The sequence below is a fragment of the Pinus tabuliformis genome, chromosome 1_2, assembly GCF_031772625.1.
Source record: "Pinus tabuliformis cultivar Carrire ecotype Pingquan chromosome 1_2, CPIR1, whole genome shotgun sequence".
NCBI lineage: Eukaryota > Viridiplantae > Streptophyta > Pinopsida > Pinales > Pinaceae > Pinus > Pinus tabuliformis.
Genome location: NC_142298.1, coordinates 1,348,296,669 through 1,348,585,026, shown reverse-complemented (window position 1 = coordinate 1,348,585,026; position 288,358 = coordinate 1,348,296,669). Strand labels below are relative to the sequence as shown.

The window sequence follows — 288,358 nt, the reverse complement described above, 5'->3', positions numbered from 1 at the left end:
CATTATATTAAACAAACTGAGTAATAAAACAATCTATGGTTTACAAGATACAATGAAAAACTTCGTTGTGAAACTTCTATGTCGTATATATTGTCTTATTGGTCCTTCGCTCCTGTACTACTCACTAGTAATGCCTTATACCGTTAAGGCATCCACACATCAAGACTCTAAGAGGGTTTCCTCTTATCACTGCTACAAGTCATGTCTGCTACAATGAACACGAGATCATCAACTGCTCTATGGGTTGGCCAATTCCTGAGCTCCAACCTACCATGCTAGCAACAACTTTCGTCCTTCAAAGTTTTTCACTTCAGCACCAATCTTCACCCAAGCTTCAGCTTCTCTTTGTCTTTTAAGATAACTTGTCTAGGGCTACTTTGGGTAGCCAACATACTTCCCTCCAACTGAATCTATGACACCCAATACTTCATTGTTGAATTTGCACCTAGGAAGACATTACACCACATAAGAATGTCCTCCAATTGGCTCCAACATGCTGCACTATAATCTGATCCAAACTGATCACTTCTTTACCCAATACACCTCTTCAAAATGTTGTTGTCCACTTCTTGCACTTTTTGTCACTATACCACTACTTAGGGCACACAATGCTACCCTCCACCGACACACAATCATCAATATAAGTCTTTCACGGTTGTGGTCTTCCACGAAGAGACTCTTCACACCTATGCTACCCCAACTCTATGCTTAACCCTTCAATGTTGCCCTTAGAAAGAACCTAATTGCTAGTTATGGCCTAAGGCCTATCACATCAGCTACTGTAGGCTTACGATCTCCCTCAAATCACCCCAAACAACCCTTAACAGAACTTTGTTTTATCTCGTAGCCTTATAGCCTTCACTGCCCAGCTTTTCTGTACTTATACCACACTTGAATGAACCCTTCATTAAGGGACTTTTGAAGTCTAAAATCGGCCTCCCAAGAAAAATGTAAAACCAAAATAAACTTTATAAGGACCAATAGGATTCAAGATGATGATTTCAACCATGGGGGATGATTAACCATTTTTGGAGTAAAAAACTAAAAATATTTAAAAATGATAAAATAATAAAACTAACTTTTAAACTCATATTTTTAACATATCTCCCTAAGGTTTTACTCAAATTTCGAGTGGGAGTACTCATTGGATGCAAAATTTAAGTCCTTATCCAAGGAGTACCCATATTGCATACTTTTGATGGACCATGCTACACGAAAAATCAGAAATACATGAAAAAACATGATTGCAATCACGTTTTGCATGTATTTCTCATTTTCGTGTAGTAGGGTCCATCAAAAGTATGAAACATGGGTACTCCTTGGATGGGGAATCAAATTTTGCATCCAACGAGTGTTTTCGCTCGAAATTTGAGTAAACCCTTATGGAGATAAATTGAAAAAATAGTTTTTCTTTTTTCCCTCTAAAATGTGATGATGTAATATAATCTTATTTTATTATTTTATAATCTCTAAAGAAATTTCAACCCCCAATCCGGTTATCAGTTTTCCTTATCACTCCATGCATTTAGTTTTAAATCCAAGCATGATAAAAATTCTAAAATGTGGAAATGATAGTATTTTTCTGAAAACACAAATTTAGAGATTTCACAACCGTTGATATTGCAAAAATAAAACACAAAAAAATTATGACAACCACACACAGAAAATAACATAGTTATTTTTGGTCAATGTGACCCTAGAAAAACCCCCTACAACTCTTGGGGAAAACCAGTTTGAGAGCTCTTATTTATTTCTGAAAATGCTTTTACAGAGAAACTGAAATACATAATGAAAATTCCAGTAACCACAAATTACAACTTATCTCGATTTCTGTGCATCAATTCCATCTTGAAAATCGTGCCAATCAGCAAACAACCCAAATAGAAATTTTTACAGCAATAAAACAACATTAAATGTTGTACGACTAGCCTCGAAAAATGTGCCTAGAACTTGTTGTCCCTCTTCCTCAATTTTCGGGCCTTTCTCCTGTTGTACGATTTTTCCTTGGGATGCGTTCCAATAGATGCTACTGCCTAGATTTTTTGAAATGTCTTCTTGCTACTCTCCTTCACTTCCTCACTACGCAGAAATTTTCTCCTTGCTTTCTCTTCTCTTTCTCTCAAGTGCTCATGAAAGAATGAATTGATCTTTTCCTCTTCTCCTCTCCTTTCATTCTCTAAATGACCTTTTGGGTTACCCTAAGATCTAATGGCTGAGATTCATTTAGATCTAGGGATGAGAATAAATGTGCATTTAATTCTCACTTTCTATTTTTTAACTTATCCACTTAAATAAAGACCCACTTAGCATTTTATTTCCATAGTCACTTTTTCACTTACTAATTCTTCTTTATGAGAGATTTTCTGTGTAAATCACAAGAAATTTCATTTATTGATGAGTTTCGAACCAACCAGTGTTGTTCACCTTTAAATTAGAATGTAACTTTACCACTTATAAAGTCACTTTTAAATTAGTATGTAACTTTACCACTTATAAAGTCACTTTTAAAGTAAATTGACTTTACCACTTATAAAGTCACTTTAGGAAAAAAGTAAAAATAAATTTGGACACTTTTCCCTAGGCCAAAGATCAAAGTCTTAGGGAAACACTTGTCCTCTGGTACCCAAATTTTAACACTCCCTCTTATCGAGGAAAGTGTTCCTCACCACTCCCATCTTGTCTCTGAAGTATACATGCTTGCCCTGTGGTAAGGCTTTGGTGAAAATGTTCACTACCTGCTCATTTGTGGAAATGTACTCAAGCTTGATAGCTCCCTTTTGGACGTAGTCTCTAGTGAAGTGATACTTGATCTCAATATACTTTGACCTGTCATGAAAAACTAGATTCTCGATGAGTTTTATGTAATTCTGATTATCACAGTAAATTATTGAAGGTCTCAATGCTTGACCAAATAGACCAAACAACATCTTCCGAAGCCATATGGCCTCACAACTAGCCAAACTAGCAGCCATATACTCTGCCTTAGCTGAGCTCAATGCAGTTGACTGTTGTTTCTGGCTGATCCATGACACAACTGCCGAACCCAACCCAAAACAACACCCGAAAGTACTCTTCCTATTTGAAGCACAACCTTCCCAATCTGAATCCGTGTACCCTACCAGTCTCACTCCATCACCCCATCTATAATCTAGACCAAAATCCACTATCTCTTGCAAGTAATGAAGAATGTGTTTTGCAGCCACCCAGTGCACTCTCTTGGGCTCACACATGAACTGACTCATAGTGTTAATTGCAAAACATATATCTGGTCGAGTGTTGACCAAATACATCAAAAAACCAATCAACTGTTTGTATAGAGTAGGATCCACCAACTCGGAATCAAAAGCGTGAAGCTTCTTCCAGTTAGTGATCATAGGTGTAGACATGGGTTTGCAGTCCTCCATGTGAAATCTGCTAAGAATATCCATAATAGACTTCCCATGTCCCAGGAAGAAATTTCACTCCTCCTCCCACACCTCCAATCCCAGAAAATAATGCATCAAGTCGATATCCTTCATCTCAAACTCTGAAGCAAGATCTCTCTTGTAGCCCTCAATGAGTCTCTATACACCAGTGATGATCAAGTCATCAACATACAACACCAGAATGAGAGGCTCCTTACCCACCACAATGACTTATAGGTTTGGATTAGCCTCACTCTTTGTGAAACCAAACTATTGTAAGTATGTATCAATCCTCGAGTACCAAGCTCTAGGAGCTAGCTTCAGGCCATAAAGTGCCTTTCTCAATCTGCATACATAGGACTCCTTCCCATGCACCTCAAAGCCCTGCAGCTACTTAATATAAACCTCCTCCTGAATGAAGCCATTGAGAAATGCGGTCTTCACATCCATCTGGTGGATCTTCCAACCCATCTCTGATGTAATTGATATAATGGAGTGAATAGATGTATATCGAGCTACAAGAGCAAAGGTTTCCTCATAGTCAACTTCCTCTACATGTGAGAACCCTCTCGCCACAAAGCGAGCCTTGAACTTCTCGATGCTACCATATGCAGCATGATTTATCTTATAGATCCATCTGGAAGTAACAACTAATTTACCTTCAGGCCTCAACACTACCTCCCAAACATCGTTCTTCATAATAGAAGAATACTCCTCAATCATGGCCTCTCTCCACACCTTTTGGCTAGCTGCCTCCTCATAACTAGAAGGCTTGGAGTCAACAATGTTTGTTACCAATGCCATGTAACTACAAAACCACTCAGGTGGTTTACTCTCTCTAACCTGTCTCTTTGGCCTAGCAACTAATGTGGCCTCGCGCAAGGTACGTCAAAACCACTCGGGCTTCCCCTTCCCTGAGCATGCATCTCCCAATCGAGTGAAAGAATCCTCATCATCACCAGAAGCCTGAACTCTTAAAGGCCTGTCAATTGAACTCATTCCTGAATCTGCACATGTAGATGCTGAAGTACCATGAAAACTACCCATTAGTGGACTACCCTGTGAACTGCTCTGTGGACTGCCCTACATGTTTCCAGAAGAACCACCCACTTGACTTTGAGAGCCACTACTCACTAATGGACTTGACACTATAATCGATGTACCTCTTCATCCTTGACCACTGGATCCCTATGACTGACTCAACTTCTCCTGAGGGTCTGCTGACTCTAGATACACTAACTCTCGTGACCTCCTGAAAGAATTCTCCTTCTTGAACTTCACATCTCGTCTGACAACCACTTCCCTCTGCACAGGAATATAAATATAATAAGCTTTCGAGGTCTTGCTATAACCCACAAAGATGCCCTTGTCTGCAGTGGGCTCTATCTTGTTTCTGTTCTCCTTGGGGACATAGGAATATGTAAGGCACCCAAGGATACGAAAGTGCCCAACATCAGGCTTCTTCCCAAAAAATGGCTCCTCTGGAGTCACATTCCCTAAGGCACAATGTGGACTCCTGTTCTGAAACTACACAATAGTGTTGCAGGCCTCTGCCCACAAAAATACAAGTAACCCCTGATCATGAAGCATGGCTTTGACAGCCCCTGCAATGGATCTGTTCTTCCTCTTTGCAACCCCATTCTGCTTGGGGTAGTAAGGAACTGTGAACTCCCTCCTAATGCTTGCCTCAGCACAAAAATCGATAAAATCGCCAAGGGTATACTCCCCTCCATTTTCTGACCTAAGGACCTTGATCTTCCTACCTGTCTGGGTCTCCACAAGAGCTTTAAACTCTTTAAACCGCTTGAAGACCTTACTCTTGGTCTTCAAGAAATAAATCCAGGTCTTCCTAGAGTGGTCATCAATGAATAAAACATAGTACTCAGAGCCACTCAAGGGTACATGAGACATCTGACCACTCACATCGATATAAATCAAGTCAAGGATCCCGGTCGCTTTGCTGTCACTACTGGGAAAAGGGGATTTGGCAAACTTCCCCATAGTACATCCTCTGCATACATCAAGGTCATCAGAACTGAAATCTGGCACACCAATGGTGATCTCCCATAATGTACTCAAGGACCCATGATACATATGCCCCATCCTGTGGTGCCAAATCTCACACAACTCTGAACTACTAGATCTGTTGTCGGTCCTATCTCAGGTGCTGCTACTTAATGCCATTAGGGGCTAGAATGAGAACTTGTACACCTTGGCATGGTGCACACCAATCTCTCTCGCTGAAGAATTTGGAGTTCCCTTAGGATATATAAACACTCGCCCTCTCCCGAACAACACATCATACCCTCTATCCTCAAGTGTTGAGATGGATATCAGGTTCTTCTTCATTCCAGTCACATATAGAACATCTGACACTTTCAAGGGAGGTTTGGGTCCCCTATCAAATGTCAATGTCCCCACACTGACTACTCTAAAAATGTTTTCATCACCAAGTACTACCTCCATATTAGTATCACCCTCTGAAATCTCTGAGAAGTACTCTCTAACTCCTGTCATGTGGCGGGAAGCACCACTGTCAACATACCAAATGCTAGAAGATGTTATGCTAGTAGCAGGGAATGCACACTCCCTCTGAAACTGTATGGCAGGTGATCCTGCACTAGTGGCCTCACAAGCTATGAACCCAAACTCCCGATCAAATCTCTCTAAGAAGCTCTGTATCTCTGCAGAAGCTGCCATGGGTTTGTCTTTCCATTTCTTGTTCTTCTTCTCTAGACACACAACAACATAGTGTGCCAACTTTTGACAATTCCAACTTTTGACTTTGGAATAGTCCTTCTCCTTGTTCTACTTCTGGTCTTTACCTTTGCCTTTGCCTCCACTATTGGAAGCTTGCTTCTTTGCTCTTCTCTTCTTGCCTCTTGCTAACAGTGCCACATTGTCATCCTCCTCCACCTATTTTGCTGTCCCAGTATGTTTCTTTCTAATCTCATTCTGAATGTAATCATACCACAACCTCTCCCAATCGAGAAGGTTTTCCCATGCAACAATGCCATCCACAAAATTCTCCCACGTCTTGGGAAGACCATTCAAAGCAATCCTCACCAACTCAGTGGGTGCAATGATCTCACCTACGGCTACTAACTAATCTCTCACTGAAGTGATCTTTGTGAGGTATGTTGTAGCACTATCGGTCTTAGTCATTTTAATGGCCTTCATTTTCTCCTTTAGGACCATTTTTCTGTTTTCATTTGAGCTCTGGTAAAGGCTGGTTAAGGTTGTCCAGATCTCATGCGCATAAGTCTTTCCTCTCACATGAGGAATAACATGGTCTTTGATTCCTTCCAGAATCAATATTTTTTCCTTAACATTCTTTTTTCTAAACTCTGCCAATTGTACAGGGTCAGCAGGTACTGCTACTAGGTTTTGTGTGGTATTTACCATAATTCCCCAAACTTCTCCTTCCCCACAGATGCTCTGGATTCTCTCCTTCGATGCACTGTAGTTGTTCTGCCCATCAAACTTGTCTTCAACTCTCAAACCCAAAGACATGTTTCACTATCCTACCAAACTGAAATTTTCAAATCCGTGGTAAAGGTTTATATTTTTTGTGTAAAAATCAGCTTGCTGTAATTTTCACTTTGTTGTCCCAAACTGCACTTTTCAGCCAACCAAGCTCTGATACTGTGAAGAAATTTCAAACCCCACTGAGGTTATCAGTTTTCCTTATCACTCCATGCATTTATTTTTAAATCCAAGCATGATAAAAATTCTAAAATCTGGAAATGGTAATATTTTTCTAAAAACACAAATTTAGAGATTTCACAACTGTTGAAATTGCATAAATAAAACACAACAAAATTATGATAGCCACACACATAAAATAACACAGTGATTTTTGGTCGATGTGACCTTGGAAAAACCACTAAAAGTCTTGGGGAAAACTAGTTTGAGAGCTCTTCTTTATTTCTAAAAATGCTTTTACAGAGAAACTGAAATACATAGTACAATTCCAGCAACCACAAATTACAACTTATCTTGATTTCCGTGCATGATCTCCACCTCGAAAATCATGCCAATTAGAAAACAGCGAAAACAAAAACTTTTACAGCAATAAAACAACATTAAATGTTGTACGGATAGCCTCAAAAAACATGCCCAGAACTTGATGTCTCTCTTCCTTGATTTCTGTGCCTTTCTCATGCTGTACAATTTCCTTGGGATGCGTGCCAATAAATGTTGCTGCCCAGATTTGCTGAAATGTCTTCTTGCTACTCTCCTTCACTTCCTCATTGCTAAAAAAATTTCTCCTTGCTCTCTCTTCTCTTTCTCTCAAATGCTCATAAAAGAATGAATTGATCTTTTCCTCTTCTCTTCTTCTTTTATTCTCTAAATGACCTTTTGGGTTACCCTAAGATCTAATGGTTGAGATTCATTTAGATCTAGGGATGAGAATAAATGTGCATTTAATTCTCACTTTATATTTTTTAACTCACCCACTTAAATAAAGACCCACTTAGCATTTTATTTCCATAGTCACTTTTTCACTTTCTAATTCTTCATTCACTTTAATAAAGTCACATTTAAATTAGAATGTAACTTTACCACTTATAAAGTCACTTTAGGAGAAAAGTAAAAAATAAAGTTAGACACTTCTCCCTAGGCCAAAGATCAAAGCCTTAGGGAACCACTTGTCCTGTGGTACCCAGATTTTAACAATCTCCTTAGGAGGCCCATTTTAGACCTCAAAATTCTCCTAATGTCATATCTGCTTTAGCCCATCAAACAATCTAGCAAACAGTTTGCCTAGCAACTCGGCCTTAAAGAAAAACCCTTACAATTTTCTTTAGCCTCCTTACACACGTTACCAAGTCCTCTTCTACTATTGCTAGGTGTCTCCAAATTTTAGAGCTCTTTTAGAGATGTATTGCCATAATATGGATACTTAAAATGATTCAACTCATCCTCAATATATAGGATTTAAGGCCTCCAACAAGTTCACTCAAAGAGACATGTCTACTTGGAATTTTCTTCAAGTCGGCCTACTTGAAAATCCAATATTTACTATGTCAACTTCAAAAATTCATATCTTTCTAACAATTACTTGGATTCAGACAATGTTCAATGCATTGGAATCATCCTTCCCAGAACTATCATCCTCATCCATCACATGTCTTGAATCCATCATGTTTTTCCCCAAAACACGATGGGTGACAAAACCCCACACTTGGGTTCCAAGCCCACAAGCTTCCCTTATGGTGCTTTGTCCTTCAAACCCTGAAACCTATGGCTTGTAGTACCTCCCAAGCTACACAAATCAACACTCCCTCTTAGCAAGGGAGGTATTTCTAATACTAGGAAGTATCTCGTCATCATCATCACTTCTCGCAACACTTTCCTAACTCTTAGCGCTCAGAATCGCAACAATCCCTGTACAGTGAATTTCACCCTCCTTGGAAGCGCTGTTGTCATTGTTGGAAGCAATGTGATTCTTCTTCTTATCCTGTAACATCCTCCACTCTTTCCATGATTCCTTCTTGGTATTTGCAGGAGTAGCCTTGCTCACCACTGACCACGTTCTCTTCTTGGGTTATAGATTCTCCCTGTGAGTCTGCAAGCTCCCTCTCAAACTAGAATCCCTCTGAGTCTCTGAAACCTGGACCTTCTTGAAAAAGTGTATCTTCTTCTTGGGAACCTGTGCCTTCTCCTCTGAAGCCTACACCTGCACCTACACTTGTTCCTGATTTTGCGAAACCTGCACCTATCCCTGCTTCTTTCCATTATCCTTAGGCTTAGCAGTCAACCTGTAGAGACCATGCTCTCTAACTCTGAGTACAATCCCATCGGAATTTGAGTCTCTGATCCTGAGTCTTGCCTTCCCATATTGTAACAAGACCTCAAAACCCCTCTTCTACATCATCAAGACGAAGAGAAAATTATATCTGAGTCCTAGTACAAACAATGCATCCTGGACCCACATCATACCTCTGGTCTCCATCCTGAATGACTCAACACCTAATCCTTGGATCTCTAACAGACTCTTTTCGCCCAACACCATGTGCAACTTCGAGTCCCATCCGGATAGAGTCTCAAAAATATCTTGTGACCCTATCATATGCTTCGTCGCACCATTGTCCACGTACCATCTGTCCTCTTTGATAATACTCTACAAGAAATGGGAAACCATAGAAAAATCCTCCTCTTCGTTTTCTAATATTCTAGTGAGCTCATCCATCTCTACTTTATTGGCAATAAAGGTGGCCTTCGTCCCTTTTCTTTTCTCATCAATTTCCTTCTTCTTCTTCAAACATCTTGATGAAAAATGACACATCTCGCCAAAGTTGAAACACTTGACTTTACTCAAGTCCTTTTTCTTACCCTTCTTTCATGATGCAAGAGCCACGTCATCATTTGAAGCTTTCTTCTTCGGTTGAAGATCCTCATCTCGCAACTCTTTCTGAATGAATTCATCCCATAGCCTATCCCAGCCTGACAGCTTCTCCCTAGCAACAATTCCTTTGATGAAGGGTGTCCATTCCTCAGTGAACCCTTTCAAGGAAATTCTTACCATAATCTCCATCTAAGACAGACATACCGATGGAAGCAAGCTCATCTTTGACCTGAGACAATCTTGTCAGATACGAGGTCACGCTTTCACCCTTTAACATCTTGGTGGACACCAACTTATCCTCCAATACCAATACTCGGTTCTCATTCTTATTTTGGAACAAATTATGAATAGACACCCACATCTCATGAGCGATGTTCTTCCTCGACAAATGAGGTATTAGGGCATCCCTCACACCATCTAGGATGATCAGTCTTACACTCGCATCCAAATCTTCCCATATTTATAGCTCCTTAGGGTAACTTGGTTCACTTCTTGATTTCTTTCTCGGAAAAATCCCAAATCTTGTTGACCTGCAATATCAAATTGATCCTTTCCTTCCATGGACTATAGTTGGACAACCCCTCCAACTTGTCCTCATATCATATACCTGTCTGCAACTTCGACATTATAGTGAACCCTTCACTCACAATGTAACCAACTCCCTCTCACAATGTACTTCGCTGCACAGAACTCTGATTTACTTACTTCCAAAGTATATCATACACACTCTAAAACCATGTTGAAGTTCCATGACCTTGGGTCTGGGTTAGAGTCTTAAAACCACTGACGCTACCAAACCAAGAATCTCAACCATAAACTACTTTGCATAGTGGAAATATAAAGTAGTAAATCACATATGCACAATATACACATTTATAAGAAAAATTGTACAATATGTACAATCCCAATCTTTGTGATATTAAACAAACTGAGTAAGACAATAGTATATGGTTTACAAGATACAATGACAATCTTCATTGAGCAACTTCTATGTCGTATCTTGTCCTTCTGGTCCTTCGCTCCTGTACTGCTCACTAGTAATGCCTTAGTCCATCAAGGCATCTACACATCGAGACTCCTAGAGGGTTGCCTCCTATCACTACTGCAAGTTACATCTTCTAAATTGAACATGGGCTCATTAATTGATCTCTGCGTTGGCCAATTCCCGAGCTCCAATCTGCCATGTTAGAAACAACTTTCATCCATCAAAGTGTTGCACTTCGGCACCAATCTTCACCAAAACTTAAATTTCTCTTTGTCCATTAAGATAGCTTGTCTAGAGCTACTTTGGGTAGCAACTACGCTACCCTCCAACCAGCTCTATGACACCCAATACTTGTAGGTTTTAACCCTGTATAGAAATTACTTGCATACCAATTCTAAAACACATAAAATAAACAATGCGAGGGCATAACACATAAAACACATATACACAAAGTTTTTCCCCTAGATCGCAAAACCGGGACTATCAGATTGATTTTTCATTATATTCCTTTCAATGTTACAATACATATTTATACATACTGAAGCATCCAATACCATGGACCGAAAACCATCGCATCCAAAACCATGTGCGAAAACCATGCATAAAACCATAGGTAGGTCTGCCCAACCTAATAAAGCGTCAAAAAAAAAATTCTCAGGGTGTTGCCCCGGACCCTGTAGAGGGGGGCTACTCGCCCCACTCAAGCCCCTAGACAAGGGGGGCTCCGCTCCCCCTCTAACCTCTTGGTTAACTAGGTGGGCTAGTCGTGGAAAGAATATAACACAACCCAACAATACTTTACTGTTGAATCAACACCTAGGAAGACATTACAGCAACTCAAAATGTCCTCCAATTAGCTCCAATAGGTTTCACTATATTCAGATCCAAACTAGTCACTTCTTGACCCAATGCACCTCTTCAAAATTATTTTTTCCACTTCTTTCACTTGTTGTCACTGTACCACTAGTTAGGGCTAACAATTCTTCCCTCCACCCACACACAGTTAGCAATATAAGTATGTTAAGGTTACGGTATTCCAAGGAGATATTCTTCACACCTATGTTGCCCCAAATCTAGGCTTAACCCTTCAACGTTGACCTTAGAGACAACCCAGTTGTTGGCTATGGCCTGCGGCCTAGCACAACAGCCGTTGTAGGTTTACAACCTCCCACAAATCACCCCAAACAACCCTTAACATATCTTTATTTTGTCTCTTAGCCCTATGGCCTTCACTGCCCAACCTTTCTGTACTTAGAACACACTTGAAATAGCCCTTTCAGATCTACTTTAGCCTATAAAACAATCCAGAAAACAGTTTGAACTTCTTCCCAACAACTCACCCTCAAACACAGGCCCTTCACGTTGTTCCTTGGCATCCTTACAAGCTGTCCCAAGTCCTCTTCTACTACAGCTAGGTCTCTCCAAATTTCAATGCTCTTTTAGAGATGTATTGCCACAAGATGGATACTTAAAATGATTCAACTCGTCCCCAATATATAGGCTTTGAGGCCTCCAACGAGTTCACTTGAAGAGACACGTCTACTTGGAATTTTCTTCAAGTCGGCCTACTTGAAAATCCAATATTTACTATGTCAACTTCAAAACTTCATATCTTTGTAATGACAACTCAAATTCAGACGATTTTTGACGCATTGGAATTGTCTTTCCAAGAACTATCATCCTTATCCATCACAATTCGTGAATCCATCATGGTTTTTCCCCAAAACATGATGGGTGCCAAAACCCCACACTTGGGTCCCAAGCCCACAATCTTTCCTTGTGGCATTGTGTCCTCCAAACCCTGAAGCCTAGGGCTTGTAGTACCTCCCAAGCTACACAAATCAACATAAATACCCTTCACCAGGTTCATCGTAAGAATAAAGTTTTTATGTGATCAATAGAAGAGTCACAACTCGTATGTTTTGTGTGTAAATTTATGTTTTGCCTCCTCGGCCTTTTGCAACAAATTGGCATTAGAGAAAGGTTACAAAGAGCCAGGGAGAACATATTAGTAGTAGTCTGTGTGAGAGTGTTATAAACAGTTTTGGGCACTGCAACCCCAAGCATAAAATGTCCATAAACCAAGGGCTCCTAAGTCCCTAAAAGTGTTGTTCTAACCCCTAAAGTAGCAAGGTCAACTGATTACAGCTTCTCCCAGAAGTTCTCCATGAAAAACTACTCAGAACTGGTCAAAACAGGATCATTTCAGCTGCTCCATAGGCAAAGTGCATTGCATCTCACCTAAACACACTGTGTGGGTGCATTGCATTTCAAAAAGCCCTTCTATGGGGTGCGATGGGCGAGAAGTGACAAATGGCAGTGTCATTCCGCGAGGTGGAGAGGCATGGAAACTTCCAGAAACTTCTCCTGTGACACTTGCCTCTCTCAATTCGACCAAGGATGAGTAAGAGATCATCAATCTCCAAGTGGAAGGAAGAACTATCAGAGGGAAGACGCTAATCAAATCACAAGCTGACTCATCTCCCTTACAGATATCTATATATGGATCCCTCATCCCAGAGATCCAGAGGCTGGAATTTTGCATATTGTAAGGAATTGCTGTTGGTTTCTTGAGACAACATCAGATTGTTGGGTGATCTAAGCTTTGTATGAGGTGAAGAGGGGCTTCCTTGCTGAGAGGATGATGCTGGGTCAGAACAACTGGTTGTAACTCCCCTTGGCTCTTTCTTGTTTATCAATAAAAGCTATTCAAGTTTTCCTCCATACTCTTGTGTCATTTATGTTTACTGCATTTGTATGGTCAATTTACATCTGATCCTAGATTGTTTATGATTATAGATCCATGTTCTTGTATAGTGCTATGATACTATGATCTTACAGGTACTCTGTGAAGTTGGGCGTGCAAGGGAACAAGTAGAGAAAGACTATCAAGAGAGAGAGGAATCGAACCAGGAGATTAGTGCAAGACAGAGGTTGGTCTTCTTTGTTCTTCTCTCATCTATACTTCATAAAGGAAAAACGCAAGTAGCTTTACTTTGTTTGTTTCTAAGGTAGCTATCACACCTTAGTGGGATAAGCAGTTCTGTGTAGACACTTTTCCCTGTAACAAAATGGCGACTCCACTGGGGGCGAATTAGTTTGTTTGTTTATCTTCCTTTTTGTCTATTTTATAAACTTACAGACGGAGCCTGAAGTCGAGCCAGGTAGCTTTCGAACTGCATTTGCTATGCAAATGCAAAGTAGATAAATTCCGCTTCAGTCAATCTCCGGGATTTGTTTATAAATTAAACAACTAATTTACAAACTCTCTTATTGCCCTTGTGATAGCTCTTAGATCCTCCTTAGATCTACCCCTGATTGTTGCATTACTGATTACCATTTTCTCACCGAAACCCATGAACTGAACTGCAAACTGTGACCTGGAACCTAAGCAAAGTCTCGTCTCTGGCCCAGCGCAGGTACTGTTCTGTGAATCTGAAATTCAGCGCACTTCCTGAGTGTAGTAGGTGCACTGCATTTCAAATTCCCTATGTTACAGGTGCGCTGATCAGACTAGGCATTGTTCAGTTTTGGTTTCTGTGATTCATTCTTTCCAGTTCTATTCATGAATTTTGCTGCGTGTGATCAGTATATCTATGTTTGAAACTCCTTTTCCTTGCTGTTATTCCACCTCCTTTGTACAAAAGAACTGTAAATGTTTTTGTGTGTTTGTTGAGTCATTTCAGTTCTCCTTTGCAAAAAGTAACGTAATCGTACTGTCGTCCTTTGATTTGAAAGTGTCGCAAGCGTCGTTTTCAATCATAAGAAAGGGTTTGATTGCTGTTGATAGTCGGTTATCCTGTTACTATTTTATTTGGTCTGAATTTGTAGTTTTTCTAGTGTCAAAAACAAGTATTCATTTCCAAATCGTAAAATGTTGTGATTGTCTCCATTTTTGATTTCGAAAAGAAACTTGTTGATAATTGTCACTTGAAAAGTAATTCAGATTTGTGCATTAGCTTTCTTTTTCCATTCACATACTAAGAAATCCGAAAGCAAATACATGCATGTGCATTTGCATTTAGACTGTCTGATTGGTTTGATTTAGGAAAGTGCACTTAGAGTGTGCTCTTTGCTCTTTGTGAAAGAATTTTGTCTTTCTTTCCTTAGTAGCTAGGATTTTCATTGCACAAAGAAGATAAAAAGATTGTTTATCATCTTGGATTGCATTTTAGCAATTATACTACATCTCGCGGTGAACCTGAAAGGCAAACTTCATAAACAAGATCAACTATAAAATAAATTCAATGAATCTAACAACGCTTTGGAACCTAATGCATAACATTTAGAAGTCTAGGCTAGAGATATATTCCGGCGTCGTAAAGCCTGGTAACTGTTGTTCTCACTGATGGTTGGGTGATTCCTCCACTTTGAGATGATAAGTGCCAGTACGGACTTGTGCTCCCACGTACCGTCGAGTATATTTTGGGAGACCACAATAGGCTTAATCCTTTATCCATAGGAAGCCGTGTCTGCCGCCCTATCAATCGCAATGCATTGAACACAGCATTCAGGAAGATTGACTGTCGTACCGTAAAAAGTATTCTGCAGTTTTGCAATTGGTTTGGTAATCCCTCTACCTAGATTTCTAGAGTAGTCCCTTTCATTCCTTTTCAGACTCCTTAACGGAAAAGGTCCATTTGAGCACTTGTCACTTCAAGCTCATTAAAAATCGAAGGCGACTAGAGTCATCTTTTTTTTTTCTCGACTCTTTAAAATTGAAAAAACAAGTTGTGTCTGTTATAGCTCCAAATCTCACTCTTATGGTTTGTGATGCTGCACTTATGGCCTAGGGCAACCCCTCCTTCCAGACCTGGTCCAAAAATTTAAAAAAAACAGTGTTTTATTCCATATACGCGACTTTGCCCTGTGTTAAACGCGTGTACACGCGGGTCTGTCATACCCAACCCGCGTGTATCTATTAAAACACTTAAAAAAATATAATTTCCTCTTTTTCGGGCGGTGATCGCGGGTTTACCTGTTGGATCACCTGTTAGTGCCCGTGGCCCAACTGTTCCCAACCAACTCCTAACTAAAAAACTACTTTGGAGAGGGTATAAAAAGACATCAAAGGGAAGGCCAAGGGGGGAGAGAAAGGAGAGCAAGATTATTATACTGAGATTTTTCCCTTAGACCAGGTCTGAAGTCCTTGGTGCATTCTGCACTTCCCCCATTTTGCATAGGAAACCCTTGTTTCCATGTGTATTGGTGATCATTCATCCTTGACATCATCATTGAGTAAGACTTGGAAGGAGCTCTTGTTGGAGGCTGGAGGCTGGAACGAATCCGGGAGGAGGCTTGCTTGAAGCCTGCTGAAGGTGTTCAGGTGATATCTTTCCGATATATGTACTTTATTTGCCTTTATATATAAAGAAACACGTCTTTGTTCCCGAATAATCTTTCTTTATGCTTATGAGATTCTTGTGTTGAATTCTTATGAAAGTGGTTACTTAAAGATTTTTTATAACTAACTTTATAGCATAAAGATGATTTATACATAAACTTCTATACATGTACTGTTGTGTTCTTTGATTTGTTTGTCTTGCAGGTCAGAGAAAGAAGAAGGGAACTCCAAGAAGGGTTTGCACCCTAACGGTCTTCTCGAACGTAGGACCTTAGGTATGTACCCTAAACATTAGAATTTGCTTAAAAGTAAAAAAGATGGCTGTGTGTGTGTGTTTCTTTGTATAAGCAATTTTCAGTCTGGTAGAGTCTTAGCCCAAAGGACCCTAGGGGTACTTTCCCTTCAACCAGAATTGGCGACTCCGTTGGGGACAACACTCTTGTTGTTCCTAGTTTGGGTAGTCCTCAAGCCAATCAAGGCTCAGTCCCTCTGTTTGTTGGTTCTGACTGTCTGATATTTTCTTGAACTCCAAGCTTTTCCAGTTTTTCAGTTTGTGTTTTTTATTTTTCTTGAAACACTTCATATACGCACTTTTTCTGGATTACATAAGCGTATATACGCAAGTTGCACTAAGTAAACCCGCGTATACGCAGTTTTCCTTAGTTACAGTCGCGTATACACGCATTCTGCAAATAATTGCAGGCGCGTATATCACATAATTTTCAAGATTTATAATTTTTCTTTTGCTGAATGTCTGTCTGGTGGTTTGGGTCAGTTTAAAGCAGTCAATTCCCAGTGACAGTTCTCTGTTTAACAGGGGGCATCTTGCTTCGAACTCTCTCTAGTTATAAGGAGTGCTAGTCTTGTTTTTCGTTGATTGCAAGCGTCATTGATTTTTGACACACAAGGTTTCTGTTTAAGAATCTTGATTGCTCTGTTTCGGCAGAGTGGGAAGATTGTCTTAAAATCTTTGTGTCCATTTTGTTCTCATGACATTTGTGTTTGCTTAACGAAATCATTTTTATGACCATTTGCTCCTTCGTTTCGGGAAAGTTGTTTGTTACCATTTCCTTGAAACTTGTCTTTTGATTTCTTGGACTTTCATTGCTGCTTTTGATTGTCAAAAGCGATTTCGAACACATTTTATTTTTGTTGAGTTTTCATCATTTGAAAGGTGTCAATTCAAAAAAGTGTTTGGTGGCTTGTTTATCAATCATTAGTGTCAGTTTTTGTTGAGAGTTTTCCTTTGAAAAAGACTTTTTGGTTTGATTGAAAGAAAATCTTTTGAAAGTTTTTGAGTTTCGCTTTCTTAAACTTGCTTCTCATCTGATTTCCTTTTTTGCGAAGTGAAAGTGCTTTGTTTTTATCTTAGAACTTGTTTTTATTGTTTGGACGAAATGATTGGTAACACATCATCTTCTATCTAAGCATTTTAGTGGCAAGACAAAATTTGGTAAAGCAGCAACTTTCCTTCTTTGTTTGCAGAGTAGTCTTAAAATCTTGCATTCACATATAGTTCTTGCATTAGCATAGCTTTGCATCCTCTTTTAGGCATGCATAGTTTTGTTAGCTTTTGTGAGTGTGGAGTTTGAAAAGAAAGCAAAAAACTTTGTTTAATTTGAAGTACATCTGAACCTCATAGAAATTGCTCTTCATCGAAACGAAAAAGTGCATGTGCATGTAGTTAGGATAGTTTCTTTTTGCGTCCTAAAAACACCACAAGTTTCACTTCCGTTACCTTTGACTTAAAGAACAGCCTAATAAAATCAAGCGCTTAATCAAAATCCACTAGAACTTTTTGTTTTAGTTATTACACCAACAAGTTTAGGATTTTAGGGCCTTGGATTAGGCGAGTGGAGAGTTAACTCTCCAAGGCCACATAAAACATCAAACATAAGAGTCTGATTAAAGAGAGTAAATCCAACAGCGTTAGGAAGACCAGGAAAGCTCCGGATCTGGGAGTTAAGCACGAGGGTCTGTGAAGACAGGGAAGAGAGATACCCCCTCTCCTACTTGTCCGAACTTACCTCACGACTGCTCCGCCTGGCTTCTGCGACGAGTTGGTACCCATAGTTGCCTCTCCTAGGGATCTGCATAGGTGGCTGCGGAGGGGAATCCCGTGGCACCTGAGGTCGACGTTGTATCACTCTCGACAGTACTTCCGGAGGGCACCCTTGCGAAGCTTGGGGGCTTGCACCAGCGTAGGCTGTTGTTAGGAGGTCAGCGTAACTTCCTCTGTTACCTTCGCTGATAGGACTGGGCCGTCATTATCCCAGACTATCTTCGGAAGGCCCTTTGACTCCACTTTCTTGTATTTTGGTGTCCGGTCCTCACCACCCGGAGCGGAAATACTTGGAAGTTGTTTGACTGGCTGTTTCTTTAGGGACTTTATAGTGAGTGCTCTTTGCTCCTTGTATATAGTTGGCTTTAGGTATTTTTGTCTAGTCACATTTGGACTTTGTGTTCTGAGTGACTGGCTTGCCACTCTACCGATCTTGAAAGGCTTTTGGTCGTTCTTTCAGAAGTTGTGGAGTTGCCTCCTCAAGGGCAAAGGTTTTGATTGCTTATCCATATTCTTTGAAGAGTTATTTCTATATTCCCGCAAGGGAAGGGTCTTTGGATCAGTTAGATATGGCTAATATTCCTGTGGAAACCAACCAAGGTACCCTTCCAAAAGGGGATCCTTGTGCTTTTCCTTTCTTTGGAAACGTTGGTACTCCCTTGATGGCCACTTTGAATATTCCTGGGTTGAATGTTGGACTACCCGTTTGGCTGTGGTCCACTCCGAATATTCCAGATGCTCTTGAAGCTTCTCCGTTAAATGCTTTATTTCAGGGGCATCACATGGGTGATAATTGTTCATCTTCTTTCAAAGAGAAATCCGGGATTCCTTCTTCTCCTCCTTCTTGTAACAAGAAATCTAAAAAGAGGAGAAAGAGGAAGTCAAAGAAGAAGAATAATTCTATCTCTTCATCTTCAACCTCTGCGAGTCATGTTGGAGATGAGTCTTCAGCCGCTGCAAGTCATGCTGGGGGCACACGTCTAGTCACTGCAAGTCATACTAGCACTTCATCTTCAACCTCTGCGAGTCATGTTGGAGATGAGTCTTCAGCCGCTGCAAGTCATGCTGGGGGCACACGTCTAGTCACTGCAAGTCATACTAGCACTTCATCTTCAACCTCTGCGAGTCATGTTGGAGATGAGTCTTCAGCCGCTGCTAGTCATGCTGGGGGCACGAGTCTAGTCAATGCGAGTCATACTAGCAAAGAGTCACCGACCTCTGCAAGTCATGTTCAGGACTCTCCGCAAACCACTGCTAGTCATGTTGGCGGAATGGAGGTTGATAAGAAACCTGGACGTAGAAGTTTTAAACCTAAGTTCCCTTGTAAGATATGCAAGGGAGACCATCTTACTCATTTATGCCCTGGTATTCCAGAGGTTCAAAGGATATGGTCCGAGTCTGAAAGTACTTCTACTCCTAGCTCTGATATGGTTTCTCGTCAATCCCATCAACCATTAGTTGATAATGTGGTAAAGCCAGTGCAATCGCTGGCCGATTACACTCCTCTTTTGGGGGGTGAAGTGCCTAACAAAAGAGTCTGTTTGATCTCTAGTACAGAGTCTTCTAGTATAGGGGGCATTCCGGTTTCTTCGAATGTTCCCCCTCCAAGTTCTAAGAGTGTTTCCTTTGATTGGGATAGTCTTGTTGAGCCTCGTCTTCCTTCCGCTGTACCTTTTCAAATAAAGGTCAGAGTTAATTCCACAAATGTCTATCGATGTATGGTGGATGAAGGATCCTCTACAAGTATTATATCCTCTTTGACTTGGAAAGCTTTGGGTTCCCCAAAGTTGTTGACAGCTCAGAGTCAGTTGTTAGCCTATGATAGAAGGCCTGGTGAATCTATGGGTGTTCTTCCTCAATTGCCTATCACTTTAGGTGGGAAGACTGTCTTAATCGATATGATGGTGGTTGATAGCCCTTTAGACTTTAATATGCTACTTGGGCGTGATTATGTCTATGCTATGAATGCTGTGGTGTCTTCACTCTTTCGAGTAATGTGCTTTCCTCATAACGGGAATATTGTCACTATTGATCAGCTTGCATCTGATAATCACCACCCTAATTCGACTTTACTGCAGAATGCCCCTTGGTTTGTTCCAAGTGTTCATGTAGACTCTACCCCGCCACGGGTCAATTATGTGGCATTGAATCCTCAATGTTCAATTGCTTCTAAGAAGGATCCTTTGACTTATTATTCTTCTTCTTGGGACTTGGTCCCGGCAGTTGACCAAGAGATTCTTCCTATAGGGACATGGGACCCTTTAATTCCCTCTTTTGATCCTTGTAGTTCTCATGATTTCTCAGATCTTGTTTTGCCTTCACAGGAGGAACTCTTTGAAGCCATGAATTATGACTACCAAAGGAGCCCTTGGCCTGAGCCCTGCAAGGGGTTTGTTCAGCAGAACTATTATGCGTAAGCCGCAAGGCTGCGTGGTTCCCTGTACCATATTGTATATATGAGGTACGCATTTTCAAGTTTTGTATTCTATAACACAAAGATCTTATATGAAGTTTATATGTGGGATGTATTAACTTCGTGTCTAGTGTTCCTATTTATGTTTACAGAACTTGGAAGATTTCTCCTTTGGAAGTTTATGGTTGGTCCGTTCTGACAGGTATTGGTTCTCAAAACTGGCATATAGGTTAGGTTTTTCCGCCTGCATTGTGCACTTATCAGTTTCCTTTACCATTTTGCCTTAGGATCGACCCCACCAAGTTATGGTGCGGAACCTTCTCATTGCTTAGAAGTATCATGACTTGTGTGGTAGAGCCTACCTTATCATGGGTGCCCTAGTTAGTACCTTTTTGTCACTTGGCACTCATGCTGATTTTTCATCCCTAGGCTCGGGAGTCCTCTGTAGTCCCGCCATGACTTATGCGTTGAAGACTCATTCTTCTTTGCTTCTTCGCTTCGTTCTGGCCTTATACCCTAGAGGCTCCTATGTGTGTTGAGTTGTACTTCTGCATTGCATGTTGACCATTTGCACCTTTTGGCCTATAGCCGGCTTCACTTGGACTCGTGTTTAAGCCAACTTTTGACCATGACGTCTGCAAAATCAACCTTGCATACCCTTGACCTCTGCAGCTTGACATACCCAGATCCGTGGAAGGAACATACCTCTGAGTGTCACTGACCAGTTTTTCACCTCCCTGCATTGAGCATAGGAACGTTCCTTTCCCAGGAACTAGATCATCTGTTTCACCGACACTCGTTCTTTCCACTGTACCATAGCATTCTTTTATTCTTTTTCCGGCTTATCAGAAAAAGACAAAAAAATTAAATATTCCAAAAAGAGCGGGAACAGGGACATTACTTCCATTTATTGTTGGCAGCTAGAGTCAGTCGTGTCGCCCTTGAACAAAGCACTCAAAACAAAGTCTCCTCCGCATGGGTGGGATTTAGTTTGACTTAGGCAAGCCATAACCTTGTTATCGAGTCAGTTCTCCCCCGATTGGTTATCTCTTCCAATCATATGGAGGGTTCGTTCGTGCCTCCTGCATGACGAACTTATACAGATTCATTATATGCTGCCACATAGTCACATTGAGTCGTGCTTTTGTTCAAGGGAAGTTAGCCTGAGTCGGCCTTTCTGCGGTGTCTCTTGACTCATTTTTCAGTCGGCCATCCCTGGTTGTCAGTGTCATGTCTATCATCACATCAGTTATATTGGTCCTTCACTCGTGCCGGTTTGAGAAGGTCCCCATTGACTTCTTGCTGGCGGGTCTTGTCCTTATCGACGACGACACATTGCTCTGAGGGCAGACCTAGAGACCGCACCCTGGCCCTATTTTCATTATTGATAGGTCACCTTGTGCTCAGCATCGATCAGTATCATGGGTCTTTGACTGAGTGGTTTCCCTTGTGTTCGACATCAGCATACATTATCACACATTGGGATTCGTGCAGTACCTTGGTTTCCATTTGACCCTATTGGTGGATACCTCGCCTCTGTGTCAGCTTTCATTATTGGTTGGTTCAGAGGGTTTCTGCCGTGCGCTAGCCACATCTTGTGTACGCCGGAAACGTACTTCGGTTGGGTTACTACATCTTTTTCGTCCGATTCCTTCCACATTATTGGCCTACGAGTTACACTCGCGCTAGATTGATGAAGGATGCCTTAATGCCTTCCTTCTAGCGGATCTTTCCCTATCGACTCCGACTCATTGCTCTGGGGCAAAGATCTAGAGTCCATTTGGCAGTACCTTGGGGTTTGCAGTCATTAGTGGCAGATTCCTCGCTATCGACAGTGGGAAACCATCATTGTCTCCTGATTGATAGATTCTTACAGGTGTTCGACTTCAGCTCATCTATTCACACTTGTTAGATTGTACTGGGTACCTTGACGCTCATTATCATTATCGGTGAGTAGTCTCGCGTTTGTTAACGGTATACATCAATGACCGGTAATCAAACGATTTCTCACATGGTCGACTTCAGATCATTTATTCCCATGGTGTAGAAATGTACCACGGCGGTCGGTGAAGACCTCAGGTTGTATCAGCATTCATTGGTTCACTTGACAGTTGCTCCTGTTGCTGCTAGTTGATACCATTCCACCTTATATGTTGCAGTCAGTCATGGCGACATTCTATATGCTGGCACCTGAGTTTGCAGTGTAGTACCATCCTATTCCATCATGTTCAGTTGGTACCTTTTGGGATCAGTCTTTGATTTCAGTGATCCGTTGCATCTTTCAGCATCATTGACAGTTTTATATGTGATATTCAGACATGTACTTACTCATTATGATCAGATGATCCATTATGTATTTTTACAGTCATTTATACTTGTATACTTAGTGGATCCGCTTGTACTTGATATGCGGACATGCTTTACTTTTCCTGAGCATGGGTATGCCCGCCTCAGACAGTGTTTCTTTCTGATCTCCTTTCGGTGGCTTGGCAGGCTGAATTCTGGTGAAGTCCTCCTCGGTTTTTCGGCAGAGTTCCTTTCCTTGTACTTACTTAATGTATTTCGGCCATCATGTTCCCCTTCTGACCTCATACATTAGGGGGCATCTGTTATAGCTCCAAATCTCACTCTTATGGTTTTTGATGCTGCACTTATGGCCTAGGGCAACCCCTCCTTCCAGACCTGGTCCAAAAATTTAAAAAAAACAGTGTTTTATTCCATATACGCGACTTTGCCCTGTGTTAAACGCGTGTACACGCGGGTCTGTCATACCCAACCCGCGTGTATCTATTAAAACACTTAAAAAAATATAATTTCCTCTTTTTCGGGCGGTGATCGCGGGTTTACCTGCTGGATCACCTGTTAGTGCCCGTGGCCCAACTGTTCCCAACCAACTCCTAACTAAAAAACTACTTTGGAGAGGGTATAAAAAGACATCAAAGGGAAGGCCAAGGGGGAGAGAAAGGAGAGCAAGATTATTATACTGAGATTTTTCCCTTAGACCAGGTCTGAAGTCCTTGGTGCATTCTGCACTTCCCCCATTTTGCATAGGAAACCCTTGTTTCCATGTGTATTGGTGATCATTCATCCTTGACATCATCATTGAGTAAGACTTGGAAGGAGCTCTTGTTGGAGGCTGGAGGCTGGAACGAATCCGGGAGGAGGCTTGCTTGGAGCCTGCTGAAGGTGTTCAGGTGATATCTTTCCGATATATGTACTTTATTTGCCTTTATATATAAAGAAACACGTCTTTGTTCCCGAATAATCTTTCTTTATGCTTATGAGATTCTTGTGTTGAATTCTTATGAAAGTGGTTACTTAAAGATTTTTTATAACTAACTTTATAGCATAAAGATGATTTATACATAAACTTCTATACATGTACTGTTTTGTTCTTTGATTTGTTTGTCTTGCAGGTCAGAGAAAGAAGAAGGGAACTCCAAGAAGGGTTTGCACCCTAACGGTCTTCTCGAACGTAGGACCTTAGGTATGTACCCTAAACATTAGAATTTGCTTAAAAGTAAAAAAGATGGCTGTGTGTGTGTGTTTCTTTGTATAAGCAATTTTCAGTCTGGTAGAGTCTTAGCCCAAAGGACCCTAGGGGTACTTTCCCTTCAACCAGTGTCAAAGCGTCTAAAATTTATTTTAAACAGAATAATCATCACCTTTCCTACGTTGATCTTAGGTTGAGAAAATGGAATCCACCAACCAAGGAATTCCCCTTGGAGGAAATCCTAGTCCCTTATCCTCTTGGGGAGATGGTTGTGCACCCCATATGGCCACATTGTCGCTTCCAGGACTGACAATCGGCTTGCCCGTATGGCTCTTCTCAACCTCTATCGTTCAGAACACCGCAATTCCTGAACAATTGAGTCAGCAACTAGACGAATCCAGAGTCACCCCCCAACCTTCTACTTCCTCCAATTCTTTCTCTCCTCCTTCCTCTTCACTTGATGGGGCTGGTAAAGCCAAAAGTCAAGTACCTGAGAAGAAGAAGGAAAAGAAGAAGAAGAAGGAGCCAAAAGCGAAAGGGGGCAACCAAGCGTCGTCTAGCGAAAATCCACACACTGCACCGACCAGGCCTAAATCGCCATGTGTCATTTGCAAAGGAGACCACTATCACAGAGATTGTCCCTGCATCCCTCGGATCTTAAGGGACTGGTCTCCACGTTTGCACAACCCGGTGTCGTCAACCTCTGATGATCATGTTGAAAACACACCATCGACTAATGAAAGTGAAGCCCTAGGACAAAAAGAAAAATATAGATTTCCTTGTAAACTGTGAGAAGGCGATCATGTCGTCCACCATTGTCCCTTCTTAGATGAGGCTAAAAGAGTTTTGGACGATCGTCCGGTTTCACCGTTACGACTTCCTCCTGGATATAAAAAACTCTTACCGAGTCCGTCACTAGTTGAGAATCTGGCTGACCCGCCCAGGTGGTTGGCCAAAGTTTCTATCATCGAAGAAAAACCATTTGAATCCACACCAGACGAAAGTCAAAAGGTCGAGGCGGCAGTTGACCCGGTCTTGCCTTCAGAGGTTCCATCTTTAGATGATACAGTCACAGAAGAGAATAAGGATGACACCGTCCAAATTCTTTTCGTAAGCAAAGACTCCGATGAACATGGGGGAAATTTACCCATTCCTTTACCGCAGGAGGGAAGTTTGTCAGAGTCGTACCCGGCCATCTATTCGGTTCCACCTCCAAGCAACCTAGTTGTTTCCTTCGACTGGAATCATCTAGGCAGACCCCGTTTACCGGCTAGTGTACCATTCCGAATTATTGTTCAAATATATAGAATGGTTATGGCCAGTACCATCATAGATGAAGGGGCTTCCGTGAGTATCCTTTCCTCGACTGCTTGGAAAGCGCTTGGTTCGCCATCGCTTTTGCCTGAGATGAGAAATCTAATAGGCTTTGACAAAGGAACCAGTCGACCATTAGGGATCCTTCCCAATGTGCCCATAACGTTGAGAGGGAAAACTGTTCAAATGAACGTAATGGTAGTTCAAGGACCCCTGGATTATAATCTACTCCTTGGATGAGACTATATTTATTGCATGGGAGCGATTGTCTCCTCACTCTTTAGAGTAATGTGTTTTCCGCACGAAGGAAGAGTGGTCAAGCTCGTAGACCAGCTTTCATTTCCCGGATCACACAGAGAAAATAGCCATATGCCATTTCTGAATGGTCTTTTCACACAAGGAATGTCTCATCAATCTCCAGTCTGTCTGCCTGACGAGCGCGAGTGATTCGAGGGACATGACTGAAACCTAGGGGGCATGCACCCTGGTCTGCTTCGGCAGGAAAACTTCGGGTATAGGATAGGTTTCCGTGAGAAGTATATGATCTCCGTACTCCCGTCCATGATTGGAAGAGGGAGTTGGACTGGAATAAGATTCTCTTGTCAAATTTATGTGGGTTGGCAGGCATTGCCACTCACCTTTGTTTATTTCGATAAACATCGCCGAAGAAGTGTTTTGTTTATGCCGTGAATAGAACAATCTTTGGTAACTTGTAAGAGGTAGACCTCTCTCGGTAAAACAAATGTTTTGACGAAAGGAAGAAGGGGTAACCTTGAAATTCTGTTTTATACCCGGGGGCATGCAAACCTTTTGGCATGCAAGCGAAGAGTGACTATTTATTTTTTAAATTTGTAGGTCCTCTAACCCTTTAAACTCGTAGGATTGGTCGTTTCCTAACTTGCATAAAGAAAGGATGTGGGGCAAAACTCTAAAAGTTTCCGTTTTTATATATGAGACATTCTTATTATACGACTGGATTAATCGAGCAGTTTTAGGACATAGTTCAAGCTCGTTAAAAAATAAACATAAGTCATGAGCAAATGTTTCCCCCAGTGTTTAAGTTCAATAAAAAAAATGAACCAAATCTCGGTAAATAACCATCGTGAATGTAGTACTTCAGCCTTTAAAATCTTGGTCGTGTTCTCATCATCACCTCCACTCTGTATTGGCCGATTATTCACCTCCATTTGATTGTTTACCCCTTTTGAGGAACAGCTGCGAAGAGTGATCTCACTAGCCATCCTTGTAACACTGCCATGATTGGAAAATTCCAAACCTTACCTGGAATCAGCTACTACCGAGTTTTATCACTCGTTCCTCAAAAGACGAGTCTCCTTTAAGCTCTTTTCAACTGACTCGTAAAATATGAAAATATTGCCGAGCCATTGGCCTCTCCAGCTCGTTAAAGGGACCGGAAGTGCTATCCCTCCTCTAAATTTTAATTTTTTTGGACCTGAGGGATTATTACACAAAACGATCAAGCGCTTGTCTTGTTCAACTCGTTAAAAGGATCGAAAATTCATCCCTTCTGTATTGTTTTATACTTTTTCGGACTTAAGGGATTAGATGATGAAAAAGGAATTTTGGAGTTTCCTTTACGTTCCTTTTCAGACTCTCTAAAATTGAAAAGGACCGAGTTATCTTTGTCGTTAAACTCATTAAAACTTAATAGCGACAAACTTGTCTATAGACGAGAACGAGTTTCACTATCGCTAGGCTCGTTAAAACATAATGATTGGTTTGCCCGAAGGGAAAATTATAGAACAAGCATATGTTATCCTCCTCAAGCTTGACAAAAATAAAGAGGTATTGGTCAGCAATGACTGGGTAAAATTGAGAAGAAAACTTGAAGAAACTTTGTTGGTAGCAAGTCGCTCTTGAACATGACACTTTCACTCCGCATCCAAGTCGGGTTGGGTTGTTTCATTCACCGGTCGCATCACCATGGTCCCATCACACCATCCACATTTGGGGTTAATGCTACTATATCCATCACGTCAGTGTCGTCGATATGTTCAAGAGAAGTCATTCAGAGAATTCACCTGTGTCTCACCCGCTACAATACATTTACGCTCCATTCTTTCATGACCGCCACCCTGAACCTTATATCACCAGATCATTTTCACCTCCATTAAAATCATTTGCTCCATTTCGTGTCATTGATGTGGGATTCATTAAGGCCCTCCTATGATGGATCGCTTCTTGTCGACATCAACTCATTATCCAAGAAGTCGATCTAGGAACATCCCATTCAGTACTTTGAAGCTTGCATGCCTCAATGGCAAGTTTCTCACTTCCGGCGACAGGTTTACATCAATGGCCTTCGACCGAAAGATTTTGCGTGGTGTTTGACGCCAAGCCCTTTATTCACACCATGTGAATTGTACTGCAGTACCTTGAGGGTCATTATCATTATCGGTGATTCCTCTCGTGCTTGTTAACAGCTTACATCATTGGCTGGTAATCAGGCGATGTCTTTCCATGTTCGACTACAGAACATCTCTCACATGGATCGACTTGTACTTCGAGTGAAGGTCGAACGAGATTGAAGACCCCGGATCTAGTTTCATCCATCCAGGCTGTGATATATATTCAGGGAAATAAAGACATCAAATGTACATCATTGCTGCACAGATAATCATCCAATCAAAGGGATGATGGCTCTACCAGAATCATCAGTCTACACTCAGACGATTGTCTGTCCTATGTACATGAAAATGAATTTATAAAGCTGAGCATGGGAATGCCTGCCTCAGCTAGATCATGAAAATATTATGAAGATAATGTATTGTATTGTATCTTATTACAGGTCTCCTCCCATCTTGAAAGAACTTCGGATCCTCATAATAAAGCATTTCACCCGACATCAAAAGATTAACGACCTCATGCTTTAGGGGGCAACTGTTATAGACATTTTTGGGCACTGCAACCCCAAGCATAAAATGTCCATAAACCAAGGGCTCCTAAGTCCCTAAAAGTGTTGTTCTAACCCCTAAAGTAGCAAGGTCAACTGATTACAACTTCTCCCAGAAGTTCTCCATGAAAAACTGCTCAGAACTGGTCAAAACAGGATCATTTCAGCTGCTCCATAGGCAAAGTGTGTTGCATCTCACCTAAACACACTGTGTGGGTGCGTTTCATTTCAAAAATCCCTTCTATGGGGTGCGATGGGTGAGAAGTGACAAATGGCAGTGTCATTCTGCGAGGTGGAGAGGCATGGAAACTTCCAGAAACTTCTCCTGTGACACTTGCCTCTCTCAATTCGACCAAGGATGAGTAAGAGATCATCAATCTCCAAGTGGAATCAAGAACTATCAGAGGGAAGACACTAATCAAATCACAAGCTGACTCATCTCCCTTACAGATATCTATATATGGATCCCTCATCCCAGAGATCCAGAGGCTGGAATTTTGCATATTGTAAGGAATTGTTGTTGGTTTCTTGAGACAACATCAGATTGTTGGGTGATCTAAGCTTTGTATGAGGTGAAGAGGGGCTTCCTTGCTGAGAGGATGATGCTGGGTCAGAACAAGTGGTTGTAACTCCCCTTGGCTCTTTCTTGTTTATCAATAAAATCTATTCAAGTTTTCCTCCATACTCTTGTGTCATTTATGTTTACTGCATTTGTATGGTCAATTTACATCTGATCCTAGATTGTTTATGATTATAGATCCATGTTCTTGTATACTTCTATGCTACTGTGATCTTACAGGTACTTTGTGAAGCTCGGCATGCAAGGGAACAAGTAGCGAAAGACTATCAGGAGAGAGAGGAATCGAACTAGGAGATTAGTGCAAGACAGAGGTTGGTCTTCTTTGTTCTTCTCTCATCTATACTTCATAAAGGAAAAACGAAAGTAGCTTTACTTTTTTTGTTTCTAAGGTAGCTATCACACCTTAGTGGAATAAGCAGTTCTGTGTAGACACTTTTCCCTGTAACAGAGAGGAGAGAAATATATTTTTTCTCGTGGTTAATTGTATAACACACATTGTAAACTGTATATAGGGAATTATAATGCACACTGGTGTTAGTAAGCACCGCATTACAAGAGGTGAACTTATCTCAATTCAGTAGCACATGGTTTCTTTTGAGGTGGGCACCAATATCTCACTAATGTGAGCAACCTTGATGTACAGGGCGCTAACACACATCCCTCTCATCACAAGAGGCACGTTAATAAACCAAAGAGCATACCTTTAAAACTGTTAAGTCACATGTCTTTGATTGATATGGTGTGAGGATTTTTATTCCAAAATTCAATATCCCTTCGTTCATATATGAGAGGTTCATATAACGTGTGAGAGACTTTGATTTATAAAGGGATTTTTTTATATAGAAAGAAAAACATAAATAAGGATTTTAGTGAAAAGGTTATTTTTAAATGTTTTTAAAGTATTGTAAGTTTTTTAAATATAGTATTTTTAAAAAGGTTTTTGAAAAGGGCTTATAAAGTTTTCTAGTAAAAGAGGATTTTTTTTTTTAAGGAGAAATTTTAGGGTTTTTTGCAGAGAAATTTTTGAAGAAAGATGACTTTCTCAAATTTCTAGCCCTAGTTCCCACTGTTTACAGGTAAATATTATAATGTGTGGGCCATTGAGATGACGACCACGTTGCAGGCTCATTATGTTTGGGATTATGTCCAATTTGGGTTTTCAGAACCTCAAACTGAAGAAGAAGAAGAAGCTCTCACTATTGCAGAGAGGGAACAATGGAAGAAAGACAAAAATAAGAATGCATAAGAATTACAACTTATCCAGCATGGAATGGACTGAGCAGTATTCTAGAAGATTGTGATCATGTCTTCAGCAAAGACAACATGGGAGACCTTGGTGACAAGCTATAAAGGTATGACGAAAGTCAATATTGTTAAGTTGCAAAATACTAGGAGAGATTTTGAAAGTATGCAGATGAAGGACACAGAGGACATCGATTCTTTCATGAATCGGGCCATAACAATCGTAAATCAATTAAAAATTTATGGTGAAGAAATTAAATATTGAACAGTGGTTGAGAAGGTCCTCAAATATTTGTCTACTAAATTTGATGTTGTGGTAGCATCCATAGAAGAAGCCAAGGATTTGACATGAGGCAAGGATAGACAGAAATAAGGATTCCACTTTAGAAACCTCTTTTCAAAATCCAGGTTTCTATTTCAAGAGATAGAGGTTGAGGTAGAAGTAGATCGAGATACAAAGTACGAGGTCTAATTCATGATGGTCAGAGAGATGGCCAATAAGAGCATGAAAGTGGAAAGAACTACAGAAGCTTCAAAAATAATCAAAGAGTTGAGAAATCAAAGGTGAGATGTTATTATTGCAATAAATTTGGTCACTATGCCAATAATTGTAGGAAGAATATAGTTGATCAAGGGAACCGGAGAGCTAACATCACTATAGAGAGTACTAACTCCATGTTCCTAGCCTTCCATACCATGCATGAGTCTTTTGATAATGTGTGGCTATTGGATAGTGGTTGCAGTAACCACATGACAAGCAACAAGAATTTGGTTGTAAATTTGGATCAATCTGTGAAGACAAAGGTAAAGTTGGGGGCTGATAAGACTGTGGATGTAGATGTCAAAGGAGTGGTCAACATTATAACCAAGTAGGGGGGCCGAAGACAAACTCAGAGTTATATTATGTTCTTGGTCTCAAACATAATTTGATAAGTGTTGGTCAATTGACACAAAAGGGATATAGAGTTATCTTTTAAGGACAAGGGTTTGTTATATATGAAAAGTCCCCAAGAAAGCAACTGATAGCAAAGGTGCAGATGAAGAGGAACATACTCTTTCCTTGAATTATGAATTAGAGTGATCAGGTCAGTTCTTTTACAGTTGCATGTTCTAACTATTATTGGTTATGACACTTTCGATTTGGATACTTGCACTTTTCTGGTTTAAGATTATTGCAATAGAAACAAATGGTAAAAGGATTACCTCCCATAAAATAACCTGCTAGTACCTGTGAGTGTTGCATCATTGGAAAAAAAACCATGAAATTTTTCTAAAGGGCGTTGCATACAGAGCAAAACAAACTCTTGAGTTAGTGCATATAGACTTGTGTGGACCTATGAGGACATAGTCGATTGGTGGAAGTTGTTACTTCCTCACTTTCATTGATGACTATAGTAGAAATACTTGGGTTTACTTCTTGAAGAAAATTTTTGAAACTTTTACAAAGTTCAAGGAATTCAAAGCCTTAGCAAAGAATCAAATTGATGAATAGATCAAGGTATTGAGGTCAGATCATGGTGGAGAATATGACTCAAAGGAATTCCATGATTACTGCAAACAACATGGAATCAGAAAACAATTTACAAATAGGTACACCCCACAACATAATGGTGTAGTGGAGAGAAAGAATAGGAAAATTATGAGCATGGAAAGAAGCATGTTGAAAGGAAGAAACTTTTCTAATGAGTGTTGGGCAGAAGTAGTTTCATTTTCTATTTATGTGATCAACAAATCTCCTACAAAGAGTGTGATGAAAAAAGTACCAGAACAAGGATGTTTAAGTATGTATTGCAACATATCTCATCTTAGAGTATTTTGATGTGTAGCTTATGCACATGCGCCTAAAGAGTGAAGAGGAAAATTTGATGATAAAAGTGAAAATGCATATTTACTGGTTATAGTGAGCAATCAAAACCTTACAAATTTTATAACATTGTCACCAAGAAGACCATAAGTACCAGAGATGTTATGTTCAAAGAAGAAGAGTCATGGAATGGAACTATAGACAAAATAGTTGATGCACAATTTCCACTGATGGAAGAAGATGATTTAGCAGAAGAAAAAGTAACAAGAATCATAGGTGAAGACACCAAATAGAGGCACACGAAAAAGGAGTCCAAGATTTTCTGAGCAACATGAATCTTCAAGCAGATGAATATATCAATATTCTCCCAACAATCAATCAGGTGATGAATCAAGAAATGGTAAGAGAAAGATGAGAAGTCTGAAAGACATTTATGAGGACTTGGATGTTAGTTCAATTTTTCCATTGTTGTCACTCCAACTTTCTTCATTTGAAGAAGCTACCAGAGATGAAAATTGGGTGCAAGTTGTTGGTGGCTATATTTCCATACTTTTACTCACCCTTTTACCTTGTTCTTTTTTACCCATTTCATGCCAATAATGGTTAATCATATCTTAAAATGCACAGTTATACCTCTTGTCATGTCTTTATGGATTATTGGTTAATGAAGCATAGTCGTAGGGGATTATTACCTAAGTGGCTTGTTAATTCAACTATTTCTGCAAATTTGAAGGGAGAATGACCAAGACTGTGATTGACTGGATGATAATGTCAAAGTTGGAAGTGTTATCCTTGGAAATTGGCTACAATTGTGAATCAATCTTTTGATTGACACACTGCTATATTTTACATTCTGTTTCATTCTGAAAACCACCATGTAATTAAACGCAGACATTGTCATAATTGTAGGAGTTGTATTATTGACACACTATATAAAGTAGAGTTGCAGTCTGTGAAAGTTATCGCTATTAAGAGTCGTTAAGGTTACAGGAGGAATACTCTAACTCAGACTTTGTAATGACATACTTGTAATATTTCTTTAATTAATGACAGTTTGATCTTCTGATCATATCGTGATTCGCTGATCTCAGCATAGCCCTGATCAAGGAGTTGGGCCCACTCTCCTAACTAGGTGCTCCTAGATTAGATGTGTGTTTAGGTTTATTTTCATTAGTTTATTGTTGCTATGAATGTTTATCAGTGTGTTGTTGTGAGCCCTATTTGTTGTTACTCTTATTGTTGTTATGGTTATTACTTGTTGTTACTCTTATTTGTTGTTACAATATTTCTTGTTGTTACACATTGACGAATTTATAATTAATGTTCAATGTTGGGTAGGGAAACTATGGCTTGCACATATAATGCACGATAGCCTTGAAATAACTGGTAGAACCCTAGGCTGACAATTAAATGTGGATTGGATGAAGTGCATGATTCATGCTTGAACACCAACACAAGCCATGGATGAAGAAATTGAAGATATTGAAAAGAATGACACTTGGGATTTGCCAAAGGACAAAAATCTCATTGATGTGAAATTGTTGTACAAGACAAAGTTTAATGAGAAAGGTGAAATTGACAAATTTAAAGTATGACTAGTAGAAAAAGGATTCTCACAACAACTGGGAATAGATTTTGGAGAAAAATTTTCTTCGGTAGCCAGATTGGATACTATAAGAGAAGTTCTAGCCACAACAACTCAGAACAAGTGGAAATTATATCAGATGGATGTGAAATCATCCTTCTTGAATGGAATTCTAGAAGAAGAAATTTATGTGCAGCGGCCTCCAAGATATGAAGTTGAAGGTAAAGAAGATAGAGTTTACAGGTTGAAGAAAGCACTCTATAGACTCAAGCAAGTGCCTAGAGCTTGGTATAGCAGAATTGACAACTACATGATCAAGAATGGATTTTGTAGAAGCAACATTGAGCCTACCTTGTAGACAAAGGTAAATGAGCATGGAAAGATTTTGATTGTTTTCTTATATGTTGATGACATTATTTATACAGGTGACTTTGATTTAGATGAATTTAAAGAAGCCATGATGAAAGAATTTGAGATGATAGATCTCAGTCTCATGAAATATTTTCTTGGCATAGAAGTTGAGCAATATAAAAAAGGAATTTTTATTTGCCAAAAAAAATATGCTAGAGATTTTCTTAAAAGTTTTAAGATGGAAAATTGCAAACCTGTCCTTACACTAGTTGCAACAGGTGCAAAGTTAAGCAAGGATGATGAAGGATCAAATGTCAATCCAACTCTATTCAAAAGGTTGGTTGGAAGCCTCATGTATCTCACAAATACAAGACCAGATATTATGTAAAGAGTAGGTTTGATTTACAAATTTATGGAGACTTGAAAAGGCACACATTAGAGTGCAGGAAAAATAATTCTAATATACATCGCAGGAACTAGAGATTGTGGCATAATGTATGCAAGCACAGAAAAGAAAGATCTGATGGGATACATAGACAATGATTTTGTAGGAAGTTTGGATGATAGGAAGAACACTTCCGGTTATGTGTTCCATCTTGGTTAAGGTGCGATAGCATGGGCATATAAGAAGCAACCTATTGTGACACTTTCGTAGGCAAACGAATAATATGTAGCATCAACACCAACAACATGTCAAGTAGTATGGTTAAGAAGAGTATTTGATGGACTTAAGAAGAAACAAGAAGGATCAACAACAATATATTATGAAAACACCTCAGCGATTGCACTATCTAATAATAGTGTGTTTCATCAAAAGAGCAAGCATATTGATACTAGATATCACTTTATTAAAGAACTTGTGAGAAATGGAGAAGTTCACTTGAAGCCTTGTAATTCAAGTGGTCAATTCGCTGATATATTTACTAAGCCATTAGAAAAATATGTGTTTAAGTTTCACAAAAGAAACTTGGGTGTTGTAAGCCTAGCTGAGACATAAACCAGCAAACATGTTTGAGTTGTCATGAGTCATGTTTTATTTTAGAAATCGTAATTAAGCGGGGGTGTTAAAATAAGCTAATTACTCCCGCATGAGGAGTTGGATAAAATTAGAGAATTAGTTAACTGAGTGTTGAGTGTTCAAGTGTTGAGTCAATTCAAGTTAAGTCATAGTCGAATTAAGTGTGTGGTTGCATGTCACGTTATTTTAGGCAAGTCGCTAGTCGAAAATGTTTAAATACCCTTCACGAGGTTCATTGTAAGAGTCAAGTTTTTGTGTGATCAATAGAAGAGCCGCATCTTGTATGTTTTGTGTGTGAATTTGTGTTTTTTCTCATCTACCTTTCTAACATGTTTCCATGGCACTGTTAGAAAAGTAAAAAGAGGATTCATGGATTTGAAATGATGGTTACAGTAAATTCATCGTGCCCCATTGAGAGATGCTTTACAAACTTGGCAGAAGAGAGGAGATGGCTAATTCTAGCACTGAAAAATGGTGACAAGAGTCTCGGCTTCCAATTTCCATTTCACTTCACAAGGCCACACTCTGTGTAAGTAATTTCCCTTTCAGCAAAAGACCGCAGGCCAAGTGGACCACATGTAAAGGCCACTACCTCAATCAATCAAGAATGATTGAAAAGAAAAATAAATCGGCTAGTGCATACAAGACTTCCTTTTAAACTTGTTGTTATAAATAATTAATGAAAGAAGCCATAGCGTAATGTCTTGAAGGAACCTACTCCCAATTAATATGGGAATTAGAGAAAATAAATTCAGGCCACCATAGAGAAAGAACTTCCTCACACAACGGTGAGAGTCATCTATTATTTTTAGCTTGTACTCACAATCACACATAGTAAAACAAACCAAAATGAAATATCAAATTTAACACAGTAGCAATTAGAAAACATTCTCACACACTAACTGATGGTCTAGCCCTTAAGACCTTTGAGTTAATGATATACCATTGATTGGATTTTATTAAGCAGTGGCTGATTTACTTTAATGTTGTTGTACTTGCATTTTATTGAGATGAGGACATGTGTCCTAGCCTTGGACTTTGTTCCTTCCCGCTCCTCCTATGCTCCGAAACCCTGACTGTTCATTTCATTTGCTATTTTCATTTTGCTGTGTCGCTATGCTACTGGTGAGGTCTCTGGTTCTGCGAAATGAAGCTTTGCTTTATCTCTTTGTTTGGGGTTTCATTTCCACTATGTGTGGTTTGCAATTCGGTGAGAGTTTCTACCTACAAAAGATGTCTTAGCTCCCTGTTCTGTGCTTGGTTTTGAAACCCAAGTTTGGAACCCTTGGTATTGGTCTCTGTTGTCGGATTTGCTCGGTTCTAGTTGTGTTTTCTGTTACAGCTCTGGTTTACTTAATTGTCCTCCATGCGTTTACTTCACAATTTGACTATTTGTCTGGTTTTTTCATAGGTTACAGATATGGGGTCGCTCGACTTCCAGTTTTCACTCGGTAAGTTTTTAAAAGGTATGTCCTCCCTCCATGCTAGTCCTATATGCTTCGTTTTTTCTTCGTCATTGACAATCTGTGCTCCTTGTGAGCAGCAAGCAACTTCGTGACTGTAACCTTGGTTTTGTGGCTCCCCTGTCGGCTTGCATAGGCTCGACCCTTCCTCGGTAAGTTCTCAGAACCCTTCCCTCTGTTTTGGTTGAATTTTGGTAAACGTAGCTGTGGTTTTTGTTCTTCGTTGCTAATGGCTTATTTGTTGGCAAATGCAGGTGAGCGATGGGCTTGTTCGTGGTCCTCACACCATGTTTCCTACGCTTGAACCGAGTAGGGTTCCTCCTTGGTGTCTTCCTGTTTGATTATCTGAGGGTTTACTGTTCATAGGGTTTATGAGTCTTTAGTTGTAGTTTGGCCTCGGCTCTGCGGTTTGTTGGCACTATGCCTGTGGCTCCATTATGGATTTGTGACTCTGTTGTTGTAGTTATATATGTATTTATACGGTCTTGTAATGACCTCGGGGGGGTTTGTAGTTTTGGTCGACTTTGTTCTATTTATTGGTCTTTGAATAGTGAACTATAATGCTCGACTTTTGACAAATATATATATATATATATATATATATATATATATATATATATATATATATATATATATATATATATATATATATATATATATATATATTACTATAGATTCGATTGTTAAAATTTGCAAAGGAAAATGGGTGTTTGATCGTTTCTGTACCTGTAGCTTGTTCCCATGGCTAATGGCTTTCTCGTTCCTTTGTAAACTTGCTCTATTTGTGCTGCTACTTGTCTAGGAGCTCTCTTAGCTTTAGTGCTTACTATTCACTTATCCGTCTTTGTTATGCTTATGGAAAAATAAAATAAATTAACAGTATTTTGTAGGAAAGATTCTAAAGCTGTAACATGAATGGATTCAGATGTTTGTCCTCAGAAGTGTTTCTGTGCCTTTTCTTCATTCAATTCTATGATGGTCAAAAGATTACATTAGTTGTTTTCTCTTTTCGTGTTGTAGAAAACACTGGACATTTAGCAAACTGCCAGTAGTTACATTATGTGGTTACATTAAATGGTTTCTGAATAACTGTCTTTTCTTGCTTCACAAATTAAAAGCAAATTTTAAATAAAACAAAAAGTAAAAAGAAATACGTAAGCAAACATTAACACTGGCTGAGACAGCCATTCCTAAAAAATGAAAATGAAAATGAAAACTAATGAAACTCAAATTGTTAGAAAGAGACAAACTCCTAGCCATGACCTCCCTGAGCTGGATGCTCTTTTATCACTAACTAACCTATGTTCAAAACATCAAATCTCACATCTCTTTCATTCTCCTAAGCCCTCCTGCGAGGAAGTCAGGCTCACACTTGCTTTGATACCAACAAGAAAATTGGAGGAGCAGTCATTGTACAGAGATTACTCACAAAACTATTCGTATTATTTACCCCAAAACAAAATTACAAGCCATATAAATAGTGCTCATGAGATCCAACAAATTACAAAGAAGGAATCTCTCAACAAAACCAACAAACTAATCTACCCATTTACTAATGTAAGCATTATTTCCAAGTATCATTTTCATTCTAAATCTCTTTGTAGAGTAAGAAATTGATAATTATACCAAAATGCCATAAAATTAATGAAGAGACTCTACATGTTCTATACTCTTCTAGGAACATGTCATTCTAGCATGAGTGCATTGATTGCTTATTATTTAGAATAAGATGAATATGATTTGGAGCTTCCCAAGATTTATAAAAGAAATTGAAACTAAAAGAAACCACTAATTATTAATGCTACTTGTTCCCTTCATTATTGCTACAAAACTTATGTCTTCTTGTTCTTGGGGCTTGGGTTGTAAGGGAAAATACAGTTATTGAGCATTCTCAAAATATTTTCAAAATATCATCACATTGATATAATTGTAGATAGAAATATGAAAAAATGAGAAGTGAAAATATGTGATAGATGAAGCTAAATAGACTTTGAAAAAGGGGAATAATCATTAGAGACAACAAAGGAATGAAGATTTGACAATATTACAAATAAAATAAAAAAATCACAATTGTTCAAATTATCTTTCGGATACATCGCATAAGGATTCTTTTTCATCGACGTTTTGAACCAGCAACGGTGGTTCATCCTAAAGATGAACCACCGTTGCTGGTTCGAAACGTCGATGAAAAAGAATCCTTATGCGATGTATCCGAAAGATAATTTGAACAATGATGAAACTCGCAGAAACCTCAAAAACAAGAAAATCACAATTATCAATGTTGTAACTCGAATTTTAAGTTTTCAGCACATTAAGGTATAATGTGCTAAAATATAATCATTTTAAATATCAAAAATATGACAAACATATAACATTATACCAAAATAACTATGAAACTACATGTTAAAGATTATTGGAGAAAATATATAAAATGAAAAAAAAACACCTAAAGTTTTCAATATTTGTTTTTTACTCTTAAAAATTAACACTCAACAACTGATTTATAAATAATTTTACTAATATGATCCCAATATCACTATAAGTTTCACCCATACATTATGTAACTATTCTAGCTTTCAACATAACCAAAAGCATTTACAAATATAACAAATAAAATAGAATTATTATCCTTCTGAAAGCCAAACATAAAAAGTCAAATGGCACTCATGTGAATTGAAAAAGGGGAAGTGTGTAAACAAAAAGACTTCAATTCTCATATTAATAACAATGGGGGATGTTCATAACACATGAATTCAAATTCACAAAAACAAGGTGTCTAAACATCTTGAGGAAACTTTTAGTAACATATAAAAACGTACATACATCAATATGATGGTAAGAGTTGTTTATTTAGTATAAAAATATGCGATAGATTTAATACGATGAAAATATATACCAAATAGATAAAAACCAGATTATTTATCTAAATATAAAATATGTAATATTAATGTTGTAACAAATTATACCAAATAGATAAGATCCCACTAAAATAAAAACTAACTATTTTAATCTTTAATAGAAATATTGTTCAATAAATCAATGAGCATCGTCCAATTAAATAGTGAAAATAGCTATAGTGATGTGTGAAATCATTTTATATTATGATAAATCACGACTAGTTTTATCTTTTCTGTTGGGTCCCTATAATACTAGTGATTACCCCATTACTATTGTAGTTATACCCCTTATTTATATTGTTGTGTCCCTATTACCCCCATATTGTTATTTCTGTGCCCCATAGAATCCCTCTATTTTTATTTTTGTGGCTTTATATTATTATTGTTAGGTCGGCTGGATTATATTGTGACTCCTTAGACTCCTATATATAGAAAGGAGGTTTTGTCATTTGTATCATCCAAGAATTGTTCATTTATGTAATGTAAAGGAGGATGCCCCCTCGAAGAGGCTGAATTCTAAGGCGTGGATCTCTCTTTTCTATCTTTTTGTGAGCTGGTTTCATAACATTTGGTATCGGAGTTTTGGATTCTAGGGTTTCGCTGCTCCAAACAGGTCATCGTGGCATTTTCACTATAACTTTTTTTCTGTGACGTTTCAGAAGTCGCAAAAAAAAACCCATTTGACAAGAAATCGCGCTGAACCTTGGGTCCGAATTTCAGAGCTTTTCGCGCGATATTTGCGTAGATATGATCTGAGGAAGTTGATCTTTTTGCAGACTCCTGAATTACATTCAAAACAGGTGACCTAGGGAAAATCGTCATAACTTTCTCTCTGGAGATCGGATTGAAATTTCGTAAGAAGGTATAGAAACAGGACGGACTATAATTTCTTGTGTGTGTGTTTCAGATTCAAAGGTTGAAACAGTGACTCGTGGCACGTTGTACAAGTTCGCTCTACTGAACCAGTCTAAAAGCAAGTCACTGTGGGAGATTTCACATAACTCTTCCTTGGAGAATCCAATTTGGCTCAGACTTGTGGCATTGGAAAGAGGACGCAGAAGGCTACTACAGGTAGAAATTTCAGAACTGTATGATCCGAAATTACAGAGATACATCAGATTCAATATCAGGCTTCTATAAAGTGAAAAAAGGTGTGTAGTTTTTTTTTTAAATTTTTGTGTAAGCTTGGTTTAACGGAATTCAAAGGGAATAGTAAAGCATTATTATCGGTAACTGATGCCCCGAGGAAAGAAAATGCAAACACCTAGTAAGGAACCTGAAAGCTCTAGCATGACTCATGAAGAAGAGGAAGAAATGCTACATGATATATCAAAATTACAAGAACAAGTGCAACAAATGTCACGCTCACAAAAGCTAACAGAAGCTAAGATAAGTGGCGTGGAATCTAAGATAAATGGCGTGTAATCTAAGATAAAGGGCATGGAAGCTAAGATGGAGGATTCGATGGCAGATTTGAAGATAGATTTGAAGACAGACATGGAAGAATTGAAGAAGTTGCTACAAGAAAGGGTCACTAATGGTGAAAAGGTAGTAAAGGAAACTCATGATGAGAACAAAAGAAATGTTAATCATGATTCCATAGACGCTAATGTTGGATCAAAGAATCACCATATTCCAAAAATCGATATGAGGAAGTTTGATGGCAAGGATCCCGCCACATGGATATTACAGATGGAGCAATTCTTCGATCTCAATAATGTGCAAAACGCACAAAAGGTACGTATGGCAACTGTATATTTGGAACCAAATCAGTTTGTATGGTATCAATGGCTTTGCTCTCGTAAACAATTTATCACTTGGGCAATTTTTACGGAAGAATTGATAGCACATTATGAAGATACAAAAAGAAACACTTTTTTTAGCCAATTGATAAGTCTCAAACAAAAGGGTTCAGTAATGGAGCACATTGAGGAGTTCCAAAAATTGAACATAAGGGTAAAAGATATTCCAGAGGAGCATAGGATTGATGTGTTCATAGGGTCTTTAAAGGATAATATCCAACATGATGTTCGCCTTTGGGAACCTGATTCATTAGAGAAGGCATTCAGGTTAGCAAGAAAAATGGAAAGCAAAATTATGGCAACCAGGAAGCATACCACTCACAACTATAAAGACGGAAGTGTTTTTGCCCCTAGTCTTCCACAACCTATAAGGTTGACACCACAACAATTGGAAGAAAAAAGAGCAAAAGGGCTTTGTTACAGTTGTGATAGCAAATACACTAAAGGTCATAAGTGTGCTGAGAAGAAATTATTCTACATAGATTGTGAAGAGGAAGAAGAAAAGGAGCAAGAAAAGTCAAAAGAAGAAGATATACTCCAGGAACAAAGCCTAGATGAAGAACAAATAAATCCGACCATATCTTGTAATGCATTGGTGGGAATTACCACTCCTCAAACCATCAAGATAGAAGGACAAATCAAGAAAAAAAGGTAATAGTGTTGATTGATTCAGGAAGCACCCACAATTTTATTCATTGTAGGGTAGCAAAAGAATTGAATTGCTTCCTATATCCAGCACCAGAGTGTCAAGTGATGATTGCAAATGGAGGAACAATAAATTGCTCTGGAAAGTGCCATAATATCAAGCTATCCATGGGAGAATATGTATTGACTAGCCCAATGCTTTCCATTCCAATGGGAGGTGCTGATGTTGTACTAGGAGTCCAATGGCTACAATCCTTGGGTACAATAGCTTTTAATTTTCAAGAACTTTTCATCAAATTTTCTACGGAAGGAAAGGAAGTTGAATTAAGGGGTATTGCAGGGAAACCAGGAAAGATAATCAGCTCTAATGGCATGACAAAGCTTCTTAAAAAGGAGCAAAGAGGTGTAATTGCACAATTATGTTCGCTAGATGTTTCCACATTGGAATCATCTATTTCTCCAGATCTCCAAAAAGTCCTGGACAATCATTCCAAGGTATTTGAGACTCCCAAAGGTCTCCCACCTATGCGTGATCATGATCATGCTATTCATCTGATTCCAGGAAGTGTTCCTCCAAACATCAGGCCGTACAGATATCCCTATGCCCAAAAAAGTGAAATTGAACGTATGGTTGCAGAAATGCTAGAGGCTGGTATAATTCAACCAAGTCAAAGTTCTTTCTCAGCTCCAGTAGTATTGGTGCACAAGAAGGATGGATCATGGCGCATGTGTCCGGATTATAGGGAGCTCAACAAGCTCACTATTAAAGATAAGTTCCCCATTCCTGTTATTGATGAATTACTGGATGAATTGCATGGATCAATTTACTTCACCAAGTTGGATCTTCGTTCGGGATATCATCAAATCAGAATGAAGATTGAAGACATTCTGAAAACGGCATTTAGAACTCATGAGGGTCATTATGAATTTTTGGTCATGCCTTTTGGCCTTACCAATGCACCTTCAACATTTCAAGGTTTGATGAATTCAATTTTCAAACCATTCCTTAGAAAATTTGTGTTAGTATTTTTTGATGATATACTAATCTACAGCAAGTCTTGGAAGGATCATGTTGAACATGTTGACAGGGTGCTACAACTATTGGAGGAGAAACAATTATATGCAAAAAGATCCAAATGTTTCTTTGGAGTCCAGGAGGTGGAATATTTGGGTCATATTGTATCTCATGAAGGAGTTAAGGTAGACCCTAGCAAAATTAAAGCCATTAAGGAATGGAAAATCCCCACATCCATAAAGCATCTGCGAGGATTTCTTGGGTTGACAGGGTATTATCGCAAGTTTGTTAAGAATTATGGGAGAATAGCAGCACCTCTAACAACATTATTGAAGAAAGATTCATTTTCATGGACTCCGAAAGCAACAAAGGCCTTTGAACATCTTAAAGAGGCAATGTGCCAAGCACCGGTCTTAGCTACGCCGACTTCACAAAAACCTTTATTGTGGAATGTGATGCTTCAGGAAATGGAATTGGTGCTGTTCTAATGCAAGATGAAAGACCCATTGCTTTTGAAAGTCGTCCAATCAAGGGAAAGTTTTTAAGCAAAGCTATTTATGAGAAGGAAATGTTGGCAATACTCCATGCACTTAAGAAATGGCGACCCTACCTAATGGGAAGACACTTCAAGGTAAAAACAGATCATGATAGCCTTAAATACTTTTTAGAACAAAGATTATCCTCTGAAGAGCAACAAAAGTGGGTCACAAAGATGTTGGGTTATGACTTTGAAATCATCTACAAAAAAGGGAAGCAAAATGTGGTGGCAGATGCACTCTCAAGAAAGGATGAGGATGTGGAAGCATTGTTGTGTGCCATTTCTATTATCCAACCAGATTGGATAAACGAAGCAAGGGAGGAATGGAAGAATGACGAAGAAGTGTGGGCACTTATTCGAAAGCTACAACAAGATTCCAGTACTTCTGATACATTTAGCTGGCAAAATGATTCGTTATGGTACAAAGATCGCTTATACCTCTGTAAGAATTCCCAGCTAAAACAAAAGATTCTTATGGAATTGCACACTTCTCCCTTAGGAGGGCACTCAGGATTTTTAAAAACTTACCACAGGGTTAAGAAGGAATTTTTTTGGGATGGCCTTAAATCAGATATTCAAAATTTTGTGGCGAAATGTTTGGTTTGCCAGCAAAATAAAGTTGAAACAATTAAGACACCGGGTCTATTACAACCTTTATCCATTCCAAGCCAACGTTGGGAGGAGGTTTCAATGGATTTTATCACAGGTTTACCCAAGTCTGAGGGAAAGAGTGTCATCATGGTGGTAGTTGACAGACTTACCAAGTATGCACACTTTTGTGCATTATCACATCCATTTAAAGCCAGTACAGTTTCTACTGCATTTATGGAAACAATTCAAAAGCTACATGGAAACCCAAAGATTATTGTAAGTGACAGAGATCCCATTTTCACTGGAAATTTTTGGACAGAATTATTTTCTTGTCTTGGTACTCAGTTAGCTCATAGCTCATCTTATCATCCTCAATCTGATGGGCAAACTGAGATAGTAAACAAATGTTTGGAAGGATATCTTCGTTGCTTTGTATCTGATAAACAGACACAATGGGTCAAATGGTTGCCTCTGGCTGAATGGTGGTATAACACTTCCTTCCATACAGCAACAAAAATGACCCCATTTATGGCACTTTATGGGTATCAACCACCATCCATCACATCATATTTAAGAGAAAATTCTAAGGTTCAGGCAGTGGAACATCACATCGAACATCAACAACAAGTCCTCCAACTCTTAAAGGATAACCTCGTGTTGGCACAAAATAGAATGAAACAACAGGCAGATCAACATCGCAGTGAAAGAAGTTTTGATGTAGGTGATTGGGTATTCCTACGGCTACAACCATATAAGCAAATGTCCCTAAAGCAAGCTAAGAAGGATAATAAATTATCACCAAAGTATTATGGTCCGTACAAGGTGTTGCAAAAGATTGGTACTATGGCATACAAATTGGAGCTTCCTGCAGCTTCTCGATTGCACCCAGTTTTCCATGTTTCATGTTTAAAGAAGGTTATAGGTAACAAGCTCCCAATTCAAACAATATTGCCAGAACTTGACGAGGAAGGAAAAATTATATTTGAACCGAAAGCAGTCACAGAAACAAGAACTCGACAGCTACGAAATCGATCAATTTCAAAGTATCTTATCAAGTGGAAGAACTTATCCCCTGAAGATTCCACATGGGAGGATGAGAATTTTATGCAGAAGTATCCAGAACTACTCAAGCGTTGAGGACAACACTTTTTTGAAGGAGAGGGGCATGTTGGGTCCCTATAATACTAGTGATTACCCCATTACTATTGTAGTTATACCCCTTATTTATATTGTTGTGCCCCTATTACCCCCATATTGTTATTTCTGTGCCCCATAGAATCCCTCTATTGTTATTTCTTAGACTCCTATATATAGAAAGGAGGTTTTGTCATTTGTATCATCCAAAAATTATTCATTTATGTAATGTAAAGGAGGATGCCCCTCGAAGAGGCTGAATTTTAAGACGTAGATCTCTCTTTTCTATCTTTTTGTGAGCTGGTTTCATAACATTTTCTTTTGAATTTGATTATTTATCTAAATATAAAATATGTAATATTAATGTTGTAAAAAATTATCCCAAATAGATAAGATCCCACTAAAATAAAAACTAACTGTTTTAATCTTTAATAGAAATATTGTACAATAAATCAATGAGCATCGTCCAACTAAATAGTGAAAATAACTATAGTGATGTGTGAGATCATTTTATATTATGATAAATCACGACTAGTTTTATCTTTTCCTTTGAATTTTGAGCTAAGAAAGGTTCAATTTTATTCGTTCATTGACAAACATGTCAATTCAATCGGATAGTGCCATGGTGGGACCCGTGAAGACGGCAACTTTTGTCCTATCTATTGTTATTATCGTCACAACCCATGTGCGGTGTCATGGCTATTTTTCATGTTAGGTTTGGTTTCCCTAACCTGCCCTATTGAAACATTAGTTGATTCCTCGTGAGATCTATAAATTCATTGGATGTAACGAGATTGTACCATACTGGCCTTGCCAAAGCGAGTTTAAGGAGAGAAATGGAAGACAAAATCTGTTGTTGCATCCCATCCTGTGCGGGGGAGTGGAAGTATGGTAAGCCGTAATTCTGCAGTTTTGGAAAGGAGTCGATAAGAACGATGGCGAATAAAATACGACGTTTCCTCTGTCCTCTCCCTCCGGTGGAAGGTTGGGATTGGTCTTTTATCTGCAAAATATATCAAACATTTGTATTTTTAGTAGAACATTATTGGTCATGATGCAGAAGGGCGCTCCTCTTTTACAACAGGAGGCTCATCACCTCCTGTTGTAAAAAACGAATTCAAAGATGAGGGCGGAAACGATACAGAGGGTGTTATAAATGAGATATCTCAACTTTTGGATCAGATACGCGAGGTAAATACGCACCTTTCATATTCATCATATCCATCGGAATATAGCTGTGAATTGGCCATCGGAATATAACTGTGAATTCCATTATTATATTAATGTTAATGTTTCTAATTAACACACCCAACCACTATATATATATATATAGGGAGAACCCGCGACTGTTCAGGATCGGCAGTGGCCTGATTGTTTATCAGAGCTCTTGACATTCCTGTTAGCCGGGCAAAATAACGATGATAGTCCTGGCTTGGTACGTGTTACCGTTAACCTTCATTGTGAAATTTCATATCTGCAACTAATATAATGTAGGCCGACTTTAATTTATACTAAATCTAATTTCTTTTCCTTTATGTTCAGCAAACCTTTAACGAAGCATTGAACGTCGTTCAAGAAATCCTGGAAAAAATAGGAAACGCAAGCTTGGTTACTGCAGGATTTCATGTAATTTCATATGGTTTGAAGAGAGTCCAAGATGTTTATAACACCAAGCAGGAGTGTCTGAGAATTCTGGAGGAAATGATTTTTTTAAATAAAGTTGTCAAGCAGTGTACAGAAAGGCAAACTTTGAAAGAAGGAATGCAGGAAGAGATCAGAGATGCAACAAAATTAATAATGAATGGTACATTGACGTGTCTTACCCAGATTAAGTCCTCTCCTTTTTCCAAGTAAGTATTCAACCTTTGATGTTAATCTTATTTAACGGTGTAGTTGTTTAATGGTGCATATAAAGTCATTTTATTGTTTGTTTTTGGAACGCGTATTTCTTATTGGTATAAGATCAATAAAAGGGTGTCATAGGAGAGAAATTATTCAACTAGTTAACTTTAAATTGTTGTGTGTTTGAAATATTCTCTTAATTAAATATTATCGTGATTAGTATATTATATTATTTAAAACAGAAAATTTGATATATATGTAAAATTATTTGATATTAATAAATTATTTAACACAGTTTTGATCTATGTATGATTTATATGGGAATAATATCAGATCTGATTTAAGCTTAACTGCCTCGTGAGAGTGTCCAAGAATCTGAGAGCAGTGTGTGATTACGTATCCTCGCAGAAGTAAAGGAGAGGATAGCCTGATAGGTAGGATACCCGTCTACATGTTATATTGTTATTGAGATTGATGTTGTCTGAACTGTGACGTTGGCTGTAGAGTTTACAGGTGCATTAGCACTCTATCATGTGTTGAGAAATAAATTTGTTGTTTAGAAATTCTATAGTACCTTGTGAAGACACAATTTCGTTAAAAAGCGAAGTTGTGAGAGAAGATTTATGCGCTGTGGGAGCATAGATCCATCTCTGTAATATTACCATAGATGGAGTGTTTGTGATTGATTATTCAGCCTACCTTGATCATCGGTTTTCGTTTGTTATTTAACTGAAGATTAGGATAATGGCTATGATTACGTATAGTAATTTCCTCCGTTAATTAGAGTGATTAGTTAGTTGTATAAGTGTATTACTAGAGTTTACATGCAATTAACTATTGACTTTAGTTAGCAATTTGTTTTCTTAATCTCAACGGTGACCATGTTTAAGTGTCTTTTTTTTAATTCAAAAAAACATTTTTTCGCATTGGTGAAGATATCTTTAGTTGATTTCTAGATCCATAAAAGTGAAGTGATATGTCACCATTGTTAACCAGGTCAAGGATGAAGTGATAGTGACTCTCAATGTGAATTTTTTTTCCTTGTGGAATATATGCTTTTTTAACAATACAATTGCAGAAATGTTGTCACAAAAGATAATAGTTGGATCCTTTTCAACATATGCAATATTTCAAAAGTATTCTTAGCCATACTGCATGGCATGATGTTGTAGTATGGGCTATATATTTTGTGAAAGATATTGAGAGAATTAGTTGTTTCTTAGATGACCATGAAATCAAACTTGTGCTAAGTGAAAATTGTTGAAAATGCAACAAGAAAATCCTAATTTAATATTGTCATTGAATTAAATTGTAATTCTACATCTCATGATTACTTGTAAGTTAATTTAACTTAGTTAACTCAGTTAATTCGAGTTAAGTCTAACTAGAGTCATGTAGAGTGTCTCCTACTTTTTAAGAGCCCTAGTTGAGTTTATTTTGACTTACAAATATTTAATTCTGTTTATCTAAGTTAAATTTAGTTAAACTAGTTCCAATTGCTCGAGGGATTAGTGGAAGATCTAGTAGTGGGGTGTAACCAACATTGCATCATTGATCAACCAGTAAACTGAAGATTCACTCATAATTAACTCATGCATGTCACATCAGAGAACCCAGTTGACATTGGAGTTGAGGGAATTAGTGGGAGATCGAGTAGTGGGGTGTAACTAGCATTGATCAACGAGTAAAGTGAAGATTCACTCATAATTAATTCATGCATGTCACATCAAAGAACCCAGTTGAGATTGGAGTTGAGGGACAATGTACTGTCAATCTGAATTGTACAGGTAGTGCATGCAATTAGAGGATTACACAATTCATATTTGTGAATTTCCCAATTAAATTTGCGCTAATTCCCAAGGAAACTGTGCAAGGAAATACGAACTTGGCAGACAACAAAATTGGCTAAGTATTAGCTTGAGCTAGTTTGTGAAGCAATGAAATAGATTGAGATAGTGTAGAGGTTGCTCAAGCTTGATCAAAGTATTGAATCTACAAGGAATTTCTACATGGTATCGGATCTGAAATCACTATAGAAGAGCAAAATACGAGTTTGTCTTTTGTAAGAGAAATCGAATTTTCAGTATCACACTTCAGAGGCACCAGGATGTCGTTCTAAGGGTTGAAACTCAAATATGCCCTTGAGGGTAGTTCAAACTATATTGCTTGGAAGGATAGTATGGAGAAGGTGTTGGAAGACAACAAGCTTAAGGAATTCATAGACAAAGATATTCCTAAGCCAACTAATGCTGAGGATTTGGCAGAGTCAAGAAAGTGTGTGGCAAAGGTGAGAAGGATTATCCTAGGAGTTCGAGATCATACTGTCTCGAACCTCCACGGTAAGGAAAATCCATTTGCAATGTGGAAGGCATTGGTAGGCCTATTTCAAAACAATAGTGACCACAGGAAGCTAACACTAAAGGACAAGCTCGTACAAATCAAGATGGAGAAGGGCAACACAATACCAAAGTACTTGACCAAGTTCATCCAATGTTGAGATGAGCTTGGAAGTGTCGGTGTTATAGTTGCTAAAGATGATCTAGTGAGCCTAGCACTTATAGGCCTTCCCAAGATCTGGAACAGCTACAAGGACTCAGTTAATGGAGGGAGAAGCAACCACAGTGGGAGCGATTATGGAAAAACTTGGTACAAGAAGAGACTCAGAGAACAACAGATATGGATCCTCATCCAAGCATGATGATGAGGAGAATTTTTCCTTAGCTCGAAAGGCAAAGAAAGGGAAGGGGAAGTCATCCCATTCCAAATCTGATTCCAATCAGGGCGGCAAGAAGAAGGACATGTTGAATATTAATTTTTTTCACTGTCACGAGCTCAAAGACTATGCCACAAAGTGTCTTCACAAGAAGGCCGGTAAGAATACCTCAGGAGGGGTAGCAGGTGAAACTCTTACTTCACAATTCAAACTGGATTTCACCCTTATTACTTGTATGGTGACACCGGTGATGGGTAGTGTGTGGTACCTGGATAGTCGAGCCTTATTCCATATGACCGACAATAAAGAGTTCTTCAGTGACTTGGAGGAGAAGGACCTCTAGATGCACATCGAGATGGGGGATGATGGGAGGTGTAGTGCTACCAACATCAGTACTGTTACCTTTAAGAGGGAGTCTAGTTCTCCTCTGACATTAATAGATGTCATGTATGTTCTGGGTTTGAAGAAGAATTTGGTTTTAGTTGCCATGTTGGAGGGCAGTGGCTACGATGTGATATTTAGCAAGGGAAAGGATTTCCTTCATCACATAGCCTCAGGACACGTGAAGCGAATTGGGTTTCAGGTGAAGAACCTCTACAAATTGGATGTAGAAGATTGTGTTGCTTTGAGCACTAAAGTAGAGAAGGTGCAGAGCTGAGACATCGGTGAGTTGTAGCATAGAGGATTGGGTCTCTTGCACAATGGAGATTTGATGATCATGCAACAAATTTCTACCAGACTTACCAAGGTTACACTAGAGAAAAGAGACACATGCAAATGGTGTACATTGGGGAAGTACACCAAAACTTCTTTTCATGATAAAGACCTTCTAGTGCAAGCGATCCTTGATAGGTTTCACTCAGATGTGGGTGGACTATTCTCGACAACATCCACAACCAAGCACATGTATTATTTAATATTTGTTGATTATTTTTCTCATAAGTGCTGGATTTTCTTCATGCAAAAGAAAAATCAGACATTCGTTAAGTTTTGTGAATTTAAAGCACTTGTTGAGAAAGATATTGGCAGGAAAGTTAGAGCTGTAAGAAGCGATAACGATGGAGAATATGTATCAAATGAATTCAATAACTTCTTTGCATTAGAAGACATTCGACGTAAGTTAATAACACCTCATAACTCACAGTATAAAGGGGTGGCTGAAAGGAAAAGTAGAAGTATTGTGGGAGCTGCATGGGTGATATTACATGATCAGGACCTACTGTTGCACTTGTGGACTGAAGCATGCAACAAAATTGTTTATTTGCATAATAGAAGCCCTCATTGAATTCTTGAGATGAGTACACTAGAAGAATATTTTTCAGGTAAGAAACCAGATGTGGCACACTTCAAGATCTTTGGTTCATTAGTCTAGTATCATGTTACCAAGGATGCACAAAAAAATAGAACCAACAGCTAAGTTGGGAATATTTGTGGGGTACACTGATACACCTCACAACTATTGGGTGTACCTTCCATCCAATAGGATGAAAGTGGTTCATAGAGATGTGAAGTTTGATGAAGAGAAGGCCATGAGATGTTCCCTTGAGAGGGAGCTTAAGTTACATGCAAATGAGGATCTTTTAGCTCCAAAGAAGGAACCTTAGGATGACGTGGAGCAGCCACATGCAAAGGAGCAAAGAGTGGAAGCACCCACTCATGTAGAGATGTCTAGAGGTTGAAGGAAATGCACCATATAGGCTGGAAGATTGATGCACGATGATAAAGAGAATGTGGGAGTTCCCACATCACAGTGCAGGTAGAGAAAATCATCAGATAGGTACCCTGGCTACATGGTTATGATGAGAGAGAGTGTAGAGGTTGAGCCATCCTCATTTGAGAAAGTAGTGCAACAACTAGTATGGGTTGATGCCATGGTTGAGGAGTATGACTCCATTATCAGAAACAATGTTCGGGAATTGGTCCCAAGACCAATAGACAAGTCAATGGTGATTTCCAGATGGCCTTACAAGGTAAAACAAACAACAGATGGGAGTGTGGAGAAACACAAGGCTAGATTTGTGGCCAAAGGGTTCTCTTAGGTGGAGGGAATTGATTACAAGGATACAGTTGCTCCAGTAGCAAGGTACTCTTCAATCAGATCTATTCTAGCACTATCAGTGCATATGGGATGGAAGGTACATTAAATGGATGTGAATACAACATTCCTCAATGACATGATTGAGAAAGAGGTGTATATTGAGCATCCAAAAGGATTTGAGACCTCAAATAGAGAGTCGAATGTGTGCAGACTCAAGAAAGCATTGTATGGACTAAAACAAGAAACCTGTGCTTGGTACAGCAGGATTGACAGCTATCTTAGTGGGTTGTGCTTCACCAAAAGTGAAGTAGATGTGAACCTTTACCATATGGAGGTTGAAGGTAAATTCTTGATTATAGTATTATATGTTGATGATTTGATTCAAACAAGTGATGAGAAACTGATAAAATCTTGCAAAGAGGATCTCGCAAGAGAATTCAAAATGAAGGACCTAGAGCTCATACATTACTTTCTTGGTATGGAAGTATGGAAAGGAGATGGGGAACATTTTGTCTCTCAAGGAAAGTATGCCAACATGATACTGAAGAAGTTCCACATGGAGAGAAACAAACCCATGGAGACTCCTCTAGTAGGTGATTGGAGGAAGGAAGATGCTACTTCAGGTGAGGTATTGAAGGCTACTATTTATAAACAACTTGTGGGTTCACTTATGTATTTTGTGAACACACCACCAGACATGTGTGTTGTAGTTAACCAGCTTAGTCAATCCATGGTTAATGTTGGGTATGTGTTATATTCTTTCCATTACTATCCCCACACGTGAAGCTATTTACCCATGTGCCATTTGTTCTACGTCAAGATAAAAAGAAACATCAATAGATAAAAGTAATCTAATAGAAGCTACCTTGGCAACAAGACAAAAAATATCACCAAAATGAATTTTTGACACTTGGGAATAACCTTTTGCTACCAACCGAGCTTTGTTTTTCTCCACCTCACCTTCTACATTCATCTTCTTCTTAAACACCCATTTTCTTCCATTGGGTTTCCTTCTAGAGGGAAAATCCTCCATATCCTAGGCCTCATTTTTTTCCAAAGATGCCATTTCATCAACCATGGCCTCTTTCAATAATTTACCATCCTTTGAATCTACTACCTCCATAAAAGTTCTGGGATCATCATCAGTAATAGATAAAGCAAAATTTGAATAGAAAGCATATGGACTATTCCTTTCTCGCTGCCTTCTTTCTTGAATTGATATTCTCATGGTTGGAGTTTGTGGATCTTCATCTTTTGATTCTTATTCTACTACAGAGTCTAATTCTTCCTCCTTTAGCTCAAACTCTATCTTCTCAATTTCCTTTTGTTAATGTATTTACCCATGTGCTATTTATGAAGCTATTTACCCATGTGATTTTGAAGCAGAACAGATTGAATCAAAGTGTTTCCACACACATGTTCTTTCCATTAAAATCACTTCAAAGCAAAATAAGACTAGGACTTGAACTGAGACTTTAGCATAGGAATTCAAAATCATAAACTCCAGTTGCGGAAAATTAATTTTAAGTCTACTTGCACAAAAGAAATTCTAATTCTAGAAATAAATTATAGTTCTACTTGCAGAAAAGAAATTATATTTCTACTTGTAAGAAAGAATTTGTAGTTCTACTTGCAGAAAGGAAATTCTAAGTCTACTTGCAGAAAAGAAGAAATTGAAACTAGACTTCTTCAACAACATATAAAATTGATTTGTAACTTCAAAGGATTACTAGTGTGCGTAGTGGTTCTCCAAAACTTCTCCATTTATCATTCATGGAAATTGTTAACAAAATTAACTAAACTATGGAATGAAAGTGTTGAATGAAATGAACTACTGAAATCAAATATTTTTGTATTTTTATGAGTGCAGTGCTTGTTTTCAAACACTAAAATTAAACTAGGAATTGATCAACAAAATGCATCAACAAACTACGATGGAAGAAAACTATTTATCAAACAAATTGTAATAAGAATAATCAAAATCTAATCTACTCTTACAGCTCTCCAAGGGGGCCTCCTATTGAGAGAAATTTTATAATCAGATATTAAATCACTTAGCCACACATTTCCTTAGAAACAGAGTATTTATATTAATCGCAAAAGTTTTCAACACAAATAGATTGCAACTATTAACAATGATAAATACTATCTCTAGCTTCACCTCAGGTCTTTTTATGTATCCTTATAGAATAACGGTTTCAAGAGTCCTAAGTTGAGAGGTAACTTGACTAATATAACATCTAAGAATTAAAATCAAGATGAAAGTAATTCTTCTCATGATTTTCTACTGAAATATTAGATCATGAGGGATTTGATCGAGCACATCAGTTTCAAAGGTTTCTCAATTATTTCCACGCTCGCTAGATCCCACCATGAACCGCCTTCAAATTTTCCTTATCACTGGAGTGACATAACTAGAGTTGACTTCTGGTTTTTCTTCCAAATCTCTCAAACCATGTAATTTTCTAGATCAACAAGACAAGTGGATATCCACATGTTGACCATTTTTCATCCGTTGGTACCTTTTATTCATCCTTTGGTGAACTAGAACTCATATAACCATGGAGATAGTTACATAATTCTTGGTTAGTTGCAAAATGAATGAGATTTGGTAGCTGTAGGAATATTTACATTAAATTTCACAAAGAAACAACATATTATAAATCATGGATGATAAATACCTCTTTGGAGATTTGAGCATGTATAGGGGGACCTTTTAGCTTGAAACAACAACAAAATTATTATGGAAAAGGGTGGAACGGAAGGCAAAAGGTTTATCCGAAAGAGGAAAATTTCAAACTTAAACATTCCTCCACACAGAATGTTTTTCATGTCCTCATGCATCAAAATTTCAAAATCTTTCTAGTCCTTCATTCAATGTACTATTTCTAAACCTTGAGCTAGGACATCCAAACTAGTGCTCCTCTTTCTTTTCTTGATACTAAACACTCCCTTGGTTTCTTCATTAGAATTTTTCTCTATAACACTTTGACTTTGTTTCGGAGGAATCCATTATTTGCTTTGTGTTTCTTGTTCTTTTTATACCAGTGGCACAAATGTAAAAGTATATTTTCATTCTGAGTCCTCAAGATTTCATTTTGTACCTTTATTGCCTCATGTTTTTGTTTGAGATGTTTGTTCAGTAAATCTAACTCATATATGTCTTGCTTCAAAACATTTTCAATTCTGTATTATTCCTCAGGAATATTACCTGACAAAGGAATTTCTTCATTAAAAATATCTTCTTGATTCTGAGAAGGAGAAGTTACCTTTTGTTGTGCCCTTTGTTCCAAATATTCCACATAATAAAAAATTTGTTGTTGTACTGGATCAATATATGGTGTCTTCCTTATGAGACTCAGAGTCTGAGGTGGTGTTCTATGATATTTGTCTTCAAGATCAACTACTTTTGGAGACCGTACACTCGACAGTATCAAAATTCGTCTACTTCTTCTCAATTTTACCCCTGATTCCTCAGTGTTTTGGATGTTTTTCCTTTTGTTGGTTCTTCCCTATTTCTTATCCTCTGGTTTTCCATCTTTTTCTTTAGGTGGCTTGACACTTGAAATGGATTTCTTTTTTCTAACATTTTCTTTTCCACTTTTTTGTTTAATATTTTCCAAAAACTGAGAAAGAGGAGTGTCATCTTCAAGTAGGTCTTCTAATTCCTCTTATTAATTAAGAGATGAACCCTCTTTTTCAATTACATCTTTAAAGTTAAGGCTTGAGAGCATTTTTTGTCAGTTTGTTTTGACTTTTATAGTAGTTTCCTCCTCTTGGACTTCTACAAAATGGTTACGGACTAGAAATCTCTACCAATTATCTCCTTTGGCTTCTCAGTGTGCTTTTATGAAAATTTTAATGAGTCCATGATTATATTGAGTGTTGTCAAGGGTTTTGGATTCTTGTTGCACACTAGAGGCCATCTTCTTAAGACTACAAAGTAGGAGCTATGGAAAATTTATCTCATTTCCATCAATGAAATGCATCAAAAGTCGGACATGGTAAAAGAACATGGTTCCAAACCTCACTTCACACATTAAGAACTTCTGAATGGCTAGCAATAAATTCCTCCATTTACTTTTCAATGTTGTTACTGGAATTCCCTTTTTGAAAATAGAAATGTCCATACCTAGGTTTCTAAGGAAGGTTGTCCATTCTTTCTCCTTTATTTTCCTGTTTTTGAACCAACTTTCTCTGTTTCTGGGATATTTTTTAGCTTTTTCCACTATTGATTATGTAAGTATAAGTTTGATGTCACTAATTTCTACCTCTACCTCGTCAAAATCTCGTGAAAAATATTTGGTAACCTCTGTCTTGTGCCTATGTAACTTCTGAAAGAACTTGAGCTAGACCACCTTCTTCCAAGTTTCTCTTACTCAAGGATATTCCTAAAGAAATTTGACTCCATTGAGCTATGATCAAACAATGAAACCCATGGTGGGGAGAAGTCTTGGTCTTGTATTGTCTATTTTCAACAAAGGTCATGGAGGCTAATAGGAATAATGGTTGACAGAGCTAGATGGTGAAGGGTATGAAACATGGGTTGAGTGATGGTGAAATAAGGAGCTCACGAGGTATTCAATTCATAATAGGACTAACTTATTTCACGTGATTGTCACGATTTTAAGATCTGATTTCATAGGATCATTTAAATTTAGGCAATTTTGAAGATATTTGATGTGACAGGTTGGGATATTATGATAGAATAGGGTTATAATGGTTATGATGTAGAAGTATAATATAAGGAAGTTCTATGAGGTCTTTTAATTTCTCAAGAATATGATCATCCCATGAATTTAAAATCTTAATGTTCCTTAAATGAAAAATAATTCAACACCCTACATACCTCTTCATGTTTGTAATGACCTTTGTTGTTGGTTCTTTATTATTTTTTCTGAGCGTAAACTAATCTGGGTGTAGGAATTGATATCAACTATGGAATTGGATATTAGCTGCAAAATGTTATTGATTCCATAGTTGTTGACTATTCTCGAATTTTTTTGTTGATTAGAAGAGAATATTTGTTGTTGCTTCTTTTTGGTGGAAATTGAAGAAGGTTGATCCTTAGAAGTGTTGCTTGCAATCTGAAAATTTATTAGAAGGAAAAGAGGGATAAAAAGAAATGGGAGAGAGATAAGGGAATTATGAAAATCTAAACCACCAAGAACTCTTGGTTTTTAGTTAAGATTTTATGTATAAACATGCCAGCCGTGTTGGTTTTCATGCTTATACTTTTATTATTATTATTATTATCAAGAAAATTATAATTTAGTTGGAAGATAAGGAGAAAGATCTCCTTTCTGAACCAATTTGAATTGAAAATTTGTTGCGTACCAAATCGGGCCATCTTTCTGCCCATTTCCACTACCCTTTTTGACCTTTTTGCACTCATTTACCCATGCTGTTATGTTAAACTCACAAGGTAAATTCCCCCTTACTTGTCCTATTGGTATATTTTAATTAATGAAGTAAAACACATGGAGTCTATCTATTTGTGGTACTAAATTGTGTGTTTGACTGCAACATGAGACCAAGAACCCTCAACGTGGCATATTGCAACAAAACTGGCAACGACCGATCAGCAGGAGGTCGCACAGTTCGGGGAACAGGCTGCCTAAACTATTCTTAGGCCTTCTTGCTATCTCAAACATCTAATGCTGATACTATTTCAACCAATGTATATCTTTGTATCTGTAGTTGCTATGTTTTTGAGAGATCTGTTAATCTCCCTCGTTGTGTATAAATTGCATGTTGATCATGTGAATGGAGGTTCACCCATCAGTATTGTAAACTTCTGTTATCAAGTAATAAAAGAACATCCAATTTGTTGTTCTAATTATTTTTGTGGCTAACACAGGCCTGATCAGAGAGCTGGGCCCGCTCTTCTGATTAGGTGTTGCGTCTTTGTGTGTATGTGATTTATCAGTTTATGTGTGTTGTTACAGTTCTTTATTGTTTATGATTATTTTTGCAGTTCTGTAAATGGTTAATCTTGCATTTATGTTTTGAATCGTAACCCATGAACCCTTGGTTGGGAAAGCTTACGCGTCTTCCCCTGCATATACCTTGCGCGTTGCCTTGAAAGGATACACACCTAGATTGATAAGATTAATGTCGGAATCAGGTAGATAAATCACCCCTACCTGGACACCAACATTTTGGCATCGTTTCCGGGGAGGCTAACAAGGTGCAACAACGATCCGGACCGACTAGAGGGTCAATCTCTCATCCTAGGGAGAGAACGGGTTTTCTCACTTTGCTTTAGGTCCTGAGCGTAGGTACTCTTTTTATTTTTTTTGTTTTTCTGATTATTTTGGGCCATTTTCTTCTCTTGGGGAGGGAGGAGTCCTTTGACGCCTTGCTCCAGGCCTTGAGCTAGAATTGTTTTTCTTAACCTGTGTGTGCTTTCTCTTTGGGAAATCCCTAGCTTTTACCTTGGGGAGGGACAATTTCTTTCACCCTGCTTCAGATCTAGGAAAATTAGGGTTTTCCATGGTTTTTGATTGTTTTTGGTTCTTGTTCCTAGGGAGGGAGGAGTCTTTTGATGCCCTACTCCAAGCTTGAAACCCTAGGTTTTGTTATAGCTGCCTTTCTTTTTGTGAGTTCTTTCATCCTAGGGAAGGAACAGTCTTTTGACACCTTACTCCAGGGTTGAGTATCATAGGTTCATATAGAAACCCCCCATCAATCCAACTTTTGTATGAACAAAAAACCCAATAAAAGGGGCAAAGGGAGAGCCCCAAGGAGGGGAAGACCAAACTTGGGAAGAAGAACCTATATACAAGAGATCATAACAAAGTTTGAATCTGAAGCATCCTCTCGCGTAGCTGTGAGACCAGGAGCAAGAAGGGTGAAGTCAGAAGGACAATCAGTGGAACAGCCAGTATCGGCTGCGGAATTCTATGGTGACTCAACACAGCAAGTCCCTCTAACTGTGGAGGAAGCATCTAGCAGTGGACTTGATTCAAAGAATCTTGAGTTGGTGTTAGCAAAAGAGGAAGTTGCAAGCAGAGCATCGGTAGAATCGGACTGTTCTAGTAAGGGAAAGGGAGTTGCATCCGAACGATCAAGCCATTAGGCTACAGGAGAAAGAGACGAGGAGATATTTACATCAGCAAGAGACCGAGGAAGTGCTACCAAAGCAGCTCGAATCTCGGTAATAAAGAATCCTCAACCATCCTCTGCAGAGCCTGTTGAGATCCCCACTGATTATTGGAAAATATTCATGGCTCCTACAAACTCCACCATCGATTTCCCTATTGGAGATCTGGGAACCGGTGCACCTACAAAGCCGATTCCATTGGCAGCTTTACCAACTTTCCACGGGCTTATCTCTAAAGACCCCGACACACTTTTATTTGAGTTCGATATAGTATGTCGGGGGTATGACTACACAACAGATGCCCTGAAGCTGAAGATTTTCCCTTCGACTCTAAGAGGGACGGCTCTGTGATGGTTCATGGGCCTTAGAGGAAAATCCATTTCTACATGGGAAGATATGCAGACGACTTTCCTGGAGAAATACCAAGATTACTGTAAATCCTGGAACATTAATGAGGAACTTTTCAAGTTCACATAGAAAGAAGATGAAAGCTTGGAAGATTGTGTGGAGAGGTTTCACTACACCTTATAGAGGTCGGGTCATTCAGACCTGGATAAGGAAATACTAAAGATTATCCTCCTTCGATCCCTTCGAGAAGACTCGATGGAACTACTCAATATTGTGGGGAAGGGAGATATTTCCAAGGAGAAGTTCGAAGATATTTGCAAATTATGTATTCATTGCTCAAGGGGGCTTGTGAGAAACAAGCAGGGGGTCTGTTCAGTAAAAGGACCTGGCGGGGGCGTTACAAAAGCAGAAATCAGGAATTTGCTAGATAACCTGAGAACAAATATCCTCAGTACCCTATCAGCACAGATGGACACCTTGCAAGTAAACAAAAGCAGCTAGAGCTGGACAGGGCTATGGTAGTATTTTGTCCGAAGTGCAGAAAGAAGCATCTGGAGAGGGAATGTCCACTGAATTCCATAGAGGAATGTGCGATCTGCAAGCTCAATCATGCGACAACTCATGCCCTTCCTTACCAGGATTGAAAGCAGTATTTCAAGGAATGGGGGAGGACACCGAGCAGCTATACCTCATGAGATCTCGGAAGCCATGGCCGCCTCGACCACCGATGGGAAATCAAGGCATGTACTTGGATCCATATCAGTATTTTCATAATTGTAAAATGAATCCACAGACCATGCCTTACCCTCCCATGTGGCCGCAATACCAGTACGCACCTTAGCAGCAGTGGAACCCCAAAGCCAGTATGAGCTCCCTGTGGGCTCCAACCTGGAGAGGATCCACTCCTGGTAAATTTCCTCCGCAGATGCCCCAACAGCATCTTCAACTGCCCTCTAATGTGCCTCCTGGTAACCAACATACCCGTTCTCAACTCCCAATGCAGCCTAACCCTAACCCTAACAATAAGGGAGCTAATCAAGCTGATGTTCTTAACATGCCCTCATATAGTATCTCCACTACAGAGCTGTATGAAATGAATTTGCGATCAAGTCGAATAGTTAACGCCCAACCCCCTCCAGTTATCATTGAACAACTTGATAGTGAAGGTAAGGAGGTAGAACTAATCAGTAAAGAGACAAAGCAACTCGATAGAACCCAGATGCCTCCTGTCAAATGGCATCACTCTGAACCACCTTACCCAGAGAGATTAATCATGAGTAAACTAGGTCCTCAATCTGAATTTGATTTATTCGGAGAATTGTAGAACTTATCTGTTAAAATTCCCTTGTTACAAGCTATGAAGGATGTGCCAATCTATGTAAAAACTCTTAGGGAATATTGTTCAAAGAAACCTACCAAGAAAATTAAAGATCCCCTTACTATACATGTTATGGGAAAATTGTCGGATTTTATGATGGGAAAATCAATGCCAGTGAAATATGGAGATCCGGGGAACCCGATCTTGACAGTACAGATTAATGGGGTAGAGATTCCAAATGTGTTAGTAGACCTGGGAGCTGCCATCAATGTCATCACTACTGAAACTATGCATGTCCTAGGACTTCGTAATTTAAAGCATACACCTATAGTACTGGAATTAGTAGATAGATCTACAGTCAAACCTGTAGGAAAGTTGGAGGATGTGACAATTTCAGTAGACTCATGGCATTACCCCATAGACTTCCTGGTATTACATACACAATATTCAGTGGGTGGTCATCCCCTAATTTTGGGTAGGCCATGGCTGGCCATTGCAAATGCTTACATTGGGTGCCGCTCAGGGAATATGGTCATTTATAATGGGCATAACGCTAATAACTTAGTGTTATATCCACCTCCAGAACCAAATTCACCTATAAAACCAACAGCCGGTAAGAAGGTTGTATCTGCAGTGGAGGATGTAATGGAAGAGGAAGAAGTGAGACCCGTCCTTACTATCGGACAGGCCCTACAATTGAAAATGGGATCAGAAGATGATGTGATCACTTCCTTCATGGATGATCCTCGTTCCATTTCAGAATCAAACCAGTAGATCCTAGAATCCATCCTAAGCTGTGAGACTCAGGAAACTATGGAAACAATGGAAGGATTAGAGGAACCACCTGCTGATGCACCTCATGAAAGTATACAAGTGGAATTGGAACCTGGGAAAACCTTGAACATTAATCCAAACCTGTCAGAATCTCAGAAGGAGCAGCTTATAGACGTTCTGCGAAAACATAAGGAGGCCTTCGCCTGGGATTATGCAGATATGAAGGGAATCCCGACTAACTTATGCACCCATCACATATACATCAAGGAGGATTGTCGTCCTATAAGACAACCTCAGAGGAGAATGAACCCGGCATTGAAGAATGTGGTGAAAGAAGAACTTCAGAAGTTACTGGATGTGGGTTTCATCTACCCAATCTCAGACAGCCAATGGGTCTCACCACTGGTAATGGTCCCCAAAAAGAATGGCAAATGGCGGATCTACGTAGATTATCAAGAGTTGAATAAGGCGACGCAGAAAGACCACTTTCCCTTGCCGTTTATTGATCAAGTGTTGGACACATTGGCTGGTAAGAAGTATTTCTCTTTTCTGGATGGGTTTAGTGGATATAACCAGATCCACATTGCTCCTGAGGACCAGGACAAGACCACGTTCACATGCCCCTGGGGGACATTTGCATACCGAGTCCTTCCTTTTGGCCTGTGTAATGCTCCTGCAACATTCCAGAGGGAAATTCTGGGAATCTTCTCCAACTTGATAAATGACAGTGTCGAGATCTATATGGATGACTTTACTCCATCTGGGGACTCGTTCATGGTAGGATTGAAAAATTTGAAAGAAGTTCTCGCAAGGTGTATACAAGCACGTGTCTCTCTGAGTACAGTGAAATGTCACATGATGATGGAAGAAGGAATCGGTCTGGGACATTTACTCTCAGCTGAAGGAATTAGAATAGATCCAACAAAGATACAGGTAATTCTGCACTTTCCAACACCTAAAATGGTCACACAGGTATGAAATTTCATTGGTTGTGTTGGTTATTATAAACGTTTCATAGAAAATTTTGCAAAAGTAGCACATCCACTGTTTCAATTACTAACGAAGGATTCAGAATTTGTATGGACAAAAGATTGTGATGCCGCGTTTATAAAAATTGAAGAATTAGTTTGCAGTGCTCTGATCCTTAGAGGACCTAACTGGGCATTACCGTTCCACATTCATACGGATGCCTCTCAGACAACAATTGGTGTAGTGTTAGGATAGCAAGAGGATAAAGTACCTTACGCAGTCTACTATGTTAGTAAAAATTTGGCTTCTGCTGAATTAAACTACACAGTGACTGAGAAAGAATTTCTTGCTGTCGTTTATGCCATCAACAAGTTCCGACACTACATTACCAGGTATCCTACTTTTGTGCACACTGATCGTGCGGCCATCAGGTATTTAATGAATAAACCTGTTACCCCTGGTTGAATTACAAGATGGTTGTTGCTACTACACGAATTTGATATCACTATAATAGATAAACTAGGTAAAGACAATGTGGTCACAAATTTTTTATCTAGGATAGAACATGATGGTAACGAAACACCAATTGAAGATGATTTTTCGGATGAGCATATTTTTGCAGTTTCTACTAACACTCCGTGGTATGCAGATATTGTTAATTATTTGGCTACAAGTAAAGTTCCTTGTCATTTGTCCTATAAGGAGCAAAGGAATATCATTCACCAGAGTACCCGATATTCATGGATGGCAGGATATCTCTTCCATACGGGAGTGGATCAGCAGATTCGGCGTTGTGTAGCAGGAAATGATATTTTCAAGATATTAAAAGCTGCACACGGCGGACCTTGTGGGGGACACTTTGCAGACAAAAGAATAGGTCATAACGTGTTGCAAATGGGATATCACTGGCCCTCCATCTTTTGTGGCGCTCGGGATTACGTTCGGAGGTGTGATAGCTGTCAACAGATGGTTCAACCTAGGAAAGTAGATGAAATGCCCCTGCAGCCCCAGATAGTCCTTGAACCATTCAAGAAATGGGCCATCGATTTCTTTGGTCCCTTCAACCCACCTTCGCATCAGAAGGCTTACATCTTGGTCCATACCAACTATGTAACTAAATGGGTGGAAGCCAAGGTGGTCACGAGAGCAATAGAGCAAGTGGTGGTAGACTTACTTTTTGAAGAAATTTTTTCCAGGTACGAGACTCCAAGAGAGATTGTATCAGATGGTGGATCACAATTTACTTCTCATATGATAGAAAAGCTAAAGCAGAAATATGGGGTCAAACATAGGGTGACAACCCCCTATCATCCCCAAACGAATGGACAGGTAGAAAGCACAAATAAGGTATTGGAAAATATCTTAACAGAGACAGTAGCAAGCCATCGCTGGGACTAGGCACAGAAACTCCTAGAAGCTCTATGGGCATACAGAACAACATGGTGGAATACAACAGGGTTTTCTCCATATGAACTAGTTTATGGAAAATCCCCCTTGTTTCTAGTGGAATTTGAGATTAGTACACTCATAACAGCTCTGGAAGTAGGCCTAAATTTATCAGAAGCCCAGAAACACCGACTGGAACAGCTGAATGAGTTAGAGAGGATTTGAGCAGTGGCTGTCCAGAAAACTATTGCTGTTCAACATTAGAGAATGAAATGGCACAATAAATTCATCAAAACCAAGGCGTTTCAAGTGGGGGACTGGGCGTTATTATACGACTCCAGATTTAAGGATTTCAAAGGTAAGCTCTGCACTCGCTGGATGGGCCCATATCAAGTGGATGCAGTGTTTGACAATGGAATGGTTAGACTAAGTATAATAGATGAAAACCATACTTTGTTCCTAGTAAACAGACACCGTCTTAAATTATATCACCATCCAGCCTCTAAAGATGCTTTTGTTAAAAATATTTCTACTTCATCTGATTTAATGGTCATTGGAAAACAAGACACCCTCACTCTGCTCTAAAAAATAATAATAATAATAATAATAATATGAAAAAATGAAAAAAAAATAATAATAATAATAATAAATAATATATATATATATATATATATATATATATATATATTGCTTGTTTATCTTTTGCAGGAACAACAAAGAAAATATGGCGAGGAGAAATGTAACACCCGGTGTTGTCATTTTATCAGTCATTAAGAGCTGTCACACCATAGCGGCTGCTACTCTGTAACTGCCGTTACACTGTAGTTGTTGTTACTCCATAACTGTTGTTACACTGTAGCTATTGTTACTCCGCAACTGCCATTACACTGTAGCCGCTATTACTCCATAATTGCTGTTACATCATAGCTACTGTTACTTCGCAACCTCCATTACAACGTAGCTGTTGTAACTCCGTCGGGGCTGATACTCTATAACTGTTGTTACACCGTAGCTGCTGTTACTCTGCAACTGCTATTACACCATAGTTGCTGTTACTTCATAACTACTGTTACACCATAGTTGTTGTTACTCCGCAACTTCTGTTACACCGTAGCTGCTATTACTCCTCCGGGGTTGTTACTCCATAACTGTTGTTACACCGTAGCTGTTGTTACTCCGAAATTGCCACTACACTGTAGCTGTTGTTACTCCGCACCTGCCATTACACCGTAATTGTTGCTACTCCATAATTTCTATTACACCATAGCTGTTGTTACTCTGCAACTGTCGCTACACCGTAACTGCTGTTACTCCGCACTTGCCATTACATGGTAACTGCTGTTACTCCACAACTGTCGTTACTCACTCTTGCCGCTACTCACTATGTTCACTACTTCAGAGCAGCTGTTACTTACTGTTGCTGTTACTCACTGTTGCTGCTACTCACTATTCCGCTACTTCAGAGTAGCTGTTACTCACTATTGTTGTTACTCACTGTGCTGCCACTCAAGTTGCTGCTACATGTTGTGCTATCACTCTGTCAGGTAAGTCCGCAGGTACATCTCTATTGTTTTATGGATTTAATTAAATATTCCAAAAAGGACAAATAAATGTGCCGAGGACGGCCGTCATTAAGTTGGGGGGGAAACCGTCATAAGAAATGACGACGTACCATGAAAAAAATTTAGTGCACATAATCTCGCTCAACCGAATATGATGATTTCGGTACACCATAATCATATTTTGAAAAACGTTGGGATGCATATTCATACGCACTAGGTCATATTGGTCATCTTCCCCACACGCCGCATTTAATTTTCAAAATACACCTTGGTACCATCTTAACTTGCCATGATGTCTGAGCATGCGAGTACTGGGTTTGTCATTACTCTCATATGTACCAATATTGTTTGTCCCATATTCCCCAAATCAACCATGACATTATTTCAATCTCCAACGGTTTGGAGACCTATCAATCTCCCCGGCCAACCAATTGCAGTCGATGTGCTGATTCCACCTTCGCAATAATGGGTGGCCAATCAATTTGACATGAACCTGAGAGCACAAGGGCAGTTCAGAGTAATCAGGAGGTATGGTAGGTTTTTCAGAATGCAAGATGGGATGTGTATTTTGATAGGTTGAGGGGGTTTAATAAAGAATTGACAGTGGAATTCGCACTGAACTTGAGGGAAGAAGGCTCGCGAGTTCGCAGAGTGGAGATCCCCGTAATAGAAGAAATCATTGCAAAAGTCAATGGGCTTCCTCATGTTGGGGAACGATGGTTTGTGAGAAGAACTACCCTTCTAGAATACCCCGAGGCCTTCCTTCAAGTTGAAGAGAGTATAGCACAGAAAGGCAGGGGGTATGACAAAAATTCGCTACCATATCCATGGGGGGAAGTAGCAGAATTCGTCATCAAATATATGATGTGCGAGGACAGGTATTCCACAGTCTTCAAATATCACCTTCGCATATTAGCTCATCTGAGATTTCCACGGGCAGAATATTTCTCCATGAATGTGCCCTACTTCCTACTAAGGAGCCTTCATCTAATGGCACATTCAGCTCAAGGGGCTCGACAGGTACTGGTGGTCATTACTCATCATGGGTTGGTTCGGTTGCTAATAATGAATGCCATTAGATAGATTTTGATTCCGTGGGAGGTGTTTCAGGACTCCACGGAGGAACAGATAGCAGCTGTTATGGCCGCTAGGGTAGAAGAATCCAAAGTTATGGAGGAGGATCCTATCAAAGATGACTATGTCGATAAGGAGGAACCAGAGGAAATGGAGATGGAAACAGAGGAATTAGGGGATGAGGTAGCTTCCCAAGATCAAGTAGAAAGTATGGAGGCAATGGTAGACATAGGGGCTGATGTAGAAAGGCCCGTTAATAACATGAATGAGGTTTTACCATAAGAACTAGCTTCACCCATGGAACTAGCGGAGCAAGTGGATGCTACGACAGTCACGGGAATAGACCCACAATAGGCCAGCGTCGGCGAAGCAGTTGATGTGGTGACCAAAGGAACCCCACAGGGATCTCCTGCCACCATGGAGGTAATGAAGGAGGACAATCCGGTTGAAGAGGAGGTCATGACCACTCCGACCATGGAACTCATAGAAGAGGAAGGACAAAGACAAGAAGAGCCCAGAGTTGAGGAAACAGTGGGACCCATCAAGGAAGCAGTAGAAGAACTAGAGCGCGAGGTTGACACTCTACCACAAGAACTAATATCAACTTTGGGGCCAATTGTAGAAGATGCACCCCAGTCCCCTTTCTCTGCCTCGATTCCAAGAGGAGTGAGGGTAACTCGTTCCCCTCGATGGGGAGAAAAAGAAGATTTTGCAATCCCGGTGGCTCTGAATCTGCTACAGAGGCCACAAGCTTACAGATTGGAAACCACTCAGGTGGCGGGTGCCTTGGAGCAGGAGAAGAGAAAATAAATTTTGGAGGTTGGAGAACTGAGAGGAATTCTAGTAGACACAGCAGTGGGAGAATGTCTCGCTAGCTGCGGTGCATGTGCACGAAGAGGAGAGCGTTGTTGGCGAAAAGGAGGGACCAAGTGAAATGGTCCCAACGACTGATCAAACGTTGCAACCAGGTGAGGGGGTTGCTGAGCATGAAATAAGTAGAGAGGAGTGAGCAGGGAAGGAAAATCCCCTAGTCAACACAGCAGAAGATGTCTCGATGGATTTACCTCCAGTCGAGAAAATATTAGTCAAGCAAGAGTTGATAGAGCTGTGCGAACAACGAAGGCTTTGCGAACAACGAAGGCTTCCAATGAAAAAAAAGTATCAGCTACAGTTCAAGGAAACGATGCAGCTCAAAATGGAAGTGAGGAAGCTGAGAAAGAAGGTGCATAAAATGCAGAAACAACTAAAGAAGCACAAATGGCAAGCCAGTAAGGCCAAAACTATCCGGGTTGACGTAGAAACCCAAGTAGACCGGATAGTCATGATCTCGACGACACTGAGATAGACCCGATCGACTAATTTTTTGAAGAGTGGGAGTATGCCCTAACAGTTGAAATTCAGTCCTGGAAATCTACTGCAACCCAATATAAAAATGAAATCAGAAGGACCGAGGAAAGGGCCTCCACAGTGTATGGATGTGATGAGGTTACGGCATGCAAAACAACAACTCAAGACGGAGAAGCTGGAGAAGAAAGTGGCAGAGCTGAAGGCCAACAAGGAGTAGATGTGCGAGCTGGTGCAAGAGGTTATGCATGTCATCCCCCTACTTCTTGTTATTCCTTATTTTTGCATGAACGTTTCCTTTTATTCTGCATGGAAAGTATAATTTAAGAATGAGGTCAGTTATGAGATGGAGGACGGTGTGAAATTCCTCCAGATTTTGAGGAGTCACGATGTACCAACGAAACATCTGACGTGTGAATTGTACTTGCACAGGTACTTACTGCGGCTGAACAGAGATTTTAACCCGGTCCCGTATGTGGGGGACATTAATTTGAGGACCCTCACCTCTTATGCTTTTAATCAGATTCACTGGTAGAAGGCTAGTAACAATTTTGAATCCAATCAAGTTACAAAGCCATTTATAGTAAGAGGGGAACATGATAGGTCAGACACAATGTTCAATAAGCACAAGACCTTTCTAGGGATTGGGGAAAATAGAGATAGAATGGTGAGAACACAAAAAAGGTGTCTTGACCTTTTTGTCAACCAACTCACCACATTTCAAAAAGAGGCCCTTAGTTGCTGTCAGAGGAGGTGGATGATGTCACCAACAGCCATCTCGGAGAGAGAACCTTTTGGGGCACAAAATTTTGCACGTGTACTTACTAGGGTGCCCAGGTATGTGGCATGTGTCCAAACATGTGGGTCCCGATCGATGGGGCTCCGGTTTCAGTTCCCTGTTCTCTGGTTGCCTACCAAAGATTATACTCCATCTTATGATGTCCCGACAGATTGGTGAAAGGAAGTTGTCTTCTCGGACGGTTTTACAGTTCCAGGGACAGAAATCACCACGGAATATGATCTTGCCCAGCTTCATGAAACATACAATTTACAGAACCCATATTTGCGAAAGCAGAGTACTGCATTAGGACATGCAGTAGGCTAGTTGGGGGGAGATGTTGGGTACCTGTTGAAGCCCCGAGAATCGGGTCGACAACAAGGGGGATACCCACCCAGTCCGGACCTTGGTTGGCAGCTCCTTATCCGTTTGGTATAGCGGGTCCGACTGGGGATAATGGGACCAGTTTCCCAATCTAAGGGTGTGTGTGTGTGTGTAGAGTTGGATGATACTGATATAAGAGTACTTAAAGCTAATTTAATTCAAACTTCTAAACTAACTCTATGCTATTGTAATCTAATGAGAAACAACACATCTAATCTATGCTAACCCGGGGTGTATTTCTTCTATTATGCGATCTAAAGAGGTTTCAAACAATAACTGGTAATAAAGATCATTCAGCTATCATAAGAATAGAAATCAATTAAGATAAACCACTTTGCATAAAAGGTTAAGCAAAACAGTTGTGAACAACATATCGTATAATAAGTTATTCATATATCAAACACAAATAAATGACTCCACCGTACAAAAGTGCCAAATGGTAACTCACACATTCATGCAGTAACATATAAACAGCTAAAAACTGTATATCACTTTAAGAATATAAACAGAAACGGTCAAGAGATAAAAGTACCATTTATGACTGGTTCCACTCATAAGCTTCAAGCAACAATGATTTATCTCTCCTTGCTCTAACATCTACTAAGAGTACAGAAGTGAAACATCAGTAGCAGATATCAAATGCAAACATTAATAAACCTTGATCCATCCATTCATCAAAACCCCCTCTGAGGGTGCAAAAGTGCATGTTCTGAGGACAAGTTTTTTGACAAATTTCTGGACCCTTCTCCTAATGCCTGAGAAGGGTTTAAATACTGCTAACTAATTAACTTAATTACATAAATTTAGGATACGGTTTTAAATGACCGCCCTTCTGCTAAAGCAAAACTATTTCTAAAAATTGAATCTAATTCCTAACCATTTCTGTATTTGCTCCTTAGTACTGCAAGCATGCAACATTCGCCTGGGAAGAGTCGGTTGGTCGCCTTCTGCTTTCGTTTGAGCTATGAAAATAGAAGTAACAAGCGCTGGCACCACTTTCTGGTAAACTAGAAGATATTTTCGAGAATTTTCCTCTGGCTGGGTATATTCACTGCGTGTATACTTGGTAATAACCCAGATTTCTCTCAAATTGATTCTCCTTTTGCTATTTCAGTTTCTGGCCTTGCGAATGACTGAACAAGTTAGGGACTTTGCTCTCTAAACAATTTTCTGCATCGAAAACTTCCTCCGTTCTTTGTTCCGGGCTTTTCTGGTGCGTTTTCCTTCTTTAGCGCCTTTTTTCTTTTTTCTTTAACGGGCATAAGCTTCAGGATCTTTTGTAAACATGCTGCTTTTGTGCGCCTTTGACTCTGAGTTTTGGATGGCCTATTGACATCAGCATCTGTTGAGTGATACTCTGGAATCTGTGGTCCTGTTGCATGCGGCATCCGTTTGTGAAGGCATCTCTTCTCTATTCTCCGAGCATTGACGCTTTCCCCTTTTCCTTAGATGTTTCTTGCACATTGCTTTATGTTATTTCCTGTCTTACAGTTTACGCAAAGGAAAAGAGTAATGATAATAAAGATTGACATGAAAGCTTTAAGCTCTTATGAATGCATAATCATGACACCCATAACGAACTGACTCTTCGAAAAACACAAAACTGTCCTTCTTGAATACTTTGGCATACAATCATTAATTTCTTTTAAGGCGTGCGCCCAATTTTGGTCTACGGACAGCTTTCCTTGAATACTGCGCCGAGGAAATTTTGCGATGGGTGATTTCTGCGACTCGCATTGCAGCATCGCGGATCGCGTCGTCAAGATGTGTCATCGCAGAAATTCATGATCGCATTTATCGCAAATCGCATTCATCGCAGATCGCAGCATCGCAGATCGCAGCATCACGCTTAGTCATTCAATCATTGTGTGCTGCTTACGCGATGTTGCGATATGCGACGTCGCATATCGGCCGTTGAGATTCCTTAAGTTTTTTCATTTAAGAGCGCTTCATAATGTATGCGATGCGATGAATTTCGCGTCGCTTCTTCGCAACTTATTATGCTCATAGGAAAATGTTTCATTCTCTTCTCGCGATGCGATACAGTTTTAGGGAGTTAAATACAAAAAAATTCATAAAATGTTTTTTGGATTTTTTATTAAGGGTCCCCATTTGCTTGGTGTTATTGCTAATACCAAACAAAGAGGGGGGTTGTTGGTGGCCACAACAATGGCGATTCACTGGGAAGAACCAGTTATCTCTGCTTTTCTATTGAATTTTAACTTCCAAAGCAGAAAAATTTTCATAAGTCTAAATTTTGTTATGGACAGATAGAGTACATTATGCCTTATCCTATCAATGATATTTTGTTTCAACCTTTTTCTATTCCAATTGTTTGCTTCTACAGGCTTTGTCCTTGTATTTACATCAGACATTACTTGGTCTTTTAAAGATAAAATAAGGTCTTCTCTGCGTGCTGGCTTTTAAAATATGCTCATTTGTCGTAGGTAGAGCCTCTGCTGCCAGCAGGCGTCCATAGCCTCGACAGGGTTACCTGTTACCCAGCAATGATCCTTTATCCTGCTTAAGGCTATTTACAACTTTTCAGAGAAAAACCCATTTTGACACTTTTTTCCTTTTTTATTCTCTAAAGAACAATGTCTTGGTTTGGTGGCCAAATTATGACACAGTCATTCACTTGATTTACACTTTTGCTGAAAAAGCTGGCTCGTGATGAGACCCCTTGTCTTTTGATTGCAACAATCTTGAGTCGTTGCCCTGTTTTGGTGGACAGTATTGGCAAAGTCAGCAAGTTATAATATCTGTGATCATGATAAGCCGGCTCGTGATGAGACCTCTTATTCTTTGAGATATAGTGTTTTCTCGGATTGTTCCTCTGAATGCTGCGATTTCCTTTAGCAGGGAGGAAGTCATTGTTTTTCCTTAAGAAAGCTCTGGACGACAATAATAGAGTTTGAAAACAGCAGTTTTACAGAGAATATTTATTTTATTATTGATACCTTCATTGTGCTGATATAAAACAATTTTTTGCCAAAGGTTGCTTTCATCAAATTTTTGAAGTTGAAACTAGTATCATATCTAGGCTAAAGTTAACTCTATCTGTCAATAATAAAGATCAGATTTTCAAAAAAAAAATTGCTACTTGTACAAGCGAAAAAGCTCAAAATCTGATAGAGAATTGGTGTCTTTTTTTTTTGTGAACCCCTGTAGTAACCATCTACAACTGGTTTTATTTATAAGAAAGAAAAAAGAAAAAACTAAAACTATCCTACAAAATAGAAGAATAATCTTCTATGGAAAATATATTTTAAGGATCTGTCCATTAACAGGCAAAGAATCCCTTCTACCTGCTAAATCCTGCAACACAAACGTTGATGGGCCTATGACTTCTACAATCTGAAAAGGACCAAGCCACATCTTCTGAAATTTTGTATGTTTGCCCTTTTCTTCGTGAGCCTTATCCCATTTCAAAACTAAATCTCCCATCTGAAAATTTTTTCTGGTCATTATGCTCGAGTCAAAAGAGGATTTTATTAGCGCTTGGTGATGAGCATGGGTTTTCTTAGCTTGTTCTCGTCGTTCTTCTAATTTAATTATTTCCATTTGTCTTAATTGTAAGGAGGAAGTAGATACTTCATCGATGTATTGTACTAAAGACAAAGAGGGGATGACTAAGTGAGTTGGAAGAACCACTTCTTTCCCATAAACTAAATTAAAGGGAGAAGTGCCGATTGAAGCTTTCTTCGTTATTCTATCTACCCATAAAGCATTTACCAAAGCTTTGTGCCAATTCTTTTGGTTCTGGTCAACTGTTCTTTTAATAATCCTGATTAGGTTTTTATTTGTTGACTCAGCCAATCCATTACCTTGCGGATAGTAGTTGGCCGAATATTTCAGTTTGAACCCTCTTTTAAGTGCAAACTCAGTCATTGCATTCCCAGAAAAGTATGAGGCATTATCAAACATTAAAGCCGTTGGCAATCCAAACCTAGTGATTATAAATTGATCTATGAATTCAATGATGTTTTCAGAATTAGATGTCTTGAGAGGAACTACTTCTACCCATTTAGTAAAATAATCTGTTGCCATGAGGATGTATCTATGCTGCTTAGAAGAGTGAGGAACGATCTCACCTATTATGTCCAAGCCCCACTGACTGAATGGTTGCTCGATGTTTACCGGCTATAGTGGCATGGACGATTTCTTTTGTTTCCCTGCAGTAGTTTGGCAGACTTGGCATTTCCTCACGTAACTGTGTGAATATTTGAACAGCGTGGGCCAATAATATCTTGCACGTAAGATTTTATGTGCAGTAGCATCTCCAGCATAGTGTCCGCCTACTGGTCCATCGTGGAGTTCCTGCAAAACCTTTTCGGCTTCAGTTTTCTCAAGACACCTAAGAAGCACAGAATCGTAATTCCTTTTAAACAGAACATCATTTATGAGATGATATTGTTTAGCTTTCAATCTCAGAGCTCTTTTCTTGGTGTGATCTAGGTGTGATGGAGCATACCCGTTCTTAAGATAATAAATGGTGTCAGCATATAGTTATTCTGCATCGTTTAGGCTTACCTCATACATTTGTACCTCTTCAGATGAATTTTTAGGAATTTGCGATGCTCCAGCCAACATTTTGCAGAAGCCTTGACCTCTCATAATGCTTGCTGGTTTGATCTCAAGGTCGTATTCTTGTAAAGCAGTGATCCAATTTGCTCTTTTTTCACCCACATCCTTCTGTATTAGAAGATTTCTTACCGCTGGAAATGGTACTATGACCTTAGTATGGGCTTTAAGTAAGAAAGCTTTGAAATATTTGATCGCTTTGAAAACAGCATATGCCTGTTTCTCCACGTCTGAATAGTTGAGTTCAGCACCTTGTAAATTTGAGCTAAAAAATGCGATTGGAGCTTCCGCTTTCTCTTGATTTGCTTGAGTTAGAATCGCGGCGTATGATTTCTCTGAGGCAAATGTGTATAAGATAAAAGATTCTGAAAAATTTGGGGTTGCTAAAGATGGAGCGTTAATGATAGCTTGTTTGATCAGGTTGAATGCTTCATGCTCATCTTGACCCCATTTAAAATTTGAATTCTTTTTAATCATGGTTTGCAAAGGAGAAACAATTCGTGAAAAATCTGGGACAAATCTCTTCACAAAATTGATTTGGCCAAGGAAAGATTGCATGGCTTTTTTGTTATGAGGTAGGGATATTTCAGAAATTTCTTTGATTCTGTCAGGCTCAATGTGAATACCAGATCTTGACACTATGAATCCTAGAAGTTTTCCTTCACTTAATGCGAAAAAAGATTTTTTTGGGTTAAGTGAAATCCCATACCTTAAACATCGTTGAAAGATTTGTTTCAAGTCTTTGAGATGGTCGCTTCGCTTCTTGGAGTACACTGTTATATCATCCAAATAAATTACTACAGATTTATTGACTAAACCCTTGAATGCGATGTCCATGGCTCTCTGAAATGTAGCGCCAGCATTGATCAAACCAAATGGCATCTTCCGATATGCATATGTGCCCCATTTAGTTCGGAATGTAGTTTTTAACTGATCATCGGGATGTACCAGCACTTGATTGTATCCTGAAAATCCATCCAAAAAAGACATTAGTTCTGAGCCTGCTACTGCCTGTAATATCTGCTCCATAGGTGGGAGGGGAAAATTGTCTTTTTGACAGGCTTTGTTGAGATTCCGAAAATTGATGCAGATTCTAATATCTCCGTTTTTCTTTCTAACGGGTACCATATTGGAGACCCATTTGGAATGTCTGACGGGGAAAATTATTCTGGCCTTTAATAACTTATTTAGCTCAGTTTTTATCTAATTTTCTAAATTGGGGTGGATTTTTCTGAGTTTCTGTTGGACAGGTTTTTCATTGTCAATCATAGGGATAGTATGTTGAATGATAGAAGTGTCGTATGTCTTCAGCTCATCGTAATTCCAGGCAAAAACATTTTTGTATTGTCTCAAAAGACGAATATATGCTAGTTTTTCTTCAGGGGCTAGGCCGTGGCCTAGATTAACGTTTTGTGGTTTATCATCGGTTCCTAGGTTTACTAATTCATAGTTCAGAGTTGAACTGTAGAGCTTAGAATTGGTATAACTTTTAAACCGAATTTTCAAATCGTATAAGTATTCCAACTTAACCATTGATTTAGGTATAGCATTATCAGTGCTATCTTGTTGTATTTGTCGATCATGATGGTCTTCGTCAATTATTTGATTGGAGTAGGACCCTTCAGAAGTGAGGAAATTTACAATATCAGGATCGTCATTGAATACTCTCCAATTTGTAATGTTGTCAGGGATGGACAGTCTAAAGATTAATTCTATTGAGAATCTATCTGGACTAAAATCTTCGGAGGGAATAAGTCTAGAGGCTACGTTAGCTAAAATGTCTGCGCTCGCGTTTTGGAGTCTTGGGATTGACGAAATATTGAATGCTATGAAATGCTCAGTCAGATCTTGTACTAAAGATTGATAGTGTTTCAAATGACCTGATAGGCAATGTATGGTGTTACGTACCTGTTTGACGACAATCTCAGAGTCTCCGAAGACTTGAAGTTACTTGACGTTCAACCCGATTGCTTTGTATAGGCCTTGCACCAAGGCCTCATATTTCGCTGTATTGTTTGTGCAATCGAATTCAAGTCTGCACGTAAGCATGGTCTTATTTCCTTCTGGACTAATCAGAACGCATCCTGCTCCTGCTCCTTCATTAAATTTAGAGCCATCAAAATATAATTTCCAAAACAAAGATGTATTTACAGGTTTATCTAAAAAATTAACACACTTTGAATTATCAGTTTGGGAAAAAATTTTGACTTGGGACAAAACTGAATTTTCTAAGTAAAGTGATGTATGAGCATTGAAATTGCCGAGGAAAGAATCTACCGAGTAATTGCCTATGATACTGCTGTTGTATGCTATTGCTTCATTTTCTCCCTCCAATTCCGTTACTATGTACTTCTGGTGTAACTCTCGTTCAACCTTTATTTGATTCGGTTTACCATTGTAGGGTAACCACATGTGCGACCAGTCGGTTGAGAAGTATCCATGGAGTTTTTCGGACCAATCCCTGCTAAGAATCAAGCCATAGAATTCTGGGATATCAGCTACTAGAATGTCAATAACCTGACATACCTTCGGGTTAGACGACAATCTTATGGTCACTTGATTAAGTTCACCAATCACTTCGACTTGAGATCGATCAAGCTGAACTATGCGCATTGCGGGTTTTTGTGGTTGAACATTCAACTTGGCACATATTGATCTGGGTAAAATATTCGTTGAAGCACCAGAATCTACCAAACAATTGTGCACATTTTTATTGAAAATTTCATAAGTGAGAAGAAAAGGGGGAGTGTGAGACCTTGATCTTCCTCCAATCAAGGCGATGTCATTTGGATCAATCTTATTGATCGTGTTGGTTGGAGGTCTTCCCATGTTGTGGGAAGCTACAGCTGTAGGCAAAGATGTAGTAGGCATGGCATGTAATTCTTTCATCATTATCTTCTGTTGATGTTTCAATTTGCTCAATTCATAAAGAGTGATATTAGCCCTAGTCTTTTTCATGTCATCAATAATATTGTATTCCATTTCATCCGACACTATCAGTGTTCTTGATGGAGGTGTTTGATCTGATTGGACTGGGCTAGATTGAGTCGCTTTAGCGATCGTTTTCTTTGTTGCGACTTTATCTTTTGCTGCAGGGCTTGCGCCCTTCTGCTTAGGGGTAGTTTGGGGAGGATCAAGTTGATTTTTGCTTCGTGTGCTAACCGGAAATGCTTCTTGATCTTCTTCTTGTGGGAGGATGAAATCCCACATTCCTTGTAGTTCCACAACTTCTTCGTCATCGGTCTGCCCTTCAGTGGTACTCTCTTCTTCTTCCTCTTCTTCGGATTCGACATTTGAGATAGCGTTGGGTGGTTTCACATCCATTGAAGGGCCTCTTTTAAAAGCTCTGTAGGGCTTTTTTGAAGAAGTTTCTGCTACTTTTTTTTATGTCAATCATCTCATTGGACATGGTCTTTAATACTTTTTGCAATCCTTCCAAATCGAAAGGATCTTTCGTTTGTTTCTTCTTGGAGTCTTCCTTGAAGGTGACTTTCTTAGATTTGCGTTCCTCTATCGCAGATCTCTTTTCCAGGGCTACTACGCGTTTCTCTACTGCTAGCATTTCTGTCAGGTTTTCAACTAAGGTTGTTTTATTTGCCCTATCCACGAAGATTGCTAAGTTTGATGGTAAGGCCGTAATATACCATTCACATCGTACTTCTTCGGTGGGTTGGGAAGCAGTGGGAATTTTGTTGAGGATTTTATTGAACCATAAATTGAAATCTTTGATGGGTTCTCTAGCCTCGGCTTTAAGATTGGATAGGTCATTGATTAACGTTGTTGTTGATCTGTCATCACCAAACTTGGTAAGGAATTGACTTTAAAAAATGTCCCAACTTGTGATAGACCCGGAGGGTAATGAAAAGTACCATGACCCGGCTGTTCCTTGCATTGTATAAGGAAAAAGCCGGACAACAGCATCCTCGTTGGTAACTCCGTTGAGATTGACAGAAAGCATGAATTTGTTAATGTGCTCTTCAGCTAGCATGCCTGCTTCTGGATTGAATTTGGGTAGCCATTTCTCAGGATGGGCCGGTATTTGGCTCAGGGGTGGAGGCATTAAAACTGCCCCAGGATTGTTCCATGGAGACTGGGCCATCGTTGAGCTGCTAGTAAATGAAAGTGCAGAGGATGTTTCTTGAGGCTGGGAAGATGAAGATATTATGATCTTAGATGATTGAAGAAGAGGGGTTGTGGAAGATGGATGAGTGGTTTGGAATGAAGATGTGGGTGGCTGACTTCACGGTGAGGGAGTTGAAATGGACGATGTAGATGAAAGAGTCTCACTGTCAGACTCTGGTGGTGTTTTCCTTGCTCTTTTCCTGGTGGGGAGAGGGAATTCAGTTGGCTGGATGCCAAATTTTTCACTCTTTAATCTGGTCAGGGGATGAGCAGGATTGTACTGCGAAGTCACGCTGCTTTGAGATTTATCAGACCTCTGTGTAAAAATAGAAAATCCCTGGAGTTTGCGAATCAGAGTTTGAACTTCAGGGGGTTCAATGGTAGATTGGTCTGAAATATTAGGGTATGTAGCAGTGGTTAATACTCGAGCGACTTCTGACTCTAGATTTAAACGTACTGGGGAAGTCGGGGGAGTTGATGAGGGCGATTTACTCTCATAATGGTATTTAGATTTTGATTTAGGTGCCATTCATAGTTCGGGCCCTCCTTCTAGCGCTAAATATGTTGAAGCCCCGAGAATCGGGTTGACAACAAGGGGGATACCCACCCGGTCCGGACCATGGTTGGCAGCTCCTTATCCGTTTGGTATAGCGGGTCCGACTGGGGATAATGGGACCAGTTTCCCAATCTAAGGGTGTGTGTGTGTGTAGAGTTGCTGATCTAAGAGTACTTAAAGCTAATTTAATTCAAACTTCTAAACTAACTCTATGCAATTGTAATCTAATGAGAAACAACACATCTAATCTATGCTAACCCGGGGTGTATTTCTTCTATTATGCGATCTAAAGAGGTTTCAAACAATAACTGGTAATAAAGATCATTCAGCTATCATAAGAATAGAAATCAATTAAGATAAACCACTTTGCATAAAAAGTTAAGCAAAACAGTTGTGAACAGCATATCGCATAATAAGTTATTCATATATCAAACACAAATAAATGACTCCACCGTACAAAAGTGCCAAATGGTAACTCACACATTCATGCAGTAACATATAAACAACTAAAAACTGTATATCACTTTAAGAATATAAACAGAAACGGTCAAGAGATAAAAGTACCATTTATGACTGGTTCCACTCATAAGCTTCAAGCAACAATGATTTATCTCTCCTTGCTCTAACATCTACTAAGAGTACAGAAGTGCAACATCAGTAGCAGATATCAAATGCAAACATTAATAAACCTTGATCCATCCATTCATCAAAACCCCCTCCGAGGGTGCAAAAGTGCATGTTCTGAGGACAAGTTTTTTGACAAATTTCTGGACCCTTCTCCTAATGCCTGAGAAGGGTTTAAATATTGCTAACTAATTAACTTAATTACATAAATTTAGGATACGGTTTTAAATGACCGCCCTTCTGCTAAAGCAAAACTATTCCTAAAAATTGAATCTAATTCCTAACCATTTCTGTATTTGCTCCTTAGTACTGCAAGCATGCAACATTCGCCTGGGAAGAGTCGGTTGGTCGCCTTCTGCTTTCGTTTGAGCTATGAAAATAGAAGTAACAAGCGCTGGCACCACTTTTTGGTAAACTAGAAGATATTTTCGAGAATTTTCCTCTGGCTGGGTATATTCACTGCGTGTATACTTGGTAATAACCCAAATTTCTCTCAAACTGATTCTGCTTTTTCTATTTCAGTTTCCGGCCTTGCGAATGACTGAACAAGTTAGGGACTTTGCTCTCTGAACAATTTTCTGCATCGAAAACTTCCTCCGTTCTTTGTTCCGGGCTTTTCTGGTGCGTTTTCCTTCTTTAGCGCCTTTTTTCTTTTTTCTTTACCGGGCATAAGCTTCAGGATCTTTTGTAAACATGCTGCTTTTGTGCGCCTTTGACTCTGAGTTTTGGATGGCCTATTGACATCAGCATCTGTTGAGTGATACTCTGGAATCTGTGGTCCTGTTGCATGCGGCATCCATTTGTGAAGGCATCTCTTCTCTGTTCTCCGAGCATTGACGCTTTCCCCTTTTCCTTAGATGTTTCCTGCACATTGCTTTATGTTATTTCCTGTCTTACAGTTTACGCAAAGGAAAAGAGTAATGATAATAAAGATTGACATGAAAGCTTTAAGCTCTTATGAATGCATAATCATGACACCCATAACGAACTGACTCTTCGAAAAACACAAAATTGTCCTTCTTGAATACTTTGGCGTACAATCATTAATTTCTTTTAAGGCGCGCGCCCAATTTTGGTCTACGGACAGCTTTCCTTGAATACTGCGCCAAGGAAATTTTGCGATGGGTGATTTCTGTGACTCGCATCACAGCATCGCGGATCGCGTCGTCAAGATGTGTCATCGCAGAAATTCATGATCGCATTTATCGCAAATCGCATTCATCGCAGATCGCAGCATCGCAGATCGCAAATCGCAGATCGCGCTTAGTCATTCAATCATTGTGTGCTGCTTACGCGATGTTGCGATATGCGACGTCGCATATCGGCCGTCGGAGATTCCTTAAGTTTTTTCATTTAAGAGCGCTTCATAATGTATGCGATGCGATGAATTTCGCGTCGCTTCTTCACAGCTTATTATGCTCATAGGAAAACGTTTCATTCTCTTCTCGCAATGCGATACAGTTTTAGGGAGTTAAATACAAAAATTTTCATAATTTTTTTTTGGATTTTTTATTAAGGGTCCCCATTTGCTTGGTGTTATTACTAATACCAAACAAAGAGGGGGGTTGTTGGTGGCCACAACAGTACCAAATCGGGCCATATTTTTGCCCATTTCCACTACCCTTTTTGACCTTTTTACACTCATTTATCCATGCTGTTATGTTAAACTCACAAGGTAAATTCCCCCTTACTTGTCCTATTGGTATATTTTAATTAATGAAGTAAAACACATGGAGTCTATCTATTTGTGGTACTAAATTGTGTGTTTGACCACAACATGAGACTAGGAACCCTAAATGCGACATATTGCAACAGAACTAGCAACAACCGATCAGCAAGAGGTCGCACAGCTCAGGGAACAAGCTCCCTGAACTATTCTTAGGCCTTCTTGCCATCTCAGACATCTAATGTTGATACTGTTTCAACCAATGTATATCTTTGTATCTACAGTTGCTATGTTTTCAAGAGATCTGTTAATCTCCCTCGCTGTGTATAAATTGTGGGTTGATCTTGTGAATGGGGTTTCACCCATCAGTATTGTAAACTTCTGTTATCAAGTAATAAAAGATCATCCATTTACTGTTCTAATTCTTTTCGTGGCTAACACAGCCCTGATTAGAGATCTAGGCCCACTCTTCTGATCAGGTGATGCATCTTTATGTGTATGTGATTTATCAGTTTATGTGTGTTGTTACAGTTCTTTATTGTTTATGATTATTTCTGCAATTCTGTAAATGGTTAATCTTGCATTTATGTTTTGAATATTAACCCATGAACCCTTGGTTGGGAAAGATTACGCATCTACCCCTACATATACCTTGCACATTTCCTTGAAAGGATACGCACCCGGATTGATAAGATTAATGTCAGAATCAGGTAGATAAATCACCCCTACCTGGACACCAACAAAATTATCTTGCAAATATTTGACAAACCATTCTCTTGTTAATGGTTTAAGATATAATATTTATATATGACCATTAACAATGAAAATAACTTGTTCATCATCGATAGTTTTGTTTTTGAATACTCCATTATCAAAGACAATATCTATCTCATAAGAACCAAGTGAGCGAGTTTGAAATTTTCCTTGAAAATATTTAAATTTGGAATAATAAAAAAAGAGCCCAATCACGTGTCTTGAATATTTTATGCTTAATGATTTTTTCATGTCATCTTGATCTTTGTTGTTGAACTATGCTGATTCTTTTGATATCATCTTGTCTAATCTCATCTAGCTCATTCAATTGTGCTAATCTTTGTTTTTGAGCTTCAGAGAGATTAAGGCCCAATTTGGCTATTGTTCTGAAGGTCTCCACTTGGAACTCAATTGGAAGTGAAACTTGCTTCCCATAAACAAACTCATAGGAGTGTGTCCAATTGTATTTCTCCATGTGGTCTAATATGACCATTGTGCCTCTAGAATACTTTTTTCCCAATCTCTTCTATGTAAATGCACATTCTTGGTTAGAATTGCTTCAAGTACTTTATTCGTAGATTCCACCTATCCGTTGGCTTGTGGATGATATGGAGTGGAATTTTGATGCTTGATCTTATATTTCTCCATTATCTTCTGAACCAACTTGGATGTGAATTGAGTACCTTTATCTGTTATAATTTTTCTTGGTACACCAAAATGAGTAAAAATATCCCCAAAAGAAATGTAGCCACACCATTTTCAGTTACAAATGGAAGTGCTTTAGCTTCTACCCATTTTGTAACATAACATGTACAAACAAGTATATAACTTTTCTATTTAATGGAGGATTAATAGGTCCAAGAAAATCTAGAGCTCATTTTTCAAAAGGCTCTACAAGTACCTGTGGTTGTAGAGGACTTTCATCTGACAGAATAGGCTTTCCCATTCTTTGAAAATTATCACATCTTTTGACATATTCCTTGGCATCCTTAAAAATAGAAGGCCAATAATATCCCAAAAGAAGGATATTGTAAGAAGTTCTTCTATCAGCAACGTGTCCTCCACATGGCTCATCATGGCAAGCTTTCAATATTTGGTACTTCATCTTCCTGAAAACATCTTCGAATGGTCATATTAGGTCTACTTTTGTATTCTCCATCTATCCAAGAATAAGGTGCATTGGATTTGATAACTTTTTGTTTCTCTTTGGCTAATAATTGTGGGGGTAACTTTTCTATAGCTAAATAATTAGAAATATCTGCAAACCAAGGAGTTTTAGTAGATACTGCAAAAATATATTTGTAATGTTCCTAACCCAAAATATTCTCCAAATCCCAGCAAAAACTCCAACCAAATATGTGCAAATTATATAATAACCCAAAAGTGATAAAATAACAGTGGAACATCATATAATAATGTAAACCAGAAATATAAGCAGATACACAAGAAATGCAGCGAGAAATGCTAAGTCATTTTATTATACTGAGCAATAAAATGAGTACAAGAGGTGATTATACAGATGGCACCTCGAATTGCACAAGGCAAGTGAAGAAATACTCTCAGAATGACAAGAATGGCCTCTCTGCGTGGGTTTTGCTACTGTGCTGTAGCTACTGTGCTACTGTTGCTGCTAGAAAACAAATGATGATTTGGGGCTACTCCCCTCCTTGGAAAAAGTTGAAACTCTGGATTCTGGCTCCACTCAAGAAACCCAGAAAAACCCAGAAAGCTTTCCTGGAATGGTCAACCCCCGAAAAACACCCTCTTAGGGTTCTGTGCAATTCCTCAATGCCCTCTAAACTCTGCCTGAAACACTACCTGAAATCCTGCCAAAAATTCCTCCAATGAGACAAGAGCTGGACCCCTGCTCAATCTCCCAGCATAAATCCACCTGCAAAACCCCAATCCAGCACTACAACCAAAAATAATTGCGTCCCTCTCCAAGTGTTGCACAGTCCTCCAAGATGTTGATGAAACTGCTGCTGAAATGCTGATAAAACTACGTCTAAAGTACCGATGGAAATACATTTCCTGAGCAGGCACTTGAAGTCCCCTGGGGCTAAGGGTGAGATCTCCGAACGGAGACACTCAATGCACTAAACAGTGCTGCAGACCAACTAAATAGCAAGCGTGCTCAGAAGTCGAAACGACTAGCTCAAAATGCACATAACTGAATGATCCAAAATGAGGGGGCTCCTCTCTATTTTATAGCCTCTACCTCTCACAATCCCTAGGATCACCTCCTCCTGCATGATTCCCCTCTTGCCATGTGTTCTTCCCTCCTGCGCAATCCCTCCATGTGTTTGCATGGGCCCCATTTTTGCGTCCCCCTTTGGCCCCCTTGGCTCCTCCTTAATTCATAATGTTGTGCTACTAGGAAGTGACTTTTTATTCTTAAAGTGAGTTATGTCCCCCGTCCTCACTTTTTTTATTTATAAATAACCATAGAAGGCAAAAATTGGGCAAAATTGAATATTCCAATTAGCCATGGCTAATTAGGAATATTATAGTCTCCCCCAACAAAATGTTTCTTGTCCTCAAGCAACTAAAGTGAAGGATGCTGCAATATCTTCTCACTTTCTCAAGTGGCATCCTCATCCGTCAAATTCTTCCACCTCACCAAGAATTCTCGGACCGTCCTGCTCTGCAGCTGCCTCTCCCTGGTATCAATGATAGCCTCTGGCTGCAATACAAAATGCCCCTCGTCATCCATGGGTGGTAGCTCATCTGTCACTATCACCTGCTGCCCCAATGCCTTTTTCAGGCATGATACATGGAAAACATTATGGATTTTACTGCCTTGGGGCAGCTCCAACTCATATGCAACCTGTCCAACCCTGCATATCACCCTGTACGGCCCATAAAAGCGGGGCTTAAGTTTCTCAGCCCCCTTCTGCTTTAGTGACGATTGTCAGTATGGCTGTAACCATGGGTAGACCATGTCCACTACCTCAAACTGTCTCTCCACCTGACCCTTGTCAGCATACAGCTTTTTCTGGTTCTATGTTGTAGCCATGTTATCCTTGAGAGCTCAGAGAATATCCTAACTCTCTTGGATCCATATCTTGGCTTTGGGAGCCTTGTTATCACCAAACATCACGTCAGCAAAAGATAAAGGATGATACCCATATAAAGCATAGAATGGTGACATACCGATGGACATGTGATGTGAAGTATTGTAGCAGTACTCCCTTAGATGTAGCCACCTCAACCATGCTCGCTGCTGCCCACTGACATAGTTACGCAAGTAGCCCTCTAGCCACTTGCTAACTATCTCTGTGTGCTCATTCGTCTGTGGGTGATAACTAGTACTCGGTGTCAACTCCATCCCCACCAACCGGAAAAGCTCCTGCCAAAATACCTCCCATGAAACGGCTTTCCCTATCACTGACGATGGTCTTAGGAAGACCATGTAGCCTGAAGATCTCTCTAAAGAACAGCTCGGCCTCCTGCGCTGTTGTATAGTGTGCAGATATGGAAAAAAAATGTGTGTACTTTGTTAGTCGGTCAACAACGACAAAGATGCAATCCTTGCCTTGTACCATGGGCAACACTGTGATGAAGTCCATCAAAATCCTCTCCCATTTCCATCCTGAAATGGGAAGAGGTTGTAATAATCCCGCGGGATGGCTCATCTCTCCATTATTCCTCTGGAAAACATCGCACTCCCGGATGTGCCAGAGTACGTTCTCCTTGAGGCCCTTCGATGAGAACCTCTCCCTAATGGCCCTGTAGGTTTTGGTAAACCCCTGATGTCCTGCCAATGGTGAATCATGTGATGCCTAGAGTATCTTCTTCTTGAGCTAAGACCCCTTAGTCAAGAAGATCCGGTCCCTGTAATAGATGATCTCATCGACCACCCTGTACCTGTCATTTGCCACCTGCCCATCCAAAACCTCACATGCAAACCTGTCATTGGAGTACTCTACTAAGATTCGAGCCCTCCAATCTGTATCCAAGCTCATAAGAGACAACATGGCAGGTCTATGTGAAAGGGCATCTGCTACCACGTTATCCTTACCCTTGACATACTCAATTTCAAAGTCATATGCTTGGATCTTGCTGATCCACTTCTGCTGCCTCTCCTATAGCTACTTCTGCTCCAAAAAGAACTTGGGGCTATTGTGATCAGTCCTCACCCTGAACCTGTTACCCACCAGATACTGGCGATACTTAGCCAATGCATGCATGATGGCCAGCATCTCCTTGTCGTATATAGAATACAACCTCTTGTGCGGAAGGAGCTTCTGGCTCTCAAAGGCTATAGGGTGACCTCCCTACATCAACACTGCGCCGATCCCATCTCCCGATGCATCACACTCCAAAACAAATGGCTGCATAAAATATGGCAACGCAAGCACTGGGCAGCTGCTCATAACCTCCTTGAGCCTGTCAAAGGCTCGCTGCGCTGATCCGACCAACTGAATGCCCCCTTCCTCGTCAAATCTGTCAGGGTTGCAGCAAGGTTCGAGAAAACTTTGATGAACTTCCGGTAGTGAATACAGATGCCAATGAATCCTTGAAGTTCCGTCACATTTCTTGGCTCTGGCCATTCTCTGATGGCCCTAATCTTCTCCTCATGGACTCTCACTCCATCCACTCCTATGATGTGTCCCAGATACAACATCTCTCTCAACCCAAACTCACACTTGGAGAGTTTGGCATAGAACTGTTGCTCCTGTAAGATATGCAATACCGTCTCAAATGTGCTGGAGATGCTCCTTCCAAGTCCTGCTATAAATGAGAATGTCATCAAAGAATACCAACACAAACTTCCTCAAGTGACTACGAAAGATGTGATTCATATAGGACTGAAATGTAGCGAGGGTGTTGGTTAGTCCAAAAGGCATCACCAAGAACTCAAAGTGCCCATAGTGACACCTGAAGGCGGTCTTGGGAATGTCCTACTCCCTCGCGCGAATCTGATGGTACCCAAATCCCAAATCAATCTTTGAGACGAATCGTGCTCTCCTCAACTCGTCCATCAACTCATCGATCCTGGGTATGGGGTACATTTTCTTCAGGGTCTTCTTGTTCAAGGCCCTATAGTTAATGCACATCCTTAATGTAAAATCCTTCTTCTTCACCAACACTACAAAAGAAGCAAAAGGACTCGTGCTCGGTCGAATGTGCCCAAGAGCTAGCAACTTCTGGATAGCCCACTCAATCTCGTCCCGATAGGCCTTGGGGTGCCTATAGGGGGTGGTGATCACTGCTTGGATGCCCTGCTCAAGCTCGATAGTGTGCTCAAACCCCCGATCCGATGGCTGTCCTGGTGGAATCTCTCCAAACACTATGGCATACCGATCAAGGATGGACTGGATCTCTGGATGTACCATCTACCCTATAGTCCCTACCTCTGATGCACGCAGCTCCACTGCCAACTCTATGTCTCCCTTCCGGAAGACTGCCTCCATCCGATGAGCCGACATAGTCTGAGGCGGATATGTGTGTTATCCCCATATCTTCTCATGCCTCCCTATCTTCTCATCATCCCACTCCATATCTAGGGTCTTCCAATCCGTCGTGACCTTACCCTAGAGTAATAAGCCACTAAACACCCAGTATCATGTTGGCGTCTGGAATATCGACCATGAAAAAGTGGTGACTCAATGTGTAGGTGCCCATTGTCACTGAAAGCTCTGGAACATAATGAGCACACGTCATGGTCTGATCTCCTGGGACCAATACTAAAAACCCATCAAAGCTCTTTGTCTGAATACCTCTCTGCTCAACCATCTGTGCATCGATGAAGATGTGGGTTACCCCACTATCAACCAAAACTGATACATGTTGGCCACGTACTGTCCCTCATACGCGTAGCGTTAGATACTTGGGAACTCCTCACAATGCTGCAAGGGCCCCTCGGTGGGTGCAAAAGATGCATCATCTGCTGGTGGTGGTGGAGGTGGCAAAGGTCCCTGTATGGCATGGCTATCTCCTGCCTCCACATCCTCCTTGTCATCTCTTCTCCACTGCTCATGGAGAATACCTCAATAAAATGTGCCTTGCCAGCAGCACATCTATGTCCTAGCACCCATGGCTCCTGACAGGTGAAGCACAACTGCTTCTTCTTCAGCTCCCTCCTGGCATCACTGTCAAGCTGTACTCGTCCTAGATTCCCCTTTGGAGGAGGAATCCTCACATCCTTCCCCTTAGACTGAAAAGTCTGTCTCTGGGGGTAAGGTGTTTGGGTCCTGGGTAAGACATCCTCTAAGTCCCGGGTCCTACTGATAGCATCCTAGAGTGTGGCTGGTTTAATGAAATGGACTAAACCCTAAAGTGGCTCTGCTAACCCCTCAACGTACATATAGACCCTTTGTGTTGTGGATAGGTCTGGCACCATCGTAGAGACCCTCAAGAAATCTGCAATGTAGGTCTCTGGGTTCCCTGTCTGTTTGAGCCTCGTCAACTCGACGAAATGCTGCTCTAAATCCCTCTGATCAAATCGCTCCATCAATCTCCTAGTAAAATCGGCATATGTCGTCACTATGGAGTGCCCTAGTGTAATCATCCCATGAAACCACCAATCCTGGGCCTCGCCATCCAAATGCAATGTTGCCACCTTGATGGCCTCTACCTCCGACATCTGGTTAAGCTGGAAATAAATGTCCAGCTTCTCCATGCAAGACTTTGCCAAACTATTTGATGAGCCATCAAACATAGGCAAGTGGAATCTACTCATTGCACAGTGGGTGTCGCCTTCATGGTAATGCCAGTACCCTCTGTGATGGTCGCGGGGTCTACTATCCCGCTGGAGCTGAACAAAATCTCTGAATGAGAGGGCTTCCCTAAACTCCTGCCCATAGGCCTGGTACTCTACAAAATAATCGCCCATATTTCCGGGCTCTACCTCCTGCTGGGCTACAACCCCCGTGTTTGCTCCTAAGAAAGTGGGCATGGTAGAGCGTGTAGGGGCATGTGAGGCCACCTACTGCGTAGTATCATGCTGCTCTGGCAAGTGATGGGATGCACCTGATTCCTCACCAATCTAAAAAACTCGTGGGCTCTCACACTGTCTGGCCTCTACTACCATGAATCTTTGCCCCATCACCTCAATCTGCCTCGACAGGTCCTGCACTAATTTGAGGAGCACATCCGCAAATCTCTTCCCGTCCTCGTCGGCCATTTGTTCTGTGTCCACTACTAGCTCTCTCTGTTCTGCGTCTACCACAGGCTCCTCCTGTTCCGCGTCCACCATAGGAACACAGTCTCCCTCCCCGTAGGTATTTTCCAACCTATGTCCAGTGTCTCTGTACCTCCTACCTCTGTAACAAATGTAGGCATTTCCCCCTTGTGTCATAGATTGCTAGATCCACAAGCTAAGCCAGATCTATGCTCTGATACCACTGTAATATTCCTAACCCAGAATATTCCCCAAACCCCAGCAAAAACTCCAACCAAATATGTGCAAATGATATAATAACCCAAAAGTGATAAAATAACAGTGGAACAACATATAATAATGTAAACCAGAAATATAAGTAGATACACAAGAAAGGTAGCGAGAAATGCTAAGCCATTTTATTATACTAAGCAATAAAATGAGTATAAGAGTTGATTAGATAGATGGCACCTCGACTTGCACAAGGAAAGTGAAAAAATACTCTTAGAATGACACGAATGGCCTCTCTGCGTGGATGTTGTTGCTGTGTTGCTGCTACTACTGCTAGAAAACAAATGATGATTTGGGGCTGCTCCCCTCCTCGAAAAAAGCTAAAACTCTGGATTCGAGCTCTACTCAAGAAACCCAGAAAAATGTAGAAAGATTTCCTAGAATGGACGACCCCCGAAAAACACCCTCTTGGGGTTTTGCACATTTCCTCAATGCCTTGTGCTGCCACTAAAGAAAACCCCTCTAAACTCTACCTGAAACAATGCCTGAAATCCTGCCAAAAATCCTCCAATGAGACAAGAGCTGGACCCCTACTCAATCTCCCAGCATAAATCCACTTGCAAAACCCCAATCCAGCACTACAACCAAAAAGAACTGCGTCCCTCTCCAAGTGTTGCACAGTCCTCCAAGATGCTGATGAAACTGCTGCTGAAATGCTGATAAAACTATTGTTGAAGTACCAATGGAAATACCTTGCCCGAGCAAGCAATCGAAGTCCCCCAAGGCTAAGGGTGAGATCTCCGAATGGAGAAACTCAATGCACTAAACAGTGCTGCAAACCAGCTAAACAGCCAGCGTGCTCAGAAGTCGAAACGACTAGCTCAAAATTCACATAACTACATGATCCAAAATGAGGGGGCTCCTCTCTATTTTATAGCCTCTGCCTCTCACAATCCCTAGGCTCACCTCCTCCTGCGTGATTCCCATCTTGCCATGTGTTCTTCCCTCCTGCGCAGTCCCTCCACGTGTCTGCATGGGCCCCATTTCTGCGTCGCCCTTTGGCCCCCTTGGCTCCTGCTTAAGTCACAACATTGTGCTACTAGGAAGTGACTTTTTATTCTTAAAGTGAGTTCTATCCCCCATCCTCACTTTTTTTTATTTATAAATAGCTATAGAAGGCAAAATCGAATATTCCAATTAGCCATGGCTAATTAGGAATATTACGATATTCATCATGAAAATTATCCTTTATGGGAACATCATCATTATTATTCTACATTCTAGACATAAAATCAACAACTGTGTTTTTTTTTTTTGTTCTTTGAAGGATAGTAATGTTTAATTCCTATAATCATAACAACCATCTTGGAATTCTACCATTAGTAGTTGGTTTTTTCATTAGATATATAATACCAGAATGATTTGTATGAATGAATGTTTCATAACCAGTGATATAATGACGAAACTTATTAATGGCATGCACAACAACTAAAAACTCTTTTTTCTTATAGTATAATTTAACTTTGCAACAATCAATTTTTTTCTTGTGTAATAAATAACATAAGGAGTTAAATATTTCTATCCTAACACATCTCCTAAGGTTGTATTTGAAGCATTAGTTGAAATGTGAAAAGGGAGAGACCACTTAGGTCCTCTTAGAATTGGTGCTTAAGTGATTTTCTACTTCAATGTTTGAATTGTTTTTTGGCAGTTAGAATTCCAAACAAGTTCACAATCTTTTGAAAGAAGTCTAAAATGTGGAGAGGCTATTTTTGTGAAATTTTCTATGAATATTCTATAATAACCAGTGAACCCATGAAAAATTCTGACATCTCTTTAACAAACAGGAATTGAAATTTTAGAAATTACTTCTACCTTAGATGTATCCACTTTGATTCCATCACTTAGAATATGGTGGCCTAAGAAAATTCCTTCATTAAACATCATAAAACACTTCTCATGACTTAATGAAAGGTTTGATTCTTTACATCTAATGAAAACGTTTTCTAATTTTTCAAGAGATTCTTCAAAAGTATTTCCGTAAACAGTAAAACCACCCATGTAAACTTCCACACAATCATGAATTACATCAGAAAAGATACCCAAAACAACTCTTTCAAATGTTGTAGTTGCATTACATAATCCAAAATGTAGTACCTTATAGGCATATGTTCCCCATGGACATGTAAAGGTTGTTTTATCTTGATCTTTTGGTGCTAGTTGGATTTGATTATACCCACTAAAACCATCATGAAATGACAAATACTTCTTCCCTACTAAGGCATCTAACACTTGATATATAAAAGGTAATGGAAAATGATCTTTCAAAGTAGCTTTGTTCAATTCCCTATAATCAATGCACATTCTCCATTTTCCATTCTTCTTTGAAAAGCTCACCAAAGGTGACACCCATTGACCATCTAATATTGGATAAATGAAGTTCACATTAAGTAACTTTTGTAATTCCTCCTTAACAATTTCTCACAGAATTAGGATTCATCCTTCTCTGAGTTTGTCTAACTGGTTTGGCATTTTCTTGTATATAAATATGATGCATACAAATTTTGTGATCAATCCATTTCATAATAGTGTATTCCCATGCGTAGGCATAGGAATGTTTTTGTAGCATCTTTATCAATTTTCTCTTTTTAAATTATTCCAAGTTATTATTAATGTTTAGTGTTTTTCCTAGAAAGATGTATATTAAAGAATTACCAAACTTTTCCATAGAATGCAAAGCCATTTGATGAGATGTTAGATATTCAATATTACATTGTTCTTGAAAACTTTGATCTTGTGCATAGTGTTAGAGTCGGTCTTTACATCCCTCCGTCAGAGATCATTTCTCTTATTGCATTTCATTGTTTAGGTGTCTCATATAGTTCATTCATCTACATTCTGTTAGGGGCATGCCATAATCTGACAGAAGGGCCTTGTCACACATTCCCCTCATGTTATCTACCTGCTGGATCATGTGTGTTTTTTTTTTTAAAACATATACAATATTTTTATCTTGAAAATTGCAAAAGTTGTCTTTAGGGTTTCATGGTCACTTAGATCTAGGGTTTTATTAGGGTTTCGTCAAAAAATGTGTTAGAGTGTTCAATAATTGCCAGCAGGCCATGAGGATGTTTCAACATCAATAAATTTCATCGCCAAGTGTTCACAAATGTGTTTTTCCTCAAAACTCTGTTTTGAGGAAAAAACAGAGTATTTAGCATTTATTGTACAAAATCATGAAATTTTTTGTTTCCCTCATTGTAAATTCATTCATCTGCACCCTGGTTTCTTTCCTTAGCCTAGAAGCTCCAACACCTACAAAAAGAAGCAAGCTCATGGTCATTAAATTCATCACAAAGTGAAAAAGCAGTGAAAAATGTCCAAAAACAGAGTTTGTAAAATGAAGTCAAATGCAAAACATTATAAAAGTGGGTTTCATAAGCCAAGATTTCAAAAACTCTTTGTTTATAAGTGATTCCTTCATGTGATAAGCTCATTTGCAAAAGAGAAGCAAGAAAGAGCAAATTGGGTGGGTGAGTGTGAGCATTGGGCGAAAATCTTTGTAAGAAGACCGGCGCGGCGCACTGAGCTTCAGAACACAGTGTTATTTTACGCAGGCGCGGCGCACTGGGGAGGTGCAGCACATTGGGCATGCTACACGACGCATACAACCAGGAAGCCGAGAAATCACCAGAACGACCTCCAATCGCCAAAATCGCGCAAGTTCACCTTGTTCCAAGTAGGTTGAGCTTAACTTCTGCTGTTTATCCAAGTTTGGTGCTGATGTTATCATGGTTGATGTGGTGAATGTTTTAACAAATGATCAAACCCTATCATTACAAATTCCTCAAACAAAAATTCCTACATAGGGTTTGATCAATTTATTTTTGCTACCAAGTTCATTTTCCCTCCATCATTCCCTTACCCCATTTTTTCCCTGTTTTCATGGTTCCCTAAGTTCCCCTACCCCCTAAACTCATTAATCCCCTATCCCAAGTTCTGTTTCCCAAATTCCCTAATATAAAATCCCAAACCCTAACCTTATACAAAACCTCCCAAACATCCCATATTTTCCCTCTCTAAATTTATCCCAACAGTCCCAAAAATTCCCACTATTTTTCCCTCTCCTAACAGTCCCTTGTTTCATTGTTTTCCCTTGGTAGCAGAGGTTGCACAATTATTAAAGACAGTCCAACACAGTTTGACACATCAGCACCCATCTCTTCAGGACAGTTTTTCCACCAGTAGTCATGGCATCTAATCCTTCATCTGATTATGAAGTGGAGACCCAAAGTGACTCACCTGCAGAAGGACATGCACCCCGGAGGCCTCATAGAGGTGGCAGACATATCAGAGAAGAACCAACCACCCTTACTGAATTACAGGCCTGCCCTCTTGCCATCTCTTGTTTCCAGCATCAGTCATGTTATGAGTTTTGTGAGAAGGTTGCTAATGTTCAATTTCATCATGAGTTGGCTCGTCTGTTTGTACTACATTTACATGGTGACCAAGCCACTCTAGCGGGTGTTACTTTCACACTAACACCAGATTCCATTTCATTAGCAACCGGCATACCAAACATTGGAGAACCATGGAACAAGAGGCAGAAAATTGACCGGAAACACTATGAACCGTACATCAAGCCCGGCTTTTTGAGACAGCTCAAGAGAGTGTTTCCATTTTGGTACCTCAAAGATGAATATGCACCTTTAATGAAACTGATCATGAAGTATTTCAGCTATGAGGGCCGGTTCTCCCACTTGTATGCTTATCACATCAGGCTATTGATGCATTTCACTTGGGTACGGATGATGAACATTCCTTATTTCATATGCCGAAACATAGAAAGGATGACCACCCTTGTGCAGCACAAGACCCCTCAGCAGCAGCTTAACAGTGTTTATCATTTTTCTCTCATCAAGATTGTGGTGGTTCATCAGCTTGGATTACAGGGCATCACTTGGGATGATTTTATCTCTTGTGAATTTTTCAGAGCTTTGCAGGGATCTTCAGAGGCTGGAAATGAGACAGGTGGACTTTCTTATCAGCATGAAGGTCATGAGACACATACTGCTACTATGCCAGTATTCATTACTTATCAGAAGGGCGCTAGACAGTTATTTGCAGCAGCAAAGTGAGTGTTATCTCCACCTGGGGTGGAAGGGGCCTCGCTTCCGACATCAGCACCACAGGTACAAGACAAAGGCAAGAGGCCAATGTAGGATGAGGGGCCTTCAGGTGAACGAGAGACTGACTTCATTCTCATTCAGGATGACGATACAGACATGGGCCCGCAAAGTGCCAACCTTAGAGATATCATCTAGGAGCAGCAGACAGAGATCAAAGCCTTGTCCCTCAACTTGGAGAGGGCTAAGTGGATTATAAAATACTTGGAGCAAAGGAATAAGCAACTTGAAGATCAGCAGGTGATTATGGAATTACAAAACATCAGGGAGAATCGTCAAGCTGCCCAAAGGAGGAGGATTGAATTCACTTCATTGGAGCAAGAGATTAATGATGATCGGGAGTCTTGGCTCAAGAGAGTCAACATCCACTTAGAGAGACTGCTGGACAAGGCCGATAGGGACAAAGCATTTCTGAGACACATGGCCTTCCACTACATGGCTACATGGCATGGAACAAGGCTTGCAAGGCACGAATAAGAAATTTAAAGGCAAAACTAAGGAAGGCATCAAAAAGGCAAAAGAGGAAAAAAGAGCATGATCGACTCCAGATATTGGCCGAGGCATCCTTGGCCCATCATAGCTCTTGATGAAGAAGGTCTAGCCCAAATTTCAAGAAATTTGGAGCAATGTTTGCATTTTGAAAATTTTTTGCACTAAAAAGCAGGGTTTTCCTCCCTATGCGCCGCGCCACGTGGCACTCGCTTTCACTAGAGGGCTCCAAATCCAAAAAATTTTGCATTTCTAGATTTTTCATGATAAATTATGTTTTCCTACCTATGGCCAAGAAATTTGGGCAGGTTTTGAGCCCTCAAAAGGTCAAAAAACACTCAAAAAATGACCTCACTGCCCCTATTTTGACACACATGAAGCAGTCTTGGGAGATTGGACATTTGGAGGTGAAAATGGACGCCAAATCCATAAATTCCATTTGGGTTGGAAAGTAGACAGGCAGGGATTTCCCATTAACTATCATGAGCTCAATTTGGACTTTAGTAAGGGCCTCAAAATCAGCTCCAAAGTTGCGCTACACATAGAGATTTTGGGCGCAGCGCATAGAGAATTTTGGCCTATTTTTCACTCTCCAGCTCAGAATTTCGGCCAGTTTTGACTAGTTTCACTTTTTGATGTTACTATTTATCTAACTTGATATAATTTCATGACCATGATGTAATTTTGGCACATTTTTACTTGTTTTAGTAGATTCATTCACCAAAAGGTGAAATGTGAGTGAATGAATCAGTTTCCTAGCATATAGAGGTAAGTTGTTTCTTTACCTATTTTTTAGTTCCTTGTTTAGATATGGTTGAAACAGCTCCTAGAATGATGAACTCAACCTCTAGAGGCATGGGAAGGAGACTTGGGATTGCTTAGCATTCCATTGTACATCTGATTTCTGCATTTTTGGCAATGGAAAGACCAGGGTTTTGCAACACTTGTTGGGATCCTTGTGGCTCTGTGTTTTGATGGTGTGTTTCTTCATGTAATCGTAAGTTCATTGATGTTTTATTTATGTCATTTCCCATCTCTTTTCTTCTGAAATTAAACAAATTGAGTGACAAAGGTAGAAATCATTTGGCTTGCTGTGCTTTGCCTTAAAATTTGTTTAGTTCTATATGTTTTCATCAGTTTGGAGAGGATTCTTGCAACCTCTTGCCCTCTTCAGCTCCTCAACATTCTTTTCCATTCATTCACTTAATCTAAAGCATCAAAACTACTGCCTACCTTGCCCCAACAGGAACTCTGCAAAAATTTGGCCTCATCCCCAAACCCAAATTTGCCTTTCCCTTGATTCCAACAAAACTCCTAGAAAATCAAATCAAAATCTTGCACTTCATACCTAGCCTAAGATTAGTCATTAAATCAGTCATCTCAAGCCCCCCCTGATTATCTTTTGCTGAGATTGACCCAGAGAGAGCCCTCTACTGTCCTCGTAGGGCTAGCTATGAGGCTGAGCGTGGTTTGATGTTGGCCTTGGATCATACCTTTTCAGCCTGAGGTAAATCTAGGCTCTAACATAGTGGCGACCATAATGGGGAAGAAAATGGTTTGCTTATTGATGTCATTTGTTTTATAAGCTACAGAAGGAGCCTGAAGTTATGCCAAGTAGCCTTCGAAACGCTTTTGCTTTGCATTAGTGGAAGTAGATAAACGCTGCTTCAGTCAATCTCCGGTCTAGCTTGTAATCGTGACACTTGACTTGTAAATTTCCCCAGTACATGTATCAAGTTAGATCTGATGGTTGATGGTGGACAATGATCAGACACCGCAAGGCTGAAATCATTCACCTGGCGACTCCATTCACTGAAAAATCTAGAAATCAATCATTCACCTGGTGACTCCACTGCAGGAAGATCAGTAGTTTTAAGATTTTCAACTTGGAACGGGTTACAAGAAGATACGCTCCCACGAGCCAAGATCACATCCCAGGTTTTCCAAATAAAATGCCCAAGGTGGATTGGCTTCAGAATTTTCCTATGTTTAGAAATGTGGAAGGTAATGACGTTGTTCTTCATCTGGTGAAATTTCACATTCATGTGCATAAATTAAAGATCAATTTTCCTGAAGACTGTTTGATGAAAATGTTTATGGCTACTCTGGAAGATGAAGCCCGATCTTGGTATGAAAGTTTACCACCTAATTCTATTTATTGTCTAAAGGATTTTCATACAATATCCTTTGAAAGGTATAAAGAATCTTGTCCATCCTTAATATTAGTGCAAAATTGTTGTGAACACTTTAGTAGTTTCATTGAAGATCTTGAGAATTTTTACGGAGATAATGAATTGATGGACGGAGAAATCATGGAAGCATTGCATGAAAATTCGTTTCAGCAGCATATAGAAATCTTAGAGGATACTTATCAAGATCAGCAGGTTGAAGATTTCCATATTCCTGAAAATGATGAGAAAAGAAGTTTTATTTCAGATCTGGTTGAAATAAAAGATGATACGCAAGAAAATGATGTTCCAATCTCAGATAATGATGATGATAAATCAGATCGAGAGACAGATTGTGATGAAGAAAAACATGTTGTTCAGGATCTCATAAAAGAGAGTTGCATTGTTGAGGTTGCCTCAAATGAAGAAAACAGAGTTATAGACATAAATGCTCTCATCCCACTGGAACTAGATCTTCACGAGGAGGTAGTTCATTCCCTCTATGAAAAACAAGACGAGATCTTTGCTCAAGTAAGTGAAAAAGTTTCCTTGGATGAATCATTGGTAGATGATAGAAATGTCATATTTGAGTATCAAGAATCATCTGAAGTTTCTTTTCTTATGATTGATGAATGTAATGAGAAACATGACAATATGGTTGTTATATCATATGAAGATGATCAAAATAATATTCAGACTATAGAAGAACAGAACATTCAGCACTGCCTTTCAGATTCTTCTTCATATGTCTCATGTTTTGAAATGTTTTTCCAAGAGGAGATCTGCTCATCTACTTGTTCAGAATTATTTGAGGACCAGGAACATACTTTTACTGAAGTACATTATGAAGGAAGATCAGAATCAAAAGAAAAATACACCTTGTTTCTTCAGCAGGAGGTAAATCTTCATGTTTTTCAAGATCCAATGGCAAATCTGTTGCAATCAGCAGTGAAGGTGATTATCGTAGTATTCAATGATGAAGGAGATCATGGTCAATTATGTTTTTGGATGCCCAGTTACCAGTATTTATTGTTGACCAGAAGATCTGATCAGGAGAATCAATAAAGGAGGCATCTGCTTAATTGGTTACATTGGAAGGCACACTACACATGATTGTACATATTCCATCAGCAGGTAGTTGGTTGTCATCATGATTTGAAACCCTCGAATCTTGATGGAATGTTGCCATTAAATAAGCTTTGTAAGTTCTTGTTTTAGTTAAGTTAGTCATGAGTCATTTCTTTTTGCATTGAGTCAGTTTTTTCAATCATTTTAGTTTCAAAATTGAGTCAGTGTGAGTCAAATTTTCAGTCAATAAATGAGTCAAGAGTCTTGTGTTAATGTCTTCTGTTAATTTACTTGAAGTTATGGACTCCATTGCCCAATGGACAAAGGCACTATCTATCTCTCACAAAGATCTGTAGTTCTTGGCACCTCCCAGGAGCTACCATCCCCATTGGAGCCAATGTTAGAGTCGATCTTTACATCCCTCCATCAGAGATCATTTCTCTTATTGCATTTCATCGTTTAGGTGTCTCATACAGTTCATTCATCTGCATTCCATTAGGGGCATGCCATAATCTGACGGAACGGCCTTGTCACACATTCTCCTCATGTTATCTACCTGCTGGCTCATGTGTGTGTGTGTTTTTTTTTAAACATATACAGTCTTTTTATCTTGAAAATTGCAAAAGTTGTCTTTAGGGTTTCATGGTCACTTAGGTCTAGGGTTTTATTAGGGTTTCGTCAAAAAATGTGTCAGAGTGTTCAATAATTGCCAGCAGGCCATGAGGATGTTTCAACATCAATAAATTTCATCGCCAAGTGTTCACAAATGTGTTTTTCCTCAAAACTCTGTTTGGAGGAAAAAATAGAGTATTTAGCATTTATTGTACAAAATCGTGAAATTTTTTTTTTCCCTCATTGTAAATTCATCCATCTGCACCCTGGTTTCTTTCCTTAGCCTAGAAGCTCCAACACCTGCAAAAACAAGCAAGCTCATGGTCATTAAATTCATCACAAAGTGAAAAAGCAATGAAAAATGTCCAAAAACAGAGTTTGTAAAATGAAGTCAAATGCAAAACATTATAAAAGTGGGTTTCATAAGCCAAGATTTCAAAAACTCTTTGTTTATAAGTGATTCCTTCATGTGATAAGCTCATTTGCAAAAGAGAAGCAAGAAAGAGCAAATTGGGTGAGTGAGTGTGAGCATTGGGAGAAAATCTTTGTAAGAAGATCGGCGCGGCAAGAGGCACGATGCATTGGTGAGGCACAGTACATTGGGCTTCAGAACACAGTGTTATTTTACACAAGTGTGGCACACTGGGGAGACACGGTGCATTGGGCATGTTGCACGGCGCATACAGCCAGGAAGCCCGAAAATTGCCAGAACATCCTCCAATCACCAAAATCGCACGAGTTCACCTTGTTCCAAGTAGGTTGAGCTTAACTTCTACTGCTTATCCAAGTTTGGTGCTGATGTTATGATGGTTGATGTGGTGAATGTTTTAACAAATGACCAAACCCTATCATTACAAATTCCTCAAACAAAAATTGTTGCCTAGGGTTTGATCAATTTTTTTTTGCTACCAAGTTCATTTTCCCTCCATCATTCCCTTACCCAATTTTTTCCCTATTTTCATGGTTCCCTAAGTTCCCCTACCCCCTAAACTCACTAATCCCCTATCCCAAATTCCCTTTCCCAAATTTCCTATTATAAAATCCCAAACCCTAACCTTATACAAAACCTCCCAAACATCCCATATTTTCCCTATCTAAATTTATCCCAACAATCCCAAAAATTCCCACTATTTTTCCCTCTCCTAACAGTCCCTTGTTTCATTGTTTTCCCTTGGTAGCAGAGGTTGCACAATTATTAAAGACAGTCCAACACAATTTGACACATCAGCACCCATCTCTTCAGGACAGTTTTTCCACCAATAGTCATGGCATCTAATCCTTCATCTGATTATGATGTGGAGACCCAAAGTGACTCAACTGCAGAAGGACATGCACCCGAGAGGCCTCATAGAGGTGGCAGACATATCAGAGAAGAACCAACCACCCTTACTGAATTACAGATCTGCCCTCTTGCCATCTCTTATTTTCAGCATCAGTGACATTATGAGTTTTGTGAGAAGGTTGCTAATGTTCAATTTCATCATGAGTTGTCTCATTTGTTTGTACTGCATTTACATGGTGACCAAGCCACTCTAGCGGGTGTTACTTTCACACTAACACCAGATTCCATTTCATTAGCAACTGGCATACCAAACATTGGAGAACCATGGAACAAGAGGCAAAAAATTGACCGGCAGCACTATGAACCATACATCAAGCCCGACTTTTTGAGACAGCTCAAGAGAGTGTTTCCATTTTGGTACCTCAAAGATGAATATGCACCTTTAATGAAACTGATCATGAAGTATTTCAGCTGTGAGGTCTGGTTCTCCTGCTTGTATGCTTATCACATCAGGCTATTGATGCATTTCACTCAGGTGCGGATGATGAAAATTCCTTATTTCATATGCCAAAACATAGAAAGGATGACCACCCTTGTGCAGCACAAGACCCCTCAGCAACAACTTAACAGTGTTTATCATTTTTCTCTCATCAAGATTGTGGTGGTTCATCAGCTTGGATTACAGGGCATCACTTAGGATGATTTTATCTCTTGTGAATTTTTCAGAGCTTCGCAGGGATCTTTAGAGGCTGGACATGAGATAGGTGGACCTTCTTATTAGCATGAAGGTCATGAGACACATACTGCTACTATGCCAGTATTCATTACTTATCAGAAGGGCGCTAGACAGTTATTTGCAGCAGCAAAGCGAGTGTTATCTCCACCTGGGGTGGAAGGGGCCTCGCTTCTGACATTAGCACCACAGGTATAGGACAAAGGCAAGAGGCCAATGTAGGATGAGGGGCCTTCAGGTGAATGAGAGACCGACTTCATTCTCATTCAGGATGACGATACAAACATGGGCCCGCAAAGTGCCAACCTTAGAGATATCATCCAGGAGCAGCAGACAGAGATCAAAGCCTTGTCCCTCAACTTGGATAGGGCTAAGTGGATTATAAAATACTTGGAGAAAAGGAATAAGCAGCTTAAATATCAGCAGGTGATTATGGAATTACAAAACATCAGGGAGAATCGTCAAGTTGCCCAAAGGAGGAGGATTGAATTCACTTCATTGGAGCAAGAGATTAATGATGATCAGGAGTCTTGGCTCGAGAGAGTCAACATCCACATAGAGAGACTACTGGACAAGGTTGATAGGGACAAAGCATTGCTGAGACACATGGCTTTCCACTACATGGCGTGGAACAAGGTTTGCAAGGCACAAATAAGAAATTTAAAGGCAAAACTAAGGAAGGCATCAAAAAGGAAAAAGAGGCAAAAAGAGCATGATCGACTCCAGATATTGGCCAAGGCATCCTTGGCCCATCATAGCTCTTGATGAAGAAGGTCCAGCCCAAATTTCAAGAAATTTGGAGCAATTTTTTCATTTTGAAAATTTTTTGCACTAAAAAACAGGGTTTTCCTCCCTATGCGCCGCGCCACGTGGCGCTCGCTTTCGCTAGAGGGCTCCAAATCCAAAAAAAATTGCATTTCTAGATTTTTCATGATAAATTATGTTTTCCTACCTATGGCCAAGAAATTTGGGCAGGTTTTGAGCCCTCAAAAGGTCAAAAAACACTCAAAAAATGACCTCACTGCCCCTATTTTGACACACAGGAAGCAGTCTTGGGAGATTTGACATTTGGAGGGGCAAATGGACACCAAATCTAGAACTTCCATTTGGGTTAGAAAGTAGATAGGCATGGATTTCCAACGAGCTATCATGAGCTCAATTTGGACTTCGGCAAGGGCCTCAAAATCAGCTCCAAATTTGTGCTACGCATAGAGATTTTGGGCGCGGCGCATAGAGAATTTTGGCCTATTTTTCACTCTCCAGCTCAGAATTTTAGCCCATTTTGACTAGTTTCACTTTTTGATGTTACTCTTGATCTAACTTGATATAATTTCATGACCATGATGTAATTTTATCACATTTTTACTTTTTTTAGTAGATTCATTCACCAAAAGGTGAAATGTGAGTGAATGAATCAGTTTCCTAGCATATAGAGGCAAGTTGTTTCTTTACCTATTTTTCAGTTCCTTGTTTAGATATGGTTGAAACAGCTCCTAGAATGATGAGCTCGACCCCTAGAGGCATGGGAAGGAGTTAGGCTTGTCTATATCATGTAATTTCTCACTCATTTTCAGGTTTGGAGACTTGGGATTGCTTGGCATTCCATTGTACATCTGATTTCTGCATTTTTGGCAAAGGAAAGACCAGGGTTTTGCAGCACTTGTTGGGATCCTTGTGGCTTTGTGTTTTGATGGTGTGTTTCTTCATGTAATTGTAAGTTCATTGATGTTTTATGTATGCCATTTCCCTTCTCTTTGCTTCTGAAATTAAACAAATTGAGTGACAAAGGTAGAATTCATTTGGCTTGCTGTGCTCTGCCTTAAAATTTGTTTAGTTTTATATGTTTTCATCAGTTTGGAGAGGATTCTTGCAGCCTCTTGCCCTCTTCAGCTCCTCAGCAGTCTTTTCCATTCATTCACTTAATCTAAAGCATCAAAACTACTGCCTACCTTGCCCCAACCGGAACTCTGCAAAAATTTGGCCTCATCCCGAGACCCAAATTTGCCTTTCCCTTGATTCCAACAAAACTCCCAGAAAATCAAATCACAATCTTGCATTTCATGCCTAGCCTAAGATTAGTCGTTAAATCAGTCATCTCAAGCCCTCTGAGATTGACTCGGAGAGATCCCTCTCTTGTCCTCGTAGGGCTAGCTACGAGGCTAAGCGTGGTTTGATGTTGGCCCTAGATCCTACCTTTTCAGCTTCAGGTAAATCTAGGCTCTAACACATTGTATGAAGAAGAATCATTGTTATTCATTAACTTTATTAATTGATATTCTTCATTTATTTTTGAAAGAGTAAATACTGGTTGAATATCATCAAAGTCCTTATTATCATCCTCCATCCAAAATTCACTTTCTACTTTAGTTATTGTTTTGTGAGTGAATACAAAATGAATTTATTTGTAGAGTTTCCATCAGAAATATATGTATCACCAGATCTACAACTTATGAATGCCCCAGTTGTAGCTAGCCAAGCTCTACCAAAGATCAATGGATGGCCTCCTAAATTATTCTTGGGAGTTAAAATCATAAAATCAATAGGATATTCCAAAGAATCTAAAGAAACAGATACATCTTCCAATATACCATTAGGTTTTATAACATATCTATCTACTAATTGTAATAATGTAGGGGTATATTAATGATTGGGAAGATTTAATTGATCCATAGTTTGTTTTCTCATGATATTGATGGTTTCTCCTAAATCAATCAAGGTGTTTGGAATCTCGATACCATTTATGTGAATTTTTACAACAGGGCTACCCGGATCTAGGTATTTTTGAACTACTAGTTTCCCCATCATGATATCAACAATTTTTCCTACCAATTGGATTTTCTTAACATCTTTTCATTTCCTTCCCAGTTTCCTAATGCATTGATCCTTAATGTTTTTTGCAAATATTTTTATTTCCTTTATATCTTGAAGCATAGGAATTTTAATGAAAACATTCTTTAGCTCATCTAGCATATCATATTCTAGTAAGACAGTTTACCTCTTTATCAATTTTGACACTTTCAGGAAAAGGTGGATCTTGTAAGGAAATAGAAGGTTGTTCTACTAGAGGAACTGTAGGAGTAGGATTTATTTGGTCAATCATACTTCAAATGTATAGGAACATCCTCCTTTGGAGGAGTTTGTTCTTGATCAAGAAGTGTTTCTTTTTCAAGAGATTCATCCTCTTTATATTTTTGGATGACAATTGATGGTGACTTCTTTTGCAAAACCCTACCAAATCTAAGTTGAACATCATTTAGACCTAATGGGGTTATCATACAAGCTTGAAAAAATTGACCTTCTATATTATAGAATAATCTAACAACTAAGTAAAATCAAGATGAAAGTCATTCTTCTCATGATTCGCTACTAAAAGAGAAAATCATGAGGGATTTGATCGAACACATCAATTTCAAGGGTTGCTCAATCATTTCCATGCTTGGTTGATCCTACCATGAACTACCTTCAAAATATGCTTATCATTGGAGCATCATAATTAGATTTTACTTCTGGTTTGACTTCCAAATCTCTCAAACCATGTAATTTTCCAGATCACCAAGATAGGTGGTTATCCATATGTTGATTTTTTTTCCATCTGGTAGTACCTTTTATTCATCCTCTTATGCACTAGAACCTGTCTAGCCATGGAGATAGCTGCAAAATTCTCGGTTAGCTGCAGAATGAATGAGATTCAGTAGTTACATGAATTTTTAAGTTAAATTTCACAAAGAAACAATACATTATAAAACGTGGATGATAAATCACTTTTTGGAGATTTGAGCATGTCTAGGATGACCTTTTAGCTTGAAACTACTACAAAATTATTATGGAAAATGGTGGGAAGGAAGGGAAAAGGTTTGTCGAAAAGACGATAGTTTCAGACTTCAACAACAACATTTATAGGTCCAACCCCAACATGTGGACAAGGGGAGGGGGTGTACCAAAGCCTTGTGCACCTAGTGTACATATGGACCAAAAGAGGGAAGATAATGAAATAGGGCTTGTAATGTGTGGAGGGGAGTGAAAAATGTGAAATGGGGAAACAAAGACGCGCTACCAAAATTAGGGTTTCCCAAGTAGTTCCCCTCCTAAAGCTATAATCCAATAAGGGAGATCCCATAGGACTAAGATTGAGGATTTTAATGTGAGGAAATACAACTACAATCAAAACACCTCCTCCTTCCAAGTCACCTAATAATTTATACCCAAAGCTCCCAAGGAAACAAATTCATAATCACTTGGTTGCACAGTGAAAAATATACCTTTAGGATTAGATTTCCCACCTTCAAACATAGGCTCTCGATAGATGTTCAAGGGAATATATGATTGGCTCAGGGAGTGGAGGTCAAATTACACAATATATCGGCTACACTAGTGGTTTTTAGGGGCTATTTGTTGTCGGTTGAAGACAAATCTAGGAGAAAAAATCTCCTACGGGGTCACCCACTTTTGGTTATAACAAGTTGCATCTCAAGGAACACTGCTACAATACCACTTTCCACATGTCTCTTTGTATGATGCATCTTCAAACAATTATATGGATATGTTGCCCCAACCTTTATAGATTGAATATGTAGGGATAGTCTTGCCCCTTTGGCTAAATATTGGATTCAAGAGAGCTAAGATATCTTACGAGTCTTGAAGGAAAACTTGCATATGGATTAGAACTAGCAAAAGGTATATGCATATAGGAACATCATAGAAGGTAGTTTTGAAGTGGGATACATGATATAACTTCATCTTCAACCCCACTAGCAATCATCACTCAAAACAAAGGAGGAAGAAAAACTAAAACCCAGGTTCTCTAGGCCATACATAATCATAAGGAAAGTTAGAGAAGTGGCTTATGAGCTTGAGCTTCCTAAAGGATTTAAAAATCATAAAATATCCATGCGTTATGCCTCAAGAAGGCCTTGAGGAAGCATGTAGTAATCTCCACCGAGCTCCCTCTGTTGGACGAGGAAGGAGAGCTAATTTTGGCTCCAGAGGAAATTTTGGAGACAACAAAGTGAAATTTTAGGAACAAAACTATGAAGGAGTACCTCGTGAAGTGAAAGGATTTACCTATTGAGGATGCTACTTGAGAAGTTGAACAAGTGCTCCAACATTGAGATCTAAATTTTCTTGAGGGAAATAAACCTTGGGCGAGAAGGATTTTAATGTCCCCAACCACTTAGGAGGCATAAGATGGGTTCCACTAGTCTAATTAGCTTCCCATAGGTTAAGGTGGGGAAAAATTTAACAAGGGAACATGATTCACTCGAGAAAACATTATAAAAACTTAAGGGGTAAAAAAGGGGACACATCCTAGGCTAATGAAAAGTCACTTTCATTTTATAAAGTGAAAAGCTCCTAAAGTGACTTTATGAAAAATTAAAGGGTAAAATGGTGGAAATAGTGGCCACTAAATTATAAAAAGAGAAAATTCAGAAGTTTCTCTTCATTTTATCACCTGCATTTTGAGAAAAGAAACTTATCGAGAGGTTTTGGAGAGAATCTTAGGGTTTGAAAAACCCTAGCCATCATTGCTATTTTTCGTGTTGAAACTATAAATGCGAGTTGGTTCAGAGAGTGGAATCACTCATATTTCACCATTGTGCTACCAAGGAAATAATATTTGCAAAATATAATGGAGGTACAAGGTTTTATTAGTTGATTTTAACTTCTCATTTTGGGTTTTCTATATATTTATTTGTGGGAGGAAAATTTTGAATGAAGAGAGCTAAACTTGAGATTTATCTTTGGGGTTAAAAGTGCACTATCTCTTGTTGGAAACCTTGACAGGTGGGTGGGGGGTGGAGGGGGGGCGCACGGTGAATCAATAGTGTGACTTATTATCAATTTTACCACTTTAAAACTTCTCTATTGAATCACACATATATTAATCAACAGTTAATAACAAATCATAACATGTGTACCATATGAGCATAAACCAAAAACCATAAGCAACAACATAAAAAATAAACATTCATGACACATCAATCACACATGAGAATACAAGGTATCTGGTGGAAACCCTTCAAGGAGAAAAACCACCCTTGTTGTTGTTGTGCTACCCTAAATCTCTATTATGTCAAGCAATTGGTCTTTTACATAGATAATTGACTCTCATCATCTAGGAGACTCAACCTCATATACTATCAACTGACCACCATTAGCCAAGAGCCTTGATTCTATTTTAGAATTCTATGTTCTCACACGGATCTATGGATAACCATCTGCTGAAAGCCAACACAATCAACGATCCTCACCCAACTATGATCGGATGGATAAATTGTTCCTTTCATCAATGCTACGGAATCACTGCTCCATTCTCATGAAGCCACTTCTCCTCTACTCTATGCAAACCTTGTTTCATATATTTTCACATTGGATCCCAAGACTCTAAGCTCAACTAGACTCAACATTGGAATACAATCTACAGTAGAAAGACACCATCAACAAATCAATTAAAATACCACCACAAACATGCTCTCTACTCTATAAAAATAGTTGCTCAAATCCATGCGTCAAAGCTGCAATACTCTAACCAACCAATAACAAAAATACATCTGACACTCAACCATAACACCAAACCATCAATAAATCTACAACAACAAAACAATCTTCCATGAACATCAATAGCTCTGCAAAAAAACTTGATCAGTCACAAAAGTATGATACACTCTACACTTTCTCCTATATCTATTATAAAACTATGTTCCATATACTAAAAAATGATATCTCCTACAACTCCATCAACTTTTCTCTTCAAACTGATATCTCTACTTTAGTATTCTGTTATAGAACTCCATTTTGCTCACATGCACTATGTATCTATTCTCTCCACTAGGTCTAAGGAATTCTTCTACTTATTTGCACTTCTCTCTAACATACTCACTCAACCAACCAACACCTAGCTCCAAAATGAAGTCGATAAAACATGTAGTGAGAATTACACTTTTGGACTAGGATTAAGGTCACACAAATTTGAAAAAATCCAACCATTATCACCACTACTTGTGCACTAAAGGTGTTCACAATTACTGGAGGACTTGCCCAACCAGTTTCAACCTTATATCATTAATTTAGAAGCTTCCCTGAACATACAAGTCAAAATACTCAAAAAGTGTGTGAGGAATGTGGAGAAATTTCATTCCAAGCCTCAACCTCATCATAAAGCCAATCACACAACTACAACAAGTCATCCTCTAGTTCCTGCACTAGGTCATGAACAAAAACATAAACACCACTAGCACATGAGGAACCATCAACATGAAGCACATCTCCATCACCTGTAGCAACATCTCCAATGTCTCTAATCAATGCATAACAAGGCATCACAAATTTTACATCAATGCATTATGAATCCAACACAAGGTCGACTTGAATGCCAACACAACCATCTCAATGTCAATGCAACCAGCTGCAACCATGCTACAAGAATTGCATTAATACATCAGCTAGACTACATAATTTTGACATCAATGAAACCAATAAAAACATTATCTAGCTACTACCATGAACACCATACTTCCAACAATCTCCCCATTTGGCATCAACCACACACAAACTATGGATCAATCTCCTCTATCACTCTCCCATTGAAATCAATGGAAAAGGGAAACTCATATGATAAGGCAAAATGAAACCAAGTACAAACACTGGAGAAACTAATATCTACGTCCATGTCTCACACATTAGAAGCAAACAACAAGTAAACCAATTATCATTCAGAGTAGCATATCCAACCAAACAACCTCTAGTAGCAACAACAATTATGCACCAACAACCACACAAGCATCCATATGCAACATCATATGAACAACAATATGCACATAAGAAACCGACCCATATCTCCACATAGAAGCAACATCAATAGATATCATTAACCTCTCAGCTCATGTACTGAGGTCAAAACCCAATAATCAAAGCACCTCATGAAGCACACCGTGAAAACCTCCAAGCATATATATGGTTGAAAATGTATTCTTTTCACTTAGGAAAAACACATGTAAATATTCTACAAATAGCTAAGTGAAAAACAGTGAAGAAAATTTCAAATAACTCATGAAAACCTCATACCATGCATAGCTCCTGCTGAGCTCAATATACCTCCAATATTTAGGCTGATCATGCAGACTTGAATGTGCATGAGGCTCAAGTGAACTCATCATAGCTACTGCTATAACTTGTACTCATCAAGCTACCATACTTCTATCATATGTTCCCCCTAAGGTTATGCATCTCTCATGAAATTTGTAGTCCTCTAAATATATGCATGATGTAACCATGGACTACAATTGGGGATTCTCTTTGCTATTTGAGGAAGTAATGCTCCTTCTTTCTCCACACGATCTTTCCTTGCTTCTTTTATTCCTTTACTGGTTTTCTACTCCCTCCACTTTTTTTGTACTACTCTTTCCTAATTTTCGTTGAGTAATGAGGCATCATATAATCTCTCACAATATGGCCAAATTATTTCATGTATATCACTCCACATGGCCAATATATGAAGAAACATCATCAAATCGCATGTTTCTCATCCTATATCTATACCTTGCATGCAATGTGCTTCTCCTCCATTGGTTAGATCTGTAATCAATTTCCTTGTGGCCAAACAAGTTACAAGAATAACAATAACCATAAAAACCATGATTATACCTATTGGCCAATCTCATTGCCTGTTGATAATGCTGCAAGGTTCATCAATTAGATCTATACATTTTTATCCTGCAGTTAGCTGCAACATGTCCAAATTTGTGACAGTTGTAACATTCTAGCTTATGAAATAAGGGAATTAAACGACTTTATTTACATTGAAATTTTACATATTTTGCACCATCCTCTCTTTGAGCAAAGGATCTTCTAAAAGTAGGTGGTCCTTAAGGTTTTTTGTTGTTGTTGTTGATGGTTTTGTCGATTGATCTATAGTTTCTTTCTTTATTTTCTACTCTTGTTGTTGGCATTGTTCGCTAGAGGTTTCTTTAGTTTTTCTTTGTTATTTTTGTCTGCATGCAAACTAAACTCACCCTTTTGAAATCAAATACCATATTTATCAATGGTGATCTCTGGATCTCAATCAAATTATCCAAGGACACAGTTCTCTTCTCCATCTTCCGCTGCTTTCTCAAAGACATAACTTAGACTTCTAATATGTCACATTGATCTTCCCTCTCCTTGTACTACTTCCTCATGCCTTCGTCAAATTTTCTTGATTCTTCCAATTTAATATTTAAGATGATAATATATTCCTTGATCTTGGCCTCTTTATCATCACATATCTGCAATAGTTTTTCATGATCGTTGCATGCAATTGTTGGAAATAACACTGAGACGGGGGGTGAATCAGTATTAGCAAGTCAATAACTTTTCATTTCCATAATCAGATTTATATACGCTACTTCGATGAAGGTAACTCGCATGTATACGCAGCTGTGTTTAAGGCAACCAACGTATATCAAGCAATCTTATGATTCAGTTAATTCATCATATGTCGATCTTTAATCAGTGCATCAAAAATTCATTAACCATATAAACAGTAACCATGTGTAGTAATATCAGAACAAACCATCACACATAAGAAAAACACATGAACACCAAGATATAAGGTGGAAACCCAATGCGAGACAAAAACCACCTGTTGCTGTCTTCTTTTTAATATAAGAAAAACCTATTTACAATCTTGTACCAGTGCAGACTTATACCAGTATGCAGGAACCCACCTGCAGAAGGCTACAACCTTCTCTCATTCTCTAGCTTCTACTGGAAGGGAGCTACAACCCCCTAGCTCTTTTACTAGCCGATATGTTTACTAGTACGTAGGTGCCAACCCACAGAAGGCTACAACCTTCTTTCTTCCTCTAGGGACCACATTTCATAAATTTTCAGACTTGATCCATCAACAACATTATAGTTGACATTCAATCATTAAATATATCTGCATCACCCAATCACCTTTTGAACCAAACACAACTGAATCAATCAATCACTTTGACAACCCATCAATCAGATCATTCAGAGTACTGTCACCAGACTATAGTAACCAAAACCCAAAACTCTGCAACAACAAACAACAGCAACTAAACATATTTTATAAGGTATATGTTATTTCCATGTGTCGAACCTGCGTGTACACACGCTTTTCTCAAAGCCAACCATTGTATACATCTGCAAATATAATTTCAGAGGTCTGCAGCTACTCCAGACTTTAGTTATACCCAGATCATATCATTTACATAATAATATATGTGTCAATGTTCAAATCTAGAATATACATGAGCATCAACACATAATCATAGTTTATTTTACACCTTAAGAACCCGATTCATCATTAGATCTAATTGCTCATCATCAGCTAAGGTTCATCCTTGGTTCAAATCCAACTATGCACCATAACCCAATAACCTTCATACTAGATCTCACACTTCATTAGATATTCAATACTTGCACTCCTTGGCCTAATGATCTTCTCCTCCTTATATAGTTTTAGGCCTTTCTCAATACCATGGACCAAAACCACTTAAGACTAATACCTTGGACCCAATACCTAGGGTCAATACCTCAAACCAAATACCTTGGACCAATACCATGGATCAAAATACCATGGACCAAATACCTTGGACCAAAACTTAGTTTTCCAAGATATACACACTTTTCTTTCTGTGAAAGTGCGTGTGTATGTTATACACACCTTTTGGTCTATTAACCCGCATGTATACGCTCCTTTGTCAAGGTGAACTTGCATATACCTCTCTTTATTCATTCTTTGTAGTATGATCATTAATTCTTTGCTATTGACCTACTGTAGTATGATCTGCCATTTGAGTGAGTTGCCATCAAGGACAACATCTGTATCATAATGCCAACAATCTCCCCCTTTGGACTTGATGGCAACAACAACACCAAGTCACTCTCCCCCTTTGACATCAAGGGAAAAGGGCTGACCAAGATATCCTCCCCTTTTGATATACATTATGTTGTCCATGCTCCCCCCCTGAGCATATGAAGATTCTGCAAAAATATATTCCAAAAGAATAACATGATTCTATGACTCAACTATGTGAGTATGACCTTCCTATCACCAAAGACTCATGCATACATCCATCTCCCAACCAAGTGGGGATATACCAAATGTTTATACATGACAGAAATATAATTATTATATCATCCTTCCCATGCATAGTGGGGATACAAATTACATCATATGACTCATGGGTCTTTTAAGAGATATACATGACATTTAAACCAAAGAACTAAACAAGACCATGATAGTCATCAGCAACTATCATGCACCATATATGATCTTCACAATAAGCATCTGTCAGCAGCATGAGGATCAACACCCTATACATTTCCATCATCCAAAGAGTCACATGAATCAAAACAATTATGTGGATTAAGCAATATAAACATCTTCAAGTACAAAGATCTTCTAACATAATGCCAACAATGCATTATTCGAAGCATATGCTCCTCCTAAACCTATTCCATCTGTTCACTATCAGATCTGATCATGCATAAGCAAGAAGTATCAAGGCATCATCATCAATCAGATATACTTCAAGTTAACTTGTGAGGATCAAAAGAACTTCTAAATAACATCTTATGAGTACCAACACATTTGCACACATCATCAACAAATTGTAACCATCATCAAACAGAGCAGATAATTAACTGAACCATATCAAACCCCTTTCCTAAGTCTGTCCCACTACTTTTCCTCAAACTAACATATACATGACTGTGCAGCTTCGAACTCGTGTATATACGTGACTTGTCTTCATGAAACTTGCGTATGAGATTTAGAACACTGAGGTTTCACACTTTTATCTCCCCCTGAATCTGTTATGTTTGTACACTGTGCCATGCCACATTTTTCTGACTATACTTCCTTCTTCTTCCATATCTTCGACTGTGATGATGTTTTCTCCTTTTGGTATGGTGCCCGAAATCTTCTCCTGCATTCCTTTGCTATATGTCCAAGCTAGTTACATGCATAACATCTTACCTGTTTCATATTCCTTCTATAGTAGTCAATGGCTTTGTGACCAAACATATTGCAAGAAAAACAATATCCCTTAAAGTACCTAGAACGTGATGATCTTTCTATGTGACGGTCTTGAACCATTCTACTTATGCATCTGGCTGCAACATGTCCAAAATTATGACATATGAAACATTCAACATTATTCATCGGAGGAAACAACCATCTATCACTTCCAAATTTAGGAGTAAAAGATTTTCTTTGAATACTTTCTTTCCTTGGTTGTTGATGGGGTTGACCTCTCATCTCCTTGTTGATCATTTTAGATTTTGCACTAGAGTTCCTTGCCTCATCTTGTGAGCTAGATTCATGAAAACCAAGACCAGTTTTGATGGTAGGAGACCTTTGACTGCTAAGAATATTATCCAAAATCTTACTATTGTCTTGAAATCATAACAATTTATCCTTTTCTTCTAATTTACCTTTTAAGATATTTACCTTAACCTGATGTTACTCTTCCTTTTCTAGATATTGCTTCTTCAAGATTTCTTCAAACTTTCTTCCTTCTTCAACTTGTTGCCTTAATTTGAGAATCTCATTTTCTTGTTCTTCATCTGCTTGAGGTAGTTCTTCATTCTGCTTATTTTCAAGATCTTCTTTTAGAGAGAGGATATTAGCTTCAAGACTTACATAGTAACTAGATCTATCTTTAAGTCTCTGGATTGTTATACTCTGATCATTTATTTCATTTCTTAATGATATCACTTCATCCTGTAGCTGCTTTCTTACTTTGTTTCCTTCCTCCAGCTGAGCTTTTAATCTGGTAACTTCTTCTTTGAAGGCACACTCCCTTTTGTTAAATAGATCTTGTTGATCTCTGATTTTATCTGATGCTTTATTTGCTTGTTCATCTTCAATCTGAGGTGATTCAGAATCTGAATCCTTGCTTCCACCTAATGGCAAATTGTCTCTCTTGCTGTCACTGTTCCTTTGAGCTATGTTCTTCTTTTGAGGCGCTTTCTTCTTCAACTTCTTTCCCATTGTTCTATGGATCTCCTTCAAGCGATCAAGCTTCTACCAAAGGACTTGCTCTGATACCAATTGTTGGAAATAATACTGAGAGGGGGGGTTGGGGGGGTGAATCAGTATTAGCAAGTCAATAACTTTTCATTTCCATAATCAAATTTATATACGCTACTTCAGTGAAGGTAACTCGCATGTATACACAGCTGTGTTTAAGGCAACCAGCGTATATCAAGCAATCTTATGATTCATTTAATTCATCATAAGTTGATCTTTAATCAGTACATCAATACTTCATTAACCATATAAACAGTAACCATGTGCAGTAATATCAGAACAAAACATCACATATAAGAAATACACATGAACGCCAAGATATAATGTGGAAACCCAATGTGGGACAAAAACCACCTATTGTTGTCTTCTTTTTAATATAAGAAAACCTGTTTACAATCTTGTACTGGTGCAGACTCATATCAGTACACAAGCACCCACCTGCAGAAGGCTACAACCTTCTCTCGTTCTCCAGCTTCTACCAGAAGGGAGCTACAACCCCCTTGCTCTTGTACTAGCCGATATGTTTACTAGTACGTAGGTGCTGAACTACAGAAGGCTATGACCTTCTTTCTTCCCCTAGGGACCACGCTTCATAAATTTTCAGACTGGATCCATCAAAAATATTATAATTGACATTCAATCATCAAATATATCTGCATCACCCAATCACCTTTTGAACCAAACACAACTGAATCAATCAATCACTTTGACAACCCATCAATCAGATCATTTAGAGTATTTTCACCAGACTACAGTAACCAAAACCCAGAACTCTGCAAAAACAAACAGCAGTGACTAAACATATTTTATAAGGTATACACTATTTCCATGTGTCAAACCTACATATACACGCGCTTTTCTCAAAGCCAACCAGCGTATACATCTGCACATATAAATTCAAAGTCCTGCAGCTATTCTAGACTATAGTTATACCCAGATCATATAATTTACAGAATAATATATGCATCAGTATTCATATCTAGAATATACATGAGCATCAACACATAATGATAGTTCATTTTACACCTTAAGAACCCAATTCATCATTAGATCTAATTCCTCATCATCAGCTAAGGTTCATCCTTGGTTCAGATCCAACTATGCAGCATAACCCAATAACCTGCATATTCGATCTCACACTTCATCAAATATTCAATGCTTGCACACCTTGGCCTAATGATCTTCTCCTCCTTATATAGTTTTAGGCCTTTCTCAATACCGTGGACCAAAACCACTTAGGACCAATACCTTGGACCAAATACCTAGGGTCAATACCTCAGACCAAATACCTTGGATCAATACCATGGACCAAATACCTTGGACCAAAACTTAGTTTTCCAAGATATACGCGCTTTTCTTTATGTGAAAGTGCATGTGTATGTTATATGCTCCTTTTGGTCTTTTAACATTCGTGTATATGCTCCTTTGTCAAGGTGAACCTACGTGTACCTCTCATTATTCGTTCTTTGTAGTCTAATCATTAATTTTTTGCTATTGACCTGTTGCACTATGATCTGTCATCTGAGTGAGTTTCCATCAAGGACAACACCTGTATCATAATGCCAACAATTATTAGTCTAGAAATATTAGTTCTAAAACCCTTAATATCATTCTCATCTTCACTAGGAACTTCAACATGATAAAAATATGAATCATCAAAATCATAAACTAACATAAAATCATCAATATTTATACCTTTGGTATCAAGATTTTTTTACTTCTTCTCATCATCAGCTGAATCATTTATACTAGGAGGATGAGACTCTTGTGGCTGAGCTTCTGGTTTTTGAAGGCCATTTTTCTTTTTTTTCTTGTTCTTCTTCTTGTTTCTCTTTTTCTCATTCTCCTTATTATTGTTGGTACCATCTCCAAATATGGACTCTAGCTTGTCTTGTATTTCTTTAGCATACTTCAAACCTACTAGCCTCTTCAAATCACCATCATCAAGATTCTGCTATATTATGCATCTAGCTTGAGTGTCCTGCTGCGAAACTTCAAATGTAAGTGGATCCTTGCCACAGCCTTCACATACCAATATACAAATGTTAGATCCACTAGATAGTAATTGAGATTTAACATTTTTATGTCATACCTTGAAATTTGCAGTAGTGAGGATAGACACTCTTTGGGAACTCATTCTACAAAAACAAAAAACAAAAAATATTCCGCTAACAAACCCAAAATCTACTCTCTAGCAATAAATACGCAATTGAGAGCCCTACTATGTTGGGTTGTGTTATATTCTTTCCACAACTAGCCCACGTAGTTGACTGGGGGGTTAGAGGGGGGGCATAGCCCCCTTCATTGCGACGATTGCGCAGCGGGAGGGCAGCAGCCCCCCCTGTCCATGGGGTTTGAGGGCGTCGGCGCCCCGGGGAAATTTTTTTTGGACCCTATCTTAGGTTGGGTGGACCTACCTATGGCTTTGTGCATGGTTTTTGCACATGGTTTTGGACGCGATGGTTTTTGGTCCATGGTATTGGATGCTTCGGCATGTATAAATATGTATTGTAACATTGAAAGGAACATAATGAAAAATCAAGCTGGTAGTCCTGGTTTTGGGATCCAGGGGAAAATCTCTGTGTATATGTGTTCTATGTGTTATGCTCTCGCATTGTTTATTTTCCGTGTTCTAGAATTCATATGCAGGTAATTTCTGTATGGGGTTAAAACATACATTTGGTATCAGAGCTATTTTGGCTTCAAGGGGACACTTTTGTTGCTGAGGGGTTTCGCTCGGGCCTGTGGCAAACCCTGTTCAGTGGGAGATCTGCGAGATCGATTCTAGTGGTGAAAGAAGATGACGAGTAGTGGAAATATAGAGATCGATAAATTTAATGGTCATAGTTTTGAGTTGTGGAAACTCAAGATGGAGGAGCTATTGGTGGATAAAGATTAGTGGATCGTGGTAGATCTAGGTACTAAACCAACGGGAGTGTACGATGAACAATGAAAGAAGTTGGATCAAAAGGTAAAGAGCACAATATGATTGTGTGTCTCAGATTCAGTATTGTTGAATGTATTAGGGGAAGCTACAGTGAAGGCTTTGTGGGACAAGTTAGGGACTTTGTAGCAATCTAAGTCTCTGGTGAATAAACTATTCCTACGGAAAAAACTGTATAACCTGAGGATGAAAGATGGAGACTCGGTGAGAGATCATCTAAATGAATTTAATACTTTGGTAACTCAGTTATTGTCTATTGATATTAAAATTTTGGATGAAGATAAGTGCATCAATTTGTTGTGTTCTCTACTAGATTCGTGGGATAATCTGGTTATTGCAATAGGTAGCAATTCAACTACCTTGTAGTTTGATGAAATAGTCTCATCCTTGCTAATGGAGGAGATGAGATGGAAAAATATGGAGAGCCAGAATGGTGATGCCTTGTCTGTATGAGGACAGTCCCAGAACAGAAACAAAATTAAGTTATCGAGTGGGAGATCTAAATCTAGAGAGAGATCTAAATCTCCAGGACGACTTGTAAAGGTGGTTTGTTGGAAATGCGGAAAGGAAGGGCACTAAAAAAGGGATTGTAAATCTAAAGCTCCTGACAAAGGAAAGGGATCTGATGATGCTCCTTCTACAGAGGCGAAAACCACCTTAGATGAAGGTGGGGATGTGTACTTGGATTCTTCAAGTACACATGTAGATCATGAGGCATGGTTGATTGACTCAAGTGCATCCTTTCACTTCACTCCCCATAGAGAGTGGTTCTGCAAGTATGAGAAATATGATGGTGGTGATGTATTCTTAGGGGATGACAGGAAGGCTAGAATCATTGGTCACAGAAAATTAAAGTTGAAGTTGCAAGGTGGAAGGGTTAGAACACTTCCAAGTGTTCTGCATATTCCTGAATTAGCCAAAAATATTATTTTTGTAAGCAAGTTGGATGATGCAAGTGTAAAAACAGTGTTCGAGAATGAGACCCGCAAGATGTTTCGGGGAGCAGTGGTATTAATGTGGGGAGTTCGAATTGGAAATCTGTAAAAGCTACAAGGTAACACTGTTGTTGATGGGTGCAACAGTTCTATGGTTCCTGAAAGTGGAGCAGAAAATATTGTGGTCTTTGGAGAGAAGACCATGCTATGGCATCAAAGGCTTGGACATATTGGAGAGAAGGGCCTTCAAATACTTCATGGAAAAGGTATGGTAGAAAGTATAAGTAATAGCTCTCTAGATTTTGATTTCTATGAAAATTGTGTATATGGGAAGCAGAATCGGGTGAGTTTCCCCTCTGGTTCTAAGAGGGTGAAACAGATATTAGAGCCCTTGCACAGTGATGTGTATAGACCTATGAAGGTTCCATCACTGGGTAAGTCTATGTACTATGTATCATTTATCTATGACTTCTCAATGAATACATGGATATATTTCCTTAAGAAGAAATCTGAATTCTTTTACAAGTTTAAAGAATTTAAGGCTCTAGTGGAAAACCAGACAGAGAAGAAAATAAAGGTGTTGAGGTCAGATAACGGTGGAGAGTTTTGCAGCAAGAAATTTGAAGAATTATGTAAGAAGTTTGGTATAGCACGACAAAAGACTACTCCATACACACCTAAGCAAAATGGAGCTGGAGAAAATGAACAAGATGTTGATGGAAAGGGCAAGAAGCATGCTTAGTGGTGTCGGGTTAGGACAGGAATTCTAAGTAGGGGCGGTGGTGACAACACGTTACCTAGTCAACAAATCACCTTCATTAGTGTTGGAGGATAAGACACCACAATAGGTATGGACTGGTAAGAAACCCTCTCTCTCACATCTAAGGGTATTTGGATATGATGCATATGTACATGCTCCAAAGGAGAAAAGAACTAAGTTGGATAGTAAATCTGAAAATTACATCTTTATTGGGTATAAGGATGGTTTAAAGGGTTATAAACTTTGGAACCCAGGAACAAGGAAGGTTGTGTACAACCGAGATGTGGTGTTCAGAGAGGTGAAAAATGTTATTAAACATGAAGTCCCATCAAAGGATCCTTAGAAGATAGAGTTTGAGCTAAAGGAGGAAGAATCAGACTCTACAGCTGAAGAGGAATTAGAAGATGAAGAGCCACAAACTCTGGTTGTGAGAAGATCAGTTCGAGAAAGAAGGAAACCAGAAAGGTATAGTCCATCTTCTTTTTGTTCAAATTTTGCTTTATCTATTAGTGATGATGATCCCAGAACTATGAAGGAAGAAGTAGATTCAGAGGATGGAAAACTCTGGAAAGAGACCATGGTTGATGAAATGGAACCTTTGCACAAAAATAAGGCTTGGGATTTGGTGGAGTTGCTGGCTGGAAGGAAAACCATTGGCAGCAAATGGGTGTTCAAGGAGAAGACAAATGCAGAAGAAAAGGTGGAGAATACAAAGCTCGGTTGGTAGCAAAAGGTTATTCCCAGGTGTCGGGAATTGATTTTGGTGATATTTTTTCTCTTGTTTCCAAGGTAGCTTCTATTAGATTATTTTTATCTATTCTTGTTGCCTTTGATTTTGAGGTAGAACAGATGGATGTGAAGACAACATTTCTTCACGAGGATATGGAAGAGGAGATCTACATGAAGCAACCTGAAGGCTTTGTGGTGAAGGGTAAGAAAGAACTGGTATGCAAGTTAAACAATTCTCTGTATGGGTTAAAACAGTCACCAAGGATGTGGTATCAGAAATTTGATACTTTTATATAAGGACTTGGCTTCACCAGAAGCAAGGTAGATCGCTGTGTGTATTTTAAATTAATTGGTGACCATGTTATTTATCTGGTCTTGTATGTGGATGATATGTTTGCTGGTTGGAAATGACAAATAGATTATTCAGGATTTGAAGACCCAATTGTCCTCCAAATTCGACATGAAATATTTTGGTACTACAAACTATATTTTGGGCATGGAAATTAAAAGAGATTTAGCAAAGAGGAAGCTCTAGTTAAACCAGAGGAAGTATGTCGAGACAATACTACAGAGGTTTAATATGTAGGATAGCAAAATGGTGAAGGTTCCTATTCCCAAGACACAAGAAGAGGAAGATGATATGTCCTGTGTCCCATATGCAAGTGAAATCGATAGCCTGAAGTATGAAATGGTTTGTGCAAGACCAGACATTGCACATGCAGTGCTAAAATTGAGCAGGTTTATGTCAAAACCAAGGAAGGAGCATTGGACAACAAGGAAGTGGGTTTTCAGGTATTTTCATGGCACTAGTGATTATGGTTTGTGATACCAAGGAAGACCAGGATTGGACAGAGTTTTGGATATCCATGGATTTGTTGATGCGGACTGGGCTGGAGATCTAGATTAGAGAATATATACAATTGGGTATGTGTTTAACCTATTTGGAGGTGCATTCAATTGGATGAGTAAGAAACAATCTGTAGTGGCAGTATCAACTACAGAGGCACGCTACATGGAAGTGACTCATGCAAGAAAGGAAGCAGTTTGGCTACATAGATTGTGTTCAAGTATGGGATTAGTACAAGGAGCTATAAGGATAGACCGTGACAACCAAAGTGCAATTTTCTTGGCAAAGAACCCTACTTACCATTCAAAGACAAAGCACATTGATGTTCAGTATCACTTTGTGAGGGATATGATAGAAGACAAAAAGGTGTTGTTGGTAAAGGTGGACACTTTGAAGAATACTGCAGATGCATTGACAAAATCTATGAGCTCTGAGAAGTTCTCTTGGTGTAGAGAAACAATGGGTGTTGCAGGGCTGGATAAATGACTAAGCTCTCCTGTGGCCCCCTGTGGAAAGAAAACAACAAGTGGGAGATTGTTGGGTTGTGTTATAGTCTTTCCACAACTAGCCCACATAGTTAATCGGGGGCTTAGATGGGGGCAGAAACCCCCCTTCGTTGCGTCGATTGCATAGCAGGGGGGTGGAAGCCCCCCCTGTCTAGGGGGTTTGGGGGGGCAAGTATCCCCCCTCTACGGGGTTTGGGGTAGTGCCCCAAGGAAAGTTTTTTTGGACCCTATATTAGGTTGGTGGACCTACCTATGGTTTTGTGCATGGTTTTCGCACATGGTTTTGGACGCGATGGTTTTTGGTCCATGGTTTTGGACACGATGGTTTTCGGTCCATGGTATTGGATGCTTCAGCATGTATAAATATGTATTGTAACACTGAAAGGAACATAATGAAAAATCAAGCTGGTAGCCTCGGTTTTGGGATCCAGGGGAAAATATCTGTGTATATGTGTTTTATGTGTTATGCTCTCGCATTGTTTAGTTTTTATGTTTTAGAATTCGTATGCAGGTAATTTCTCTATGGGGTTAAAACCTACACGCTCTCATACTAATTTTTGGAAACCTTGAGAAATACTAAGAGGGGTGGTGAATCATTAGTGTAACTTATTATCAATTTTACCACTTTAAAACTTCTTTACTGAATCAGACATATATTAATCATAAACTAATAACAAATCATAAAAATGTGTGCACCATATGAGCATAAACCAAAAACCCTAAGAAGAAACATAAACCATAAACACCCATGATAGAACAATCACACATGAGAACACATTATATCTAGTGGAAACCATTCAGGGAGAAAAACAACCCTTGTTGTTATTATGATGCTCTGAATCTCTATTATGTCAAGCAATTGTTTTTTTACATATATAGATGACTCCCATCAACCAGGAGACTCAACCTCATATACTATTGGTTGACCACCATTGGCCAAGAGACTCAATTCTATTGATCAACTCGAAAGTATGTTCTCAAATAGATTTAAGAACAACCATTTGTTAAAAGCCACCACGTTCAATGATCCTCGCTGAACTCTATTAGATGGAGAAACTAATCCTTTCACCAATGCTATGAAATCATTGCTCCATTCTCATGAATTCATTTCTCCTTTACTCTATACGGACCTTGTTTCATATATTTTCACACTGGATCCCAAGACTCTATTCTCAACTAGGCTCAAATCTGCAATACAACCTCTAGCAGCAAGACACCATCAACATGTCAAATAGAACACCACCACAAACATGCTCTCTACTCCAAGAAAATAGTGGCTCAAATCCAAAAATAAAATCTACAATACTATAACCAACCAACAAAAAACACACAACTCATAGTCAGCCATAACATCAAACCCTCAATAAATATGCAACAACAAAACAATATGCCATGAACACCAACAACTCTGCAAAAAAATGGATCTGTCACAAAAGTATGAGAGACTCTACACATTGTGTCATCTCTACTATAAAACTCTGCTCCATATACTGGAAAACAATCTCTGCTACAACCCCATTAAATTTTCTCTGCAAACTGATATCTTCGCTACAGTATTTTGTTGTAGCACTTCATTCTTCTCACACTTCTGCAATCTACACACATGCACTGTGTATGTATGTTCCCCACTACCTTTGAAGCAATCTTATACTTCTCTACATCCTTCTCTCTCACATACTCATTCAACATACTAACACCCACCTCCAAAATGAAGCATATAAAACATGTAGGGTGAATTGCACTATTAGACTGGGATCAAGAGTGCACAAAGTTAACAAAATAAAACAACTATCACCACTACTTGTGCACTAAAGGTGTTCACACTTATTGGAGGACTTTCTCAACCAATTTCAACCTTATATCATTAATTTAGAAGCTTCTCTGAACATACAAGTTGAAATACTCTATAAGTGCACAAGGAATGTAGAGAAAATTTCGTTCTAAACCTCAACTACATCCATAGAACTAGGAAATTTCATTTGTAGCCACACTCACAAGGTTGCCAAATTTCAATTGGAGCCTTCCAATCACACACATAATCCTATCTCCTAGAGGTTGGGGTAGAGCATAAAGAAAAACACAAAAACCTCTACTCATAAACTCTTCCACCTGAATGTACACCTTCTACATCTCCTGTACATGCCTCCAAACCACTACTAAGCATTGTGACACCTCTATAAATATATCAAACATGTCTCCCAAGTTCCACTTCCAAGTTGATCTAAAAGTCAACAAACAAGAGTTGGCAGGAGTGCCAACAAGTCCTCTACTCTCCTCAAACACCTGCACAACATACAACACATATGAACAAACCTGCAACACATCGTAGTACATCTCCATCATCATCATAAAGCTAATCACATGGCCACAATGGTTCATCCCCATGTTCCTGCACTAGGTCATGAACAAGAACATAAACACCACTAGCACATGAGGAACCATCAACATGAAGCCTCATCTCCATCACCTGTAGCAGCATCTCCAATTCCTCCAACCAATGTATAACAAGTCATCACAAAGTTCACATCAATGCACTATGAAGCCAACACAACCATCTCAATGTCAACACAACCAACTATAACCATGCTACAAGGATGGCATCATTACATCAGCTAGACTACATATGGTTGAAATCAATGCCAACATGAGTTAGCTACCATCATGAAACCAATGCTAACATTAGCTAGTTGCTACCATGAACACCATAATTCCAACACCTCTTGCTGGCCAAAGTTCCCAAGTTTGAGTTCCATTTGAGGCTGATTTTTATTTTCCTTTTGGTAGGTTAAGTTATCATTCAAAGGGCTAAGCAGTACTATTTGTGAAAGGCATCGAACCACCTACAGGACAACTTGAGAACATTCCTTCTTACTGGTCGTGTAACTCTAAATCTAGGTATAAAAAGAGGGTTGAGTTACTATGTGTTAGAGCTTCTCATATTATGATATCACAATATCAAAGAGGGAAACAATATCCATTATTTAAATGAGTTTACAGTGATGGAAAAAGGGTCAAGTTCTCCTTCATTTGTTGAGCATATACACCTAGTTTGTGTGGCTAAGTATAGGCCTGTAGAGGTTGAGTTTATTGATGAGAGGGGGGTTGAGTGCCTCCAAAAATTAATGGTATCATAGATCGTTAAAGGAGGGAAATGGACTTGCATCATTAATCCACCCATCACTAGCATGAGTTTTTTTCAGTCTCAGGAATTTCTTGGCACTTATTTTGCTGAGTTTACAGGTTGTTAAAGGTAGTTATTTGAGCCATAGTTCTTGGCTGGGATTTGGGTCGAAAACCTTCATTGGAGATGCCATACTTCCACATGAAGGGACTGATATTTGTAAACACTTATGGAATTCTATACCAGCTTCCTCTGCTTTAATCATGGAAAATTTTATGGGCTAATATTCACAAATGGGCTAATTTTAAATGATTTTTCTAGAAAAAAAAGATTCGCCAATTTCCATTTTTTAGAAAATTTGTTTTCCCAAATTTTACAATATAAAATTATTTTACCTTAAAAACTGCCAACATTATATAGAGAGTATACATAAAATCATTATAAATTTGAATAATTTTACAAATACATCAATATACATTTTATAGTTTCCATATTAGGGACTAGTGAGATTCGCTAAAACTTCAATATAATTTTCCATCTTTAAAGTTTTCCCTGGATTTAATTATTGTTGTGTATTCTTATCTCGAGTTAATAAAATGGTTGTTTAAGTTTTGATTTTTTTTTTAATTAGCATTATAACTATTTTTTGGTTCAATATAAAACAACTTGAGTTGCTTTGAGGAATTTTATTGGTATTAAATGGACATTGTATATGTTATTTGAAATGAGTTGTAAAATAAATGCACCTACAACCTCATGTTCTTAAAATGTTTGACAAAACCTCTCACTTAAGAAACTCACTAAAACGCAAAAAACATAGTGGTATTTTTGGGTAATTTCCAGGTGGGAATCTTACATATGGTTCTAAATAATTTCTAACAAATTTCTAACTATTATTTAATGGAAAAATCAACTAACTAATTACATGAACTAAGTCAATAGGTGAGATTACATTTCAACAATTGAGACATGATTTATTTGTTTTATTAACAAATGGAATCCAAGAAAAATTATGGCTTCAAGTGAATGTATTTGTTGTAAAGGTTTTGAATTTGTCATACACTTGCGATAAACCTAATTCGTAGTGGTGATTCTTGAAAGAATGGTGATTAAATATAAAGTGGCAATCAAGAAGTCCCTTGAACCCAAGTTTTCAACAATAATTCATTGATTTTCATGTATAATACAATCAAGTTTTTGGATTTGAAGGGGTCCTTTCGCTAAGGTTTACCATGTGAAATGAACACAGGAAAGAACAATTGTGGGAGATGGAGATGAAAAGATGGTGGTATTTGTAACTATGTGAATAGTGTAGGTTTTAACCCTGTACAAAAATTACCTACATATGAATTCTAAAACACGGCAAAATAAACAATGCGAGAACATAACACATAAAACACATATACATGGAGATCTTCCCACTGGATCCCAAAACCGAGACTACCAGCTTGATTTTTCATTATGTTCCTTTCAATGTTATAATACATATTTATACATGCCGAAGCATCCAATACCATGGACCGAAAACTATTGCATCCAATACCATGGACCGAAAACCATCGCATCCAATACCATGGACTGAAAAACCATCGCGTCCAAAAAACATGTGCAAAAATCATGCACAAAACCATAAGGAGGTCCGCCCAACCTAACATAAGGTCCAAAATCAAAATTTTCTAGGGCGCTGCCCCAAACCCCATAAAGTGAGGTTATGGGTATCCCTCAAACCCCCTGTTAACTACGTGGAAAGAATATAACACAACCCAACATTCTCCCACTTGTTGTTTTCTTTCCATAGGGGGGCACAGGAGAGCTTAGTCATTTTTCTAGCCTTGAAATGCCCATTGTTTCGCTACACTAGGAGAACTTCTTAGAGCTCATAGATTTTGTCAATGCATCTGCAGTATTCTTCAAAGTGTCCACCTTTACCAGCAACACCTTTTTGTCTTCTATCATATCCCTCACAAAGTGATACTAAACATCAATTTGCTTTGTCTTTGAATGATATGCAGGGTTCTTTGCCAAGAAAATTGCACTTTGGCTGTCACAGTCTACCCTTATAGCTTCCTGTACTAACCCCATACTTGAACACAATCTTTGCAACCAAACTGCTTCCTTGCTTGCATGAGTGGCTGCCATGTATTTTTCCTCTATAGTTGATAGTGCCACTACAGATTGTTTCTTACTCATCCAACTGACTGCACCTCCAAATAGGTTAAACACATACCCACTTGTAGATCTTCTCTGATCTAGATCTCCAGCCCAGTCTGCATCAACAAAAACATGAATATCTAACACTCTGTCTAATCCCGGTCTTCCTTGGTAGCACAAACCATAATCACTAGTGCCACACAAATACCTGAAAACCCGCTTCAATGTTGTCCAATGCTCCTTTCTTGGTTTTGACATAAACCTGCTCAATACTCCCACTGCATGTGCAATTTTTGGTCTAGTACAGACCATTGCATACATCAGGCTGCCGACTGCACTTGCATATGGAACATGGGACATATCCTCTTCCTCTTCTTGTGTCTTGGGACACTGTTCATCAAATAACTTTACACCTACAGGAATAGGAACCTTCACCAGTTTACTATCCTACATATTAAACCTCTGCAATATTGTCTCAACATACTTCCCCTGGTTTAACCAGAGCTTCCTCTTTTCCCGATCTCTTTTAATTTCCATGCCCAAAATATAGTTTGCAGCACCAAGATCTTTCATGACAAATTTGGAGGACAATTGGGTCTTCAAATCCTGGATAATTTCTTTGTCATTTCCAACCAGCAACATATCATCCACATACAAGACCAGATAAATAACACAGTTACCAATTAATTTAAAATACACACAGTGATTTGCTTTGCTTTTGGTGAAGCCAAGTCCCCATATAAATGTATCAAATTTCTGACACCACATCCTTGGTGACTGTTTTAACCCATACAGAGACTTCTTTAACTTGCATACCAGTTCTTTCTTACCCTTCACCACAAAGCCTTCAAGTTGTTTCATGTAGATCTCCTCTTCCAGATCCCCGTGAAGAAATGTTGTCTTCACATCCATCTATTCTACCTCAAAATCAAAAGCAGCAACAACAAATAAAAGTAATCTAATAGAAGTTACATTGGCAACGAGAGAAAAAATATCACCAAAATCAATTCCTGGCACCTGGGAATAACCTTTTGCTACCAACCAAGCTTTGTATTTCTCCACTTTTCCTTCTACATTTGTCTTCTTTTTGAACACCCATTTGTTGCCAATGTGTTTCCTTCCAACCGGCAACTCCACCAGATCCCAAGCCTCATTTTTGTGCAAAGATGCCATTTCATCAACCATGGACTCTTTCCAGAGTTTTCCATCCTCTGAATCCACTGCTTCCTTCACAGTTCTAGGATCATCATCAGTAATAGATAAAGAAAAATTTGAACAGAAAGCAGATGGACTATACCTTTCTGGCTGCCTTCTTTCTCGAACTGATCTTCTTACACCCAGAGTTTGTGGCTCTTCAACTCCTGATTCCTCCTCTACTGTAGAGTTTGATTCTTCCTCCTTTAGCTCAAACTCTATCTTCTCAGGTTCCTTTGGTTGGACTTCATGTTTAATAACATATTTCACCTCTCTGAACACCACATCTCGGCTGCACACAACCTTCCTTGTTACTGGGTTCCAAAGCTTACAACCCTTCAAACCATCCTTATACCCAATAAAGATTCACTTTTCAGATTTACTATCCAACTTGGTTCGTTTCTCCATTGGAACATGTACATATGCATCACATCCAAATACCCTCAGATGTGAAAGAGAGGGTTTCTTACCAGTCTATACCTCTTGTGGAGTCTTATCCTCCAACGCTGATGAAGGTGACCTGTTGACCAGGTAACATGCAGTATCCACCGCCTCTGTCCAAAATTCTTGTCCTAACTCGGCACCACTGAGCATTCTTCTTTCCCTTTCCATCAACGTCTTATTCATTCTTTTTGCAACTCCATTTTGCTGAGGTGTATATGGAGTAGTCTTCTGCTGTGCTATACCACACTTCTTACAAAATTCTTCAAATTCCTTACCGCAAAACTCTCCAACATTATCTATCCTCAGCACCTTTCTTCTTAAGGAAATATATCCATGTATTCCTTGAGAATTAATCTATAAATGATACATAGTACACAGACTTACCCAGTAATGGAACCTTCACAGGTCCAAACACATCACTGTGCAAAAGCTATAATATCTGTTTCGCCCTCTTACTTCCAAAGGGGAAACTCACCCGATTCGGCTTCCCATATACACAATTTTCACAGAAATCAAAATCCAGAGAGCTATTACTCATACCTTTACTATGAATTATTCGAAGGCCCTTCTCTCCAATATGTCCAAGCCTTTGATGCCACAGCATGGTCCTCTCTCCAGAGACGACTAGATTTCTGCTCCACTTTCAGGAACCACAAAACTATTGCACCCATCAACAATAGTGCTACCTTGCAGCTTGTACAGAGTTCCAGTCCAAACTCCCTGCATCAATACCAGTGCTCCCCTAACCATCTTGCAGGTATCCTTCTCAAACACTGTTTTTACACCCCATCATCCATCTTTCTTACAGAAATCATATTTCTAGCCAATGCAAGAATATGTAGAATACCCAGAAGTGTTCTAACCCTTCCACCTTGCAACTTCAACTTTACTTTTCTGCGACCAATGATTCTAGCCTTCCTGTCATTCCCCAAGAAGACATCACCACCATCATATTTCTCATACTCGTAGAACCACTCTCTATGGGGAGTGAAGTGAAAGGATGCACCTGAGTCAATCAACCATGCCTCATGATCTACATGTGTACTTGAAGAAGCCAAGTACACATCCCCACCTTCATCTGAGGTGGTTTTCACCTCTGTAGAAGGAGCATCATTAGATCCCTTTCCTTTATCAGGAGATTTAGAATTACAGTCCCTTTTGAAGTGCCCTTCCTTTCCACATTTCCAACACACCACCTTTACAGGTTTTCCTATAGATTTAGATCTCCCACTCAATGACGTATTTTTGTTTCTGTTCTGGGACCATCCTCGTACAGACAAGGTATCACCATTCTGGCTCTCCATATTTTTCCATCTTATCTCGTCTGTCAGCAAGGACGAGACTATTTCATCAAAATGCAAGGCAGTTGCATTGCTACCTATTGCAATAACCAGACTATCCCATGAATCTAGTAGAGAAAACAACAAACTAATGCACTTATCTTCATCTGAAATTTTATTATCAACAGATGCTAATTGACTTACCACAATATTAAACACATTCAGATGCTCTGTCACCAAGTCTCCATCTTTCATCCTCAGGTTATACAGCATTTTCCGCAGGAACAGTTTATTCACCAGAGACTTAGATTGGTACAAAGTCCCTAACTTGTCCCACAAAGCCTTTGTCGTAGCTTCCCCTGATACATTCAACAATACTAAATCTGAGACACACAATCGTATTGTGCTATTTTCCTTCCAATCCAACCTCTTCCATTCTTCATCGGTCACTCCCGTTGGTTTAGTACCTGGATCTACCACGATCCGCTGATCTTTATCCACCAACAGATCCTCCATCTTGAGTTTCCACAAATCAAAACTATGACCATTAAATTTCTCGATCTCTATCTTTCCACCACTCACCATCTTCTTTCACCACCAGAATCGATCTCGCAAATCTCCCACTGAATAGGGTCTACCACAGGCTTGAGCGAAACCGCTCAGCAACAAAGGCATCCCCTTGAAGCCAAAAACAGCTCTGATACCAAATGTAGTTTTTAACCCCGTACAGAAATTACTTGCATACGAATTCTAAAACACAAAAAAATAAACAATGCGAGAACATAACACATAAAGCACATATACACAGAGATTCTCCCATTGGATCCCAAAACCGGGACTACCAGCTTGATTTTTCATTATGTTCCTTTCAATGTTATAATAAATATTTATACATGTCGAAGCATCCAATACCATGGACCGAAAACCATTGCATCCAATACCATGGATCAAAAACAATCGCGTCCAATAACATGGACCGAAAAACCATCGCGTCCAAAAAACATGTGCAAAAATCATGCACAAAACCATAGGTGGGTCCGCCCAACCTAACATAGGGTCCAAAATCAAAATTTTCCAGGGCGCTACCCCGGACCCCTTAAAGTGGGGTTACGGGTACCCCTCAAACCCCCTGTTAACTATGTGGAAAGAATATAACACAACCCAACAAATAGAAAGAGTGAAAATTTATTATTATAATAGGGAAAAATTTACATTTGTAACCTTGGTAAATTATTGGTAATATTTGGGGGTAGACCTAGGTGATAAGAGGCGACATCCCATATTTTCAAATATGTTGGTTATAAACATTGAGCGAGTTATGACCTTGTGGTGTTTACTGCAAGTTCATTTAGATGGTTTGATTAAGGTAAACCACATGTCAATTTTAAAGGGGGGATATTAGGTTAAAAATGACACAGTGTAATCAAACTTGTTAGGTCAATAGTGGTATTGGTGACTTGCGATATTGAGCCCAAAAATTAGATGTAGGAAGCCTTTGAAAGGCTCAGGGATCTCCATTATAATGTGCATGTAGGTGAGTGTTGAAAGCTTACTTGAAAATCTTGGATGGTTTTAGTCAAGGAAATAATATATCTATTGGCTTGTTTTTCCTAGTTTGGGTTTTCCAAGATAAAGAAAGAATGTTAGGTTAAACATGTCTCAGTGAAATAATTGAAGTTGTTAGATCAATAGTGTTGGTTTCAAGCACATGGTACTAGTGAGACATGGAATTAAACCCATGGATTAGAATGTACCTCTAATCAATCCTTTAAAAGGATTGGGTATACTCCATTGTAATGTGTCTAGAGTTAAGTAGTGAATGCTCACATGGCTAACTTGATTGTCTTTGGTCACGGTATTAATAGATATATTGGTTGGTTTTTCCTATAAGATGTTTCTAACATAATCAAGCATGAATTATTTGTGCAAGTTGTAGCGTCATTCTTACTATTATTTCTCTCTCATTCTTAATTATTCCTTTTGGTATTAAAGTAAGATTTTGGCTTTAAGGAAATTCCTTTGTTGCTAAGCATTTTGCTTGTTTTGGGCCTACAATAAACTTGTAATAAACCTATCAGTAGGAACTCTATCATGGTGATTATTAAAATAATGGAAATCAATTCCAGAATGGGGATCAAGAAGTCTCTTGGACACAAGTGTTCAATGATAATTCATTGATTCTGTAACCATGTATAATACAGTCAAGTTTAGGGATTTCAAGATGGGATTTCAGTAATAATTACCTTAAGAAATGAACATGGGTGATAGAAATTATGCAAGGATAGAAACATTGAAAAATATATTATTATAATGGATTCCAAAAAAAAAATTACATCTAAATCAGAATACTATTGTAAAACTTAGTAAGGCATGCGTACCCCTAGTAAATTATGATTAAAATATAGAGAGACCTAGAGGATAAGGGGATATGTTGAATTCCCAGATACCCTAGTTATAAACTTTAAGGGTGGTAGGGATTTCTAGTGAATGTTGTAGGATCACTTAATTGGTTTAGTCATATTTGGTCAAGGGAAACCCCAATTCTAGTTTAACATGGGGAATGTTAGGTTAAACATGACTTGATGAGAGAGTGAAAGTTGTTATGTTAACAATGGTTTTTTTTTAGAACATGGTATTTGGGGCTTGTGGTAAAGAGCTCATGGATTACATGTAATGAATCCCTTAAAAGGCTTGAGGATACACCATTGTAATGTTCCTAGAGGTGAGTAGTGAAGTCTCACTTCGAGGGCTTGATTTGGTTTTGTCAAATGAATAATAGATCTATTGGTTAGTTTTTCTCAATTTGGGTTTTGCACTGCACCTTTGGGAATTGATCTTGTGAACTAACAACCACCCTTGGAACATACGACTAACCACCCACTCAAAGTCTTGTTGTTAGTTTGGAAATGTGTTAATTCCTGTAGGTTTTTGTGTAATGTAAAAGCTTTACATGGTATTAGAGCCTTAGCCCAAGTTTGGTTCCCCTAAGTTATGTTGGAGTGGTGGTTTTGGAATAACCACAAAACCATATAAATCAATGTCAAGGACTAACCACCACCCAAGTAACATGGGATTTGTAGAATTCCTGTAGAAACTCCGATAGATCTAGAATTCTAGTTAAATTAAACACAAGTAATTTGCTGATATTCAAGAGAGGAGAGAAAGAATTTGCTCCATAAAATAAATGTATTAAATTAATGAACAATAGTAATACATGAGCAACCAAACCTCTAATCCCAAAGGGAGGTGGTTGTATAGAAATTGCTGAATCTAGAAAACTAGGAAAAAACCAGTAAAAAACTAGAAAAGGCTAAGAAAAGCTAAAGTGGGGCCTAAAATAGAAACAATGACTCAAGACAACCTATGCCAACTATCAGCCATGAGGAAAGCATGAGGAGGGGCGTATTTCCCAAGGAAGGCAACTTTAAAACATGCTAAAATGGTCTGGGGGACCAAATCCCTTAATTTAAGGGGAATCTTCATGTTGGTTGCCAATCCTCAAATAACTCAAGTGGATGAGGTGTGGTTAGGTGTGAACATGCACTTAGATGTCTAAATGGTTTAGGAAAGTGGTTGGACCTGTTAGAGCCTAGATTTGTCTCAGGCTGAAAAGGCAAGGTTCTAGGTCCACATCAAACCACGCTCAGCCTCGTAGCTAGCCCTACAAGGACAGGATAGGGCTTTCTCTGGGTCAATCTCAGTGAAAGGATTTGATTTGAGTTTTTTAGGGTTTTGTTGAAAAATGGGAAAGGCAAATTGGGCGGCACAGTTTCTGCAGAGTTCCGATTGGAGCAAGGAAGGCAATCGTTTTGATGCTTTAAAGTGAGTGGGATGGATAGATCAGACTGGTGAGAAGCTAAGGAGAGCAAGAGAGTCTCAAAAATTCCCCTTAAACAGATGAAAACGTGAAAATTTAAACAAATTCAAAGGCAGAGCATAACAGTTATGGATTCTACCTTAATCACTCATTTGTTCAAATTCAGAAGAAGAAGCTTTAAAATGATACACATAACACTAGATAAACTTACAATTACTCAGAGAAGCACACCATCAAAACATAAAGCCACGTGGATCCCAAACAGTGCTGCAAAACCCTGGTCTTTCCTTAGCCAAAATGCAGAAGTGAATGTACAATACAGTGCCAAACTTTTCCCAAGAGTCGAACCCTGAAAATGACTTAGAAATTACATAATATAGGCAAGCCAACCTATTCCCTTGCCTCTAGGGGTCAAGCTCATCATTCTAGGAGCTATTTCAACCAATTCTAAACAAAGCATTAAAATCTAGGCAGTCAAAACAACTTGCCTCTATAAGGTAGGAAACTGATTCATTCATTAAATTTTCACTTTTTGATGAATGAATCCTCTAGAACAAGTAAATAAGTACCAAAATTATATCATGTTCACCCAATTACATCAAGATAAGTCAAAAATTACATCACAAAGCAAAACTAGTCAAACTAGCCGAAATTCTGAGCTGGAAAGTGGAAAGTTGGTCAAAAAACCTTTGTGCGCCGCGCTAATTTCTGTATACATCGCACCACTTTGATGCTATTTTTGAGGCACTTTATGAAGTTCAAATTGAGACCAAGTGTTCTTGTTGGAAAGCCCTACCTGTCTACTTTCCAACCCAAGTAGAATTTCTGAATTTGGTGCCCATTTGCCCCTCCAAAACCTCAATCTCCCAAGACTTCTTCCTGTGTGTGAAAATAGGGGCAGAGAGGTCATTTTTAGGGTGTTTTTGACCTCCTGAGGACTCAAAACTTGCCCAAACTTCTTGGCCATGCACCAACAGTCATGATTTTTCATGAAAAATCCAAAAATATAAAAAAAAAATTCATTTGGAGCCTCCTATTGTATGTGCGCGCCACGTGACGTAGCACACAGGGAGAAAAACCCTATTTTTTGCACAAAAATTTACAAAAAAAAACCAAAAATGCCCCAAATTTCTTGAAATTTGGGCTGGAGTTTTTTCATTAAGTGTTATGCTGGGCTAAAGAGGCTTCGGCCAATATCTGAAGACAATCAAGCTCCCTTTGCCACTTTTGCTTCCTTATTGCCTTCCTCAATTTTGCCTTCAAATTCCTGATTCGGGCCTTGCACACCTTGTTTCATGTCATGTAATGAAATGCCATGTGTCTCCACAAGTTTTTCTCCTTGTTGACCTTCTCCAACAATCAGACTCGTCTACTAACATAAGGTCTTTCCACAACCAAAAATAAAAGTTGGAAAGTTGTAATGGAAAATACAACTAAAATTTGTTTCCTCGAAGATTCAGATGTACAATAAGCACCAGCAATGATCCCTAGTGCCATTCTTCTTGCTAAATCTAAGACTGTGTAATAAATTCTGAGGATCCCAAAATATTTTGAAGCATAGGTACAACCGCATCCTCTCCACCATTAGAAGTTAATATTCTATCCCTGCCATTTTTAGCCCTTACATTTTCTATCTGAGGTAACATGACTTTAGATGGTCCTCGCAAATCCTCAAACAACAGACCAAATCTAATTATAAATGATGATCTCAAATTACTCCTCAGGATCCATACTACTCTTTTGTTGGGTCCAATTAACATTTTAACTATGTTTTGATACCCATGATCTTTTTGAATTTCTTGATCAACTTCCTTGTATTGCAAAAACACACCCATAATAATAGCAACTGAAATGACAACCAATGTTGACAACAGAATAGCTGTGGGGATACCTAGCAGCAGGGCACCAATAATTATTGCAGCAATTGATCCATCTTTTATGAGAAATGTAGCTGCCTGACACATACATGGCAGTGCAAGTATCAACAAAAACATCTCAAATCTTGGTATCACCAGAGCACCAGATTTGGGCCTATCTATTTGCCATATCCACTTTCTCAATTGCAGAAGTAAAAGAAGCAAGATGTGGAAAAGCATCAAGCCACCTCCAATGACAATTAACCAGAATATGTTCCTCTTAAACTCCTTCCATCCATCAAAATTGCTTGCCTTCATGGCAAACTCTGCCACAGGTTTTATCCCATGCCTTTCAAAAAACAATTTATACTCCATTGGAAGACATGGTTGCCCAAACATGGAAGCATTTATTCCCAGTTTATGTTCTCTTCTCTGCCTGCCTTCTGAAAACAAGTCTTTGCTGCAGTTTCCTAAAATCATTGATTTGTGTCTTGCCTTGTGCTACCAAGGGAAAGAGTGATATGTGGGACTGTGGAGGGTGGAAACAATGAGGGATTAGGGACTGTTAGGGTAGGGTTTAGTTAAGGAGATATGGGAGGGTTTGGGTGTTTATGTATAGGGTTAGGAATTTTTGTATAGGGTTAGGGTTTGGGGTTTTTACATTTGGAAATGTGTGGTAGGGAATTGGGAATAGGAGTTTAGTAATTTTTTAGGATAGGGAAGAATGAGATTAAGGAAAAATGGAATAAGGGAGAAGGGAATGATGGAAAGAAGGGAAAAATGGAATGGAGGGGGAACCTTGGTACCAAAACAATGGATTTGCAACCCTAATAGAAAATTGGCTTGAGTAATTTTAGAGGTAGGGTTTGAGAGTTTTTGTTGCAACCATTAGCAACCATAAACCACCATGACATGCCACCAAACTTGGATGAAAAGCAATGATGGAAGCCCAATTTACTTGTACAAGTGATGATCCACAAGATTAGGGTGACTTGGAACAAGTTTTTGAAGTTTTTGATGGCGCAGCACATTGGGCAACTGGAGTGGCACATTGGGCTGCATTTCTCAGTGCAAAAATACACTGGCGCGACACATAGGGAAGGCGCGACGCATTGGGTTTGAGGCGTGGCGCATAGAGCCTGTGCATAGCACTTTTTGCAAGAGACTTTTGGAAGCCTTTCCGATGTCCAAATTGGACGCAGGATAGCTCGTTAGAAAGGTATTTGAGTCTAATTTCCAACCCAACTATAATTTTCTAATTTGGAGTTCATTTTCCCCATCAAAAATCAAATATCCCAAGACTGGTCAAAATGTGCCAAATGAGGTTGCCTAATTGTAGAGTCCTGTTATAATCAACTTTTGAATGCCTTCCGCAATTCCAAATTAAACTCATGATAGCTCATTGGAAATATTGTTGTGTCTAGTTATCATTTGACTCATCAAATGAGTCATTTGGTCAACCAAGCTAGGAGAAAACTTGATTTTCCCAAGGTCACTTCAGAGGTACATCAATTCTCCCAAGGCAATTGTATTTTTGACATTTCACTAAAACCATGACAGCTGTGTAAAAAGTGAAGGAGGGTTTTCTTCCTTGGCATATTTTGGACAAAAACCTCTCTCAGTTTTTCCAAATTCATCTTTCCTTGCTCAGAAACATCATTTGAGTAAAACCTACCCCGATGTGTGGAACAAGAGATTTCTCGAAATGAAGCGAAATGAAGGGGATAGGGAGCTTCTAAATTCTTGAAAAAAAATTGGAAGTATGAAGGGATGTTAGGAAGTAGGGGAAAGTGGAATCTCAGAAATTGAGTGAGGGGAAGGGGTGCATAAGGGCAAAACACAGGCCTAGCTTTGAAAATTGCCAAGTTGTAGCAAGAAACTAGGGTTTGTGCAAAAATGAGGAATTTGGGGGATCTCAGTGATGGGAAGTGTTTAATAAGGTACATTAAGGATAGGGGAAGGTGTATGAACATCAAGATACAAGTTTTGCCGATGATTTGACCATTCAAGAGAAATTTATGAATGATGGTAGACTCAGCTGAATAGTGACATAGACCGACATTTGGACAACTTTGACAGGAGTAAAAACAAACCCTAGACCTAATGCCTAGTGACCAAATTTTTCTTGAAGACTCACTGAAATGATAAAATTTGACCTTGACACCTTAAAATCACTTTGCAAGAGCATGTTTGATCACTGGAGGAAGGCTAGAAAGACTGACACTAACAAGACCAATATTTCCATAATATTAAGTCTTTAAAGGCAAAAAACAAGGGAAAGTTGGTCCACCGAGATAGTTTACCAAAAACCAAGTGTGAACATGATTTTTAGTGCATGTGGCTAAGTCAAAGATACTTAAGCTAAAAAATAAATGTAGATGTTAGGATTATATTCCAATAGGATTAACCTCTAACTCAAGGTGTTGTTTTCAATTTAAATGTTTACTAATTCTATGGGTTTTGTTGTAATGACAAATATTTAAACTTTCCACATCATGGTTATTGAAATCCACTAGCTAATATTAGTTTTTTGTTAGTGATGATGAATTTTTTTTTGATATGATGCTGGTGAAAATATCTTTGAAGTAGTAATAAGTAACGATATAAATGTTTAAACAAGGTCACTAACAGTCATGAGGATTCAAATCTAGTGATAACCACATGTCGATGAACAAATCAAATTATTTTCCGAAGCCACCCTTTGGAGACATTGTTGTTTGGTAAAGAAATATTTGATTCAAATAAAATGGAAAGGATAAAAGTATAAATATAATTATAGAAGTCTTTTGTAAGGACTTGTCAAAATATGTTAGAGAGAGTGTTGCTAACAAGGTGACTAGTAAAGAAGTCACTAGTAAGATGGAATGAATTTGTTTGAGAGAGAGAGAGATGTTGCCAGTAAGAAGAAGCTAATGTACAATTATGATGGACAAATAGATATGAAATGAGCTACTCACAACCACAGTGAGAAGATATATATTGATACACTTAAGAAAAGCATGAATATATGCTTTTATTTGATCAATACATATGGGTGTAATTTGACAAATATGGTTATTGATAATTTTTTGTTTCATGAATAGGGTAGTTATAAATATATAAGAATGTCTTGGTTATTAGTGAAATGATGGAAAATATAATCATGTAATGGATATGGATTTTATTTCTAAATTTGCAAGAGACATATTTTTCTTGTTGGACACAAATTGAAGTTGTAATAATAATCTGAGATCTTTGATTTACCAACATTATCCAAGATATTTTCTTCAGTTGATGTTAGCATAATTGCATGAAATAGCATCTAAAATCCATGTATGCAAACATTTATATAAGAAGTAACATAAATGATATCATAAAGACAACGCAAACAAAATTTTGATAACAGAGTTTGTCTAGTGTGGACTACATCTTCAGGCCCTACTTCAATAGTAGGGAGACCACTTCATTCATATCATCAAAAGGAAAGGAACGTACATGGAAAAATACATCATTATGCCTCCATTTCTAAGAGTGACTTGAAATTCAACTACTCAAATGACAACAATCACAACACCAATAGGTGTGTCTCGTCCTCTTGAGACTTTTGACTATAAACATACCTACCTATGAAAGGCACATTGTTGTCTCGAACTTTGTGCTTAGAAATTGATGATGAAGGTGGGTTTCTACCATGACCCTGAAATCCACTACTTAGATGCAAAAACTGATTGGACCATAGCGATTCTTGAGAAATTCTAGTTAAAATTAGTATAAAATTGACCCCATTTTGACATTGTCAATTTTAGGCCTTGAGGAATATTTCATATTCCTTCACAGATTCTGCATAAAAGATTCCAATAATATTCTAAGGAATATTCCCCTTGGAATATTCTATCTCGTTCCGTGCACCCACATGGTTCCACTGCATCAAGGTTTTGCTTCATCTGAGCCCCCCTTGGTAAGGTTCTGTTAGTCCTCCCCATCGAATGAATTAACAATGTTTAAATAAACTTTATGTGGCATACATAACAAGAAATAGGTCGTTTTCCCAATGGAAACCATGTGCTATATTAATTTTTTTGTCGGTGATGGTGCAAAGTCAAATCCCCATGGGTCTAATTTTGTATAAAAAAACTTGTTGCATCTTCCTGTTTATTTTTTCATGTTTGTTGATATACCCATAAGTTATAGATAACCGTGTCAGTTTAGCATTAACTGTTGATTACACACACACACACACACACATATATATTTTAAAATTGGTTTAATCATTGGTTGAAAAAGGGTATATGGTTAACACCATGGATATATATATATATATATATATATATATATATATATATATATATATAGCTAATCCGATAGTACATTCCACCCAATGGTGATGTTGTCACCATATCCGTTGAATATAACTATCTTCCTTGTATGGTGAACCGTTATGTCAATAACCATATTTTATTATAACCAATTTTTGTTTTTAGTATGGTATATGGTTATATAATAACCATTTTTATGGTTTTTGTTTTGTTTAAATAATTCTATAACCATATTTGTGTTTTTTACATGGTTTTTATTTTATATGGGATTTTAATAAAAAAAATTGTAGGGCCCAAGCAATCAATCCCATGACAAGTGTCATTGGCTGGTATGCCACTAGTTGGATGCCATGCAAGCCACGGGTCTCATGTGGCACATTGTGGGCCTCTCTTTTATTACTTGTCCTATGATAAGTTGTTTATACAAACTTGGATTTCAGTGTCATCTATGTCACTGGAATTGTAACGAAGATCCCTATAACTTGGTGATATTTCCATTGAATTTTGAGCACTTTGATTTTTGAGGTTTCCTAAAGCCACCTAGATCATTCCTCCCCATTGAAGGAAGTTTGGTCCTCCAAAAGTATAAACATGATATGCAATCCTGATTTGTAGAAAAAATGTCTCTAACAGGCCACCTTCCATTTCCTTCACATTTGTACTTTAGAACTTGGAAAGATGAAACCTACACCTGTATCCATATGCAAACCTATAGCTTCCAATATATGTTCAACTAGCAATATCTCAAACAAGGCCGTATTTTCTAGGAATTTATAACACATTCATGGTCAGGTTTTACGATACAAACTGTACCCCATGTTATCCAACTAAAAGGCCAAAATATTACTTTGTTGCATATACAAGTGATGTTATACATTCATCACTTTTACAAGCTTTAAAAATCAACATGTGATTTACAATAGTGGTTGTGCTTAGCTAATTTAAAATTCTACCCATGTTAGGTCCCTATACTACTAGTGTAACCCCTTATTGTTATTATTACAATGCCCTTATTATATTTTTGTGCCCATGTAGTCCCCATATTATTATTATTGTGCCCCATAGAAGCTCACTATTGTTATTATTGTGCCCTTACATTATTATTGCTATTTTGGCTTTGATTATGTTATGATCCCTTAGACTCCTATATATAGAAAGGAGGTCTTGTCATTTGTATCATCCAAGAATCGTTCATTTATGTAATGTAAAGGACGTTTCCCCCTTGAAGAGGCTTATTTCTAAGGTGTTGATATTTCTTTTCTATCTTTTTGTGAGCTGGGTTCATAACATTTGGTATCAGAGCTTTAGATTCTAGGGTTTCGCTGCTCCAAACAGGTCATTGTGGAAGTTTGGCTACAAAGTTTTGGAAGCTAAAAAAAACCCATTTGAGAATAAATTGATTTGAACCTCGGGTCTGAATTTCAGATCCTGTCTCGCTATATTTGCGGAGATATGATCTGAGGAAGTTAGGGTTTTAACTTTTTGGAAGCTCTAGAATTTCATCTCAAACAGGCCATTGTGGGATTTTCACTATAATATTTTTTCTACAAAGGTTCAGACTCTGAAATTAAAATCTATTTGAGCCGAAATCTTGGTGAAGCTCAGATCCAAATCTCAAATCCTTTCTTGCTACATTTTCATAGATATAATCTAAGGAAGTTAGGGATTTTGTAGACTCCCGAATTACATTCTAAACAGGTGACTTTGGGAAAATTGTCATAGCTTTCTCTCTGAGCAAAAAATTTAAATTTTGTAAGAATACAGAAAGAGGACAAGATGTAGTTTTATGTGTATTTAGATCCGAAGGTTAAAATAGTGACATGTGGCATGTTGTACAAGTTCGCTAAACTGAAACATTATATAATCAGGTCATCTTAGGAGATTGGGCATAACTCTTTGTTGGAGAATAAAATTTTGATTAGACTTGCGGTGTTAGAAAGAGGAATTATAAGGCTACCACATGATGAAATTCCAGAACTTGGAGATCTGAAATTACCGAGTTACAGTAATTTCAAGATCAAGTTCCTAAAATCAAGAAAAGGAGATATGAGGAAGTTTGATGACAAGAATCTGGTAAATTGGATACTACAGATGGAGCAATATTTTTTATCTACATGAGGTTCAACTATTACAAAAGGTACATATTCCATCTTTATATTTAGAATCAAATCAATTTTTATGGTATAAAGGGCTTTGTTCTCGTAAAGCACTCGTCGCTTGGTCAATTTTCACAGAGGAAATGATAACACATTATGAGGATATAAAGAGAAACACCTTATTTAGCCAATTGATAAATCTCAAACAAAAGTGTTCAATGGAAGAGCACATTAAGGACTTTCAAAAATTGAATATAAGGGAAAATGATATTCCAGAGAAGCAGATGATTTATGTCGCCATAGGGACTTTAAAGGATAACATTCAACATGAGGTTCATCTTTGGGAACCTGATTCATTGGAGAGGGCATTCAGGTTGGCAAGAAAAGTGGAAAGCAAAAATATGAAAACAAGGAAGTCTACCCCTCACAACTTCAAATATGGAAGTGTTGTTTCTCCTAGCCTTCCACAACCTACAAGGTTGACATGACAACAATTGGAAGAAAAAATACCAAAAAGGGCTTTGTTACAATTGTGATAACAAACACATTAAAGGTCATAAGTGTGATGAGAAGAAATTATTTTACATTGATTGTGGAGAGGAGGAAGAAAAGTATCAAGAAACATCAAAAGAAGAGGATATAAACTAGGAACCAATCCCAGAGTGAGAAGAAATGAATCTGGCCATATCTTGTAAAGCATTGGCAAGAATTACCTCTCCTCAAACTCTCAAGATAGAAGGACATATCAAGAAGAAAAAGGTTCAAGAAGTGAAAGATCACATCGAGAAAGAAAAAATGAATCCTACCATATCTTGTAATGCATTGGCTAGAATTACCACTCCTCAAACTCTCAAGATAGAAGGACATATCAATAAGAAAAATATTCAAGCAATGAAATATCACATCGAGCATCAACAACAAGTTCTCCAACTTTTAAAGGATAATGCCACTTTGGTTTAGAATCGAATGAAACAACAGGCAGATCAACATCGCAGTGAAAGAATTTTTGATGTAAGCGATTGGGTATTTTTACGACTACATCTCAAGCAAGCTATTTATGAGAAGGAAATGTTGGCAATACTACATGCACTTGAGAAATGACGACCTTACCTAATGGGAAGACACTTCAAGGTAAAAATGGATCATGATAGTCTTAAATACTTTTTAGAACAAAGATTATCTTTAGAAGAACATAATAAATGGGTCACAAATATGTTGGCTTATGACTTTGAAATCATCTACAAAAAAGGGAAGCAAAATGTTTTTGCAGATGCACTCTCAAGAAATGATGAGGATGTGGAAGCATTGTTTTTTACTATTTCTATTATTCAGCCAGATTGGATAAATGAAGCAAGGGATGAATGGAAGAAGGATGAAGAAGTGTGGCCACTCATTCAAAAGTTGCATAAGATCCCAGTTCAAACAATATTGCCAGAACTTGACGAGGAAGGAAAAATCATATTGGAGCCTAAAGAAGTCACAAAAACAAGAACCCAATAGCTACGAAATTGATCAATTTCAGAGTATCTCATCAAGTGGAAGAACTTACCCACTAAATATTCCACATGGGAAGACAAGAATTTTATACAGAAGCATCAAGAAATACTCAAGCGTTGAGGACAACACTTTTTGAAGGAGAGGGGCATGTTAGGTCCCTATAGTACTAGTGTAAACCATTATTGTTATTAGTACAACCCCCTTATTATATTGTTGTGCCCATGTAGTCCCCATATTGTTATTATTGTGCCCCATAGATGCCAACTATTGTTATTATTTTTCCCTTACATTATTATTGTTATGTCAGCACTGATTATATTATGACCCCTTAGTGTCCTATATATAGAAAGGAGGTCTTGTCATTTGTATCATCCAAAAATTGTTCATTTGTGTAATGTAAAGGAGGTTTCCCCCACGAAGAGGCTTATTTCTGAGGCGTTGATATTTCTTTTCTATATTTTTGTGAGTTGGTTTCAAAACAACCCATCTCTTACCTAACCACGTTAATGGGCTTTCTTGTAGCTAGCTTCCTTGTTGAATTTATTCATTAGTCATTTCCTTCATAGGTGCTTTCACATGCACCCTATCCTCCTTTGTTCGTAGCTCTAGATGAAGCTTCCAACATGTGGCTCTTTGATATCCACTCTTGTTGCAATGGCTGCAATGGTTCTTATTTCTCTGGACTTTCTTAACCTTCTTTATCCCCTGATGTGGAGAGGGATCCTTGGTCAAAATAACCTTCCTTGAATGATTGTCTCTAGTGTGTCTGGCAAGGAGAGCTTTCCTTAGGTATTCCTTTGAAATGTTCACCTCCCTTTGGAGATGACCTAGAATCACAATCATTGGAATGGTGTGATGTAGTCTCAACCTGCATTGATTCAAATTCCCTTGATTTTTTGGCTTTGGAGGGTCTTTCAAATGCACCAAAATCATCATCGTAATGAGAACATGAAACTGAAGAAACACTAACATAATTTACCTCAGTTATCAATTTTGAAGCAAGTGAAAATGGCTTCACGAAGCCTTTGTTGCTCTTCAACTTTTCCAAGGCCTCTTCCATGGCTCATAACTAAAGCAACAATCATTTCTTCTCATTCTCTGCTTCTTGTAACAGTCTCTAAAACTCATCATTCTATGCTTGAATGCTCTGGTTTATCCCTTCATTTGAATGATGAGAAAAACATGAAGAAGAAGAATATTCACTTGAAGATGGAGATGGAGATTCTCCTTCATTTACCAAATAATTGACCTCTGCTTTGGATTTCTACTTCCTTTCCTACTTTTCCAATTTCTTCTCATTATTTGCAAACAATATATATGCCATGTTTGCCATCCTGTAGAAGACTTGATGGAAAGATTTGTCCTTCTCCATTTACCTTCTTCATGTTGCATGTCCAATCTCTGGTTATCGTGCACACTCGTAATTCACATCAACAAGAAGACCGCTATGATACTAAACTTGATCAAGGATCTTTGATTTATCGACATTATCCAAGATATTTTCTTTGGTTGATGTTAGCATAATTGCATCAAATAGCATGTTAAAAAATGTATGTGAACGCTTATAGAAGAAGCACCATAAATGAGACCATAATGACAATGCATGCAAAAGTTTGATAATGGAGTTCATCCAATGTGCAATACATCTCCAGCCCTGCTTCAATAGTGGGGAGGCCACTTCATTCATCTCATAAAAAAGAAAGGCAAGTACATGGAAAAATACATCATTATACCTCCATTCCTAAAAGTGACTTGAAATTTGACTAATCAAATGACAAAATCACAACAACAACAGGTTTGTCTTGTAATCCTGAGACTTTTGACTGTAAAGATGACCCACATATGAAAGGTGCATCATTCTCTTGAACTTTGTGCCTAGAAATTAATGATGAAAGGCAAGTTTCTGCCCTGCCCCATGAAATTCACTACTTAGATGTAAAAAAATAACTACACCATTGTGAGGAGTGACTGTTAGCTCTGCTACATAACGATGATTTTCTAAGGCCAAAAATGAACTTGGTATGATTTATTATGCTAGAAAGGAAGCCCATAATGGTCATCTTCCATTTTTATTTCACTTCGCTTGTTTTCCATCACCTATGTTTCCTCTACTTTTTCCTCTAAACCCGACATTAATCCCTTTTATTTTAAGCCATGAGCGCAAAAGCCCAAACCCCCATAAAACCGCACCCATACGACTTTGTGCCTTTATAAACTCATCGCCTTTAATCTCCGTCATTGATCTTCCCCGCCAAATCTAATGGCTCCCGTCACGCCCGATAAAGCGACTTGCATGGTCATTTCCCAACCGTCCGATCACCTCCACAATGATCCAATGGCATTTGCTCTCCCCGCACTCGTAACTCGATCGAATGTTAGCGCGCGATGAGAGCGGTTTTCTCTCTCATCCGTCGCTACGTGTTGATCGATGAGTGGGATCGCATACCCCCATCCTTTTACCGCTATATTCCCAAACGCGGTGCGATCAATACCATTTACCGCCTAACCTAATCGCTCGCCCGTTAAACTCTCACGCAACTTCACTGCCTGATCACTGTTAGATCTGGCCGCCCAAGATCTAATGACCCAAATCAATCCACTCCCACATCGTCTGACGAACTCCACCGAGCCATCTTCGCCATCTATTCTCCCGATCCGACGGTCATCCTTCCCTATCATCTCAATCATCTATTTGCCCATGCACTCCACATCCTTTGACCACTCTATTTTCCCAACGAAGGGAGGTGACCAGCATGCCTGTACCAATCACATTAAAGCCCCAACAACCATGTTTAACAGGAAATATGGCTGAGGGAGAGAAAGTAAAAGCACGATCCTGTAACTGCATTTACCAATTCTGGAGCTACACTGATACGAACACTCCGACTACCTAAGAGGACAACACAGCACCTGAAAGGATTAGATTCACTCACTGAAGCAAGCAAGCATGTTCAGATACTCCATTAGGTAGTTAAATTCAGTTGGTGGTCAATTATGACCCCTCCATACCTAAACAGGCAAGTGCCTTTGTAATGTAAAATCTATAAATACCCAAAAACAAGATGTAATCAACGTTGATGGTTGATGTTTCGATGTAAGGTCCAACTTCTAGAGACTGTGGACATTTTGCCACTTTCAGCATCTCGTCTTCATTTTCAGCTAATACAAGCTTCTTTTGTTGTTAACTGCTCACTTTCCACTTTCTCTCGTTTCTAAGCTGTGCCTGATATGTTGTGTTCTTGATCCTTAAGGTTTAGCGCTAGAAAGCTGTCATCCTATCTAGGTGTTAGATTGTTGAATGTATCATTGAATAGGTTATCCATGTTTCTTTCGATCTAGTGTCAGAGAGCTATCATCATGTTTGTGCATTAGTAGAATAGATTTATAGGCTTCTTACTGGTTGCAGCCGGCCATCACATGGTCTTGTGCATCTGCTGGTGTGGTCAGTATTCTCCATATTCACCTTATCTCTAAACTGTGAGTAGTTGGTGGTCTAAAGCCTTGTAGTCTGGGGGTGTTCACACATGTCTGGAGTGAAACAAAGTAGAAGTGGTTATCTGGCTTGGACAAGCATCATCCCTTCCATTCATCCATTGCAACAAATAAGTTGAATTTATATGTTACCAGGCATCTCCGAGCTACAACCTAGGAGAGTTTCTTGGAGTGATAACATAATTGGCGTCGTTGTCAGGGAGAGGAGATTGAAGCTCAGCTTCCCTGGGAGAACGACACAGATCCAACTTTGATGATAGACAAAGTTTGGACACATTCTCAGTTGTAATCATCTATCTGGTGACTCTACTGGAGGACCAACCTTTGGCAACTCCACATCAGAGTTCTGGCTCAGTTTGTGAGGCATACTCGGAGAAATCCTCAAAAATAACTAGCTGACCCAGTGCCTGACCCTAAGAATACTATCAAGCAAAGAAAAACATCACAGAAAGGAGCATCAGGATCAGGTAAGCCTAAAAAATCTTATGTATCTTTGCAAGAGAGGCTTGTAGCTAAGCATGTATATGTTGAGAGGATAAAGCCTATTACTGTCAGTGAAGAAAAATTTCCAGAGATTCACAAAGCTCCTTGTTCAATAAGTTCCCCTTTGGATATCAGTCCAAAGAAAACCTCCCTTATAGTCCATCAGTTTCCTTCTGCCCTGTCATTCATTTCTCAGCCTTTTGTCACCCAAATGACCAGTACCCTCCATCTACCCCAGTCATGGCAGGCCAACAAGCACCCACCAAAATGGAAAGAATCATAGCTGCTAGGTATGGACCCTTGGTCCTGCCTATTCCTTTGAATTCCATGCCTATAGGAGAATATCAGAAATACATGCCTAAGTTCATTGGTACAGAGGGAGTAACTGCTGAAGAACACCTTGAGTCTTTTTATAGTTATGCTGATAACCTAGATATCAGTGAGGATGATGTGTGGATGAGAGTATTTGTCCAAAGCCTTGATGGAGAGGCTAGAAAGTGGTTTAGAGAGCTGACCCCTAGGTCTATAGCAAACATTGAAGCATTAGATGATGTGTTTTTAAAGCATTAGGGAGATAAGAAAGACCTATTGTATTAACATACTCAGTTTGGCAGCCTAAAAAGGGAAAATGGGGAATATTTGTCTGATTTTAATAAAAGATTCAATCGTATGTATAACAAGGTACCAACGGAAGTAAAGCCTACCCCCACCTCTGCCAAACTCACCTATGCCAATGCTTTTGACTCTGATTTCTGCCTGCTATTGAGAGAAAGAAGATGTGCCACTCTAGCTGAAATGCAAGATGCAGCTTTAGAGGTGGAATCTAATATCATGGCTGTAGAGAAACTCAAAGGCCATGCTAATAGAAGAAGGCAAAGAGGTGAGGCTTCTTCTTCCTCCGCTTCATCTTCAAAACCAAAATTAGATAAAATGACTAAAATGATAGAGTCATTGGTTGCTGAAATATCAAAACTTAAGGTTGAGCAGAGTTCTAGGAGAGCAAGGCTTCCAAACACATTTGCTCCAAGAAATCCAAATCCATTCAGAAGAGCAAATGAGTAGTTGCAGATCATTCAGAGGGGAAAAGAGTCAAATGAAGAGCAAAGGGTTAAAGCTCCTTTCCAAAACATAGTCATGGAGGAAGAACAACTAGACGAAGAGGATGAGATTCATTGCATGGAAGATAAGGGTAGTGCTACCTTTTTTACATTGGCTACCTATGAAGAATCATTACTCCAGGACCAACCAATCAAGGGTGGGACAGAGAAGTTATTCTATAGACTGAGGAACCGCAAAGATATAATATGAGGTCAAGAACAAGCAATGTCAAGGAGAATCTTGTCCAAAGAGCTGATGTCCCAACAATGCAGCAAATTAAAAAATAGAAAAGACCAACAGCTGATCCTATCATCCTCAAAGCACCAGCTCAAGAGGTAAGAGGCCCTAACAAGTCCCCTTCTCTTTTCACTTTTGAACCAGAAGTCCAAAGTTAAAAATATCTATACCTTTGATAGAACTTGTAAAGAGTGAAGTCTTTAGAAAGCATATCCTTGATGCCCTTGAGCTGAAAGCCACACAAGCCTCTGCCGACTATGTCAATTTGCAAGATGACAAACCTACAGTTGTGCTTAGCCCAATGACTGAACCTGCTGATGATACTTCTCCATAATTTTATGTCTCCTTGACCATTCATGACAAAATCTTCCACAATTGTCTGTTGGACACAGGGGCCAGCCACAATGTGATGCCCAAGGCTGTCATGGAAGAGTTAGTCCTTGATATCACCAGACCATATCATGATTTATTCTCCTTTGATTCAAGGAAGGTGAAATGTCTGGGATTGATCAAATATTTAGCTATCACCCTAACTCAGTTGCCCATGAAAAGCATGATGATGGACATTGTGGTAGCAGATGTTCCCCCTAAGTTTGGCATGTTGTTGTCCAGAGGGTGGATTAAGAGGCTGGGGGGAACATTACAAAATGATTTATCTTATGCCACTATCCCAGTCTTTGGAGGAGAAAGCAGAAGACTGTACAGGGAAGCCCAACTGGCCTATATCATCAGTGATGAGAAGAACCCCACTAATCATCCTATTTACACTATGGACACTAATTTTGGAGCTTGCATCCTCCAAATTGAAGAATCTCAGAAGGCCTCAATGCAGATCAGGAAACCAGTAGGCCAGGCTATGGAAGAAGAGGGAACACAAGCTTGGGATATGTTCTTTGATGGAGCCTGTTCAAAAGAAACTGTAGGAGCAGGAGTGGTGCTGGTGTCTCCAAAACAAGAAAGCACACATCTGTCTTTCAAGCTGACTTTCCAGGTCACCAACAATATAGCAGAGTATGAGGCTCTGATATTGGGCTTAAACGCTGCCAAAGACAGAGGAATCAGAAGTATAAAGGTGTTTGGAGATGTTGATCTCATCATTCAGCAAGTGAACAAAACGTTCCAAGCAAGGCACCCAAGGCTTAAAGCATACAGAGATGAGGTATGGAGACTCAAAGATTCTTTTGATAGTTTTTGTATCTCATATATCCCTAGAGTCAAGAATCAGCTTGCTGATTCCCTTGTTGTGTCTGCCAGCATGTTCATCCCTCCCATGCCTCCTAAGTTGGTCTATGAAGTCCAAGTAAAATATAGACCATCCTTGCCTGATAATGTCCAACATTGGAAAGTTTTTGAGGATGATGATGAGGTAAATAGGTTTCTGCAAGTCATTGGTGAATTCTCTAAGATGCAAATTGATCAAGAGAATGAAGCCTTGGAAGAAAATCCCTGGCCCCGGCTTAGAAACAAAATTGGCCATGACAACATTGTTCAATTGCCTAGCAACCATATACCTAAAGGGCTAGTTCCTCTTGAGAAGCTGTTTGACCAAAATGTTATGCCTTATAAGGCTTCCCAAAAAGAAGATCAATCTACAGTCCATAGGCAGAACATAGGGAGTCTAGGTCATCCAAAATATATAAACTTGTCCACTCATTTGTCTGCTACCCAAACTTCTGAATACTGCACCCTGATGAAGCAATTTGCTGGTGTTTTTGCCTGGGAATATAGTGACCTGAAAACTTATGATAAAAATGTCATCCAGCATAAGATTCCCTTGGATAAAGACACCATCCCTTTCAAGAAAAAACTGAGGCCCATAAATCCCTTGCTCCTTCCTCTGATTGAAAAAGAAATCAAGAAGTTGTTGGCTGCCAAAATCATAGTCCCTCTGAGATATTCAAAATGGGTAGCCAACCTGGTAGTGGTGAGGAAGAAAAGTGGAGAAATTAGGCTGTGCATTGATTTCAGGAACCTGAACAAATGCTCCAAGAAGGACAACTATCCCCTGCCAAAGATGGAGCATTTGCTGCAGAAAGTCTTAGGAGCCAAAGTGATGTCTTTCCTGGATGGATTTTTAGGATATAACCAAGTTGTTCTACATCTAGATGACCAAGAAAAGACTGCATTCACCACACCTTGGGGCACTTTTATGTATTCCAAGATGCCTTTTGGGCTGATGAATGCTAGAGCAACCTTTCAGAGAGCTATGGATATAGCATTTGTAGGAGAGAAGGATAATTTTTTCCTTGTCTACCTAGATGATATAACAGTATACTCTAGCAGGCATCAAGACCATTTGCGGCACCTGAAGAAAGTGTTTCTGAAGTGAAAAAGGTTTGGGATATCAATCAATCCTAAAAAGTCACAGTTTGCTTTAGAACAAGGCAAGCTGTTAGGACACATTGTCTCTGTTGCAGGTGTCAATATTGATCCAGAGAGAGTAAAAGAAATACAGACTTTGTCTGTCTCGAGATTGAAGAAGGACATCCAATCCTTTCTGGGAAAAATAAACTTTGTAAGGAGGTTTATTCATAATTTTTCATAACTTGTAAAACACATCACCTCCATGCTAAAAAAGGGATCAGAAATCAAATGGACTGATGCAACAAGAAGATCATTTGAAGCCATCAAAAGGGCCATTATGGAAGCTCCTACTTTGATCAGCCCAAACTATAGCAAGGAGTTCCATATATTTTCATTTGCCTCAGGTGACACCCTTGCAGCAGTTTTATTGCAAACAGATGATGAAGGTTCAGAACATCCAGTGGCATTCTTCAGCAAAACATTAAGGGATGCTGAACTAAGGTATGATATTATAGAAAAGTAGGCCTATGCTCTTATCAAATCTTTGAAAGCTTTCAGAATATACATTCTGCATTCCAAGGTAATTGCATATGTGCCCTCTGCTTCAGTAAAAGATGTCCTAACGCAGCCAGATGTTGATGGAAGAAGGGAAAAATGGATTGCAAAGCTTATTGAATTCAACATAGAATTGAAGCCCACCAAGCTTGTCAGAGGTCAAGGCCTTGCTAGACTAATGGCTGAAGAAAATTGTAGGATGTTGGACATAAATTGGATAAGCACAATTTCAGAAGATGGACAGACAGAAGAAATAGTTGGACCAGGGTAGAACCAGTCATTGGTAGAAAATCTAGCTTCTTGTGAATGGTATGCTACAATAGCTCAATTCTTATTGAAGCTAGAAGTTCCCCCAGGCCTTAGTTCAAGCCAAGCTAGGATTGTTCAGCTTAGAGCAGCCAAATATTGCATTCATAAAAACCTACTCTACTTGAGGGACCCCTCTGGAATTCTTTTGAGGTGTGTGGATAGAGAATAATCCATGGAGGTCATGCATCAGTTCCATTCCAGCATATGTGGAGGACATCACTACTGGAAAACCACAACCCACAAGATCCTCAAAGCTGGGTATTACTAGCCCGCTTTGTTTTCTGATGTATTTTCATTTGTAAAATCTTGTGACAGGTGCCAAAGATTTGAAGGAAAACAATAGTTGAAGTCCCTGCCCTTAAAGCCAATACATGTTAGTGGCCCTTTTCAGCAGTGGGGTTTGGATCTTAGTAGCCACTGACTACTTCACTAAATGGATTCAGGCCATCCCTACTAGGAAAGTTGGTCACCATGTGGTCATGAGATTTTTGACTAAAAACATTTTCACCAGGTTTGGTTGTCCACAAAAATTAGCTACAGACAATGCAGCAACCTTCAGGGAAAAAGAACTGGTGGATATGTGTGACTCAATGGGCATTAAGATAGTTCATTCCACCTCATACTACCCTCAAGGCAATGGCTTAGCAGAATCGTCCAATAAAAGCTTAATAAGAATAATCAAGAAGCTGCTAGAAGACAACAAGAAGAGCTGGGATTCCAAGCTCAAGTATGCATTGTGGGCTGACATAGTGACTACCAAGAAATCCACGGGGAATTCTCCATTCAAGCTGGTATATGGCACTGAGGCTGTATTCCCAATTCAGTTAACCCTCCCTGTGGCAAAATTATTGCAGGAAGAGCAGAATGAATAAGATGACATGGCAAAAAGAATCAGTGACCTAGCTGAAGTGCATCAAATCAGAGATCAGTTAGTTGACAGGTCTGCAGCACATCAGAAGAGAATCAAGGAAGCCTTTGAAAAAAATGCAAAGATAGACAGTTTTCAAGTTGGGGACTTGGTTCTTAAATGGGATTCACTCAAGGAGAAGAAAGGCAGCCATAGGAAGTTTGATGCTCTGTGCACTAGGCCTTTTATCATTTCTCAGATCCAGGGGAACAATACTTTCATGCTATAAAGTTTGGAAGGAGAGACAATTTTTTATAACCCAGTTAATGGGCGATTTTTGAAAATTTATGTTGTTTAAAGTTTTCTGGCCTTAATGTTATAAATATGTTGCTTTATCAGTTTTAGTTAGGCTCAATTAGACTCCAGCCCAATGGAAAACTAGGAAATTTTGCTGATCTGGTTTTGTAGGAAAGGCATTGGTCTATAGTTCTTGAGACCTCACAGGGAGGATCTCATCCCTAGAAGGAGCCAGTGTTAGCTCTGCTACATAACGATGATTTTCTAAGGCTAGAAATGAACTTGGTATGATTGACTATGCAAAAAAGGAAGCCCATAATGGTCATCTTCCCTTTTTCTTTCACTCCGCTTGTTTTCCATCAACTATGTTTCCTCTTCTTTTTCCTCTAAACTTGACATTAATCCTTTTATTTTAAGCCACGAGCGCAAAAGCCCGAACCCCCATAAAACCGCACCCATATGACTTTGTGTCTTTATCAACTCATCACCTTTAATCTTCGTCGTTGATCTTCCCAACCAAATCTAATGGCTCCTGTTGCGCCCAATAAAGCGACTTGCACGGTCATTTCCCAACCGTCCGATCACCTCCACAACGATCCGATGGCATTCAATCTCCCCACGCCTGTAACTCAATCAAACGTTAACACGCGATGAGAGCAGTTTTCCTCTCTCATCTGCCACTACATGTCGATTGATGAGTGGGATCGCACGCCCCCATTATTTTACTGCTATATGCCCAAAGGTGGTGTGATCAATACCATTTACCGTCTAACCTAACTGCCCACCCAATAAATTCCTGTGCAACTTCACCGCTCGATCATCGTTAGATCTGGCCACCCAAGATCTAACGGCCCAAAATCAACCCGCTCCCACATCGTCCGATGGACTCCATTGAGCCATCTCAGACCATCTATTCTCTCGATCCGATGGTCATCCTTCCCTATCATCTCGACCATTCGTTCGCCCATGCACTCCATGTCCTTTGACCACTCTGTTTGCCCGACAAAGGGAGGTGACCAGCATGCCTGTACCAGTCACAGTAAAGCCCCAACAACCATGTTTAACAGGCAGTATGGCTAAGGGAGAGAAAGTACAAGCACGATCCTATAACTGCATTTACCAGTTATGGAGCTACACTGATACGAACACTCCAACTACCTAAGAGGACAGCACAACACCTGAAAGGATCAGATTCACTCACTAAAGCAAGAAAGCATGTTCAGAGACTCCATCAGGCAGTTAAATGCAGTTGGTGGTCAATTATGACCCCTCCATACCTAAACGGCCAAGTGCCTTTGTAATGTAAAATCTATAAATACCCAGAAACAAGATGTAATCAGGGTTGATGGTTGATGTTTTGATGTAAGGTTCAACTTCTGGAGACTATGGATATTTTGCCACTTGCAGCGTCTCGTCTTCATTTTCAGCTAATACAAGCTTCTTTTGCTGTTAACTGCTCACTTTCCACTTTCTCTCTGTTCTAAGTTGTGCCTGATATGTTGTATTCTTGATCCTTAAGGTTTAGCACTAGAAAGTTGTCATCTTATCTAGGTGTTAGATTGTTGAATGTATCATTGAATAGGTTATCCATGTTTCTTTCTATCTAGTGTCAGAGAGCTGTCATCCTTTCTGTGCATTAGTAGAATAGATTTATAGGCTTCTTACTGGTTGCAGCCAGCCATCACATGGTCTTGTGCATCTGCTGGTGTGGTCAATATTCTCCATATTCACCTTATCTTTAAACTGTGAGTAGATGGTGGTCTAAAGCCTTGTAGTCTAGGGGTGTTCACGCATGTCTGGAGTGAAACAAAGTAGAAGTGGTTATCTGGCTTGGACAAACATCATCCCTTCCATTCATCCATTGCAACAAATAAGTTGAATTTATATGTTACCAGGCATCTCCGAGCCACAGCCTAGGAGAGTTTCTTGGAGTGATAACAGTGACTTTAAATTTGAGTATTCAAGTGACAACAATAACAATGCCATCAAGTCTGTCTCATCCCCCTGAGACTTTTGACTGTAAAGATGACCCACTTCTGAAAGGCACATTGTTGTATTGAACTTTGTGCCCAACAATTAATAATGAAGGTGAGTTTTTTCCATGACCCCTGAAATTCCCTGCTCATATGTAAAAATAGACTTCACCATTGTTATCCTTGCAAAATTCTAGCTAAAATAAGTATAAATTTGACCAAATCTTGACACTGTCAATTATGGGCACTTGAGGAATCTTTTGGATTCCTCCATAGATGCCGCATGAAATATTCCTAGAATATTTGATCCAGGTGGCTCCAAAGAGACTCAAAAATCAAAGAGGGTTTAGGAAAGGCTAAAAACAATTCCTTGGATTATCATGAAACTAAATTCAGATCAAAGAGCTCTTCACAATCTTTCCAACGGGGCAAACGACACAGTAATCCGACATTGTATGTGAACATTATGGTCAGTCAAAGTTTTGGTCAACTAGGCCCCTTGGCTAAAGTTCACAAAGTGCCAACTAAATTTGGAAGCCAGATAAATATGGCGGATCCGTTAAATTTGGCGGGAATTAATGAGGCAACAATTTTTCACCTTGCAGTGACAGTTTCTGGTGGCTGGAACTAGCAAAATTGTTGCCTACTTAATTTTTCCCGTAACCCCTAAAATCTGTAGGAATTTTTTGTCCAATTTATTTTTTTAGAACAAAAAAATATTAAGAAAAGGGAGGTGGCAGGCCACTACCCCCACACCACATATATACAATAAATATAAAAAATTGGGACAGGGCACCATTGGCGGACCTGCCACCCAACCAACCAAACCCATATATATATGGCCCGAAGGCTCTTAACAAACGGCACCACCAAAGATACAACGACATTGGTGGGGTTTGAACCCGCCCCGCTGAGCCATCCGACCTGCCCAATGGACAGCTCCCCAAAACAAATAACAAATGACTATGTATGTGACCGATGAGTTTTGAACCTGGTGATAAGCCCCATAGATGGGTAATTATATGGGCTCATTTTTCCTCCTAACATAGTTTAATCAACCATTCTCTTAGCTTATTGCATGTTTCTTGATTATATTTATGCTTATGGAGTGAGTTGGGTTGGTTATGATGCCATGCAGTCTAATATGTGTTTAATGCAGATTTTTGTTGAATTTTTAAGACAAAGTCAAAGATTTAATGGACAATTGGCAGCAATAATTCGAAGTGGAAAAAGGAGAGGATTTATAGGAGGGAATCCCCCTCATTTATTACTCCACCACTTCGAATTCTCCTTCATGCTTCTCGAAGCACAAACAACCAAATCAATGCACTAGGAGGCAACCGAGCAAGTGGAGGATAACTTATGTTTATCTCGCGTTTTGGGAGCCAAGCCTCCCTGATTTTAAGGAAGTTGTTGGGAGCTTCATTGGTATAAGTAGAAAGGCCTAGGGCCTCATTACGAAGTAGGTCATATTTTCGAATTTTTGTTGCAATATTGCGTAAATAAACTCTGCTTAACTTCGAGCTTATTATCTTGACAGTTCATGTAACCTTGTTATTGTTTTGGAAATAAAGATGGAATCCTTTTTTAGTTAGCATTGAGTTACCTCATAGGGCTGAAGCTCTTGGATTAGGGCCCAATCCAAGCAGCCCAACTCCTCTTTACTTGTATTTGTATGTTTCATTTCAGTTTGTAGAATAGGTTGTTGTTAGATGCATTTCATTTATGGTGAAGAATAGGTTGCTTTTGATGATTCAGTAGTTTGCTTCCATTTGAGTTTTCTGTAGGAGGTTACGTAGTGATAAAGAAAAGATCCAAAAGGCTAGCAACAGTGCCTTGGCCTCTCTTCCTCCCTTTGGGACAATGATTTGAGGCAAAGACTCTCTTGCTGCCCCAAAAACACAGATTTTCCTCATCTATAGGTCTTCTATTGTTTTCAGCTTTCTAGTTGTTTCATAGTCTAGTTTGCTTTGCTTTTGAACTTCTTCATCATACTCATTTCCTTATTTGCAACATTCCGTCTTCATGCTTTCCTTTCATGCAATAATTATCAGCATTTCCTTTCATAGATCATAGTTTATTTTGATGCAAAAACTCTGTTTTTTTAGATGCACTTGTCTCCTTGGTTGCTTAATCTCATTGGTTGACTGTCAATTGCTTATGTGCTAGATATCTTCTAGCAGCAGTCTAGCCTACTAGCCATTTCACCCACCATTTGATCCATGCCCTACAGGTTGCCCAAGTTTCACCTCAAATCTGCCTTAGTTTTCTGCGTTTTTCCATAGGATTTCTTCCTCTCTCCCGACCATCTTTCTCTCTCCTAGTGATCCTTGGTGAACCCTAGGTGCCCTAACACATCATCCCAGCCTTCATCTACCCTTTCCACTGACTCTCACACCTTCAAAACCTTCAAAACTGCTCTCGACATCCTCTTATAGACCTCATGTAGATCCCCTACAGCCTCATGTACATTCTTTTGTAGGCTTCTTTTTGAAGTCCGATTGTGGGAAAAACCTCCAGAAGGCCACCTGAGACCTCCAAGGATCCATCCACACCATCCTACATCTTCTTAAGTCCTAAAACCGCCCTCCATCACCACCTAATCGCTGCCACATTCACAATCAAATAAATTACATGCATGACAATTTCCCATAAAAAAACATAAAAATCCAAAAAGATGTTTTTTGCTCATTTACTTCTAGAAATAGCTTGAGTAGATGTTGTTTACTTCCTAAGTAGGTAATGGAATTCATTTCATGGTTTTTCATCTATCTTTCTACAAAAGTAGGGTTAGTTGGTTAAGTAGGGTTTGCTAGGTTTACTTTACATTTCAACCTTCTTTTCCTTTCTGCAAGTAGAGTAACCTCTGTAGAGTAAGCTTTCCTTCCTTTCATCACATATAGAGCTTATTTTGGAATCCGTAGAAGTTGGCTTGAGCTCCTAGTGATCTTGCGCCAGATGACCAAGTGATAGCCTACAGTAAGAACTAATACTTGTGCATACAACACCTTCGCTTCCAAGTTTGTTACAAACTAGCAAGTTGATAAAAGTAAAGTAGGAAGCCCAGGATTTGTAACATTATTGCTACAATACTGGTGCTCACCACTTTTTGGCGTCGTTGCTGGGGAAGCGTCAAAGTATTTTGTGATTATTGCTTTCTTCTATTTTTCTATCACAACATTCTGCTAAGTAGTTTATTTCAGCAAAAGTAGAGTAGTTGCTTCTTTCGGTTTCTGCATTTCCTTGCTTTACTTTTCAATTCTGCAATTTCCATTTCAGCAAAAGTAGAATAGTTGTTTCTTTCAGTTTCTGCATTTCCTTGTTTTCCTTTTCAATTCTGCAATTTCCATTTCAGCAAAAATAGAATAGTTGTTTCTTTCAGTTTCTGCATTTCCCTACTTTCCTCTTCAATTCTGCAATTTCCATTTCAGCAAAAGTAGATTAGTCATTTCCCTGCTTTCAGTTCTGCATTTTATTTGCTTTCCTTTACAATTCTACAATTTCATTTCAGAAAGTTCATTTCAGTTAGTTGCAATTTGTTTGTTCAAACAATTTCAGTTTTGCAAGTACTATCAGTGTGGGGAAAAGAAAAAACAACCAAAAATATTTCCTTTCATGCCTCATAGGAATAGAGATAATTCAGGAAAATTTTTGCCCAACACCTCCACTGCCTCACACAACCAACCTTCTCTCTTTTTGGTGGTTGTGATCAAGAAGAACCCTTAGGTGAACAATAAGACATATTTGAGGAACCTATAGGGGAGAAGAAGAAGAAAACATTCCTATGGAGCCAATGGCTGAAAACAGAAATGTTGGGGGTAGTACCTCTTCTTCCAATTCATCCATTAAAGGTGAAATTGGAAACATGCTGGAAGACCTTAAGAGTGAGATGCTGTAGATTCTTTCCATGCAAATGGATGCCTTACATATCAAAAGGAAACAAGAGGAATCACAGAGGGCTTTGGACATTTTTCCCTAGATGCACCAGGAGGCATCCTAAGAATGAATGCCCATTGAACTCTATAGAGGTTTGTTCAATCTGTGAAGAAAATCATTCTATAGACAAGTGCCCATCCTTGCCTGGACTTAAAGCTATATACCAAGGGGCCGAAGGAGCCACTGAACAGATCTATTACATAAACCAAAGGAGGCCACATGGACCTAGACCATATCAACAGGGGATGCAAGGGACATCTCAGGCATACTACAACCCCAACCAAGTCACATCTATACCTTCTTGGGGCCCCCTACTCATCCTTTCTGGTCCACACCTCCTCCTTGGTCCTTCACATCTCCATGTCATGCCCAACCAGCCACCCATTCATTTCAACCTTATGCTCAGCCGCAACTTTAGTGGAATGCATCTCATTAGGGGTGGAGGCCCCAATACATCTCTCTTCCCGCTCTTCTGCCTCTACCACTTGCCCAACCATAACCCCATCCACATCCATCTCAAATACACACTCCCACTCAACTATCTGTACCACCATTTCCAAACCCACACATTGAAGTAGCTCAACCCATTTACAATGCTGAGGTACAACACTTCCAAACAACTCCTCTCGAGCTCAATGGTATTCACCATAGCTTAAGAAGAGTATTGCAAAAAAGATATTAGATTGATATCATTGAAGGACCACATCAAGCGAAAGAAGATTCAAAGAGAAGATCAAAGAACCATGGGCTGTGCTTGATGAAGAGAAGACATCAAAATCAGAGATCAAGAGAGCTCCCTCATGGTTACCATCAAATCCTCCATGTATTCAAGAGAAAAATCAGCAAAAAGGGGAGGATGTGAAGGTCATGGTAGAAGAAGACATGAAGAATGATATAGATCAGAAAAAGGACCAAGGACATCACAACTATATTGAAATATGGTTCTAGACAGTCACTAAGTTGCAGCATCACTCCCTTCCTCAACTATGCTTGATCCCTTCAAAGTCAAATTATTTGGTCTCTGAAATCCGGATACATGTCAAAGGATACATTTCAAGCCTCCACATAATTTTGTCTATCATCTCGATGTGCACATGGCTCCATTGGAAGTCTTCATATACTTGAAAGTGATTTTTTTTTTCAAGTAGGGTAGGGTAGAGAAAAAAAGAAAAAAAGAAAAAATGAAAAAAAAAATAAAAATAAAAATCTAAGGTGAAAACCTCCTTGGAGGCACCTCAGATTGGCTCATTGATTGAAAACCTCCATGAGGCGGTCAATGGGTTGGAAAGAAGAAAAAAAGTAAAAAGAATAAGATCCCTGGGTGAAAACCTCCCTTGGAGGTGCCCAGGGTAGGCAATTAGGGTGAAAACCTCTCTGAGGCACCCTAGTTGTTTTCAAAAAAAATAGAGAAAAGAAAAAAGAAAAATGAATTTCCAGTTGTATTGCAGGTTTAGGAGGACTACAAGAAGCAACAAAAAGTGCCAAGGAAGCTCTAAAACCAATACTAGCACCTATCCTATCTTCTCTCACCTTTCTCCATTATTTTTGACATTCTTTCCACCTCACTATGCTTCTTTTCCGAAAACTGTGTGTTCTACAGGAGGCCCTGTGTTTTCTACAGGAGGTTCCTATAGAAATTACAAAGAGCAAGAAATGGATTTTAAAAGTAGTTTGAGGACTAGGGAAGCTTCATAAAGGGTTTTTAAATCCTCCTGCAGTCTTCAAACCTCTCTTCCATCATTTCCAAGCCTGCATCACACCCCAAGCTCATTTTTCTTAATGTCCAAAGAACTGTAGGATGCTCTAATACAAAAATACATAGAGCAGAAATTTGTTTTTTCCCTAACTTGAAAACCGTGCATCCATTTAAAAAACTGTTTCATGGGGGGTTGCATATGGATGATGGTAACATGCTCAAGCAATTTTAGCAAATTCCAGTGCACGGTTACCAAGAAATTGACCTCCATCACCTTCAGCCATTTTTGCATTTTCTCAATATCCGTGCATCCATTTAAAAAAAAGTTTCATGGGGAGATGCATATGGATGATGGTAACATGCCCAAGCAATTTCAGAAAATTTCAGTTCACAGTTTCCAAGTAATAAGCCTCCATCACCTTCAACCATTTTCAGTTTTTCTCGAAATATGTGCATCCATTGACCAAAATGTTTCTATGGGAGGTGCATAATGATGATGGAAACATGCTCAAAAAGTTTCAGGTCAATCCAGTCTACCATTTGGGAGATATGGAGAAAACAAGTCATTGTCCCATTAAAATCTAGCATCAACAACATGAGGGTGCAAATCTGAAGGTTGAAGCAGACTCCTGAAGATCAAATCCAACTAGAAAGGAACCTGCACAAAGCACAACCACATATCAGCAACCAAACAAGCATGCATCCATAGAAATAAAGGCATGCAGCAGAAGGAAAGGCCATAGCACCTCACAGCAAATGCATTCAGATCTCAAGTAAGTGACTAACCCACCCCTTTGTTTGCATTAGTATAATTAGAGAGCATGCAATAACAATGAGATGGTTGAGGTTGGTTGGGGTTGAGGTGGCTATTTAACTTGGCCACCCTCGTCTAGTTGACTTCACTCATCCAAAGATGTCACCACACATGCGCTTAGTCAAACTCAAGAGAGATGTCAAGGACAGGTAGTGAAGGTGGTGTGAACTCTGATGCAATCATGAGGGGTGATTACAAGGAAAGGAAAATGATGACAAGGCAAGTGGGGACCAACATTCTAAATGGGGCCAACATACACTTGGCTAGCTCACCCTCCATCACCGAAAATATCCATAAACAGCCATAAGTACTCCTCGTCGAAGCACTCTCACCACCTTTCTCTTTCATTAACTCCTCGAAACTCCACTCCTGCTACCTCCTCGTGCCCCTACAAGCCTCGTACCCATCGTTCTCTATTGATCTCTCCAATATCTCTGCTCTCGGCGTTCCACAGGAGCACTTACAGGTTCTACAGGAGGGCTAGTAAGTTGTTTTGGAAAGGAAAAACACGGTTTTTAGCACAATTTTCGGGCTGCAGAGGTAGGTTCTAGGCATACCTCCATTGAATATCAAAATATGCTAATAGTGGTTTAGTTTTTTAGGAGAAAATAGAACTCTTGGGTGGAGGAAATTCATAAAAAATTGTTGCTTATTGTTAAAAATAAATAAATCACAGTCTCTGTTTCTCTGTTTTTCTTACAAAAAAAAAAAATTAAAAAAATTTGTTCTCCTCATTTCCATAGTTGGTTTTCCAAGGAAGCATAGAAAAAATGATAGGAGGTTTTATTAGGAAGGAGCCAACCAACTCCTCCAGGCTCCATGCAAACCCCCAAGAAGTGGACATATTCACAAGAGCCAATTGGATGAACTTTCTTGAGAAATTCCAAGGGTTTGATGAGGAAATTGCTCAAGAATTTGCCCACTCTTTGGTCCCTCACTCCAAAACACCTTAGCACACAGTTTGCAGATTGGGTAGTATCATTCCCCAATAAGTATGAAAGAGGCATTAAAGAGAGTGCCAATGTACAAGCGCTCCATGCAGAGGTTGAAGGTCAATTAGATTGGCCTCAAATTGAGTCCTCCACTGTTGCTAGGCATGCTAGAAGGCATAAAAGAAGAAGAAGAGTAACAACAGTGGGAAGAGGTGGACAGAAAGGCAGGATTCCATGACAAAGAAGAGGAGCTCACATCAAAAGCATGGGATGTTAGGGAGGCCACCAGGGCCATCAAAGGTGAGGAGATGGACTAAGTTGCACAGAGGATGAGCAACACCTTCAGTAGGGGGTGATGATGAGCCCCATAAATGGGTAATTATATGGGCTCATTTTTCCTCCTAGCATAGTTTAATCAACAATTCTCTTAGCTTATTGCATGATTTTTAATTATATTTATGCTTATGGAGTGAGTTGAGTTGGTTATGATGCCATGGAGTCTAATATGTGTTTAATGCATATTTTTGTTGAATTTTGAAGACAAAGTCAAAGATTTAATGGACAATTGGCAGCAACAATTTGAAGTGGAAAAAGGAGAGGATTTATAGGAGGGAATCCCCCTCATTTATTTATACCCCACTTTGAATTCTCCTTTATGCAGCTCGAAGCACAAACAGCCAAATCAATGCACTAGGAGGCAGCTGAGCAAGTTGAGGATAACTTACGTTTATCTCGATTTTTGGGAGCCAAGCCTCCCTAATTTTAAGGAAGCTATTGGGAGCTTCATTGGTATAAGTAGAAAGGCCTAGGGCCTCATTAGGAAGTGGGTCAAATTTTTGAAATTTTGCTGCAATATTGCTTATGTAAATTCTGCTCAACTTCGAGCTTATTATCTTGACAATTCATGTAACCTTGTTATTGTTTTGGAAATAAAGATGGAATCCTTTTTGAGTTAGCACTGAGTTACCTCAGAGACCTGAAGCTCTTGGGTTAGGGCCCAATCCAAGCAGCCGAGCTCCTCTTTACTTGTATTTTTATGTTTCATTTCAATTTGTAGAATAGGTTGTTGTTAGATGCATTTCCTTTATGGTTAAGAATAGGTTGCTTTTGACGATTCAGTTGTTTGCTTCCATTTGAGTTTTCTATAGCAAGTTAGGTAGTGATAAAGAAAAGATCCAAAAGACTAGCAGTAGTGCCTTGGCCTCTCTTCCTCCCTTTGGGACAATTATTTGAGGCAAATAATCTCTTGCTGCCCCAAAACACAAATTTTTCTCATCTATAGGACTTCTAGTGTTTGTAGCTTTCTAGTTGGTTCATAGTCTAGTTTTCTTTGCTTCTGAACATCTTCATCATGGGCATTTCCTTATTTGCAACATTTTTCCTTCATGCTTTCCTTTCATGGAATGGTTATCAGCATTTCCTCTCATATATCATAGTTTATTTTGATGCAAAAACTCTATTTTTTTATATGCACTTGTCTCCTTGCTTGCTTAATCTCATTGGTTGACTGTCAATTGTTTATGTAGAAAATATCTTCTAGCAGCAGTCTAGCCTACCAGCCGTTTCACCCTCCATCTGATCCATGCCCTACAGGTCGCCCAAGTTTCACCTCAAATCTGCCTTAGTTTTCTGCGTTTTTCCATAGGATTTCTTCCTCTCTCCCAACCATCTTTCCCTCTCCTAGTGATCCTTGGTGAACCCTAGGTGCCCTAACACATCATCCCAGCCTTCATCTACCCTTTCCACCCACTCTCACACCTTCAAAACAATCAAAACTTCTCTCGACATCCTCCTATAGACCTCCTGTAGACCTCCTGTAGATCCCCTGCAGCCTCCTATAGATTCTCCTGTAGGCTTCTTTTTGAAGTTCGATTGCGGGAAAAGCCTCCAAAAGGCCACATGAGACCTCCTAATACCCATCCACACCATCCTACATCTTCTCAAGTCCCAAAACTGCTCTCCATTACCACCTAATCGCTGCCACATTCATAATCAAATAAATTACATGCATGACAACTTCCCATAAAAATCCAAAAAGATGCTTTTTGTTCATTTACTTCTAGAAATAGCTTGAGTAGATGTTTTTTACTTCCTAAGTAGGTAATGGCATTCATTTCATGGCTTTTCATTTGTCTTTCTGCAAAAGTAAGATTAGTTGGTTAAGTAGGGTTTGCTAGGTTTACTTTACATTTCAGCCTTCTTTTCCTTTCTGCAAGTAGAGTAGCCTCTGTAGAGTAAGCTTTCCTTCCTTTCATCACATATAGAGCTTCTTCTGGAATCCATAGAAGTTGGCTTGAGCTCCTAGTGATCTTGCGCCAGCTGACCAAGTGACAGCCTGCAGTAAGAACTAGTACTTGCGCATATGGCACCGTCGCTTCCAAGTTTGTTACAAACTACCAGGTTGATAAAAGTAAAGTAGGAAGCCTAGAAGTTGTAGCATTATCACTGCAATACTGGTGCTCACCACCTGGCCCTCCCCTATAACTACTTTTGAAAATTTTCCATTAAATGAGACGAGCTAGACTTGGTAAGTCCGCCCACCAAGAGTTATATAAATGTTTTTTTTTACCATTCAACCAATGGATGTAGAAAGTGAGCATGAAACCCAATGCATAGGTGGAACTTTAAGCATCATGGAAACCAAGGAGCGGAACCTTGACATAGGGAATATGCCAAGAATCTAAAAGATTCCTTTGGAGCCAAATTTTCACACTGATAGAATCATGCCAACATTATATTCAAATGAACCATAATTTCATTAGGGATCTTATGGTATTATCAGTTTTTTTTATCTGAGTTGCAGAATATTATTCAACTTACATAGAGGAATCTTTATGGAATAATGAGGAATCTAAAAGATTCCCCGAGGGCCAATTTTTGACAATTTCTAAACCAAGCCGACTTTATACTCATTTTGCTTTGTTTTTCACATAGAGCACAGTGGTGAAGTCAGAATTGTTATCTGAGCAGTAGAATTCCAATCAACTAGTGAAAATAATCTTTGGGGAATCTTTGATATTCCCTAGGGTCTAGATTTGACAGTGTTAGAAAGGGGTCAAGTTTATAGTCATTTCTCATGATTTTTCTCCAAGAATTCAACAGTGTAGTCTATTTATTTAGCAGAGGTGTGAATTTTCATACCATCCCCGAAAGTGGAGGTATAAGGTGCCTTTTGTACATGCATGTAATTTCATTTTGCTGAAGATTAATTAACGAGGCCTCCCCACTTTGAGCAGGGCCCGGAGATGTAACCCACACTGGGTGAGTTCTGTTATCAAGTCATTTTGTTTCTTTGTTTTCTCATGGTTTCATTTTATTTATGCTCCTTTTATGTGATATGATTTCATGGTTACATGCCCTTTTATATACAATTTTATATGCATCTTTGAAGTGAAAATATTTGTATCAAGTTTGGTGTTAGAGTGGGTGTTCTATTGATGCGAATTACAAGTGTATGATAACCAGGGAAAAGATCCAAAGAGGTGAAGGGAAACTTGAGTCCTTTGATCCAAAAGCGGGACATGTAGCACGAAGAGGGAAAATGGCAAATGAAGGTGATCAATTGGAGGGAGACCGAAACTATTGCAATGCCTTCTATGCCATGGCAGAAAAGTGGACAAATTGTTTGCATAGTATGAGAAGGCAATGGCGAAACCAGAAAAGAAGGAAGGACCAGATGGTCATGCCTTGGTGAATCATGAAGTAGGAGGAAAATAGACTCCTGAATCTCCCTCTCCATTTTCCAGTAAAAGTTATTTTTATTCCTCTTCTCGTCATTCTAGAGATAGAACTCATAAAAGGCCCTTTTTCAATTTGGATGTCAAGTTGGATTTTCCTGTGTTTAGTGGAGATTCTAAAGTAGAAAAGCTAGATAATTAGATCAGACAGGTTGAAGTTTATTGCCACATACAACGAATCAAAGAGGATGAATCCAAGATCCATCTAGAAACCCTTCGATTGAGTGGCATTTCTCTCGTTTGGTTGGAAGGAAAAGTGTGGAAAGGTGGTAAGAGTTGTCATAAACTTCTTTCATCTTGGTCTGAGTTCGTTTCTATTTTAAGATGGCAGTTTTACCCATTGGGTTATAGACAGAAGGCCATGATGAAATGGAAACATTTGAAACAAAGTAAAGGTCAAATTTTTCATAATTTTACAGAGGAGTTTAGGAAACAAGCATTAGAATTGAATGTTCCACTAGACACTCCTGAGACGTTGTTGAAATATATTGGCTCTTTGCATAGTTATTTGTGTCATTCATTGTTATTATTTGAACCTAAAACTCTTGATGAAGCTAGTTTGAAGGTTGTACATCTTGAAGGTAGGGGGAAGCATGAGTAAGAAGACCTCCCAAAGAGGACAACAATAACTAAGAGAAAGGAAGCAAATCCCTCTTGTACTCATTGTGAAAATAAGGATATAATGAGGACCATTGTTGGAAACTACATCCAGAATTGAGGCCTAAGAGGAACACTAAAAAAGAGAAGCAAAAGGAATTTGCAACTGTGTAATGAGACCAAGAATCTGAAACAGAGGATGATGAGAAGATCACAATTGTAGGATTTGCAGGTGTTGGACCAATTGACCTGAGACCAGACTCCGGTGATGAAATGAATCTTGCAACCCTTGGGATGGCAGAAGATGGACCTATCGATCTAGGATCTGATTCAAGCAAAGAGGAAAATATTTCAGAAGATGTTGTGCCAAAAATGAGGATGGAACCAAATGTTGCATGGCTCCAAGAGCTCGAAGAGATCAACCAAAGAATTCAGGCAGAGAATGTTGAACTACAAAGACTCCTACAAGAAGGAGAGAAGGAGAAGAAAAGGTTGCAGCATCAGTTACAAGCCAACAAGGAGGCCTTGGAAAAGTTGTAGCATAACAAGCCCGAGATAAAAAGTGATTCTTCAATTTCATGTTCTTTTTATGATGATGATTTCGCTGCTTTTGAGAAACATACTACAACAATTGGATCAAAATTGTTGAAGAAAATGGGGTATCAAGAAAAAGGCCTCAGCATTAATGGCCAAGGCATTGTGAATCCCATGAAAGTGGAGGAATTGCCTTGTTATATGAGACTTGGATATGTTATAAAATAGGTTGGGGAATTCTCCAAGATAGCCAGTGACCAACCAATGACACATGATGAGAGCACATCATCACCTTCCAGCGATAGTGAGGATTTCATGAGCAACTCGTTCAATCCACCACTATGGCGTCGCTCCAACTATATAGGTCGAGCGACTATATAGGTCAGACTCGTTCAATCCACCACTACAGTGTCGCTCTGACTATATAGGTCGAGCAACAATATAGGTCAGACCATTCACGTTCTTCTGTGTTAAAAATTGAATAATTAACTTTATTAATAAATTGGGTAGCTCACATATGAAGAGCTCCAAGCTCCACCTAGACACTGCCTTTGGCAAAACGCTTTAATCATTTCATCTTACAATAAAAATTATATATAGTTTTCACAGAAGTAGGGAAGTTAGAAAAACTGCCTAAGAAGTAGGAACTAATTCCTAGTCTAAGGCTCTAGTGAACCAAATCTCTCCTAATTTACATATTCTCCATTATCTGCAATACTCCCCCTTAATGGAGGAGTTCACAAGTATTCCTAACATTTCTCTAAACAAGTCAAACTTGTTTCTACCGAGAGGCTTAGTGAAAATATCACTAGCATAGTCACATGTATTACAATATTCAATATGGAGATCCTTTGATTGAACTTTCTCCCTAACAAAATGAAATTGTGTATCAATGTGCTTTGTTTTTCTAAGAAATACTAGATTATTTGCAAGTTTGATAGAGCTCTGGTTGTCATATTTAATAATTGTTGCAACCTTTTGTTCTTCTCCAGCGTCATGGAGAAGTATCCTCAATCAAATTGTTTCACAAGTTGTTGCACACATCACTTTATACTCAACTTCTGCTGAAAATAAGGATACTATGTTTTGTTTTTTGCTGCTCCATGCAATGACCCTGGACCCAATGCTGAATGCATAGCCTGTTATGGATCATTGGTCATTTAGATTTCTGGCCCAGTTAGAGTCTGAAAAACTTGTCAATCTAACATCAAACGAATCAATATAAATAATACCAAAGTCTAAGGTTCCTTGGATATAACTTAACACGTATTTCACTGCAACCCAATGACTCTCAAGAGGCTTTGACATGAATTGGCTCAATACGTTGACTACATAAGCCAAATCTAGCCTAGTTGTAGTCAATTAGATTAGACTCCCAACCAACTGTTTATACAATGTTCTATGTACCTCCTTAGAACAATCATCATTATGAAGTTTGGTATTCTGCTGTAAAGACACTACTGCAACTTTGCATTGATCCATTCTCAACTTTTTCAGTAAGCTTCTAACATACTTACCCTATGACATAAAAGTTTGGCCAAAATCCCTCCAGACTTTGAGACCCAAACAATAGTGTAGCTCTCCAAGGTCTTTCATCTCGAAAACCTGTGACATCTTCTCTTTGATTTATTTAATGACTTCATCTACATTTCCTGTAATGATAAGATCATCTACATATAAAGAAATCAAAACAATTCACCGCTCTTTTTCAAACACGATGTACAGATTAGGGTCATTCTTGCTTATTTTATAACTATGATGTAGGAAAAATTAATCAATTTTGGCATACCATAACCAGGGTGCCTGTTTTAGTCCATACAATGCTTTCTTCAATCTACAGACTAAATGTTCTTCCCCCTGTTTAACAAACACCTTAGGTTGCACTAAATACACATATTTTTTTAATTCGCCATTTAAGAATGCAAATTTCACATCTAGCTGGTGTGTCATCCAATGATGTTTGGTAGCTAAGGCAATTAACATTTTGATTGTGTTTAATTTAGCTACATGGGTGAAGGTTTCCTCATAGTCAATACCTTCTTTCTGCGAATATCCCTTTGCAACTAGCCTAGCTTTATATTTGACTATACTCCCTTCTGCTTTAAATTTAAGCTTGTATAACCATTTACAACCTAAGGGTTGTTTTCCTTCAGGTAATTCAACTAGATCCCAGGTTTTTTTTTAAGTATTGATTCATATTCCTCTTCCATGGCTGTCCTCCATTCACTATATTGAATAACTTCTTTATAACTAGAGGGTTCAACAATACATAACATACTAGTTATAAAACAATTCTTCCTATATCTTGTTGGAAATTGAGTCTTCCTACCTGATCTCCTGAGTGGTGGAGTGGATTTAAACTTGTTTTGATCTCCCCTCTACAGACTAGTTTCAAACCTGATTTGATCAACCACTTCTTCTTTCTCCTGATGTTGTTGTCGCTGTTGTTGTTGCTCATTGGCCCTTGTTTCATCACCTTCTTCTAACAGTGAAGGCACATGTCATTCTTCATCACTACGAACAAGATTCCCATCATCTACATATTCATGGAATACCACATCTCTGCTTGCAAACACCTTGTGAGTAGAAGGATTAAACAACTTATAAGCCTTAAACTCACTGCAGTATCCAATAAAAATTACACTTAATGGGTTTTGAATCTAACTTCTTGCTATCTTCTTTCAGGACATGAGAAAAATCCTTATATCCAAAGACTCTATGATGACTTATTGCAGGCTTGAAGCCAAACAATGCTTCGAAAGGAGTTTTATAATCCAAACATTTAGTAGGACTCCTATTCTTAAGTTATACTATAGTGTTTACAGCTTCTATCCAAAAACCATTGGTCAGATTCTTACCTTTCAACATACTGCAGGCACACTCCACGAGGGTTTTGTTTTTCCTTTCTGCAACCATGTTTTGCTGAGGAGTGTAAGGTGTTTTGAACTACTATTATATTTTGTGTTCTTTGCAGTGTTTGATGAAGTCACCCTTCTTAATTCTCTACCTTGGTCTGAGCGAAGAATTTTGATGAACTTTCCTATTTTATTCTAATCATACTTCTGAATTGCTTGAAGTATTCAAAATCATGACTTTTCTACCTGAGGAAATATACCCAGGTGAACCTTGTACATTCATAAAAAAAATAAGAAAATAGTAGGCCCTTCCTAATGACCTTGTCTGCATTGGCCCACATAGATCAGTGTGTACAAGTTCAAGTATATCCCTCTGCTTCCTATCAATAATAGCAGTAAATTCATCTCTATGTAATTTACCAAGGGCACATGCTTCATAGTCAACATGCATACTCTTTAAAGCAGGAAGACCATTCACCATACCTTTTTTCTGAAGAAGTAGTAGGTCACTACAGTTTATATGCCCAAATATTTGATGCCATAGATTCTTTGCAGATATCGCTGATGATGCCAACGCTTGATGTGACACACTTCTGACATCCAATTTATACAATCCTCCTACATGTACACTTGTTGCAAGGGAATTCATCTGATCCAGCAAGTCTTTATTTACACAATAAGATTTAAAGAACTCTACCTTAAGATCCTGATATGTTATTCTAGATACAGAAATCAAGTTCTTTTTGATCCCAGGTATATACATAACATCATGAATATGCCCAATGTTTTCATCAAGTAGTATGATAGGGACATCACCATATCCCTTGATTTGATACTCTCTATCATCTCCAAGGTAGACCTTCGTGCCACTATTGGATTCTCTAAAAATTTTAAACCATTGCCTCTTACATGTCATATGGGGGGAGGATTCACAGTCCACGAACCAGATTTTTTCTTCATCCTCCTTAGTTGACAACACAAAATCAAAAACAAACAATCTGATATTCAAATTCTGATCTGCATCAGCAAGATGGCCTGCATGCGTCTTGTGTCCTTGTTGACCTTCATCAAACTTCTTTTAACGACAATGTTTAGCTATATGACCAAATTTACTGCAATAAAAACATTTTGGTCCTGGATCACTTCTGTTTGAAGACATACCTTGTGATGGAGGTGGCTCTCTTTGTGGGGTTCCTCTGCTTTTTTGCACTGCATTTGAAGGGCTTATTCTTTTCCATTAGGGAAAGATCTAAGCTCTGGGGTTTCAGAGTCATTCACCTTTTCTCCCTCTGCATTAGGATCCCTGTCAATTATTCAAACTTAGGGGCTTTTTCTCTCGCATTCAACCTAGTGATGAACATTTGAAAGTCGTTAGTCATACCATTCATGGTAATCGTGACCAAATCAGTGTCTGATATTATTTCCCCAATGTCACCTAGCTTATTCTTAAGCTCCTTGATACGAGAGATGAATGCTAATGCTGATTCATTCTCCTCCATTTTAATGGAGATAATCTTTCTTTTTAGAAACAGTAGGCGATTTGTGTTATTGATCTCGTACAAGTCTTTGAGAGTCATCCATATGTTTGCTACAGATTTACATTCTCGAATATGAGGAATATTGCAATCTTTCACAGACAATTTGAGTAGTACCTTTGCCTTATTCTCTCTCTTTTCCTAGCCCTCGATTCTTGCTGTTGTTCCACCTGTAGCTAGGGTTGACTTCAACTCATCACCGGTTCTAATCGCCCATGTGTTTTTCCCCTCCAACAGGGTCTACAACTTAAATTTCCAATTGGAGTAATTGGAACCATCGAACTTATTTCTCTCATTTAGATAAGCATCTGCCATCTGATTGCTCATCTTGACAGATCTCCCTCAAGAAATAAAAAATTGACCTATCTCCAGATCCAAAGAGAAATTTCGAAAAACAAATGAGTGCTTTCTTAAAAAAAACAATTCCTTGGAAAATATCCCCCTTGTTTTATTAATTCAAAAAAAACTAAAAAAAAATGACTCCAACCTTAGTCAAATGCACCCAACTTTTTTTCAAAAAAAATGTTTTAATCCCATTTTTGAATCTAGCCCAACATTTTTATGATCCCAATTTTTCTGTTTAAAAAACCCTGCAGAGGAATCTTGATATAACCAAAAAAAAAAAAAAATTAAAAATATGTTACAGCCCAAAATTGTTTTTGTCTTTTAAAAACTGGCCTTGGAAATTCAAGGCCTACCTTTGTGTGTGTGTGTTTTTTTTTAATGGCCTTCCAATCGGAAACTGCGCTCGGCCTCACACACCTATAGGCACCTTCGATCCTGCGTGAAGGCACCACTCATCCTCACCTCGACGCCCCACTGCTGCGCGCGCCAGACTGATGCAACACGATTTTGGCACATGTGCGTTGGAGTCCTCTAGTCGAGAATTCCTTCATGTAGGCCATCGCTCCAACACACCTGCTACATCAACCTCTGCTCCTCCATTCACGATAAGCCAAACATGCATCCACCGATTACATGGGCTATTCCAGGCTTCCGTTGTGCCTACCCGCTCGTAGAATGCATGCAACAACACTTCGTCACCCACGGCAGGCTCCTTCGCTCGGCCTCTGGCTCAACCTCCATAGCATTACTTCACACCTCGATTTGCGTCGGACCTCTCTCCACGCATGTAGCAATCAATTGCAAATCTCAACACCACGCGCTGTCGGGGTGTAGTTATCAACATCACATTTCATGATATAATCTGATCAACAACCCATTTAATTGCTGCACCTTCACGCAGGTCCACTGCCTTTCCCATATGCAACAACTTGCCTTCATGCAGATGCAACAACGCTCCTTAGACTTCAGCCTGACGGTCTTCGCTTCCTGTGCAACAGATCCACGAACAAGTCTACTACGTAGCAATATGCATCAACGCCATACAACAACACCCTTTGAGTAGACAAGACCACAGTCAATGGGTCATCATTGCGATCTTGATCCCCATATCTGCGATGATCGGGCGCGATGATCAGAATCGTTCTAAGGAAAAGAGAAATCATCACGCTTTTTTCATCATTGCGATCTTGATCCCATATCCGCGATGATATGATCAGAATCGGGGAAAGAGAAATCATCATGCTTTTTCCTATAGAATCCGCGATGGTCAGTGCTCTCCTTCCAATGGGAACAACAATGATGAATTTGAATCGTAAAAAAAAAATAGTGTTGCTCTGCGTCCTCACCATACGAGGCTTTCTTCACACCAGTCACCAAGAACCTCTCTTCCGTCACCTAGATACTCACTCAGCTATCAAAACATACTGACTTTGACTTACTAGCACTGGAGCTCTAATACCATGCTAAAACTGAATAATCAACTTAATTAATAAATTGCGCAGTGCACAGGTAAGAAGCTCCGCTGGAGACTGCCTCTAGAAAAACGCTCTACTCTTTTTATCCTACAATAAAAAATATTTATAATTTTCACACAAATAAGGAAGTTAGAGCAGCTTAAGAACTAGTTTCTAGTTAAAATTTTAGTGAATCAAATCTCTCTTAATTTATATATTCTCCATTATCTACAACACTCTACCCACTTAACACATATGTTAAGTTCAGGGTTCTCGCAAAAACAAGAACAAATCCGACTTTCGACTACCGCTACAACGGGACTCGCTCAAATAAACTATGAACCATGTACTTATCTCGATTCTTTCTTTACGAAGATCCTGTCCTCGTGAAAAAAAAAATTTGTTCCGCCACTTATAACTTGACAGCGGCAAAACGTCTACGTCTTTGAAATTGCTACGTTGTTTTCAGGATAACTATAAGTCAGTAGCCTTGAGAAAATTGTCACATCTTTACGCATACAATGTTATTTTCAACGACGATTATACATCACTCTTAGGTTAGCCTTCATGAATTATTCCTCTTTTCACCGAACATAATTTTGTGAATCCATTTGCGAATCAACGTTGGCACAAATAAAGGTTGTTCAAGAGCCCACTAACAACCATGGCCTAATCGCTAGTACTCGAATATAATTAAATTTTATGCATTTTTTATTAGAATATATATATTATTTATATTTAAATAAGGTTTTTAAATCATTTATTTTATGTTTATTAAAATGTAGATAATCTAAATCCATGTTTTTTAATATAAACTTTATTTTTTAATAAATGTATTAAATTATATATATATAAATAAAACGTATTGTGTTATTTATATCAAAATTCATTTGTTAAAATAGTTGGTTAAAGTTTATGAAATATTTATATTTAAATATTTTTTTGTAAAGTAAATATTTATGTGAGATTTGAATTTTGAATTTTACAAATATTTTCTAATACATTTACTTTTATTTAAATATTATTATAAAATAATTTATTTATATTAAAATTTAGTTAATATTTTTTATTATATATATATAATTTTTTATTTATTTATATAATAATTTATTTTTAGTAAAATTTAGTTAACATTTTAAATTATAAATTAGGAAGAAATTTCGAAATTAATTAATACAAGGTGAGATGATGGAGAAAACTCAACTGCAAGACTGTGTAATACTCTTGAACAAGTTCTGACATGTGATTGAAATATCTTCTTGGCTATTGATGCCCATTGCCAAGAAGCGATCCATTCAAGATGAATCTTTGTTCTTGCAGGACATTTGTTTCTGAAGCATCTGTGTGAAGAATGGGTGGTTTTATGACAGTGCTTACATGGATGAAAATCAAAACAATGATCTTTCAAATGCCCAACTCGGTCACAGTGTTGGCATTTCACAATCTATTGTCGTTGCTGTTGCAATGGAAGAGGGGCAGAATCTGGAATAGCTGGAGGTGAACTGTCATGAGGAGTAGGTGAAGATGAACCGTCCTGAAGAAATCCAGCACTTTGAAATTGGATTGGTTTGGAGTAGTCTGGAATATGAAAGGACAAGTCCTTGTCATATCGAAGACCAATTATGTGCTTGTTATGGACAAGCTCTTCCCAAGGTCTGATGATGGGCTAGGGAAGTGCAAGATGAACTTCTGCATCTGCATGTAACCTTGCTGCTTTATGGGATTCTGTTTCAATCTTCTGAACAGAAATAGGTTCAAAATGAATCCTTTGCTTTAATTCTTCTTGCTGTAGCTGAGATTCGAGCTCCAAAAAATCAATTTTCTCTTGTGCATTTTGTAGATAGACCTAAATGTTTGTGAGAGAAACTTTGCTGACTTTTAATGTATCATGAGTAGTAGACAATATCAGAGTTTTGAGGAACTCTAATACTTCATTGATTCTGGCCATTTTTTCTTCAATGTCAGAATTACACCTTAAAAATTGATCACAACTACTACTCAATGTAGAAAAGTAATACCCACTCATAGTACACAGCAATATCCTTTATAAATGTGCAGTAGATGATTAGTGTGCAACTAGCAAGCACCAATTACAATCCATTACATAAAAATAAGAGTTTACTCATGACCAGCACTATGTTCTGACAATATAATCGACTAAACTTTTCTCCAAAAAAGATTACTTTTATTTGTCAAAACAACCATTGCCTTTATACAACCCACCAAACTCTTATGCAGAAGTGAAATCAAGGAATCAATGCATATATATGTAGACAAAAACTATAATGAGTTTTAAATACAATGACATAACTGGGGCAACAACAACTGCAAACTTGCTTAGATCCTTCAAATACTCCTTCACTTTCTTGGCCAGTGGAAAAAAATAGTCAAGTTCAATAGCGACTGCTAATACATTCTTGTAACCATTGATGATAGGATGTGGAACAACAGACCGCCAAAGAAAAAGGTGTACATAATCTCATAAAATGCAAAGCTGAAAGCACATAAGAAGCCCCTTACATTTGCTAATTTTGAAATGGCAGATGATGAAGTGCTCACCCTCGAAACCCTGGGGTGAAACTTTGTTACAAGTTTTTACAAAACAAGTGCTTACAACATCATCAATTTATTCATATAAAATAACCAAGACTGCAGTGAATGGAAGCACTCAAAAACACACAAAAACTTAGCACATTCAGGAGGCCATCACTGATAAGTGCCTCTTGTGGTGTCTCTGTTAGCCCTTACAGGAAATAATCATCTTTTCTCCACGAAATGAAACTATTGATCTTCAGTTCAGCGGTGAGCAATGAATTAGCTTGCTCGAGATCTAAGAGGTCAAACAGTGTAGACACAACGTATATATGCCAAAACAGTGTTTAAAAGCAATGCATATCAAAACAACAACTATGAAAACAGTGCATAGGTTCCCTCACCCCAAATATAAACATCTTGACCAAAACCTTGTCTTGAAGAACTAGGAGCACTTGAAACACTAATTCTGAAAGCTTCTGAAGAAATGCCTTTCGCTTGCATCTCTTAAATCAATGCAATTTGGTCTTATACAGACACTTGTTTGAATTCGGCCATTCTAAATAATTTAAAATAGTCTTTGACAGAAATGCAACCTCGAACTAAATTACCGAATCTATTGATTGACATTCATTTGAAGTCAGTGTTATCATAGCCCTTTTGGAATGTAATCCTTCAAAATTGCACTCTTATCTGAATTCTTCACCTACAAAATCCAGACAAAGGATTTGATACAGGCTCCACGCAACCTTGGCTCGGCTTCTTCTAATTAGCATCCTTCACTCCAACACATGATTCCAATTATTGATGATGTTGATGAACCCATTTCATAAATTCATGCTTACTGAGTACTATATCCAGTTAGTAGTTTACACCATTTACTAAGTAAAATGACATCCACACCACTAACACTGACAACCTTTTCACTGCCATAGACACCAAATATTAGGTATGGAAGTGATTTACCATCCTTGGTAAAAACAATTCTGTCGCGACATTCAAACCACAAAGCAGTATAACTCAAATAAATCACCGCACATATGAATACACAGAGTTGTCTACGCACAGATGAATGTAAACAAAGAGAGAGGTCAAACCGTGGCCTAAGCTTACTTCAGGAAGAGTCGCTTTTATTTTTACAAATTCTTAGTCTGAATCGATGGCCGAAGCCTTTTTTCCTGAGCGACCAGAGTAGAAGAAAATGACGTTGTTCCACTTCTTCAACTATGTAGCTCTCATCTTCGGGCCCCACGATGTCTATTACACAACCACTCCGCTATCTGAATAAAATATTGTTGGAACAAGCGTAAAAGCAGTGCTTGTCTACCATTCACACAATAGATGTAGTTTCAGCCACAACACAGTTACAACGGCTCCATGTTCACCACTGAGCGAGTGTTTTAATGGAAAATGTGACTCGCGCAGGACTCATACCGATGACCATGGTTGTGCTCTTCCCACGACTAGATCGCCTCTGGTGGTACCTGGCACAGAACAACGCATACACCACGCATGTACTATTCCAACGAACTAGTGTCCAGATTCAGGACCAACATTCATTGCAGAGAATAACAACTATTCTAAATATCAATGCTTCGCTTCACTCTAATCAAACTCACAATTCAAAAAAGGAATTCCTGAAATGCAAATGGAATGCTATACTCCATCAACACATTCAAGTAACGGGCAGGATAGGTGCACTCAACACATCCCTTTGTCCAGATTTTCATTATGGGTAGATTCCGCACGTTATCTACCTCTCAAACTTGCAATTCAGGCTAGAGGAGTTACACCAAATTAGTGGAGTGTCAAGATCCCTACGGGCAGGCAAAAAATGAGGAATAAAATGCTCAATTCTGACAAGCAGATAGGGCATTAATTAATGTTGTCAAGAAGGCTGTTGGACTGGAAAAATTTGACCAATTTAGAGGCATATTTGACAGGTGTGGAAAATAACTCAGCAAGATTCATGTTGAGAGATTAGATCCATAGGCATGTGGCAAGGAAAATGGACAGATACCCTGTGAAATCTACTTAGTAATGAAATAGGTATGTATGCACACAGTAAAACGCTCTATAAGGTGGCAATTTTGATCAATTCTAATTAGGAGAAAGGCAGAACTAACATGTATATAGAGACCACAAAACAAGTGGCTCAAATTGGAGCAGGGCAGGATATCGCCTGCTCTGATACCATGTTTAACACACACATGGCAAAGACAAATAGGAAAGATAAAACATGAGAGTGCAATTTTATTAACAGATCATATACATTTATAGTACTTGGTTTGACTGTTGGGTTTCACATCCCAAGGTCTCTTGGACTTCCTTTTGTCTATTCGGCTTCCACACTAACCCATAGAGGATTAGGTGTCCAACAAATTACATGGCATATAAATTTATCTTTTGAAATATATTGTATTAAAAGCACAATTAAGTGCAAACCTTTTACCGTTAATATCATAGTTACACGGGTACCGCTGCCAGGGATTGGAGAGCACCTACCTGAAGTTCTCCCTCTCTCGGGTGCTTGGGAGGTGAGCGGAAATGCTCCAAAATCTTCGGGAGCTTCAACCTATACTTTGGAGCTTTTTGGGAGCTTCACTGCAACCCATTTTTGACGTTTTGGGAGCTTCATTGCAATGAATAAGTGCAAACATAGGTGTATTTGACATTGCCAGCTTGGGTGCTGCTTAAATGATGGAACTGTGTGAAGGAAAGGGTATGCTGCTGGGTTTAGATTTGGATATGGGTCTCAAACTAAGAGAAACAACTTGTTTATGGAAAGCCCTTCTATCCAAATGAATGTGAGGCGATTGGCCAATCCTAATCTTTGTCATTGGAAAGCTATTCATTATGGAAAACCCTTCTATCCAAATGAAGGTGAGGTGTTTGGCCAATCCTGATCTTTGTCATTGGAAAGTTATTCATTCTCCTCATATAGGCAGATGGCGGATGGATATAAAAGAATTTAGGAAGATTGTTGGCCACTGGAAAAACCATCATTATCGCCCAAGCTGAATGGACAAAAGATGGAATACTAATGAAAAAAAATAGTTGAAATTATGAAATATAAATATTATTAAAAAACAATTTTAATTTAATTTCATATTTATATCAGTATAAAATATATACTAACTTGGAAATTTATAATTTTATTATACATACTCTTTTTAAAATAACATTTGATTTAAACTCTATTGTTTTAATTTTTTTTATTTACTATTAATATAAATTTCATTTTTTCTTATCTCTATTATAATTAGATGTAATATATATAATATTGGTGAGATTACATTACGGGTAAAGAATTGAACTGAAGAATTGAACCAATGACTTAACATATACCATTGCATGAAATCACCTAATAATCCAGTAATAACAATCTTTTTCCGGGTTTGGGAGTTCTGCATGTTTCTTTGCTTTGAAGGAATTTGATTGAGAAATTGTTGATGGTTTAATATTTTGAATTTTTTTGGCAATGTTTCAAAATTCAATCTTTTACATGTTTTTTTGCAAGATGGAATTTGATTGACAAGTTTTGGATGGAAATAAATAAATAATTTTATTTTTATTTTCAATATATATTAAATTTTAATATGTTATATTATTGTTGCTCCCAACTTGACGTTTCCCGTAAATTTGAGGGATACTTCTATTAGATGATCCAAAAATACAATTTTATCATAGGTTATAAAATTAGAATAAAATAATTATTAATTTAAGATATTAAATTAATAATTATTATTCTAGAATGTTTAATTATTTAATGGAGACTTTTGGAATTAGCATATTGTTGTAACTAGATATGACTCTCCAAATGTGTCGTATCTTAGGCTCTATTTTAGGAGATTAGTTAGCTAGTTGGTTTGAATAGCATTTATTGTAAATGGACACTTGTTATTTAATAAGTGATCCATAATTAGAGGTAGTTAGGACATGGAGCTTATAAATAGCTCATTGCAAGAGTGTTTGTGTTGTTTGGGTGTAAACTCTTGCAAAATCAATTATGTAATTTTTTTTTTTTCTGATTAATAAAATTACGTGTCTGAGGACACTTCTGCCATTATTGTGGTATCAGAGCTCCAGTAATGCTGCAGTGGATGTGAGGAGGAGATTCCAGCTGTACAAATTTTTGGAAAACTCCATTGAATTGTTCAGTGAATGTTGGGTAAGAAATTTGTCAAGTTTTTGTTTAAAAGAGAAGAAATTTTATTATTTTATTGATTTTAGATTTTGAAATCTGAAAATCAATTTTTTTGAATTATAATCAAAATAGTTGGGTCTTGAATTTCTATTATTTTCTCGGCTTCAACTTCTGCCAAACTTCTGCCTCGTCAAATACCACATATTTTACATCTCGAACAAATGTTGTGTGGCGCCATCTCCTGGGATCAAAAGCAATGGGTTTATTGTTAAATGGCCTTGTCCAGCACGAATTGGAGATTACGTTCTCTGCGTAGAAGTTTGAATTCTATTGGTACTGTGTGACTGAGGGATGATCAGCGCAAGGAGGGCTGAATCACAAGCGGTCTTTTGTATCAACCTTTGAGAATTCGATTTCCAGCATGGGCAATTGATTGGCGCAGTTCAATTAAAAACTAAGAAATTTGTTTAAATATCATTGCAGAGTAATAGTGTTGGGTGCAGCATATTTGAGAAGCTACAGCGTGGAGTTAAATTCAAGGTATGAACCAGCATCGTTTACCAGATTAAATGAATGCGTTGAAGATGTATGAGACTGTGTTAATTGAAGACTGATGCAGAAGTTATTGACATTAATGTTATGAGGGCGTTGTAGCTGACAGCGAATAGATCGATTTAAAAGGTGGAACAGCATAGCGCTATAATTGTATGGATGGTGTTATGTTAAATGGTCGATGTGTGAAGATGCAGGTCTGCATTTGAATACAGTGATTCGATTCAAAGGCGAATTGTAATGGGAGCAGAGGTACTTTAATGGGGTTTAAATGTTGAAAGAAATGTATAGTGATAACAATGCTGCCTGTTCGCAGGTCTAAACAGTCTATGATGAATCAGAAGGAGATAAAAAAAACAATTGTGGTATAAATGAAGAATTCACAGCGTTGGGGAAAGTGTTGACTGGAAATCAATTTGAATGCGGATAAAAATAAAGGGTGCAGAAATCAAAAGGCATTACCACTTTTGCAAGAAATTTACGGGGATATCATGTGCAAGGTCTACAAAATAAATGAGAAAGCTAGCAAACCCAATGTCAAGCCAGTGTGAGCCAGCCTACCAGCAACACGCCAGCATGCCAGCAATAAGAAATATTTTTTAATTTTGTAACATTAATGGAGTGATAAGGTTTTTGGGTTGTTTGTAATTTTTTTTGGAGAGATAAGGAATATTATATTTTTGGGGAGATTTGGTGATTTTTTTAATTTTGGGAATTTATTGTTTGTGGAGTAATAAGGTGTTTTGTAAATTTTTGGAGTAATAAGGAGTTTTATTTGTAATTTGTAAATTGGAGAGATAGGGTGTGTTGGGAAATTTGTTTTTAAGAAGTTCTTTGGTATCATCACATTGTAACTCAAAGTAATTTTACTTTGAGGGGGGGTAATTTTTTTTTTACCGTATTGTGCAAAAGCACCATTGTAAAAAGTCAAATTCTGAAAGTTGCCTTGTAAAAATTTGAGATATTGACTAGAGCCAAGTGCAAAGCTCAGTCAATTTTCTCCTGTTTTGACGACTATTCGAGGGTCAAGGCCAAGCCCTGATAGATCGTGTTGTTTTTGCGTGGTGTGTTGTGTTGACTATCTTGTCATTTCTGTTCTGATTCTTGGTGCGACGCTTCAATGCTAAAATGTCTAAGTTGATTAATTTGTTTTCTGATTCCGACAAACTTGAAGGCACAAAATCTTATAAAACATGGCATCGTCTCATCGAAAGCACACTCATTTACAATGAATTATGGCAGGGAATATGTGATGGAGATGTTAAGCCGAATAAACCCACAGATGCAGCTGCACTAGCAAAATGGGAAATCAAGAATGCTAAAGCCTTAGCTCTTATTAAATCGTCTGTGAATGATGAAATGTATGTCCATATAGAAAATGCTTTAGATGCATGGACTACTTTGAAAACTTTTAAAGACCTCTTTGATACTCAGCCTGAATCAAAGAAAGTCGATCTACAATTAAAATTGTTGCAACAAAAATTAACAGAAGGCGGTGATGTTCTTGAAATCTCAAGACTTAAGAATATCAGGCAAGAAATTATTAATGCTGGTTTTCCCGCAATTGATGATAGCTTTATGGTCACAATTGTAATTGCTGGGCTTCCTTCTTCCTATACGCATTTTTTGGAGACTCTACAAGTAACTGGGAAATTAGAGAAATTAAAGTTTGATGAACTCTGTGAAATGTTAACTCAACATGATAAAACTTTTGGGAAGAAGAAGAAAGTTGGTGAAGATGTTTTTTTCACAGAGGCCAGCACTAGTAAGTCATCAGCCGATAGTTCTCGAGGCAGAGGCAGATGGAATTAGAATCAAGCAGCACATAATTGAGGTCGAAGCCAAAGCAGAGGAAACAATTTTAACAGAGGAGGAAGAAATAATTTTCAAGGTAGAGGAAACAACCAAGGAAGAGGCAATTTTCAAGGACAAGGATATAATAATCAAGGTAGAGGACAATCTCAAAATAGAAGTCAAAGCAGAGGCAAAGGACAATCTTCAGGAAGAGGAAGAGACTTAAGTCAAATTGTGTGTCGAAGATGTAACAAAGTTGGCCATTATGCTGAAGATTGTCGAACTTCACTTAATAAAATTCCCAAGTTTCAGCAGCATTCAGCACAATTTGCCAATGATCAAGATGAAGATAACTCAGAATATGTTTTTACTTCCTCACCAGCATCACAACTTTCATCCCATCTTAGAAGTGACTATGAAGATGCCTGGATCTTGGATTCCGGGGCAACTCAGCACATGACTTGTCGACGTGATTTTTTTTGGAATTTTCAAGAATGCCAACTTAATTCCATTTTTCTTGCTGATGATACAAAACATACTCCTTATGGAAAAGGAGTAGTAAAATTTTTTCTTCCTGGCATTGGAGAAAAAATGATTTCCAATGTATGGTATGTATCGAGTTTTAAGAAAAATTTGCTCTCTTTAGTCACGATTCGACAAGCAAGACATCAGGTGATTATGGAAGATGGTTTAGTCAAGATTAGTTCAATCAAACAGAACTTGAAAACAGTCATGACAGGTTATGAAGATGGAAAACTGTTACGGATGAAAGGGACAGTTATTCCAAGGCATTCTGATTTTGCAGGGGCGTGACTACGAGTATTTCACCTATAAGACTATGGCATGTAAGATATGGACATTTGAATTTTGAGAGTCTTTCTCAATTGCAGAAACAAGGAATTGTTAAAGGACTTCCCATATTCAAAAGGGAAAATGCAAAATGTGAAGCTTGCATTTATGGAAAACAAAGTCGAGAAAGTTTTCCAACAAGTTCATGGCATGCAAACAGGCGGCTACAACTAGTTCACAGTGATGTTTGTGGTCCACTACAAACTTCATTTGGTGGTTGCAAATATTTCTTACTATTCATTGATGATTTCAGCAGAATGACTTGGGTTTACTTCTTGAAGAACAAGTCAGAAGCATTTGATAAGTTTAAAATTTTTCGCCAACTTGTTGAAAATGAAGTCAAAGAAAAGATAGGCACTCTCAGGATAGATAATGGGGGAGATTTCACTTCAAATGAATTCAAAACTTATTGCAGTGAAAATGGCATCAGACGACATCTTACTAATGTTTACACTCCACAGCAAAATGGAGTAGTCGAAAGAATGAATCGCACTTTGTTAGGAATGGCGAGATCCATGTTAACTTTCAAGAGGTTAAGTCCAACATATTGGGCAGAAGCAATACATACAGCTGTCTACTTAAGAAACAGATCTCCAACTGCTTCTTTAGACGGAATTACACCTTATGAAGCTTGGTTTGGTTTCAAACCTCGAGTTAAACATCTTAGAGTTTTTGGGTCAGTGTGTTATGCCTTAGTTCCGAAAGAAAAACGAACTAAGCTTGACTCAAGAAGTTTAAAATGCATAATGATTGGCTATTCTGATGAGAAGAAAGGGTATCGACTTTTGACCAATGGAAAATTCATTGTGAGCAGGGATGTCATTTTTGATGAAACTGAAAGTAAGAGTGCTGAAGAAATTGAAAATCTTCTTCACAAGTTAGAAACTAAGGGAAGTAAAAGAAATGGAAAAATGCAAAGTCAACCAACTTCACCAAATTGGTATGAACTTGATTTTCCTTCCTCTGAAGATGAGTCATCCAGTCCATCTACATCAACAACATCATCTGGGTCTTCTAGCAGTTCATCCGCATCTCCAAGCAGCAACAGTTCTTCTGACAGTGATTCTCCACATTCTTCACCTGAACGACAAACATCAGTTTATATTAATCCTCTTTACAATGATGGAGACTTTACAGAAGCACAAACAAGTGAGCACCAACTACCAAAATGGGCAGTTCAACTTTTGAAAGATGTAAAGCCTGATAAACAGAATAAAACTGGTACCACAAGGGCACATAGAAGTGAAGGCAATTTTGCCTTGATAGCAAATGATTTTACTGAACCTTCCACATACAAAGAAGCAGTCAAACATAAAGAATGGCAACAGGCTATGGTTGTCGGATGCTTATCGGAAGTACCCTCCTACTAGAAACTTGTACAACATAGGTTAATATGTTATATGAGGTTGTATGCCATCCAGATGGAAGTGGTAAATAATGTATTAGTTTAGAATAACAATTACTTTTTAAAAAAACAATTTAATGATTTTTTAAATTTAGTAAAATCATAAATTTAAATTGATAAATTTGTGTTGTTTAAAATATATTTTTAAGTGTAAACAAATTTAGTGTATTAAAATTTTTTAGGACACTCTATTTTTGGTGATTACATATTAAAATTTATTTATTTTTATTATAAAATTTAATCAAAATCAACCAGCAAATTCATAATAGCTCTAGATGCGTGGATACAATGTAATAACTAAATAGATACAATGTAATAACTAAATAGATGTTTTAACATCACATTAAAGTTGATGTAATGTAATAATGGCATTGCTTTATATTTTTACACTAAAGTTGACATTGCTAGTATAGATGCAATGTAATAATTAAAATTATTGTATTTTAAGTATATTAAAGTTGAAATGTAATAATTGAAATTGGTATATTTTTAACATTTTGTTAAACTTGAATTATGTAATGAAATCATGAATTATTTTGCAATTTTAATTGTATTTTTTATTAACATAAGGTAAACATCCATCACATCTATAATTGAATGCATCACACTCTTTTTGTATTAAATACAAAAAGAGTTGTCTTCTCTCAAAAGAACAAAATATAAAATTATTGAAAAAATATCACAATGAATATATATCTAGTTGATGAATGTATATGAAGAATTTTTAGTTCTAGAAATTATTGGAAAAAATATCACAATGAATATCTAGTTGATGAATATATCTATGGTTGTTTATTTATTTTTATATAACTCTTTACAAGTAAGTGTTGTATGTGTTTATTATTTTTTGACTCTAACTTAAGTACATTTAAATTAAGTCAGAGTAGCTACTCTGTAACCTTTGTTTAAATGTGTAACTTGGTTCATACTTTTCAAAATTCAATAATTAAATACTTTTCACATTATCATGATTACAATTCTTTCAATCACCCTCAATGAAAGTTATCTCTAATTTAACTAAATTTTATTTGGTATTTAAACAAAAATATCTACCACACTGCCTTTATTCAAATATAACAATTAATTTATGCTTTTCAAAATTCAATTATTAAATTAAGCTGCCAGAAAAACCAACTATACATCGTTGTTTTATATGAAATTTCTTCGCACGCTATGCAATTTTATAGAATTTTCTTGTTAAATTACAGGTTATGCAAAACGGAGGGTCACACAGAGGAGCTGAATACAATTAGAAAGCACATAGAAAAAAGGAAAGAGGATATTTATTTTAAATTGAAAATTTGTAACATAGATGGACCGGAGAATCCCCGTTTGTCGCGAGAATATCCGAAGCATGCGGGTGAATATTTTATTTTATCGGGTTTATTACACTTGTACTTATTACTATTGACATTGTATTATTAATATTTTAAGTTTGTGGTTATTATTGATATTATAATAAGATGAATGGTTGTCAAAACAGTTGGCATCGAGAGATCACGTGAAGAAGTTACGGATCTCTTGGAATTGGCAACGAAAAACAATGCCGTAGCAGTTATCTTGTACGGTTTTGGAGGGATGGGGAAGAGTACCGTTGCGGATGCTGTCTTCAACAGAGTAAAAATTAAGGATGTTGATGGTAAAAAATGTAAATATTCCCACGTTGAACTGTTTAAGAGTATAGAATCCACTCCAAACATTGTGAAATTGCAAAAAAAAATATTAGAAGATTTGATGGGGCGTAAAAATATTCCAGAAATTAGAAAGTACCAGGATGGACAGGCACAGATCCGCATCACCTTAGAAAAGGTCCCGGCGTTTATTTATATTGACAATGTTCTGGAGAAAGATAAGCTTCGACAGCTTTTGCCACTGGATTTCGGTACAGCAAAGAAAGTGAGGTTGCTTATTACTTCACGTGACAGAAATGTGCGTAAAGCATGCCGAATGAAAACACTTCCCAAAGAGTATCAAATCAGAGGCATGTCGTCTGCGGACGCAATGAAATTATTAGAAATGCAAATGCTACCGGCTGTAGACGAAATATCAAGCTACTTCCACCGTATAATAGACAGATGTGGCGGAATTCCATTAATGTTAAACTTAGTAGTACAAGAGCTTTCCTCAGCAAAGGACAAAACAGAAGTTCATGAGGTAATTCAAGAATTAGAAAAATTGGAGGGTGAAGAGTTCGGGGCGAAATTAGATTCCTACTTCTTCCATTACGACAGGCTTCCTGAGGTGTGCAAAGAGCCATTCCTCGACATTTGTTCATTCTTCATAGGATGGGAGTGGGACACGGTGGCAGATATTGTGGGAAAGACCGCCTTGGACAGGTTAGAACATCGATCATTAGTGGCCAAAGGCAAAGATGGGGCTGTGACTGTACCTGATGTCATTATGAAAGTCGGCCGAAGAAAGGCAGAGGAAATGAGAATGAGATTCACTGCAACAAGCCAACTTATGAACTTTCTGCTGGACGATGAAAAGGTACCAAACTTATGAACCCGAAAAAAATACATATTCACTTTCGTTTTATACACTTTGTCTTCTAACTAAATTCATTATTGGCATCCACGTTATTCCAGCAATGAAAGGTGTTCCCTTTGTTAAATGAAAACAGTGAGTGATATATATGGAATATGATAGAACTATTACAGTTGAAAACTTGACAAAAGTGGAAGTTTGAGGGAAAATACAATAATGCATTTATAATACCGACTTTTATTAAGCGGCCGTTCCTAATCTTCCATTTAATGTGGCACAGGTAGAGCAGCTAAGATACTTAAGATACAAGCCTGCCAAGGATTGGAATCGACTCATCACGGCAAGTCTGCTTCACATATTTTGTTGCTTGTTTCTTCATTCAATACTTTAGAAATTCTTGGATCTATGGAACGAAACATTTTTTATTAATTTTGAATGATATTCTATTTCATACGTATAAGTCTGGCTTCCTTATTCATTTTTTATAAAAATTTGGATGTACCGAACCGAACAGTTTTATTTATAATCTTAATGGGTTGATTTGGATTTCACAGAATAATTTGAAGATGCCCCAAAATCTCAAGTACATGGAAATTGATGGAAAATTGCATTGCGACAACTTGGAAATCTTTCCTACAGGGATTCTGCGTCTACAAGAGTTGCGAATATTGAGATTGTTCAACTTTCAAGGTTTGAAAGAACTGCCTAGCGTATTGGGTCATCTAGTAAAGGGTTTGCGAGAACTGACTCTTTCAAATTGTAAATCCATTAAGGAGCTTCCATATTCAATTTCAATGCTTAGATCTTTAAGAGTTTTGAAAATGGATCACTGTAAGGATTTGAAGTATCTGCCCGATGACTTTGCATCATTAAATTCTTTGGAAATACTCTGCATCAATCATTGTGATAGTCTGGAGGATCTTCCTCACAGGTTTGAGGACCTTTCGTCATTGACAGTATTGAATTTATCCTATTGCACAGCCCTAAAGCATCTCCCTAATGGCTTAGGAAATATAACATCCCTTGAAAAACTCGATGTATCACATTGTAAGGAACTAGATAGTATTCCAGACAGCATTCAATACTTGAAGTCGTTGCTCTCAATAGATGCTTCATGGTGTTCAAAATTAAAAGACCTACCCAATGAGTTTTGCCCCCCCTCCATCACATATCTTAAATTGACCAGGTGTACTGCTTTAAAGAATCTTCCAGATGAATTTGGTCAGTCAAAAGTTCTAAGTTTAAGAGTGCTAAAACTCAAATCATGCACTCAATTACATAAGCTTCCAGTAGGTTTCTCCAAACTCAAATATATGGTGCACTTGGATTTATCTGGCTGCACTGAGCTTGAAGAGTTATGCGAAAACTTCAGTGACCTCTTGTCGTTGACAACTCTATCCTTGGACGGCTGTAAGAAATTAAAAAAGCTCCCTCCAAATTTCCATTTCCTGTATTCATTGCAACATCTCAATCTAAGTAATTGTGAGATGTTGGAAGGGGAATCTATGAACAGCCTGGTGGAAACAAAAGCGTTGCAGATGGTGTATATCACAAATAGCGGCAGGCTCAAGGAGAAATGGAGAGAAATGCAAGAAGATTGCAAACAGTGGTCTTTTACAGTGGATATAGGGCAGGTGATGTGAACACCTATGATCCATCCATATTTCCAAACAGGCAAACATTATGTTATTTACAAGCATTAAAGTGTGCATCATATTTCTATTCTGCATGTAATGCATTATGGTAGGCATAGTATTACTGTTGTTTCTGGTATGCATCATATTATTATTGTGCATGTGATGCATTATGGTATGCATAGTATTAATGCTGTGTCTGGTATGCATTATTATTGTAAGTTAAAAAATCCAAGGAAACATCATATTAATTTTCCTTTCAGCTAACGTTATAGTTTTGTATAGGACTTGTCCCCGGAGCAGAAGGAAAGTGAATGGGAGGCACTGTCATCAGAATTTGACCGCCTTCTCCAAAACAGACAAGGAGAGCCATTCCAGCTGTCTAACATCTCTCCAGACACCATCTTACTTGTCATGTTTGATGGTCGTTTTGATTTCAATCAGGATTTTCCTTGGCCTTTAATTGAGGATACCGTAGATGACATCCAGATAAATTTTGAAATAATATATATTGGCAAACATTTTAATAAGCTGCCTAAGATTGTCGCTGACAGAATCTCGGGCCGTGCTCTTGATAATACGGGCGCTCGTCTACTACTTGAAAGAGCCTTCTTCACTTTACAAGTGAATGGTGAAAACTTATGGCATCAAAAAATGAACAAATTCTTTTCGATAAGCACCAAGGTTAGAAACAAGAGGCAGAGGGTTGGCATAGCGGAGGAGAATGGCGGTAAATACCTATCTTGTTGGACACTTTTGTCTGATTGTCAATTGGAAGAGTTTGTGTTAGAGAAATGTGGAAGATACCTCTGGTTGAAGCAACTTGCAGCCAAAAATCAAGAGAGTAACATTCAGTTGTTAAGAGAACTGTTTGTAAATGGTGGGGAGGATAATTCTTTAGCCAGGAATTCACATGAGGTAATTGTAGTTGCCAGTTTTGTCAATAATTGTTTTTTCAAAACTGTATGTCCATTTCTAATACTATGCTATTTACTCATTAAATAGCAGTGTTATATATATTCATTAAATTTAAGCAAATACATTATCCACCCGTAAACATATCATTAATGGCTAAATATCGCCGTAAATATTGGTTGCCCTCTAAAAATGCATATAGTGAACGAACAATTCTCAGCCCCACTCTACTGACTAATGTACTTTTCGTTTGTGTGACTATTGTAGGTTGAACTGGGCGAATTGAGAGAAGAAACAATTCTATTAGAAATCAGGCCAGCAGATGCCAGTTACGACATCCGTCTTCAATCTTTGAAGAATATGTATGATACAGAAAAAGAGAGATATAATATTGAAATTATATCAGTTCCAGTTGGGCAACAACCTATAAAAATGGATCAGTTTTCCGGAGACATTCCCTGGTTAGTCCTCCAAAATTCATGGACTATCAGCAGAACAGTGAAGTACTTTCTCATTAAATCGTGCAAATGGGAAGAGAAGGATGGCGAATTATCCGAATCATGGTATTCAAGTAGATTCGTGAAAATACAAGTCAACAGGGAAGTTACATCTGTGCCTGTATTGAGCATGCTGGAGAGGTGGGGCCCAAGAGCGTATCCTTTTTCAGATGAAAAAATTAAAGAATTAAAAGATGAAGAATGGAATGAACGAAAGAGGATGTCAACATCAAGTTTGGAGTTCCTTTTCAAGCCTTTAATGGGTGAACTTGATGAGGTTCGTGATTCTTTACGTTTTGTGATTTTTTATTCCATAGATTTTGAATGATGGTGCATAAATTAATGGGAAGATGAGTATGATTGGATAACTTGTCATTGATTATCAATTGCGTTATCTATCTTGTAGCTGAGGGAGGTGATGCGTCAAAGGAAAATCATTTGTTTATTATGCGACGGCAAGCATCCCCGCACGAACAGAGTGAGGACCCAAACTTTTGCACGTTGCATTAACGATGCAATGAAAGACGTAATGGATGACATTCACTTCATCTATGTCCCCCACTACCAGGAGAACAAAAAAGAGATGCTAACTGTTACGGATAGCATTAAAATACCGTATTTTCCCATGGTCGAAGATTCCGAGAAGCCAAAGTTACAGCATTTGTTAACTCTGGAACACTGGGCCGCTATGAGATTTTGGATGCGGGTAGGTGATTTGCGCAAGGAAATAGAGGGAATGGATGAAAATGACAAGAAATTGCAGGGACTGAAGATACTTTTAGATTCTGTGCATCGGACGTGTCTTTCCATGGCCGTGATGGACAGAGAGGGAGAAGTGCTTACAACGAAGGGAAGACAAATTGTAGACATATTCGACCGCGACAACAATGAAGCAAAGGGACTGACCGAAGATGAAGCAAGAAAATTGGTGGGAGACATGATCAACGGCTCCAAGGAAGAAAGAGAAGCAGCAGCATTTCAGTTAGAATCACGTTTATTTTGATGTGTTAGAAATAAATTAGAACTGTGTTTATCTAATTATTATAAAATTACTATGTATGTTACAGATACGTTAAGAACTATCTGTTTATCTAATTGTTATAGAATAATTATTACTAGTAATAAGTTAGAGCTATGTGTTTATCTAACCATGTGTCGATACATTAATGTAGTTTTTATTTGAATGTTTTAAATGTAATTTAGGAAAGTGATTCTGTATATTTTCTTGAACTCGTTAATTTTAACATTCAAATTTGTAGTAATTTTGGTTTGTCTTATTTTTCATTTCAATTTTTTAAATTTTATATTAAAAAAATTATTAAACATTTTATATTTTATTTAATCATTTCTTTTAAATTTTATAAAAAAATTACTAACAAAAACATCAACGTAATATTCATTTTTTCATAATGTTGAATTCATAAACTTAAATAGCAAGCTTTCTCTAAATTGAAGGTGGAAACGCATGTTGCACATAGTATATGAAAATTGTGATAAATAATGGAAAAGTTTATAGACGTGGAAACGGATGTTGCACATAGTATATGAAAATTGTGATAAATAATGGAAAAGTTTATAGATTATATAGCAGCACTTCAGTTAGAATCATGTTTATATTGGTGCGTTAGAACTATGTGTTTGTATAATGGTTATAAAATTACTATTTCTATATATTTTTTAATTATTAAGAAAATTAAATGTAGTAGATATGTTTTAATTATTAAAAAAATTAAATGCAGTTGTTATTTGAATGTAATTTTGAAAAAATGATTTTGTTTATTTCTTTGTTTACTAATTTTAATATAATTTAGTGTTAATTTGGAGTTATTTTGTGTTGTTTTATTTTCTATGTTAATTTTGTAAATGTTTTTTTTTTTTTTTTTTTTTTTTTTTTTTTTTTTCCTATGGGGTTTCTTTTCTTTTTTTTTCTTTTCTACTTATAAGAGGTTGTAGGTGGGTATCTAAGCATCCCTTATTTTTCTTTTTTTCTTCTTTATTTCCTCTCTAAATTTGGCTTATGAGGTATTCGAGTTCCAATAAAAGAGCTTTGGAACTTGTAGTATCCATTGTTGTTCTTATCTTCTGGCTATGAACTAGAAATTTGGGTCACGAACATAGTTTTGACATTGCAAATCTGGTTTGCAAATGTTGGTGAGTAGTAGCTAATCAACTTTTGTTCCCTAACTTAGGTAAAACTTAAGTCTCTTTCCAGATCTACAGATAAAATTACACACAACAATATATTCTCTATTATTCATGAATAAGAAAATTACACACATATTTATACAAGAAATAGTCTCAAGATAGTTATTCTATCTTAGACATACAGTGGTGTGGTTGAGAGATTCTCTCAACCACACACTAAACTAGGAGAAACTATATTCTAGCTAATTCCTATTATGTAGGAACAAACTCCTCAAATAGGGAATTACAACCATAGACAAGTAGGAATTAATTATTTCTAACTCCCCCCTTAATGACTACTTGTCATGATAGTCAAATCCACCACCATTAGGCGAATTGCATGTACAGAACTTCCAAAAACAAAGAGAGATCAGTGCCTTTCTAAGCCAAATATTCATGTCCAAATAACAATCGCAAACAATTGCGCTGATTGCGCCTTTCGACGCAACTGTCAGATAGAAAAGTGCGCCGACCCTCTTGTGCTCAGACACACCAATATCTGATACCGTGAGCCAGGTGTTACTGCAGTCCACCTGCTCCTACGAGCACAAAGCTCATGTGCACACGTTAGCCACTCAGGCAATATGCCACCACCGGGCAAGTCCGATCTACCACCACCGGGCAAATCCGCCAACTTCAATATGCCACCACCGGGCAAGTCCGATCTACCACCACCGGGCAAATCCACCAACTTCAATATGCCACCACCGGGCAAGTCCGATCTACCACCACTGGGCAAATCCGCCAACTTCAATATGCCACCACCGGGCAAGTCCGATCTGCCACCACCGGGAAAATCCGGAACTTAAATGTGCCACCACCGGGCAAGTCCTGTAGCCATTAAGGCTCTGTATGTGGTTTCTGGCTCACCACAAACCATCACTTTACAGTGACAAAAGATGGTTTCAGGCTGACCATAAACCATTACAAAGTGGTTTTGAGATCACCACGAACTTTCAGATGCCTTTAAAAAATTTACATTTCATTCTACATTTTGGAGTTTCTGGGTACATACAATGACCATTACAATAACTGGACTTGCTTATAACATGCTAGGGAGTCTATTCCACAAACCACACTAATTCAAACAAACATCTACTTTGTTGTCCACCATAAACGTTGTCGCTGCTCCTTTACCTCATCTGTGAGGGGTCCACTGATAAAGAAACCGGAACATAGGCACTCACAGCCACACGAAGAGAACACAATTTTCCCTTCAAGAACAGTAATCCAGGACTCCACGGTCCAATCCTCCATCGCATTTCAGTATCCAATTCTCCTGGCATCGCAACATAATGCCACTTTCCCTACTCATAGTATCAAGGTTAGTCACTGTTTTCAAGCATACTGCCTCATGCTTGCTAACAATCTGCAACACGATCTCAATCATCCTCCAATCTCTGATGTAGCTCCAATTGATGTCGTTTTCACTGTCATGTGTTCACCATTCCCTGCAAATTTGCTTAGTGTTGGAATGACCAGTTCCAACACACTCAGCATTGTGACAATAGTTGGTCATACTAATGTCACTTAAATTACAACTAGTTTTATTGTCATGACAGTTAATCAATATATTGCAACATCATCAGAGAATTAAAAAAACATTTCGACAATAGCAAAGCTAGCTCACTGCAAATCCACCTTCAAGCCAAAATCCTACTCAAGCTCCAATTTTACGGAGATCTGCATCTCTCCCGGGAATGATGCCAATGAGGGTCTCCTTTGCTCCAAATGCTACGAAATAATCCAAATGATGGCAGTCAAACGTAGGCATTCGGGGTTCTTTGCCACAACACCGCAACACCAAACCAATCCACCATAGTGTTGGATCAATTTAAACCATTTGCATCACCTCCGAGCTAAGTCAGGTCTCTGAGCTCGCTCCCCGGTTTAAACAAGGAGCTTGATCTCAATGCAGGTTTCAAAAAACCCTCCACCATAGTCTCAAAACCCTTCTTGATTCTTTAATGGTGAGTGGAATCGAAACCACCGTTCACGCCATGCAGACAAGCTCTAATCAATCTCTCTAAGTCACTAATGGAGTACGATCCAACGTCAGAAAATATCAACGCTCAATGCCCAAGAACAAATAGAGAAACTCCATAGACCTCTCCAAACTCAGCGCACCAGAACACCGCCCAGCTCACCGGAACCCTGTTCGATGCTCGATGGACAAATTAAAAAAAAAATACTCTTTTATTTCCTCAGCCCAGGATGGGCCAAGCCCACGAGGGGCCAGCCCTCAGGGCTCTGATACCAAGATAAAATTACACACAACAATATATTCTCTATTATTCATGAATAAGAAAATTACACACATATTTATACAAGCAATAGTCTCAAGATAGGAATTCTATCTTAGACATACAGTGGTGTGGTTGAGAGATTCTCTCAACCACACATTAAACTAGGAGAAACTATATTCTAGCTAATTACTATTATGTAGGAACAAGCTCCTCAAATAGGGAATTACAACCATAGACAAGTAGGAATTAATTATTTCTAACTTCTACTAACGCCCATCAACACTACATAATAGGATCTGCAATCACCCTACCAACTCTACAAACCACTCATAACCTGTGATCTGAAGGTTGACATCAATGCCAATCAAACAATGTTGCTTCCAAGAATATCCATATGCATTTTCAAGTCTAATGTTAAACCTAAGCTATGATACCACTATGTAACACTCCCTCTTTAACATTCCCCTTGTTTACCCAAACACTTTGTAATAATAATTGCAACCACAATACCAGTGTGGGGGAAAGCCATCATTGGCCGAATATCTGATTAAATATTTAAGAATTATTAATTAAAATTAATTAATAACACAACTGAAGGAAGGACAACCTTACAGATCCTAAACTTCAAAATTCGTTTTGAGGGCCTAAATGACATTTTCAAGGAAAACGTAGAGAACGGAAAAGTGCCAAAAATTGTTTCACAATTTTATTTTTTTCTGGCTCCTCATGGCAATCTTCGAAACAAGGTATTATGATAGTCAAATGGAGATCATATGACAAATCTACGACCCCGAGAAGTTGGAGGTCCAAATTACTCATTCATACAAACACTTTGTGTACATAGTACCTATAGGCCATAAATACATATATGTTCATTGATTCAATAAGCTCACCAAAGAATCATTAAGAAGACTCTATGCCCTCTCTAGCTAGCTGCAACACCACTTGTTATCCCATGCATTTATCAACCATTCATTCACTTATAAAAACATGACAACAACCATAGATATAATACATCATATAACTAGCATATAACCAACTTATAACCATAATAGAAACCACGACCAAACAACCATAAGATCACCATCATAATCGGTACAAATACTCATAGATCACAATAGGAAAATATATCATATTAACATGTGAAAATACCAACCAAGTTAGGGACTTCCACGTACCACCAAACTATAGATTGGTTGAACCAAAATCTCTCTTTTAGCCAATCACGAAGCACACCATATTCCAAGCATGAATGTGGGATCATAAGGGTAAAACCAAAATAGAACCATCCAGGGCTTCCAGAGGCAAAATCTCCTCAACCCTCAACCATAATGATTCCACCTCTACAGTCTAGAAATCACTAACCATAACAAGATCAGTCTCTACCCAAACTATCCAGGGCTCCAAGAAATAATAACTCAACCCACAATTGTCGCAGGGCTCTAGAGCATTTGTCTAACCTGACTCCAGGGACTAGTAATTCAACTTATTAAGGGCTCTAGAGTGTTTGTCCCAACCTAGGCTCCAGGACTAGTAACTCAACCCAAGTTGTCCCAGGGATCTACAGTGTTTGTTCCAACCCACAGCCATAGGGAAAAATGAAAACCAATTAGAAAAAACAAGTATAGAAAACCCACAACACCATGGCTATCCACGAAATGGAAAGGTGAGGCTTAAACCACTGTCAATCCAGGAAAAACTCCATGCCAATGATAACACATAGCCATATAATCACATGCATATACCATGCATCCAAAAATCAACTAGGAGATCACACATGCAACCTGCTACCTACAAAGAAATCTAGTTGTAGTTGTTGATGTCGTTGTCTCCTTGTGCTTCCTTGCTTTCCTTTGCCTTCTTTCTATATTCTAAGTGAATACTAGAGTACTCCTAACATGCTCCAAGAATGCTCTAAGTGTGCAAGAGTGTATGAGAGAGAGAATGAACAAGAGCTCAACCAAAAACCATAAAAAAACTAGCAATTATTTCTCTGATGCCTTTTTATCATTGATGCCTCTATTTTCTTTGTTTTCCTTCATTTTCCCTCTAATTTACCTCTCTTGCATGTTTGTGTCTCTTCATCTCCCTTTTCTCCTATTTTTCTTTATTTTCATAATTTAATGTCAATTATTGCCTCTTTTCCTTTTGCCAATTTCCATGGCCATTAATAAACAACAAGTTATTCCCACTACAATGTTTTTCCCACCATTCAACTTGGAATACATGTCCCATGACCTTGGTCTTATTTTATTTACATGGAAAATCAACCAGGGGTCGTTACAAACCTCTCCCCCTTGGGGGAACACCGTCCTCGGTGTTCTATGACACCTATTGCCAACAAAACCACTGAAAACAAAAACATACTACCCATGGAGCTTTATAACATAACTCAATGCAGTATTTAGAATAACATCCTGTTGAAAAGAAAAACAAACATACCGCTTATTGGGGCTTTATAACCCAACTCATTGTGGTATTTACAACCATATGCATATGCATATATACATGTATCAAAAACTCATTTGCTTGAACCGAAAAATAATGAAGGATACATAGCTCACATTTGATCAGTCATCTCCCATATAGCTTCATTGGGCCCAAAGTGCTTCCACTGTACTTTAACTTGCTCAATTACTTGGTTCTGGAGCATGAGTTGTTTCCCTTACAAAATGCACTGAGGTTCCAACTAGAATTCTCCTTCTAGTTCCACCTGCAATTCAGACTATTCAATCACATGATCAACATCCTTCACATATCTCTTAAGCAATGAAATGTGGACAACATCATGGACTTTCACTGTTGGCAACTGTTGGGCAGTGAATCCCCCCACAATATGTTTTTGGGGCTTAAAGCCTGAATTTTGGGCCAAGTGTAAGGTAAAGACCTAGTGAAATACGGGTGCAAAGCGCGAGAGTCTAGGGTTGTCTGCCCTAAGATAATGTAATTTAATGTAGATTTTGTTGGCCTACCCATGGTCCACAGACGATGGGATTGTATAAATAGAGCGAGGCTCTAAGTGTAAAGGGATGCTTAGCTTTAAAAAGTCATATGGGTTTTTGGATGAGGGATTAGCTCTGAGTCTGTAAGTCTAAGTCTTGGGTTGTAGTAGTAGTGAGAGGCTCTGCAACTGAGTGCGTAGAGGCCTAGTAGAGTCTGCAGTTGTGTGCACAAACCCCTACAGCTGAGTGCACAGGGCGAAGTTGGGATTGTACTTGGATAGAGAGTTAATAAAAGATAAGTTGATTTTGGAATATTCTATGTCTATGCTTCTGTTATATTTATGCATCTCTTTACAGTTTATGATTGCGCGCATTGGTTATAAATGTTGAATGATTAATGAGATTATTGGGCCCACATAATTAAGTTAATATCTATAATAAAAGCACAGTAAGGAATAAGAATCTAGAAAACACCTCTTCATGCTCTTTACAGAGCTACGTGGAAGCAGTTGCACAAGTCGTGAAGGATAGACAGTTGCACGGAGCAGCGCAAGTGCACAAGATCGGTTTGCGAACTTCCCAGACTTCATTAAGACATCCCTAGGGTGCAGAAACCTAGTTCCAACACCCTTCCACAATACCTCGGGTGAGACCTAAGTCTGTGCACCACAGAATGTTGCCAAAAGGGCCGGTAGTTTCGAGATTTGTTTGACTAAATCACTTCTGAACCTGGGTCAGGCCCCAACAAGCCAACAAATGGTTCTGTTGCTAGGATCGTGATCTGCCTAAGGGATGTCTGATGTCGTGCCACTGGAACCCAACAAAGAAGGAAATTGAAGAGTGGTTGGACAAGAAGCTTGAAAAGTTCATGACACAGGAAAATAGAACTCCGCAGATATCCAAGAAGAGGTGGCTGGATCGCTACGTATATACAGAAATCCATGAGATCTTCTTCGCGTCCTTCCCTTCTGAATTGTATGAGTGGATCGTGAGGTTAGCTAATAGCCAGGGAAGGTATAAGCTCGATCAACCGATAGTGTGGACTCCAGAATTAGTGCACAGACTAGAGACATCAAAAGATAAGATCGCACGAGCTGTGGACCATTGGCTCGACCGGATAATAGGGGGATTTATCACTGAGTTTGCAATAGACACGACTGTGAGCTACAACGAAGTAGAGTGATGTTTTCTCAAGGGACCGCGAGGTAGGTACATTAAATCCCTGAATACCTGGATTAAGATGTTGTTATGTGAAAAACAGGTGATGCAAATACATTAATGTTTGGAACGACGCGGAGTGGAAGAATCTACAAAGGTAGTGGGGAATTAGGAAACAGTCCCTTGATTTCACCTTCACGAGAGAGCGAGGAAGAGCTTGCTCAGGTCTCTCTGAGAAGTGCGGTTAGTTTGATAAGGCAGCGCATTCCGCAGTTACCACCTCCACTTACACCACCACCCACTTCACCTCCTTCACCTCCATATCCACCCACTCCACCTCCACCACCCCCACAGTTCAGCATGGCGAGCGCGATCAAGCTACCCATATTCAGAGGAGTAGGGAATGATGATCTGGAATAGTTCTGGTTCGCGGTAAGAGCAGTGTGGGAAGCACAACGGGTCATGGACGACAACATTAAGAAGGCCACATTGTTAAGTGCGCTGTAGGATTGCGCCTTGACATGGTATATCAAGGACTCAAATGATCACCCAAGTGCAAGAATGTGGAGATCCAGAATGCGTTGAACAGAGAATTTAGCCAGCCGAAATTAGAGACACAGTCAATCATCAGATTTAAAGGAATTGCGATGCTTCCAGGCAAGACCCCCTAGGATTTGGATTAGCACCTGAAGAGTACGATCCGCGAGGCTAATATGACACTAACGGATGCATAGCACCGTGCATGGTTTGTGGCATCTTTGACACCACATATGAGGATGACATTATCACAACCGAAGCTTTCAACCTAGGTTGAAGCGTTGGAAATGGCGATGAGGTTGCATGAAACACCAATACAGGATTCGGGGCTGGGAGTTCAATAAATCCACGCGCAGCTACAAAATCTCTGCCTAAAAATGCAGAGCTTGAAGCACGATGGGCCACCGTGGCCGGAGGCACGCAAGGAAGTGTGGTGCATAAAATGCAAAGGCCAGGGCCATCACAAAGACCACTATCCAGTATTCGCGAACTACTTGGCAGGAGGGGGACCAATGCTGTTGAGACCAGAGGCACAGGAAGGGCCAAGTGCAGCACCCGCGCTATGGTGTGTGATCTGTCAGATAGGGGGAAAGCACACGACGGATAACTGTCATTTGTTGCATAAGTATACATAGACCCCCCAACAACTGTTTTGTAATTTTTGTAGATTGGTGGGCCAGAAAGAGCGTACTTGTTGCAGCTACGAGTTGATGATGGAGCAGACCCCAACCTATAGAATGCAGACAAAAACACGAGGCCTTGACTCAGCAGCGGGGATGGCGCGTGCCGGAATTCAGGGCCGATGTCGAGGACGAGGAGGGATGGGACCAGGAAGGGGCCGCGGACAGTTAATTTGTTACAATTGCGGAGGACCAGGGCACTACGCCCATGATTGTACCAACTTGACAAGAATATCCTATTCATACTATGCTCAGTTTGATCATGAAATGGTAGATTGTCTGACGTTGAACACACAGATGGGCGAAAAAGGGGTACTCCAGCCTACTCCGACTTAAAATATTCAAATGATGAGGTTCGAACTGCACGAAGAAGACCCAAATGTAAATATAGTGCTCAGAAGTGGTGCGACTATAGAGGAATATAAGGGGAAGTAGCCCGAGGAAGAAAAATGGCTTCGCAAGGCCCCTACAAAGGAACCTGAGTTTGACTTAGAACGCATAAAGGAGATGTTCATGGAAGCTAAGAAGAGCTTCGCAGAGGTCTCCACTTCAGGTAGTAAGGATCAACTAGAGACATGGAAGGATCCTTATATGCTTACTACCTTTTTGGAGACATGCATGAAATTGCTGCGTGACAATAAGGCGTTTAAAGGACTACAAGAGTTGATAACTAGGTGCGCAGGGTTAGGGGAACCGTCCATAGTTCGGAAACTAGGAAAGCATGCATTGAGCACCAAGAGGGAAATGAGATTGACGGAACAGATTGGCGAGTATTTTAAATGGATCAGGTAATCCTAGACTTGGGTTTAGACGTGAATGTGTTACCAAAGTAGACATGGGAACGCATGGGTAGGCCAACATCACACTGGTCCGCTATTCAATTACGAATGGCAAACGAACAGAAGATTTTTCCCATGGGATGGTTGCCAGGGATAACAGTTGATATCGAAGGCGTGAGCACACAGATGGACTTTGAAGTAATAGAGATTGTCGATGACAACAATCCTTATCCCACGTTGCTAGGAATAGATTGGGCCATTGATATGAATGGAGTCATCAACCTAAAGAAGTGGAATATGATATTCGAGAAAAAGTCCCTATGCGTAGTAGTTCTGCTAGACCCAGCCGAAGGAGCACGCTACACCGAACTAGTGCGCGACGATGAGCTGGATTGTATTTACCAGATAGCATCACAAGACCAGGATCGGGTGAACCCAACTACAGATGGGAGAATCTCATGGAAGCGCAACAGTTTGTGTACTCTAGATTCAGACGAAGAAGTAGAATGCTGGCAGAATCGGTTGCACGAAGTGACAACATTGAATTGCAACATGATGATAAGATCCCTGCATTGCGTGACAACAGAGGCAATGGAATTGCCAACACATGATGGAGTAATAGCGGTGGATGAATTCCTAGACAAATTTGAAAGTGCAATACCGGAACAATAGCAGTATGATGCGCTGGAATGGGCATTACACGCAACACCTGCACGATGGTGGAGTACATATCAGAAGACTATTGGAAACTGGCATGAATGTAGAAGATGGATGTGCTTACGGTTTTGAAGTCCCCAACATCGAACGAGAGCCAGGCAATCAGGACGAAGCAGCTTGCGTACCCACTTGTGTCGATGGGTGCAGACGTGTGTTGTGCAAGCACATCCTAGACTAAGGATCGAAAATCAGAACCTGATGCAGTAGCAGTAAAAGCAATGCACACCACAAATATTCCACGTCGGAGCATTCAAAAAGCTATGAAAAATCATTAACAGAGTTTACCAGGCAGAACGACCTGATTGGGATCTCTGCGTGCCAGCGGTTTAATGGGCCTATGGGGCCATGCACAAGAACCTGAGTGTGGGAATGATTCCAGAGACAACGAGCAGAGTCGAGGCCGTAGCTTTGGGAAAGAATTCTCACACAATAAATCCCATAATTGGGACAATGCGTGAGGACCAGAGCGAAGAGAGTATGTAGCTGCATGAGGACGAACATATGTAGATTCAAGAAGCCATTCGACGAGGAAACGTTGAGCTTCGTGAACTCGAGGAAGATCGGGTACGACTAAAGCAGAAAATCATATTAATGGACGTGAATATCAGAAAACTGGAAACCAAAATTGTGTAACCATTACACATCGACAGAAGGACACGACAACATATGGGTAGCCCTACCACTGCACTAGAAGATTGTCGTGGAGAATTCCTGGCTATACTACCATGGCTGTGACCGCACCTTATCAAACAAAGTAACCAAGGAAGTGCACCGCATAAGGAAGAACGCAAGGCGATCACTGGCGCGAGGGTAACTAAGGGAGGCCCGTAGACCAGGTTGGAAGGTGACTTGAAGCCTCACACCAGTAGTATGACCACTTGACTATCCAGAGGAAGCATAGTTTCAGCGCTCCAAGTAGTTGAAAGAGAGCGCTGGACTATAAAAGAGTTTGTATGGGAGCTGCCCGACACAGAAGCTGTGCGTAGGATCAATATGATGCACAGGTCGCGTTCCAGCACAAGGGACTGTGCTGCCGCGCAAGAAGGCTACTAAGTGATCGTTGGTGTCACTATTCATGAAAATATGTCCAATTTAAGGCAATGAGGAGTAGACGACAGGCACTTAAGACACAAAGTTAGAACTAGATTTGGGACTATTTACTGCCATTCTTGCATTAATGAGCGGAATATGGGGGAAACTATTGAATTTGAATTCAAAAGGGCCTATAAATCATAGGTGGCTCTCCACCGAACAACCCTTGGCATTTTGAGAATTCTGTTGTTGCATTATGAAGTGTGTATGAACTTGACGAATTTGGAGGTTGTGAGAGCAAGTCTGTGGTTTCAAGCATTGCCGAAAGAGAGACAGGATTCCCTTATCAAAATGATGTCAATAACCAAGGGAGCTGCGCAGAGCTCTACGCCACCAGTATGGGATGCATCGGAAATCCCTAAATCGTCCCAGACGCCAAGGCCCAAAAAGGATCCACAGGCAGTAGGACCAGTCCGTATGTCTCTAGAAAATACGTGGTTTGGTAAACTGTCTATGGAAGATAAGGGCAAGATGGTTAATATTGAGACAGATGATGAGGAGGAGGATCTTCAGGCCTTTGTAGAAGAGATTGAACCAAATGAAGAAGTGGCGAAAGACATTCAGCTAGTGCGCATTATAAAAAAACTGCCCAAATATGTCCCCCCACAGAAAGGGAAGGCAAAAGTACCCAAGGATGTGGACACCGTTAAGAATGCACTCGAAACCCCACTCCTCCTAGATGGAATTCTATTTGAGGGTTCAGCCCTGGGCCGTGTACCCACGATGAAATTTGAAGATTGGGACCTCGCGGACAGCGAAAAGTTCCCACATCTAGAGACTAGCCAACTTATGAAACAAAGCAAGGAGGGGGTAGTTACAACATTGCAGCCATGGAAATGGTTGCACAGGGTGGAGGAGGCCGGGCTACTCCACCTACTATAGATTCCACACTTTCACCGAGCACCAATCACAATATTCATCATCAGGCAACTGCTTTGCCTAGTGCATGAGGGGTACTTATGGCTGGAGGAGCCGATTCCCATTATGGCGGAGTTGATTTATAGGATTTCAAACCTTCCTTGCATGGGACGGGACCCCACGAAAATAGCTGGCAAAAGCGAAGACTTGGCACTCGCAGAATCCATGAAGAAGAAATACAAGCTAGAGAAGAAGTAGAGGGGCTATGTGATTACTAGCATTCAAGACAAAGGGGTGCACATAGCCACTCAGCTAGTGGCAGGAAAAGTGATGAGAAAATGTTGTGGAAATGAGGAACCAACAACGGTCATCGCGCTGGCTTAGCAATGCGACGAGGGGGTATAGTTCAACTGGGTGTAGTTCCTCTGCAAGGAGTTCCTGATGAACTGTAAAGAGGCTCAGGAGTAGGGTAAGACCTTCCACTACGCGTGGTTGCTCTTATCCATCTTGTTGGTTGCAGGGGAAAAGTCGGAGGATAGTCAGTTTCCTCCCCTGGACCAGGACTTGCCAAAGGCAGTGAAATATGCGTCACTCTGGGTGACAAGGCATGCCACGTACATCTGCGAGATCAAGATCTTTTGGATACTCTTGGATGGGAGCATATGGATGTGGATCCACAAACGATCATGCTTATCCCCCATGGTATACGACAGTCTGCAGAGCTTTGCATATTTTAAGGAAGATATGCACAATGTTTATATCAAGGCGCGAAAGGACCCAGAGCAGAGCTGGACCAAACCCCCATTCATCGCAATCGATGACACGGTGCTCGACTCATGGCCACTCGAATGGCATGGCCCGGATCTGGCAGCGCGTGATGAGGTAATGATACAAAGACAGAAGGATGCCACCAAGCTGCTGGCACAACAGAAGCGGAACGAGCAGCTTGCCGAGGAGGTCAGGGCTTCCCACGAGGAAGCGAAGGTCGTCGCAGAGCAGACTAAGGCCGTCGAAAAAAAATAACATTTGGGGCCACCCCGACACAGGAGGAACGAGGCCCGAACCTTACCGCAGGACATGGGATAGATGATACGGTAGAAGGCGCAGACCCAAGCACCACCTCTACAAAATTGAAACGGCCGCACGGGACAGAATGAACAGGGCCACGAAAGAAGACCAAGGCTTCCAAATTGGATGGGGAGCCTATTACACTGACAGAGGGTGATCTATATGACATCAGCGACACAGTTCGCGAGGTGACCAAGGACACTCTCTAAGAAGCAATGACAGAGCAACAAAATGTGTTGGGGCCACTCAGAGCACAACTACAGGGACTTCAGGTGTGACTCCCACAAGAAGGAATGGTAGCTGTCTATGGTGCCATGAGAGCATTGGCAACAGAACAGTTCTTGCGGGCCAAAATGGCCAACACCGTCACGCTGCCAAAAGGATAACTGACAGCGGAAAACATGGAGAATAGAACCACGGTAGGGCAGATCAAGGGACTCGGCCTAAACTTGGCTACCCTTCTGCGGGATATTTTATACTAGTTATAGGACAAAGCGATGACAGAACTCCGCGCTAGAGAGGGACATGCAGTGCAAATGCTAAGTGAACAACGAATCAATATTGAACAACTTAGCCTACAATGTGATGAAGCGGTGGCTCAGAACTAGCAGTTGGAGTAGATCGTCGAGGAAGCATGTCGCCGTGTCCTAGAACTAGAAATTGCGACAGATCTGCCAGTAGGAATGCGGATCCACAAGTTGGCCAGTGGATTCTGCGAGGTGAAGGAGGAAGCTACAAGGATCCAGCTAGACCTCAACCTGCAAATTGCTGAGCTGCGATTGAAGGCGCAGCCTTCCACACCCCCAGAAGTCAGAGAGTACCACGCCGTGATATCTGAAAGGGGTTGGAGGAAATTGAACAGGCAGTGCAGAGTTGCACCACGTTATTGGAAGAATCCTTCGGGGTCCTCACAACCTTACAGGATGACCCCACCATACAGCGGTTGGAAACCAAAGTGCGGGAGCTTCAAATACAATATGATAGCGTGTGCGAGATGGCACAGACAGTGGTCCTAACTCAGCAGCTTGCAAGGTTACAACAGGAAAAGGCATTGAAGGAGCAAGTGGACGCAGCGCGCTGAAAAGAGGCATTACTTAAAGCATGCGTTGAGCCTTGGATTGATGAGGCCTTCCTCATCACGACCGACATTGAAGGAAAACTCGCTCAAATGAAAGCGATGCATGACCTAAGATAGGGATTTGTTCCTAACATTGAGCATTCGGTCGAACGAGCAGAATGGATCTAGCGAATGGTAGAGCAGTGCGCTATGAATATTCATGCAGCATAGGCATAGCTGGATGGGCTTCGCGTGAAGATCACCGTGCTAGTAGAGTGACTCGGGATGAGTCACGAGGATTATTTTGGTGGCCTGTTAGGTAGCGGATCCCCCAACAGTACGTTTTTGGGGCTTGAAGCCTGAATTTTAGGCCAAGTGTAATGTAAAGACCCCACAAAATATGGGCGCGGAGTGTGAGATTCTAGGGTTATCAACCCTAAGATAACATAATTTAATGTAGAGTGTGTCGGCCTACCCATGGTCTACGGACCATGGGATTGTATACATAGAGTGAGGCTCTAAGTGTAAAGGGAGGCTTAGCTTTAAAAGGTCATATGGATTATTTTTGAGTCTGTAAGTCCGAGTCTTGGGTTGTAGTAGTAGTGAGAGGCTTTGAAGCTGAGTGCACAGAGGCCTAGTAGAGTCCGCAACTGTGTGCATGGACCCCTGCAGCTGAGTGCACAGGGCGGAGTTGGGATTTTACTTGGACAGAGATTTAATAAAAGATAAGTTGATTTTGGAATATTTTGTGTCTATGCTTTTGTTATATTTATGCATCTCTTTACAGTTTATGATTGCACGCACTGGTTATAAATGTTGAATGATTAATGAGAATATTGGGCCCACATAATTAAGTTAAGATCTATAATAAAATCACAGTAAGGAATAAGGATCTAGACAACACCTCTTCACGCTCTTTACAGAGCTACGTGGAAGCAGTTGCACAAGTCGCGAAGGACAGACGGCTGCGCAAAGTAGTGCAAGCATGCAGGATCGGTTCATGAACTTCCCAGACTTCATCAAGACATCCCTAGGGTGTGGAAACCTAGTTCCAGCACCCTCCCATACTACCTCGGGTGAGACCTCAGTCCGTACACCACGGACTATTGCCGAAAGGGCCAGTAGTTTCGGGATTTGTTTGGCTAAATCACTTCTGAACCTGGGTCAGGCCCCAACAAGCCAACAACAACAGTGCAAGTATTTAGGTCACCAGTCCAATTCTGTCAAGGATCTCAAAAAGTCCAGAATACTGATTGGCGCATGACCGAATCCTTAAGGAGACCCTCATGGGCTTGATGCACAAGTACATATTTTTCCCATCCTAAAACTCCTTGAATGCTCTATGTTGATCCACATAACTCTTCTTCCTGTCATGTGCTACCTTTAAATTCCTTTTGATAACCTACATCTCTTGCTCCATCTTAGCCAACATATCTGGTCCAATCAATGCCCTATTCACTGGATCACTCCAACTGATGGGAGTATTACAAATCCTCCCATAGAGAGCCTCAAATGGATTCATCCTCAAGGATTCATAATACCCATTGTTATAAACAAACTCTACCAGTGAAAGATACTCCTACCACTTCCTCTATTTATGCATGACACACATCCTCAACATGTTCTCAAGAATCCTATAAACCTCTCTATTTATCCATTTGTCTGTGGATGATAAGTTGTACTGAAGGCTAACTCTATCCCCAAGTCTTCAAACAACTCCTTCCAAAACTTGGAAGTGAAATTGGCATCTCTATCTGATAGATCTTCTTGGGAATGCCATGCAATTTCATTATCTCCCTGATGAAGATCTTAGCTACCTCACTAGCTGAATTAGTAGACTTTATTGCAATGAAGTGAGCTACCTTGCTCAACCTGTCAACCAAAACCATGATGGAATCATGCCGCTTCAATTTCCTCGACAAAAATGTAATGAAGTCCATGGAAATGACCTCCCATTTCCATTCTAGAATTGGAATAGGCTATAATAGACAAGCTGGGTGTTTACACTCATCTTTCACCTGTTGGCAGTCCAAACATCTAGCAACAAAATAAGCTATCTCTTTCTTCAGATTCAACCAATGATAGAAATTCTTCACAACTGTCAAAGTATTCTGATATCCTGGGTGACCTAAATATGGCTTGATATGAAACTCCCTCAAGATAATCTTCTTCATCTCACTACTATCTGGCACATAGATCTTGTTCCTGAATCTTACCAAGCCATCCTCCGCAAGGTCATACTCCTCATCTATATCACATTCACCCTGTTGTTTCAACCTCTACTTTAGTTGTTGGTACTTGTCATCATGTTTCCCTGCATGCAAGATCTGTTCCTGCAAGTCTGTCCCATATGAACTCACAGTTGAAATGTGATTCACCTACACTCTCCTACTAAGAGTATCAACAACCCTTTTCTCCTCTCCTTTAATATAGTTGATCTCAAATTCAAACTCACTAAGAGTAGAAAACCATCTAGCTTGCTTGGTATTCAAATTAGGTTGGTCAAATAAGTACCTCAATCCATTGTGATAACTCATCAGAACAAACCTCTTGCTAAGAAGATAATGTCTCCACATCTTCAATGCATGAAAGATAGTTGCCAACTCAAGATCATGAGTCACATAGTTATGATCATGTTCATTCAACTTCCTTGACTCATAGCATATCACTTATCCCTCCTACATCAAGACACCACCCAATCCTTCCTTGCAAGAATTTGTACAAACCACAAACTCTTTATCTGGATTGACAATCTTCAAGACTGGAGCATTTGTAAGAAAATGCTTCAACTGCTCAAAACTAGTTGCACACTCCTCTGTTCATTCAAACTTCTTCCCTTTTATCTACAAATATGTAATAGGATAAACAATCCATGAGAATTTCCTGATGAACCTCATGTAATAACCTGCTAATCCCATGAATGATCTAGCCTCATCCACATTCCTAAGAGTTGGCCACTCCATGATAACTTTAATATTTTTAGGGTCCAGTGTTATCCCTTCCTTGGAAACAACATGTCCCAACTAATGCACTTCAGACTGAGAGAAACTGCACTTACTGAGCTTGGCATACAATTGATGCTCTCCCAACAATCTCAATACTACTGCCAAGTTTTCTGCATGCTCTTCCTCATTCTTAGAATGTATCAAAATGTCATCAATGAACACTATCACAAACTTTTCCAGATAAGGACACAACACATTTTTCATCAAACACATGAAAATAGCCAGAGAATTAGTAAGTTCGAAAGGAACCACCACAAACTCATAATTCCCATACCTAGTACAAAATGTGTTCTTGTATATGTCCTCTTCTTTGATGCACACCTAATGATATCCTAATAGTAGATCAATCTTCGAGAACACTACTGCTCCCTTCAACTGATTAAACAAGTCATCAATCCTTGACAATGGATACATTTTCCTAATGGTCACATTGTTCAACTATCTATAATCAATGCATAACCTGAGAGTACCATTCTTCTTCTTGACGAACAATATCGGTGCAACCCAAGGCAACAAACTTAGCCTTATGTATCCTGTATCCAACATTTCCTTGAGTTGCAACTTCAATTCCACCAACTTTGGAGTACTCATCATGTAAGGTGCTTTAGATGTTGGTGTTTCTCCTTACATCAACTCAATAAATAAATCCACTTCCCTATGAGGCGGTAACTATGGAATATTTGCAGGAAACACATCCTGAAACTGCTACAACGTGGGGTACTTCTTCAGGACTTATGTATCCTCAACATCCTGCCCTTTTTCACTAGAAATATGAACTGCAAATAATAAGCTCCCTTTCATGTGGTTTCACTTTGCTTGCATAGTTGTAACCATTCTTACTAATGTAAGATTCTTCTTTACCTGTAATATTCTTCTTTCCCCATCATCATCCAGGCACTCAATAGTCTTATCATAATGGTTTACCTTAGTCTTATGAATGAATAACCAGTCCATGCCCAAAATCATACTATATGAATCCAAAGGAAGCACATTTAGGTGTGCTAATGTAGGCATACTATTCAACTCAAATGCACAAGATCTCACCTAATGATGACTCTTCTCTTGGTTCATGTAGCCAATTTCACCAACCGAGATTCTGCATGCACTTCTTTACTCAAGCTACACTTATCAATCAGGTCAAGACAGATATAACTGTAGTTAGTTCAAAATAGAAACAACTTGATCACAAATCTTACCTTCCATCTCGATATAAATGTTTGATGATCAACCTTCCTATTATCCATTGTTGCATAGATTGGAGGGATGATTTTTCCAACATATCCAAGTGTTTGTGCCTCCTAAGCACTGTAGGTCTAAGGTCTGCCACCCTGATGGTGGACAATCTCTCTTGTGATGCTCTCTACCACAAGTCCAACACCTCAAAGGTTTCTTACCATCACCCTTGTTCTTATCCTTAGGCTGAGACCCATGTCCTTTGTCAACTACATTGTACTTCTTGTATGACGTTGCATTCTCCTTATCACCTGCATCCTGGGGTCTTTCTAGCTTCTTAGCCCATTTCCCTTATTCTTCTCATTACCTTTCCAATCCCACTTAGACTCATATTTGCGCTTTGACTATTCATAACGATGTTTCAGCTTTCTGTTTGCTTCCTCCAATGATCTAAGTTCATCAAACTCAATCTTGTCTTTGAATGCCATTGGAAACCCACTAATGAATCTTTGAATATTTTATTTCTCCTCCTTAAAATAAGGCACATACCTCAATAGCTCCAAGAATTTGCACATATCATCAGTCATAGAACCCATCTTCAGATCATAGAACTCCTTTTCCATATCATCGTAGTACCTCTCAGACAAGTACTTCTTCCTAAAAAGCCTCTCGAAGTCATCCCAAATCAATTTTTTTTCTCTAATACCTCTGACATTCTTCACATCTTCCCAACATATGTTTTTTTTCCCTTTAATACTGAAAGTAGATGTCTTGGCTTTCATATTCTTTGAATAATCATGAAATTTGAAGAATTTCTTCATTCTGAGCAGCCATGCCTTTGCATCTTGTGACTTCTTCATCTCTCCATCGAATGTAGGAGGCTTGGATTTATTGAACTCCTCTGGAAAATACTGCTTCTCACTCCTCCTATACAGATGATGGTCATGATGATGATGATGTCTCTCTAAACCAAAACTAGAATAGAACCAATGATCACTACCCCTCCTCTCAGGTGTATCCAAAGATCTGTCACCTCTAACTGTGTCCTCTCTGTCAAACCTATGTTCTGATCGAAACCTACCACCATATGTCATGTTAGTCCTGTCCTCCTATCCATGACTAATCCTAAGTGGTACCCATCTCTACAAATATGATAAAATCTGAAGGATGACTGCATTAACCTTCAGTTTCTTTTCCTGTGCTCTAGCAAGTCTTTCCTATGTCTCAATCCATCTATTGTTATCTTCCCTGCAACTTCTAATTTCTTCCTTCAGACTTCTCAGTGTATCCACTATGTCTAGAGAGTACTCTTCTCCTTGCTACTCATATGATATGTAAAGAGAGTCACGTGAACTATAGTCTACCATTTTTCTAGTCATATTTGATCTTCTTCTTCTTGCAAATGTGCCATGTTAGATAAAACTAAATAGAAACATACCGTAATGAAGTTTAGGGGAGGCTATCACATCTGTGCAAATCAGTTCGGATCAGTGTGATACATGTATATTGATGCAGGAGCATCCAGCTAAGGGCACCATGACTAGGTGTTGGTCTCTGCCAAGGTGGAAATTTTATCAGTGTTTGGTTTCTTTATGTTTAATTATTCAAAACAAAATGTAGGGACTTGTTGTTTTTTTAATTTCACGATTAGTTAGGGAACAATACAGTTAGTTAGGGTCACTGTCACAATTGTCTGTATTTTAGTGAATAATGGTCTTCTAACTATTTCCTTCACTTTAGAAAAGAAAAAGACAATCATGTCAAAATGTAAAAATCTTGCAGTGCAAGAAGAACCGAATAAACCAACAGTTATGTAACTAATAGAATAAATAGTTGAAAAGTGACTATGCACAATTCAGATAAATGTGGACAAACAAGTACAAATACAAAATGTAAATCATTCTGAGGGGTTTAGCATACGAGTACAGTAATAGAAGACAGAGAAAAATTTTCTTTCATTTCGAATCCATCCATCTGTAACAGTCATTGACATGTTTATCTACGTTTTCTAGTTATAAAATAATCCATAATAAGTAGATACAGTGCATGCATATTTCTTTTATTTTCTCTTCTAAATAACGGAAAGCAAACAAGAGAAATTACATGAGAACCCCAGCACGAAGGCTGGAAAACAACAAGTGGAGTCCACGACCGAAAGAATCAGGCATGGTTCGAACAAGTTCAACCCAGAACGAGAAAACAAACGTCAAGTAACCACATTCAGGTTAGAAGTAACAAGCATAAACCAAGACATAGTGATTTATTTTCATTCCAGAAAATATATATATATATATATATATATATATATATATATATATATCTATATATATATATATTTGTATACACATGATATAGTTCGGAGATAACCCAACGAACTGCTAAAAAGCTGCACTAACCAGTAGAACCCTAGAAGAGGGTTTCAGTTCCAGAAAAAAAAAAAAAAAAAAAAAATATATATATATATATATATATATATATATATATATATATATATATATATATATATATATATATATATATATTTGTATACAATGAACAACTAAAAAGCCAAACCAGCTAGTAGAACCCTAGACGAGGGTTTCGAACAACCTTCAAACAATCTTTTATAATCATTTTATCATTACAAACTTTCCGGAGTCAAGCAAGGGTTTGTGCCAAACAACCCAGGTCGCATAGCGATGATAGGGTGTATGAGCAAACAAGCACTGGGACTCAATCCCACCTAATCAACAGAGACTAAGCATAAAAAGACAAGTCGAGATAGTGGTAGAGCCTACCGGGAAAGGACCACAACGTTCACACCCAGCACGGCAGGGAGCCAAACCCAAACTTGCAAAGTTGAAACTGGCAACACTGTCAGCCCAACTGTCAACAAAGGAAAGTGAGCAAAGTTTAGAGAACTATTTACACAGTGAGGAAAAATTACTTGGAGGTTTAGCCGCGCGGGAAGAAAGCAAAACCAGTGAGCCACATTCTATGGTGATAACCTGAGACAGAGGAGCAAAAGTTGTTAGAATCGGAGAAAGACGAGGAGTAAAATAAATCATGGAGGAATAAGTTACCTAGAGCAAAATTGCGAGTAGGAGGAGGCCACAGTAGATGTGACTTGTAGCATGCACACTATTAATGAAATCTAACCAGCAAAATGTCCTCATTAAAATAATAATAGTGGAGCAAATCAAAGCAAGCAACCGAGCAGAACATACTGAGCCATTCTCTTACACCGACAAGTAGAACCATCACCCAATGCTCAAGGAATCGAGCCCATAAGCTACCAAGACAATCACAGGTGCCTTACTCACAGGTAGCAGAGGCCATAGCCAGTGTAGATAGAGCCTGTGGCTCGTTTTCAACCATCCACAGCAAAAAATTCACTTACAGACCCAAACCCTCAGAGCGACGAAGTTATAATGCGAAAATGAAAAAATGACATGGTAAATAGGGTTTTGGCGTAGACCGAGCAGAGGGAGAACGATAACCAAGGTAAGGACCGCCAGCATAGCAAGACTTAATTTCAGTCATAAATGCCACCAAATGAAGTCCAGAACCATCCAATAATTAACCACTAATCAACATTTGTTAAACCATAAAATCTTTGTTTAATTATTTATGTATTGATTAGTGCATTATTGTACTGTTGATTAATGTTGTTGCGCGGAAATTTGGGCTGGTCCCATCATAGTGGTATCAGAGTAGGATTTAGAATTGGCTTGAGAAATGGAGGTAGGAAGGCGAGGTCGTGGAAGAGGTGCTCGGAGGATAGCAGAGGAAGGATTGAGAGAGGAGATCAGGATCCTTACTGCCCGTTTGGAGGCAATTGAAGGAGGGAGAAGAAGGGATCCGGAGATAGGAGATGATAGCGAAGAAGAAGTTGTAGTGACAATAGATGGATCGGATGAAGAAGGGCTGGAAATGAGACTGTTGAGGTCGGTCCTATTGGTGAGCAGTAAGCCTAAACTAGAAATCCCAAATTATGACGACAGCTTGTCCACAGAGGTTCTGTTGGACTAGATCAGCGAACTAGATAAATATTTTGAGTGTGAAGAGGTCAGTGAAGACCGTAGAGTCAAGTTCGCTGCGAAAAAGTTGAAGGGACATGTAGCCCTGTGGTGGGACAGTGTCCAAATAAAGAGAAGGAGGTTGAACAAGTTGCCAATCAAGAAATGGTCAAGGATGGTGGCCAAGTTGAAGGGCAGATTTCTACCTAAGGATTACTAGATTGCACTACATCGGCAAGTGCAGAATCTAAAGCAGAAAGGGATGACAGTAAGGGAGTACACTGAAGAATTCTACCGAGTAAATTTAAGAGCAGGTTATACGGAGGACACCCTAGAGAAAACAGCTAGGTATGTGAATGGTTTAAGGTTAGAAATATTAGATGAAATCAACATTCTTTCCCCGAAAAACATCGAAGAAGCATATCAGAGTGCTATGAAAGCAGAGGAGAAGATCGCCAGAAAAAAAAAATGCCAGGAGAGGACGGGGAACTAGCAGAGGAAGAGGATAATCTTATGGCAGAGGACGAACTGCCAGCAGTAATGAAGAAGGTAGCAGTTCCAAAGCTTCTGGAACAACAGAAAGAGGTGACAACACGAGAGGTGGTAGGCCATATCAGCGAGGCAGGGGAAATGGCTGAGGCAGAGGAGCTAGTTATCAATGTTACAGGTGCCACAAGTGGGGGCACAGATCTTTTGAGTGTCCTGAGGCGGAACAAGATGGAAAAAGGGGTGCGTATGTAGCACAGCCAGAAGAAGCAGAGGCACCTCCCCAAGAAGCAGAAAATGTGTTGGAAACAGGGGAAGCCTTAGTTTTGAACAAGGTGTTGCTGAAACCAGCCAAAGAAATAGCTGAACAAACTCAAAGGAAAGCTTTGTTTTGGACAGTTTGTAAGTCACACAGTAAGTGCTGTAAGCTGATTATCGATAGTGGGAGTACAGACAACCTAGTAGCCATAGAGATGGTGGAAAAGTTGGGGTTGAAGCGGTTGAAACACCCCACTCCTTACAAGGTATCATGGTTGCAAAAAGGCCATCAGTTGTTGGTAGATGAGCAATGCGAAGTGGAGTTCCATATCGGCAGATATAAGGATAAGGTCATTTGTGACATAATGCCGATGGATGTATGTCACATACTGCTAGGCAGGCCATGGCAGTATGACAGGAAGGTGGTACATGACGGGAAGACAAACTGTTATAAGTTTGTCAAAGATGGGATCAAGCACACACTTGTGCCCATCAAGGAGGAAGAGATAGCGGAAACAAGTGAGACGAGAGTGTTGTTAATGGGCAGAAAGTAGTTTTTGAAACAGATTGAAGACAGTGAAGTGAGCTATGCTGTTGTAAGAAGAGAAAAGATGGTGCTGCTACACACAGAGGTGTCAGATTTGCCCACAGAAATTCAACAAATGTTGCAGGAGTTTAGCGATATAGTGGTGGATGACTTGCTAGATAAACTACCCCCTAAGAGAAGTATAAGTCATCATATTGACTTTATACCAGGAGCAAGTTTGTTGAATAAGGCAGCAAATCAGATATGCCCTAAAGACAATGAGGAGATCAGAAAACAGGTATAGGAATTGCTAGATAAAGGGTTGATAAGGGAGAGTTTGAGCCCTTGTGCAGTTCCAATAGTTCTCACTCCCAAGAAAGGAGGAGAATGGCGAATGTGCACAGATTCGAGGGCCATCAACAAGATCACCATTCGGTATAGATTTCCACTGCCACGGATGGACAACATGATGGATTGCCTGAGCAGGGCAGCATATTTTTCCAAGATTGATTTAAAGAGTGGGTATCATCAAATTCGAATTTGAGAAGGGGATGAGTGGAAGACAACCTTCAAGACTAATGAGGGACTGTATGAGTGGCTGGTAATGCCATTCGGACTAAGAAATGCACCCAGTACCTTTATGTGATTAATGAATGAAACACTGAAAGAATACATTGGGAAGTTTGTAATAGTGTACCTAGACGAAATATTAATTTTCAGCAAGACGAGGGAGGAACACTTTCGACATGTTTGAATAGTGCTGGAAAAATTGCAGTAGAATAAGCTGCTGATAAATTTGAAAAAGTGTACATTCTATAAAAATAATTGGTTTATCTGGGCTTTGTAATTGCAAAAAACGAGTTGGAGATGGACCCAGAGAAGATTGCAGCGATAGTCAACTGGCCATCCCCGAAAAGTCTGTTTGAGGTATGAAGTTTTCTTGGGCTGGCGACTTTTTACCGAAAATTTATAAGAAATTTGAGTGAAATCTATGCACCTATGTTGGACACTATAAAGAAGGAAAGTCAGCCTTTTCATTGGACCGAGGCAACAGAGAGGAGTTTTCAGCTACTGAAGAAGGTCATAGAGAGACTGATCCTGAGATTGCCAGATTTTAAAAAGCTTTTTCAGGTTCACTGTGATGCAAGTGGTATGACTATTGGAGCTGTACTTAGCCAAGTGTTATAGACATATTTGGGCACTGCAACCCCAATCACATATGTCCATAAACCAAGGACTTCTAAACCCCTAAAAGTGTTGTTTCATACCCTAAAGGAACAAGGCTAGCTAATTACATCATCTCCCAGAAGTTCTCCCTAAAAAACTACTTAGAACTGGTCAAAACTCGACCATACAGACTGCTCAGTGCTAAGGGTGCGATGCATCACACCTGCTACACACAAAGTGTGCAATGCATACTAAAAGGCCCTTCTGTAGGGTACGATGAGTGAGAGCGGACAAATGGCAGAGATAGTTTGCTAGGTGGAAACCCAAAGAATCTTCTAGAAACTGCTTATATGACACTTGCCTCTCTGAATTCGACCAGGGATGAGTAAGAGATCATGAAATATCCAAGTGGAACCAAGAACTGTCAGTGAGATGACACTAATCAAAATCCCAGAAGCTGACTCACCCACTTGCAAATATCTATATATGAATCCCTCATCCTAGAGATCCGGAGGCTGAAATTTTGTATTTTGTAAGGAAGTGCTATTGGTTTCTCTGTGCAACATTGTATTGTTGGGTGATCTAGCTTTTCATGAGGTGAAGAGGGCTTTCACGATGGGAGGATGGTGCTGTATCAGACAACTTGGTTGTAATCCTCTCTTCTACTACTTCTATCAATAAAGCTATTTGAGTTTTCCTCCATATACTTGTATATCTCTAAATATTGTATTTGTGTATGCATTTGTATGGTTAATGTACATTTGATCCTACATTGTTTATGGTTATAGATCTCTATGCTTTGATGTTATTTTGTTGCTTTGACTCTATAGGTGTTCTTTGAAGCGGGACAAGTGAGGAAGGAGTGGCGAAAGCTCTATCAAGGGAGAGAGGAAACAAGCAAGGAGATTAGTGAAAGACTGAGGTTGGTACTCTCTGCTTCCCTCTCATCTATCTCTCATAAAGGAAAACACAAGTGACTTTAAATTGTTTGTCTCTAAGATATCTACTCGTCTTAGTGGGACTAGCAGCTTTGAATGGACACTAGTTTTCCTGATAACACCAAGAAGACAAACCTGTTGCATTTTTCAGAGATAATTTGAATGAAAGCAGGTAGAAGTATTCATATTATGACAAGGAATTCTATGTTGTCATCCAAGTATTGAAGCATTGGAGACACTATCTGTTGGGGAATGAGTTCGTTTTGTTCTCAGATAATTTTGCACTGTAGTATGTGAGGCAACAAGACAAGTTGAATCACAAACATGCTAATTGGGTTGAATATTTGCAGAGTTTCACCTTTGTGTTGAAACACATTAGCGGGTAGGCCAACAAGGTGGCAGATGCGTTGAGAAAAAGAGCCCTACTCTTGTAGGAGAGTACTATACAAGTGCTGGGTTTTGAGCACTTAAAATATTTGTATCAGACTGACACTGTTAAAAATGGAAACCAGGGAAAAACTTCATGTGGGTCATCTTATTCATGGCTAATAATATTTTTATTAGATTCCTCTCGTCGAGAGGTGTAGTATTGATATAAAGATCATCCAATTCCGATAAGTATTCATGGAGATATGAATTTATTTTGATTATGGAATTATTATCAAGCCGACCTACAACTCATGTAGGCTCAGAAGCCCAACAGTCGCATCTATTCACCCACCAACGTTGTGTATAAATAGAAGAGGAATTTTCCTCATTTGGACTCACTCATCTCATCAAATCTCTCTATCTCTACTGCGCAGATATGAGTCTCTTCTCTACTGCGCTGAAATGGGTCTCTCTCTCTCACACATGTGAAGCCGGAAGCTATTGAATTTGAAGTTGCAACTACATAAGTAAAGATTGACTTGCGTGGCCTAGAAGATATCCTCTTTGGAACTGCGTTGTAGGTTCATCTGAACCTTCTTTGAAAGCCACAACTTTTGGTGGTGGAATGAAGTCAATCCGACGAACGATTTGCAAGATATCGACTGCCCTAGTTTGAAGCCCGAAACTGCTGAAACTGAAGCTGCAACTGCAGAAGTAAAGATTGACTTGCGTGGGCTAGAATATCTCCTCTTTGGAACTGTGCTGTAGTTTCATCTGAACCTCCTTTAAAAGCCGCAACTTTTGGTGGTGGAATGAAGTCAATCCGACGAACGATTTACAAGATATCGACTGCCCTAGTTTGAAGCCGGAAACTGCTGAAACTGAAGCTGCAACTGCAGAAGTAAAGATTGACTTGCGTGGCCTAGAAGATCTCCTCATCTGAACTGCACTGTAGGTTCATGTGAACCTCCTCTGGAAGCTAAAACTTTTGGTGGTGGAATGAAGTCAATCCGACTGTCGGTTTGTGAGATATGGTCTGCCCTAGTTTGATAATGAAGCCGCTAATGCTGATGCTACTGATCTAGGGTTTGCTACTGCTGATATGAATAAGATTTATTGTACTATTTCTCTCTGCTGAATTATTGAAGATAAAAGAAGATTTGATCAAAGGGTTTCCCCACACATTGTGGGGTTTGTCCTTGGCTAGCCGCCACATCTTGTGTCTCTTGTCTTGGCTTGTTTTCTGTCGATCGTTTAACGTTCTATCTGCACTTTAATTTATGTACATGTGATTGCTAATTGGTGGAATATAATAAGAAAAAGAAGTAAACTGTTATAAGCATAGAACATACCATAAGTTAACATGGTATCGGCGCTGAGGTGAAGACAAAGCCCGAGCAAGAGCAAGAGCAATCATTGAAGAGAAGATTGGCAAGGCTATCCTAAAAGAACTATGGGGTCCTCAACACTCTTTCTTGCCGAAGACAAGCTCTGTGAGAAAGCTGACTATCACAGATGGAAGATGCCTATCGATCTAACCCTTGAAGATCAAGGAGTGCTGGACCATGTGAGAGGCAATATTGTTGAGCCTCCATCAAATGCATCTGCTGCTGCCTGGAACAAATGAAAAAAAGGAGAAGTCAAAACAATAGAAGATCATACGGGACTCTATCGACAAGCACTTGGTGGCCTACATCTCTGAACTGGACACCTCCAAGGAAATCTACGATAGACTGGTGAGTTTATTTAAAGTGAATGATGCAAATCAAGTTTTGTTTCTTAGAAATAAGTTGAGGGAAATCAAGAAGGGTAAAGATGAAAGTATGCAAGCATACTTCTTAAGAATCACCCAGATCAAGAACGATCTCCTATCTATTGGGGAAACCATTACTGACAGAGAAATGGCACTCACAACTCTCGGAGGATTACCATCTGAATGGTATGTGTTCAGGACTACTCTTTTGAACTATAATGTAATTCCTGGTTTCGAGGAATTAATGGCTAGATGCATTCAAGAAGAAACAAGGGAAGAAGTGCAAGAAATGCCCATGCCTAAAGGTCCTCCTGCTACCTTTTCTTCTCATGCAAAGAAAAGAAATAATTCCAGGACTAAATCAAAAGGAAAGGCTGGACCTAAGGCTAGAAGAAAATGACGATGTTACATTTGCGATAAAGCAAGTCACTATGTATGAGATCATGAGCATCATGATGAATGAGATCATGGACATAAAGGGCAACATGAGATCATGGACATATAGGATAGCATGATGATGATGCACACTAGTTTGAGCAGCATTATGATGGATAAAATCATGGACATGGGCAGCATGATGATAATCATGATTAGAGAAGCATGGTACAATATGCAGTGGTGCAACTCGAAATCCCTCTGATGGCAATCAAAGGAATGACAAATTCAATAGCAAAGGTAAGAGGAGAGTTGGGAATCAAGGAATAGGACAAGCATTCAAGAAGGCTAGAAATTCCAAGATGTATTAAATGCACCTGACCTCAAAAAGAACCTAGTGTCCATCTCGGCAATGGAAGACAAAGGCTACAAGGTAACCTTCAGCGATGGCAAGGTATGTATATGGAAAAATAATGTTAAAGATGCCTTTACTCTTGGGTTTAGTGTTGATTCATTATATCAGGTCGATGGAAGTCCGCTAGGTGTCATGTCTTGTGACACAACTCTTTAGTCCGAACTTTGGCATCAAAGGTTTGCCCACCTTCATTACAAATCTCTACCCGATGTAAGACAGATGGTAACAGGGATGCCCAAATTCCAAGTAGAGAAAGAAGGTGTATGTCCGAGATGTGCCAAAGGAAAGCTCAAAAGGGGACCATTCCCCTCAAGCCAAAGCAAGACCTCCGATATATTACAATTGGTTTACTCAAGCATACCTGAGGTTGGCATTAAGAGGGAGACTACTACACCACATACTCCTGAGCAGAATGGTGTGGTGAGAAGGAAGAACCACACGATGATGGAAGCTGTCTGGGCCATGCTACATGATCAAAGACTTCCGAAGTTTCTATGGGCTGAAACTACAATCACCGCCATATATGTACAAAATCAATGCCCTCATCAAGCATTGGGTTCCTAAACTCCTGAAGAAGTGTTCACCACCGGTCAAAGGGAAGTCGTGATTAGTCATGATGTCACCTTTGACAAAGATATGGCTCTCAACAAGGTGGACAATCTGCTGACTTTGAGTAGCTCTCAAGAAGCCTACACCAGGGAACCGAAAGAAAAGGATGATGAATCAATGCCTGATGTAGAAGAACCCATGGATCTGATTGATCCTCATCCACATGAGCCTTCCTCTTCTAGGAAGAGGCCTTCATGGCTTAGGTGGATACTTGATGATGCTGAAGGACATGCTGCACCCTGAGGAACCTTCCATCAAAGTAAGAAACCTATCAGGTATCAGGGATACCTGACCATCATGAGCACGATCATACAAATTGAACCTTCATAATTCTCAGATGTCATCAAGCATTAACTATGGAAGGATGCTATGACCATAGAATATGAGTCTATTATGGAGAATGATGTCTAGGAAGTAGTTCCCAGATCCTGGACAAGACAATTGTTACTTCAAAATGGCTTTACAAGATAAATCATGCAGCAAATGGAAGTATGGAAAAGTATAAGGTTCATTTTGTTGCTCGTGGTTTATCCCAGAAGGGAGGTATAGACTATGATATTTGCACCTGTTGCCAGATATATGACCATCTGCTTGATCATAGCCCTTGTGGCTTCACAAGGATGGAACCTACATCAGATGGATGTTAAGACCACGTTCTTGCATGGTTATATCAAAGAAGAGGTCTATGTGGAGCAACCTGAAGGATTTGAGATTTATGATTGAAAATCTCATGTATGTAGGTTGAAGAAAGTTGTCTATGGGCTGAAGTAAGCACCCCGAGCATGGTATGACAGGGATCGATAGCTACTTGATGAAGCTGGGATTCACTAGGAGTGAAGATGATCCTAACCTTTACTTTAAGGTTGAAGATGACAAGCCTCTCATACTGGTGTTGTATGTGGATGAACTCTTTCTAACAGGTGCAAACGCTCTCATTCACAAATGTAAGAGGGAGATGGCTTCTGAATTTGAAATGAAGGACCAAGGAATTGAAGTGTGGCAGAAGCCAAGGGAAATTTTACTATCTGAAGGAAAATATGTGGTAAATATATTGGAAAGATTCGGTATGATGGACTGCAAGCCTGTGACTACCTCGAGGATCTTAACTTTTAGAAGTTATATGGTAGTGATGTCGGACCAGACTTGGGAAATGCCTCTGAGTTTCAAAAACTCATTCACATTGATGTTCTTGGTGAACCTCCGTCCGAACATATGTTTTGCAGTTAGCATTGTGAGCTCATATTTGGTTGAGCCTCACTGGATTGATGCCAGGAATCTTCTGAGATGTCTTCAGGACACAATCTCTCATGGATTAAGATACACTATCGGAGATGTGAGACTACTTGGATATACTGATGTTGATTGGGTAGGCAGTGTGGTGGACCGTAAGAGCACTTCCGGGTATTGTTTCACCTTGGGATTTGCTTCGATATCCTGGATGAGAAGGAATCAGAAGTCGGTGGCTTTGAGCACCACTGAAGCAGGATATATTGCTGCTAGCATAACCTCGTGTGAGGCAGTCTGGTTGCGAATGCTCTTCAGTGAGTTGTTTGGATTTACATTGGATACCACTGTGATTCTCTGTAACAACCAAAGGTGGGATTCGATTATTGAGGAATCCCATATTCGTCAATTGCTCCAGTAGATAGACATCATCTGGGATATGGTAAGTCGATGAGCAAGGGAGCTCCATCACATTAAGATGATGTACAGGTTGATACACCTTGTCAAAGCCCCGAGGAAAGATCTAATCTGTGATTTTCCCAAACGACTTGGAGTCGGCAAGAAACCCTTGTACAAGGGTCCTGCATGTTGCATACATTGAGCTCTGGGAGCTCTGAGGGCTTGCGGTTCCTACTGGAGCAACATATGACCACAGGGTGACTCACCCTCCCCTGGTGGTGCACACTAGAACAAGATGATTCGCTCTCTTGTGGGACAAGATGATTCGCTCTCTTGTGGATCAGGATGATTCGCTCTCCTGTGTAGCAGGATGATTAGTTCTCTTGTGAGGCTTGGATTGATGTGTTCTCCATGGCAGCCTGGATTGACGTGTTCTCCATGGCAATTGTAGCAGGATTGATGTGTTCTCCTGTGAGGCCTGGATTGATGTGTTCTCCATGGAAATTGTAGCAGGATTGATGTGTTCTCCTGTGAGGACAGGATTGATTAGTTCTCCTATCGAGGCATCCTACCCATGCAGTCTGGGACTCATGGGAAGTACCTCTCATTTGATCAATGAGCAGGGAAATGAAGTTAGGGACAATAGTAGTACCGATGGACGCATTGTTGTAACTACCGTACTCCCTACGCTAGGATGACCTCCATTGATCTAGGATCAATGATACTGGTCTGGGACCAGTGGTAGGAGTTGTACCATACTATGATACTGACTTCGGGTTGGTTGAGACTGGTCTGGGATCAGTGGTACATACTCTGAGACTGACTTTGAGTCAGTGGAGGATGATATTGGTCTGGGACCATTGGAGTTGTACTCACAATGACGCTGACTTTGGGTTGGTTGAGACTGGTCTGGGACCAGTGGTACATACTCTGAGACTGACTTTGATTCAGTATGATACATCCTCGATCATTTCTTCTTCTTCATAATTCGGACAAAAGCAGAGTAGAACAGAACAATGCAAGAGCAGAGCAGAACAGAACAAAACAGTACAGATCAATGCAGGGCACAACAAGACAAAGCAGATCAGGCAAAATAGAGCAGAGCAGGGCAAGGGTCAGATTGTACAAGGCAGTGCATTTGATGGATGAATAGTAACGAGCGATAGACAGATTGCAGATGAAGTTTTCCATGGTTGAGAGGGAGTGTTAAAATTGGAAACCAGGGAAAAACTTCATGTGGGTCATCTTATTCATGGCTAATAATCTTTCTATTAGATTTCTCTCGTCGAGAGGTGTAGGATTGATATAAAGATCATCCAATTCCGATAAGTATTCATGGAGATATGAATTTATTTTGATTATAGAATTATTATCAAGCCGACCTACAACTCATGTAGGCTCAGAAGCCCAACAGTCGCATCTATTCACCCACCAACGTTGTGTATAAATAGAAGAGGACTTTTCCTCATTTGGACTCACTCATCTCATCACATCTCTCTCTCTACTGTGCAGATATGAGTCTCTTCTCTACTGCGCTGAAATGGGTCTCTCTCTCTCACACATGTGAAGCCAGAAGCTGTTGAATTTGAAGCTGCAACTGCAGAAGTAAAGATTGACTTGCGTGGCCTAGAAGATCTCCTCTTTGGAACTACGCTGTAGGTTCATCTGAACCTCCTTTGAAAGCCGCAACTTTTGGTGGTGGAATGAAGTCAATCCGATGAACGGTTTGCAAGATATCGACTGCCCTAGTTTGAAGCCAGAAACTGCTGAAACTGAAGCTGCAACTGCAGAAGTAAAGATTGACTTGCGTGGCCTAGAATATCTCCTCTTTGGAACTGCGCTGTAGGTTCATCTGAACCTCCTTTGAAAGCCGCAACTTTTGGTGGTGGAATGAAGTCAATTCGACGAACGGTTTGCAAGATATCGACTGCCCTAGTTTGAAGCCGGAAACTGCTGAAACTGAAGCTGCAACTGCAGAAGTAAAGATTGACTTGCATGGCCTAGAAGATCTCCTCAATTTGAACTGTGCTGTAGGTTCATCTGAACCTCCTCTGGAAGCTGAAACTTTTGGTGGTGGAATGAAGTCAATCCGACTGTCGGTTTGTGAGATATGGTCTGCCCTACTTTGATAATGAGATGTTACTGATCTAGGGTTTTCTACTGCTGATATGAATCAGATTTATTGTACTATTTCTCTTTGATGAATTATTGAAGATAAAGGAAGATTTGATCAAAGGGTTTCCCCACACATTGTGGGGTTTGTCCCTGGCTAGCCGCCACATCTTGTGTCTCTTGTCTTGGCTTGTTTTTTGTTGATTGTTTAATGTTCTATCTGCACTTTACTTTATGTACATGTGATTGCTAATCGGTGGAATATAATAAGAAAAAGAAGTAAACTATTATAAGCATAGAACATACCATAACTTAACAGACACGTATTTTAAGGAGGCTCATGAAGCATGTCAGAATCCTTTGGTGAGAGACAATAGTCCATGGTTGTACTATAATTTGCAAGAGAAGCTGTTGTTTAGGGGAAGACAGTTATGCATTCCTTACAGCTCGATGAGAGAGAAGCATAGTGGATATCTAGCTAGACATTTTGGCATAGACAAGACATTAGAGCAGCTTAGCCATTTTTACTTTTGGCCAAAAATGCGAAGGGATGTGCAGAGATTTGTGACCAAATGTAAAGTGTGTCAGTTAGCAAAAGGGCATAGTCAAAATACGGGACTTTACACGCCATTACCCATTCCAAGTAGACCGTGGGACTCAGTCAGCTTGGACTTCGTCTTGGGTCTATCGAGGACACAACGGGGTTATGATTCAGTGATGGTAGTAGTGGACCTGTTTTCAAATATGGTGCGTTTCATCCCTTGTAGAAAGACTAGCAATGCCACTCACATGGCCCACTTGTTCTTTGCAGAGATCATTAGGCTACATGGTCTACCTAAGTCCATTCTCTCTAATAGGGACGTAAAGTTTACAAGGCACTTTTGGTGCACCTTGTGGAAGAAGATGGACACGCAGTTAAGTTTTAGCTCTGCTTATCACCTGTAGACCGACGAGCAAACAAAGGTGGTAAACAGAAGTCTGGGGAATTTGCTACAGAGTTTGATTGGTGAAAATTCACGGATGTGGGATCGAGTACTTGCCCAGGTAGAGTTTGCTTACAACGACTCGCCCAATTGCAGCACGGGTTGCAGTCCTTTTTAGATCTTGTATGGCATGCATCCTCGCGGAGTGCATGAGTTGCGAGATCTAGGACAACAAGAAAGATGAAGTGCTGATGGGGAAGATTTCGCTAACGCAATGAAAGATTTGCATGAGCAGGTGAAAGTCAAGTTGCAGAACAACAGTAAAAAATATAAACAGCAAGCAGATTTGAAACGGAGAGAAGTGCAGTTTAATGTGGGGGATGAAGTCCTCGTGCATTTGCGCAAGGAATGCTTCCCAAGACGCGCGTATAACAAACTGAAGTACAAGAAGATAGGTCCCTGCAAAGTCCTCCGGAAATTTTCAGCAAATGCCTACGAAATACAGCTGCCACCAAGAATAGGAATTTCACCCATCTTTAATGTGGCAGACTTGTTTCCATATGCTGCTGATCCAGAAGAAGATAGTACAACACAACCTACATGGGACACCCAGGATGGAGGTAAGACTTGGATGAGACAAATGCCTTACGTTCAGCCTCCCGAGATCAAGAGGATCCTCGACACTTAGGTGGCTAAGCGAACTCGGTGGAAAGAATATCTGCAATATTTGGTCAAGTGGAAGAACTTTCCTATTGAGGACAGTTCGTGGCTTGACACCAGGTAGATAGAGCAGGCGGGTTATTCGGTCGAGAAGCTCATGGACCGGAGTCATGATTTCTTTTTACCCCGGGAGCCTGATGCAGGAGCATCTAGCTAAGGGCACCATGACCGGGTGTTGGTCTCCGCCAAGGTGGAAAGTTTATCAGTGTTTGGTTTCTTTATGTTTAATTATTCAAAACAGAATGTAGGGACTTGTTGTTTTTTTAATTTCATGATTAGTTAGGGAACAGTACAGTTAGTTAGGGTCACTGTCACAATTGTCTGTCTTTTAGTGAATAATGGTCTTCTAACTGTTTCTTTCATTTTAGAAAAGAAAAAGACAATCATGTCAAAATGTAAAAATCTTGCAGTGCAAGAAGAACTGAATGAACTAACAGTTATGTAACTAATAGAATAAACAACTGAAAAGTAACTATGCACAGTTCAGATAACTGTGGACAAACAAGTACAAATACAAAATGTAAATCATTCTGAGGGGTTCAACATACGAGTACAGTAATAGAAGATAGAGAAAAATTTTCTTTCATTTCGAATCCATCCATCTGTAACAGTCATTGACATGTTTATCTACGTTTCCTAGTTATAAAATAACCCATAATAAGTAGATACAGGGCATGCGTATTTCTTTTATTTTCTCTTCTATATAACAGAAAGAAACCAAGGGAAATTGCACGAGAACCCTAGCACGAAGGCTGGCAAACAACAAGTGGAGTCCACGACCTAGAGAATCAGGCACAGTTCGAATAATTTCAACCCAGAACAAGAAAACAAACGCTGAGTAACAACATTCAGGATAGAGGTAACAAGCATAAACCAAGACATAGTGATTTCTTTTCATTCCAGAAAAAAATATATATATTCGTATACACATGACAGAGTCCAAAGATAACCCAACGAACTGCTAAAAAGCCGCACTAACCAGTAGAACCCTGGACGAGGGTTTCTGTTCCAGAAAAATATATATATTTGTATACAATGAACAACTAAAAAGCCAATCCAGCTAGTAGAACCCTAGACAAGGGTTTCGAACAACCTTCAAACAATCTTCTATAATCATTTTATCATTACAAACTTCGCGGAGTTAAACAAGGATTTGTGCCAAACAACCTAGGTCGCATAGCGACAACAGAGTGTATGAACAAATAAGCACCGGGACTCAATCCTACCTAATTGATAGAGACTAAGCATAAAAAGACAAGTCGAGATAGTGGCAGAGCCTACCGGGAAAGGACCACAGTGTTCACACCCAGCACGCCAGAGAGCCAAACCCCAACCTACAAAGTTGAAATGGGCAACACTGTTAGCCCAAATGTCAACAGAGGAAAGCAAACAAAGTTTAGAGAACTGTTCACACAGTGAGGAAAAGTTACCTGGAGGTCTAGCCACGCGGGAAGAAAGCAAAACTAGTGAGCCACATTCTACGGTGATAACCTGAGATGGAGGAGCAAAAGTTGTTAGAACCGGAGAAAGACGAGGAGGAAAATAAATCATGGAGGAATAAGTTACCTGGAGCGAAATTGCGAGCAGGAGGAGGCCACCGTAGATGTGACCTGTAGCATGCACACTATTAATCAAATCTAACTAGTAGAATGTCCTCAATAAAACAATAACAGTGGAGCAAAATCAAAGCAAGCAACCGAACAGAACATACTGAGCCATTCTCTTACACCAGCGAGCAGAACCATCACCCAGTGCTCAAGGAATCGAGCCCATAAGTCACCAAGACAAATGCAGGTGCCATACTCACAGGTAGCAGAGGCCATAGCCGGCGTAGACAGAGCCTGTGGCTCATTTTCAACCATCCACAGCCAAAAATTCACTTACAGACCCAAACCCTCAGAGCGGCGAAGTTACAATGCGAAAATGAACAAATGACATGGTAAACAGGGTTTTGGCATAGACCGAGGAGTGGGAGAACGATAACCAAGGTAAGGACCGCCAGCACAACAAGAGTTAATGCCAGTCATAAATGCCACCAAACAAAGTCCAGAACCATCCAACAATTAACCACTAATTAACATTTGTTAAACCATAAAATCTCTGTTTAATTATTTATGTATTGATTAATGCATTATTATATTGTTGATTAACGTTGTCGCATGGAAATTTGGGCTGGTCCCATCATATATACATAATCATATCCATATATCGATATCATGCATAATAACACTAACTGCATACATGAACCATGCCATGAGATTCATAATAAGAAGCAACCTACATACTTGCATGATGAACATATAACAATTGATAAGCACACATAACCATATGCACTTAGCTCATCTAGTCCAAGTGTTTGAACTTGGAAACTTTGATACCAATCTGTAACACTCCACCCCACATTTACCCACTTTGACTTGCTCACTAGGGTAAACATGAGATGAAAGTTACTATGCATGACTCAATTTCCAATATGCACTTATGGAAAATGGAGTCCATGTGTCCAAAATTGATTGGAAACACCCAGTGACACATAATCACACTATTATCAACCTAACTTTACCTAGCACTCTTACTTTTAGGGAAAATTTTAAGAACCACCATAAATTTATATGTATAATAAATGGGCGAATCCCCATGATACATAGGAAAAATGGGAGGCAATTTTATCACTAATATAATATGTATATATATTTGTTTTGGCGGATATCTCACCAGATTATATTATCTTGTAAAGTCATGGTGAATTTTTCACTGAATTATAAAATCTTGTAAGATCTTGGAAAATATTTCACTGAATAATAAAACACTGTGAAGTCTTGGTGAATGTTTTGTTAAAGTATGAAACCATATATGATAATAATAAAACATATTCATTAAACTGTAATATACTAACATACATGTTTGGAAAAACGAAACATAATTTTCACTTCCTACAAACAATGTTGCAAGTTTTAGTGGCCATGTTTGTCATGGTAGGAGAGATTAATGTTTTCTCTACCACTTTTATCAAGCTACCACTTTTGCCAAGCTATCAAATTTCTTTCTTATTCCATAGACTCCAACTGCGAGATAGAAAAAAAAAACACATCAAGTTTGTTTACCCCAACTGTCAACAAGTAGCAAGCCCCAACTATATAATATAATGAAGTAGTAGGTATCCCAAAGGCCTGAAGGGGATCTAATGGAAAGAAGTGATTGCTCTGAGAATCCTTCCAATCAATATGTAAATGTAGATTTATTATTATTTTAATTTGAAATCTTCAATTAAATAATAAAATTTAGTTACGTCTCTCCAATCTAAATTTCTTATTAGTATAATTCACTACCTTCATACCATTTTTAACAACGTTGTAACATGTGGATTAATTTCCTTTTTGGTGCACAATCTCAGCCTTTTAGGACAATATGGTGCAGTGACCCAACCCCTACAAATAGTTACAACAAACTAAGAATAGCAGAGAAGAACCAGCATTTTTTTCAAACTAATCCAAGATCGGTACCTTAACGTTTTCATGAAGATATCATATTGAGAATGTTTGAAAAATGGTGGGAATCAGAAAAACCAATATTAATGGAGAGATCGATATTTTTTACTAAATTTTGTGAAGTGACTAAATGTAGATTTAACCATTCACATTAAGATTTTTTTTACAATATAATTTTCTAAGTCTATTTAATATCTTCATTATCATAAAAACCAACCTATGTCCATCTTAACTCCACATCTACCACTCTTAGAGGGATGAAATCTATTTATCCCTCCCAGCACGGCAGACCCAGAATTAAGATGGATCTAAGCTGATAGAATTTCCCCTTTCAATAGTCTATGCTCACATGAATACCATGGTATTACCATGGGTTATCATAAACCTGGAGCTTAAAAACTACTATTAGTAATTTATAAAAATTAACAAAATTAATAATTGATTTTTATTTTAACCAAGTTAAAATGTTTAAGTGACATTAAATCCATTTTTACTCTTTATCTGCTAAGCCCCGAGAGGGATCAAACATTTTTTCACTCTATGTTAGTTTGCATATCACGATATTTGATCTACAGTAAAGATGGATCTATGCTAGTTTAATTCCCCCCTTTTAATACGCTGCATTCCATGTGAATACCATCGGTCAATACCATGTGCCATCTTTATTTTTATTAATACTAATATTAGGGTTAATAATGTTTTTTTGCATGGTATTAATAATAATTTGGCCCATGGTATTTGGCCCATAGGCTTCACCTAAATATAACACATTTTTTGAGTGTTTGTAAACATAAGGCGGATTATGGAGTAAATATAAAAAATGTTTTATTTATTTACCATACCTCTTGTTTATTTATTTATTTATTTACCATACCTCTTTTATAAATATGGTATTTGACCCATAAGATTCAATTAAATAAAACCTCTTTTTTGAGCTTTCTTAAATAGAAAGAGGGTTATGGACTAAATATAGAAAGAGGTTTTATTTATTTACCATACCTCCACTTTCTTTATATTTTTATTTATTCACACGCTTGCGTGTTCATAAATATAAGGTGACATATGGAGTAAACATAAAAAAATGTTTTATTTATTTACCATACCTCTCGTTTATTTATATTTTTATTAATTTACCATACCTCTTTTATAAATATGGTATTTGGCCTATAGGATTCACTTAAACGAAACCTCGTTTTTGAGCCTTCTTAAATAGAAAGAGGGTTATGGACTAAATATAAAAAGAGGTTTTATTTATTTACCATACCTCTAGTTTATTTGTAGTTTTATTTATTTACCATACCTTTGGAGTAAGTATAAAAGAGATTTTATTTATTTACCATACCTCCAATGTATATATATTTTTATTTATAACTATCATAAATACATTTTCTTAAAAATGAGGGCCAATGGAAAATCGTAACTCCTAATTTCAAGGGCTAAATCTAATTTTTTTACCCTCTCCCTTAAAATAAGGTGGGCTAACCTCCATACCTAGTTTTCTTATAAAATAAATTTGAGGCGATTTGTAACAATGTACTATGATACAAAATATTGGCCCAATAAAAATATAAAACCCCTTAATTTAGCCCAAGGGCGAAAATTCGCCCCTAAAATTTTCCATGATTACTTTTCAGTTTAGTTTCCTTCAATTTAGCACAACTTTTTATTTTGGCATTTTTTCAGGTCCTAAACTTCGGAGGCCATTTTGAGGGCCTAATCAACATTTTAAGGGAAAATGGAGATATAAAAAAAAGTGCCAAAATTTGTTCCATAGATTTTATTTTCGGCCTCCTCGTGGAGATATTTGAAATGAGGTACTATGATAGTCAAACAGAGATCGTATGCCAAAGTTACAACTTGAGGAAGTTGGAGGTCCAAATTACTCATTTATACAAACACTTTGTGTACATAGTACCTGTAGGTCATAAATACATATATGTTCACTGATTCAATAAGCTCACTAGGGAATCATCAAGAAGGCTATATGCCCTCTCCAGCTAGTTGCAACACCACTAGTTAGCCCATGCATTCATCAACCATTCATTAACTTATCAAAACATGACAAGAGATCTAGATATAATACATCATATAACCAACATATAACCAACTTATAACTAGTATAGAAACCATGGCCAAACAACCATAATATCAGATATCATTTTGGGATTCAACTGCGTTAAGTAAGATCATTCACGTATGACCATTTCCATGAGAGGTAGTCGTAACTGACTAATTTCTCATGATTTTTGAATAGTTCACTTAGCACTCATTGCATCGGGTGATGCTCACAGGGGTGAAGAAGTGGGATTGAAACTAGTGAAATGTGGAGAACGAATCACATAGCATCAATCATCACTTCCGGGGCTTGCACCCGGTAACCAGGACTTCCCAGGAGGTCACCCATCCCAGAACTCCTCTGGCTCAAGCGCGCTTAACTGTGGAGTTTTTCCCACAATCAAGCCCACTTAGCTTGCTACCCCATTTGCAAAACCTTAGCAAGTATTGTGCTTCATGAACCATTCAAGTACAGATCCCTTGACTCTTTTTGAATTTAAGTATGGGGGTTTTACGCAGTGCATTATATTAGATATCATTTTGGGATTCAACTGCGTTAAGTAAGATCATTCACGTATGACCATTTCCATGAGAGGTAGTCGTAACTGACTATCAGAACTATTCAAAAATCATGAGAAATTAGTTAGTTACGACTACCTCTCATGGAAATGGTCATACGTGAATGATCTTACTTAACGCAGTTGAATCCCAAAATGATATCTAATATAATGCACTGTGTAAAACCCCCATACTTAAATTCAAAAAGAGTCAAGGGATCTCTACTTGAATGGTTCATGAGGCACAATACTTGCTAAGGTTTTGCAAATGGGGTAGCAAGCTAAGTGGGCTTGATTGTGGGAAAAACTCCACAGTTAAGCGCGCTTGAGCCAGAGGAGTTCTGGGATGGGTGACCTCCTGGGAAGTCCTGGTTACCGGGTGCAAGCCCCGGAAGTGATGATTGATGCTATGTGATTCGTTCTCCACATTTCACTAGTTTCAATCCCACTTCTTCACCCCTGTGAGCATCACCCGATGCAATGAGTGCTAAGTGAACTATTCAAAAATCATGAGAAATTAGTCGGTTACGACTACCTCTCATGGAAATGGTCATACGTGAATGATCTTACTTAACGCAGTTGAATCCCAAAATGATATCTAATATAATGCACTGCGTAAAACCCCCATACTTAAATTCAAAAAGAGTCAAGGGATCTCTACTTGAATGGTTCATGAGGCACAATACTTGCTAAGGTTTTGCAAATGGGGTAGCAAGCTAAGTGGGCTTGATTGTGGGAAAAACTCCACAGTTAAGCGCGCTTGAGCCAGAGGAGTTTTGGGATGGGTGACCTCCTGGGAAGTCCTGGTTACCGGGTGCAAGCCCCGGAAGTGATGATTGATGCTATGTGATTCGTTCTCCACATTTCACTAGTTTCAATCCCACTTCTTCACCCCTGTGAGCATCACCCGATGCAATGAGTGCTAAGTGAACTATTCAAAAATCATGAGAAATTAGTCAGTTACGACTACCTCTCATGGAAATGGTCATACGTGAATGATCTTACTTAACGCAGTTGAATCCCAAAATGATATATAATATAATGCACTGCGTAAAACCCCCATACTTAAAAACCATAATATCACTATCATAATCAATAAAAATACTCATAGCTCACAATAGAAGAATATGTCATATTAGCATGTGAAAATACCAACCAAGTCAGGGACTTCCATGTACCACCCGACCATAGATTAGTTGAACCAAACTCTCTCTTTCAGCCAATCACCCCCATGCCATATTCCAAGCATGAATGTGGGATCATAAGGGTAAAACCAAAACATAACCATCCAAGTCTTCCATAGGCCAAACCACGTCAACCCTCAACCACAGTTATTCCACCTCTACGGTCCATAAATCACTAACCATAACCATATCGGTCTTTACCCAAGTTGTTCAAGGCTCTAGGAACTAATAAATCAACCCACAACTATCGCAGGGCTCTAGAGAGTTTGTTCAACTCAGCTTTAGGGACTAGTAACTCAACCCACCAAGTGTTCTAGATCATTTGTCCCAACCTAGGCTCCATGACTAGTAACTCAACCCAAGTTGTCCCAAGGCTCCAGAGTGTTTGTTCCAAACCCAAAGCCATAGGGAAAATTGAGAACCAATAAGAAAAAACAAGTGGAGAAAACCAACAAAACCATGACTATCTAGGAAATGGAAAGGCAAGGTTGAAAGCACTGTCAATCCAGGAAAATATCCTTGACAATGACAACACATAACCAAATAATCACATGCAGATACCATGCATCCAAAAATCAGCAAAGAGATACACATGCAACCTGTTACTTGCAAAGAAATCCAACTATAGTTGTTGATCTCATTGTCTCCTTGGGCTTCCTTGCTTCCCTTTCCCTTCTTTCTCCAATCCAGGTGAATACTAGAATGATCCAAGCATGCTCCAAGAATGCTCTAAGTGTGCAAGAGTGTATGAGAGAAAGAGAATGAACAAGAGATCAACCAAAAATTGTCAAAAAGCTAGCAATTATTTCTCTGAAGCCTTTTTATCATTGTGCCTCTATTTTCTTCATTTTCCCTCTAATTTCACTCTCATGCATGTTTGTGTCTCTTCATCTCCCTTTTCTCCTGTTTTCCTTTATTTTCATAATTTAATTCCAACTATTTCCTCTTTTCCTTTTTCCAATTTCCATAGCCATTAATAAACAACAAGTTATGCCCACTATAATGTTTTTCCCACCATTGAGCTTGGAATCAGTGTCCCAAGACCATGGTCTTATTTTATTTACATGGAAATTTAGCTAGGGGTTGTTACACGTTTGGCCACTATAATCCTCTCCATATCTTGGTTGGTTTTTTGACTGTTGGATGCATCACAAATGACATTTACGATGTGGCCCCAATACCCTATTCTAAAATGTTCACAAGGCCTAGTTAGTACTTGAGAAGAAGGATTTTAGGTATTTTTAGGAATTTTTCTCATACACAAAACCTCACAAAACCTTTTTTGTTGATTATTTCACACATTAGAATTAAAGGGAAAATTAACGATTTATTTTTTGGTTTGTCTTATGTATGTGATTCATTTGGTTTTCCTAAAGAAAATGTATGTGTTTAGGTGTGCTTACAAATGCAATAGTCTTAGGTGTTGTTGACTTCTTTCCTTTCTTGGCAACTAATTTCTTTCTTAGAACATAATACTTATCATTAGTTACATGTTTCATAGGGATTATATCATATCTAGGTGCCTCCTACATACAATTAACATGATCATGAAAATTATTTTACCTTTCATACATGTTGAATGCTTTTACCTTTCATCATATTCTGAATCACCCTTTTTGTTGACACAAGGAACGATACTTTTACTAGTGCACTCTTCTTCAACCCATATTTCCCTAAGCTCGAAGCCCTTTTCTTTTCATGTTTCAACTTAAAACCCTTGGTCCATGTCAACTTTTTCTACCTAGCTGTCAAGTCTCAACTTTCTTTTCATTTATCTTTTCCCTAAGGTTTGTGACTAGAACCCTAGGTTTTCGAAATTGATTTTTATTAACTGAGGAGGAATGTTTTTACCTTTCATTATATTATGAATCACCCTTTCTAGTTACACAGGGATCGATACTTTTACTGGTGCACTCTTCTTCGACCCATTTTTCCCTCAGCTCGAAACCCTTACTACCTAGCTGCAAAGTCTCAACTTGTTTTTTATTTATGTTTCCCTAAGGTTTGTGACTAGAACCCTAGGGTTTTGAAATTGATTTTTATTGACTGAGGAAGAATTTTTATTGTAATTTAACATACATTGATTGTGCACTAAAAGACACTTTCTACAAGCTAATATGACAATTAAAATTGTTATTTTGTAAAATTTTACTTCTTAAATGTTCTTAATTGAAGGTCTTAAGATAAGGAATTGATTGAAATACTTTGATAGGCAAGTAAATTTTGGAAAGTTCATAAAATTACGAAAACATATCATTAATTGTTTAAATTAACATACATTGATTGCAGTAGAAGACATTTTCTACAAGTTCAATATTAAATTTATGCACATGATATATTTTAGTTCATTTTAAGTATCAAAGTGACTTGCATCATAGTAAGATTGTACTTATTTCATTAGTCTATGAAATTGGAATTCAAAATTGTTATTTTGTAAAATTTTACTTCTCAAATATTCTTAATTGAAGGTCTTAAGATAAGGAATTGATTGAAATACTTGGATATGCAAGTAAATTTTGGAAAGTGCATAAAACTATAGAAACATATCATTAATTATTTAAATTAACATACATGATTGCACTAAAAGATGTTTTCCACAAGTTCAATATTAAATTGATGTACATGATTTAAAACCATGTATGTTCATATTACTATTTTTTCATAAATTCCATTAGTGACTAACTTAACCATTGCATCATTATTTCATTTTTCATTCATTATTCATTAGTCAGTAACATCTGAGAGAAGATAAGTCATACCATATTAGCAATACATAAACACATAAGGACACCAAGATTTTAGGTGGAAACCTAATATGGGATAAAACCACCATTGTTGTCATCTATGTCTTCTTCTTTCTTATTTTAAAGAAAATATTTTACATCTTGTACTGGCGCAGACCCTTACCAGTGCACATGCTCCTACCTATAGGAGGCTACAACCTCCACTCATTCTCCAACACCCATTGGAAGGGAGGTACAACCCCCTCAGCAAGTTTACCGACCCCTACTTGAAGGAAGCTCCTACTCACTCAACAAGTTTACTAGATACCAATGGAAGGAAGCTCTGACTCCCTTACTAAATGCTCTAACCCTTAGCACCCTTCGTGGACCACGTTTCAGAATATCTAAGATTGGATCTACCTTTATTAATCAACCATCAAAACATGTTGGCCACCTTTCATCATAGTTTCAAACTGGACCCACACTGTTAGGTAGACTAATCCCTCTTGTGGAATGAACGGATCTCCCTAGACCTCAGAGAAATCTAGTAACAAACAAGAAAGAACTGCTACCTTTCCCTAGCTTACAATTGACTGAAACAAACAATATGAGATAGGTCACTTACCATTTAATCGAAATGTCTGATGAATATCCTTTCAGTTCCTTCAACCATTCGCTTCTCCTCGATGCTTTAGAGATTGTTCTGGCGCTTCCCAAAGCTTTCCCATGATGTCCTAAAGGAGATACGCATAGACAAAAACACACAAAGGATCAAAGCATCCAGTATATGGCATAAAAGATAAATAAACTAATTAACTCAACATACATCATAATTTGAATCAATAAGAAATAATAACCTATGTGGGTGATCAAGGAATCCCAAAAATGGTATCAAAGAATTCATAATTGAGAAAGAACATTTGCTTTAATATTAATAAAATGGGTAAAAAACTTACAACCTCAAATCGTTGATGTTACAAGCCTCTTCTCCCAATAGCCAACCCTCTCCTTGGATGAATAGCCTCCTAGCCTTATTTCTGCAGCATAAGCCTAGTTCCAACAATCCTCTTCAATCCTCTGGCCTGTGTTAGCTTTATAGGCCAAGAGGGGGAATTTTGGGATCCATTTCCCAAGGGATGAGATCAAAAAATGGTGGGAGAAGGGTTCCACAAAGAGAGGTAGGTAGCTCCATGATGGAAGGGATCAAGATTAAATGGGCATCCATTCGAAGCTTGTTAGTTGGGAAAGATTTGACTAACAACGCTTCTAGACTTTACTTTACATAGCTTAATTAGGGAGAAAAGTATGTGGCCAAACTCCACGTATGTTTTTCAAAATATTTTGCTAAAGGTTTCTGCAAATCACATAGCTTAATTAGTAAAGAAGTAAGTGACCCATCATCCAAAAATATTACTACTAACCAAATCATTTAATACTTCATTTTTTGGGACTAGGAGCAAATATTATTAGAGAAAGTAAGTAATCTTTGCTTCCCTTGCGTCTCTTAGACAAACCTAGGCTTGCATATGAAAACTTTCTTAAAAGCATTTGAATTTCCATCTCCCTTGTTAAACTCCACATAGTGTAATAGGAAATGAGTAAGTGGCCCATAATCCACAACATATTTTTTTTCAATGCAAGGAACAATCAACACTTAGTGTAATTAGAAGGATATTAAAAAGGATCACCACATATCTACATATTATGACACTTTGAATGCTCAGTTGCATCACACACTAAGGTTCCATATGTTTTCTACTCGAAGGCATTCAGTTTTCGGAGATTTGGGTACTTAGTTTATTTTGGCTTACAAACTCACTCCATAAGTGAATTAAGACTCCTTAATTGCAACCATAACTTGAACCAACTAAGTTTCCCCACAGGGGCCACCAAAAAATTTATAGTGCAGGTTAGGACCATTGGGGGTAGGCATCCCATAAGTTTCCATGGTCATGTTACACCTTTGAAACATAGTTTTTGACTTTCTAGGGAGCTTAAAATCCTTCAATCATCCCATGTAAAAGAATACTTGTGCCTGGGAGAGACCTGATTCAGAGGGGGTTCATCTTAGGTCCAGTGTGGGCAATACTCTTTGGGGTTAGCTGACCCATTTAGTGATCGGTAATCATAACTAATTACTGAGAAGCTAAAGAATTGAATGCTCACGTGGGACGAAGTTAATTTAGTGGCAAAAATATAGTGCATCCTTTCCCTATAGGTGACGGTGAAGGCAACACTTGAGCCTCATTCCCATTACCTTGGTTGATTCTTTAGTTGCTGGAAGGCATAGCTAGTTATTTTGGGATGTTGGCACATAACCCATTAGAAGATCTATTCACAAGGCCCAATTATTTTAAGAGTGATAAGGATGATTAGGTCTACATAGGATATTTTATCATACGCAACAAACAATTTTTTTTTTTTCTTGTTTTCTTGATTACATAGCTTAATTGTAAAAGGAAAATAACCATTTATATTTTTTATTTGTTTTATGTATGTGATCTTATTGAATTGATACGTATCTCCTTCCTCACCATACACAAAGTAACACACACTCTAATAAACACCATAGGGGACCCCACGACTCCCCGTCGATCTAGACATTTTTAAAGCCTCCCCCCATTACCTGGAGGTGTGCAAGGACTCCTGCCATTTAGGCGTAGAGGACGTCATGCAACCACCATTATTGGATCTTCATTTATTGGTGAAACCTTGCTCGAGAGCCATCCCCATCAAAGTATGCCCTTCACCACCCCAGAAGGGTCCCCACATGCTACCCCTTTGGGGAACCCTCACACATACTCCTCTAGACAGTCTGCAAGACACCCGTCGAGGTAGTTCTCCTTAAACTTCCCCACAGAGGACCCCTTTGCATATACCTATCCAAAATCATTTCATGATGGTAGGTAACTCACAGATCCCATTTTTTAGCTTCTTTAAAAGTACCAGATTTAAGAAAGATGACCAATGACCTGATCACCCATGGACAGAATTGGCCAGCTATGCCCACCAAGCTCCCTTCGGGCATTCCAAAGTTCAAAGGGGACAGGGCGAAGACCCAAGAAACCATGTCATGACTTTTCACCTGTGGTGTTCATCTAATAGTATCACAGATGATACTATTAGATTACGATTATTTCAACGCACCATGATTGGGCCTGAAGTGAAATGGTATGTTAACCAGCCTTCTGTGTCACATGGAAGCTTTATCTCTCTAGCTACAAATTTCCTCACCTTCTTCCAACTCCTAGTCTGCCATGATTCAGGTCTGGAACTCCTTACCCACCTCAAAAAAAAACTCACTGCCCACATCTCAGATCATATACATGAATGGCGAAAACATCATAGCTTGTGTAAAAATCAATTTGAAGATAAAGTCCTCTTGGACTTGTTCTTGATATCCCTCACATCGAAAATCTCCAAAGACATGTAAAATTCATCCCTGCCGATCGAGGAATAAGCCATTAGTAAAGCTCAACAATTGGAGCGTATCTACACCCAGTCCAGGTACATCTATCATGGTCTTCCAGACACCCCACACTTGCAAACTTATAAAGAGATCCCAGGAAAATCTAATGCTGCTAATGGATTGATTGGGTCCATAACCCAAAATCAACTCAGTAATAACTACCAATACCCTGGATATTCATTCAATGGCCAAGAATTTGATGCTACACAAAACGCACCACCATTGCAACATACATGATACTACCCTGGTCAACCCACACCTATGTAGAATATGGTCAGTAGGGTTAACCAATATCATCCCCCTTAGGGAGGCTAATATCCTCCCCCATAGGGAAACCAATACTCCTCTAGGAATACAGACATAATGACCTCTTCCCAGAATCCATACATTAATCAGGGACAAGGAAACCCGTATTCTCCTTTCCCCACACAATAAAAAAATAACCCACCAACACAAAATAATGAAAGGGTGAATCTAGTGCAACTTTCTCTCACTTCATAGCAACAATCGGAGGAGAAGTTGAATCCAACTAACCGCCTGAATGTTGTCAAGAAAAAACCTAAAGATAATCCAAAGGTACTACCTAAACATGGGGGAAGCAACCAGCAACAACCCCCATGGGCATCAGGAAGGGGAAACCCTAACTGAAATCAAAACTAGGGATTGAGTAATAATAACCCACATAAACAAGGAAAGAACAAAAGTCTATGGAATAAACATTCATGTGCTATCTGTGGGGAATACGATCATTATACCCACCATTTTCCTCAACTTCTTGACATTAAAATGATATAAGATAGTAGGGGGAAAGGAGGTCAACAAACTGTAGAAATGAAAGACCCCTTTCCCCATCAGGGAGTGGTTAAAACTCACCAACAATCACCATACTCTCATCCATCTAGAGGGAACCCCCATAACAATTCTAATCATGACATTTTCATGGTAGGAGAATATATCCTTCTGGAAAAATGAAATCTAAGTTATGAATCTTCCTCAAAGCTTAATCCATCTATCCCGACCACAACAATACCTATAGGGTCGTTAACCATTCCTTAACCTTCTATAGAATCTATGCCTAAAATGGTTAAGGGAACTTTATGGTGTGTAGGACATAACTCAAAATTTAATCATAGCTACAACATAGTCGAAGACTTAGCAAAATCACCATCAGCCATGTCAGCGTTAGAGCTCTTGCAAACATGCCCAATTCAACGGAGAGCCTTACTTTTCACTCTAGGCATGATTGACCCTTCTGATTCTCGCCTAATGGTCTTCAACTTGGATAAAGATACTCCACAACTACCATCAGTCTTTGCTTTCCAAATTCTTGTCTTAGTCCAAAACATTAAGATTCATCATTTCATTTTCAATGAAGGCGCATCCACATGTATCATGTCCAAATCTATTTGGCAGAAATTGGGATCCCCAAACTGAAGCCTTTTGACGTTACACTTAGAGTGTACAACATGCACCATTCTGCTCTGTTGGCCTATACCCTAACGTACCAATTAAGTTGGTTGGGAAAAATGTGTTAATAGACATCGAAGTACTAGACACCCAGTTGGATTACAAAATCCTACTAGGACGAAGCTACATGTATGAGATGGTAGCAGTCACCTCATCGATGTTTAGAATAATGATGTCCCCCCACGACAGAAAAATCATTACTATCGATCAACTCACATACTATGAGAAGGAAACCTTACCCACACCTGATAGTGTGTTACCCTTAGTCTTGTCTTCTCATGAGTTGATCACTACTTACAATGAGCTGAGCCCTCGCCAGTTTAATCCATCAACTCTCCTAAAGGCATTCCCAGGAGACCCTCCGGTGAAGCAATAAATTTCCCCAAACACTAAAGCACGATGTGCATGATGACCTCATCGAATACAACCCAAAATCAAGAACCCGTTATGGATGCTAACAACCCCATTGTTACCAATCTGACCTTCTTAGCTAATTCCATCACTCATTCACCCTTCTTATATCCCCCACCTAGTTTTATCTCACACCAAGTCATCACAATGCTCTCGTTGCCCCATATGGCTCTTACAATACCGGTTTGGTATTTGGCCCCACAGGCCACACTAGCAAGCATAGGTTTCACTGCAACAGGATTCAGTCCTATTCCTCCTCAGGATAATGTGACACCCCAAACAATGCCTACTCAGGTAGCACCCACACCACAAGGAGTGCCTGCACCAACACTAGCTGATGCAAAAACAAGGGATAAGAAAAAAGGTAAAAATGTGGAAGCTTCAAACACTCCCTCCTCTAGGGTCCCTCAACCCTGCGCATTGTGTGAAATAGTAGGGCACCCTACCAACAAGTTCACCGAGTTAAAAGAGATCAAAGCTCTTCTAAATGCCCTAAAAGTGCGAGTCAACCCTCCTCCCCCTGTCGGAGAAAAGAGCACACCCACGCGTCTTAAGCCATTTTGCACCAATCACGTATGCGCCATCTATGTAGGGTATGGGTAGTGTACTCATCATTTCCTCTAAATTCTGTGATATCTAGATGCGTTAGGTGCACTCACCCGATCTATTACCCTATTACTCTCCACAGAGGATGGCTACAAAAACATTTTTTATTTTGTAAGGGAATAAACTTCTTTCTCCTATACCTCATTTGGTGCGTCAACCTCCCACCATGATCAGAGGAAACCTAAACCAATGACCACTTTAACATCACCTAGTTGCATATTATATGACGTACTGGATCACTTGATCAATCAATGCCCCGAATTAAGGGAATTTAACCAATTATATCTAGTACCCCATGTCACTCAAAGCACAAGACCCAGGCATAAGCATCACACTTGTCAGGTTTATATAGGAAATCATAATGTGTGACACTATCCCATGTTTCTCAATTTCATTCTTTATTAGGATTCATGTGAAGATTCATCGATGAGAATTCTGATTTTGTCAGCTTAGATATTGAACCATAAAATCATTCACCACCATCCAGGAATGAAGCATATAGGTCTGTTCTATGTGTGTTTGAGGAGAAATGATAACCAACAACAAAGAAAGGCCCTCATCATTTCATCCCCTCTCACCACCATCAATCTAGATTGGAAAAAAATGATCTAAAGACACCTGGAAAATAAGATCATCCATCACATGTTCCCTATGTGATAAACCCAACCATTTGGTGAATGAATGTCATGAACTAAATAATTTTAATGACATCTTTCACTTAGTGGTCCAAATTCCACACAAGCATCTCTCCAATCAAGAGAAAATCACACACTGTTATTGCCGCATCTTCTCTCAATTCCATCACACAAGGGATTGTGAGTACCTTTGTTGTGAAGGTAAATCCCCTCTGCAGATAGAGGAAATCCCTCTAGCCCAATGAGTGGGTCTAGCAACAAAGCAAACAAACTAACATACACTTCCCTAGTTTATATTTGACAAAAGCAGAGAGAAGGAGAAACCTACCTCGCTCTGATGCTAATCGCTCAATCCTTTGGAGATGACTTTGATTCTTTCGCTCCAGGCCTTGCTCCTTACTTTTTCTTCACGTCTAGGTAGCTGCAAGGAAGATCAAATATCTATGCAAAATACAAGGGCATATATGGCATATATCAAACATAAACTACTTAATAGATAGAGGAGTATTAAGCTAAAATCATAAAAATTTACACAATTATGGAAAGTGAACATCAGATGTATATATTAATGAGCTAAAAATGGAAGCATACAACCTATGCCTTGATGTTGGAGACCTCCTTTTTGTGGATGTCCAAGTCCAAGCAAAGACTCTTCAAGCACTCCTTCTCCAAGCTAGAATGGGTAGCATGTAAGCATAATCTCATCATAGGGATGCAACAATCAATGATCAACCATTTGGGGATGGAAGGGAGTGAATTTATAGGAATGGAGAGGGAGTTAGGGATCCACAAAAGAGGGAGGAAGTTCCACATCTCAAGGGAAATTCCATGATGATAAGATCAAGAGGCCTAAATGGGAGAGCTCGACCATATCAACAACAACTAATATCCAACTCATTGTTCTCAAAGGTTCTAGTGCACAAAGCTTCTCCTCTAGTTTGGAAAAACTTGCCAGAAGAGGTTGAGGGTGGGTTTTCATATCAAAACCCGCATTGGTAGTGCTAGGGTAGAACTATGCAACCTACCATCAGCATGGGCATGCAGTGGAGCAAAACGCGTTGATGCTAAAATTTAGGTTTTTAGTTAACCTTCTTCAGAATGGATTTAGGGTATTTTTCCTTTGATTCTTCAGGGAGGTTTTTCTATGTATATTATGATGGATAATTTGCACAGTCATCAATGTTTTGGAACTTTGGGATATGGAATAGGAAGTGAACAGGATGTGTGGAAAAATAATGTGTAACAACCTTACACATTTTGACATAGCAAGAGCAGTGCTAAGGCCAACCCACACCGGGAAGCCACGTCACGGAAGCCTAGAGATGGATATCACCACAAGATATTCCATCTCGTGACGTCAATGAGGCATCAACATCCCATACTATGAGTGGTACCACCTCCCATACTATCTACTCAGTTAGTTTTGGACCGATATGTGGAATTTGTACCAATACCTCTCATAGCACTAAGGCATCCCCTATTTTACACACATTTTGACAGCTTAGGATTCAACGTCAACATCCTATCAAGGAAGCTACTTTTTCCCCTTGTACACCAACAAGAATGCAAGAACTTCCTCCCACGCCGCCTCAACCCACCATAACTGAGATTCTGCCACCACCCAATGCTAACGACATGAAACATCATATATGATTCATTTCCTCATTTGTAGGAACCATGATTCATGTTGTCTGCTCATGATTTTTTGGTGTCAATATGTTATGAAACTAGCTCACAAAAATATAGAAAAGATAGATCAATGACTTAAAAATCAGCCTCTTCGAGGGGGAAACCTCCTTTACATTACACAAATGAACAATTCTTGGATGATACAAATGACAAGACCTCCTTTCTATATATAGGAGTCTAAGGATTCCCAATATAATTAGAGCTTACATAACAATAATATTGTAGGGGCACAACAATAACAATAGTGGGCTTCTACGGGGCATAATATTAAAAACATGGGGACTATATGGGCATAATAATGTTGGGTGTGGAGCCTGATTATCTTCTGTATTCAAAGGTTTCAGCTGGATGTATACCCCAAGAAGAATGTACACCCCTCCACGCGGGGGGGTGCGGGGGGTACTTGTCCCCCCCATAGGGGTTCGGGGGGGGATCCCACCCCCCCGCCGTTCGGGGTCCGGGGGCCAGCGGTCCCCCGATGGGGGTTTGGGGCAGTGCCCCCGAAGGTAAAAATAGATATAAAATTTCCTTGTAAAAGTATAGTAATTTCTAGTTAATTTGGGCTGTTCATTAGGCGGATGATTTGACGGTAGAAGTTATGTTTAATTTAGGGTTTTTTGCCTTAGAAGGCAACCCCTCACTATATATGAGGGAATTGTATTGTGTCTATGTGTATATGTATTCTGAGTTGGGAAGAGAGAGGAGATTGAGAGCAAAGAGAGTGTTATAGCGGATCTTCTGTAGGTTGTATCTCTTCAGTTTGCTGGATAATATAATAAAAGAAGGACTAGCTATTTCTCCATGGATGTAGCCCAAACTCAGTGAACCACGTATATCTGTGTATCTCTTGTTTTATGCGTTTTCTGTGTTTATATTTCTACAATATTTTATGTGTTCCATTGCTCCATAATATATAATTTTCTAACAATTGGTATCAGAGCCGAAGGTCTATTTGGTTGATAAACTCGCAGGAGAGGAGGGTTCTTTGTTCGAGTTGAAGCAATGGCAAAAGATGGTAGGTTTATGGTCAAAAAATTAAATGGTAAAAACTACCAGCTCTGGAGGATGTAGATGGAAGATTATCGGTATCAGAGAGATCTATACCTACCATTCAGCAGAAAGACAAAGAAGCCGACGAGTATGACAGACATAGAATGGGATATTCTCAACAAAAAGGCACCTGGAACATTACGACTATGCCTAGTGGCGTCAGTAGCATTTAATATTTCAAAGGAAACGACAATAAAGGGTATAATGTCAGCATTGGCCAAATAATATGAAAAACCGTCAGCCTCAAATAAGGTATTTCTTATGAAGTGTTTATTAATATGAAGATGTTAGAAGGTGGATCTGTTGCAAACCATTTAAATGATTTTAATACAGTTACAAGTCAGTTAAGTTCTATAGGGGTAAATTTTGATGATGAAGTTAGGGCTCTATTATTTCTGTGCTCATTGCCAGAAAGTTGGAATGGTTTAGTTATGGCCATTCGTAACTCTGTCTCTGGATCTAGTACTTTAAAGTTTGATGATGTTGTCAGGGCAATCCTTAGCGAGTAAATGCGACGAAAAACCTTCGGTGAGACATCAGGTAATGATTTTACTGCAAAGACTAGGGGAAGAAAAATGGAAAGAGGAAAGAGCCCTAGATATCACAGTAAGTCAAGAAAAGGTAGATCGAAGTCTAGATCAAGGATAGTGTGCTAGAAATGCAGGAAGAAAGGACACCTGAAGAAAGACTGCAAGTCTCAGAAGGGAAAAGGAGATGTGCAGCAAGAAACTAATCATGAAGTGAATGTAATAGGTGATGTGTTGCAAGATGCTTTGATTATTTCATTAGAAAATATTATTGATGTCTGGGTGGTAGATTCAGGGGCCTCATTCCATGCCACACCTGATAAGAAACATTTTTATGATTATGTTCAAGGAGATTTTGGATAGGTTCAATTGGGTGATGATAAACCCTATAAAATCATTGGAATGGGTACAGTTTTCATAAAACAACAAAATGGAAATTAGTGGCTATTAAAGGAGGAAAGGCATGTTCCAGATCTGAATAAAAATATGATTTCAACAGGGCAGTTGGGAGGTGAAGGTTGCGTAACTACTTTCACAGATAAAACCTGGAAGGTCACTAAAGGATCCCTGGTAATAGCAAAAGGAGGAAAGGTTGGTACATTGTATTTATGCAATGGTATTTCTAATTCTGTTAATGCTTTAACCTCTACAGGAGAAGATACAACATTTTGGCATCACAGGCTTAGGCACATGAGTGAGAAGGGGATGCAGATTCTTCATTCAAGAAATTTTTTTCCAGGTTTGAAGCATGTTGATTTAAAATTCTATGAGAATTTTGTTTATGGAAAACAGAAGAGAGTCATTTTCCTTAGAGTTGGGAAAGAAAAGAAGAGTGAAAAATTAGAGCTTGTGCATACAGATGTATGGGGACCTGCTCAAGTATCATCTCTTGCTGGCTCTCATTATTATGTTACTTTTATTGATGATGCAACTAGAAAAACCTGGATTTATTATATTCTAAATAAATCTGATGTATTTGATACTTTCAAGAAATGGAAAAATTTAGTTGAAAATGAGACAGGAAAAAGGTTGAAGTGTATCAAATCAGATAATGGAGGTGAATATTGCAGCAAAGAATTTGATAATTACTATTCATAGAATGGAATTCGTAGAGAGAAGAAAGTTCTAGGAACACCACAAGAAAATGGTGTGTCAGAAAGGATGAACAGGACAATCATGGAGCGTGCAAGGTGCATGAAATTACATGTAGGATTGCCTTTTCAATTTTGGGTAGATGTTATATACACTGCTGTTTATCTAATAAACAGAGGGCCTTCCAGTTCCTTGGATGGTGGTATTCTAGAGGAGGCATGTATAGTTAAAAAGGTAAACTACTCTTTTTTAAAGACTTTTTCTTGTGAAGCCTTTGTCCACATTAACAAAGAAAATAGAACAAAGGTTGAGGCAAAATCATAGAAATGTACCTTTCTTAGATATGGTGTTAATGATTTTGGTTATCGCTTTTATGATTATGAAAAACATAAAATCATTAGGAGCAGAGATGTCATATTCAATGAAAAGGTTTTGTATAACGATCAGCTGTAGGAAAAGAAACATGAAAAAGAAAATAGACAATACACTGTGCTTGACGAGATCACAGAAAAAGTGATGGTGCCTGAAAATCATAATGATCAACAGCCAGAACAACAGCCACAACACCAACAAGAAATTCAAACACCTGAAAGTGGTGTTAGAAGATCTACCAAGATAAGTAGACCCCCTGAATGATACTCTCCTTCATTATATTATGTATTGTTGACTGATTCTGGTGAACCAGAATGTTATGAAGAAGCAGTGCAGGTAGAAACTAGGAAGAAGTGGGAGCAAGCCATGAAAGAAGAGATGGACTCCTTAGCACATAACCAGACTTGGGACTTAGTCAGGTTGCCTGTAGGTAAAATAGCATTGCAGAATAAATGGGTTTACAAGTTGAAGGAAGAAGATGGAGGTAGAAAAAGGTATAAAGCTAGACTTGTGGTGAAAGGGTTTGCACAGAAAAAGGGTATAGACTTTGATGATATATTTTCTCCTGTTGTGAAAATGACTTCAATTAGAACTATTCGAAGTCTAGTAGCAACTGAAGATTTGCATCTTGAGCAGTTAGATGTAAAGAAAACCTTTCTCCATGGGGATTTAGAGGAAGAGATATGTATGCAGCAGCCATAATGATATGAGGTAAAAGGGAAGGAGAAACTAGTGTGCAGGTTGAAGAAGAGCTTGTATGGCTTAAAACAGGCTCCAAGGCAGTGTTATCTAAAATTTGATAGGTTTATGTATGAACAAGGTTATACTAGGTGCCACTCTGATCATTCTGTTTATCTCAAAAGGCAAAATGATGGCAGCTATATTATATTGTTATTGTATGTAGATGACATGCTTGTTACAGGTTCTAACATGTAGGAAATAAATACGCTCAAAAGGAAATTGGCAAACTCATTTGCAATGAAGGAGTTGGGTGCTGCAAAACAAATCCTTGGTATGAGAATAACTGGAGATAGGAAGAATCACAAATTAACATTGTCTCAAAGTGAGTACATAGAAAAGGTGTTGAAAAGGTTTAATATGTAGAATGCAAAACCAGTTAGTATACCTTTTTCTAGCCATTTAAAACTTAGTAAGAAGATGTGCCCACACACCCAAGAAGACATGGATTATATTTCTAAAGTTCCATATGCATCAGTAGTTGGAAGCTTAATGTATGTAATGGTCTACACAAGGCCTGATATTGCACATGCAGTGGGAGTTGTAATCAAGTACATGAACAATCTAGGAAAAGAACATTGGATGGCGGTGAATTCGATTCTCAGGTATTTGAGAGGTACCACAAATCAAGCATTATGCTTTGGTGGTTCAAACATTTCTCTACAGGGATATGTTGATGCAGATATGGCGGGTGATAAAGATAACAGGAGGAGCACAACAGGGTATGTGTTTACTATAGGTGGAACAACTATCAGTTGGGTCTCAAAATTGCAAAGTGTTGTTGCACTCTCAACAACAGAAGCAGAGTATGTTGCTGCTACAGAGGTTAGTAAATAAATGATTTGGTTACAAAGGTTTCTGGATGAATTGGGTAAGAAGCAGGAGTTGGGAAGGTTATACAGTGACAGCCAGAGTGCCATACATCTTGCAAAGAACTCTGAATTTCATTCCAAGGCTAAACATATACAGCTCAAGTACCATTTCATACGGTCAGAATTTGAGGATGGACAGCTGAAGCTGGAAAAGATACACACTAGCCAGAATCCTGCAGATATGTTAACAAAAGTTGTAACCAGGGAGAAACTGAGAATCTGCTTAGTTTCAATTGGTCTTCAAGTATAATGAAGAAGATGAGAAACAGCCCGGTCCAAAGTAGAGCCATTGTCTAGCGAATGAAGCAGTGGTGGAGTTGCTATAATCAGTCTCCAAGTGGGAGATTGTTGAGTGTGGAACCTGATTATCTTCTGTACTCAAAGGTTTCAGCCAGATGTATACCCCAGGAAGACTGTGCACCCCTCCATGCGGGGCGGTGTAGGGGGGACTTGTCCCCCGCGGGGCTCCGGGAAGGCTGACCCCCCCCCTACTGGGGGGTTCAGGGGCCAGCGGTCCCCCAGTGGGGGTTTGCGGGCAGCGTCCCCGAAGCTAAAAATAGATGTAAAATTGCCTTGTAAAAGTCTAGTAATTTATAGTCAATTTGGGCCATTCATTAGGCAGATGATATGATGGTAGAAGTTATGTTTAACTTAGGGTTTTTTTCCCTAGAAGACAACCCCTCACTATATATGAGGGAATTGTATTGTGTCTAGGTGTATCTGTATTCTGAGTGAGGAAGAAAGAGGAGATTGAGAGCGAAGATGGTGTTACATCGGATATGCTGTAGGTTGTATCTCTTCAGTTTTCTGGATAGTATAATAAAAGAAGGACTGGATGTTTCTCCGTGGATGTAGCCCAAACTGGGTGAACCACATATATCTGTGCCTCTCTTGTTTTATGCGTTTTCTGTGTTTATATTTCTACAATATTTTATGTGTTCCATTGCTCCATAATATATAATTTTCTAACAAATAATACAATAAGGGGGTTGCACTACTAATAATAATAAGGGGTTACACTAGTAGTATAGGGACCTAACATGCCCCTCTCCTTCAAAAAGTGTTTTCCTCAACACTTAAGTAGTTCTAGATGCTTCTTTATAAAATTCTCATTCTCCCATGTGGAATCTTTAGCAGGTAAGTTCTTCCACTTGATGAGATACTCTGAAATTGATCGGTTTTGTAGCTATAGATTTCTTGTTTTGTGACTGCTTTAGGTTCCAATATGATTTTCCTTCCTCGTCAAGTTCTAGAAATATTGTTTGAACTGGGATCTTCTCACCTATAACCTTCTTTAAGCGTGAAACATGGAAAACTGGGTGCCCTCGGGAAGATGCAGGAAGCTCCAATTTGTATGCCATAGTACCAATCTTTTGTAAAAGCTTGTAAGAACCATAATACTTTGGTGATAATTTATTATCCTTCTTATCTTGCTTGAGGTACATTTGTTTGGATGGTTGTAATTGTAGAAATACTCAGTCACCTACATCAAAACTTCTTTCATTGCGATGTTGATCTGCCCATTTTTCATTCTATTATGTGCCAAAGTTAAGTTATCCTTTTAGAGTTTAAGAACTTGTTGTTGATGCTCGATGTGATCTTTCACTGCTTGAACCTTTTTCTTCTTGATATGTCCTTTTATCTTGAGAGTTTGAGGAGCAGTAATTCCTGCCAATGCATTACAATATATGGCCAGATTCATTTCTTGATGCTCGATGTGATCTTTCACTTCTTGAACCTTTTTCTTCTTAATATGTCCTTCTATATTAAGAGTTTGAGTGGTAATTCCTGTTAATGCATTACAAGATATGGTCAATGTCATTTATTCTTTATCTGGGTTTGGTTCCTGGTGTATATCTCTTCTTTTGAAATTTCTTGATCCTTTTCTTCCTTCTCTTCACAATCAATGTAAAATTCATGTTAATGCATTATAAGATATGGTCGATTTCATTTATTCTTTATCTGGGTTTGGTTCCTGGTGTATATCTCTTCTTTTGACATTTCTTGATCCTTTTCTTCCTTCTCTTCACAATCAATGTAAAATAATTTCTTCTTAGCACACTTATGACCTTTAGTATATTTGCTATCACAACTCTAACAAAGGTCATTTTCTCCTTTTTCTTCCAATTTTTGTGATGTCAACCTTGTAGGTTGTGGAAGGCTAGGAGAAACAACTCTTTCATATTTATAATTTTGAGTGGTAGGATTACTTGTTGCCATAATTTTTCTTTCAATTTTTCTTTCTAGCTTGAATGCCTTCTCCAATGAACCAGGTTCCCAAAGGTGAACCTCATGTTGAATGTTATCCTTTAAATTCCCTTTGAAGACATCAATCCTCAGCTTCTCTAGAATATCAAAGTTATGAAACCAGCTCACAAGAAGATAGAAAGATATATCAATGACTTAAAAATCAGCCTCTCCGAGAGGGAAACCTCCTTTACATTACAGAAATGAAAAATTCTTGGATGATACAAATGAAAAGACCTCCTTTCCGTATATAGGAGTCTAAGGTTCCTAATACAATCAGAGCCTACATAATAATAATAATATTGTAGGGGCACAACAATAACAATAATGGGCTTCTATGGGACATAATAATAACAACATGGGGACTATATGGGCATAATAATACAATAAGGGGGTTTCACTAATAACATTAAGTGGTTACATTAGTAGTATAGGGACCTAACATGAGACCGCAAAATCCACCTCAACATTGGTAACACCATCGACGGTGCAGAACCATCCCTTCTGCACTTTGTCAACCTCTCTTAATTCTACGACATCAACCAATGAATGATATTCTTTCTTGTTGGCCAATAAAACCAAGTCTAAAACTCAACTTGAAGACCTGATGCGACCCAAGTCACCACTAGGTAATCGTTTTCACTCAGATGAAGATATTTTAGAAGCCATGATGGAACCTGAATATCCTTGGGATTCCATGCGCCATCGTTCATTTTTTCTACCGAGAAAACATTTGTTCCCAAGAGTGCACAAACTCACGATATTTGTTCCATTGAATCAAAAGATTTCCTCCCACTAGGGAAGGCTATTTGGCTCAAAAATCCCATCCCAACACTTGATGCATTTGAGGAAGGGAACATGTCCAACATTTCACCTACCATCAAGGTGAATATTTCAAACAAACTCGGAACAATTGAAGAGATCTCCTTGGGGGAAGCATGCTCTCCAGAAGAAATAACTGCATACACATCCCTATTCCAAAAACACAGGGATATTTTTTCATTGGATTAGTTAGAGATGTCAGGTATCAGTCCCACCATAGTGGAACACCACATTGAAACGTGGCTTGAAACCCATCCCGTCTGATAGAAACAATGCTAATTACATCCTTATAAGGCAACAACAATCAAATAAGAAATATATAAACTTCACAATGTTGGGATCATCTATCCAATTGCTTACACATCTTGGGTTTCTAACCCTATACCCATCATGAAAAAATAGGGAACCATTAGAATTTGTACTAATTTTAGGGATCTAAGCAAAGCATTCCCTAAATATAATTACCCAATGCCATTCATCGACCACGTCATTGACGCTTGTGCCAATCATGAGGCCTTATCCTTCATGGATGGGTTATCTGGGTACAAACAAATTTAGATTTTCCATGTAGATCAATACAAAACTACATTCACAACCCCCTGGGGTACATTGACATACCAAGTTATTCCTTTCAGTCTTAAAAATGCCAGCGCCACCTTCTAGTGGGCCATGAACTACATCTTCCATGATCTAGCTCATCTCATCCTCGCATATATGGATGAACTTACGATACTTTCCAAAAATGGGGCAACCATTTAGAGTACCTTTTCCTGGTTTTTTTAGAGATGTCAATAATATAAACTATGCTTGAACCCTCTCAAATGTGTATTATTTGTCAATGCCGAAAGACTATTGGGTTTCATAGTTTCCAAGAAAGGTATCATAACCTACCCTCTCAAATTCTAAGCCATTAAAGAAGTACCTCCCCCCAAACATTAAAACAATTACAAAGCTTACAGGGTAAGGCCAATTTATTACAACACGTTGCACCCAATTATGCTACCTGCGCGTAAGGTTTCCTGCACCTCCTTCGTCAAGATATCCACTTCCAGTGGGATGATAAATCTCAAAAATCATTTGATGCTTTAAAATATGCATTATCTGAAGATCCTTTTATTATCCTCCTTGACCACAAAAAAGACTATACCCTATACCTATCTGCATTGGAGGCATCCATCACCAGGGTATTAGTCGAAGATGGACCAGACAACAAGGAGAACGTAATTTATTACGTTAGCAAGAAATTATTCGGGCCTTCATTGAAATATGATCCATAAGAAAAAACTACCTTAGCCCTCGTACATTCTATACAAAATCTTCGACATTATATCATCCTTCAAACCACTACTGTAATATCAACCATCAACCCCATGAGTTATCTTCTCACTTGCCGTATGACGAACCACAAGTATGCTCGATGGGTTTTTATTCTACAATAATTTTATCTACATTTTAACTCCCCTAAGAGAAAAAAGGAACTCATCCTTGCTGAGTTCAATATGGACCTCCCAACAGAGACGTGAGGTTCTCCTGTTAATGAGGCTCTTCACGATGAACATCTATTTTTATTATCAATGGACGGCCATGGTACGGTGATATCCTCCTATTTTTACGAACTCAAAAGTTCAAACTTAAGCGAACTCATGATGATCGGAGGAGCATACGCCAATAGGCCCTTGACTACCTCTTATTTTGGGATTCCCTCTATCAACAAGGCGTTGAAACCATCCTACATCGATGACTCGATGACTAGCAAGTTGAGCAAGATTTAAATGAATACAATAGTGGGGCTTGCAGCGGCCACCTCTCACGGATGACCACTACCCAAAAAATCGTTCACGGTGGTTATTTTTGTCCCACCCTCTTCCACAATTTCATACAAGCAGTCAAACGATGTGAGTGATTCCAACGGTATAGTCATAAGGCATGAGCACCACCTTCTCCCTTACATCGAATCATAGTAGTCGGCCTCTTCTGTAAGTGGGGCATCAACTTCATGACCTGTAACCCCCTATAATCCAGAAATCATAAATACATTGTGGTCATTGTGGACTATTTCAACAAATGGGAAGAAGAAATACACACATATAATAACACCACCAAAATTTCCACACAGTTTTTCTTCAACCATGTCATAACATGGTTTGGTGTTCCCAAGGGGTTGGTTTTAGACCACGATAAACATTTTGAAAATGAAGTATTTCAAGAACTATCCCAACATCTTGGTTTCTCTCACGGGTTTGCATCACCATATTACCCATAGTCCAACAGACAAGTATAAGTCGTTAACAAGGTCCTCAAAACCATCTTACAATGCATAGTGAACGCTCATAAACCCAATTGGCACCATATGGTGTTCTCCACCTTGTGGACATACTGCACAATAGTCAAGGCATCCACAGGGTGTACACCCTTCCAAATAGTATATGGTGTAGAAGTAGTACTTCGCATTGGGTGTGAGATCCCCACCTTACACTTGGCCATTGAGCTTTTAAAGGATACCAAACCTTTGGAACAAAGGTTGGTACAGTTGGAGCTTTTCGATGAGTGCTGACAAGAATCCCTCCAAAATAATGAAGCACATAAGAAGAGTGTCAAAGCCTCCTTTGATTGCAACATCACCACTTGGACATTTACCAAGGGGGAGTTAGTCCTCCGCTATGATGTTGCCCGAGAAACGGTAAGACCTGGGAAGTTTGAAACCCTGTGGAAGGGCCCATACATCATCAAACATTTCCTCCTCAAGGGGGCATACATATTGTTAGAGCCTAATGGGACTTTCCTGAAAAATCCCATCAATGGTCTCTACCTCAAAAAATTTCACCCATAAAATGCTAGAATAGACATGTATGCACCATGACTTATTTTTTGTGATGATCACCTCATCATGGATTCACTCTCAACATTATTCAATCATCATGTGTCAATTGATGGATCTTCATGCAACTTATCATCACGGGTTTGTTCACACGCATCTCGATCGTCACAAAACCTCGTTGCTGCAACTTGGGCCATATACTCTCCTAACCAGACACCTCGTATCTTTAATGGACTTTGTATCAGGTTAGCCACCAAAAATCAAGCTGAATATGATGTCGTCATAGGCCACTTGACCGATGCCCACCACCTAGGTATCCATCACCTGCATGTATTCCTTGATTTCCAGCTGGTTGTATCGCAGTTAAATAAGACCTTTCAAGTTCGTGATACATGAATTTTCGTAAGTATCTACATGCACAAAGGTTATCTCGAAATTTTGATCATATTACATTTAGATGTATAACAAGGGATCAAAAACACACAACTGCTCGCATAGCTAATCAAAGCCTAGAATTCCATGCATCACATATATATAACCATCAAGATACATAAACCATAAACATAAGATACATATCAAAATGAAGAAATACATCAAAAAATATAGATGCACGTGACATATCATGACAGCCACAAAAAAATAATCTCGTATATACATCAAAAAATATATATGAGTACAAAAATACCCACATAGTCCGCTGGCTCACAACCAGGATAAATAATTCAAAAAATATAGGGTAGCATCCTCATAATGTTGCTTTCCTTGGTACATACATAATCTCATCCAAAAAAAAGACCATCAAGTCTATCTAAGGATCCCATGGACCGATATCTACTTCAGGAGCCAAAATCAGACCATCCGTAGCCATAGTTATATGGCACAAAACTCGTTGGTGAGCTTGCTCTAGTGACATCATCATCTCCACGATGAGATTCACTAGACCTACCCAACCATCAATCGACAAACCTCTAGTCAGTTCCTCTACTCTGCCACGGGCATCTCGGTAGCTCTGTAGCTCAGCCTCTACAACTACCACATGTGCCTCTGTGGCCTTGGCATGCTCACGCAACCACTCTGCGTACCCCCCTGTCAATGCACTACTACACTCACCAGATGATCCACCAATCTCTAATCGGCGCATCTACGTCGATCGCTGAGGCCCAACTGATGGCCTCACAACCATCGGTCTCTATGGTACAGGCGAATGCCTTTCAACACCCATATATATACGATCGTGGCCTACCAAATAGGCTAGTGGTTACCCCTACTTCCCCGCATTTGCAAGTAAAAAAAAATGGCATCAACATCATCATAAATAAAACATCATAGCGATACATGCAAATAAATATATGTATATAAATGTGGAAAGAAAAATATACCTGCTAGTCCCTAGGCATCACTAAGAGGAAGCCCCAAATCTGGATCTCCCTAGCAGTCCACGCGATGATAATGATACTCTAAAATCAGCTAATTATTGGAGTTAAACCAATACTCTATGGTGGCATTCCTTTAACACCCCTTCACATTACCACCAACTCGCGGCATTGCAGGTGCCCAATGATGTATACGGGTGTCCTTAGGAGGCCCCTCTGACATTGCTAAGATCTGATGTAGCATAACCAACCTCTCATACATAATGCTATAGAGGACACTCGCATAAAAAAAACTCTAGAGTGTACCATGCCACACCTGCATCAATTGAGACAACATCCCCCTATGCAACAATCAAGTCTAATAAAAAAACTGGCCCACCCACAGTTGCTAGAGGACCGCTATATGTGGCCCTGATGCTCTGTTGAGGGATGCTTATCCCACCAAACTCAAAATAATTGCTAGCGTCACTCGCTCAGCGAGATCCAAAATAACTGTAATCCTGATGCAGCCCTCTTCATACGGGTTATGCCCACACTGAGCCTCACTCTCAGTCTTTTCTCACAGATGGATATCCACATGCCTAGTTGGCAATGGATAGGGTAAAGCCTCCCCATGAGGTAGCATACAGGGAATAAAATGAATATCGGTATGGATTGATATTATAAGATCCATCAAATAGATAGCCATCACCTGCCAGTCCACATCCCATCATCGAATTAAAAAACACATGAACCTCTCCTGTGACCTCAAAAGGGGGTTCTAAAGAAAGTTCATAAGACCTCATCACATCAGCGACTAGCTAGCAACTAGATCGCTTGCCACATATGAATTGAGGTGCTCCCAGTCTCTCTCTCCCCAAATCATCCTTCCATCAAGGATACCAAGTATCAAATTTATATCTTCCTAGGCTATAAAAAAAGAGAAGAAAATAAAACCCATTTTTTCTCATAGTCACATGCCTATGAGCCTGACAAACATGATGTCGCACGCCTGTTTCCATAAAAGGCATGGGGACACATGTCTGTCACGCCCTAAGCCATGGCATCTATGGCGCCAAAGACTGCATGCATGTTTTCCAAATAGGCGCACAATCCATGCATCTTTGTTTCACACAAATGCATGGACATCGTGTAATCTACCGATCAAGCCATGATGACCCCTAAAGGGTTTTTCCATGACATATCCCACCTTAGATGCATGGAACACACGTTTGAGGTTGAGTTTTACGTGGTGACCATGTGACTCCACAAGAGTCACTCACACGCCCAAGAAAATTGAAACATAAAAGGCCATACAAGGGAACCATGTATGGCTTGTCTACCTTAAATCTATCAAAATGACAAAGAGTATGGTACAAACCCTTATCTGGCTATTTCCATGTGCATCCTTAGTGCTCTGGTGGCCCACAATGGCAAGAAACACTACAAAACATCGCTCTGACATCTACAACTCAACAGTGTAAATGAAGTGATATTTGGCCCCCTATTTATCGCCCTTCTTTCCATTTTTTGGAGTCCATTACAGAAGCCTAGGACATCCATTGACTAAACTAGATGAGATGCAAGGATCCTTTCCACACCATCTTCATCATGGAACTCTATATTCTAGTAAATGCCAAAATTCATTTTTGGGCCTGTGACACACTCAGAAATTCATGTGAGGTACTCCTCCAGTTCTTTAATTCATAGCATTCAATCAATCGTAGATTATATGTACGTTTTAAATAGATTATTTCACTTGGGGTATTGGTTGTGTATCTTGAAGGTACATCACACACAATCTGCTTCTACTAACACCTTAGTAGGTAAATAACATAGAAGGTATTATTCACCACTTAGCATGATAGGCTTCCTCCTAAGCTTTGCATATCCTAACATAATTTCTCCAAAATGCACCATATGGTCCCTTGTCTCAACCATTTTTATCACCATTTCACCTTGGCATATGATAAGCATCCACATCGGTTGATAAAGCCCTCCCACTCATGGCTCGCTTCATGTTTGTAGACCCCATCTCCACGTCCTACATTTGGCCTATCATTTACCCATATTGCATAGCCCATCTATATCACTTCATCCACCTCACCAACCCAACATGGTGACCAACCCATGGGGCCCCTGCCCTCAGCAAAAAGAACCATACCTACATATAGGTCACCATTATTATGGGGCACCGGTCTCCGTGTCTGTACATCCAAATCACCCTCATATTCTTTTTCCAGGTGTAAAAATATTTTTTAGGAAAAACACTCCCACCCACATTTTTGTTATTCATGTATGTTACTTGGCAGCAGTTTCTAGTCACCCTTGGTTGGGGTTTGCACATCACCCAAAATCATTTATCATATTCATGCCAGTCAGAACATACTCACACCCACCCTAGAAATCCTACCGACTCTAGGGCAACCCTTATCAGTAAACATGTTTTGAATGCCACCATTTTCACAAAAGCTCCGACCCTGGGCCAACTGTCCATATCCTCTCATATCGTCATCTCTCACTATCATGCCTTATATGACTCACACTATTACAGTCTTTTTTGATTCACCGGCACATCATGCTAGACGGTTATAACTCCTTTCTTGTTAACTTCAACATTTGTATTTTAGGATAGGGGCAGTACATCGGATACTCCCCCCTTGAAGGGATATCCTCGGGTTGCACAATGGGAATCACTATTTCCCACTGTTGTCATCGGTCCCCTTGACATTTGACACCAACACAAGTTTTCATATCAAGGTGGTGCCATACTTAGCTACCGTTGTATTCCTTTCATTTAGTCAAAGAACCCCGCATCACTAAGCACCTCATTCAATAGTTATTACACCATAATATGAGGGAGGTACCCGTAGTCAAAGACCCATGCATACTGCATCACCTCTTTCAATAATGCTTCACCTTTGTTATGCATGGGGGAACCAAATTCAATCTATTTGACTAGGAAGCGCCCTTGAGGGTGTTAGAAATTATCATCATCAACCATCAGCATGTCAACCACCATAACATTGACTAGACAGGACCATTCTTTGTCTGATTGTAATAATTTAAGATTAGTCATCATAATGAGCATGGGACATGCCCGCCTCGTATAGACACATTTTTTCACTCTTTAGGTTTTCACTAGAGCATGGTTACCATTTATACTCAGTCAAGGGGTTTCTCTACTCATCTCCATAACAAGTTATCCTCTCTCTTGAAAAGTTGATCAGACTCTCCGTCAGAAAATAAAACGTGAAATATTTTGGTTATACATTTCCTCCTAACCTCATACATGCAGGGGAAATTGTTAATACTAGAAAATCATACACATGTTTTCACACTCCAGAAGACACTAAAAGGTGTCCAACATAATGCACAGGTGAATATTTTCTAGCTGAATACATCATGAAGTTTAAAAAATTGAATTTATCATAAGGTCCAAGTTTATAAAGGTAAAAAATTGATGTTGTGTAACTATTTCTTCAATAAACACGCACACAGGGAATATCCTTCAAAAGTTGCGCAGTAGCAGAAATGGATGACTTAACCATTTAGGACCACTCCACACACTTGGGGCTGATTATCTGAAATGAGCTCAATCTAGTATAGTCGAATTCGAGTCACCCTAAAGATATGCAAACCTGAATGGAATCATCATTTTCTACTCATGTGTCATTATCATGCATGAACCAAGAGAGGGAATATGGATTCAAATTTTTTATATAAATAGGCAATGGAAGAGCCAAAACATGAGACATTGTTATGTTGGCCAAATTTCTATCAGAGAAAACCACCATTCCATTGTTGAATCCAAAGAAGGGAAGACCACTAGCATGTTGCCCATATTGCTTCTAAGCAATCCATCATCATAGTGAGAAAAGAGGAATCCACCTTTGGAGTGTCTTAATCCTTCTTTGAGAGAGAGGAGAATCTTGGAAAGAGATTGAGAAAAAGAAACCCCCTTGTTGAGGATTTTTTAGCACCATATATCAAATAATTCTCTTCAAGTGTCTAAGATTCATCTATTGTATTCAACCTCTACTACCAGCAATCAATAAAGGGAGCTTTTTGCATTATTTTAATGACTTGTTTGCTCCATTGAGCATTGTTTGTGTATTCACCTCTTTGTTTAGTTTATGTCTATATATCCATTGTTTCAACTATTTATAATGTTATGTTTATTTAAGTCTATCCACTAACAACACCAATTCTATCTGTGATCCTTTGCACGGAACAATCAACTGCTCAGGAGGTGTCTTTTGGTACACCATTTCCACAAAAACACTGTCATAGATAAGAAAGAGAGATTCGTTTAGAAGAGTATCCTCTACCATGGTTTCTGTCTCAGTATGGGGAAAGTCAGATAATAATTCAACAAACACTATATATTTATGAGATTTAGATTTTATGAATTCCAAATCAAATTCCTATAGGATAACTATCCATTTGGAATACTCGCCCCTAGAAATTTTCTCGTAATAATGTAAACCATAGAGTTACAATTAGAAATCACTATTGTTTTGCACAATAGAATGTAGTGATGAAATCATTGGACAACTTGAACATTTTCCAAGGCCAATTTCTCCACCTGTGCATATTTTTCTTCAGTTATGGTAAGATTTCTGCTTAAGTAACATATGACATGCTCATCATTCAATTCATCTTATTAAATTAAAACCTAGCCAATAGTTACATTAGATGTAGCTAAATACAAAAAGTAGTCTCAATGGTAATCAGGAGGATGCAACAATAGTGTATGGGTCAACTCATGTTTAAGTGCATCAAAGGATTTTTAAGCCACTCCATCCCAAGTAAATGAGATGCCATTTCTCAACAGTCGAGTGAACCCTTTAGTTAGCTTAGTGTAGTTTTGGATGAATGGATGTAGAAAATTTTCTTTCCCTTGCAAACTTTGGAGTTGGTGGAGATTGGAAGGAGGAGGCAATTTAAGAATAGCCCCAACCTTGAGTGGATCAGCACGAATTCCTTCCTTTGAAACGAGAAATCCTAGCAATCAACTAGATTGCATAGAAAACAAAAATTTGTGAGGATTCAAGTGCATATTGTAGTGATGAAATCTAATAAAGATAGCTCTCAAATGCGTTGGATGATCTTCCCGTCTCAACGAATGAGCTGGTAAGTCATCTAAATAGGTTGCACAATATGATTGATATTGTGAAATGCGTAAAACATAGCCGTTTGGAAAGTTACAGTGACATTCTTTAGTCTGAGTGGGAGTTTTCAATAAGAAAAATTCCCCCATGGATAGATGAACGTAGTTTTATGCTGGCAGCTGGGAGTACGTTGATTTGGTTGTAGCCAAAATTTTTTTCCATGAATGAAAAAATTTAGTTTCCAGAACAATCGCCAATGATTTGATCATTATAAGGGATAGGATAGTTTTCCTTTGGATAAGAATTATCGATATCCATATAATCGACACATAATCTAATGGTTCCTTATGCCTTATTAATAGGTACAATATTGGAAACCCAATTAGTCAAGGGAACTAGGTAGATAATGTTAGAAAATTATATATTATAGAGCAATGGAACACATAGAATATTGCATAAATGTAAACACAGAAAACGCATAAAACCAGAGAGACACAGATATACGTGGTTCACCCAGTTTGGGCTACGTCCACCCCGAATAGCCAGTCTTTCTATTATCCAGCAAAGTGAAGAGACACAACCTACAACAAATCTACTGTAATATCCTTTTTTTCTCTCACAGTCTCACCTCTCTGTTTCTCACTCAAAGAATACACATATATATCGCATCCTCAATACAATGCCCTCATACAAAGAGAGGGGTTTCCTACTAGGGAAAAAAAACTTGAACTAAACATAAGTTCTACCGTCAGATCATATGCCTAATGAATGGCTCAGATTGAGTAGAAATTACTATACTTTTACAAGGCAATTTTACATTTGTTTTTAGCTTCGGGGGCACTGCCCCCGAAACCACCGCCGGGGAACCGCTGGCCCCCAGACCCCCAGCCGGGGGGATCGGCCCCCTGAACCCTTACTGGGGGGGACAAGTCCCCCCCGCACCCCCCCGTGTGGAGGGGTGTACAAACTTCCTGGGGTATACATTCGGATGAAACAAAGACCTCTAAATAATCATGCTCCACACCCAACAATCTCGCACTTGGAGAATGATTGTAGAAGCTCCACCTTGCTTCATTTGCTGGACAATGACTCCTCTTTGGACTTGGCTGTTTCTCATCTTCATCGTCATCCTTGAAGACCAATTGAAACTGAGCATATTCTCAGTTTCTCCCTGGTTACAACTTTTGTTAGCATATCTGCAGGATTCTGGCTAGTGTGTATCTTTTCCAGCTTCAACTCTCCATATTCCAACACTGATCGTATGAAATGGTACTTGAGCTGTATGTATTTAGTCCTGGAATGAGATGTTGAGTTCTTTGCAAGATGAATGGCACTTTGGCTATCACTGTATAATGTGCCCATATCATGCTTCTTACCCAATTCACCGATAAATCTTTGTAATGAAATCATTTCTTTACTAGCCTCTGTAGTAGCAACATACTTTACTTCTGTTGTTGAAAGTGCAACAACACTTTGGATTTTTGAAACCCAACTGACAGTTGTTCCACCTACAGTAAATACATATCCTGTAGTGCTCCTCTTGTTATCTCTGTCACTTGCCATATCTGCATCAACATATCCTTGTAGAGAAATGTTTGAACTGCCAAAGCATAATGCTTGATTTGTGGTACCTTTCAAATATCTGAGAATCCATTTCATTGCCATCCAATGTTCCTTTCCTGGATTTTTCATGTACCTGCTTACAACTCCCACTGCATGTGCAATATCAGGCCTTGTGCAGACCATTGCATACATTAAGCTTCCAATCGCTGATGCATATGGAACTTTAGACATATAATCCATGTCTTCTTGGGTCTTTGGGCACATTTCCTTACTACGTTTGAAATGGCTAGCAAAAGGTGTACTAACTGGTTTTGCATTGTGCATATTAAATCTTTTCAACACCTTTTTTATGTACTCATTTTGAGACAATGTTAATTTGTGATTTTTCCTGTCTCTATTTATTCTCATACCAAGGATTTGTTTTGCAGCTCCCAAATCCTTCATTGCAAATGAATTTGCCAATTTTCTTTTGACAACATTTATTTCCTACATGTTAGACCCTACAATAAGCATGTCATCTACATACAATAACAATATAATATAGTTGCCAACATTTTTCTTTCTCAGATAAACACAATGATTAGAGTGACATCTAGTATAACCTTGTTCAGACATAAACTTGTCAAATTTTAGATACCACTTCCTTGGAGCCTATTTTAAGCCATACAAGCTCTTTTTCAATCTGCACACTAGTTTCTCCTTCCCTTTTACCTCATATCGTTATGGCTGCTGCATATATATCTCTTCCTCCAAATCGCCATGGAGAAAGGCTGTCTTTACATCTAACTGCTCAAGATGCAAATCTTCAACTGCTACTAGACTTAAAATAGTTTTGATTGAAGTCATTTTAACAACAAGAGAAAATATTTCATCAAATTCAATACCTTTCTTCTGTGCAAACCCCTTCACCACAAGTCTAGCTTTGTACCTTTGTTTTCCTCCATCTTCTTCCTTCAACTTGTAAATCCATTTATTCTTCAATGTAGTTTTTCCTGCAGGCAACCTGACTAAGTCCCAAGTCTAGTTATGCATTAAGGAGTCAATCTCTTCTTCCATGGCTACCTCCCACTTCTTCTTGCTTTCAACCTGCATTGATTCTTCATAACATTCAGGTTCACCAGAACCAGTCAACAATAAATAATATAATGAAGGAGAGTATCATTCAGGGGGTATACTTATCCTGGTAGATCTTCTAACACCACTTTCAGGTGTTTGGGGTGCTTGTTGCTGTTGTGGTGGTTGCTGTTGTTGTGGTTGTTGATTATTATTATTTTCAAGCACCTTTACTTTTACGGTGATTTGATCAAGAACTGCGTATTCCTTGTTTTCTTTTTCCTATTTCTTTTCCTTCAACTGATTCTTATACAAGACCTTTTCATTGAATATTACATCTATGCTCCTAATGATTTTGTGATTTTCATAATCATATAAGCGATAACCAAAATCATTAACACCATATCCAATAAGGGTACATTTCTTTGACTTTGCCTCAAGCTCTGTTCTATTTTCTTTATTAATATGGACAAAGGACTCACAACCAAAAGGCTTTAAAAAGGAGCAGTTTACCTTTTTACCTGTCCATGCTTCCTCTGGAACACCACCATCCAAGGAACTTGAAGGCCCTCTGTTTATTAGATAAACAACAGTATCTACAGCATCTACCCAAAACTGTAAAGGAAATCCTACATGCAATCTCATGCATCTTTCACGCTCCATGATTGTTCTGTTCATCCTTTCTAACACACCATTTTCTTGTGGTGTTCTTGGAACTATCGTCTCTCTACAAATTCCATGCTCTGAACAGTACCTGTCAAACTCTTTGCTGCAATATTCACCTCCATTTTCTGATCTGAGACACTTCAATTTATTTCCCGTCTCAATCTCAACCAAAGCTTTCCATTTCTTGAAAGTATCAAATACATCAGATTTATTCTTAATACAATAAATCCAAGTTTTTCTAGTTGCATCATCAATAAAAGTAACATAATAACGAGAGCCACCGAGAGATGATACCTGAGCAGGTCCCCATACATCTGTATGCACAAGCTCTAATTTTTCGCTATTCTTTTCTTTCCCAACTCTAAGAAATCTGACTCTCTTCTGTTTCCATAAATGCAATTCTCACAGAAGTCCAAATCAACATTCTTCAAACCCGGCAACAAATTCCTTGAGTGAAGAATCTTCATCCCCTTTTCACTCATGTGTCCGAGCCTATGATGCCATAATGCTGCATCTGCTCCTTTGGAAGTTAAAGCATTAACAAAGTTAGAAATACCATTGCATAAATATAATGTACCAACCTTTTTGCCTTTTGCTATTACCAGGGCTCCTTTGGTGACCTTCCAAGATTTATCTGTGAAAGTTGTCACACAACCTTCACCGCCTAACTGCCCTATTGAAATCATATTTTTCTTTAGATCTGGAACATGCCTTACCTCCTTTAGTAGCCATTGGTTTCCATTCTGCTATTTTACAAGAACCTTACCCATTCTAACAATTTTACAGGGTTTATCATCAGCCAAACGGACTTGTCCAAAATCTCCTTGAACATAGTCATGAAAATATTTCTTATCAGGTCTGGCATGGAATGAGGCCCCTGAATCTACCACCCAGAAATCAGTAATATTTTTGAAAGAAAGAATCAAAGCATCTTGTAACACCTCACCTGTCACATTTGCTTCATGATTGTTTTCTTGTTGTGCATCTCCTTCTTTTCCCTTCCGAGATCTATGTTGGATACTTGAATTGTTTATTGCTTAAATAGTCGAGTACCACATTAATTTGTCAACCAGGGAAAGTCCTTTTATTTCAAAGGTGACCTCGTACTATATGTACTTAATTCTAAAAGCATTAAAAGTTGTAGTATACACAATTCTATTTTCTGTCAAACTCCTTACTCTATGCTATAGCAGTTAAAATATATTGCAGAGATGAAATGAAAGTAGTTAACTAAGAATACAAATCTACAAAGAAAAATAATGTTTGCTCTGTTAGCAGAGGATCAGGACCCTATCCTTAGGGTAAGGATGTTCAGCACCTGCCCCTGTAACCAGGTTGCTAATACACAATGCAATTCCTAATCACCGGTGAAGTATTCTTTTACAATATCAAGCAATTAACAAAATAGAGTATCAGCAAAAGGAAATTATCAGAGGTAATGCTACAGAATCCAAACAGAGTATCAGCAAAAGGAAATTATCAGAGATAATGCTACAGAATTCAAACACACTCACACACTAACAGAAAATAAGTGGGTGAATCTGGTGAAGAAGGTGGGCCCTGTCCCTCTGACAAGATTCCCCAAAACATAGATGCCGGATTAGATGCTCAGAACAACCTTTTATTCATCTGCCAAAATGTCCAGTTACAATGAAGATTCAGACTTGCTTTTGTTTTTCAAAATTTCCCTTACAACTTGTTTTCTTTTCTTTTTTTCCCCCTTCTAATGTAGATGTCTCCTCTTTATAGAGGAGACATCTATTACAATAGACCGTCATGGTTCATTCAGTTTAACCTTTTTGTCAAAAATAAGAAATCCATCCTTGTTACAGGATGCCGTTACAATAGTGTGATGGTGTATTCTTTCTTGGGTCTCTTACTGTTACATAGCAGGTAAACAAACCTCAACCGTCTTCTTGGAATCCTCGTACTATCCTTTGCCGCTTCACCATTGTTGCTGATTTAGTAAACTCATGCTGTTCCTGGTGTTTCAGCAACTGTAACTGTGTTTTACCCTTTCTGGACAGTTGCTGATCGTGCTGTGTCAACATGGAACTCTGCCGATCTTCTGATAGTTACTGTTTCCGCTTATCATTTCCGGTGTTCCAGTTGTTGCAAAATAACGTTTTCCCTGCTTTAGATAGTTTCTGTTGCTGGTGTTGCAGCAACTGCGTAGTTGCTGTTTCTGGTGTTGCAGCAACTACGTAGTTGCTGTTTCTGGTGTTGCAGCAACTACGAACTATAATTTCTGCAGACTTTAGACAGTTCAATGGTTACTTAGCAACTTGGTTAACTTCTCCAAAGATTAATTATAAAGATAAAATGAATATGTAATGAATGATTAAACATATAGTAATGAGGAGAGTTACTTCATACCTTGGAATGATTAGGTCGTTATATAATCAAAGCTTTCAACTTATGGATTGAAGAGGGTAATATTATAGCAAAAATACAAGGTCAAAAGTGGTCAATTTGGAGTCCTAACATCCCCCCCAATTGAAAGGGTTGCATGTCCTCATGCAATGCTTACTCTGAATCTGAGTCGGAGTACTGGGATGAACAATGTAAATTACTGATACAGTAGCTATGGAAAGTGTTATCAAACCTGTCTTTGAACCCACAGACACTCTCTAGTTGCCTCCATGCTGCCACCTCTTCCTTTTTGGATGTTCTAAACTGACCCTTGTATTTCTGACTAGATAACCATAAGAGAGGAAATTTAAATCTGTAGCCAATCCATTTTTCAGCACATTGTTCCATACATCTAACATAGTAAGGTACCCTTGAAATTGCTGCGGATTGTAGGGATGATACTCCTGTCTTTCCTTGGGACAATTTTCCCAGAATAGGTTGTTGGCTTTAATAGCCAAAGGTGCCTTTGTTTTCACATAGTGTTGGAAATCTCGCAAGACCACTGCTTGTAGCTGCCTAATGTGATCAGTCATTCCAGGTTCACTAAACATTCTTTGTGCTGTGCAATGAAAGTATCTGCATTTTGGGGTTCAGCCCTAATCCAAAGGAGGTAGTTCTGTTCATTGTGTTGTGCTGAGATGAAAGTGTTTTGCCAAGTGAGTTGGTTAGCTAGAAAGGAAATGACAGCTCTGAGTTGTATGTCGCCAACAAGAGGGAGTATATTCATTTTTCTGTGTTCAGACATAGCTTCGTTGTGGAGATAAAGCTCACACAACAAATTCTAATCATTCTTGGGTGCTTCTGCAAAGGTTTCAATAAATTGTTCTGATGTGATCACCTAATGAGGTCTACCATCTCTAACTGCCTTTATCTGTAAGAATGTTAGTCGTTCCCTCAAAAATGCTGCATAGTTGAAGGAAGGTTTTCTTGTAGCAAGTATTCTTTGAACCAAATCAAAGATCTGGGACAGTCTGGCTTTTAGTTCCTTAATTTCTTTGTACTGAGCTCTAGACTGCTCAAGTGCTTCCCAATTCTTATATGCATAATTGAACCAGATTCCCTTTTTCTGTTGGAATGCTTTCCCTTGTGACAACTCATATTCTTTCCACCATATTCCCTTTAATTCCTGAAAACTAGTGGTCTCTATGCATGCATCACTGACAGAGGGAGATTCAGTTTGTGTATAGGCATCAACAAGAATTTTCTGTGATAATTGGAGTAGGCCGGGGTGGTTCGATGTCTTCTTCTCCATTTCCTGCTGATTCCTGTGTAACAGCCAATTCTTCTTCCTCTTGTTCCATAACAATTTGGGTAGGCCAGGGTGATTTTATATCTTCTTCTCCATTTCCTGCTGATTCCTGTGTAACAGCCAATGATTCTTCTTCTTCTTGTTCCATAACAGTTTGGGTAGGCCGGGGTGATTCTATGTCTTCTTGGTCATTTGCTGCTGATTCTTGCATAACAGCAAGTTCTTCTCTTTCTTGTTCTGAAATTTTTGGGGAGCCTGCTGGTTCTTGTGTTACAGCAAGTTCTTCTACTTCTTTCTTTACACTTTTTGGAGATCCTGTTGGTTCTTGTGTTACAGCAGGTTGCTCAGTTTCCTCCTGCACAGTTTTTGGAGAGCCTGCTGGTTCTTGTGTTGCAGCAGGTTGCTCAGTTTCCTCCTGCACAGCTTCTGGAGAGCCTGCTGGTTCTTGTGTTGCAGCAGGTTGCTCAGTTTCCTCCTGCACAGTTTTTGGAGAGCCTGCTGGTTCTTGTGTTGCAGCAGGTTGCTCTGTTTCCTCCTGCACAGTTTTTGGAGAGCCTGCTGGTTCTTGTGTTGCAGCAGGTTGCTCTGTTTCCTCCTGCACAGTTTTTGGAGAGCCTGCTGGTTCTTGTGTTGCAGTAGGTTCTTTCATTTCAACTACAACAGCAGAAGGTTCTGGAATGACACTGGTACTGCAACTATCTTGTATCCTGCTTGAGTGTAGAGCTCACCACACTTGGCGCACATATATTCACTCTCTTTACTCTTCTCCGCTGCAAATGCTACCTGTGCTAAAATGTGCATGTTGCGTTCATTTTGATAAGCTTCTTTGACCCTTATTATTTCCTCCAGAGAATCCCGAATTTGGGATTTCAGAAATTCAATTTCTTCCTGCAGGGCAGATATGGTAGGCTGAGCTTGTGGAACTGCAGGTTCCAGTGGAGGCAGAGGTTGTGTTTCAACATTCATTTGAACATTTATACCCCCAACAGGTGGTTCTTGTGTGTCACCTGGTGGGGTAGTGGTTGTTTCTTGTGTTGCAGCCACTTGGCCAATATTACCTTGGGTGTCGGCAGCTGGTTCTTGTGTGACAGCTGCCTCAAAAGATAATGTCACGAAACTGTGAACACTCTGCATCTCAGCCCTAGAGGGTGAGGAAGGGGAGTGTTCAGGGCTGGTGGGAGTACGGGTTCTTAACATGATGGGTGGAGAGCTGGGGAGAGTGGGGCTAGGGGGTTCAGCTGTTACAGATGACCGAGTCCTTTGCTTGGGTAGAGAAGCAGGGAATTCAGATATTTTTCTTTTTTGGCTAGCTTTCTTTAAAATAGGGGCAGTGGCGGAAATAGCAGCTGCCTTGACCGAAGCCCTAGTTCTTCTTCTTTTCGGTGGGGTTTCATTTTTCTGCTGCTTCTTTCGTTTGAGAAGGGTAATAGGGATGTTATCATCAGAGTCGTCGGTAGAAATACCAAGTATGGGAGTGGATGGGTCGGTTTTATTGGGGGATGGGGTTGTTTGCATGGGTATTTCTATTGCTGATTGTACATTTTCAACAACTTGTGGGGGAGTTTTTCAGTTTGCTGGGGAATTTCTTGGGGTATTTGCTCTGAAATATCCTCTGTTTGCTGAGGAATTTCTTGGGGTATTTTCTCTGAAATATCCTCTGTTTGCTGAGGAATTTCTTCGGGTATTTGCTCTGAAGTATCCTCTGTTTGGTGAGGAATTTCTTCATCCTGCTGAGGTATGTCCTCAACTTGGTGAGGAATTTCCTCTTCCTGATGAGGAATTTCCTGCTCTGGCTGAGGGATTTCTTCCTCTTGGTGGGGATTAATGAGGGGAGGGGGGTTATTTAAGGCAAGGCCTTTATTTATCAATAATTGAGCTAGACGGTGGTGTTTCAAGGAATGGAGCGGACGCTTTGCGTTGACAGTGTAACGTGACATATTTTTAAGACATCCCAATAGATAGTATGGCATATTTATCAACTGACCATGCCTCAAGTGATTCAACAAGATGAAATCGTGCTGGTAAATTACCTGGTACCGGCCTTCGCACGTCAGGTATTGCTTTACAAACTCAGCAACTTTCGGCCATGGTTGAGGCAGTAATTGAAGTGCTACGCCTCTGCCCTTAGGTTCCACCTGCTCGCCTGGTTGAAAAAATCCTGCTGCGCGTTGAGGATAAGATGCTTCCTACTGAACCAGTGCGTGCCATTAGCTGGTAGCCTGGTAGCTTGGGCTATGACTTCCTCTGTGACTGGAATTTGTACTCCCTGAACGACGGAAAACCCCTCTGTTAAATTGCATGCAAACTCAAGGACTTGCTGTGCGTCGAAATCTGGAAGTCTCCTAAAATAATCTAGCCATCCCGCTTGCAGGAAGATTTGGTAGGCCTCGGGATAGAGCTCAAGAAGTGCTGTTGTGCTAGGTTTGTATGTGATGAGATTTCCTCCCATAGCTATTGTTTCAGTGAGAATTCTCAGTACAGAGCCGAGTTTCCGAGTTCAGTCCAGAGTAAACCATTGCAAATGGTAACATGACACGATGAGGTGACTTTTACATATTACCGGGAGAGTTAAGGGCGGCGGTAGTTGGCGTGCTATACAATTATGATAGTGCTTTGGTAATCCCCCCCCCCAAAAGCTACGACTAAGTGATATGATTGGAAGTACAATTATTCGGTAGTCCTATCAACGTCTCCACATTAACTATTATTTAATATCCATGCATAATCATGCGTACCTTTATATTTTACCTTTTTAGTTGCTGCGTCGAAAAGTCTTATCTTGTCTTTTGCTGGATTAATAATGATTAAAGCGGGTCTAAAAGTATGAGAATACCAGCGGTTTTTATTACTGACGGGAAGTAATAGTGGAGGATTGTAATCATCATAGTGTATGGCTAGTTCTTTTGGTAGGAAATGGTATGTTTTATGGAAATAATAATTCATTTCTTGGGAACTGAAGTGGAGAAATTGGTGATTTTTTTTAGTATAAATGAGATAAATACTGAAAAATGCATTACGACATCGATAAGTGGTGCTGCAACAACGAGAGTTGGTGTTGCAGCAACGAGAGTTGGTGTTGCAGCAACGGGAGATGGTGTTGCAGCAACGGGAGTTGGTGTTGCAGCAACGGGAGTTGGTGTTGCAGCAACGGGGAGTGGGTTGCAACCATAGGAAATGGTGTTGCAGCAACAAGAGTTGGTGTTGCAGCAACGGGAAATGGTGTTGCAGCAACAAGAGTGGTGTTGCAGCAACGGAAAATGGTGTTGTAGCAACAAGAGTGGTGTTGCAGCAATGGGAAATGGTGTCGCAACAATGGGAAATGGTGTTGCAGCAACAAGAGTGGTGTTGCAACAACGGGAAATGGTGTCGCAACAACAGGAAATGGTGTTGCAGCAACAGGAGTTGGTGTTGCAGCAACGGGGAGTTGGGTTGCAACAACAGGAAATGGTGTTGCAGCAACGGGAAATGGTGTTGCAACAACGGGAAATGGTGTTGCAGCAACGGAAAATGATGAAAGACTGATTTATGGTCCAAAAAAAGTTCCCAAGTCCGCAAAGTGATTCTTTTGAAGTTTTTGTTCTCAGCCATTTTCCAAAACTAAGATCTGCAAAATAATGAATTGTAATATGGCAACCCTTGGCAGGGATTATTAGTTGAAAAGAATATCTAATCTAAAAAAATAAATAAATGAACAGATATTTAAGTGCCTTGAGGGACAGCAAGTGCCCCCAGGAAAGCATAGTGTATATCCGTCATGCAAGTAGCTTTAAAATCTTCTTTAGAAACAGGCCACTGATACAAACGGAGTCGATACCCATTCATTAGTAGTGGTGTTCTGCTATCATCAATCGTTAAAAGTCTGACTGTCCCATTTGGAAAAACAACATCTACTTCATAAGGCCCTAACCATCTTGTTCTTAACTTACCTTGGAAATTCTCAAAATGGGAGTCATAGAGTAGAGCCCAGTTACCTTTCTGGAACTGCTTTTGCTTGATGGTTCTGTCATGCCACCTACTTCTTTGTTGCTGTATCATGGTTGTTTGATGGATGGCATCCAGTCTCTTCTCGTCCAATTCCTGAAGCTGCTGCAACCTGGCTGTCTGTGCTTCAGTCAAGTCAAGGTTAACAGCTAAAGCAGTTCTTAAAGTTTTGATTTCAAACTCTACAGGGAAAACAACATTTTTTCCAAAAACTAATTCATAAGGTGAAAATCCCGTAGTATTCCTCCAAGTAGTTCTATAGGCCCATAATGCCTTAGGCAACCTTTGAAACCAGTCCCTTCTATTCTCCTTTATTGTTTTTTTCAAGATAGCTTCTATGACTTTATTGGTGCTTTGTACCTGCCCATTTGCCTGGGGGTGATAAGGTGTAGTCATTTTGTGCTTAATATGATATTTCTGAAGTGTATCCTTGAAGCCATGAGAGTTGAAAGGAGGTCCTCCATCCGTGACTAGTTCTCTAGGCAATCCAAACCTAACAAAGATCTCTTCAAATAAAAATGTTAGTACTGATTCTTCATTAGCTTTAAGGAGTGCCTTAGCTTCTACCCATTTAGTCATATAATCTGTGCACACTAATATGTACACTCTTTGATTGGATGGGGGATTAATGGGACCTATAAAATCTAATGCCCATCTCTCAAAAGGTTCGAGAATTACCTGGGGTTTGAGTGGCATTTCATCCCTGTGATTAGGTTGGCCCATTCTTTGACAGCTATCACAGGCCTTCACATATTTCCTTGCATCTTTGAAGAGTGAGGGCCAATAATAACCCATTCTGAGTACCTTGTGTGCTGTTCTTTTATCTGCAAAATGCCCTCCACAAGGGCCATCGTGACAAGCTTTTAGCACATCATAAATTTCATCTTCACCAATGCATCTCCGGATTTCTTGATCGAGTCCTGTGTGGAAAAGACACCCGCTTATCCAGCTGTACCTAGCACTTTGCTGAATGATCTTTCTTTTTTCCCTGTGTGATAGGTGCGATGGTAATTTTCCTGCAACTAAATAGTTGGCAATGTCTGCATACCAAGGTGTGTGAGCAGATACTGCAAATAAATATTCATCAGGAAAAGAATCATTTACTGGAATATTTTCATCAGTTTTTAATCGAGAAAGGAAATCAACAACTACATTTTCTTTTCCTGGCCTATCTACAATTGTGATGTCAAATTCTTGTAATAATAATAATCATCTGGTAACTCGAGCATTTGTAACTGATTTATTCATTAGATATTTAATGGCCGAGTGATCAGTATGCACAAAAGTAATGTAGCCAGTAATATAATGTCGAAACTTATTGATAGCATAAATGACTGCTAGGAATTATTTCTCAGTGTCTGTATAATTCAGTTCAGCTAGTGTCATATTCTTATTGATAAAATAAATAGCATAGGGAAGACTATTTTCTTCTTGGCCCAAGACAGCTCCAATTGCAGTATCTGAGGCATCAGAGGATATATGAAAGGGTAGTGCCCAATCAGGTCCTCTCAAAATGGGAGCTGTAGACAACTGATGTTTAAGTTCATTGAATGCTTTTTCACAATCATCAGTCCACTTAAATTCAACATTTTTTGTTAATAACACAAATAGAGGAGAAGCTATTTTGGAAAAATTCTTGATAAATCTTCTATAGTATCCAACATGTCCTAAAAAGCTTCTTACATCAGTTTGTGTTTGGGGGATAGGGAGGGTCTGAATTACCTGTATTTTGGTTGGATCGACTTGAATTCCTAGGAATGAGATGAAGTGACCCAATACAATACCTTGATTCATCATCATATGAAATTTTTCAGTGCTTAAGGCAAGGTGTACTTCTATACATCGCTTAAGTACTTTTTCAAGGTTCTGCAGTGCATCCTCAAAAGCCACTCCATAAGGAGTAAAGTCATCCATAAATATTTCTAAGGAATCATTTAGCATATTAGAAAAAATCCCTATCACTGCTCTTTGAAATGTTGCTGGAGCATTACATAGCCCGATTGGAAGAACCCTGTAAGCAAAGGTCCCCCATGGGCTAGTAAACATGGTCTTGTCCTGGTCTTGGGGTGCAATCTTAATCTGATTGTATCCACTAAATCTGTCCAAAAATGAAAAGAATTTTTTACCTGCCAAATTATCTAATACCTGATCAATGAATGGTAAGGGGAAATGGTCTTTCTGGGTGGCTTGATTTAGAGCTCTGTAATCCACACATACTCTCCATTTGCCATTTTTCTTGGGTACAATTACAAGTGGGGAAACCCACTTACTATCAGATATAGGATATATAAATCCTGCATTCAACAGTTTTTGAAGTTCTTCCTTCACAATTTCCCTTAAATTGGGATTCATTCGTCGCTGGGGTTGATAGACTGGGCGGGATCCTTCTTTAATATAAATGCGGTGGGTGCATAGCTCAGGAGAAATCGCCTTCATGTCTGTATAATCCCATGCAAATGCTTCTTTATTCTCCCGAAGTAACTTTATTAACTGTTGTTTTTCATTATCAGTTAAGTTAGGATTTATATTTAATGTTTTGCCAGGCTCAATTTCTATGTTGTACTTTTGGAGGAGCTGCCTACTATTGTCTGAGATAAATTTTTAGTTTTCAGGTTCTGCTGAGATTCAGATTCCAAGATTGCAGTGAAGTCATTATACATTTCTGGGCTGACCGAAGAAGGTTCAGAAATGAAGCTACTGATTAATTCATCTTCGGTAGAATCTTTGAAAATTAAAGCTTGTCCGATAGTCAAAATAGGTTGGGTTTCTTCATCCTCATAATCTACCCATACAGAGTTGTCATTATTAATCATGGGTGTAGCATGAGGATAAAGGGTAAGGTGTTTGGTTTCCTGCCCATTAGAGATGGTCATTGATCCTGATCTACAGCTAATGAAAGCATCTGCTGTAGCTAGCCAAGGTCTTCATAGAATCAGGATGACCCCCCAACTTTGTTTTAGTTTGTATCACCACAAAATCAGCTGGGTAATTCCAGGATTCTACAGAAATTATTAGGTCTTCAATGACTCCTTCAGGTTTAATTGTAGAGCGATCAGCCAACTCTAGAATGGTTGGAGTTTCCCTAATAAAGTTTTTTAACTGCAGTAATTGTGTTGTTTCAAGCATCATAATGTTTATTCCAACACCCAAATCTACTAGAACTTTAGAGACAAAGGTTTTTCCAACCTGAACTGTTACTGTAGGGTGACCAGGGTCACCATATTTCACAGGAGGATCTTTTTCTATCATTAAAGCAGTCAGTTGTCCCATCACATGAACTGTGAGGGGGTCCTTAGCTTTTCTTCCAGGTTTTTTTATATAGATATCTCTAACAGTCTTAGCATAAACGGGAACATCTCTTAGCACTTGCAACAATGGAATTTTAACATATAAATTCTGAAGTTCACCTAAAAGGTTAAAAGCAGGTTGCTCAAGTGTTTTGGTGAGAGCCAGACGTTCAGGGAATGGCGGATCTGCTATTTGAGCATTGTTATTAGATGCTGATTCAACTGTTTCAGCATTATTGTTAGCTGGTTTTTCTTTTCCAACTTCCTCTTTATCAGAGTCAGTAATGTCATCAATGATGGGTTCAACAATTCTCCCTGAATGTTGTGGGGAAAAATGCCTATGCAGGACGATCCTATCCACCTAAGGTGTGACAGTGCCTTAGCAACAAACAGATACAGCTATTCTGGTCCCTTCCTTTATGAAATGTGAAAGAGGAGAGATTAATGGACTTATCGGTGTCTTCCGTTTGTCCCTCGATCTAGATCCTCTTCTCTTTGGGTGTTCACAGCTACTTGCCTCCTCGCAAAACCACAAGAGAACAGCTACTTGCCTTCCTGCAAGATCACAAGAGAACAGCTACTTGCGACAAGAGAACAGCCACTTGAGACAAGAGAAGAACACAACACAAAGGCAGATATTCATATTCATAAATGATTCAGGATTAGAAATAAATCAAATACACTAATGCAATCATACATCAAAGATACATCAATATATAGGAGAAAACCAAGATAGCTTTATTGATAAATAACAAGGTTCAGGAAGAGATACAACCCAGAGGGCTCCAATCCAGCATCTCCTTCCCAGCAGAATGGAATTCCTATCTTCACCTCCCTTCAAAGCATTAAGCACCCAATGATTCCAGTCTCAAATCAACAGCAATTCTTTGCAATAACAAAATTCCAGCCTCTAGATCTCATGGAGGAGAGATCCATATATAGATGTTTTGGAGAGAGGATGAGTCAGCTTGAGATCTGACTAGTGTCCTCTCCCTCTATCAGTTCTTGATTCCACTTGGAGGTTCTTGCTTCCACTTGGAGATTTGGAACCTCTTACTCATCACCAGTCGAATTCCCTGAGCCAAGTGTCATTTTGGAAGCTTCCTGGGTTCTGACACCTTGAGGAATGAGTCTGCCACATGTCCAAACTCGCTCAGCGCAGGTAGCTAGTGTTGCAGTTGACATTCAACGCAGGTAGACAGTGGAGCAGTTGACATTCAGTGCAGATGTTCAGTGGAGCAGTTGACATGATCTTGAATTGACTTGTTTTTGAGCAGTTTCAGGTGGAGAACTTCTGTGAATTGCTGTGGTTTTTTAACCTTGTTCCCCTAGGGGTAGGAACAACATGTTTAGGGAATTTGGATCCCTTAGATTATGGACATTTCATGCTCAATGCTGCAAGGCACAAAAATGTCTATAACAGTTGCCCCCTAAAGTATGAGGCCGTTTATCGGGTGAAATGCTTTATCCAGGAGGGTCCGAAGTTCATCCATTTGCTGGGAGGAGACCTGCAATAAGATACAATACAATACATTATGATTCATACTACTTTCATGATCTAGATGAGGCGGGCATTCCCATGCTCAGCTTTATAAATTCATTTTTTGTACATAGAACAGACAATCGTCTGATGGTAGACTGATAATTTTGGTGAAATTATCATCCTTTGAATAGGATGATCATCTGCTGCAATGATGTACATGTCAAATGTCTTTATCTTTCCTGAATATATATTACAGCCCAGATGGATGAAACTAGATCCGGGGTCTTCAAACTCGTTTGATCTTCACTCTAAGTACAAGTCGATCCATGTGAGAATTGCACTGAAGTCGAACATGGAAAGACATCGCTTGATTACCGGTCAATGATGTAAACCGTTAACAAGCGCGAGAGGAATCACCGATAATGATAATGACCCTCAAGGTACTGCAGTACAATTCACGTGGTGTGAATAAAGGACTTGGTGTCGAACACCACGCAAAATCTTCTGGTCGAAGGTCATTGATGTATACCTGTCGCCGGAAGTGAGAAACTTGCCATTGAGGCATGCAAGCTTCAAAGTACTGAAGGGGTTGTTCCTAGATCAACTTCTTGGATAATGAGCTGATGTCGACAAGAAGCGATCCGTCAAAGGAGGGCCTTAATGAATCCCACATCAGTGACACGGAACGGAGCTAATGATTTTAATGGAGGTGAAAACGATCTGTGACATATGATTCAGGGTGGCGGTCATGAATGGATGAAGGATAATGTATGGTAGTGGATGGGACCCGGTTGACTCTTTCTGAACGACTTCTCTTGAACATATGGCGACACTGATGCGATGGATCGGTAGCATTACCCCAAATATGGATGGTATGGCGAGACCATGGTGATGTGACCGGTGAATGAAACAACCCAACCCGATTGTGGTACGGAGGAAAAGTGTCATGTTCAAGAGCGACCTGCTACCATCAAAGTTCTCTTTAGTTTCTCCCAATTTTTCCCCAGTCATTGCTGACCAGTACCTCTTTATTTTTGTCAAGCTTGAGGAGGATAACATATGCTTGTTCTATAACCTGCCCTTCGGGCAAGCCCATCGCTATGTTTTAACGAGCCTAGCGATAGTGAAACTCGTTCTCGTCTAAAGACAAGTTTGTCGCTATTTAGTGGTTTAACGAGTCTAACGACAAGGATAACTCGGTCCTTTTCATTTTTAGAGAGTCTGAAAAGATACATAAAGTTAACTCCAAAAGTCCTTTTTCGTCATCTAATCCCTTAAGTCCGAAAAAGTATAAAACAATACAGAAGGGATGATTTTTCGATAGTTTTAACGAGCCGAACAAAACAAGCACTCGATCTTTTTGTGCAATAATCCCTCAGGTCCAAAAAGATTAAAATCTAGAGGAGGGATAGCTCTTCCGGTCACTTTAACGAGCTGGAAGGCCAAAACTCGGCAATCTTTTCATATTTTACGAGTCAGTTGAAAAGAGCTTAAAGAAGACTCGTCTTTTGAGGAACGAGTGATAAACAGGGTTAGCAGCTGATTCCAGGTACAGGTTGGAATTTTCCAATCACGGCAGTGTCACAAGGATGGCTAGGTGAAATCACTCTTCGCAGCTGTTCCTCAAAATGGGTAAACAATCATATGGAGGTGAACGATCGGCCAAATGAAAAGTGGAGGTGACGGTGAAAACACGACCAAGGCTTTTAATGGCTGATAAAGTTACGTACACAATGGTTATTTACCGAAATAGGTTCATTTTTTAAAGAGCTTGAATGCGCCAAAACACTGCTCAAACTTATGTTTATTTTTTAACGAGCATGAACTATGTGCTAAAACTGCTCGGATCTTGCGTTTATTTTTTAACGAGCATGAAATTTATTCTAAAACTACTCCTATATACCAGTCATATGATAAGAGTGTCTCATTGGAGATGCTATTTTTTATGGAGCTTCATCTCACGTAAGCTTTGCCCGAGATCCTTTCGTTATGCAAGTTCGGAAACGACTAATCCTACGAGTTTAAAGGGTTAGACCTACAGGTTTAAAGGGAAGGACCTAAAAATTTAAAAAATAAATAGCCGCCCCTTGCTTGCACTCCAAAAGGTTTGCATGCCCCCAGGCATAAAGTACGATTTCAAGGTTACCTCTACTTCACCTCCGCCAAAACATTTGTCTTGCCGAGAGAGGCCTACCTCTTTCAGGTTACCCAAAGATTGTCTTGTTCGCGGGCACGAATAAAACACTTCTTCGGCGATGTCTACCAACGGTGAGCGACGACGCCCGCCAACTCACATAACTTTGACAAAAGAATCTTATTCTAGAATAACCCCTCTTCCTAGACGGACGGGGTACAGACTAGTCATATTCTCTCGCGGAAACCTACTCTATGCCCAAAGTTTTCCTGCCGAAGCAGACCAGGATGCATGCCCCCTGGGTTCCAGTCATATCCTCCCAGATTACTCGCGCTCATCAGGAGGACGGACCGTGGGTTGAGACACTTCTTGCGTGAATAGACCATTTAGGGATGGTATATGACTATTTGCGATGCGTGATTCGGGAAATGAAAGTTGGTCCACGAGCTTGACCACTCTTCCTTCATGCGGAAAACACATTACTCTAAAGAGTGAGGAGACGACGGCTCCCATGCAATATATATAGTCTCGTCCAAGGAGTAGGTTATAATCCAAGGGTCCTTGAATGACCATCACGTTCATTTGAACGGTCTTCCCTTTCTATGTTACGGGCACATTGGGGAGGATCCCTAAAGGTCGACTGGTTCCTTTATCAAAGCCTGATAGATTTCTCATTTCAGGCAAAAGCGCAGGCGAACCAAGCGCTTTCCAAGCAATAGAGGAAAGGATCCTCACAGATGCCCCTTCATCAATAACTGTACCAGCCATTACCATTCTATATATTTGGACAATAATTCTGAATGGTACGCTAGCTGGCAAGCGGGGTCTGCCTAGTTGGTTCCAGTCGAAGGACACAACCAGGTTGCTTGGTGGTGGGACCGAATAGACGGTCAGATATCGCTCTGATGAACTTCCTTCCTGCGATAAAGGAATGGTGGCATTGCCCCCTTGATCATCAGAGTCAGTGCTGATGAAGAGAATTTGGACGGTGTCGTCTTTATTCTCCTCTGTGATGGTGTCATTCGAAGCTAGAGCCTCTGAAGGCAAAACCGGGTCAACTGTCGTTTCAACCTTTAGACTTTCGTCAGGTATGGATTCAGACGGTTCATCTTCAATGACAGGTGCTTCGGCTGACCACCTGGGCGGGTCAGCTAGGTTCTCAACTAGCGAAGGACTTGGTAGGAGTATTTGATATCCAGGAGGAAGTGGCGCTCGTAAAATCGGGCGATCTTCCAGAACTCTTTTTGCCTCGTCTAAGAAGGGACAGCAGTGGATGGCGTGATCGCCTTCACACAGTTTGCAGGGAAATCTAGCTTTCCCACTCTGTCGTGGGGCTTCACTTCCGCTAGTTGACGGTGAGCAGTCAACATGGCTATCAGAGGTCGACGCTACCGAATTGTGCAAACGGGGGGACCAGTCTCTTAGTATCTGGGGGATACAGGGACAATCTCGGTGGAAGTGGTCTCCCTTGCATATGACGCATGGCGATTTAGGCCTTGCTAGTGCAGTGTGTGGATTTTTGTCAGACGACAGTTGTTTGCCCCCAGTTGCCTTTGGCTCCTTCTTCTTCTTCTCTTTCTTCTTCTTCTCCTTCTTCTCCTTAGGAACTCGGTTTTTCGTTCTACCAGTTCCGTCAAGCGAAGAGGAAGGAGGAGAGGAAGATGAAGTGGAAGGCTGGTGGGCAACTCTTGTCTGATCTAACTGTTGACTCGACTGTTCAGGAATGGTGGTGTTCTGAACGACACTGGTTGAAAAGAGCCAGACTGGTAGGCCAATTTTCAGTCCTGGTAGCGACAATGTGGCCATGTGGGGTGCACCAACTTCTCCCCAAGAGGAGAAGGGACTAGGATTTCTAGGAAGGGGAATTCCTTGGTTAGTGGGCTCCATCTTTTCAACCTAAAGATCAACGCGGGAATAAAGGGTGATTGTTCCGTTTAAAATAAATTGTTAACGACGCTTTAGACACAACTTGCTTTTTCACTTTTAAAGAGTCGAGAAAAAGCTAAAGATGACTCTAGTCTCCTTCGATGTTTTAACGAGCCCGAAGTGACAAATGCTCGGATGGAATTTTTCTGTTATAGAGTCTGAAAAAGGCCAAAAGAAACTGCTCTGGAGTTCTAGGCAGAGGGTGTGCCAAACTTTTCGCAAAACTGCAGAATACTTTTTAAGGTACGGGCGGTCGATCTTCGTGAATGCTGTATTCACTGCATTGTGATCAGTAGGGTGGTTGACACGGCTTCCTAAGGATAAAGGATATATGCCTATAGGGGTCTCCCAATATATACGTGACGGTACGTGGGAGCACAATCCATACTAGCGCTATCGTCCCTCAGGAGGAATCACCCACCTTCCACGAGATTGACAGTCACTAGGCTTAACGACGCCGGAACACGTCTCTAGCCTAGACCTCTATTTGTGCGTTATGTTTCAAAGCGTTGTTAGGTTCATTCAGTTTATTTTAAGTTGATCCTTTTAGAAGTTTGCCTTTCAGGATCACCACGAGATGTATGGTACAATTCCTAAATGCAGTCTAAGATGATAAGCAAGCTTTATTATCTTTTCAACTTTGAAAATCCTAGCTACTAAGGGAAAAGAAAGACACCATCTTTTCTCAAAGAGCAATCAGCACACTCTAATGCACTTTTTCCTAAATCAAGCATGCAAACTATCAAAATGCAAATGCACAATGCAGGTGTTTGTTTTCCGCTTTCTTAGTGTTAATGCCTACAAAGAAAGCTTTTTGTACAACTTTGAATTTGCTTTTAAATGACCAATACAAACAAGTTTACTTTTTTTGAAATCAACAAGGGTAGAAGAGATTACAATCACTTTGCGACTTTCGAAATGAATACTTGTTTCGACACTTAAAAGAGACAAACTCAAACCAATAAGAAAAAGCAAATGTATAATCAACTGTAAACAGCCAATGAACTCTCTCCTAAGATCACAGTCAATCTGATCTGAATCAAGGGCTACAGGATGATTATTTCAGTCATGCAAAGGAAAACTGTAAATGACGCCACAAACACATAAAAACACTCACAGTCTTTTTATACAAAAGGAGGCGGAATCTAAGCAAAGAAAAGGAGTTATCAGACTGGTACCTATGCTGGTTAAAGGCTGCAAAAACAGAGATCAAAACAGGGCAACAGAGAGCAGAGAACCCCAGCTGCACAAGGCTAAACTGGTTCAGCGCAACTCCAACACTGTGAGTTTGACATTCAGCGCAGGTAGCCTTCACGGGACCTGCGTTGAAATGCAGACTGCCTTCACAGTGTCTGCGCTGAAGGAGAAACTCTCGTTTCTCACTGGGTTCTGGGTCACAGATTGCTCAAAAATCAACAGTTTCAGGCCAAATCAGAAACACAAGCAAGGTATAATCAAAGGGATGCTTTGAGAGGGTACTAAGATCTATCGCAAAGGATCATCAAGTCATTTGTGAGTCCATTGTTCAGATCATAGACAAAATCCAGTGAAGGATCAAGGCAGCAATTGTCTACTTTGCAGAAGCAGTTCGATTGTTGCTGTTGAGTCTATGAAGCAAACAATGATGTAAACACAAATAAAATGACTAAAACAAATGTCCCCAGCGGCATCACCAATTTGTTGTGGGGAAAAATGCCTATGCAGGATGATCCTATCCACCTAAGGTGTGACAGTGCCTTAGCAACAAACAGATACAGCTATTCTGGTCCCTTCCTTTATGAAATGTGAAAGAGGAGAGATTAATGGACTTACCGGTGTCTTCCGTTTGTCCCTCGATCTAGATCCTCTTCTCTTTGGGTGTTCACAGCTACTTGCCTCCTCGCAAAACCACAAGAGAACAGCTACTTGCCTTCCTGCAAGATCACAAGAGAACAGCTACTTGCAACAAGAGAACAACTACTTGAGACATGAGAAGAACACAACACAAAGGCAGATATTCATATTCATAAATGATTCAGGATTAGAAATAAATCAAATACACTAATGCAATCATACATCAAAGATACATCAATATATAGGAGAAAACCAAGATAGCTTTATTGATAAATAACAAGGTTGAGGAAGAGATACAACCCAGAGGGCTCCAATCCAGCGTCTCCTTCCCAGCAGAATGGAATTCCTATCTTCACCTCCCTTCAAAGCATTAAGCACCCAATGATTCTAGTCTCAAACCAACAACAATTCTTTGCAATAACAAAATTCCAGCCTCTAGATCTCATGGAGGAGAGATCCATATATAGATGTTTTGGAGAGAGGATGAGTCAGCTTGAGATCTGACTAGTGTCCTCTCCCTCTATCAGTTCTTGATTCCACTTGGAGGTTCTTGCTTCCACTTGGAGATTTGGAACCTCTTACTCATCACCAGTCAAATTCCCTGAGGCAAGTGTCATTTTGGAAGCTTCCTGGGTTCTGACACCTTGAGGAATGAGTCCGCCACATGTCCAAACTCGCTCAGCGCAGGTAGCTAGTGTTGCAGTTGACATTCAACGCAGGTAGACAGTGGAGCAGTTGACATTCAGCGCAGATGGTCAGTGGAGCAGTTGACATGATCCTGAATTGAATTGTTTTTGAGCAGTTTCAGGTGGAGAACTTCTGTGAATTGCTGTGGTTTGTTAGCCTCGTTCCCCTAGGGGTAGGAACAACATGTTTAGGGAATTTGGATCCCTTAGATTATGGACATTTCATGCTCAATGCTGCAAGGCACAAAAATGTCTATAACACTGAACGAAGATGAATATCGTTACATTGCTTGGTTATTCGGAGGAGTATTTGATGGTAAGGAAAGAGATTGTTGATGCTGAGGAAATGGCATCTGTTGGGCTGCCCAGTTCGGATTCCATTGATTAAAATACGATTGCCGGGTAGCCCAAGGATTCCACATGGTAGGATCAGGAAAAGGAATACTTGGTTGCTGCATGGGTAGAAAATTCATCGTATTAAAGGGTGGGTACTGCATTTGGTTCATGGGTGGGTAATTCGTTTGAAAAGGAGAATGATTATTCCAACGACTAAATGTTGTGTTAGAATTCATACCTTGTCTTTGTGGCCATTGCCTCCTCTGTGTCATTAGGTACACTGCTTCAGCCTCTTCTTCAGTTGACTGCAGTGCTGCTTTTATTCTCGGCAGAGAGGGGCATTGCTGGGTCTCATGGTCCTTTTCACAGATCGTGCAGATTGGTACCTTATCTAGTGGGAATTCCCTGAGTGGGTGTTTTTCTCTGCATTTAGAACAAAAAATAGCTAGGGCAGCTTTTGCTTTTGCCTGTTTCTTTTTTACCTGTAGAGCATCAATTTGTGAAGCAAAAGAGCTTAACATTTCAGTTTTAAATTCTTCCAACAAATTACCTATTTCAGCCCTTGTTTCTCCTCCACTTGCTGACTTCTGGACTCCTGAATATACGCTGTCCCTGCTTTTTGGTCTGCTTACTTCTCCTCTTGAACATCTCATACAGAGGTTGATAATTTCATCAAATGGTTCCTTGGAAATGTCCCCTTTTCCAAGCATATTCAACATGTCCAAGTAGTCATCTCGTACCCCTTTCAACAGTATTGTTTTCAGAATATCTTTACTCATGGTAGGGTGGTCAGACCGCTGTAGATTATACTGCAGTCTTTCCACAAAGTCCTCCAGATTCTCGTCCTCCTTCTGAACCATTTTAAACAACTCTTCCTTCCTTTCTCTTGTTCGGCAGTAATCCTGATATTTGGCCAGAAAACTTTCTTTCATCTGATCCCAGGTAGTGATTTCCTGAGCTCCTAAGCTCATAAACCACCTTAACGCATTCCCTTTCAGTGTTGCTGGAAACAGTTTTAGTTTCTGATTAGGGCTCACATAATCATAACTCCTACATAGTATATCAAATTCAAAGAGGAATTCATCCGGGTCTTCAGAGGATAACCCATGAAAGTTGGGTAATGCTGAAAGTGGAATGTTCTTCATAGGGGTTGCCCCTCTTGGGAGCTCCCCAATAGGGAACTCCAGGGTAGAGAGTGAGTTTTCGCCCCTTCCTTCTGCTCTGTTATCCTCCATTGGTCTTTTTCCTGAATCACTTGCTCTATCTTCAGTATCTTCTGTCTCTTCAGGTTCTTCTACCGGTTCCTCAGTGTGCTCTGGTACTTCCAGCTTCCTTTCAGGTCCTAGTACTTCCTCCGTCTGTCGATCTGTTTGTGAGGAATACTGGATCTGAGGTCTCCGGGAACTCGTCCTCTGTGATGTCTCGGCCTTTGAAATAATTTCGTCAATGAAGGTCTTTCTTCCTCCCCCACCTTTGCCGCCTGTGAAATTAGGTTTCCTGCGTCCTCTCATGCACCTGTTATTCTTAAAAAGAAATCATTAATGATTTTAAAATCTCTAGTCGCCTTCCTCGGAAATGGCACCAAAATGTTGGCTACTTGAATTGTTTATTGATTAAACAGTCAAGTACCACATTAATTTGTCAACCCGGGAAAGTCCTTTTATTTCAAAGGTGACCTTGTACTGTATGTACTTAATTCTAAAAGTATTAAAAGCTGTAGTATACACAATTCTATTTTCTGTCAAACTCCTTACTCTATGTTATAGCAGTTAAAATATATTGCAGAGATGAAATGAAAGCAGTTAACTAAGAATACAAATCTGCAAAGAAAAATAATGGCTGCTCTGTTAGCAGAGGATCAGGACCCTATCCTCAGGGTAAGGATGTTCAGCACCTGCCCCTGTAACCAGGTTGCTAATACACACTGCAATTCCTAATCACCGGTGAAGTATTCTTTTACAATATCAAGCAATTAACAAAACAGAGTATCAGCAAAAGGAAATTATCAGAGGTAATGCTACAGAATCCAAACAGAGTATCAACAAAAGGAAATTATCAGAGATAATGCTACAGAATTCAAACACACTCACACACTAACAGAAAATAAATGGGTGAATCTTGTGAAGAAGGTGGGCCTTGTCCCTCTCACAAGATTCCCCAGAACACAGATGCCGGATTAGATGCTCAGAACAACCTTTTATTCATCTGCCAAAATGTCCAGTTACAATGAAGATTCAGACTTGCTTTTGTTTTTCAAAATTTCCCTTACAACTTGTTTTCTTTTCTTTTTTTCCCCCTTCTAATGTAGATGTCTCCTATTTATAGAGGAGACATCTATTACAATAGACCGTCATGGTTCATTCAGTTTAACCTTTTTGTCAAAAATAAGAAATCCATCCTTGTTACAGGATTCCGTTACAACAGTGTGACAGTGTATTCTTTCTTGGGTCTCTTACTGTTACACAGCTGGTAAACAAACCTCAACCGTCTTCTTGGAATCCTCGTACTATCCTTTTCCGCTTCACCATTATTGCTGATTTAGTAAACTCATGTTGTTCCTGGTGTTTCAGCAACTGTAACTGTGTTTTACCCTTTTTGGACAGTTGCTGATCATGCTGTGTCAGCATGGAACTCTGCCGATCTTCTGATAGTTGTTGTTTCCGCTTGTCATTTCCGGTGTTCCAGTTGTTGCAAAATAACGTTTTCCCTGCTTTAGATAGTTTTTGTTGCTGGTGTTGCAGCAACTACGAACTATAATTTCTGCAGACTTTAGACAGTTCAACGGTTACTTAGCAACTTGGTTAACTTCTCCAAAGATTAATTATAAAGATAACATGAATATGTAATGAATGATTAAACATATAGTAATGAGGAGAGTTACTTCATACCTTGGAATGATTAGGTCATTATATAATCAAAGCTTTCAACTTATGGACTGAAGAGGGTAATATTATAGCAAAAATACAAGGTCAAAAGTGGTCAATTTGGAGTCCTAACAATCTACAACCTTTCTTTAGGTGTCCTTTCTTTCCACATTTCCTACAGACTATCCCTGATCTGGACTTGGATCTGCCTTTCTTGATTTACTACAATATCCTAAGCTCTTTCCTCTTTCCATTTTTCTTCCCCTAGACTCTGCACTCAAAGCATTACCTGATGTCTCATCGGAGCTTTTTCGTCGCTTTTCCTCGCTAGGGATTAAACCATTCCAACTTTCTGGCAATGAGCACAAGAATAACAGAGCTCTAAATTCATCATCAAAGTTTACCCCTATAAAACATAACTGACTTGTAATAGTATTAAAATCATTTAAATGGTTTGCAACAGATCCACCTTCCGACATCTTCATATTAAATAACCATTTCATAAGAAATACCTTGTTTGAGGCTGAGGGTTTTTCATATAGTTTCTCCAATGACTTAATCAAACCCTCTGTCATTGTTTCCTTCGAAATGTTGAAGGCAACCGATGCTGCAAGGCACAATCGTACTGTTCCAAGTAGCTTTCTATCGAGAAGGTTCCATTCTTCATCTGTCATACCTGTCGGCATCTCTGTTTTTCCGACCAATGGTAGGTACAGATATTTCTGATATAGATAATCTTCCATCTGCATCTTCCACAGTGAGAAGTTTTGGCCGTTAAATTTCTCGACCCTAAACTTACCATCTTCTGCCATTGCTGCCACTCGAACGAGGAACCCTTCTTTCCTTCGAGTTTATCAGCCAAATAGACCTTCGGCTCTGATACCAATTGTTAGAAAATTATATATTACAGAGCAATGGAACACATAGAATATTGCATAAATATAAACATAGAAAACAAATAAAACCAGATAGACACAAATATATGTGGTTCACCCAGTTTGGGCTATGTCCACCTTGAACAACCAGTCCTTCCTTTCTATTATTCAGAAAAATGAAGAGACACAACCTACAGCAAATCCGCTGTAATATCCTCTGTTTTCTCCCATAGTCTCACCTCTCTGTTTCTCGCTCAGAGAATACACATCTATATCGCAGCCTCAATACATTGCCCTCATACAAAGAGAGGGGTTTCCTTCTAGGGAAAAAAACCCTAAACTAAACATAAGTTCTACCATTAGATCATCCGCCTAATGAACGACTCAGATTGAGTATAAATTACTATACTTTTACCAGGAAATTTTACCCCTCGTCGGGGGACCGCTGGCCCCCAGACCCCCCAGCCAGGGGGGATCGGCTCCCTCGAACCCTTGCGGGGTGGGACAAGTCCCCCCACACCCCCCTGTGTGGAGGGGTGTACAAAATTCCAGGGGTATACATCTGACTGAAACAAAGGCCTCTAAATAATCATGTTCCACATCCAACAGATAAAATGCACAACAACCTTTTGTGGAGGCACTGTATATAATTGTTGTCTAATAGGTTTTGCATCTGGGTAAGTCTTAGTCTCGTGTATACCAATTCTTGGGTCAATTCCTGGCATTTCCTCATAGGACCAAGCAAAAATGTCATGGAAATCTCGAAATGGGGCTTTATACGTTTTAATTTCTTCAAGTGAGCACAAAGAACCTATGTGAATATTTTCAATAATCCTTGTCTTGACTGAGATATCAATAGAAATCGTTGTAGATATGTTTCCCAAATTATTTTGAGATTTATCTTGAAAAACTAACATGGACCATTCAGTACTACCTATGATCTCAAGTGAAAACATAGTTCAAAAATCATTCTCGATTTTATCAGCGTTAGGGAGAAAAGATGAACGATGATGATACTTGTCGCATGGAATTCCATCTGAATCCATAACCTCCATAATACTTTCATCAGTTGGAAACCTATTGTCAAAAGGAGCAAGAAGTGAAATTGGTTCTAACCAATGTAAAGGATAATAATCATCATTGATCACATTCACTCAATCTATCACAGAAGATGGTGGGTCAGAAAACAATTGAACTGTCTGACAAGCCAATTCAAAAGGGCTTAAAGGAATCTCATTTCCATAGGAGTTCAATTTAAATTTGAAGGCACTATCCACAGATCATAAGATTCCATAGTGCTTGATGTGATCATGTTAACCTCAGAAAAATTAGAAGGAAAGTTTCGGGGAGGGAGTGCAAAGGTTCTCATTAGTCATGAGTCTTTGAGAAAACCAACACCAATATCGTCAAGAGTACTTGTTTTTCTGACAAAAGGTATGCTACCCGTAGAGTTAGGGTCAAAAGTGCAGTAAGACAACTGGTCTACTTTGAGATTTTTCCCTTTGTGAGGAAATTGTATTATACGGAAAAGCAATGATTCCACTACAAAGATAGCATAGGTCCAACTTCAACCAAGAAAAAGGTTATAATTGAGCTGAGCATCAACAACTTCAACTTCAACCTTGACCATTTTACCCTCTAACTCTATGGGAAGATTATTTAGGATTCCATAAGGGAAAAAATATCTTCCATGAAAGGCTCTCAGAGTGCTAGGTGGCTGATTGATAGTTATGGAATCTAAATATTTCAACCACGCAATAAACATGATACACATAGAAGCTCTTTCATCAACAATTGTGCGTAACACTCATCTAGTTTTGACAAAAACTAGAATATGGAATTGCAGTTGATGTGGGAGTCTAGGTATATGAATTTCAATATCAAATATAATTAGATTAGAATCCTGCAGATCAATCACATCAATAGATGACAATAATAACTTTCTTTGTGATGGACATGTTTGCAACACTTATAGTGGTGACATTTCTGAAAGAGACATAGTCATATCTTCAATAATATTATAGTTTTTTGTAGCTCTAGCATGTGGGTTGAAAGTTGGTTTTCGAATAAGTCCTTTGGGAGGTGGTCCATTCATCATATCAGGATTCAATTTCTTTATTTGTAATGGTTAAGAATGAGGAAGAGGAATTGAACTGGAAAGTTGACCAAATGAACTAGTCTCATTCCCATTGTCTAGATGATCCTTAGATTCATAATCTTTTGATATTATTGCTACCATAAGTTGTTGCAAAGACATTATCATGATATCTTGTGATGTGGAAGAGGAAGATGTGTTATGTGAAACCATTTTCCTTTCTTGAGAAGGAAAGTGATCCTACAAACCAACGAGAGTTGGAGAAATTTTAATGAATTTGGTAACCTCTGCCCAAAGTGGGCATTCCTTCGTATAATGATCTTCATTACATATTAGGTAAGGATAACGAAGTTTCATTTTATCTTCAGTAGTTTCAGTTTTAGTGGGTTTCTCCTTCAAAGAATATTTTTTTGTTTGTTTTACCTTTCCTTTTATTTTTACCTCTAGATGATTGATTCTTTCCAAAAGATGATTCTATGACATTAATTTCAGAAATAGCTTCTGAAGAAAGGAGTTCATGTGGTGAATCTTGTATGGCCAAAGTCTGAGTGCTTTTATAATTTTTCTTTTTACACTTAGACTGTTGGTTGACATAACCTATTATACTATCAATGACATTAGATCATGTAGGGTATAGACTAAGTATGAGTACTAGGCATGAGAAATTACCTGCTCTTCCATCACGACACCTCCCTTAGAATCATCCTTGGTAATAATAGGAAGAAATGACTTCGTAAATGATT

The 288,358-nt window shown here is 39.1% G+C and overlaps 1 protein-coding gene across 2 annotated transcripts; it reads left to right on the top strand.

Moving 5' to 3' along the window:
• The first annotated feature begins 45,761 nt into the window (after nt 1-45,761).
• Nucleotides 45,762-189,232, top strand: LOC149211223 (uncharacterized). 2 transcript variants are annotated; one of them, XM_089396970.1, is made up of 11 exons: nt 45,762-45,930; nt 46,007-46,137; nt 46,280-46,381; nt 46,489-46,796; nt 183,792-183,943; nt 184,067-185,073; nt 185,351-185,410; nt 185,625-186,704; nt 186,990-187,622; nt 187,887-188,393; nt 188,523-189,232. In XM_089396970.1, the coding sequence occupies exons 1-11, from the start codon at nt 45,882-45,884 to the stop codon at nt 189,117-189,119; spliced, it is 4,626 nt and encodes a 1,541-aa protein (XP_089253096.1). In that variant the 5' UTR covers nt 45,762-45,881; the 3' UTR covers nt 189,120-189,232. The 2 variants fall into 2 exon arrangements, with proteins under 2 accessions (XP_089253096.1, XP_089253097.1); XM_089396971.1 differs by lacking the exons at nt 46,280-46,381; nt 46,489-46,796 and having other exon boundaries at nt 45,774-45,930; nt 188,523-189,230.
• Nucleotides 189,233-288,358: the final 99,126 nt, after the last annotated feature.

Bases quoted from the DNA above. Each gene is read 5' to 3' on its own strand.
- LOC149211223 (XM_089396970.1), top strand. From the start codon at position 45,882: ATGGCGAATAAAATACGACGTTTCCTCTGTCCTCTCCCTCCGGTGGAA. The intron at 46,138-46,279 runs GTAAATACGCAC...ATATATATATAG, and splicing joins TTTTGGATCAGATACGCGAG to GGAGAACCCGCGACTGTTCA. The intron at 185,411-185,624 runs GCAAGTCTGCTT...TGGATTTCACAG, and splicing joins ATTGGAATCGACTCATCACG to AATAATTTGAAGATGCCCCA.